We start from the raw sequence: 227,132 nt of genomic DNA on the forward strand, positions 1-227,132 counted from the left end.
ACAGGTTAAGGTGAGAAATCATAAAAGGGGGCGCTGGGATTGTGGCTCAGTGGTAGAGTGCTCGCCTAGCACGGGCGCGACCCGGGTTTGATCCTCAGCAACACATAAAAATAAAGGCATTATGTTGTGTCCATCTACACCAAAAAAAATAAATGTTAAAAAAAAAAAAAACCACTCTTAAAAAAAAAAAAAGAAAGGAATCATAAAAGGGCTTTTGTTTTGGATTTTAGGAGGTCTTTTCAATAGTGTGATACAAAGGCAAATAGCAAATTTATAGGTAAAGAGTAAGGGAAGCCAGGTGTGGTAGCGCACGCCTGTAATCCCAGCAGCTCGGGAGCCTGAGACAGGAGGATCACAAGTTCAAAGCCAGCCTCAGCAATTTAGGCCCTAAGTAACTCAGAAACCCTGTCTCTAAATAAAATACAGAAAAAGGGCTGGGGATGTGGCTCAGTGGTTAAGGGCCCCTGGATTCAGTCCCAGTACCAAAAAAGAGTAAGGGAAATGGTGAAGTATAGTCAGGGAAGGCAAATCTTATTGAGAACTTGGAATACTAACAATAAATTATAAGAATGGATTTTCTTTTTTTTTTTTTTTTCTTTTTTTTTGTAGTTGTAGATGGATACAATAGCTTTATTTTATTTACTTATCTTTATGTGGACTAAGGATCGAATCCAGGGTCTCACATGTGCTAGGCAAGCACTCTACCACCGAGCTACAACCCCAGCCCATGGATTTTCTTTTTAATAGAAGCAACTTCTGTATGAAAGTAGAGAAAGGGTCTAAGCTTAAAAAAAATATACTGGCTCAGAGGTAGAACTCTGAGTTAGGGAAGGCCCTGGGTTCAATCCCAGCACCATAAAAAATTAATTAAATATAATTAGACATTGCTAATAGAAGATCACAATACCATTTGAAGAAAATACACCACATTCTGATATACTGGTAGAAAGGTTAAGTTAACCTTAGAAGAAAAAGTGAGGTGGAAATTGAGAGGGTTTGTGTCAATGGTATTAATCAATTTAAATGAACAATATAGGTTACTATTTGGAATAGATACAGTAGGTCCTGGAAGATAGTGAAGAAAGTTTGAAACAGATGTAGGGGAGTATAAGGAGGATAACATGTTTTGGGTGGAACTATCATATTTTGAGAATTTCACCAGTAACATTCAATCAGTAAAAAGGAAGGAAGGAGTTAGATATTGAATGCTTTTGTTTAGTAAATTTAAAAAATAATTTCTCATGTCAGCCTATGCAGTCCCACACAGAGACACTTTACCCAAATATCTTCTCATTCTAATGCTGTGCATTAGTTGTTCTTATTTAACAACTGAATAAACAGATTTAAGAGCAATTATCCAAAGTCATGAAATGAAATACAGATCTTTCTGGCTCCAAAGATCAGGATCTTTCCACAACACTAATGGATCTCAAATACTTGTCCTCTAACTGGTGTTGAGATGTCTACAACATAGTCACTGTAGAACTTTCTACCAGGTTCTCAGCTTCTTCCTCCAGATTGAGTCAGCACATATTTCCTATAAAGGGCCAATAGTAAATATTTTAAATCTGTTTGTCTCAGTCTTTCACTCTTTTTTAAACAATCCTTTAAAAATGCAAAAACCATTCTAGCTTGCCAGCCATACAGAAATAAACTGTAGACTCTCCCCCGCCTCTGGAGATAGCCGGCATGCTCCCTTGATGTGTACACTTGCTTTACTACAAAGGCATCTGCTTGCCCCCCATTTTCCTTTGAATGCGTATCTACTTTATAAATAAACTTCTATCTATGCCTTTCTCTGGCGTGTGCCGAAATTCTTTTCTGTCACATATGCCAAGAACCCCACTGGTCCTGAGTCAAGTTTCCACTTCTCTCTGGGAATTCCTCAGACCCTTCTTCAGTAACATATCTTTGTGGCTCCTACAGGGATTTTCAGAGGCTTCGATTATAACAAGTCCATGTTAAGAGGATGGCAGCACAAGAATTCCATCATCCCCACAGCTGAAACTGGTGACTATTTCCTTGAGATCAGTCAGGATGAAACTTTTTAATCCCTGATTAGGAAGGGTCTTTGCCCCTTGCCAGCCTTAAGCAGCCATACAAGATGGATCTTCACCCCTCACCAACACTTAAGATTAGAACCAAAGTCTCAATGGGAGGGGAAATGGCAAAGGGATTTAGGATAAAAGAGAGAGATACTGAGTCTTAAATTCCCACAGCCCATCAAGGTGCAGAAAGTATATCAAACTTGTGACTCGCCTTTGGACCTTGCCCTTGTAAAATGAGGGAAATGTGCAAGCAAAGGGAAAACAGGCTTATGATTGTATAGCTCCACCCTGCTCCACCTCTAGTCTAGCCCCCAGCTCTGGCCTTCTATAAAATTAGCACCCCCCATCAATGGGTTGCTCTCTGTCTCTCTCCCTGGAGATAGCCTGCATGCTCCCTTAAATGTGTATTTCTTGCTTTACCCCAAAGGCATTTCCCTGTTGAGGGTCCACATTCTCCCTCAGATGTGTACCTATTTTCCTAAATAAACCTCTTCCTATGCCTTTGAAACAAAACAACAATAAGAAACCCTGTAACCTCGGTTTAGTTTATGTATCATAGTTTTAAAACTCCTGCTCTAGGGGCTGGGGTTGTGGCTCAGCGGTAGAGCACTCACCTCGCGTGTGTGAAACCCTGGGTTCGATCCTCAGTACCACATAAAAAACTAAACAAGGGAAATAAAGGTGTTATGTCCAACTACAACTAAAAAAAAAAAATCCTGCTCTAGAGAATTTGATTTAATCAATCTGGATGGGACCTGAGAAAATAAGAAATTTTTAAGAGTTCCCCCAGTCTTCCACTTCCAGAGTAACAAGGATCAGACTTAACAACTGGCAAACGGCAAAATAACTGAAGCTACTATTTTTCAGACACCAGAGGATGGGCAGCATAGAACTGTGAGCCCTGAGTTCATAGGGAAATAAGGGGGAGTTCTAACACTTCTGCCTGCAGGCATTTTTCTGAAAGGAAGGCACCAGAAGGGAGAATCTAAACAGCCCTGCTGCCAGGCGGAATTGAGGAGACAGAGGAGTTTGAAAGAAGCTGAGTTGTTGGGAGTTTCCGGGCAAAGCTGTGTAAACAGGGAGCTACATGGAAAAAGAACTCCAGAAGTCTGCATGTGGCCCCTGTGAGTACGAGCCTGGGCAAAAGAAGACAGGAGTCTTTTGTTGTTATTCTCAAAGGTCTTAAGGGATGAGGAGTCTATAAGTTCTGACCATCCAGAATAGAGTCCTTAATGGCCATCAAGGGCATGCATTGATGCTCCCAAATATGTTACACCTTAGTAATATGCCTGAACTGCCCCTCCAGTAAAGACTTCTCTAGAACTTCCTAGCAGAGTTTTAAAAATAAGACTCGAAGGGAGTCATAGTATAATTTGTTTGCCAAAATAAAGTCCAACACTTATTAAAGGAAAATGAATAAAATAACATTCACAGTTGTCCAGCATTCAATTACTAGCCATGGGAAGAAGCAGAAAAATATTACTCGCAACCAGAGACTAACATCAGAAATGACAGATGATGTAACTACCAGACATGGACACTGAAACAACTAATAAGGGCTGGAAGTGTTGCTCAATGGTCGAGTACTAAGCTCCAGCACTGCAAAGTAAAACAAAAACAACAAAACCTAGTTATTGTAAATGAATAGAAATATTTAAAGGAAAATGAATGTGTTAGGAGAGAATTAGATTTTTAAAACATGGAATTTCTAGAGATGAAAAACACATTAAATGAAAATTCCACTACATGATCTATAGTTAACAATGTACTATATTATTGTAAATCAATGAGAGTAAATTTTTAGTGTTCTCACCACAGAAAAAGTAAGTATGTGAGGTAATACATATATTAACTTGAGTTAGCCATTTCACAATGTATAAATATTTCAAAATTTGTTTTACCTAATATGTATATGTAATATTTTGTCAATTAAAAATAAATTAGAAAAATAAAAGGAGTACTTTAAACTATATTAAAAATGTAAATAATAAAATTACATATATAAAGATAAAAATTTACTGCATGAGATTTGTAACAGATTAGACACTGCAGAAAAAAAAGCAGCTAAAGAAAACAATGGAAACTTAAAAATGAAACAGAAAATGGAAGGAGGAGAAGAGAACAGAGCTTTAGTGAACCATAAGAGTATAATAGCATGGGCTGGGGATGTGGCTCCAGCGGTAGCGCGCTCGCCTGGCATGCGTGTGGCCCGGGTTCGATCCTCAGCACCACATACAAACAAAGATGTTGTGTCCGCCGAAAACTAAAAAAATAAATAAATATTAAAATTCTCTCTCTCTCTCTCTCTCTCTCTTTAAAAAAAATAGTTTAAAAAAAAAGAGTATAATAGCAGGTACTCTAACATGTGTTAGTGCATTCTGAAGAAAAAAAAGAAAAAAGCAGAGGTGAAGAGAAAAAAAATTATAGCCCAATTTTCTTATAGTTGAAGATTTATAAAGCTCAATCAGTCCCAGTTACAAATATGTCAGCACACATAATCAGATGGCTAAAAATTAGTGATAAAAATGTTAGCAGCCAAAGGAATAAACAAGAGAGACTTATCATCTGAAACTATGAACACCAAATGACAGTAAATAGAATGGCAATTTTTTTTTGTTTGTTTTGTTTTAAAGAGAGAGTGAGAGAGGGAGAGAGAGAGAGAGAGAAAGAGAATCCCAACATTTGTTTTTTTTTTTTTAGTTATCTGCGGACACAACATCCTTGTTTGCATGTGGTGCTGAGGATCGAATCCGGGCCGCACGCATGCTAGGCGAGCGCGCTACCTCTTGAGCCACATCCCCAGCCCCAGAATGGCAACTTTAATACTAACATTTAAAAAATGTTAACCTAAAATCCTATAATCAGAAAAATATGCAAAAATAAAGGCAGTGGGCTGGGGGTATTGCTCAGTGATATGTAAGTTTAACATGTCCAGGCCCTAGGTTTAATTCCCAGCACCAAAAATAAACACAACCCCAGAATCCAAGAAAAGGTTGGAGATGTAGCTCAGTGGTAAAGCACTTGCCTAGCATGCGTGAGATCCTGGGTTCAATACCCAACACCATGGGGAAAAAAATGAGAATAATAATAATAATAATAATAATAATAAAGGCAAGATAACAAAATTCTTAAGCTCTGGCTTTGATAGCACATACATTAAAATTAGAACAATGCAGGTTATTAATATGACGCTCAGGCAAGGATGACATGAATTGGTGATTTCTTTTTTTAATATTATTTTTTTAATTGTAGATGGATGTAATACTTTTATTTTGTTTATTTTTTTATTTGGTGCTGAGGATTGAACCCAGTACCTTGTGCAGGCAAGTGCTCTGCCACTGAGCCACAACCCCAGCTCCTGTTTCATTTTTTAAAGTGTTCTCAATACACAAAAAAATAAGTATATGACATAATATACATGTTAATTAGCTTGACTTAGCCATTCCAGAATGTATATGATTTTTTTGATAGAACTTTTGCATGCTAAGCAAACCACTAACCTACATCTCCAGATCCTATATGCATATTTCAAAATATGTTGTATTTCATAAATATAAATATTTATATTCTTTATCTATATACATATATATATTTCTCCCACCCTAAGCTGATTTTGAACTCCTCAAGTGATGCTCCCACACAATCTCCCAAGTAGCTAGACTACATGTGCGTGCCACTACACCCAGCTCCAGCGTATTCAAATTTTATTTCTCAACTTAAAAAATAAAAGCCAGGCATGGTGGCACATGCTTATGAATCTAGCCACTCAGGTGGTCAAGGCTGGAAGATGACAAATTCAAGGCCAGCCTCAGCAACTTAGTGAGATGCTGTCTCAAAAAGGGGACTATGGTTGTGGCTCAGTGGTAGAGCACTTGCCTTGCATGTGTGAGGCACTGAGTTTAATTCTCAGCACTGTGTAGAAATAAATGAATAAAGTAAAGGTCTATCAACCACTAAAAACAGTTTTTAAAAATTGTAAAAAAATAAAGAAATAAAAAGGGCTGGGAATGTAGCTAAATGGTAAAATGTCCCTGAGTTTAATCCCACCACGACCAAAAATAAATAAATAAATAAAACTTTTGATTCTTCAAACTGGGCGCCGTGGCACACGTCTATAATTCTAGCGGCTTGGTTGGCTGAGGCAGGAGGATCTTGAGTTCAAAGCCAACCTCAGCAAAAGCCAGGTACTAAGTGACTCAGTCACTGTCTCTAAATAAAATACAAAATAGGGCTGAGGACATCCTCAGTGGCTGAGTGCTCCGGAGTTCAATGCCTGGTGGCCGCTCCCCTCAAAAAAAAAAAGAAAAAAATTCTTCAGATAAACAAAATATAAGATTACTGATTGCTAGCATGTGTGCACTACAAGAAATATTAAAGAATATTCCTCAGGCAAGGTAAATAAAAACAGATGGAAACTTGGATCTATGCAAATACATGAAAAGCATCAGACATGGTAAGTCTGGACAAATATAAAAGGCTTTTCTTATTTTTAAATTTCTTGAATAAATAATTCACTGTTTAAAATCCAAATGTACTATGAGGTTTTATAACAAAAAATTAAAATGTATGACAATATTGCAAAGGACAGCAGGAGGAAAGGAAATATACTGTCAAAATGTTTTTTAACATTAACGCAAAGGAGTATAAGATCGTTTCAATGGTAGACTGTGAAAAAGTTAAAGATGTCTATTTGTAAGTCTAGAGAAATTCCTCAGCCAGGCACCTTTAGTCCCAGCAAGACAGGGGGCTGAGGTGGGAGGATCGCTTGTACCCAGGAGTTTGAAGCCAGCCTAGGCACCATAGTGAGTCCCCATCTCAAAACAAACAAAAATGAAATTCAGTCCAAAAGAAAGTAGGCTATCAAGATTATATGGACTCTCTACTGTCCTATATCATATCTAAAAAGAGCAACTACCACCAAAAAAACCCCAAAAACATGGAAATGTGGGAATGAAAGAGTTGCCGTGGTAATACTAATCCCATCTTTACCCACAGGCATTTGTTGTGGAATACCTGCTCTATTCCAGAACCCCACCCCACCCCGAACACTCAAAGAACAGGTAGGCAAATAGATTACAAGATAGTAGATTTAGACCCAGTCACTGATGATTACATTACATGTAAATGGTCTAAACACTCCAATAAAAAGTGTGAGGCTGGATCAATAAAGCCAGGTACAACTACACGCAGTCTACAAGAAACCTACCTTAAAGACACAAGTGGGTTAACAGTGAAAGGGTGCAGGGTGGATATATGCCATCAAACACTAAACATAAGAAGCTGGAGTGACTATACTTACTATCAGGTAAGTAGTATTCATAACCAGGAATAAAGAGTGCTCTTTTATAATAATTAAAGGGCAAAATCATCAAGAGATAAACCTAAATCGACATGCAGCCAATAGCAGAACTTCAAAATACATGAAATAGAAAGCTTCTCGGGAGATTCTGATGCACATTAAGCAGTGTGTCTCATTGTGAATGTTGCACACCTTGCTGTCTTGTTCAGTTGGCCTGAGGTGGGCTCAGATGTTCTGCATTTTGAACACACTTCCAGGTGATCACTTTTTATGTGGTATTTAAATGCACCCTAATCATTGATTGTACCTGACTAAACATGGCAAGGCACATAATTGGCTACAATTATATTGCAAAGAGTGACTAGAGGCAGTATGGAGAGACAAGAGCAAAAATATGAATATACATACATACATATATATTTTAGTTGTAGTTGGACACTAAACTACAACTTTCTATTTATTTATTTATTTTTATGTGGTGCTGAGGATCGAATCCAGCGCCTCGCACGTGCTAGGCGAGCGTTATACCGCTGAGCCACAACCCCAGCCCAAATATATATTTACATATATTATAAAATTGGCCAGGAAAGGAACACTGGGGTAGGAGGAGAGTTCAGGGGACAAAGGTAACAAGCATAATATGGAAAGGCCAACCAAGCTCTAGGACAGGCCGGAAGGCAAGGGAGACAGGCTAGGGAACAGAAAGGGTTGAGAGCCCGAGGTCATCAGGACATTTGGCAGATGGTGAGGTTGGAGGAAGCTAGCCGATGGACTGAGGATATTCAAGGATAGAAACCTTAGAGGGGGATAATTTCCTAGTGATTCCCTTCCTATCTGCTCCAGTGCACAGTCTGACCTCTAAGTCTGCTCTACGAAAGATGTGTTGCCTTGAAGACAATAGCAATCCCTTCAACGACTTTAAGGAGCCTGTGCCAGCTCATCTAGCACACACCTTTCTGTAATTATGCGCTTCTACAGCATGCTGAATTGGAGATATATTGTGAAAAGTTTGGTTTAAAAGCCTCTTCTGTGCCAAAGGTGATTTGCTTTATGCTTTTCAAGAGAGAAGGGAGAAGACTAACAAGAACTGATTGCATCACTTAACTGAGACAGGCCCTGGGTCCTTGTCATCAGTGTTTGAATTTAAGGTCTCTGGACTGTAATTTTAAAGAAATAGGATAGATCATTGTTTCTTCCTTGGAAGCCTGGGGTTGGAGGAATTGCCCTAGTAATGCCGACTCTCACCTATAGGCTTTATAGGTGACCCCCTGGGCTTGGCCAAATATAGGGCCCCTCCTGTCTTAAAGAAAAAGAGTGGCTGAGTCTTGGAGTGTGGTCTCCAGGGTGAATAGGTAGCAGTGCACCCAACGCTTCTGGGCCCTTTCCACCCAATGGCGCTGGCCCTTCCAGACATTGCTTTGCCGCTGATGCTCGCAGTGAACCCAGATGCCTGGCAGAAGGATGGTCCCTACTTCTACCTACAATGCAGTTCTGAGAAGGGTTACTATAAAGCCCACCCAAGTCATGAAGCCAATTCCAAATGGGAAGGTGCAGTTGTAAGGACAGGGGAATGTTAGGGAACTATTTGAGGGTGCTGGTACTGAAAGGCTGTTGAGGACACATGCTTGTGAGGATAGTCCCAGTGCAGCTCTGAAGATCTAAAGATGGACAACCTTGACATCCCAATAGAGGGTGGCTTCTCTGAGCCAGACCCACTGGGCCTTTTTAAGTATTTTAAGAAAGTACCCTTCTTTCATGTGTAAGGCTAGTGATCACCAGTGACAAATATTTAGACCTATGTCACTTGTGAAAAATATCACCCAGTTATTCTGCAACCTACCAATGTAGACACTGGGATGACAGCATTTGTATAAAAGATTCTGGGTGGGCACTTCAACAGACCCCTGCTCCCAGCAATGAGGCAGTGTTGGTGGCCCACATGGAGCATGAGCACACCGTCTTGAGAACCTGTGGATAGGAAGAGGGCTCCGGCTTCCCAACAGACAGCCTCCTCCCCTCTGCTGGGAGATTCTCTCATAAGATGTCTTTGTAGCTCTAGTAAGTGCGGAAAGGTCGGATAAAAACATAAAACTTTTTTTTGAAGGGGGCGGCCAGGGATTGAATTCAGGGACACTCAGCCACTGAGCCATATCCCCAGCCCTATTTTGTATTTTATTTAGAGACAGGGTCTCACTGAGTTGCTTAGTGCCTGGCTTTTGCTGAGGCTGGCTTTGAACTTGTGATCCTCCTGCCTCAGCCTCCCGAGCCGCTATCGCACCTGGCAAACATGAGACTTTGACACCTGCCACCCTGGCCCTCAGCCACAGTCTGCATAGACAATCTTCTCCCCCTGCTTGGTCTCTGACTCCCCACTCCATGCTGCCCCTGCATGGGAATGCCCTGCTCATCCATAACGGTGACTCTATGTTTCTATGACCAACTGCCCTAATCGCCCTTGTGCTGTTTCTACCTCACTCTCACTGTTTAACTTACTCCTCAGGATAAACGCAGGGCTCAGTAAGTAAGAACTACTGTTACAAGGCAATTAAACTCTTTTAAGAGTTTTGTGCACTTTCTGTATGTACATTGCTTTAATGAAATTTACTCCCCAGAAATATTTAATACTATTGTTAGTATTGCCAGAAGGAAAGTTAAAAAAAACTCACATTGCCCTGAAGTTGCTCTGCATCCTAGCAGAGGGCTGTCACCCTCAGGCAGTCAGTCCAGCTGCCTAGATAAGGAATCTCCTTCACCTCCTACTTCTCTGCGGAGCTGTCCTTGTAGCACTGAAAGTGCCACAAGGTGTGATGAAAACATATGGCTATATTTGTTTTTGTGTTTTTAAAATTTCTCATGTTCTATTTTGTTTTAGGTTGGTTTTTTTTTTTTTTTTTTTTTTTTTTTTTTTTGGTACTGAGGATTGAACCCAGTGGTACTTTAACCACTGAGCCACACCCTAGCCCTATTTTGTATTTTTATTTAAAGACAGGGTCTCACTGAGTTGCTTAGCACCTTGCTAAGTTGCTGAAGCTGGCTTTGAACTCATGATCCTCCCGTCTCAGCCTCCCTAGCCTCTGGGATTTATAGGAGTGTGCCACAGCACCCAGCTAAGGAATGTTTTTAAAGTTGCTAAGTACATTAGCCTTCGTGAGATCCAGCCTTACCTTGATCCCGTCTTACATTGTTCCTATTAGAGATGGTAGGCAAAGGAGAAGGTTATGCTGGTATAAAGATCCCATCGGGATTCAGGAAATATGATTTTTTTAGGTTTGATAATGTAATGTGGTTATATTATTTTTGTGTTGCTGAGGGTCAAACCTAAGACCTCTCATGTGCTAGGCAAGCACTTTACCACTGAACTATACCTAGTCCTAGTATGGTTTTTTTTTTAAGTCATCTTTTAAAGTATATATAGAAATAAAATGAAGTAATATCTAGGATTTACTGTGGGAAGGAGTAGATGAAACAAGATTGCCCATAAATTGATAATTGTTGAAACTAGGTGGTGGATATTGATCTCTGCTTTTTTTATGTTTGAAATTTTCCATAATGGCAAGTTTTAAAAGATTTTTAAAAATGGAATAACCAAGTTTGATCCTATCTTGACTATTGCATAGCTGTGGTGTGGAAGCCAGGTACCTGACACTGGCCATGAGTGCTGGCTCCTTGCCCTCCAAAGGCTTTGCCCTTTGCAGACCCTCAAGTCCACTGCTCCATTCAGCACCCACCACCCAGCCCCTCCCAAGCCCAGGAGGGAAGTCGAGTCCCAGGTGCACAGCCAACCTGGGCCTTCATGGAGCCTTTACTCTGGACTATTTGCCTGGCTACTAGGCAGGAGGAACTTACAGGGAGGCCAAGGTGGCTCTACTGTGTCAGGTGCACGTCCTGCAAGCTGGGGGCCGCGGGGGATGTTTGGAGCGTCTGAAGCTGCATCTCTGACACAGGCTAATGAGCCTTGCCTAGGGATGTGAACAGAGCGAGCGCCTCCCACTAAATCCTGGTGACGTTTAACAACCTTTGCTTCACCACCTCCCGAGATTGCTTCTGGCTGGACGCAGAATGCCCGTATAAAAGAGGGCATTGCCCTCCTCCTACAGCTTTACAATGCCAGTTGTTAGGAAGCTGCCAGCTGTGCCCAGCATCAGTATGAGCATCCCCAAATAAGAAAAGCCACTGTGTTCTGAATACCCAATCTCAAGCCTCTCGGCTTGTCTCACTCACTTGGCTCATCTTCTGCAGTCTGGCTGAGGAGTCAGCTGTGGTACAGGGGACCCTAGAGACTTTCTGTTCTAGGAATCGGAAGGACTCATTAAGCCGACACTTGACAGCTGATTTTGTCATGCTAACTTTAGCCTCTTCCTAATCAAGGACCACCAGTCCCTAAGGTGGTTGTGAGTTCTGCCTATTTGCAAAAGTAGGTCTTTCTCTCATGTGCGAAGGGCTTTTGAATGTGTGTCATTACATCACTCACTGGGTTATGTGGACAGAAAGAGGAGACAAGGTCAGAGGTATTCTTCATGAGGCCAACTACCCGGCTCCCTAACAGCCATTCACCTAGAAAATATGCCAGGAATTCAAAACTGAACTCATCTCCATCCCCCACTGAGGGTTTAATTTTTCACTTTTACATTTTCTATATCCTATTAGACAGCAACTCTTCCCTTTCTGTCCCTGCCTACATTCATTCATTTTATCATCCATTTCCACAAATATTTACTGAGCACTTACTATGTGCCAAGACTCAGCACCGATCTCTTAGGATACAATGGTGAATAAGACAGTCTTCCATGATACCTGCCTTCGGTTCTTACATTTTTCCTATTTGAACCCTAATCACCATCCTAGGGTCTTAGTTCAGATCCTCATCATTTTTTCCCTGAAAGTTTCCTAATTGGCCTTCCTGACTCTGGATCTGCTTGTCATCATTCTCCTGTTACAAATGACAGAAACCCACCTTGAATTAGCTTAGGCAAGAGAGAAGGGTCATAGTTCATTGACTCATGTAACCAAATCAGGACTGGCCAGAGCACAGGGGGGTCTTCAGGTCAAATGGAACCAGAAGCTGACAGGCTGTTGGGAATGCCTAGCATTTCACATAAAGGTTTTTGTTTCCTTTAATTGTCAGCTTTATTCTTCCCACAGACAAGCTTCTTCCTATCAGCGGGGAACATGGCTGTTCACAGTCTTCAAATTACCATAACCATCCCAGTGATTCAGGACTCTGAGGCAGGAGGATCACAAGTTCAAGGCCAGCCTCAGCAACTTAGTGAGACTCTGTCTCAAAATAAAAAGTAAAAAAGGCTGGGGATGTGGCTCAGTGGTAACATACCCCTGGATTTAATCCTCAGTGTACACACACACACACACACACACACAATTTACCATGATTTTAAAAAGTTGTCTTCTCTCTAGTCAAGTTCAGAAATCCCAAGGAAATGTTCTGATTAGCTCCACTTGGGTCATCTGGCCTAGGGAAGAGCTAGATCTGTATGGTGGGCAACTCTTAAGGTATCCCCCAGTGATCTCCGTCTTGTGGTAGTCATACCCTGGTGTAAACCTCTACTGTCCAGTGACGGTGGACAGTAATAAATAGAAGACAGCAAAAGCCACGGAATCTCCTTCTAATACAAAGTGGTAGATTATGGCTTCCTCTTAGATGTTCTCTTCTCTCTTTTGGATTGCTTACTCTGGCAGCAGCCAGTTACTATGGGAAAGGGACCATGTGAGTAAGGTTGACAGGCAACCATCAGGGCCTACCAGATACCCCCTGCTGACTGAGAGTGTATTCTCAGTCCTCAGCTGAACCTTGGGGTGCCCACGGTCCTGGCTTGACCCCTGACTGCAACCTCATGAGAGTCCCTGGGCTAAAACTACCTAAGTCACTCCTGCATTCCTGACCCCTAGAAATAGTGAGATAATTAATGTTGTTTTCAGCCACTAAATTATGGGGTAATTTGTTACTCAGCAATAGTAGAAGCAAATAGAATCTGTAATAAAATGGAAGCCTCTATTTCAAATCACAAAAGAAAGAGCAATTTCCTAGAAAAAGGAGGGGACGATTTGGGCTAATAAAAATATAGATGTCCACTATGACTCAAAATCCTCCACTATGGAAGAGATATTTTTATATCATGAACATCTGGTGATGTCACTTTCCTGCTTGAATTTTTTAAAGCACTATCACTTTTAATCAGTTCATGCTTTATAAACAAAGTACCTGAGACTGAGCAGCTTATAACCAACAAAAAAAAAATTATATTTCACAGATTGTGAGACTGAAAGTCAAAGAGCTTGGTGGAGTTTGGGAGAGGGCTTGCAGGTGGTCACCTTCTTGTACCCTCATATGGCAGAAAGGAAGCAAGAGAGTTCCCTGGGAGCTCTCCCCCGGCCACCCCCCCGTGGGGGCGGGGTGAGGGATACCAGGGATTGAACTCAGGGACTCTCAACCACTGAGCCACATCCCCAGCCCTATTTTGAATTTTATTTAGAGACAGGGTCTCACTGAGCTGCTTAGCACCTCACTGTTGCTGAGGCTGGCATTGAACCCACAATTCTCCTTTCTCAGCCTCCCAAGCCACTGGGATTATAGGTGTGCGCCGCCATGCCCAACTGGGATCTTTTGTAAGGTCAATTAGTCAGGGTTCTCTAGAAGAACAGACCCAATAGAATGGGGGAAACAAATATATATATGGGATTTTTACACAGGATATCAGCAAAAACTTCTGCAGAGCATATTGTGGTTTGTAGCTTCCTCTTTTTTGTAAATGCAAGGTTTGCAGAAAAAAAAAATTGTAAAACCTCCATCTAGGCTAAAACTATGGGACAAAGGGTAAATTATGTACCCACCCACTGACATGTACCCACCCACTGAATACAAATCTAAAAGAATTTCCAGACTCAGGGTCTTAAGATTTTTAGGTGATAGATACTCTGGACCATTGCAGCTAAATAAATCTGCTTCCCCAAAACTCCTCGGGTGTCCAGCCTCTTCTTTGTCATCCCATGTACTAAACCACTGCTGGGCATGTAGTAGATAATAGATATTTGTTGCATTGTTTCATTGAATTAGCCAACAGCTTTTTTTCTTTTTTTTTTTTTTTTTTGGTACCAGGGACTGAACCCAGGTGAGCCACATCCCCAGCCCTTTTTTATTTTGTATTTTGAGACACAATCTCGCTAAGTTGCTTAGGGTCTTGCTAAGTTGCTGAGGCTGGCTTTGAACTCATGATCCTCCTGCCTCAGTCTCCTGAGCTGCTGGGATTACAGGAATGCACCACCGCACCCTGCTTAGCCAACAACTTTTTAACATCTATCATGTATCAGACCCAATGCCAGATACCAGGACAAAACAGATGTGCATTCCACCCGGAACCCCTCAAGCCCAGCCTTGTGGACCTGTAACCTGCACAGTTGTTCAGAGCCCTGTACCCAGTAAGAAGGGCCCCACACTTGGTTTAATGCTCTGCTGCCATTGTTTTGAAATTCTGAATAATTTGCAAATGAGGTGACCCATACTTTCATTTTCCACCGAAACCCCCAAATCATGTAGCTTATCCTACTCTACTTTAACTCCAGAAACCTCCCAGCATGTTCGGATTTGAAAATAATTTAGGGACGAGTCGGTAAACCCCACACACTATTTGAATAATTTTATGAGAATTCCTTAAGATATATAAAGAATTGTAATGAGTAAGCACTTCACAGAGATACTGTAGTTTAAGAATAAATCCTAGGAGTCAGATGTCCTTGGCCTCTAGGCCCTACCAATTCCTAGCTGTGTGACCTTGAGAAACTTATATAACATCTCTGAACCTTGCTTTCCTGATTACAAATGAAAGTGATTATAGTATCTAGTCCAGAGTTGGCTTCAGAATTAAATGAAATAATACTTTAAACACTTTGGTCGGATTCTGGGTGTCCTATAAAGCAGGTTTAACCAGCTAGCCCCTTCTCTTTCCTGTGGTTCCTTCCTCAGTCCTATACACTCCTGTGATGGAAAAATCTGGGTCACTATGAGTGGCTGCTAAGTGAGAAGAATATTGAAGAGAAAAACTAAGGAATTATAGCCTTCAGGGAAGCAATAACGTTTCACTTAAAAATTGCTTGAGCATAGACTTCGTAGATGTTTGCAATTTGTATGCAAATAAAGTAAAGACTCCTCTGTCCTGAGATGAGACTTGGCCCTAGGCAAAAAGCTTGGAGAAGACTGCTGCTTAGGCCAAAGAGAAACCTCTACCTTTGCTGCCAATTTAAAGGAAAACCTTAGATAATTCCAAAGCTTCAGCCTCCACTGCCTTAGCCTTTTAAGGAATTCATTAAGATGCAAGAGGGTCTCTAACAAGCTTGTGGGGGGGGGGGGAGCATCCCCATCTGTATGGGCAGCAGCTTCTGGCGGCTCTAATCCTTGCTCTCCATTGTCTATTTAATCAGGCGCTGATGTGGCTTTAACTTGCAAATGCCGAGTCTCTCACACTTGATGAAACAGAATTTGCACTGGGTCAATCCTCTGATGATTTCATGAAAACTCAAGTCAACAGTCAAAATTAGGCTGCCCAAACCCCAGAGACTCTCAGAACAGAGGGAGAACGGTGGGTCTATTCTACCGTCCATTCATTCGCAAACATGCTCTGAGTTGTTCTGGGTCTCTTATTTTTCCAGATGAATTTCATGATTGCTTTTTCTATTTCTATGAGGAATGTCATTGGGATTTTAATTGGAATTGCATTTAATCTGTATAGTGCTTTTGGTAGTGTGGTCATTTTGATAATATTTATTCTGCCTATCCAAGAGCAAGATAGATCTTTCCATCTTCTAAGGTCTTCTTTGATTTCTTTCTTTAGGGTTCTGTAGTTTTCATCGTATAGGTCTTCCACCTCTTTTGTTGATTCCCAAGTTTGTTTGTTTGTTTTGAGGCTATTGTAAATGGGGTAGTCTTTCTGTTTCCCTTTCAGAGGATTTGTCACTGATATACAAAAATGCCTTTGATTTATGAGTGTTGAAAACTACTCTAAGATTTCATCTCACTCCAGTCGGAATGGCAGCTATTAAGATTACAAACAACAATAAGTGTTGGTAAGGATGTGGGGAAAAAAGGCACATTCATCCACTGCTGGTGGGACTGCAAATTGATGCAGCCAATATGGAAAGCAGTATGGAGATTCCTTGGAGAGCTGGGAATGGAACCACCATTTGACCCAGCTATCCTGCTCCTTTGTCTATACCCAAAAGACTTAAAATCAGCAAACTACAGGGACACAGCCACATCCATGTTTATAGAAGCACAATTCACATAGCTAAACTGTGGAGCCAACCTAGATGCCCTTTAGTGGATGAATGGATTAAAAAAAATGTGGCATATATACACAATAGAATTCTACTCAGCAATAAAAGAGAATAAAATCATGGCACTTGCAGGTAAATGGATGGAGTTGGAGAAGATAATGCTAAGTGAAGTTAGCCAATCCCCAAAAAACAAATGCCGAATGTTTTCTCTGATATAAGGAGGGTGATTCATAGTGGGTAGGGAGGGGGAGCATGGGAGGAATAGATGAATTCTAGATAGGGCAGAGGGGTGGGAGGGAAAGGAAGAGGGCAGGGGGTTAGCAAGGATGGTGGAATATGATAGACATCATTATCCAAAGTACATGTATGAAGACGCAAATTGATGTAAATATACTTTGTATATAATCAGAGATGTGGAAAATTATGCTCTATATGTGTACTATGAATTGTAATGCATTCTGCTGTCATATATAACAAATTAGAATAAATTTTTTTTAAAAAAATGCACTGAGTTCTTTGGTGTGTACCAGGCACAGTACTAGGTGCTTAGATAATGTCTTTGTTCTTCATGCATTTTTCAATCTAATGGGAGTACAGGCAATTAGGGACTCCCCAAGAAAGTCCCTCACCCATTGGCTAGGAATGGGGATGGAGGTGCTCGGAGAAGCACCTGGCACAAGAATTACATCACTTGTCCATATCTAGACTCCATCACTGCCAGGATTTCTCTGTCTGCAATGTTAACAAGCTGAACACACTCTGGGGTTCCACAAAGCACCCTCCAGCCCCCACCTTGGATGTGAGATAGGAATTGGGGATACAGAAGAAGAAAGACTGTATCTCAGAAGTGCTTACAAACTTTTGGAATGCAGGAAGCATCAGTGAACTTTTAAAAAGCAAAACAAGAGGTTGAGGTTGTGGCTTAGTGGTGGAGCGCTTGCCTAGCACGTGTGAGGCACTGGTTTCCATCCTTAGCACCACATAAAAGTAAATAAATAAAATAAAGGTTAAAGAAAAAAAAAAAAAAGAATGCTTTACCTTTAATAAAAAAAAAAAAAGCAAAACAAGCTTTAGTGAGAACCCAGCTCAGGTCCCCAGCCTGCACCCTTGGCCCACGCCCTGGACTGCAAAACAGTAACATGAGAACAATGCGCAGGCTCAGGGAAACTGGCACGAAATTGTGTAACTCCACCCGATTCCTCCTCTAGCCCAGCCACTAGTAACCATGCCACTATAAATATCAACACCCACACCCGGGGGCTGCCGTCTCCCCCCACCCCAGATGGCCTGTGTGCACCCTTGAGTGTGTCTCTGCTTTCCTAAATGAACCTTTTGTCTCTGTCTGGTAGGTACTGTCACATAAGCCAAGAACTCCACTTGTCCTGAGTCAAAGTCCCCTCTCTGGGAACTTCTTGGGCCTCCATTGACAGACAAAACCACAAATCTGAACAAACAGGTTCTGAGAACAGAAAACCTCAATCCCAAAAGGCTCTTTGGAAAAAAAAAAAAAAAAAAAAACAGCTCTGGCCAGGATGCAGGCCATACGGACAAACAGCCCCCAGGGTCAGGCTGTTCCAGGGTCCCAACGTCCTGAGCCCCAGAGAAGATGCACCACGCCTGATACACCAGCAGCAATCGCCTCTGCCCCTGTGTCTTGAAACATGGTGTCCTTGGGCCTGCTGTCCCCTGTGTCCCGATTTCCTGCCCTGTGACTCTGGGCCTCTTTCTACTGACAGTAGTACAGCCAACACTGGCTCACCCTACCTTCCGGGCTTCTGAGAATCAGCCAGGCAAGAGGTTAGGATGTAGTGGGTTGTAAAGGGCTTTGCAGTGAGACTGAGAGGTCCTAGGGGCCCGGGTATTCTCAGTTGCACGTGGATATAACAGAACAAAAGTTTCAGAGTTGGTAGAAACTCAGGAGGCCTCAAACTCAGAACCAAGATATCAAAGGCAACAAAGGGTAGAAAGTGTGATCCCTAGGTAGACTTCACAATTTTAAATCCTGGCTCTATCTCCTAATAGCTGTATGATCTTGAACAAGTCCATTAACCTCTCTGGGGGATGATATTGAAAACACCTACCAGATAGAGTTGCAGTCAGGATTAAAGTTAAAATGTGTAAGTCTCAGTGACTGGTTAATAAGTGATAGAACTGGCTATGAATCAGGTCACTGGATGAAGGATCCACAGAAGGACTTTGCCATGTAACTTATGGCAAATGTACACCTGTCCTGCAGGCTGGGTGGTACGGCACTGATTTCTTGATTAATGGATCTTCTGGGGCAGAAACTCTTCTAGAATGAACTCAGCCATACGTAGCTGATGTTAGGGAAGAGACTCATAAATCACACAAAGCAAGGTTGGCATGTGGCAGCTGGCTCAGCAGCAGCCCTCGGCCCAGCCTTATGCCCACCCGCCCTCTGCCCCAAGGGACCCATTGCTGCCCAGAGCTCTGCAGCAGGCAGCCTACTTAGCAAGGCAGCAGGACATGGCTCCTGTACTGGCATTGACTCATGGCACTCACTCAGGGCACCAGAGCCCATCACAGTGACCAAACCAGTGGCTCTCAAACCTGAGCATGCATCAGAATCCCTTGGGTGCTTGCTAAACACGGACACTGGGCCCAGACCTTCTGAGTCAGTAGGTCTGTGTGAGGCCTGAGTTTGCATTTCTAGTTGGTTCTCAGGTAATGCTCAAGAGGCTGGTCCACAAAACCACACTGAGAACTACTGACACACTTCTATTGGGTGACGGGTGAGGAGTTGCATCTGAGCTGTTTATCCTTGGGCAAATTTCTTTCTCCCGACTGAGCCCCCACTCCCTCCTCTATGAGGTGTGTGAGTCTGAGCCTCCCTCAGGGGCGTGTAGCAGGACTAGGCATCTTCACAGCCCCCAGCATCACCAGCACATTATTATTAAGGACTTGGAGACCACCACTAAGAAGGAAGGGGGAACACTGTGAAAACACCAAACTAAGAGAAGTAAGAGGGAAAAAATGGAACAAATATACATGTGATCTGATTAACTTGAACTTCTCTAGGCAATGTTGTTTTTTGTTTTGTTGCTGTGCTGGGAATAGAACCCAGGGCCTCATGCATGCCAGGCAAGCACTCTAACCACTGAGCTACACCTCCAGAACCAAACGAATGCAGGTTGAACACTTTATCTTTACATTCACTTATGTGGCACTGGGGAGGTACAAAGTTGGAGCAGGCCTGGTTCCTGGCAGCAAGGAGCCGACACTGACGGAGAAGCGAAGCCAGGTGCGCACCAGGAAGGGGGTGACGGAGGCCGGAGAGGGATAATCAGAAACAAGCTGGGGAGATTCTTTTAAGGCAGGGGACTTTTCTTTACAGAAGCAGCTTTTGGAAAAATGGGCAACATTTGACCCATGGAGATAAAAAGGCAGAGGGACAACACAAAGAAGCAGAAGCAGAAAACAGGCTGCAGGTGATTTGGCTGAGTGAGGAAGAGGGTGGGAGCCGGGTCTCAGATGCAGGACACCTTGACCATGTCCATGATGTGCCTCTACAGGTGGGGGAGTATGTGTGGCCTGGGTGGGGCATCCCTGCAGGGCCCACTCTGTTTCCCAGCACCCATCAGGATGGAGGTCAGCCTAAGCTCCTACCTGACAGCCTCAGGGCCTAGGCCACCCAGCACACCCAGGAGAAAGCCCCAGTGCCACTCTACTGTCCCCACCACTTACTGTGATCTGATTAACTTGAACAACTCTCCGCTAGTCCCCTTCCCTGGAGACCAAGGCTCTGGAAAGCAGAGTCAGCCTGGGACAAGGGCAGCCCCTGCCCTGGTGAGCAGTGAAATCCATACCCTGCAGCTGCGGGAGACGTCCACCCACACATGGAGAGCAGCTCGCCTCCTGACGGCTGGGAGTTGCCCGGACCCTCACAGCCAGGAGAGGGAGAGGCCAGACCAAGGCTCTTTTGGGGTGTCCCCGTAGCACCCACCTCCAGAGCTTCTTCCTTTCTGGTTCTGGGCCCAGAACTCACACGTGCTGCCAGCGCTGGTTTCCCATCTGCTGAGGATTCCCTAGTGGGGACTTCTCCACCACTGCTTGGCTTGAGCCTTTGACTTCTGGCCCTGGTCCCTATGCTCTTCCAGCGCCTGGGGAAGCACAGAGAGTACAGGGGTGGCCTTCCTTCCCCTCGTGGCTTCTCTGCAGCAGACTCCGTCCAGAGCCCCACCCACCCAGCCCGACTCTGTCCTGTATGGCTGCCCCTCCAGGTGCAGAAGGTTGAAGACCTAAATGTGCATACGCATCACCTGGGCCACTTGTTCCAATTACAGGAATACAGAGCAGCAGGGCTGGGTCGAGCCCAGGAACACACCTGTTCACTAGCCCTTCAGAGGACTCTGAGCAGTTGCCTCCACAGTAACCTGCAAGAGACTTATTGGAAAGACCTATTGTCACAAGACAGCCTTGGTTTTCAGGTGGCTTAAGGGGGATCAGAGACAATCTAAGAGCAAGGAGAAAACAAGTCTTTCCCAGCCCTTCCTGATGGTTTGTATTCATTTTCTCCAGACAAGGATCACTGCATTTCCCAGGACTTCTGGGCTCACCACTCCCCTCAGGAAGAAAACTGAGCCCTGGAAAAATAGTCAGTAGCTCAAGCAGCATGTCTGTTTGGCTTCTATAACTTCCTTCCAGAGTTCTTCTGTTTACAGACTGGTCTACATCACCACAGTGCTTCATGTACAGGGTGGAAAGCTCAGGACACCCAGCAAGCTGCCTGCTGAACTGTCAGCCTGGCGAGGGTGACCGATTGACTTTATATGACCTTGCCCAGCCCAAGGCAAAAGTCTCCTGGGATGTCATTGCGAGCTGTCCTGGAAGCATCATCTTCTGAGGGACCCCCCAGGCCCCTTCTGGGGGTCCCCTAGATCCTGCCTTATCTTGTTGCTTTTACCATGTGGGATTACAGTTGCCTAATTTCTAGGTTCTAAATGAGTGTTTGTCCACTTCCCTGCTCGAAATCAGCTCTTGAGGGCTGGGCCCATTTCTCTCCGGTTATATATGTGTCATCACCCTGGCAACGGCCTGGTATGTAGCAGGCATTTAGTAGGCTTGTAAATAATAGTAATAGCATGCATTTAGTAAGCATTTAGATGGGGTCAGGTGCTTCCCAATCATTAAATAAATCAGTCTTCACAAAAATCCTCTAGTGCTAGGAGTAGCCCCATTTTACAGGTCAGGAAATCAAGGATGAGAGATCAAATTATTCCAGATCATACAGCTACTGAGTTGCAGAGCAGGGATGGACCCAGATGATGGGGTCTGTAGAGTCCACACCCCTAGTCCACTCTTCCCCCCACTTCCCAAGTTCGAAGAGCAGGCGAGGGCTGTCCTCCAGATGGCTCTGGAGCCTCCGTCAACCTCTGCTGCTCAGGCAGCCTGGCCAGGAGAAAGCAGGCCTTTCCTCTGCTCATCTCCAGTTTTCTGCTACGTGCCTGGCAGTGAGGACCTCGTACCACAAGAGACACTGCCTGGGTCCCCTCCCTTCTTCTGGAGGAACACTGACTCAGACCAGCACCGGGGACAAATACCAGACACACTGAGAACATTCTCAGAACGAGCATGTGGACATTATGAGCTTCAGTCTTTCCAGCTTTCCTTCCCCATTCCCGAGTGGGAGAGGACCACACCCCATCCAGTGCAGCAAAAGACCTTCCTCACAAGCCTTGGGGTGCCAGACCCCCTGGAGGACAGGGATGCTGGCTGGGTTATTTCTACTAACTGCAAACCGGGAAAGCCCTACTGAGAGGCTGGGGGAAGAGTCTGTGAAAACCTAAGCCAAGGGGCCAAGAGTGCAGCTCAATGGAGGAGCACTTGCCTAGTATATGTGAGGCCCTGGGTTCCATCCCCAGAACTACAAAAACAAAACCAAACCAAAGCCAAGACCCAAAGGCCCAGAACCCAGGAACTGCTCCCTACTGGACAAGCTGGAGTTTGGGCCTGGGACAGACATCCCTCCTGCAGCCCCAGCCCTCCTATTCTGGGGAAGACTCTTAACCAGTTATTGTTAATGGCCAGCCGGAGGGCTTTCATGGATTCCTCTAGAGGCTGGCTAAAGGTTGACAGCCTCCGTTTCCAGGAAGAAAAAGAGATGGGAGGGAAAAGTGGATCTCTGGAGAGGCAGACTGACTCAGGAGAAGCCAGCACCAGAGCCCCTCAAGGCTGGGAGCGACAATGGATGGAGAGTGGAGAGCTGAACCACCCTGGCCAGGAGGTGACCTAAGAGGGTGCTGGGCAACCAGCGGAACAAACAGAAGGAAGGATGGAGATAGCAGCCAGGAGCTTCTGCTGTGACATGTCTCCTAAATCTAGACCAAACTGGATGCTGTAGCCAAGTTGCACACACTGCGGCCAGCTGGAGCTTTGCTCCAGGCCCCTCGGGTCCATGGGTCAGAAGTTCTGGGGACTCCTCATCAGCAGTCCTGAGGTAAGTGGGGGCAGGGGAGGGAGGAAATGGCCAGGTCCAGGAGAGTTAGTGACGCCTGGCCTGCCCACGGCAGTTCACATGTGCATTGAAGCAGCGTTTATTTTTACCTAGGTCGATTCAGCTTCTGATCAGACATGGTGGGGGTTTCCAATTGGTTTCCATGGAAACGTTATGCAGAACATCTGCTACCTGATCAAGCAAGCCTAGGCTGGCATGACTCTTTCTAGAATCATTGTACCATTTTTTACCCAGGAATAATATCCTGCCTGAATTGGTAGAGGAGGGGAAGGGCAGCTCAGAGGGGCCATAGCTGGCTCCCAAGAAAGCAGAAAAGGTGTGCTAAAGTGAGCATGGTGGTAGGGCCACTTAAATTTGGAGAAGCCCTTGGCTTTCCATTTCCAAGTCCCATAGTGTCCCACAGTGAAGTAACAGAAGCCTGGGCTGAGCCGGTCCCTGGGATCGGGTCCCAGGCCTGCCCCAGGAGCAGGGCACCTGTTGGCTCTCCTGAGACAGGCTGGCTTAGCTGCAGGAGAGGGTTAGACTAGAGCATGTTTGGTTTCACTTGGGCCCCGACTTTCCCCGAGCAGGGGAAGGGGGCCCTGCGTCAGAGAGGAAGGCACAAGCACACATGAACATGTAAGAAGTGGTTTTATTCCAGGTGTGTGTTTCATAAAGACAATGTCCTCAGGACAGCTAGTGGCACATGCTTTGGTCAAGAAGAGGAAAAGCAAAAACAGAGTGGGCCAAGTCCCCACCCAGGACAGCTGAGAAGTCCAGAGCCTGGCTGACCATGGAAATGAGGGCAAGACCCTCTCAAAGGCCCTCTGAGCAGCAGTCCTTACATTCAAGAGCTCATGCTCCTGGCCCTCAAGGGCCACGCCTGAACATGGCCTAGGCTCTAGGGAGAGGACTCCGCCCCAACCCTGGTTCTGTCCTAGCCCGCAGCAGGAGCTTCCTGGATGAACAGGGGATCTGAAGCCAGACTCACAAATGGCGGTGGATGAAACTCCACATCAGAGAACGGGAGAAGTGTGGCCACTGAGGCAAAGGACTCCCACACTGTGAGTCCAGGGGTGCACTTATACCTGCTGAGAGTGCTGGCGAGAGCCAGGAGGCAAGAGGACATTGCTGGAGAACCCTCCAGAGTGGGTGCTGGGGACCATGAACACTTGGCTTCCAACCCCAAGGGCCACGTGGAGGGAACAGGGTGATGGCAGTTTGGGTGCAGCAGGGAGGGAGGCTGGGAGAGGCGGGCTGCAGGTCAAATAGCTCCAATCCAGAGCAGAGGCCTAGACCCTTTGAGATCAAGGACCTCTTTTAGTAGCCAGGGAAATCCTCTTTTCCTGGGTCATTCTCCCTAGGAAGATGCGCACACACACACATACACACACATACACACAAACACACACCATTTGGGGGACAATTTCTGGAAATTCCTAGACCTTCTGGAATGCATGAACTCTCTAGAGTGTGGCTCTCTTCTATGAAAGACTGGGTGCTCCTGAGGTAGGAGCATGTGCCCCAGGCTGTTTGCTTTGGGAGGGAGACCCCAGGGGTCCTGGTACCAACAGATCATACTGCCCAAGCCAGTGGTTAGGGTCAGGTGCTTGAGGGAACAGCAGGAAGAATCCCAAGACAAGGCTGTGGGGGAACTGGGAATTCTCCACATCCAGCCTCCTGGCCAAGTGCAATGGCTGACCTTTCAAGGGGATCCCTCCTGTAAGTAGAAGGAACTGAGGGTGCAGTTTAGCCAGGTGACTAGCCCCTCGTGACCCAGGGGGTGTTCATACTCCGAAAGGAAGTCACATTCTTATCGGCCACCCTGACCCATGACGCAGTATTTACAGAAACAAAGACCTTGAGAAAGCAGGGTTCAAAACCACAAACAAGGGTGGGGTTGCTCAAGGGTGCATGACATCTGCCTGTTTCCCCACTGGGCCCAGGCAGGGGTACAGGGCACCAGCTGGTCATGATGGCCCAAGAGAGAGGTCTCAGCCTGACACGTGGCCAAACAGAAGTGGAGTCTGTTTAATAAGCTGCACCCCAAGTCTGCCCTTAAAGATCCCTCTGCAGCCTCCTGCTAGATCAGCATTAAGGCTGGAGGCACGTGTGCGGCTCAGGCCTGGGGACTGGCGAAGGTGGGCAGGACGGCACCTGGGAAAGAGACCTTGCTCTTGTGTTGCTTTGCTGCTCCTCCATCCATGGTCTCCTGCGAAGTCTCCGCCCTTTGCTCCCAGGATCCCATGCCTCCCACACCCAACCCCTGGGTCTGGCATTTCTCAGGGCCCCAAACTTCTCAGCTCCTTCCAGTTCTCTACCTGCCCCTACAGGTGGCCTCTCTCCTCTCTGTCCCTCTCTTCCCAGCCTTAAGCCTCTCTACAGGCTGCCCACTTTCTCCTCTCAGGCTGTCCCCACTAGCAGGCCCCATGTCCCCACTGGGTCCCTCTGAGGGCCTCTGTCCTTCACACCCCCAGGCAACAGGGGGATCTTCCACACACCACTGTTTGAGCCCCATATAGGGCCAAGGGAGAGGACAAAAGGCCAGGGACACTTGCCAAGTCCCTAGCCAGCAACAATCTGGCACCCTGACCGTCTCCTCTCCCAGGGCAAGGCCAGGGAGGCATAAAGGACACTGGGTGTGCCCCTGTGCGCCCTCCTGGAACAAGCTTTGGAGTAATGTGTGTCGTGGCAGGGTGTTTGCTGATGACTCCGGCAGAATATGAGGAGATGGAAACGGCCCGCTTGACACTCCCACCCCAACCCCCTTCCAGTCCCAAAGTCTCATGCAAAAGGTACAAGAGGCCCTGGGGCTACTGTCATGTGTGTGGCAGCAGCTGCCACTGCTGGGCCTGGGCGTCAGCCTGGCACTTGCTGGTCACCAGCTGGGCAGGTTTCGTCTCCAGGCAGAGGCCGCTGACTGAATGCTGGATGAAAGATCCTTTTCTCCTCCATTTCTGGGAGGGAGAGAGACGAGAAGGAGGGACACGAGAAAGCAATGATTAGAAATAATAATAAAGTACCTTCACCTCCCTCATCCCCCCATTTAAAACAGACTGCGTGTCCCTTATGTCAGTGGCTGCCCATCCTGCCAAGCTCGCAGTCCTGGCAGCAGGGCTGTCCTCTGGCTGCACGGACCCTACTTAGTGCCACCTCAGCATCCAGTCCTCCCTATTGTAGCTGCTGCCTCTTCCTCTTTCTCCCCCTCCAGACTGTGTGTGCCTTGGGAGTCAAGTCCTTAACTACTGAGCCACATCCCCAGCTGCTGTCTGGACCAGGGAGACAGTGCAGGTGCCCACAGGCCGAGTCCAGCTCAGAGATGTATTTTGTTTGGACAGTACAGCGTTCATTTGAAATTTTGCTTAGTTACCTACATACAAATCTGCATGTTGAGCTTCTATCTGGACATTGGGCCCAATTTCTTAAATGGCATCAGCTGGCGGGCTGAGGACTTGCCTTCTCTCTGCTCCCAATGGGGCTTTTGTTCTCCAGTTTGTCATAGTCCCAGCCTGGTCCTCTAGGGACCTGGGCTTCCTCAGTATTTAAGTTTGTGAGTCTTGGCCTAGGTGAATTTCCTATTTCTGTGAATAAAATTTCTTCTTCCTGAAGCCTGAATTCTGACCCAGCCTATAACCATGAGGCTGATGACTGGACGCCATCTTTACAGGCATGGCACATCAAGCGGGACGACAGGGGTACTTGAGGTCCCCTATTGCACTTTTCAGTAAATTCCTCTTCCAGCTGTGATAAGCAGGGAAGAATTTTTGCTGAGGAGCATTTTAGAAAGGCCTAGATAAAGCATGGAGTGTTGTCTGGAACATGGAAAAGAGGGGGTGAGAGACCCAGATTTCGAGGATCAGGGAAGACAGAATAGTAAGACAGGTATATTTTTGGTTTCTCTCCTGTTTCCATTCCATGCAACTATCTCTCTTCTTCTTCTTCTTCTTCTTTTTTTTTTTTTTTTTTTTTGATAGTAGGGATTGAGCCCAGGGATGCTTAACTACTGAGCTACATCCCCAGCCCTTTTTTATATTTTATTTAGAGATAGGGTCTCGCTGAGTTGTTAAGTGCTTTGCTAAGTCGCTGCGGCTAGCTTTGAACTCGTGAACTCATGATCCTGCCCCAGCCTCCCGAGCCACTGGGGTTACAAGCATGCCCCACTGTGCCCAGCTCTCCCCTTTTCTTATATCCACCTAGTCCTTGAGAAGAGGTGGGAAGGCTCAGGACCACAGTTCTGAGGGAGTGGGCCCATGTTCTCACTGAGCAGCTAGGAGGAGAGGGATCCTCTGCACCCAGCCATGGGGCCAGAGCTAGAGCTGGAGGGGGACGTGGGGTGAGTAAGGTGAAAGGCGGGGGCTGCAGAGGCTGAGTTTCCCTTGGGAACGTGAGGCTGTGAGGGGCCAAAGTGAGAGCCATCCTCTCTGGGTCTAAGTGGCCCCAGCTTCAAGCCTAAAGGTCAAAGGCCAGTGGGAGCAGCCTGTGGCCCCCTGCGGTTCACAGCGTGGTATTGCTTCAGAGTCTCTGAGTTCCTCACATTCAACTCAGAGCTGCCAGACCTCCCCCATGCCCATCTGGGGGCAGTGTGGCCATCCTCTCCCCAGGAGGTCTCACTGGCCATACCTCATTCTGTAAGTGAGGAGCCAGTCTCAGGGAGATGTGAGGAGTGTGGAAGCTGGGACTGCTGACGCCATTGACCCGGTGTAATGCACAGGAGCTTGTCTGGTACCTTATAGCCATCCAACTGGCCAAAGGGGGACAAAGGAGAAAAGGCCAGATTCCAGAGGCTTTGGCAGTGGGAGAGCTGCTTATGCTGTCCTCCCAGAAGGGGTGGGGCACAGGTGTCCAGAGTGCTTGGACACCTGGCAGGACGCACAGGAGCAGAGTGAATGGGCCCAGGAGACTCCTCTAAGCCCTGCCGGCTGGGTCAGCACAAGGGAGAAAACAATGCCTCAGCCCCAGAGAAGTATCTGAGTGCAGGCTGCCGGACACCCATCAGGTCTGTCCTCAACAATGAGAGGGTGGGCGTGGCTCAGGCTTTCCCTTCATGGAGGTCCCCGCTCCAGGTGGAGGGCAGACTGTGCACCAGCTCTGCTGCTGGGCTGGGCAGAGGATGAGCAGCTCAGGATAGAAAGGATAAGCTGCATCCCCCAGTTAGAAAGCACTCAGAAGCCTGGCCCCATAAGTTAGTGCGCACCTAAGATCATAGCCACTTGGGAGGCTGAGATATCACAAGCTGGAGGCCAGCCTCAGCATTTTAGTGAGGTTCTAAGCAACTTAGTGAGACCCAGGCTCAAAAATAAATAAAAAGAGCTGGCCATGTAGCTCGATGATAAACTGTCCCTGGGCTCGATTCCCAGGACCAAAAGGGGAAAAAAGTAGTTCAGCATTAGGGCTGGGGTTGGGGCTCAGTGGTTATGCGCTTGCCTAGCATGCAGGAGGCACTGGGTTCCATTCTCAGTACCACATACAAATAAATAAAATAAAGGTCCATCAACAACTAAATATATATATATATATATATATATATATATATATATATATATATATATAAAACTGTTCAGCAGGTCACAGAACTGAGACACCCCCCCCCGACACACACACACACCCCCCCACACACACACCCATACTGAAGGGCGAGGACCCAGCTGCTTTTCCAGAATGGAATAGCAGACTCCCAGTAGTCCCTGACCAGCTGACCCTGTTAGAAGAAGAGGGGTGGGTGGAGAAGCCTTCAGGCTTCTGCCTGGGCAGGGGGCCAGCCCAGGGAGCACTGCCAGGAGGGTGGCAGGGAAGCGCTGCAGTAGCCTCAGGTCTTGAGTCCCCTCCCCAGGGAGCAGGCAGCACCTCCAGCATAGAAGGGAGCTCGGCTGGCCCTAGAAACCTGGCCTCCACTTCTCCCCAGTCACTGCTGTGTGCCCTGAGCAAGTGACTTCAGCACTCCAAGCCATCAGTTTCTCCCTGGATAGGTAGGCCAACCTCCTCCCAGGACTCAAGGAGATAGTGTGGGTGAGAGTGGACCATGGGAGGCTGGTCAGGTCTCAGTTTCCCCAGTCAGCAATCAGGAAATACTTACTGGGCACCTACTATGTGCTGGCTTAAGACTATTGGCTTAGGAGTACACTGGCCAAGGTTTAAATCCTAGGCTTCTCAGATCTGGGATCTGACTCCTGTAATCAGCAAGCCTTGCTTTACTACCTATAAAATGAGGCAGTACTGGAAGCACCTCACTAGATAGCTTGGAAGATCAGACGTGGTGATCTACGTAAAACTCCTAACACAAGCTGGCAGGGAGCTGACATTTGTGCTGTGTGGTTGTCAGGGATCAGGGATACAGTATGAACAAGACAAACTTCCTGCCCTCAGACCTGCAGGACTAACATTAACCAAATACCTAAAGAAGCATTTCCTCAAGGAACCACCATTTGACCCAGCTATCCCACTCCTCAGTTTATACTCAAAGGACTTAAAATCAGCATATTACAGCTACCTCAAGGTTTACAGCAGCTCAACTCATGATTGGAATCAACCTAGGTGCCCTTCAATAGATGAATGGACAAAAACAAAACATGTGATATATATACGCAATGGAATATTACTCAGCCATAAATAAGAATGAAATTATGGCATATGCTGGTAAATGAATGGAGCCAGAGAATGTCATGCTAAGTGAAATAAGCCAATCCCAAAGAACCAAAGGCCAAAAGTTTTCTCTGATATGTGAATGCTAACTCACAATAAGCATTGTGAGGGGCTAGGGGCTAGGGAAGAATAGAGTTACTTTAGGTAGAGGGGAGTGAAGGGAGGGGAGGGGTATGGGAATAGGAAGAATAGTAGAATGAATCAGACATTATAACCCTATGTGCATGTATTACTGCATGATCGATGTGAGTGTATATCTTGTACAACCAGAAAAATGACAAGTTACACTCCATTTATGTATGATGTATCATAGTACATTCTACTGTCATGTGTAACTAATTAAAACAAATAAAATATTTAAAAAAAAGAAGAAGCTGGGATTGTGGCTCAGAAGAAGAGCCTTGCCTTGCATGCGTGAGGCACTGGGTTTGATCCTCAGCACCACATAAAAATAAAATAAAGATATTGTGTCCACTATAACTAAAAAATAAATATTAAAGAAGGAAGCTTTCCTCATAGGCAAAATAATAGGCTGGACCCAGCGGTTGACTTGGTTCCTACGGATCCTCACTCTGGAAGTGTCTCTGAGACTACAGACTTCTGCCAAGGTCTGCCACACACACTGCATGTCCCCCTGGGGCTGCTCTCCATCTGTGCCCAGGAGTGGAGACTTACCTGCTTGCTTTCTCTTGAATTGCACACCTGCAGTATGACTGGGGATCCGGGAGAGGACATTAAGGTGGAGGTGGCAGCCAGGCACTTCCCCTGCTGCTGGATGAGATGGTCACTGAATAGCCATGCCTGTAAGACAAGGGAAGGACAGTTCTAGATGGCCAGATGGGCAGACAGGTGATAAAGCAAATACAATGTGTATCTTTGTAGAATATTTTTACAAATGATTGTAGAAGCTGGAAGTGGGTGTACGGGTATTTATGGTACAATTCTTGACATTTTTCTGTATGTTTGAAATTTTTCATAATCAAATACTGAGGTGAGGAAGCTCAGCTGGAGCTGGCCAGAGAGAAACCAAGGAAATACCAAGGGACCCTGGGGATGGGGGATAATAGGACATGGAGCCAGGCAGCCAGGGAGCTGGTCCACGCTGGGGTCTCCATGACCTGCTCTAGTGTTGATGTGGATGTGACACTCATGTTCACTCGTGTGCTCAGTTCTGGGGGCCTGCTGCTCATCACATAGCTGTGACCCAGGAGAGAAGGGGCCTCTCGCAGCCTTTCTCCCCCAGCAAGTGTGTGGTACACAGAGGGCTGAGAAGACGCATCAGGAGCACCATGAAGTCCCTGGGAAGGAGGGTGTGTGGAGGGTGTAGCTAGACCGGATGAGAATGGGTCCAGGGAAGTTGACCCTATTGATGGTCAATGCCCCTGGCTCCTGTCCCACTCCCAGATCTGACCCCAAGGCCCTTCCCAGCTTACCTGGGCTGGTGGGGGATTCTTGGCAGACCCTCTGCAGATCCCCATTCCAAGCAAGAAGTCCCCAGCTGTGTTCTGGCCCTGGGATTCTAAGCAATTAACCCCCTGCTTAATAATGCCAGGAAGTACTTCCTTCACCGGGACACTGAGGAAAAAGACAGCGGTCAGCCTGGTCCTCTGCCCTCCCCAGCCTACCCATGCCCTCTGGCAGAGGGCAGTGCCCAGGCACAAGGCCACTATGATCTTCAGTCCTGGCCAGCAGTGGGAGGGGGGAGGGACAGGGACAGTTTCGGTCCCAGTGTTTCCCAGGATTCCCTGAAGGACAGGTCTGAGAAGAGGACCCTGGCAGGAGAGAGCTCAGACTGGAAAACAGGACCTGGAAACAGGGAGAGGCTGGGGCCTAAACGTGGGACTAACAACCATCTCAAAATGATAAGGAAAGGGTGATTTTGAAGAGGCAAACTTAAAACACACAGATATGAAAGTGTGTTCAATCTCACTAAGGATTAAAGAAATACATAATAGATGGTCACCATTATGCTCTCCATATAGACTTATATATGCACACACAGGCATATATATTTAATGACAATGCCCAATGTTGGCAAGAGGATGTGAGATTGACTCTTCTCATACCCCACCAGTGAGCATATGTTGGGAGGGTAGTGTGGTATTATGATTCAAAGCCCTCAAAAATGTGCACACCTCTGACCTAACAATGTCACTTCAAGGAATTTGTCCTAGGGAAGTAATTAAAGATGTGTTAAAAGATATTCATCTCAGAATGGTTGATACAGAGAACACTGGAAATTCCTAGTTGTCCAACAATAGGGGCTGGGCTAAATAAATTCTGATTTATCCACAGCTTAGAAAATCCTGCAGCCATTATAAATGACTTTGTGAAAGACTACCTGGTAATCTGCAAAAAATATTCATAGCATACTGTCAAGTTAAACAAGCATATTGCAAAATATTGCATTATTAAAACTTTTTAAACATTTTTTTTAGTTGTAGATAGACAACACAATGCCTTTAATTAATTTATTTATTTTTATGTGGTGCTGAGGATCGAACCCAGGGCCTCACAAGTGCTAGGCAAGCGCACTACCACTGAGCCACAACCCCAGCCCCTATTAAAACATTTTATATGCCCAGGAAATGCTTAAACACACACACTGACACTCTTTGGGTAATGAACCTAGAAGGCTGCTGCCCTAGCTGGCGTGGTCTTATACATCTGGGTTTAGAAGTTTCTTGGATTATGGACCCTCCAGGGGGTGATAAGGAACCAGGAGGGTAGAATCTGACCTTTGTCTACTCTTATCTGTCTCCTGGTATCTTTGTCATAGAAAACATGGGCCTGGGGTCGGGTATCTTAACATTTCCAGCATTCTTTGATGTGGACACCTTCCAGGATCTTGACCAAACCAGGGCTTTCTCAGGCTGGCCAGAAACCTACAGAACCACAGGACCTGGCTCCCAGGGGGTCCTTGTCACATCCTCTCCCTCCCCCTGCAGCAGCAAGCCTGCCTCCAGACCCTCCTTGAGAGGCTGGGCAGCTCTAGAGCAGCGGTGGCAAACTGCTGGCCTCCGAGCAGAATCTGGCTCTTAGGAATGTCTGTCTGACCTGTTCAGGGTGGTTGTCTGGTGGTTGTTATTTGTTTTTCATTAGTTGGCAATAATTTTTTAATTTAACATAACAGAAAAATCTGAATTTGGGCTCTCTTGGAAAAAACAGAAAGATCAAGCCTCAACACGCTCACATTCCAACATGACACTAATCCACTGTCTGTGTAGTAGCTGTCCCTGCTGGGCCGGGCCTTTGCATCCCAGTTTGCCACAGTCCTCACCATTCCCCATTCCTCATCCCACCTACCTGACTTAGTTACATCACCTGTCTGACCATCGTAAGCATCTGAGTTGGCAACCCTCGCTAGGTACAAGGGCTTGGGGGACAAGAGATCCACCCTCTCTGCCTTGTCCAGTGACAATGTGTTAGATTTCCCTCTCTCCAGAGACAAGAGGCCTGCCGAAGCCTCTTGAGAACTGTGTGGAGGACGGGGTCTGGAAAGGCTGTGAAGGCTCCAGGGCTTGCTCCTGACCCTCCTGTGCTCTGCTTCTCCCCACGTGCTGCTGCTGAGGGAGGTGTGGCGGCTCATCAGCATGTAGGGGCGGCGGGGTGGGGCAGTAAGTGTGGCTTCCCATTCACACTAGTGAAGAAACCCTGAGCTGGACAGCAAGTTCAAGAGCAGACGCAGCTCCTGATGTCACTCTGTGGCAGTGGTCCTGGGGCCTAGGGGATGGCAGTGATCACCACCTCCCCAGCTGCCCTCCAGAGGACTGAGCTGCCGGGTTTGTTGGTGGCCCTCTTAAGTCTACCCCCGATTCCCTTCCTACGGATCTGCTCTAAGCAGGACTGCCATTAGACCTTAAGATGCCTTAGAAGAAAGACATCTGTCCCCACTGTGTTTTCTATATAGACTTGCGCATACATATATATATATATATATTTAGTGACAATGTCCAATAGAAGAAGATATCTCTCTATAGAAGTAAGATATCTGTTTCTCAAGATGCTACACTTCTATCCAATAGAAAATTGTCATAAGGGCTGGGGTTGTGGCTCAGGGGTAGAGTGCTTGTCCAGCACGCGTGGGCCCTGGGTTCGATCCTCAGCACCACATAAAAAATAAATGAATAAAATAAAGGTATTATGTCCAACTACAATTTAAAAATATTAAAAAAAAAGAAAATTGTCATAATACACTGATTTGATTAGAATATCTTCTGCCATCTGCTTGGAATTATAATGAGCACTCAATGTCTATTCTGTGACCAGCACCCTCACAAATGCACAGCTCAGCCAGGTGCAATGGCACACATCTGTAATCACAGAGACTTGGGAGGCTGAGGCAGGAGGATCTCGAGTTCAAGGACTGCCTCAGAAACTTAGTGAGGCCCTGAGCAACTCAGTGAGACCCTGTCTCTAATAGAATATTAAAAAGACTGTGGCTGTGGCTGTGGCTCAGTGGTAGAGTGCTTGCCTAACATGTGTGAAGCACTGGGTTCGATTTTCAGCACCGCATATAAATAAATAAATAAATAAATAAATAAATAAAGGTCCATCAACAACTGAAAAATATATATTTAAAAAATATATATTAAATATATAAAAAGTGCTGGGAATGTGGCTCGGAAGTTAAGCACCCCAAAAAATAAAAATAAAAATCAAACAAACAAATGCGAGGCTCACACAATCATTCTTGACAGTCCTGATAAAGGCAATAAATTAGTGGCTGTGGCTTCGGAGGCCAACTGCAGAGGTAGGGACTGGATGGGGATGGAGCTATGGCGGAAGTGCTGCAGGCTTAGGAGAATGAAAGCCTTCTCCTCCAGCCTCCTCAGTCTTCCTGTGACTATCTGAGCAACATGGCCAGCTATTAGCCTCCTGGTTGTGGAGGGAAGCTGGCATTGCTCGGCTGATACATCTCCTTTAAAACTGACAACTGATCCACTCCTGGCCTCTCCCTTGGAACTGGGGATGAGCAACCCAGATAGCAATGAATGACAAAAGCAGCGGAGGCCCTCCTGCTCCTCAGTCAACACAGCTGGTGTACTCTCTGCTCTCGACTTGGGATCCACCCAGGATCTGATAGGGCCACTGTGGGCGGGGCTGAGGTGTGGAGAGGGAGGACACTTCCAGTTCTCCCAGCCCCTCCTACAGGCTTCCCAGTCCTGCCCCTGGGGCTGGGGTCTGTGGGCTCCCTCCACATGGTGCACAAACCCTGACAGGATGTAAAGAAATGTGTGAAGAAGAGACACATTCCATGTGAATGAGCATAGTGCCCTTAAAAGGAGTCACTTCAGGAAGTTGTTCACTTCTTACATTTTTATAAATTAATGTTCTTCCCTACACAGCAATTATCCAGGGAGCTGGGATTATCCAAGCCACCAACTTTCCTTCAAAGGTGCTACTGTTGCTCAAACTGCTGGAATTTCTTGGAAAATGTCTGAAGAGTCACTGTAGTCTTATTACTTTTGAGGCATGCTGTATTTGGGACCTGGGATTGTGTTAATCTGGGTTAATCATCTAGCTTATTCCCTGGGTGTGGCTATGGCCTAACTGTGCCTACTTTCTAGGAATCAACTGTACCCTCCAAGGACAAAGATTTGCCTCTTTCGAGGACATGCAGGCTCTGAGAGGTGGAGTGTTCCAGAGAGCCACGGCAGCGTCCTTGGGAGAGAGCTGGCAGTAGAGGGACAAGCTGTGGAGGGAGACTGTAACTTAGACATTATGGAGGCACACTGATCCTGCAATTTATTTAGTAAAAAATGGTTATCAAGCACCTATGTTGTGACAGGCACTATTCTAGGTGCTGGAGGCAGAGCAGTAGCCCAAACAGATCCAAACCTCTGCCCTCCTGGAGTGTACAGCAAGTTGACAACAGAATTAACTGACCAAATATACGCTAGATGCCAATAAGGGCTATGGAGGGAAATCCAGCAGAGAATGCGAGAGGGCAGGCTGCTGCCAGTTTACAGCATTCAGAGAAAATGTCCCTGAGAAGGGGACATTTGAGTCAAGAGCTGAAAAAGGTGAGAAAATGAGTCACTCAGATGGACCAAGACACTGAGAAGAATTTGGAAATAGGAAAAATGGGGTCCACAGCCGTCACAGCTGCAATCCTGTTGAGAGTGCACACAGGCTCCCAGGTGAGCACAACCTCAGGGCAACGCCATTCACATTTTGCTATCTCATACGCTGGAAGAAACATTTGTCTACTTTTTTTCCTCGCAGTCTTGGTGATCAGATTCTTGGATGCATAATATTTGTTTAAATCAACGGAATTCACTGAGCCCAGCTCCTACTGAGAATTGTTTCTCCTTGTGCCACAGCAGCAGAGAAGCCTGCAGAGTGACCGTCAAGAGCCTTCTGCTGTGGCTGTTGTATTTCCTCAGGATAAATTCCCACAAGGAGGAGGATAGGGTCAAAGGTGCCGAGGGTTTCTGCAGCCTTGACTGCATAATGCAGTGCTGGGGACAATATCCATTTTTAGATCGAAGACACAGTCTGTTAAAAATTCGGTTCCTATCATCTATCATACCTAATAGATAACTCCTGGCAATGCCCTATCAGTTTCGCCAGGGCCTTGTCCCAAAGATAAACACTGGCAGCCAGAAGGAGCTAGACCAGGTAGGGAGATCCCCCTGGGCAGCACAGGCCCATGTGCAAGGTGAGGGTTGCACTCACGTGAGCTCGGGGTAGACGTTCTCCAAGTACCAGCGGAAGGACTTGCAGTCCATCTTCTTCCTCTGCTCGATCCGAGTGGCCACACTGTGCGGGAAACAAGGAATCAGGCAAGGTCCCTGTGTGGGGAGGAGGCCTAGGAAGGATGGCAGAGGTCCCTTCCAGGCCCCTGAGGTTGGTCCCCTCTTCCTGCCTACTAAGGCGTCAAGGGCGAAAGCCATGGAAACCTGCCCAGTCCAGTCGTGGCCACTTGCCTCCTGTCATCCCCTGACCTGGAAGGTCTCCTGCGTCTCCCTCTTTCCTATCTCAAATCCTGCTTGGAGAGCACCTTTCTGAACAAGCCCAGCTCACAGGTGACCACACTTTGCCCCAGGGTACTCACTCCTGAGACCTCAGTTAGCACACCTCAAACTGGTCCTTATTTTTGCAGAGACTTTGTGAACTAAAAGCTGTCCTCTCCTGCTTTTCAGTTGAGGAGAAACTCTCAATGACAAGAAGAGCAGACTTTCTACATCTTTCAGGAGTCAGAACCATCTGGTGGGTCCCTGAAACACCTCGGTTCAGCTTCCTCACCTGCCTCAGTCACACCGACCACAATGGCCACCGCTGAGGACCCTCAGTGCCACCTAGCCCAGCCTCAGTTTCTTCTACAGTAAACTGGGGACATGATTATTCACCTTGGGAGGTTTTTGTGATAAGAAAATGAATTTAAAGGGACATGAAGCCCAGGATCGTCCTCAGTAGATGATAGTTTCCCATTAAAAAAATACATAGTGACATAACTCTTTTTAAATGATAGATATAAATAAATAGAGAGAAGATGATTCATCCATGATTGATCATTAACAATGTTTTCAAACTTCTCTGACCACAACTTTAAGGAGGAGATAAATATACATCTTACATCGTGATGTAGTGTACCCCGAGTACACCCACAGGCACACACGCAGGTGTGCACACACACACAACAGAAATGAGTTTTATAAAACAATACTTACCCTTAATTGCAATCAACTCTGATTTTCTATTCTGGTCTCTACTAATCTAATCTGTGGTGCTTTTCTCTTTCTCTCTTTTTTAATGCTGGTCACGACTCCCCAAATTGATTTTGCAACCCATCTGCATTTTGAAAATGCTTCACTCGACTGTAGTCATAACAGTCCACGACAGGAAAACAGACTGACAGATCACAATCTGAACGGGGGAGGAGTCAAACCTGAAATGCCTTCCACAGACATGCCCTCCCTAAGAGGCCCCTCTTCCTGCCCGCAGCTCAGCCCGTGGATGGCACTGCCTTCACAGCAAGCCTTTTCTCACTGTCCCCAGCCCACCCCATGAGACGCATGCTCTTCAAGGACTAGGGTCTTATCCCTGCATCGTGTACCCTCCCTGAGCCTAGAGGAGCCCAATCAGGGCCCGGTTGCCAGGGAGATCATGAGTGGCTCCCTGGCTGCACACCACTTCCTGTTGCAGGGGCCATGTTCACATGGGTGGAGGGGGACAAGTGGCAGGGAGGCTTGTTGGAGGGGCCCACCTGCCAAAGGCTTTCCCGATGGCCGAGGGCCGGGCCTCGTAGTAGTACTGCTTGTATTCATCCATCCACACCTCTGCTGTGCGCTTGGTGTTCCTAAAAGAGGAAAGAGCAAGTTCATCAGAGAGACAACAGGGGAGGGTTAGGATCAAGATGAGCTCTATATGATTTTTTTTTTGTTTGTTGTTGTTGTTAATTAAAAACATATTTGCTGGGCGCAGTAGCATACGCCTGTAATTCCGGCAGCCCGGGAGGTTGAAGCAGGAAGATCATGAGTTCAAAGCCAGCCTCAGTAAAAGCGAGGAACTAAGCAACTCAGTGAGACCCTGTCTCTCAATAAAATACAAAATAGGGCTGGGGATGTGGCTCAGTGGTCCAGTGGCCCTGAGTTCAATCCCCAGTACCAAAAACAAAAACAAAAACAAAACAAAACTAAAAAACACGTATTAAAGAAAAAAGTTGAGCTCCGTGAGTACAGTCTCATTGGAGAACAATCTGTCGATATCCATCAGCTTTGACAAGGAAGACTGGGTTAGTATGTGCTGACATGGAAGGATGTTATGACACAGTGTTGGGTAGCAGAGAAGCCACTGAAGGATCACATGGCATACCCTATCCACACAGACACAAATGTAACTGTGGTGGGTGTGTCTCTCTATATACATAAATCGTCTATGTAAAAATGTATTTAAAGATCTGAAATGACAGACCAGCAATCTATTAATGTAGTTAGTTCTTGTTAAGGGTCTGGAATGAGAGACTAAGTACTAGTAATGGTAGCTATTTCCAAATAGACAATCAGTATGCAGGGAGAAAGAATGGGTAAAGAGGATTTTTGCTTTTTTCTCTGTAATAACATAAAAAAATAAATATATAATATCAGTGTACATAGTATGCATATTGGTACTACTTGAGTTTTTACAGTAAACATGCATGACTTTTATGATTATAAAAACAATAAAAATGGGGTAGGGGAAGCCAAACAAAACTCTAGGTCACTAATTTTGCTAGACTTGGGTAGTTGTTTCTCTAAGCCCTGCATAAATAAGCATGGCTTTAGAAGGTGGAGATTCATCCTTAGGAGGGGGGATGCTCATGACTTCCCCACCATCCCCTGGCCACCCCTATCAGGACAGTGGGTCTTAGGGTGAGCTTCTAGGACTTTGCCCCCTCTCCTAAGACCAAGTGCACCCCGTGGCTGGGGACATGGAAGGACAGATGCTTGAATGAGTTACAATCTGGGATACTGGCATCCAAAACCATGTGTACCTGGGGTTCAGTGAATGGAGGGCAGTAGTTATTTGGTCATTTGGCCAGTTTTCCAAGACAGTCATGGACAAAAGGAGTTAAGACCATAGAAAACTGGTGGTAACACTCCCAGCTTCAACCTGGAATCCCAGAATGGCAGACCTGGGAAGGGCAAATGGGAAAACTGAGGGCAGAGAAGGAGGGTGGCAGCCCAAAGCCACCTGGTGAGTAACCATCAGGGTGGGTCTGGAGCTGTGGTGTCCTGCTGGCACTCCAGGGCTCTTTCTGCTGTCACCTACCTGATGTAGGTGAGGGCATTGCCCTCAGGGAAGTTGTAGGGGTGCCGCTTCCTGAAGACGTGGCCCACCCGGCTGCAGGGGACGATCTCCAAACTCCCACCGCACATCCACACCCTGAAGGAGAGCTCTGCAGGAGACGGCAGCCATGAGGAGGCAAGACGAGAGGCACTGGGTGAGGGTGAGAGGGGCTGGCTGTCTCACTGTCTTGCTTGCTTTTGGTGGGTGAGGATGGAACCCAGGGCCTTGCGCAAATAGGCAAGCGCTCTCCCACAGAGCTGCACCCCAGCCCTCCTTCTCTTTGTTGTATCCCTGGAGGTACCTGCTAGGGTTGAGCTCATGGGCCTGATTAAAGGGGTGTCCCCTTCCTTGCACATGCTTACCCATGCACGTACACAAATGCCCTATGGCTGAGCCCCGGGGAGCAGTGGGAACGGTTTTAAAGGGACACCGAGACCATGAGTGGAGGGGAAACTGCACCAAACATTTCCCGCCTGGATCCAGAGGCTCTGGCCAGACACAAGCTGAGGAAGAACTCATCTGCTTATTGGCCAGCTCTGGGCACCTGTGAGCCCGGAAAGCCAACCGCCAACCAAACCGCAGGCTGCTCCTTGGCATTTCTCTGGTTGGTGCCAGTCCTGCCTCCAGCCCCAGATGGTCTCGTACCCAGGCCCTCTTGAGACTCACTTCCTTCTGAGGGTGGTGGTGAAGCCCAAAGAGCTTTGCAGAAAACTTTGCAACATCAGGAGATACAAGAAGTTGCCACTGTGCTTCCCATAAGGGATGTCACGGTCTGGCCTCTTTGTTCTCCATTGCCAATCCCCTTTTATAGCAAGGACCCTCCTGGGCAGCTCACCGAGCCTCTCAATCTGTTCTTTCTTTTTCATTTTAATTATTTTAGTCATAGATGGACACAATGCCTTTATTTTATACATTCATTTATTTATTTATTTAATATATTTATTTATATGTGGTGCTGAGGATTGAACCCAGTGCCTCACACGTGCTAGGCAAGCACTCCACCACTGAGCCACAACCCCAGCCCCTCTCAATCTCCTGAATTCCTCCTTTCCTTCATATTAACCCTAGAGTGAGACAGCATGTGGCACTAAAACACCTTTTTTCCTGCCCCAGAAAGTCCATAATTAAATAAAAAATAAAAAGGCTGGTCCTCTCAGGAGTTCTAGCCTTGATCCCTCTTCCCACTCCCTAGTTGGGCCTAAGGAGTCTTGTGGACCCTGGATGGTGGCTGTCACCTGGCACACCTGGATGGGGGCCCTCCCAGTGATGAGCAGAGTGGGAATGGAGGAAGCAGCACTAACGCCCCCTTCTGTCCAAACTGTGCGCATCAGGCATCATTCAGATGTGGCCTGGGGCCAGGATGGCCATTTGGCTTACCTGGATCCATACAAGGTGGGTCATGTTAACGGGCTTCCCTAGAAACTGAGGTTATAGAACTAGGGACAGAACTGGGGGACAGAGGACCTATACTTTGGTTCCATTTCTGCCAGACCAACTTTGTTATATAGTTAAGTTACTTCATCCTGCTCAGCCCATGCCACCCAAACTATTGTTAATTACTGCTACTATTATCAACAGTGGCAATGACGAGAGAAGTAACCACCTTCCATTTACTGAGAGCATTTACCTCGTACCATGCTCTCGACATTCAAAATCTAATTCTTACTGCAGTCATGTAAAGTCAGATTATTATCATTCATACCATTTTGGGGTGATTTTTTATTTATTTGTTTTTTTAATAATTATTTTTAGTTGTCGACGGATCTTCTTTATTTATTTGTTTATATGCAGGGCTGAGAACTGAACCCAGTGCCTCACACATGCTAGGCAAGCACTCTACCACTCAGCCACAACCCCAGCCTTATTCGTTTGTTTTTGAGTTGGGGTCTTTCTATGTTGCAGGCTGATCTTGAACTCCTGAGCTCAAGCCATCCTCCCGTTTCAGCAGCCTGAGTTATCTGGGACTACAGGTATTGACCACTGCACCCAGCTATGTATTATTTTGTTTTGTTTTGTTTTGTTTTGAGATAGGGTCTTACTTAGTTGCCAAGGCTGGCCTCCCTAGTAGCTGGGATTATAGGTGTGCGCCACCACAATTGGCTTAACTATATGTTTTTAAAATAAGGACCGTGAAGGTCAAAGATGTTAAATGACCTCTCCAAAGTCATCCAACTACTCACTTACAGAATTGCAACACAAAATTCACACTTTTAGGATCAGATTCTTTAGTTCATTAGGCAACTTTTTATTAAAAACCTATTACATGTCTTATACTATTCTAGATTCCCTTATACTCTAGTAGGGGAAGACAGAAATTCAGTAAAATAAGTGAACAAGAAAGTGCATAGGACAAGTAGCATATCAGATGTTGGCCATGGGGAAGAGTTAAGCAAGGTAGAAGCTAAGGAAGGGTAGTGGGTTGGGGGGCTATATTTTTTTAAATTAGGTGGATCAGGGAACTTCTCACTGAAAGGGAGACATCTGGGACAAGACCCAAAACAGGAGAGCAAGTGAGTCATGTGACTTTACTGGAAATGTCAGAAGTCCTGGGCACCCCAGGAGCCAAATAAACACTAGATTTGACATTAAAGACGGATGGGCTTGTTTTCCCTCAACTGTTAGGGAAAGAACTTTTGAGGCAGAGGGACCAGCAAGGGGTATACCCAGAAGTAAGAGCTGTGAGTTGCAGGGGCAGCCGTGCAGAGTAGGAGGCCCCGAGAAGAGGGAGATGAGGTGGAGCTCATGGGGTGTGGTTTAGGGGAAAGGCTGATGGTGCAGGGCCTGGTCTCTCTGAGTGACATGGAGCCCTTGCAGGGTTTGAGCAGAGGAGGAACACAATCCAGCTGTTTTAAAAGGATTCCTGGGCCAGGCACGGTGATGTACGCCTGCAATCCCAGCGACTCAGGAGGCTGAGGCAGGAGGATCAGAAGTTCAAAGCCAGCCTCAGCAAAAGCAAGGCCCTAAATAACTCAGAGAGACCCTGTCTCTAAATAAAATACAAAGCAGGGCTGGGGATATGGCTCAGTGGCCAAGTGCCCCTGAGTTCAATCCCTGGTACCCCCAAAATAAATTAATAAAATAAAAGGATTCGTAAGTCTGGGGGTGCGACTCAATGTAGAATGCTTGCCTAGTATGCACAAGTTCCTGGGGTCAATCCTTAGTACCACCAATAATTATAATAATAATAATAAGTAATTAAATAAAAGTAAAATTATCCCTAAGAAGAATCCCAAAGTTTTCATATCTGCCATCCCCACTCAAGGTGGCCTCTGGACTCCTGAGTTTGAATGTCCCAGGGGACATAGGAACACGTCTTAGTTTGGGCATCTTCCTTCCTTCAACAGAGGAATGAAATGAAAGGCTCCGACCCACCAGAGACACAAGTCTCACACCTCAAAACTAGTCCCACAGCCGACTGGCTGGGCACTGCAGCTCACCTAGACATTTCTTTGAATGCACAGACGTTTCTTTGAATTTCTTGTAAGAAACAAACCCTCGGCAGAACCACTCAACAGTGTTCCTTTCAAGTTCCCCAAACTCGGAGCCCTCGCCTCAGGCAGAGTCTGGAGTTGGCTATTTGATCATTCACTTGTCTCTGTCAGTCCCCCGTGAAAGAAAGAAAGAATGGAAGGAAGAAAGAATGGGAGGGAGACAGGCAGGCTGGCCTCTGGATGCAGAGAGGCTGTTTCTTTTCCAGTTTTCTGAGTCTTTTTGGAAAACCGGCTTTGTCCACATTGCCTTCAGGCTGAGTCCCAGGACACAGAGGAGGTCACTGGGGTTCAAAACACATGAAAGGGGGTCAGGATGGAAGAGTCACTGCACCCCAGCTGTCAGAATTTACTCTTCCAAATGCCTGCCTGGCAGCGTTTTCCAGTAGTAAGTTACAAAGTGGAAAAAACCGACAACCATTTCCACCAGGGTGGTTTGAGCAGGACTGTTTACAGCCCACTGTTCCTGGGTTTCCCAGGCAGGGAGAAGAGCCCTGCTCCTAACCTCTCAGAGACACTTTGACTTTGATAGCTCTTCCCTGACACAGTGGCTCTGCTAGGAGAGCTGCATACGCCTGTCAGACATGCCATTTCCTGACTGAAACGCAGTGTCACCTGTTTTCCCACCTGTCAAATGGGTGGGACACCTCCAGTCCTTCTCGTGGGTCCAGAAACCAGGTCAGGATGAAAAAGGAGACAGTAAGAAAGGACCGTGAGGGTAGGAACGGCCTTGCTTTTGGAGACCTGCCAGGTGGCTCTGCCCTTCTCCACCTGTGTGGGCTGCCCACTGGGCTTCCTTTAGGAGATGGCAGAGGGGTGAGGAGGGTTTATCCCATTTCCTCCCCTGGGTACCACACCCATGAGGGTGCTCCCTCTCCATCTTTTCTGCCTATCCATGGTTACAGCTCTCTGCAGTCATGGCACCACCCAGAACTACACTGACCCAGTCTGTGTAACATGGCTGCACTATAAATAGGTCCTTTCCTAAAAACCCATGTAGGGGCGCCATCTGGACCCTGCCTGGACTTACTCTATCTGACCTCCATTTCATTGCACCCTGGGGAAGGGGGGCCCTTTCCTTCCCATTTTGCAAACAAAGAAACTGAGGTTCAAAAAGTTGACTAACTAATGGAGGACACGCAGCCCACACAGGCTGGAGTTGGAGTCTGGGCTCCCACAGGTGACCGGTGACCACTCCAGGGTGCTCTGCAGCCCCAACACCCAGCTGAGAAGCCAGCGTTGAGGGGGCAGCAGATCCAGCTCCCTACTGTCTCCTTCCCTGCTGCTTCTGGGAGGACTAGGCAGCTTCCTGATCCTTCTGGGTCTCAAGGGGTTCCTACCCAAGAATACACAGCATTATGGCCTCCAGCACTGTGGTCTGCATTTCAATTCCTCCTCCGTTTATTATCATTGCAATCTCTGCAGGGCACAAGGCTTGGGGGGACTTTCCCTGGCCTAGGGTCAAAGAGCAGGTAGGAGGGCCATCATCACATGTAACCACCCATGGGCCGCACACCTCCCAAGCCCTTCTGGTAGGGAAGCAGCTGTGGTCTGCGTTCAGTCACTATGTCCCTCCACACATGTAACCATGTGGCCGCAGGCTCTCCTTGAATACCTAAATCTCTTGACTAGCTGTGGATAAATTGCTTTACCTCTCTCTGTCTCAGTTTTTCAATTAGTAAAATGGAGATCATGGTACTTTCCCCAGATCCTGGTGAGAATTAAATTACTTAATATGGGTCAAGTCTTTAGGATGTGCTTGTCAGGGTTATTAATATTGCTGTTGTGTTTATTGTTATTATTTTTCAACTTACCGAAATTCTCTCCCCCCCAGATGTCCATTTGGGCATCATATTTTCCCAAGTGGTTAAACCAAGACTTGTCAATCACAAAGATTCCTCCAGCTATGACAGGTGTCCTGGGGGCAAAGAGAGAGAAGAGGCAATGTGTGAGCTGCAGAAGCCAGGAGCCCTTTAAATAGCCCCAGGACCCAAGGCCACTTGACCCAAGTCCCTGCCTGCAGAGTCACTGTGGCAGGATGTCTGACTGGCTCTCTGGCCCCTCCTCTCAGTCCCTGCAGGGCTCAAGCACCCAGAAGAGAGCTGGCACCAAGACTGTGCACCCTCAGGAGCCCTGGTGACCGGTCTGTCCTCCTAAGTTCCTCCCAGTTCCCAGGCCCCTGGCCCAGGGGGAAAGGGGACTCCTCAGAATTCATGGCAGCCCTGACCTTATGGGTCTGGTGGGGTCTGTCCGGGTCATCTTCTGCTCCAGAGGGATCTGCTCCCACTTGAAATGCAGGCTCCAGTCGAATCCTAAGGGACAGAGTAGGGTGAGGACGGGCTTAGGGTAGAGCCAACCTGCTTATCCCCTCACTCTGCCACCCCCCAGAGTCTCCCTTGATCAGAGCCCAGTGGCAGAGGCCCTTCATGCAGTCACTCCCTCATTCAGAAGGTGACAAGCCCTGCCTTCCTGGGGTTTACAATCTGCTGACCAGACAGACACCACAAAGGTAAATAGATAAGGGTTCTGTACACCAGTCGGGGTGAAAAGTACTTTAAAAAATAAATAAATAAAGGCCAAGCACCATGGAGCACACCTCTAATCCCAGCGACTCACGAGGCTGAGGCAGGATCACAAGTTCAAGTCCAGCCTCAGCAATGTAGTGAGACCCTATAAAAAAATAAATCAAAAGGGCTGGGGATGTGGATCAGTGGTAAAGCATAAAGCACCCCTGGGTTCAATGCCCAGTACCCCAACCCCCAAAACAAAGGTAGCCAGCAAAGGTTCTCTGAGGAGGTGCGTTTTGAATAGGGACCTGAATGAAGGGTGGCTCCATGAAGATGCCCTGGAAGAGGGAATTCCAGCCAGGGCAGCAGCAAGCGCCAGGGCACGGGGTGACTTCCCAAAGGGGAGATGCCTGGCCCCTCGGAACCCCACCAGCCCCAAGATCTAGCTAATGGTTAAGTCCATTATTTGGAGTACTGGCCCCACAGAAGAAATCCACTATGGCCCCCAGCTCTTCTCTAGACCAGTGGTGGTCAGGAACTTTCTGCAGTGGTAGACTTGTTTTGGATCAGCACGAATGTGGTAGCCGGGACCTCATATGGCTGTTGAGCACTTGAAATGTGGCTGCTACAACTGATAAACTGAATCATCAGTTTAAGTCTTAGTTTATTTTAATTAATTTAAACTTTAACAACTAAATGGGGCTATTATCTATTATACGGGACAGCATAGTGCCAGTCTAGACCAGAGTGTTCCAAAAGAAATATACTGCAAGCCACAAACATAATTTAAAATGTTCTAGGAATCATATCAAAATATAAGAACATATGAAGTTGATTTGAATAAAATAGTCATAATGCAATAAATCCAAAATAATATCATTGCAGCCTATAAAAAATAAAAAATACTAATGACATATTTTACATTCTTTCATACTATGTCTTGGAAACTCCAACTGCCGCAGTCTGCTTTTTTTTTTTTTTTTTTTTTGCTTATAGCACATCTCAGTTCCAACTCATCAGTTTTTAAAATGAGCCACTTTTCAAGAGCTCAATAGCCAAATGTGGCTGACAGCCACTGTATCACACAGCCAGGCCTTGGCCAGCTCTGGGGTGTACGTGTCAGGGATACACACAAGGCTTAGGGCTCCCCCTCCCTTACCCTAGAGACAGCTGTCCCTTGGTGGCCTTCTGCCAGGACCTGTGGCCATGGTCTCTGGGCTGGCAGCATTTGGAAAGAATGTGCCAGTGCTTGGGGAGGGGAGATGAGTGACTAGCCCGGCTCTGTCACTGATTGTTCCAGAAACTTGCAACTGCCAGCTCAGGCCCTTTGCCCTTGCACCCAGGGCTCCATCCAAACCCTCCTGATTTTATCTTTGCAAGGAAGGGTTGGGGTGGTGCAAGACTCTGGCACGGCTGGGAAGAGCTCCAACCTAGGCCTCTTCTGCCCTCACCTGCCTCTTTTCAGACCTCGAGCCCCTTCCCTGGGAGCAGGACCTACCTCCACGAAGATCAGCAGATGCTGCCAGGTAGGCAAAATTATCCAGACTGATGACATCAATGATGGGACTCACTACACGGGTGTGGTCCTAGGAAGGGGTGTGAGATGGTGTGAGATCCTCTGCAAAAAGGAAAAAAAAAAAAAAAAAAGGCCCAGGCCCCTGCTCTGGGAAGAAGGTCTCCTTGGACGTGGGGTAGTCAGCCCAGGCCCATCTCAGAACCCTGACAGGCTCCTAGGAGCTGTGTGCATCTTCACACCCGGCTCCTAGAAGGTCCCTCCTGGGTCCCTAGGGCACAATGCTCCCCAGTATCTTCCTGTCCCATCATTTCAAGAATGCTGGGATCTCGCCTCCCTGAGTGCTACCAGCTGAAGGATTTCTTCCTCTTTTAAGCTGCTGTCACCATCAGTGTGAGACAGTGTCCCAACTCCTGGGACAGTGACTCAGGTGCTGTGTGAGCTGGCCCTCCTGTTAGGACTTTTGTTGACTGCCACTTACCGCGGGACATGTTCGGGTGAGTCTTCCCAGCTGGACCGCCAGCAACTTGAGGGCAGGGGTCCTAGGATCTCCAGGTAAGTGGGGACAGGTGCCACTTCTCTCAGGCTACATCTACTACAAGGCTGGCCACTCCCTGCATCCCACCCCCCAGAACCCAAGTCCAACTGCAAAACATGCGTGAGTACTGTGGGCTTTGCTATTTTGTGGGAGGGGCGGATTACGTCGTAAACCTCAGGCAAAGCTCTCAACACTTTCTCTTAAACCACATTCGAAACTTAGTCACACTTTATAGCCCCCTTTGTGTCTTGCTCTCCAGGGGGGCCACAAAGCAGCACCTCTTTTTCCCCCTCTTCTCTTCACTTACTCTGCTTTCACCCTCAAATCGCTCTTGTCCCTAACTTGTGCTCCAGCCCCACACCTCAGTTCCCACGCCCTCAGGATAATGAAAACCTAGGGAGGGGGCTGATCAGGGGGGATTGTCCCATGGCCTGTCTGTGCTCAGGGGTGAAAAGTGCTGTAAAAAGAAAATAAAGACCAGGCTCTGTGGAGCACGCCTGTCATCCCAGCGACTCAGGAGGCTGAGACAGGAGGATTGCAAGTTCAAGATCAGCCTCAGCAATTTAGTGAGACCCTGTTTCAACATTTAAAAACTAAATCAGCCTCACTGCTTCCGACTCATAGACATCTCTGTGCAGAGACAGAATTCACATGCTATAATCTCACAGTTTGAAAGCGTCCAGTTTAGTGGTCTTCAGTATGTCCAACCATCACCACTGGCTAGTTCCAGCATATTTCATCACCCCAACAGGGAACGTTAATCTACTTTTTATTTCTATGAATGAGCTTATTCTGGACATTTCCTATAAATGGAACATATAATATTTGGGCTCTTGTGACGAGCTTTCACTTCACACAAGGTTTTCAAAGTTCATTCATGTTGTACCACACAGATGCACTTCATGTGTTTTTCTGGCTGGATTATAGTCTATCACAGAAACACCACATTTTATGTATCCAGTCATCAGATGATAGGGTTCTCTACCTTTTGGCCATTCTGAAGACTGTCACTCTGAACACTTGTGTGTAAGTTTTTATGTAGATGTAGTTTTTGTTTCCATGTGGAACCGCTAGGAATTCTATTTAAATTTGGGGGGAACTGCTGGACTGTTTTCTAAAGTGGCTGCATTATTATACCTTCCTGCCAACAATATCTGAGGGCTCCCGTTTATCCAGCTCCTTGCCTGTACTTGCTAGCGTCCCTCTTTTTGATTATAGCCATCCTAGTAGCTATGAAGTGGGATCTCGTTATGGCTTAGACTTGTATTTCCTGAATGACTAATAAAGTCGAACATCTTTTCATGGGCTCATTGTGTATCTTCCTTGAAGAAATGTCTATTCAAATCCTTTGCCCATTTTTAAAAAATTGGGCTATTTGTCCTCTTCTAGTTGAGTTGTAACTGCCTTATCCTTCTTCGCCATCTGTCCAAATCCCCCCACTCTGGAGAACAGCAAGCGCATGGAAGGAGCCCCCACCCTCCCCTCCCGTTGAGAGCTCAGCCTCTCCTGCCTCCTTCCAGGGCTTCCCAACCTGACCACGAGCTCCCCCTCTCTCAGGAGAAGAGTAACACCATTCACAGCGGGACCTTCCTCGCTCACCCAGGCTTCTATCCAATGTGGTCCTCGCGACAGCCCATGGGACAAACATGACAGTCACCCCTGCTTTCAGATGAGAAAGCCCAATGCTGTGAAGTCTCTCAGAGGGGAACCAGATCTATGAGGCTTTGCACAATGCCTGCCCGACATCACAGACGGTTCCCTCCGTCCCAAAGGACACCCAGCTGCCCCGGAAACACACAGCTCACCTCCTTCACCCGCTGCAACATGGGCTGCAGCCACTCCGTGTTCACTTCGCAGTGGCTATCCAGAAAGGTGAGGATGGCAGCTGCGGCCACATCTGCCCCTCGAACTCGGGATCGGATCAGCCCTGCAAAGGGAGAGGACAGCAGCGCTTGACACCAGAACTGAGCCAATGTGCTGCCCAGGGCCCTCAGCCCCTATGGGCATAGGCTTTCTGAGGTATTGCCAGTGGCCTTCCTTCTGCACATCTGTTTGCTTCCTCCTTACCCTTTCTTCCTCTCTTCCATCCATCACCTGTCATTGTTCAAGGTCACTCCCTGAGTACCCTCCATACACCAGACAGTGCCGTTACGTTAGAGTGTAGTGAGTGGAAAATACAATAAAGTATGGGTTGAGACTGAGGCGGAACCAGAGCACAAAGTCCCTTCCACCTGGGGATGTCTGGGCAGGCCTCTCCAGGCGCACCACCAAGTGTGACATGGAGAGAATCTTCTAGATTGTGACAGGCTTGAGTTTGTGCGCCAACCCCTCACTCACTTTGAGCATGTTATTTAGCCTCTCTGAGTCTCAGTTTTCTTATCTATGAGATTCAGAAAGATACACTGACCCCTGCCTGTCAGGATGAACCAAGATGACAAGGGGACAGCCCAGCGCCTGGGGGACCTATGCATGTTAGGTTCCACTCTTCCATCCCCATCCCTTGACAGTCTCACCTATGGCTCACTGACTGGCAAAGAATGGCCTTGCTTCTGGCAGCTTCCTACTCAGGGCTGAGGACCTGTCTGGTCAGGAGAGAGGAAGTCCAGTTGGTCCTGCCCTTGCCAGAGTAGCCATCCATGTCCTGTGAGCTGTGAGAAAGAAAGGCCTCACTCTGAGACCTCTGAATACAATCACTTTTTGGAGAGATATCCCTGGCCACACCTCTCTCCAGCTCTCAGCCTCTATCTGTTGAACCAGCCGTCCATCTTTCCAAAAGCCTATTAGTATACTGGCTAAGGTAAAAGAAATGCAAGTTCATGTTTGAGGTCAGCTTCAGCAACTTAGCAAAACAAAATAAAAAGGGCCGGGAATGTAGCTCAGAGGAGAACCCTCCTGGGTTCAATCCCCACAACTGGAAAAAAATAATCTGCAGCCTCCACAGGCTGATGGCCCCTACAATACAGTGGTTTGGGAAACATTTCTCTTTGGTTACTTCTATGACAGTTTGAAGTCCTCCCTCATCAATATCCCCATGGCCCCTTGGCCTGACGGGTCTTAAGTTACCCATCACATTCCCCTCTCACTCTCAAATCATCAGTGGCTCCCAACAATAGGCTCCTTCCCTTCCCAACTCTAAATGCTCTCTTATGGCTTCCAAGGCTTTTTTTGTTGTTATCAGGTTTTAAACCCAGGGGTGCTTAACCACTGAGCCACATCCCCAGCCCTTTTAAAAAATATTTTATTTAGAGACAGGGTCTCGCTGAGTTGCTTAGGGCCTCACTAAGTTGCTGATGCTGGCCTTGAACTCACGATCCTCTTGCTTCAGTCTCCTGAACCACAGGGATTACAGGCATGGGCCACGATGCCTGGCCCAACATTTTTGACATCAAAATTCACTGTTCTTTCCCCACTATGGACCAGGACTGGATTCTCACAGGAAGGAAGTGGAAGCAGGGGGAGAGGACAAGAAGCTGGTCTTTGGGTGGACTCCTGGGGTTAGAATCCTGGATCCTCTATTCATCACCCTGGGCAAATTACAGAACCACCTGAAACCTCAGCTTCCCTGTCTAAAACATGGGGACAACAGGGCATTATGAGGATGGGATGTGACAGCGTAGCCTCCGTGAGTGCCTGGCATGGATGAGCACCACACACGTATGCATCCTGCGCCTGCACCACTCCCAAGCCAGGCATGCCCTCCTCTGCTCCCTTCCTGGGTCTCACAGGCCCAACACCCTCCTCAGACCACCCCTGCACAGAAGCCTCTTGCTTTCCCACCTCCACATTATCCGACTATAACCAGCCTGTGTGGTGGTGATCTCTGACTCTTGGCCACACACTAACCCCTCGAAGGGCCTGGACCATGCTTTGTACTTCTCATGTGTCCCCTGAGGGCTGAGCACAATGCTATGCTGTCACTGGTGTTCCCAAACACCTCTGGATTCAAGGTGAGTTCACAGCTGCTTCATCCTCCCTTCAGTTTTCTCAAAGGCCCTTCCATTCCATCCTTACAGCCTCCTTCCAAGGCAGAAAGAGCGCCATCACTGCCCAGCTTCTCAGAAGGAACAATGGAAGCATCCAGAAGGACGGCAAGGTGCCTAGGTTGTGCTGTGACAGGGCTGACTGGCGATAGAAGGAGGGTCCTCTGCAGACCCTGGTCCCAGCTGTCAGGAAGGGAGCAGGACCACACTGGCTTGGATGACATGGCACCCAGAGGGAGCTCACCAAGTCAGGTCCATGGTGGGACCTGAGGTCCAAGCACTCACCTTCCCGCCGGTCGTTTCGCAGGCACTTGACCTTGGGGATCCTGGTCAGGAGCACGCAATCTTCAGCTGAGGTGGAGGGAAGGAAGGCAGGTTCATTCAGATATGGGCATCAGACCACAGTGGTTAGGCTGCCCGGGGGGCCGTCCCATTCCAGGTTGGGGAAAGGGGTGGGATGGGGAAGGATGGAGGGCCATGGTCATCACTACTGGCCAAAGGACTGTCCTGTCCCCAGACCCAGACAGGAATGCCTGAACCTATGACATCAGTTCAACCCCACCCCAGGGAGTGCCGGAGAGCACCAGCAATGGGCAATGGCCCAGCTCTCAAATCTACTCTTTTTTGCAGTACTGGGATTTGAACCCAGGAGGTTTTGCAGTTGTTGTTATTGTTTTTACCACTGATCTACATCTCTAGCTTTTTTTTTTTTTTTGGTGCTTGGGATTTGAACGCAGGGCCTCATGCATGCCAGGCAAGCACTTTACCACTGAACCACATCCCCAGCCCCAGCCTTTTCATTTTGAAGCAGGGTCTTGCTAATTTGCAGAGGCTGTCCTTGAACTTGCAATCCTCCTGCCTCAGCCTCCTGAGTGACTGGGATTACAGTTGTGTGCCACCATGCCTGTCCTTGGCCCAATTCTCATAGACCTAGAAAGAAGGGGCACTCTTCTGCATGTTGGCAGTTAGAATTATGAAGAATGCTGTTTATATTGTTTCCATTGTTTGAAACATGTCATGTCACCGGGGTCCCATCCAAAGCAGCAACCAGGGCTGGGGAGGGCTCTTAGAAAGACCAAGGATCTCACGTGTTGGCAGAGAGGTCAGTGTGCCAGGCCAGGCCAGGCCTAAGAGAACTTGCCTGGGCATCCTGGGGGAATGGGCGGGGTGGGGTGTGGATGGGTGCAGACAGGAAGGTGTATACTCACGGTCCGAACTGAAGTCATCCACTAAGATGATCTCCTGGATCAAGTTGGCAGGAGTTCGGTTCAGGACACTGGAGCAGCAATGGGGACAGAGACGGAGTCTGGATTTGGGGCGACCTCCTATTTATACCTCCCTGGACATGGGGTTCTCCCACCACCCAGCTCTAGGACCAGCACATCGGTCATGGGCAACTGCTTGCTAACTCCCTGGGCTCCTGGAAGAGCTCTCTGAGCTTTTCCAAGGACCTGGTTGGCACTGTTGCCTGGGCCCTCAGGGAACTGCACTCGTCTCGGGGGACTGCATTCATGGGGTCGTCAGGGCAGGAGCTACTTGAGCTGCCTGGGGCTCACCAAGCCACCCTGACAGCCCAGCTGGATGGAGCTGCCTGTGTGGAAGGCTGGCGAGACTCCTGCTGGCCTCAAGGTCAGGAGTAGTATTCTCAAGGAGCTCCTGCCCCCCTGCCCTTCCTCTGTCCCTCTTCTGCCCCCCTTGTCTGGGAAGGGACACCCAAGTTTCTTTGGTCCATGGAATACCACTGAGCACTCCTTTCTGAATCCCATTCTTGTCTAAGTTCATTGAGGAAATGGGTTGAGAGTGGATTGAACTTGACGGTACCAACAGGGACCTATGGGGTTTGCCCCCCGCCTCTGGAGGCCTCTGTTCATCCCTGCCTCTCTCTGCTCCCACCCCCTGCATTTCTGCCCTCATCCTGGACACCTGACCTAGTCTTCGACTCCTTGTTATACTCCTGGGATCTCTCTGACCCCGTACACACTAGCCCCAGCTTCCTGGAAGGACAGGATTCATCCTCCCAGTGCTCACTGGCTTTCACATGGTCTAATCTCAATCTCAACGTCCTGCCTGGCCAGAGGCACCGCAGACCCCCGAGGCTTTGGGAGAATGGCACCAATGAAATGCAGGTGGGTGGCTGGCCTTACCTCTTCACCGTGCGCAGGAGTGTGGAGCGGGCCTCATTGTGAAAGGTGATGATGATGCTGGTGGCTGGCAGGTCTAAGGAGTAGGACACCGAGGGGCAACTGAAAATGGAGCAGGGAGGTCAGAGACCAGCCATGGGGACATCCTCAGGCAGCCTCCGTGTTTCTCTTTGTCCACTCTGTGTCCCTTACAATACTTCTGTGAGGCAGGGAAGGCAAGCTGGAAGCCAGGACACAGGCTCCCTGCCCCTCCGGACCATGCTCTAGCCCACACTGGCCCAGCCCCCAGATGCCACCTAGCCTGGGGTCCTAGGAGGGAAGCAGCAAGTTGGGGGCATCTCCAGGCCTGGGAGCTCCTAACCAAGCCCTAGGGAACCCAGAGCCACACCCACTGCCTGTTGGGAGGACTCCCTGCTGTTCAGGCCCGCCCCCCCCCCCCCCCCCCCCCCCCCCCCCCCCCCGCCGCCACACACACACACACTAGGCCCCAGGGCACTGCCTGGAGTCAAACAAAAAAACTGTCCCTGCAGATGGGGCAGTCTGGTGACACAACATAGGGGTACAGGATAAAATGGGAAACCACCTCCCTTTTGTCTTCTGGTCCCCTGCAGCTTCTTCCTTCCCTTCTTGAACCTCAGGACATGTGGGAGGATCTGGGGAGGAATCACTCCCACCTGCCTAATGAGCATCCCTGTTCTGCGCACAGCACTGTGGGAGCACCAGGCAGGGGGCAGGCACCAGTGGCTCCAGGGGAAACCAGCCTCAGAGAGGACAAGAGCATCTCCGGCCACCCTGCTTCTACCCAGCTCTGCCATCCACAGACACACATTTTTGGACCACTGGCTCCCCGTCCTCAGGAAGGGGAGTTAGAAATCACCCTTCCTGCCAGCCGTCCCCCCTGGTGTTTATGCAGGCTCCTGGGCAGGCGACTGCCACCGCGGGTTTTCAAAAGCCATCTTTATTACAATCGCTGTCTGACTATTCCAGCAGTGACTATTTTTTCATTACAGAATTCATCCCACGGATAGCAGCTTCCAGTCTGAATTCCCAGGCCCATTTCCTGCCCTGCAGAGCAGCCGGTCAGCCAGGCAGGAGTCCCACTAGCCTGGGTCCCCCATGGGAAAAAATCCTTCCAGGCTCTAAAATAATTCTCCTTGAGAAAGATGTGAGGCAGCCATGGGGGAGGGACATTCTCTCTGTCCCTGAGAAGTCATGCTTCCCAAGTGCTTGCTCCCAAATGCCTGCAGACTGGGGGACAGGAGTGGACATGGCTAGCTGAGAAGGGGCATGAGGGTACCCAGCCTCCTGGCACTGACTTCCAGGGCCCCATTCTCTGTCCTTGTTCCCTGGTCATTAGATGCCGGGGAAGGAGGAAATCTGGTAGCAATGCCTTTCTCTCCCTGAAGGGGGCACACCTACCCACATTCTACCTGGAGGGTGGACTTGAACTCCCACCACCCCTTGTATTCCTCTGAGATGTAGATCAGTGAGGATGGTACCCAGCTCCAGGGAGCCAGGACCACCAGATGGTTTGTCCCCTGCCCCTGCTTTGTCTGGCTGGTGGGATTTTCTCTGGAATCCTAGTGGATCTGTCTTGTGACAGTTTGGAGTCCAGTGGAAACTGCCCCACAGCACAGGGCTCCATCAGGGGAGGCACAGTCCAGCCTCTGCTCCCTCTACACACACACACACTTGCACACATGTGCATATGCACACATACACACCCTGATCCACCTCAGCTTTCAGAGAGGCCCTGGGGCAGCATATGGCACCTCACCAGTTCACCACTGCCTTGGATGTAAAGAGTCTTATTTTACAATGTTCATAGCCTTAAGAAAGCCAATTCCTCTTTTTTTTTTTTTTTCAAGACTGGTGATTGAACCCAGGAGTGGTTTACCACTGAGCTACATACCCAGTCCTTTTAAAATATAATTTATTTTGAGACAGTACCTCACTAAGTTGATAAGGCTGGCCTCAAACCTGCAATCCTCTTGCCTCAGCCTCCCAACTCACTGGGATTACAGGATTACAGTGATTATCATGCCTACCAGGCAATTCTTCCAATTTCTCAGTGAACACCTGAGAAGGTTCAGGGTGCGGATGAGCAAGGAGGGTGTGCAGAGATGATTCAGGCCAGCCCTCAAGTCACAGATTTGGGACAGCAGATCCTCCCAGCTGTAGGGACTAGGTCAGTCATGGCTAGGGCTCCTATAAAAGGCCAAGAGGAGCTTCATGCTAACCTCTTCTGCAGTGCAGGTAGTCAGGAGGGAGGACTGCCCCAGGGTTGACTGAGATAGGACTCCTGAGGCCTGGATGTGGCCATCAGACCTGGGTGGGGGACCTTGCCTAGTAGCAGGATTATTGACTTATTTAGTAGCATGAGGGGAAGCTGACAGTGCTGGGGTGACAGTTCAGGGGGCCAGGGCCCCTCAGGCCTGCATTCATCTCGCTGTGCACAGGCTGGAGAGCCTCCAGACCTCAGGCATGCCTCCAAGAGTGACCAGGAAGGTTGGAGAACCAGTCCCCCTGCACCCTCATCTCACACGTGTCCTTTGTGTTATGGAGTAGCTATTTCCAGAGTCACTCTCATCTACCCTCAAACTGGGGCCAGAGGCCCATCCCATCTCTGTGTACAGAGCTGGGTCCAGTGCAGCTCCTGTTTGTCACTCAAAGCTGTGGGTGGGTGGTGGATCAGCAACAGTGACCTGGTGGCTCTGTTAAATGTCTGCGTGGAGCACAGAGAAGGGCCTGGAATTAGCTGGGGTTGGTGAGGAACCTTCCCAGAGGAGAGGACCTTGAGCCAAGACTTGCAGGATATAGGTGGGGTGGGGGAGGCACGTTCAGACAGGGAAGCCTCGTGGTGAAAACGGGAAGGGAGGAAAGAGGAGTATAGGATTTCAGGAACACTGAGTGCTGGGTGAAAGGGTGACTGCGAAGCGCTTCTGGCTATTGCTGAGGAGGTGGGGCAGGCGGGCAGGAGGAAGAGAAGGGCTGTGGGGGGGACGGTCAGAGCACTCCACTGTTTGCATGGAGCAGGGCTGGAGGCCCCACTTCAGCTGCCTGCTCACCTGTCTCCCAAGCCTCCCTGTGGTCCTGGTGGTCCCTGGCATGTCGCTCTTGCTGGAATGCCAGATGAGATGCTGAGGGGCCTCCCTGGTCCCAGCTGGGGGGTTTCCATGACCTTCACTGACCCGAGTAGGCCAACAGAATACCGGAGGCAGGAATGTAGCTGGGGTGTGGGTTTTTCAGTGTCTTAATCACTAGACTGAGACTGAGGGAATCTTCCTCATTTCTTAAGTGTACATAAATGAAAAAAAAAAAAAGCTGAACAATATTGGTCCTTTCTCAGCCTTTCTATTTGGTCCACACAATGGAGGCCATACCTGTAATGGCGAGTGTCCCGGATGGGCCGGTCTGGGCTCAGCTTGTCACTCTCCAGCTGGTTGAAGGCATGCTGCCTGTAGGGGTCCTCTCCGGCCTTCAGCTGCTTGGCTGACAAGTATGCCTTCTCATCAAAGCCTTTTGAGGGTGTTCCTGTCACCTGAGACGAAGGTCAGCATCAGAGGGGGTACAGGCAGGAGGGTTCCACCATGTGCTGGGTGCTTAGTATATTGTCCAGGTGTTAGATAACTGCTTTACCTTATTTGTACCCTGGCTCTCCCCCATTGTACAGATGAGGAAACTGAGGCCAAAGAGACTTTTTAAAAAAGTGCCCCAGGTAAGAGCTACTGAGTCATAGGTCTGGATTCAAACAGGTCATTCTGAATTTAAAACTCACACTCTCAACCAAAGCTCTCTGGAGAGGATAGGTCTTGGAGGACACCAGCCTCCCAAGACAAGGTATCCTAAGAGTATTAGAAATCAGAGTGGAGACTGCCAAGCACATTTCAGATTGACCCTCTCCTGGGATTAACGTGGGCCTTCAAACTCCAGGACTTGGACACCTTGCTGGACTCGGCACAGAGGAGGTGCTCCATCCTTCAAACTCCAGGACTTGGACAAGCTGCTGCAGACGGAACTGCCCATAAAGACAAGCAAGCCCCCACAGGCTAATGCCAGAGCCACCAGAACTCAACGGACGACACAGCTGCTCTGGGACTTTTGCTAGCTACTGAAGTGGTTCCACATCAGATCCACTGGGTCACTGGCAGTAAGTGTTGGGGAATGATGGATGACAGATGCCACAGCCCAGCTTCTCCCTCCTTAGCCACACCCTGCTCTGTGCTTCCAGAGTCCCCAGTGAGAGACACTGGGGAAAGACACACAGAGACGAATGGCTGGATGAATGCATCCTGACACCTTACTACTGGAACCAAACTTCTGGCCAGATATTCCCCATGAAACTTCACCAACTGTGAGTGCATTCCAACTCCACCTCTTCTTCCCAATCAGCAGCCCTGGGCAGGAGCTCTGGCCCCTGACGAAGCCGGAAGAACAGTTAGAATCTTCCATTCACAGAACCCTAGCCTAAAGGAATGGTCCAGCAAGGCGGCCGGACCTGTTGCAGATGGGACCCCTGAGTGGGGAGATTCCCTTTTAGAAGGAGGCAGCTCAGAGTCCTCATGTCCCTCTAGAGTCTCACCCCCACCCTAGCAACTTCCTTGGCCAGGAAATGCTCCTTGGGGAGCTCCAACCTCCTCAACTGGGGCTGTCTGCAGGTTTGTCACTGTTTTAAAAAATATTTTTATTTATATTTTTTAGTTGTAACTGGACACACTGCCTTTATTTTATTTATTCATTTTTATGTGGTGCTGAGGATCGAACCCAGAGTCTCACACGTGCTAGGTGGGCTAGCTCTACCGCTGAGCCCCAGCCCCTGCCCTGGGGTTGTCATTCTTTTCAGTTGGCCTCCTGTTAGGACAGCCTATAGGGAGCTTCCTGAGAGGAGATCTTGTGTCCCATGGGCCTGGCCCCATGCTAGCCACAAACGCTCGTGGTGTGTGTGTTCAGAGGGTGACACAGATGCAGATGTCACCCTGTAATATTCTGAGTTGGTGTCATGCCAGGAACTGAGCAGATGGGGCAGAGCTCCACCACCCCACCCCCGCCCCGGGGTCTCAAAATCCATTTCAGGAAAGACAGAAGGGAGGGAGGGAGAGAGGGAGAGGAATGTTCTGGCTTGAGCCCTGGATTGCTAGAAGAATCCAAGCTGTCCAACTCAGTGAGAAAGGAGGGTGTTCCTTTGTGTCCCTCCCACCTGGGACAATAATGGCACTAGTGCTGTCCCTACCCTTCCTCCCAAATCTGGGTCAGGAGAATGGAAAGAAGCCTCCATCTAATGGCTGAGGAGCTAAAATTAAAGAAAAACAGCAGAGGGGTGAGTTTTTTAGCTCTCGAAGGGAGCATATATCTCTTCATTATCTTACGAGTCGACTGTGGGAAATAACCATGTTTATTTATTTAGGACTTACAGCCACTCTGTGGGTTCAGAAAACCTCTGAATCCTCATCCCATACTCACTACTGCCCAATGAACATTGGTGGAGAGTCACCCATCCCCCAGGCATGGGCACCCTCCTGCACTCATTCATTTGGATCACCTGAGTATTCATTCATTCATTCATTCAGGAACGATGAGCTCACTCCCTCTGTCACTCATTCATTCAGCAAAGCTCTGTAAAGCACCACCTATGCGCCAGGAAGTGGGAGGAAGACTTCTAGGTCTGCCTGCCCCCCTCACACACCTCGCTCACAACTTCCTTGGGCCACAGAGAATGTTGTGGAAGAACATCTGCTCAGGCTCGGGCTCTCTAGAGAAGGCCCTGTCAAATGGAGTTAGACAACCTCACAGGTGCCATCAGGAAAAGTCTGTGGCTCTTTCTCTCGCAGCCCCAGATCCCTGGAGTGGCCTCCTCCAGGTGGACCAGGGTCTGTGGCGAGGCACTTCTGCTGTGAGACAACTTATAAAGGAGGGTGCCATGGAAACACCAGGCCCACGGCCTTCTAGAGGTCCCAGCTCTTCTTCCATGGCGATCCAGCAACCTCTTGAGTTTGGAGCTAAAATATCAGTTGGCCCTGAGTCAGCAAAGAGAAGGATAGACTGAGGATGGGTGGGATGTGGCTCGTGGAAATGCCATGCAGGACTCTCACTTCCTCCCTCCTCAGCCCCTCCCCAGCCTCGTCCAATCATCACCCAGGGTTCTTGACCTCTGATGTCTAAGTGCCAGTTCACATACCTGGACCCTAACTCAGGCTCCCTCAGGTGGTTGAACTGCTTTTGCTTTCAATCCCCTTCTTTGATCTTTTAGGACTTGAGTGTCCCATGGATGCTTCTAGCTCAGTATCTCAGAGTCCCCACTTATCCCCAGGCAGCTGCTTCTGTAGTCCTGGTTACAGAGACAGCACAAATCAAGGTCATCCTTGATGTCCTCTCCATGATCTGCAGCCTGACTCAGGCCTCTGCCCTGGGTATTAGCAGGTGGTAGGTACTCCATGGATATATCACTATTATTAACTCAACAAATATTTATTGGAAATCCACTATGTGCAGGCACTGTGCCAGAGGCTGGAATACAGAAATAAAAAGCAGGGTGGCCCCTGGAAGAGGAGCCTAGGAATCTGGGCCATCCATGCCAAGCATGGCCATAGAGGGTCAGGAAGAAATCCCCACCTCAAGCTTAGAGCACAGGAGCTACAGATTTGACCCCAGAACCTCACCTCACCCCACCCCTGCCAGCAGGGGTAGTGACCTGTGAATGCTGTTTTCCTTCTGCCCCCTTCTAAAAGGGAATGGAGAGCTACTATCTCATTTTTCCATTCATGTTGCCAAACATGGTGGGGCTGAGGGAGTAAATGTGTCATCTGGCCCTGGGGTACAGGACCATCAGGAGCCATAGCTGGACCAGGTAGAGACTGGAGATGCTGGGCGTGGAGCCTTTTCTGGAGTGGCTGAGATACTGTGGCTGTTCGTGGAATCCCATGTCAGGCTGGGGCATCTGAGACATGCGCTGACAGTGCACTCTCCTCTTACTTTTGCTAGAAGGTGAGTTGTTCATCTGTGAGTCCCTAGCACCTGGCACATAGTAGGTAACTTAGCAGGTGCTTCCTGAACAAAGGAATGGCTGGATGAATAAATGAATGAATATCTAAATATCCCTGTTCCCAAATTACTATATCAGGAAGAAACCAACAGCAAACAAACGAGATCCTCCAAAACATCGCATGCCCTTCAGTGACCTCGCCTCAGAGAATACTAGCCCTGGACTCACGGTGGCCCATGTGACAGGGTGTCCCGTCACTGTGCAGGAATCAGCTCCACCGTTCTCTTTCTTGCTCTGCTCTAGCCACACGGATCTCCTTACTGTTCTTTGAGCCCTCCAGGTACCCACTCCATAGCCCTCTGGTTCTTTCTGCCTTCCTTCTGGAAGGTTCTTCTCCCAGATGTCTGCATGGTTTACTTTCTTCACCTCCTGCAATGCCCCGCTCAAACACTGCCTTCTCTGTGAGCCTCCCCAGCCACTTGACCTCCACCCCATCTCTGCCTCCACTGCTTCATTTTTCCTTATGTTACTTGTCTTCATCTGATATGCTCTTTGTATTTTACTTATTTATTTATATATTTATTTTTTAAATTGAGTTTTTAAAAATAAATGACAGCAGAGTAATTACAATTCTTATTACACATATACAGCACAATTTTTCATCTCTCTGGTTGTATATAAAGTATGTTCACACCAAATCGTGTCTTCATACATGTAATTTGGTTGCTGCAAGAGTATACAAGTCACCAGAATAGGGACTGTCTGCTTTTATAAAACTGGATTCCAAACCCATGAAAATGTCTGGGTGATCACAGGTCCTTGAAGACAATGGCAAGTGAACGACTGAGTGATGAGTGATTGTGACCCTGCCCCACCCCCCCATATCTGACCAAATACAACTCTGGTGGCTCAAGCAGGTGACAGGGTAGTTTTTGCCTGCCTTAGGGAACTTCCCCTCCACTCACATGCTCCTGGCAAAGCTGTCATTTACTGCCCCCCGATCCATCAACACCCCAAGCACTCCCACAGGAGTGAGCACCGGACTGGGGCCAGGCCAATCTTATCACTGGGACTCGAGACACAGCCATTGGTTCAGGAATGATCATCAGATTCAATCTGGGCCAATCAAAATCTTCCCTGAGGCTTTTCTATATGATGAGCTCTTTTCATCAACTCTGCTAAGCTTGGGAAATGAGGATCTTCTTGTCCTTCACATGGAGAAATCTTGTCTGGAGAATGAAATCAAGAAGAAACAATAAGAACCAAGAGATGGAAAAAGTGAGCTCTGATAATATTGTATAGGTCCTTAGAGTCGAGTTCTCTCTCTCTCTCAGCCTCTCCATCTCCCCAACTATCCACCTACCTATTTAAATCAATTTTTCCTCCTTTTTCTCTTTCTCCCTCCCTCCCTCTGTTTTTTTCTCCTTATAAAATTAGTTTGAATTGGATGTTCTGCTCCAGTAACGAAAAGCTCAGAGATATTAGCTCTGTAGTCTTTTTAACAAATAGAAAACCATTCTCCAAAAGTGAAATCACAAAACTCAGCAAATGAGCACTGATGGCAATGACAACGACCCAATATAGGTAGAGCCATCCACTCTCAGCTGTCTGGCTGGTCTCTGGATTTGGCCCACATTGGAGTCCAGGGCAGGGTGGGACATTCCCAGTGTTCCCTGTAGGCAGGGCTGTGTTCAGGCCTTGGGGTGGGGGTTCCATCTGGACCCTGCTGAAGAGCTCCCTGTTGCCATGGTGAGGAGTGAGAGCTGGGAGCTGGTGAGTGACAGCCCCATGAGCCTCCCACATCCTTCCAGCCCCCTACAGAGAGTTCTTGGCTGAAGTTTAGGCTGTGACTCCCTCCCCAGGCTTTGTCCTTTAAGGGAGTGCCAAATCCAGCACTTCCACATCCAATAAGGTCAATCACATCTGAAATTGTTTAAGTTGAAATAATGACTGTGCTCTACAAAATGGGAAGAATTACTTCTCATCTTGGAGAGGTTTTTTTTTTCCCAGTCTATCATTTCGATTAAACTTTTGAGACTAGCTTCATTTTTTTTTTCTTGCTAGATTTGCTTATTGCTTCTTGGCCTGCTAAATTTAGGAAACAAATAGCAAAAGGGGAAGGTTTAAAATAAGAAAGGAAAATATTTTCCATGTCATTTTCGTCAAGAACAGTTCAGCCCCAATTCCCAAGCCTTGTAAACTTTCTCTTAAAACATACACATACTGCTAAATTTTAGATTTAAACAACTCCAACTCCTTTTAAATAATTGCTGCCCAATTTCCTTTTACTGCCAGTAAAACAGGTACCTGCTGGGTTTGCCTTTCACTAAATTTCAATGAAACTGCAAATAAAAAGGCTTTGGTCCTACTTTATGGATGGCTCCTGACTTTTTTCCTGAACCTGCTATAAACCAAAAACACCTGGTGGACGAAATGTGCTTCCCAGCCACTCCTCCCTCCCCTGGGAGCAAAATCTCATCTGATGCTATGTCCCAAGCTGAAAGCCTGTCATTCATTACAAGAACTTGGAAGCTGAGCACATGATTCAAGTTCTCTGAGCTCAAGGTCTCAGGCTCTCCCAAATGAAAAGCCAGATCCCCAGGGCCTTCCTGGGACCTGCCAGTGCTCTCATCCAATCGACAAGATGTTGGGGTAGCAAAGAGCCAAGATCTTCAGGTTGGACATAGGTTGAGTAGGGTGTCAAGGGTCTTTGAGGGGCCTGCCCCACATGTGTTCCCGTACTCCATTCTCCATTGCCTCAGAAGCAGTAATTATAATAGCAATAAACCTGGGCTCCGAAATCTGATGGCCTTGGGGTGGAATGCCAGTTCTTACCACTCTCTGACCTTGGGGTTATTTGCCCTTTCTGATATAGATAGATAGAATATATATATATATCTCACTTGGCACGGGCCTGACACATACACTGTAATCTTTATTATTAATTGTTATTGCTTTGCCTGTGTTTTTATCAATGGTTCTTAGCCTGGGCTGCACCTTCGAAGTACCTGGAAAGATTTTTAAAATTCTGATGTCCAGATCATACTGTAGACCAATTCAATCAGAGACCCTGGGGGAGGCAGGGAGATAAGCATCAGGGGTTCTGAACAGTCTCCAGGTAATTCCAGTGTGATACCACGGCCAAGAGCACATGCATGATGGAGCTGCTGGAATCACAGAATCTTAAAGGGACCTCCAAGTCTATCTCCTCAGACCCTCCTTTCTAGGGAGCCTCTCCATGAGTTTGGTTTTTGGCCTCTGTTTGTTCTGTTCTGGGGCTTCACCATCAACAGAACCAACTGCAACTCAGCTTGAGCCTAGTTACTATGGAAACCCTCTGCCTTGCAGCATTTCTGTCCCATAGGCCTGGGAAGCTCCAGTTCAATTGCATATCAAGGGGTTGCTTGGGGACACTCACCAAGTGTCTCCAGTTAGGTTTCCCACCAAATGATAATATCACTCCTCCAGGGGTGGCTCTATACAACTAGTGGTCTCACCTAGAAAGGGTTCTTGAGGTCTTATAAGTACTGGTAGTACTAGAGGTCTCACCAAAATAATTGGGGGAGACCCATTGCCCATTTCTTTAGGAATCCAACCCAACCAGCGTCCTCTATCCAAGGTTGGGTCAAGGCATCAAGCCCCTATTCTGGACAGTTTCTACTTAGATCCAACAGGTCCCAGGGGCTTCCCAGGTCTCTGTTTCTCACCGTGGCCTGGCCCATTCTGCTGGGAATGGAGGGATTCTGAGGAGTTCCCAGAAATCTTTTGCAAGAGCTCATTTTCCACCTGCATATCAGTTTATCAACTTGGGTAGGGCATGTCCAGATCTGTGAAGGATACCAGAGTCCCAGCTTTTCTTCAAGCTACTGTGGCTGAAGTCCAGGGGAAGAGCCAAATTGGGGCCATACTGACTGTTCATTGAGGGTCTACTGCACACTAGGTGCTATGATAGGTGCTCATTTCCATTTCCAAATACTTCTGTAAAATAGGTGTTCTTAGTCATACTTTATGGAAGAGAAAACTGAGGCCCAAAGATGTGTAGTAACAAGCCCAAGGTCACATAGCAGCTGAGTGATTGGGCTGGAACTGGAATGGAGGCTGTCTGGCCACAGAGCCTAGCACAAAGCCTTCTCTGTGCCTTCAGACTGCAGCCCAGCCCAAGTGTGCCTGGTACTCCTTTCCAATTCTGAGTTCCTTAGCTCTGGGACAGGCCAGCTTCTGGTGCCCAGTGCCAACCCAAGCCCTGACAAGTGAGGTTGGAGGCCAGCTCCCTCCTTGGCTCAGGGATCAGAGATCAGTTCATGGCTCCGATGAGCTCTTGCTCAGTGCTGTCACCTCTTGGCCTGCACACAGGCTTGGAAACACGGTTCTGCTTAAGTGGCTCAAAAGAACATGGGAAAAAGGAAAAATACAAGAGTTTGTGTTACTCAAACCAAACCAGTACGCAACCAGACTTTGCTGGATCAGCCTGGGCCCTCCTGGTTCTTCACAACTAGGGACACCTTCAGGGTCCTTAATGGCCCTCAGCCACAGGTACATCAAAGAAGGGGCATGGCCAATTCCTGTTTAGGGTCTTTTTCTGCCCAGTCATAATGATTCCCCAAATATCGTGGCCACGCTCTGTGAGAGAGGAGGTGAGAAAAAAGAACTGCTGAGACAGGGCAACCTTGGGGCTCCCCAGACCTCGACAAATATCCCTTTATCCAATGTTTGGTGCAGGTCAGCGAAGGCCAAGGTCAGCATGCTACCATTGCACATTGGGTATCTCACTGTCAGAAGCTATTGAACTTGGACTTGCCAGGCATTATCTGGAAAAATAAATACAATAATGGGTCATATAATACACAGAACATGCAGCATGACTGCTGCAAAGTTAGTGACAGGTTAGGACCAGCAAGGTTCAGATTCAACCCCCTAAAACTCAGCAAGGCCCTGGTCACCAGCAGTCATCTCAACTTATAACCTTTTTCATACAAAGAGCTAAATCAGAAGAGAGGCTGATGTGGCACACAGTATAGACATCGTGGGGCAAATCCAGAAATACACTGCCTGTGGTTTGTGACTAATCATTAAACGGTGAGGTTAGACTTCTCCAAAAATGTCCACCCAAAGGATAGGGCATAACAAAAGCAGACTTTTAAAAAAATATTTTTTAGTTGTCAATGAACCTTTATTTATTTATATGTGGTGCTGACAATTGAACCCAGTGCCTCACACATGCTAGGCAAGCACTCTACCACTGAGCCACAAACCCAGCCCCAAAATCAGACTTTTGTTTGTTTTAAATATTTTCTTTAGTGGTAGATGGACACAATACCTTTATTTATTTGTTTATTTTTATTTGATGCTAAGGATCGAACCCAGTGCCTCACACATGCTAGGTAAGTGCTCTACCACTGAGCCACCAACCCCAGCCCAAAAGCAGACTTTTTGAATCAGATGAAGCATCAAGAGAAAAGGGAGAGGGGAAGAACTTGAGGAAAAGCAGCTCCCTCGTGGGATTCCCTTTGGGTGTCTGCTTGGTCTGTGGCCCCTCCTAAATTCATGTTGAAACTCAGTCCCCTCTGCAGTGGTATTCCAAGGTGAGGCTTTGGGGAAGTGATGAAGCCCTGTGAATGGATTCCTGCCCTTATAAAAGAAGCTTCAGAAAGAGTTTGTCCCTGTTTACCCCTTTTTGCCCCTCCACCTCCAGCCATGTGGGGGACAGGGCACTCATGCTCTGGCAGGGGCAGCAACAGGCGCCATCTTGGAAGCAGAGAGAGCTGCTCTCGTGACACACCAAACCTGCCAGTGCCTTGGTCTTGGACTTCAGCCTTCAGAGCTGTGGGAATTAGCTTCTATTGTTTATCAGCTACTCACTCTAGGCTATTCTGTTTTAGAAGCCACAGACAGACTAAGACGGGGGCCACTGCTAGTGTAGGTATGACCCGTCCCTTCAAGAGGACCATGCTCCTGGACTGGCCCCTCCCCATCCCTGTAGCCCAGCATTTTATCTAGTTTCAATATACAAAGTGGCCATAAAATCTGGGAATAGGGATAATACATATATATTTTAACTCTTTTGATTATGTCTGGGCCATACTAAAGGTGCAGTTTTATTCCATGAGAGAGCAAAGACATAAATGTTCATGGGTGCACCCATGCGAGAATGGATGAACATGCAGCGCTCTTTGCCATTCTGCACAGGCTCCGAACCAAACATTGTTCGTGAGCAACAACACATGCCACGTATTGTAACATAATCTAAATAAAGTGCTTATTACATGTGTTTATCCCTGTTTTCCTTGAGGGCCACCCACCCTGTAGTTAAACAGATCTGGAAAGGGAAGACTCGGCTTCTTCTTAAAAAAGACTCAGGGATGCAAAGATGTAGATTCTCTTTGGCATAATATACAAATTCGATGCAATCCTGATCGAATGACTATGTGGGAGGGGAGGTTCAGCTGGAAGAGTTTAACCATGAGAGAACAATCAGTGGAAATCTGAAAGCAATTAAAGATTGGGAAATAGACCCGCCAGATATTAAGGCGTAATATAATATTACAGATTTTATATAGCAGAATTTCTATGGCAGATACAAGACCAAATAAATCAATGGGAGAAAACAGGTCAGAAACAGACCCAGATACATATGGACAGTTGATGCCAAATGAGCTATAGCTGCATTTCAAATGGCCCTGCGGAGGGAGGGAGGGGGTGCTACTCAGTGACTGATGTTGGGAAAGTGACTGGACAATGTGGAATGGACAAGGCTGAACTCACTTCTTAAACCAGAATCAATTCCAGGTGGTTCGAAAATTTAAATTTAAAAAAGGAAACAAGAAGAACAAGGAAAAATTCATTTTTGTTTTTGTTTTCCAGCCTTGGACATATAAAGACCAAATGCCATAAAAGAAACACTATATAAGAGCTGACACTTTTGCTGGGAACAGAGGCATGCGCCTGTAATCCCAGCTACTCAAAAGCCCTAGGCAGAAGGATCACAAGTTTAGGGTGAGCCTAGGCAACTCAGGGAGACCCTGTCTCTAAATAAAATAAATAGGGCCGGGGATCTGGCTCAGTGGTAGATTATTTGCCTAGTATGCGCAAAGCCCTTGGGTTCAATCCCCAATATTCCCCCCACCAAAAAAATTAACTTTTGGGGGAGGATACTGGATTGAACCCAGGGGCACCGGACCACTGAGCCACGTCCCCAGCCCTATTTTATATTTTATTTAGAGACAGCATCTCACTGAGTTGCTTAGTGCCTTGCCCTTGCTGAGGCTGGCTTTGAACTAATGATCCTCCTTCCTCAGCCTCCTGAGCTGCTAGGATTACAGGTGTGTACCACTGTACCTGGCTAAATTAACACTTTTATAATGCAAAAATGTCACAAAGTCAAACACAAACCATATTTGGAAAAAATGCTAGTCAAATAATCTAAGAAAAAAGGGTTAACTTCTTTAATATATGAAAAGCTCTTATAAACCAATATGAAAAGGACCAAATTTAAAAAAGCAACATACACATAAAGGATATGAAGACACAGCAGAAAAATGAAATGCAAATGGCCAGTATTTTATACCTAAAGGACTTAAAATCATCATACTACAGTAATGCAGCCATATCAATGTTTATAGCAGCACAGTTCACAACGGCTAAACTATGGAACCAACCTAGGTGCCCTTTGACAGACGAGTGGATAAAGAAATTATGGTATATATACACAATAGAATATTACTCAGTCATAAAGAAGAATAAAATTATGGCATTTGCTGGTAAATGGATGGAAGTGGAGAGTATCATAATAAATCCCAAAATAACCAAAGGTTGAATGTTCTCTCTGAATTGTGTATGCTGACACACAATGGGGGGGCAGGGGATAGAAGTTCACTGGATTAGACAAAAGGGGATGAAGGGAAGGGAAAAGGAAAGACATAGAATGAATCAGACATAACTTTCCTATGTTCCTATATGAATACAGGACCAGTGAAACTCCACATCATTTCAACCACAAGACTGGGATCCTAATTAGAATAAGTTATACTCCATGTATGTATAATATGTCAAAATACACTCTAGTGTCATGTATATCTAAAAAGAACAAATGCAAAAAAAAGATGTTCAATGTTATTGGTTATTAAACAAGTGCTAATTAAAACAAGACATAATTCCTTGTTAGTTCATCTGGAATAGTTTAAGAATAATATCAATGTATGAAATTTTGACAGTTGTAAATATGGAATTTTGAAAGTTGTAAAAATAGAATCTCTCATACATTGGTGAATTATAAATTGGTACAATTGTGATAGAAGGCTGTTTCGCCACATTGGCCTTCTAAATATGACTCTTTGACTTAGTAGAAGTTCCATTTTTAGGTAAAAAATACACCTGTTTTTCCTGAGATGGCCCATTATCCACCTGTGTTCCCAGGAGTCTACATTAGCTCTGATTCAGATGGTAGATTACATGATCATCTTACATTTCTAGGCATTAACCTTACAATTAAACTGGCACAGGACATGAAATGTGCAAGTATTGTGACTGCAGCATTATTTATAACAGAAAATGCCAGAAAAAGTGTCTATCAGTAGGGGCTGATTAAGTAAATTATGGGTTTTCCTTAAATTAGAATTCTAAATGAGTGTTAGAAGGAATAAGTTAGTTGTGTATGGTGTGATTCATTTTGTATACAGTTTTTATAAATAAATGCATATCTGGAAAAATACACAGTAAACTGTTCAACAGCGGTCACCCCTGGAAAGTGGCACAGGAATGAGATGGGAAAACTGAAGAATTTTCCATTTACTTTATACCAGGCAGGCTTTTAAAATAAATAAGTATCCTTTTATAATAATTTTTTTAAATGAGTGTTAGTAGCTGGGTGCATTGGCGCAAGCCTGTAAGCCCAGTGACTCTGGAGGCCAAGGCAGGAGGAATGCAAGTTTGAGGCCAGCCTCAGCAACTTAGCAAAGCCCTAAGCAATTCAGTGAAACCCAGTCTCAAAATAAAAAATACAAAAAGGCTAGAGATACAGCTCAGTGGCAAAGGGCCTCTGGTTTCAATCACTAGTACCAAAAAAAAAAAAAAAAAAAGAATGTTAACTCTTCTCTACCTAAGGTAATAGGGCTAAGCTAATTAGTGTCACCATCAACCTGTTGCCCTGCGAGTGAGTCTCAGGGATGAAGAAATGATGAGAGGCACACCCTCCCTTGTGGGAGGCCAACCTTATGGGTGACTGAGTTACACTCCCCAGCTGGGTGCTGAGGCGCTCAGTCACAGAAATGGGTGTGTCTTGCTACAGCCCCATGGGTGAAGCTATGCTCACCTGTTCCTTTGTAATATAAGCCCTTGCCCTGTTTAGAATAGAATCTTCCATGGCAGTGCCTTGTGTGTGTCCCCTTCTCTTACTGTGCCCCTGGGTGTGGCCTACCCAGGTGTCAGTCAACCTGCTGACAGTGGACCTCATGAAGATAGACTCAGCCCCTGAAACCTGACCCCTTGTCTTGAATAGCTTCTCCTCAATAAAAGGGTCAGTGCGTGCTCGCTCTCTCTTTTTCTGTGGACCCTTAAGATCAGAGGAGCCGTCACAGCAACCCCAAAGAAAAAGGTATTGTGTCTCTTGTGTGGTTATTTCGTGCAGCCCAGTCAGCCCAGTTTAACTGGAGTGATCCCTGAGCCTTTTAGTCTCGAGAACAGAAACCCGGCACTTCCTCAGCTGCACCACTTGAGCAAAGAAGTATCATCCCAGAAGCTGCTCCTGATGGCCAGGAGGGTCAGGGAGGAGGAAGGAGGGCAGCAGATCGGGGCTGAATGGTGGGGGTGGTGGCACTTTTATATGTGAATTCACCCTTCAGGTGACCCTTGGAGACACAAACTTGACTCTTCCTGAAGCTCAACAACTGGAAACAGGGTGGGGAGGGACCGAGTGTGTGTGTACCCCCATGTCCACTGCAAGCATCATTGACCTGGCCAAGTCAAGGAATCCACCTGAGCGCACACCTGTGGAGGAACCAATAAAGAAGATGTGGCCTATTTACACAATGGAACACAATTCAACCTTTAGAAAGGAAGGAACTTCATCAATTCTGTCATTTGCAACAACATGGACAGAACTGGAGAACATTCTATGGGTGTGGGGGAATGAGGAGATGATAATCTACAGGTGTAAAGCCTCAGATACCATAAATAAGTCTGCTTTTTTTTCGGGGGGAGGAGATCTGTTGCACAGTATGATAGCTATAACTAAGAGCTGAGTGCTGTAGGTTTCCATATCTCTGGGAAGGTGGGTCAGCAATATTCCCATCGTGGAAGATGTCAAATGTTTAAGACGATGGATGGATTGGTTGGCTTCAATCCATGTTGCATTAAAAAAATCATAGCATGGGCCAGGGACAGCTGGGGCTGTGGCTCAGTGGTAGAGCACTTGCCTCGCACATGTGAGGCACTGGGTTCAATCCTCAGCACCACATGAAAATAAATAAATAAGTAAAACAAAGGTATTGTGTCCATGTTCAACTCAAAAAAATTTTTTTTATTTTTATTTTTTAAATCATAGCATTGGGCTGGGGTTAGAGCTCAGTGGCAGAGCGCTTGCCTAGCATGTGTGAGGCACTGGGTTCAATTCTCAGCACCACATAAAAAATAAATAAACTAAAAAAATATTTTTTAAAAAATCATAGCATTGGGCTGGGGTTGTGGCTCAGTGGTAGAGAGCTTGCCTAGCTCATTGAGGCACTGGGTTTGATCCTCAGCACCACATAAAAATAAATAAATAAAATAAAGGTATGTATCCATCTACTAAAAATTTTTTTTAAAAATCATAGTTTCACTTTGCACCCCATAAATATGTATAATACGTCAAATATTTTTAAAATATATTTTTAGTTGTAGATGGACACAATACTTTTATTTACTTACTTCTATGTGGTGCTGAGGTTTGAACCCAGGGCCTCCCACATGCTAGGTGAGCACTCTACCACTGAACTACAACCCCAGCCCTAATACATCAATTATTAACAACAATAGTAACAATAAACAGTGAGGCGAGGTTTAGAAGCCAAGCCCCCATCAAGGGCAACTGACCTCACCTGTATTTGCAGACTGTGACCACAGGAGGACGCCCTGAAGAAGCTGATACTTAGGTACATGGGTGATGAATGCCGTTTACTTTCCATTTTGTCCATTTTCAACACTTTTTTTTTTTTAAATACCTATCTAAAGCACCTGGTGTTAAGTGCTTAACTTAGTAATTTAGCTGATGGGGGCGGGCAGGCGGAGGAGAGCTGAAAGGGCTGTGGGTCAAGTCCCTCGGGCTAATCCACAAGCCATCTGCAGGGCAGGGTGACTTAACCTGAGCGCAGCAGTATCCACTAGTGAGAAAGCAGGTAATGACGCACGTTAAGTGAAATTGTCCCTGCAGTCCTCCAGAGGTCCTCCCTAAACTACTGTACAGCAGGAGGGTGTTCAGCAAGATGGTCTCAGAGGCCTCTTCCACCTTGAATAGTAAATGATCTGCGACACACCTGCTCATCCCATCAGCGTCCAAGACGTATTTATTGCAGATCAGGGAGCAAATGCCAAAGCGTTGAGGGCCAGGTCTGTGGACAAGGCTTCTGGAGATCCGAGAGAGCTTCTCTGCAGGAGGTGTGCGCTTGTGCCCCAGAGACCTCAGTGCTGGGGAGCTGGAGGACAGGCGGCAGCTCTGATGAAGGGTCACCAGGATGGTACTTGCTCCCTCAGGGGGCCTTGAGATTCAGACAAGAGATAAGACTACACACAACGGGGAGGCTCCAGGAAGCCACTTACCCAGGAAGCCCCCCTGGTGTTCCTGTCAAGTGCATGAGCCAGGCAGATGGGCGTGTTGGCTTTGGGTCCAGGAGGACAGAACTACATCCCCAGCCCCACACCCAGTGTTCTCAATAAAGTAAAACAAAATAGAAAACATTGTGATTGAAAAGTCCTCTGGACAATGGCATTGTGGGTTAATGGGGGACAGGGCTTTTCTTCCTTACAGAATATCTTTGAATATTACACTAAATTGTTTTTAAGCCACTTCAATGGTTATTAAAATGGTCCCCGTTTGGAAAACAGCCTGGCAGTACATTTCTAGTGCTATATCCTTTGGCACAAATCTGCACCAAATCTCCCACATGCCCAGAGATTTAAGTTGAACTTCAGAAAGAGGGAGTGACATGTATAAATATGACCGCTCAGTTGGGATTCACTCATCCATTTACTTTTTTTTCCTTCCTTTCTTTTCCTTTTTTTCTTTTTTCTTGCAGTGCTGAGGTTTGAACCCAAGACCTTGTGTAGGCCAGGCAAGCCCTCTACCACTGAGCTCCTCCCAACTCCCAGCCCCTGAGATTCCTAGTTGAATCATAATTTAAATCACAGACAAAAATTAGGCACAAAGATGTTCATAACAGTCTTATTTATGAGAATAAAGATTTGAAATCGTTCTAAACGTCAACAGCAGGGAAAAGAGTAAGTAAATTATGTTCTCTCGACTGAATGGAGTGTTTGGCTATCATTTACAGTATTTGCTGCAGACTGTGGGGAAATGAGAAGGGAATTTATAAAAAAAAAAAAAAAAAAAACCTGAGATCAGGCTGGGCTGGGGGTGGGGGGGTTCATACCTGTAATCCCAGCTACTCAAAGGCTGAGGCAGGAGAACTGGGCAATTTAGAGTGACCCTGTCCCAAAAAACAAAAAGGGCTGGGATGTAATTCAGTGGTAGAGCACTTTTGTAGCCATGTATGAGGCCCTCGGAGCAGTTCTCAGAACTGAACAAAGAAAGAAGAAGCAAGGAAGGAAGGAAGGAATGGATGGATGAAGGAAGAAAGGGAGGAAAGCAGAAATGAAATTGGGATCTTAAAGAAATATCAGCATTCCTATGTTCATCACAGCATCAACTCAAGTGTCCACCAATAGATGAATGGATAAATCAGAAGTGGTGGCACACACCTGTAGTCCCAGCTACTTTGGAGGGTAAGGCAGGAGGATCTCAAATTCAAGGCCAGTCTAAGCACCTTAGCAAGACCCTGTCTCAAAATAAAAATTAGCTTAGTTGAGAGCACCCGTGGGTTCAATCCCCAGTACCCTCTCCCCACCCTCCCCCCAAAAGATGAAAATGTGCCATGCACATAAAGTTCAGCCTTAAAAAAAAAAAAAGAAAGAAAGAAAGAAATCTATGCTGGGGATGTGGCTCAGTGGAAGAGTGTTTGCCTGGCATGAGTTAGGCCTGTGTTCTACCCCCAGTACCACAAAAGAAAAGAAATAAATCTTGCCATTTGTGAAACATGGATGAACCTGAGGAACTTATGCTGAATGCAATAAGCCAATCACAGAAAAGCAGACATAATCCCACATATAGGAGGCACCTAAAATGTCAGATTCATAGACATCAAAGTGTCAAATTCATGGTTTCCCTGGGGTAAGGGTAGGAAAGTACAGAATTAATAATCAACAGGCATGAACTTTCAGTCAAGCAAGATGAATAGGCTCTAGAAATCTGCTGCACCACACTGTCTACAGTTACCATGAGGCAAGCACTACCAACTGAGCTACATCCCCAGCCCCCTGTCGAGTGTTCTTAATAAAGTAAAATAAAATAGAAAACAATATATGTGGAATAGAAAGACTTACATCTCCCCATGCATCAGCATGTGACCTACTGGAAGTGCCTTAAATTTCCTGACTCTCCATTTCTTCATTTATAGAATAAAATCATAATAGGACCTAGAGGAAAAGTTATGGGATTACTCTTTTAGGAGAATGCATTATAATTATTAAACATAATGTAGAGAGGTCGGGATTGTAGCTCCAAGGCAGAGCACATGCTTAGCTTACTTGAGGCCCTGGATTCAATCCAGAGCACTGCAAAATTAATTAATCAATTAATTAATTATTGTAGAAATGAATTTTTTTTAAAAATGAATTTTTAATGTGTAAAGATGTTCACCATGTGCAATTAAATAGGAGAAGAAACAAACTACAAATTAATAAGTGCATTGTGATTCAATTTTTGTTTATCTGGATATTTTCATTTATCTTAATGAATAATTATTACCTGTGGCAAGAAAAAAAAATAACACTAACAAAATTAACTCTGAAAGTTCTGTAGCGCAGAAAACTGCCTGCAAAATAACGGGAGGAGGGGGCAGGAAACGAATCACACGTACTCTATGGTTGCAGTTACGTAAAACTTACAGACCTCGACAAGAAAGGCCTGGTGAAAAAGAAAAACTGATTTGTTATGGGGACATGATGGGCGATTTTCTGTGCTTTTTGGTGGTTGTGATTCTTTTTTTATAATTTTTATTTTTTAAGTGTGTGTGTGTTGGAGGGGAGAACCTTTTCAGACTTGTTCCTCTGAAGCCTCTGCGGTCCCCGGAATGCTGTGGTGAGGATGGCTGCCAACGTGGGTTTTTAAATTTTTTTTAATTTACTTTTTTATTTTCTTGGGCTGGGGATTGAACCTAGAGGTGCTTAACTACTGAGCCACATCCCTACACCTTTCTTATTGTTTATTTTGAGGCAGGGTCTTGGTAGTTGCTTAGGTCTTCACTAAGTTGCTGAGGCTAGTCTTGAACCTGCAATCCTCCTGCTTCAGCCTCCTGAACCGCTGAGCTTACTTTTCTTTCTTTCTTTCTTTCTTTTTTTTTTTTTTTTTTAAGGGTACTTCCCCCGGGCCTGGCTCATGGCTTACTGCACTTTACATGGGGGAGGGGACTGCCTCTTTAGCAAATGACTGACCTTAGATGAAGTCTCTGCCATTACTACCCTTTTTTTTTTTTAATCAATCCTGACCCCTGACCCCAAGCAGCAGGAGGCTAACTGGCCCCACACCTTTAGGCCCCATCTATCCATCACCTTGAGCCCCATGGACCTAATTTGCTAGGCTAAAGCTCCCTGGGCCTTGCTGGGGCCCAATGACAAGCTAATGTAAGCCGGTAATAACAGATCAAGGCAGATTTAACCCCCTTGAAACGGGCAGGCTTGCGCACAGCTGCGAGGGCACATTCCTTTGTGGAAAACAACTCGGCAAAGGTATCCAAAGCCTTTCAGTGGTTCACAGCCTTGGATCTAGCGGTTTGTATTCTAGGGAGTTATATAAAATCCTAAGGATATGAGATATGGGTATAAAGATACACTGCTCTCTGTTCTTTGTAGTAGGAAAACATGGGAAATAATCTAAATGTCCAATAATGGGAGACTGATTAGATAAATTACAGCACATCATTCAGGACACCCAGTTAAATTAGAATTTCGGATAACCACAAATAATTTTTTAGTATACGTATATCCCACATATTGCATGGGATATATTTTTTATTCTAAAAAAATATTCACTCTTTACCTGATGTTCAAATTGGGATGTGGCTATTTGTTTATAGCTTACCTGGACTTTTTGCATTTTTGTTTGTTGAATCTAGTTATCCTCCACATCATATGATAGAATACTATGTAACCATGTTTTTACTTTTTTTTTGGTGTGTGTGGGGGGTACTGGTGATTGAACACAGGGACGTTCCACCACTGAGCCATATCTCAGCCCTTTTTATTTTTTATTTTGAGACAGGGTCTCACTGAGTTGCTTTGGGCCTCACTAAGTTGCTGAGGCTGGTTTTAAACTTGCAATCCTCCTGCCTTAGCCTCGGATTACAGGTGTGTGCCACCAAGCCCAACTAGCCATGTTTTAAGAGATGTCGTTTGAAAACTGTATCTCTTCTTTCCTTGTGCTTTTAACTAGAATTGCTCATATTTTATTTCATATTTTAGACTTTTGTGTAAGACTTTGTTTGAAAATGAGGATTCCATTAGTAAAAAAAAAAAAGTTGAAAAACACTGTTACAGAAAATTATTTAATAGCAGGAGAGAGTGCTCATAAAATAATAAGTGAAAAAAAAACATTAAAAATCAGTATGAGTCTCAGTTTGTGTGGAGAGAGAAAGAGAGAGAACAAAAAATCTTTTCAAAAAATCTTCTTTTAAAGCCAGTTATTATCTCTTGAGTGTTGGGATTATAGGTGATTTTTTTGGGAAGAGTTCTAGAAGATTTTTCTCAGACATTTTACATTTTGGAAAATAATCTTTATTAAGCATATCTTCTCTCAAATGACATTAACATCATTAAAGCCCTTCAATTCATCATTAAATTCAGGAGTTAGTTAATCTGTGACCTACTTTCAGATTCTTATCAGATGGTATATTCACATAAAATTTTGCATACAGCCCTCTCTCCTCCCTTCTTGTTAAGAACTCCTCCCTCCATTCTAGAATGCAATTTCTGTACTTTGCCTTCTTATATCTTTTCCTATTTCTGAGGCGGTGGTCCTTATGGGGGCCCAGGGGTTGACCACAGATCTGCTCTGAAACCCTGTGATGGGCTCTTTCCTGGGGGTGAGCACACGCATACTCCCTCCCCACTGCTGTGGGTGGGTTTGGAGGCTCACAAACCCTTGAGGTCCATTCGTAAGAGTCCAGGTTTAGAAACCCTGGGGAGGTCAAGCCTTGGGCCCTGACTGCAGCCAGAAGGATTTGTTGCATTCTGACTACCTCTGGAAAGCTCTCCATCTGGGAGGGCTCCACCGACCAGAAGAAGGACCCGAAGGGATCCAGAGTCAACTTTTTACCTCCTCTGATCTGGGCCTTTGTATTGCTGAATGGGCAAGAAGGGGCTGGGGGAAGGACACAGAAGCATTACCTCAATTCCAAGTTGGCTGCCTGCTCACTTACAAGGATCTCTCAAGCAGCTGTGCGGAGAGACAACCTAGTGTGGCCCTCGGATCCTGTCCCTTGCCAACTGACAAGGTGAAGGAGACTGCCCGGAGCCTGGGAGAAAGGCCTAGGCAGGAGAGTGGGTTACAGGCAGTAGCCATGAGGATGTTAGATGTACACATCCCAATTGACACTGTGAAAATTCTGCAGATGGTTGGTTCCATGGCCACTCGTCAAGTAGACATCCAGAACCATCCTGTGAGCTCCAAACACCACCCCTGGCCCCCAGGACGCGAGAACCAGAGTGGCTTCTAAGGGATCAGGAATGCTGCCTGGGTTTCCTGGGGGACAGCAGCACCCACAGTCACAGCCCTGGTGACAGCAAGGGCAGAAACAGCTTCATCTGGGTCCTGTCTCTGGTCAGTGGTTCCATTTTCTGGTCTGCACATCTGTGCAAGTGTGAGTGTGGTGGTGTGTAGGGGTGTACTTGCATGCGTACAGAAGTAGGTATGAATTTCTCAAGCTTTTTTTCTTGGTACCAGGGATTGAACTTGGGGCCCTCAACCACTGAGCCACATCCCCAGCCCTATTTTGTATTTTATTTACAGACAGGGTCTCACTGAGGTGCTTAGAGCCTCGCTGTTGCTGAGGCTGGCTTTGACCTCACGATCCTCCTGCCTTAGGCTCCGGAGCTGCTGGGATTTCAGACGTGTGCCACTGTGCCTGGCTCTCATGCATCTTTAATAAACACAGAGATTCCCCCAGTTTTATGGGGCCTCGGGCCCTACCTACTCCAGAAGCATGTGCTCCCTCTCCTCAGACGGGGCCTGGGGACAGAGGTCTGCAATTGTGATGCCATTGGTGAGGGGACCGGGTGGCAGAGCTGGGGGACTAGCAAGGCCTCCTGGTTTATTCAGCATGCATTTTTTTGGGGGGAGGGGGTGGTACTGGTAGCACTGAACCACATCCCCGGTCCTTTTTATTTCCTACTTTGAGCTGGGGTTTTGCTTCACTCGCTTCATTGCTGAGGTTGGCCTCAAACCTGTGCTTGTCCTGCCTCTTCGGCTTCATGAGCAGCTGGGACCACACGCAGGCATCACCGAGCCCGCTGTTTCGCAGCTCTGGGAAGCTGGGACGAGGCTGGCAGGTGGCAACACGGAGTCTGCCTCAGCCCCCAACAATGGGCAAGTTGTACAAGTTCATTCAGCCTTAACCCCTGCACCTGCCCAGTGGGAGCCAAGACTGGAACTCCTTCTCGAAGGGCTTAGGAAGAGTGTGTGAGGGGACGCCTTGAAGAAGCACCTGGCTCTCCCCACCCCGCCTTGGGGACTAAGGCCACTCCAGCCCCCGCTGCAGCAACATCACAGTTCAGCTCCCCTGTCCTGCTCATCTTGTATCCTGTCCCTGGGCACTGCCCATGAATGTGCTGCACGCAGAACCACCCCAGGCAGCTTCCCAGGGGACAAGAAGTCAGAACAGATGGGGGGACCAAACCCTGAGCCCTGGGTCCCCTCAGCTCCAGGGTCAGAGGAAGAAGAAGCCCCAGTATGTCAAGGGGGAGGGAATACCCAGGTGTGGCCTCCAGAAGTCAAGAGTGACAGGAAGAGGAGTGACCAACAGTGTCAAAAGCAGCTGACAGAGAAGGACGAGGACCAGGGTGAACCATGAGGTCTAGTCCTGTGTGGAGGTCTCTGGTGACCTCAACAAGAGCAGTAAAGAAAGAGACCTCAGTGGAGTGGATTCCAGAAAGAACGGCAGGCGAGAAACAGCGAGCAAGCACAGATGGTGGTTCCCTGGGGTTCTGCTATTTCACCCTTGGTGCCAAGACTCAGAGACAAAGCCCTGCTTCCCCAGGGCTCCTGCAGGTGCCCACTCCACCCCCAGCTTTGGACATCACCCCGTCCACCTCGACTCCACCTCACACAAACATCTTTTGTGCTTTCTTCAAATGTCCAGTTATTCTTAGCTGCTCTGATAGGAACCAGCCCAGCCTGGCAGGGAGCAGAAGAACAAGGCCTCAGCTTGGGACCATGTCCCCACTGGAGTCTCAGGTCTCTGACTCAGGATGCAGCCCTCCCGTCACTGGGCTACTCTGAAGGACAACAGCCCCAGCCTGGGTCATGCAGACACCCAGCAGGGCATCTGCCAGGTCTTTGCACTGGGCTCCCAGACTCGGTTTAGAAAACTGTCTCCTGCCAGAGGCCCACTCACTCAAACAGCGTTGCCACAGCAACCAAGCCACCAGCCTGCTGTCCTACCTAACAGCCATGAACCTCCTGCTGGCTATTTGGCTTGGGGACCTGCAGGGGAAGATACCCCTGAAGTGCCTGAGAGGATGGAACAGGTAGGGGGGGACACAGGAAATGAGGGAGAGGGAGGGGGAAGGTGTTTGAGAAGCTCCAGTTGAGTTCCCCACCAACAGTGGGGGGTGGAGAGAGTGGAAAATACCTGTGCCAGAAGGACCCCCACATCTTCTTGTGAAGCAGACCACTTCTCCAGGGACAGTGCTCCACACCTCACCCCCTTCCTGCAAGCTGCCGGGCAAAGTGACGGCCACACAACAGGAGAGAATTTGCCATTGCAGGTGACGGGCCCTGGCATTCATCAGCCCGGAGACAGAGAGGGCCATAGGGAAGAACTGGCATTTTGGTGAGTTCCAACTTTGCTCTTGAGGGGCTTGACCCCTACACCCATTGTCTTCCTATGAGAGGGGCTGTTTCTTTTAATGAGTCCTGAATATCTCCAGTCTGAACTAGAGTCAAGTGGCCAGGGTTTTGAAGTCACAGATAAGAACTCACACCATGGTTCCTTCATTGGTTGCCTGTTTAACAACAGGCAGACTACTTCACCTCTCTGAGGCAGTTTAACCTTAGACAAATTACTTAACCTCTCTGAGTTCTAAAATAGGCACAAGCATGGTACCAATCTCTTGGAATTATTTCAAGGATTAATTGAGATCTGGCACACCGAGTATGCAAGGCAGTATCTGGCACATAGCAAGCTCTCAACAGGCAGGAAACATTGTCATCGGTATTGCTATTGTTCTCACCAAGGATGATTATGTCAATTAGCAAAGCGAGAGGATGGAGAGACTTAAGAACACTGAGAAGGATCAAGCAAACCTCAGTCTAATATGTACATTAGGATGTGGTTTTTGTTTTTATATAAAAAGTTACCAGTGGATATCTGTAGGTGACAGTGCTACATTTTTTTCTTCTTTGTCCTTTCTGTTTTTTTCCAGCTTTCTGAACTGATCATGTATTACTTTTGTCATAAGAAAAAAAAAACACACACTTTTCTTAAAGGTTAGAGATGAGCATTAAAAATGAGCTAAGGATTAAATATCACTGAATCGAAGACTCTCGGTGGGTGAATTGTACCATGTGAATCACATCTCAATGAAGTTGTTATTTTTAAATGCCTTACAATATGAATCAAGATATACAAGAATAATCCACTCAAACGGTTTTAACATAAAAGGTGTAAACTACAGCAAGTTCAAAAAGAAAGACAGAAAATAAGGCAAGAGTTGAAAAAGCAGAACAATGATGTTGAACAGTCAGGTGACTTATTCTGTTGGCTGGGCAACAGGGAACAGAATAGAGAATAGGTGAGGAGCCTGGGGGGGGGGGGGGGGGGCGGCGGGTATAAAATGGCCAAAGAGGGTAAATCACTGAAAATTGCAGGTTCTATGAATGCACATACTCTCTGACCCAGCGATCCCTTTTTAGGAAGTTCATTCTATAAAGATTTTAGTGTGATAAACGGCATATGTAGAAGGTTATTTATTTATTTTTCCTGTTCTGGGGATTGAACCTAGGGCCTTAACACATGCTAGGTGAGCACTCTACCACTGAGCTACACCTCCAGGGTGTAGACAGGGTCTCACTAAGTGGTGAAGGCTGTCCTCAAACTTGCATCCTCCTGCCTCTGCCTCCTGAGCATGGCCTATACTAGTAAAAGACAGGATATAGCCCAGTTGTCCATGAATAGGTGACTGGTTAAATAACTTATGGTATGCATCCATGCAAAGAAATAACATGTAGCTATAAAAATAAAAATAGAAGGATAAAGAAACTTCTGATATGAAGATTTCTAAGCTTTATAATTAAGTGAAAAAAATCAGCCAGGCTCAGTGGTGCACACCTGGAATCCCAGAGGCTCAGGAGGCTGAGGCAGGAGGACCATAAGTTCAAAGCCAGCCTCAGCAAAAGCAAGGCTCTAAGCAACTCAGTGAGAGCCTGTCTCTAAATAAAATACAGAATGTGGAGATGTGGCTCAGTGGTGGAGTGCCCCCCTGAGTTCAATCCCCAGTACCCCCCCCCAATAAAAAGTCAGTACAAAATAGTATATGTAATGTATATTTTTGTGTAAAAAGTGGGGAAAGATGGTCTATTTTCTTACATTATAGCTAAAGAAATTCTGGCAGGATACAGTGTTGGAGTGAAACAGAGCAGATGGGAGGTAGGACTTTCCAGAATGAAACCGTATGCCTTTCTATATTCTTTGGTTAGAACTTTATGAACATATCACCCATTTGAAATTCAATAAAAATTCATATGCTTTAAAAAAGAAGAGTAAAACGATATGTCTGAGATTTGCTACGAAATATTCCAGAAAAAAAAAATAGTAGAAATCTCAGTGAAGCAACAGTGTTCAGTGTGAAGGTAGCTGATGGGTCTGTAGGGGTTCGTTCTACTTTTGAGACTTTTCAGAATAAATTATTAAAATGTAAAAGGGGGACTGGGGTTGTGGCTCAGCAGTAGAGCACTGACCTAGCATGTGCAGGGCACTGGGTTCCATCCTCAGCACCACATAAAAATAAGGTATTGTGTCCAACTATAACTAAAACAAACAAACAAACAAAACCATAAATGGGTCTTCACAAAGGTCAAAAGATGGAAACCATCCAAATGTCTATCAACCAGCAAATGGAAAAGCCACCGGCCTATCCACACACGGAAGACTATCCATCAGGAAGAAGGAACAAACCACTCGTATGAACTGCAGCGTGGGTGAACCCCCAAACCTCACAAGAAATAAAAGGAAGGAGCCCCTGAAGACTGCATGTCGTATGGCCCATTCATCAGGAAGGTTCTCCCAAGCAAATCCACAGAGGGAGGCAGAGGAGCGGTCATCCAGGGCAGGTGCTGGGACAGGGAAAGGGACTGAGTGGGGGATCCTTTGGGAACAATGGCAGTGTCCTCAACTGGTTACGGTGAAGGTGATGTTTGCACAGCTGGAAATTTAGTAAAGTCATAGAATTTTACACTTAAAGCCAATGACTTTTATGATATGTGGATTATATCTCCATAAAATGGATTTTTTTTCTAGGTAAATAGATCAGGGTTACTATGAGGTAGTAGTGGTTGAGGGCAAAAGTCTGGCATTAGACTCTCTAGATTAAAATGCCAGCTCTGCCAGGGGTAGTGGCACATGCCTTTAATCCCAGCGGCTCAGGAGACTGAGGCAGGAGGATGGCAAGTTCAAAGCCAGCCTCAGCAAAAGCCAGGCCCTAAGCAACTCAGTGAGACCTTGTCTCTAAATAAAATACAAAATAGGGCTGGGAGTGTGGCTCAGTGGTCCAGTGCCCCTGAGTTCAGTCCCTGGCACCCCCCCCCACACACACACACAAACAAAATCAGCTCTGCCTGGGCAAGCCATTTTACCTTTCAAGGCCTCCCCTATAACACAGTCCTGATAATAGCTAATGCTTACTATAATCCCAGGCAACATTCCAAGTACTCTACATATGTTAGTCTACTTGAGCTGCACAACTCCTGCCGGGAGTGTGCCGAGTTGAGAGTCCAGGCTTTGGGGCAAGACGGAGTGGGGTTTGACCCGATGCTTCTATTTGGCTTCTGATCAGTGACATTAGCTTCTGTTAAGTCTCAGCTTCTCCATCTATAAAATGGGTTGGAATTAGATCTGCTTGTAGGGGTGGGGGCTCCCTCAGGCAAAGTGCTCCACAGAGGTTCCCAGCACACACTTAGGGCCTGACAAGGGGAGCTTATTTTTTCCTGTCACCCACAGGTGCATGGCTTACTGGAGCTCATTAAGGAATTGCAGCATTTCGTAGAAGATGATGATCCAAATGTCTCACGCTCCCTGCTTAGTGAGCTGACCCTTTGCAGTGGAAAGGGTACGGAAGGAGCCCCATCTTGATGTCTTCAGGGATAGGGCCAAGCTGGGGGTTAGTCATGTGTGCCCTCTCTACCCCCCACCCCCAGGCTCTGGGATGGTGCCCACGGCCATGCCTGGCCTGGACTGGTCTCCCTCTCTTCTCCCAGGAAGAGCAGGGCCCAACAGGGGGAGCATTATTAAGCAACTAACCCATCTTTTCCCTCTGATGTAGGACAGAGTCCATAACGGAAAGGAGGAGGTGGTCAGCACACCTGCAGAGCCTCACTTGGGAATGGGACAACCTGAGCGCAAGTTCGGGTTCTGCTCTGGAACTTTTGTGTGGCCTTGGACAAGTTACTTACCCTCTCTGTTCCCCAGGACTTACCCCATGGAAGTTCTGGGAGAAGAAAATGAGATCCTGTCTGTAAAAGGCTTAGCACTCCCGGATTCAGAGTCAACACTCTATAATTGGCTGCTACTATTAAGTAAGCCAGTGCTGAGACAGACAGAGCCGTCCAGAGGTCCCCTTTCTCACCTGATATGCTTATCTTGAGCCATCCGGGAGGGTATCTGAACCTCTCCCAAGTCAGCAATGGCTGTGGGTCACATCCACTATAGAACTCGGGACACCTAGCCCAGGATTGACAGTGGTTCCTTCAGTTCTTATGGCTCTGGAAAGTTTGTAAAGCAGATTCACAGGCACCACCTCATCTGAGCTCGGGTTTGATGAACCTGCCGGCATTGACCTCACCCTGTTCTACAGATAAAGGGACAAGGGTCAGGGAGGTTCCCCAGCTAGTGGTGGACTCTCCGTCCACATGATTTCAAACCTTCCTAGCAGAGGTGAGGCTGTCCTGCCCATCACACTGGTCTCCTCCTGCACGTCTGTGACCTGTGGTCAGCAGGCACAGGGGGAAGGCCTGGCAGGCCAGGCTCCGAGTCTGACCTTGGTGTACATCTGGGGTAGTGGGTGCTCCCCATGATCCTGACCCGAAGACCCTGGTCTCATTTTTTTAAAATATTTTTATTTTTTTAATATTTTTAGTTGTCAATGGACCTTTATTTATTTTATGTGGTGCTGAGTGCCTCACACATGCTAGGCAAGCGCTCTACCACTGAGCCACAACCCCAGCCCCCTGGTCTCATTTTGTCCTCAGCAAGCCAACCCGTCTGTGGTCTTCCTGGTCACCCAGTGCACAAGTGCTAGACAGTCAAAGTCAGGGTCCCCCAGGAAGCTTTGAGGAAAACCCAAAGTTTCCTACACAAAATTTTTATTGTATCTTAGTTTGGTACTGGGGACTGACTGCACCCAGGGTTGCTTTACCACGGGGCTACATCCCCTGTCCTTTTTAGTTTTTATTTTGAGACAGGATCTCTCTAATTTGCTGAGAGTCTCACTCAATTGCTGAGGCTGGCCTTGAACTTGCGATCCTCCTGTTCAGCCTGCTTAGTCACTGGGATTACAGGCGTGCACCACAGCACCTGGCTACATAACATTTTAAAATATTAACTGCTAGGAAAATACAAAGACCTGCTCTTAAAAAAAAAAAAATCCTCTTATCCATCCCTTGACTGTTGAATCGAGGATTTAAATGTAAAGAGGGTCACTGAGCCAGCGGGGCCTGGAAGCCTCCTTGATGTGTGAGACTTTAACCCTCTCTCCTGCTTCACAGGTGTCTCCAAGAACCACATGTGTTGAAGGAGCTCTGTAAGTCCCGCAAGCTGGCCAGGGCCTTCCCAGGTGACATTATGTCCCTTTAACACATTTTAACGGTGGCCCATCATGGTACCCAGATGGAAGGTTTGGGCACTTAATTCCTCCCAGCCCCAGCCCCAGGGCCACATTCTTCATGTGACTCTTTCGGTCACTCTCCACCCAGCATCTGGGCTCTCGATGGGAGCCTTACTGTGTTTATAACTTGTTCGTTTCCTTCTGTCAGTTTAAAATCATCGACAGTGAATCCAAAGGGCACGGCCATGCCAAGCGCCTGCGTCTGCTCCCCCGGGAGGTGCCCCAGACAGAGGATTCTGGAATCCGCCAGATTGTTTCCAGCCACAGGCATCCTGGGTTCGGTTCTGATGTTTTGGGACAGCTTGCCTTTCCCTGGCCTTCCTGACTGCTGCAAGACCTCCAAGATGTTGGTTTCCTGAGGCAAAGGGTACTTCTGGGAGTGCCCAACTTGTTTGAAAAAAAAAAAAACAAAAAAAAACTACTGCTTCCCAAGAAGCCTGCTAGGATTGTGCAGGTCAAAGTGCAAACTTGAGGGCATCTCCAAATAGCAGTCCTGACATCAAGATGCATACATGGGAATGCAGAGGTAACTGCCTTGTGCACTGTCCCTCACTTCTTACAACTGTACAGACTAGATCACTGACATGGGCCAACAAAGCATATGTTCATATTAAATTAATTAGCAAAAATAACTCGGCACAATTTCTACACTGAGCCTGGGGGACAGTCTTTGTTTTGAGAAGCCTATTGTCCACTTCCCCTTTCTAAAAGCACCAGGTTTCCCTTAAGGGAACTGCCCTTGTCTCGGAGGGCAACCTCACAGGGAGGTAAGACCAAGGGTTTAGCCCTCACCATCAGCTCCATCATGGAAGCCAGAGGAGCCTGCAAGGGCCCATTGGAAACATCCTATGTCTTCCTACAAAAGGGCAGGAAGTTGGACTGAGTCCACCAGCGTCTGTCTGCCTTAGACTGAGAGCAGCCACAGGGAAGCCACACAGCCGGAGCTTTCCAGCAGGGTGAAGCCCAAAGCTTCTGACCACAGAGACCTTCAGAAGCCTCCTGCTCTCCTGAGCACAATTCCCAGTGATTCAGTCATGCTAACGACAACCAGAGACTCAAAATGGCTCTGTGGGGCCTTCCACAAGTGAAAGCCTGGGGTTCCAGCAGAATGATGACTTCAGCCCTGGCTCAGTCACCCTGAGCCTCTCCCAGGCCTCCAGCACCTCTCCATCTCTGGGAGCCTCCAAAAGGGAAATGAAGAACTCCACCCACCAGCAGGAAGAGAGCCCCAGGGCCCAGCTCAGCCAGGGCCGGGGCCCTGCCACCAGTGTGGCGTCCTGTTCTCTAAGTGCTGACTCTCCCTCCACACCTTGTGCTGGGGTCTTAAATTTCTGATGAGGTAGAGTCCGACTGCTTCCCAATTTACAGAGTTCCGGGTTGACAGTGACTTTCTGGTCCTTGAGGACATACCCTGTGAATGTCCCTCGAATCTCATTATTGCCAAGTAATAGCAGATGGTAAGTTAGTAGGGTCTGGTGTGGCAGCTCACCAGGCCTAACTAGGTGCTCACTCAGTGAAAAATGATGAGGGAAACGTACGTCACCATCCCCGGTTGGGACCTGGGAATGCACTGCCCCAGGGTTACTGGCAGCGAGGTGTCGTCTCAGGTGGGCCCAGCATGTCAGTGGGTGTGGGGACAGGTAGCATCCCAGCTAAAGTTCATCACCAATTGCATCAGAGGCTTCTTGGCAGCTGGCTATCCACCTGTCCCCACGGCCTCCTGGTTTGCCTCAATACAGAACAATGTCCAGTGGGGTTTTAAAGAGGCATCATGGCATAGAGGCAAGAGTTGTGGCTCAGAGGTTCCAGCCCTCGTAGGCCCAAAGAGCTGTGTGACTTCTATCAAATGAAACTGTCCCTAACCTTCACTCCCTCCTCCGTCCATTAGGCCACTAGACGGCATTCCAGCTCATTTCCTCAGCTTCAAGTGCCATTCTGTCAGTGATCTAGCAGATAGCCCGTGGCAGACATCCTGTGAGTATGCTTTGGATTTGGAGGTTCAATGACACCAAGAGACACTGTGGGGCTTTAGCACCTGTCTTTGAGGACTCCGGAGGCTTCAGAGAGAATTTCTAGCTCCCAGGGCACTGCGGAGGACTTTCTCCAAGCCCTCACCACCAGTCACTAAAGACCCACATGGGATCAAGTGGAGAATCTCCTACTGGATCCAGGCCCTGCAGTTAGGATTTCGGGTTAGTATATCTCACTGAGAGGCAGCTGCATCGTTCCCACGCTGTGACTGCAAACACAAGAGGCAGTGTGGCCCAGGAGTGTGGGATCTGGGTTGGCTCTGCTGCCCCACGCACTACCGTTTGCCTGTGAAAAGTCACTTAACCTGAGTCAGTTTTCTCACCAGCAAAATGAGAGTCTGGACTTGATTATTTCTATTCACATATTTATCATGTATTCTGGTAGCACTCGATGCAGAAAGAAAAAATTCCATAGTCATGAAACGGAGGGCCTAGAGAGGGAGCCCAGGATGCTCCAGCAATTGTAATTGCTATATTGAATTTCTAGCTGCAACACTGTTCACGGCTTAGTCCTCACTGTTTGCTAAAAGGAAGCTTACCCATCCATCAGGAGAGCAATGCTTCTTTCCAGCTCTCAAATCCACAATTCATCCATTCTGCATCAAGCCTAGTAAATGTTTCCTGAGTACCTTGTTAGGCAGCTCCTGGGCTGGGTGGACTAGCAACTAGACCTGAGACCTCTGCCCCCAGGGAGCCCAGGATGCTTGTGCCCCAGACCACCATAGAATGACAGGCATCTTTTTTTAAAAAAATATTTTAGTTGTCAATGGAACTTTATTTTATTTATTGATACGTAGTGCTGAGAATCAAACCCAGTGCTTCACACCTGCTAGGCAAGCACTCTGCCACTGAGCTACAGCCCCAGCCCAGAATGATGGGCATCTTGTTGGCCGATGTCTAACTCCTGCTGGTTTTACCTCCTGGGTTGTCATAACAGTGGAAATACCACAGGGATATCAGTGCGACTGTACAAATGGAGGCCGTATAAAAGCAAGAGGTGCAACACAAGCATGCAATTCTACAAAGACGTTCCAACAGTGGACAAAATCACAAATCATGGCCAGGGACACCAGTTTCCCAGGACCTGGCTTGACTCCCAGGAGCAGTGAGTGACATGCAGATCCTAAAGATTCTCAATTACTGACCAACCCATCCTGGCTTGTGGCAGGAGTTAGACATTGGCCAGTGAGATGCACAGTATCCTATAGTGGCCTGGGGAACAAGTGTCCCACACTTTTGACTGGAAAAAGGGCAGATTGTGTTGTGATGCCTGTCAGTGCCTGCCTGCTCACTGTTCTTTTTATTCATTAATGTTTACATTTTATTACAAAACTTTTCCAACACACCAAGAAGTTGAAAGAATTGCGTAGTGAACGCCCACGTACCCGCCACCTAGATTCTACCACTAAGGTTTTGTTGCATTTGTTATTCTCATATCTATCCTTCTATTCATCCTTTCATCTGTCAATCAATACATCTTAATTTTATGGTGCATTTCAAAGGAAGCTGGAGACCTTAGTATATTTGGCTTAAACATGTCTTCATGCATATTATCAACTAGAATTCAATATGTGCTTAAGGTGTGTTTGTAAAATGCACATCTTAAGAGTACCTTTGGAAGAATTTTGATAAATGCATTCATCAGTCAAAATCCCTACCAAGAAACAGGACATTAATAGCATCCCACACTTGTAAAGGACTCTGCCTTGCCCTCCCCCCTACATCACTTACTGCCCTAATGTGTGTGTGCTGCACCCTGTGACCATGAGTACCTAGCCACAGCTGGAAGAACAGGGTGGGCACCGGACCCAAAGGCAGCCTGTCCAAATGTTGGCGAGTCACCCTGACCTTGGTGGCCGGTGGGGCCAATGAGAGGCTCTCTCGGGAAACTGAGAAACTGCTGGCCGGGTAAGCGCAGTGAACTGAAGGGCCAGGAGGCAGATCTGGGGTCACCGGGTCATGAGCCACATGGCAGTGGAAGTGTGGAGAAGCTGGGTCCACTAAGGCTTAAGGATGTGTACCTGGGAGACCAAGAGACTCAGAAATGACACAATCCCTGGGAGAGGCAGGTGGGTGAGAGGGCCTCCGCCTTCTCCAATCTCAGTAGCAGTCCCAGCTCCCTTCTGCCCTCACAAAACATCTTTTTGAAGGGAACTTGGGCAGGCCTCTCTCCAAGCCACAAAACAGCCCTGGTGGCAGAGGCCAGTAGACAACAGCACACAGAACAGGACAACTCGACAGCTTGATGGGAAGTCAAAGGGGCGTCCAGCCTGGGCATGTGATGGGCACCGCCACACCTGGCTCAGATCCTTCTTACGTATTTACCCACGCCTGCCACCAACTCTCCCCCACGCTTCTCTACACACCTTGAGGACAGGTGCCAGAATGTCTGGGGCACCTATCATTTCCTGGCACCCTGGACAGTTCTTGGCGCAAGGTAGGCGCTCAAGGAACTCTCTTAAATGAATGGATACATGACAGGAAAGCTGAGAAAGCAGAGGGATAATGACAGTAGAAATTGCATAGTACTTACCAAGGGCTGTGCCACATTCTGTCAGCACTAATCATCTCTCTCTCTCTCTCTCTCTCTCTATCTATCTATCTATCTATACACACACACACACATACATCAGAGATTGAGCCCAGGGGCACTTAGCCATTGAGCCACATCCCCAGTCTTTTAATATTTTACTTAGAGACAAGGTCTCGCTAAGTTGCTTAGCGCCTCACTAAGTTGCTGAGGCTGACCTTCAACTTGGAATCCTCCTGCCTCAGCCTCCAAAGTCACCAGAATTATAAGCATAAGCCACCACATAATCAGATCTTAATTATCCTATGAAGTGGATATCAAGGCATAAGAGAGGTTAAGTAATTTGCCCAAGATCACACAACTAGCAAGTAGTATGCCTGGCATTGTACAGGCCCCGTGCAGCCTGGCAGACACGTTGCTTGCACTCAAGGAAGCCAAGTGACAGTCACCTGTGCTTTTTTGTGTGGTAGACACAGTGCTGTGGTGAGCATGGTATCTTTTAATATCATCCCATGACTGTAATTATGCCCACTATATTGGTGAAGAATCTGAGGCTTAGAGAAGTCAGGTCACTTGTCCCATGGTGACGACACATATTTAGAGGTATCCATGTGGCAGGCGCTATTCTGTAGTACAGAAGTGAACACCATAGACAGCCTTTCCTCTGAGGGGCTGTGCATGCAGTGGATGGGGGGCAGGGGGACAGAGGACAGGAAGGAGCACATAAACAAGATCATTTCCAGGTGTGACAAGTATGGGGTGAGTAGCCAACCATCATCAGATATGGGGCATGGTGGGATGTTTTAGGCAGGAGACAGACTGTGCTGTGCAAAGGCCCCGGGGCAGGACACCTTGACCATGTAAAAGAAAGCAAGGAGGGTGTGGCTGGAGCATAGGGAAGGGAGGGCACATTAGAGAGAGTAAAGCAGGGGATTTGTGTCGAGGCCTGGTGAATTCCAAGCCTGTGAGCTCCAACAGCACACAGTATTTTTTTATTTTTTATTTTTTATTATTGGTTGTTCAAAACATTACCACACAGTATTAACCAAACAGGCAGTGCGCAAGGGAACTAAACAAAGAATCGCCTCCAGAGGACAATAACGATGGTCCCAGGTTACAGTCCCTGTAAGGGAGACACACCCTCCCATGCAACTTGAGTTATCTGCATATCAAAAACCCCCAGCCAGTGCAGAGGGAACCTTCATCAATTCCAACCACTCTCACAGGCCCTTTGAGACAGACCCCACCATGGAACTCAGGAAAATTAATAATCCCAACACTTGGTCTTTGAGGAGCTCTGAGGACACAAGTAGTCACAGCAGGGAGCAGGTTCAGGATGGATATTGTTCTTTAATGCCCGTCACGGTTGCTTGGGATTTAGATGAACCCTGGGGACAGGCTCGGCTCCCACCCAGCTCCCACCGCCAGAGGAGGGCTGTGTCTGGAGTAACAGAACAGTGCTGGGCTCCTCAGTGCAGACCTGTGAGATTCAGATCTCAGAAACACCACAGGACATGCAGCCGAGCATGACGTCAGTCTTACAGAGCAAGCCATCTCCCCTGGGGTCACATGAGCTCGCTGAGCCCAGGAGGCACGGAGGGTTCAGCTGGTGGCCTGTCAACACAGGGATGCAGCCACAGCCCTGCTACAACAAAGAACAGAGACTCCCCCCTGACCAGGCTCAGGGAACACAGCAAGCAGGGAGAGTGGGAGTCCACCAGCTGTGGAATTGTCCCCCTTCCCTCTTGTTCCTTTCCCTCTGTCCCACTCCCAGGGTTCAGTGGGGGTTTGAGTGGAATCACATACACCTCAGAGGTCAGGAGCTGTGCTGGAGTTCCCTCTCTCTGTGTGGTTAGGAGCCCTTTGCCAGCTGTATACCCCAGCACTACCGTCAATCATCTGGCACATCCTCTCTGAGCCTCGATTTCTGCACCTGTAAAATGGGGTTCCTATCAGTGATTCCCAGCTCACTCGCAGTGTTAAGTAAGACATGCCTCAAGCTCCTAGCCCAGGCTGGGTACGCAGTCGTCCCCGGAATTCCATCACTGCAGCTTCTGAGTGCTCGCCATAGATCAGGTGCTGTGGGAGGTTGGGTACAAACCCTGTCCAGCAGGCATACGAGGAAAAGTCAGCTGACAGTGCAGTCACTACTGCCCTGGCCTCAGACAGATGGCAAAGACTCTGGGATTGTATTAGCCATGAACTGCCCGAGCTGTTGCTTTTCTTCTCAACCCGGGTGACTGCAGCTGCCACCTGCCTGCCCCTTTCTTTCCCTAAGAGTCACAACGATCCTATCCATCACTGACAATCTTTGCAGCAAAGGGAAGGGGACTCCCCAGAGGGCTGTATCCCCAGCCTCTGCCCCAAAGGGAAGAAAAGACAGAGTCTTCTCTGAGGAGAGCCAGGCCCTCTCAGGGCTTCTCCGGGAGCCACACGTCCTGGAGGCAAAGAGACTTTGGCCCTGGAGATGGTCTCTGAGTTCGAATCCTGTGCTGCCCATCTTTTCCCCCCTACCACGGAGTTACTCAACCTCCATGAGCCTCATCCAGCCCACCAAGGTTCCCTGCACATTTACTAGGGGTAGGCACTGCGCTGGATGCCTCAGCTCCCTTATCTGGTGAAAATAATAAAAATGAGAAAACAGTATAGTGGTTTCTCAAAAAATCAAAAATAGAATTACCATAGGATCCAGCAATTTCACCTCTGGGTATATACCCAAAGGAATGGAAAGCTGGGTCTTGAATAGCTATTTTCCACCCACGTTCATAGCAGCATTCTTCATAAGAGCTGAAAGACAGGAGCAATCCAGGTGTGAGTGGATGGATGGGTGGGTGGATGGATGGATGGATAGATGGGCGGGCTGGCCAAATGTGGAATACACATGATGGGACATTCATTAGCCTTAAAAAGGAAGGCCATTCTGACGCATGCTATATCATGGATGAATCCTGAAGTCATGTTAAATGGATGGAACCATCACAAAGGGTCAGTGTTGATGTGATTCCATATCATACACATATGATTTATATGAAGTACCAAAGTTAGTCAAATCCATACACCTGGGCTGGGTGCAGTGGCACATACCTGTAATCCCAGCAGCTGAGGAAGCTGAGGCAGGAGGATCACAAGATCAAAGCCAGCCTCAGCAACTCAGCAAGGCCCTCAGCAATTTAGCAAGACCCTGTCTCTAAATAAAAGCTAAAAAAGAGCTGGAGATGTGGCTCAGGATTAAGCACCCCTGGGTTTGATTCTCAGTATCGAAAAACAAAAATCATACAGACAGGAGGTAGAACGGTGGGGAGGGTGGGAGGCAGTGCTTCCTGGGAACTGAGTCTGAGTCTGCAAAGAAAATTCCAGAGACCAATATGGTGCTGGTTGTGCCACAGTGTGAATGTCCTAATGCCACCAAACTGCACACTACTAAATGGTTAAAATGGTACCGTTTGTGTTACACATCCTTACCACAAATAAAAATTTAAAAAATCATAAGAAGAAATCAATAGCAGACATTAACATCATCATTATTTCCGGTACACAGGGAGAATGGCTGCCTGCGTGGATTGTTCTAGACTGGGCCGTCCTGGAGTCTGTGTGGCTTGGGAAGAGAACACTTGAGATGGAATGACAGTCTCTTCCCTACCACCACCTAGGCTTGTTTCTCACCCAGTTCTCCTCCACCCTGGGGTGACCTTGGATTTGGGGTGACCACACCAAGCCTTTGCTCAGGCCACACCTCTGCCTGATGTTTCTTCTCTTCCTGTCTAACCAGTATGTGCTCCTGTGAAGACAGCCTGATTTCTCACCCTCAGGTACGTCCCCTCCATTAGCCACACTCAGCATGTGCCCTACCTCCTTGCGACAGCCCTCCCACCTCATTAGCCTCCGCCAGAGCCCAACAACTGAGGGCAGACACTGGGTCCTATTCCTCCCCAGCTTCTGGCTCAGTGCTGGACACACGTGAGAAAGCCAGTGTCTGCGTGGGTAAGAACCCACACCTGTTGAGCGCACTGCCTGGGCCTGCTGGTCCCAGAGACTTAGGAGCACTGCCACATAATTCTACAGGGCAGGTACCAGTGTCACTCAGGACCGAGATCAGAATGCAGCAAGTAAGGCACCCAGGTTAGCTTCAGGGGCCCCCCAACATCTCAGTAATCAAGGCACATCATATTTGAATGAAGTATCTCTAATAATCAAAATTAATGCAAAAAATCCTTAATGATGAGCAGGATGCAGTGGCGCTCAATTGTAATCCCAGCAGCTCCAGAGGCTGGGGCAGCAGGATCACAAGTTCAAAGGCAGCCTCAGCAATTTAGCAAGGCCCTAAGCAACTCAGTGAGACCCTGTCTCTAAATAAAATACAAAATAGGGCTGGGGGTGTGGCTCAGTGGTTGAGTGTCTCTGAGTTCAATCCCTGGTACAAAAAAAAAAAAAAAAAAAAAATCTTTAACAAATAAAATACTAACATTTTAGATAAAGACAGGTTCTGACTCTGTACTTAGGTGCGTGGCTCAATTCACTCTAATTCCAGCCCTGTCAGATTCAGTGTTTATTTAAAAATTAGATATCTTATTCAACAATTTCTTTTCCAGATATTTAAAGGCTATGAGTAAACATTGACCTACAAGAATTTTCAGGGTTGAGGGCTGTGTCTGTGGCTCAGCGGTAGCGCACTTGCCTGGCATGTGTGAGGCACTGGGTTCGGTTCTCAGCACCATATATAAATAAGTAAAATAAAGGTTTATCAACAACTAAAAAAATGTTTTTTAAAAAAAGAATTTTCAGGATTAGGTTTATAAAAATGAGACTGGCTGGGTGTGGTGGCACACACCTGTAATCCCAGGTACTTGGAGTCTGAGGCCGGAGGATCACAAGTTTGAGGTCAGCTCAAGCAACTTAGCAAGTAGACCCTGTCTCAAAATCAAATAAAAAAGGCTGGGGATGTAGTGGTAGAGCACACCTGGGTTCAATCCCAGCACTGCAAAATTAAGGAAAGACACTGGGCAACATGTTTGGTTGAACCACATGAAACTGCCAATATTTGACCATTTCTACTTAAAATAACAATTTCTATAATTCAAACCAATTTAACTACTCAGTGTGAAGGGTGATTATATAACCTAAGGAACAATGAGACACTTGACAGCCATAAAGAAATATCATGAAGACAATTCACAGCAAAGGGAAGTGTCCAGGAGACAGTGTTAACTAGAGCAAGCTACAAACAGCATAAAATTTATAATTTTTGTTTTCTTCAACAATCAATCAAAAAGCCAGGTTCGGCGGCACATGCCTACAATACCAGTGACTCGGGAAGCTGAGGCAGGAGGATTTCGAGTTCAAAGCCAGCCTCAACAAGAGCCAGGCGCTAAGCAACTCAGTGAGACCCTGACTCTAAATAAAATACAAAATAGGGCTGGGGATGTGGCTCAGTGGTCAAGTGGCCCTGAGTTCAATCCCCAGTACCAAAATAATAATAATAACAATAATAATAATAAAACAACAATCAAAAAAGATCCGAATCAATGATTTGCCTGAATATGAAAATATGAACAGTGATGGCTCTGAATGGTGGGGTGCAGGTGATTTTGTTCTCCTCCTTTTGATTTCCTGTCTCTGGGGTATTAAACATGTATTATTGTTTAAAGGGAGATGAAAGAACAGTTAGGTAAGAGCTCCTTGTCTCTGATCGCACATCTTTCTGCCAGAAGGCTTCATCCCCAGGAAGGGTGCAGAGGCTCACCTTTGGGATTCATGTCCCAGGGGCCCTGGCTCTCCTGAGCCCCCCAGGGAGGAAGGGCTTTCCCCTCCCCCACCACCTTCCAATGACAGGCCAGCCAGGTTGGTCTCAGGCTCAGAAGAAAAGCCTGAGCATGGCTTTGCTGTCCTCCAGTGGGTGACAGCAGTGCCACATGAGGGACAAGCTTGGGGGGGGCACCTTGCCTTCAGGCTGCTGCACCTCCTTCTCTGTTTTCATGCAGTTGAGACCCAGCCTCCCTGGGCCACTGCCTCTTTCTTTTATTTACTTTTAAAATATTACTATATTTGAGAGGTTTGGGGTTTGTTTTTTATTGTTGCTTTGTTTTTGAGTCAGGTCTACCTATGTATGTCCCAGGCTGGCCTTGAGCACTTAGTCCCCAACAATCATCCTGCCTCAGTCTCCCGACAGGTATAAATGTGCACCACCACGTCCAACTCTAGATTTGAGGGCTTTTTTTTTTTTTTTTTTTTTTAAATTCCAGAAAGCACAAACACTAGAAATACAATTACCTGCACTACCACCAGACAAACAACTGTCAATGCATGGTCACATCTACTTCACAAATGTCTCTTATAAAAATTAACAAAACATTACAAATAAAGACAAATTCCTTTTTGGTCCCCCTCTGTCTCTTTCTAGGGACACTCATACTCACTGTCGTTAAGTGTGCTGTATATCCTCTATGGTAAATTTTTATACTTTGAAGTATATATGTGCATGCTGAGTGTGTGTGCGCACACACATACACAATGAATTGTGTTTTTTTTCTTCTTTTTTTTTTTTTTTTGGTACTGGGGATTGAAACGAGGGCACTTAACCACTGAGCCATATCACCAGCCCTTTTTTATATTTTATTTAGAAACAGGGTCTTGCTGAGCTTCTCAGGGCCTCTCTAAATTGCTGAGGCTGGCTTTGAACTTGCAATCCTCCTGCCTCAGCTACCTGGGCCACTGGGATTATACGCATGCGCCACCGCACCGAGCTCTAACATCATGTTTTTAAACTCCATTTATACTGCTAGATATTGACACAGTTCATATATTTCCCTACTGTAAGGGATCCATTCCAGGTGGTGGGCCTGCTCCCAGTGCACAAAACTCCCTGGGGCATCAGTAATATCAACACTTTCCTTGAGCTCAGAAGTTTCAGGAATTTGGAGAGTCTAACGCCATTGCAAGGGCCCCCTCAACTCCTTCTAGTCCATAACACATTCCAACTTGTCCCCGTCCCTCTGTTTTCCCATAGCCCCGGCTGAGTGCTGAGGACCCATCAATACCTCTGTGGCTCCCTGTGCTGACTTCAAGAGACAGGGCCCATCTTCCCCCTGGAAGCTGGGGCATCAGGTGGTGGTATCCTGAGAAGTGGGTGTCTCCTCAGGCTTGAAGCCAGGCAGCCTCACTGAATCCTGGCTGTGCTGACAGGTAGCCTTCCGGGTCTAAGTCAGTGCCCTCTCTGTGAATGGGCACAGGGATCCTCAGCTCACAGGCCCATTGTGATGGCTAGGGGGAAGGTACCAGGTACAATCCAGGCAGGTGAAAGCACTTCTGCTCTTGCCCTTCTTCAGTCTGTTCTCAAACCAGCGGCCTCAGTGATCTCTTAAAATCACAGTAGCAGGGCTGAGACTGTAGCTCAGTGGTAGAGTGCTTGACCAGAATACATGAGGTACTGGGTTTGATTATCAGCACCACATATAAATGAATAAAATAAATAAAACTAAATGAATAAAAACTAAAGGCTCAACAACTAAAAGAATAGATTTTTAAAAAATCACAGTAGTCTTCTGTTTAGGTGATTTCCAAGGATAGGTCAAGAAGAATTTGCAGGCAGGTGTGATAGCGCACACCTGTAATCCCAGCAGCTCAGGAGACTGCGGCAGGGGGATCGCAAGTTCAAAGCCAGCCTCAGCAAAAGTGAGGCGCTAAGCAACTCGAGACCCTGACTCTAAGTAAAATACAAAATAGGGCTGGGGATGTGGCTCAGTGGTCGAGTGAACCTGAGTTCAACACCAGTACCCCTTGCCCCTCCAAAAAAGGCTTTGCAGCTTTGGCCTAAGTCTCTTGGACTGCTTGCTCCTGGAAAGTCAGTCATCAGCCCATAAGGACACTCAGGCAGGCCCTTTTGGAGAATTGAGGCCTCCTGCCAATATCGAGCACCAAGTTTCCAATTATATGAGAGAAACACAGGTGACTACAGCCCCAGCTGACACGTGACTGCAACCTCATGAGAAAACTCAGAACCACCCATCCAAGACACTCTCCAATTCCTGGTCCAAAGAAACAAGGAGAGAAAATCAATGCTTATTGCTTTAAGCCATTAAGTCTTAGGGTGATATGTTACGCAGCACTAGGTAACTAATAAACAAGTTTACAAATTGTAACAACCTGTTACTGCTAACAACTTATATACCAGTGCTTATATAGTACTGTGCACTAGGCACAGTTCTAAACTGTTTATGTGAATTAACTCATTAATCTTCACAGCCATCCACCGAAATGGGGCCTGCCAGCATCTCCATTCCACAGGTGGGAAAACCCAGGCACAGAATGTTTCAATAACTCACCGAGTGGCAGAACTAGAACACACGTCCGGATGCTAGGGCTCCGGTGTCTGTGCTGACAACCACAATCCCAGGTTGCCCCCTGAGCAAAGCCATAAGCAGACATTGGACACCAAGAATCCGGAAACGTTCTCAAATCTACATCCCTACTTTTAAGGACAGGATGAGAGGAAAACAGAGGAAAAGGACCAAGTCTCCTCTCTTCCCCCCATCACGGTCCTGCCCTTCTTGGGTTTATGGCTCTGCCTCCTGTCCCCAAAAGCTGGCCCTGAACCACAGCCAAGTTCATCTCCATGGAGTAAGGGGAGTGGCTGTTGAGATTTTGCCAACAGAAGTGCTGACTAAAATTGTGCACATCTCCTGAGGGTGATGGCCCCCAGAGGTGACCATCATCTCTTCTGCCCATGGTCTGATTCTCTGTGACCCTGATTCCGGCTTCTTCAAAGTGGCATATCCAGTCTCTAAAGTGGAGAAAAATCTCTCCAAGAAGACAACTTCATCTAATTCAGGATTAGTAAATATAAGGCACATGGGTTGGAACCCCTTTCCAAGCCCTTTGCAGACATAGTGAATCGATCCCAAGCCCTTTCCCACTCAGCCCAGATGCAGCCTGGAATCCTTCTCACCCGGGGACCCAGCCTTCCATTTCCCCAGGTTCTGAGCTGGCTGCAGAGCTGAGATCTATTTGTCATTCTGACTCTAACAGGACAAAGACAGAACACCAAAAGCAACAGACTGGAACTAATCCCTCTTCTTTCCAGGGGAGTAAAAGGCTTCCTGCCTCCGCAGCTCCTACCCCTCCTCCAAAACCCATTTTACCACATCAAGATTTAGAAGGGATTTCTAAAATAAAAGACTGCAAGAAATATTGACCTTGATTTTAATGACCATAAGAGGACTAGGGTCCATGCTGGGAGGTGTCCTGTGCCCAAAGGTGATGGTGAATCAGGAACCCACAGCCTGATTAGGACCGGAAGGCCTGAGATCTAGGGAAACAAGGCTGTGTAGCCATTCCCTTTGTACGTGACTTTCCCTTGATAACCTCCTAGCACTTTATGAGCACCAGTACTTTCCAACAGAAATAAAATACAAACTATGTATGTAACTTAAATTTTTTCCAATAGCCACCTTAAATAAATAAAATGAAACAGGTGAAATTAATTGTCATAATATATAGGGAGCTGGAATGTAGCTTAGTGGTAGAGAACATGCTTAGCACATTGGCAGGCCGAGGGTTCTAATCCCAGTACTTCCCCCATACATATATAATTTAGCTCAGAATATTCAAACAGTATCATTTCAACACATTAAGAACATTAGTGAAGTATTTCAATATCTTTTTTTGATGCTCAATCTTTGAAATATAGTGTGAATTTTACAGTACATTTCAATTTAGATACAAATTTTTCACTATAAATATTAATAAATAAAATTTAGTTAAAAATATAGATTCTGGGACTGGGGTTGTGGCTCAGTGGTAGAGCGCTCACCTGGCATGTGTGAGGCACTGGGTTCTATACTCAGCACCAAATAAAAATATATAAATAAAAAATAAAGGTATTTTTTGTGTCCATCTACAACTATATATATATATTTTTTTTTAAATATTTTTAAATTTTATTTTAAAATGTAGACTCTGCATATTGAAGTTCTTCTAACCACTCATAAAAGTTCTCCAACAACTGAAACAAGCATCTATTTTAAATTTTAAATCAACAAAAGTTAAATAAAATTATAGTTTCTCAGTTGCAATAGCCACATTTTAGTACCTAATAGCCACAAGGGCCTGATGGCTACTCTAAGATCGGTGCAGGTTTGGACCAGATAAGGGGAGCTCTTCTCACCCACAAGTGATGCCAGGCTTCTCTCAGAGTCCCCATGACTTTTCTGAGGGCTTCTGGGGACCCTAAGGGCACTCTTGCTTGGGCCTGTCACCTCTCACTCAGCTTTACTCTCTACCTAGGCCCCTTCTCGAATCCTGTGCTTGGCTTGCCCTCAGTTTTGCCCCAGGGCTGGCTTTCTGCTTCACCAGGCTCCATACTCTGAGTTCTGCGGCAGACCCACCCCACCTTGCTCCCAGCCCCCAGTCCAGACCCAGGCTCAGGTGTGGTTCAAGGACCTCCTTGTCTGGAAGGGTTATTTAGGAGATGCTATGTTCTCTGTTACACACAAAAAAGTGGGATTGACCATCTTGGGGTGCATCCAGGGAGGACGGCATTTCATGTTTTGGGAGAAGGCCCTGGCCATCTTTGTGCCCCCACAAGTGGCACCAACAGTGCTAAAACATTCCTGTGGGCAGCCTCCACTCTGCCTGGACCATCCCTTTTGGCTTGCTCCTCCCAAGGCAGTTTGCCCTCCCTGGTCCCTGTGTGTGCCTGCTCCTCTCTTGGATCCCTTTCTTATCTGGCCTCTTGGATTGGTAAACTATCTGGGGACTGATCAAGCCTATGTTCTTTCCCACGGAACCTCAAGCTGGGCTCTGCCCCAATCTTGGAATAATGTCTCCAGCCTCCCAACCCCAGTGAGAGATTCCACAGGGAGGTGGAAGATGGCTTTTAAGCCAGAATCAGGTGTCGCACTTGAGAGGTGCCAGAAGCACCCCCCAACACACACATGCCACCAACTGACCTCTGACTTGGCAACTCTGGAGGGTAACATGGGTTCCCTCTGGCTATGGAAACACAAGGCCGGACCCCCTTGAATGCAAGGCCTTGAAGTATCAGAAGCCTCCGTGACAGTCTGTTTAAAGAAGTTAAAAGCCAGAGCTGCTGGGAGAAGATAAAGGGTTGAAAATCTGGACTTTGAAAGCAGCATCTGAAAGGGCATGACTGACAGCGGCTTGCGACGGGGCATGCGTGACCTGAACCACAAAAATAAAGCACCTGCGGCTTGCCAGGGACACATGAAGCCACATCAGACCAGTCACCCGGGCACTTGAGCCTCAAGGAACCCAGCAGCCCCCTGCACCCACACAGGACTGAAAAAATGCTGCCTGGAGTCCCAGGTCCTGCCAGGCCTCAGGCTGCACAGGTACCCACCGCGGGGTCTGAGGAAGGCTTTGGTGGTCAGGGGCTCTGCTTGAACAGAAGGGGAAAGAATTCCAAGCGCCACATTGCCAGAAAACCATCTCCAGAGTTTCAACAGGACTGAAGAGCCCACTGCAAACCGGATCAGGAAACAAAGGCAGATGTGATCAGGTGCCACCAGGGAGAGGAATCCTCCCTCCCATAAAGTCAGAGTCCTCCCCCATCCCGCCCCACTCCAATATTTCAACAAGGGACCCATTATCTTTTGTCCCTTAAATCTCTTCAAGCACCATCTTCCTCCCTTCTCCCTCACCAGTCACACACACACATACAAAACACACAGCTCACACACACTACATATAGCCCACACAAATGCACACGGTACACATATCATGCACACACCCACACACATCACATGTGATGCACAGACACATATCACACACACTCCACCTACGACACACACAAAACACACAAGGACCTCATTGATCACACATTATAAGGGAACAAAGTGTTCCAAGCCACAGAACATTAAGAACCAACAGTTACAAAAAAATTTGATCATCTTGCTGGAAATTTTTCTGAAATGAATGACACAGTTCCCTGACTTACCACGCCTGTACACGGAATATAATTTGTCACTTCCTGATGATTCAGGAGTGTGTCTGAGCCTGTCTGTTCTGCGGCTCTGAGACCTAATAACCTGACCACTAGCACTGACTGCTGTGCCACTTGCTCAGGGTGCCCCAGCCAAGGACACCAAGCATACACCCTTGGGACGGTGGCCTGGACCTTGGCTCTCTGGATCTTTTTTTTCTTTTCAGTGCTGGGTATTGAACCCAGGAGGGCCTGTGGCTGTCTGGCACACTGTCTCACGTCTGTATGGCTCACACTCTCCTTCCATTCAGGACACAGCTTACCTGAGAAACCCTTCCTGGCCATTCATCCCTCATCTTTCAGCCCTCTTAGATTGGCTTTATTTTATTTTCATAGCATTTCCCACTACCTAATAAATCATGTTGATGTGTTTATTTTCTGTTTCTCTCAACTAGAATGTTAGCTTATTCCACTTCTATTTCTATTTTATTATCCCTAGTGCGGTTAACAGTCCTGGCACATAGTAGGTGCTTGGTTAATAATCGTCAAGAGAATGAATAAATGATGCCTTCAGCATTCTGACCAGTGTGTGCATGGAGAGAGGGGTTGCTCCCATCTCACATGGCCCTTTTTGGCCTGGCCCTTTGCTGTCAGCTGTCACTTCTCAGCATGGACAGCAGCTCCTAGCAATTCCCTCACCTTCTCTAATCTGCTGGATTTGTAACCAAGGAAAAGCTAAAGGTTGCCAGGAGAAGAGCAAACTTGAACCGATTTTTCTGAACAATGTTGATTTCCAGGCTGTGGCTTCTGGCAAGTTCCATGCCTGTCTCTTGCTATCAATGCCCTGCACAGAGATCTTTGTAGCTCCCTTGAGGTCTTAGATGGTTGAGATGTCTGAAGTCCACCTAGAGACACTTCTGCATGCACATGTGTGCATCACAGATACCTTCAGTTTCTAGTTTAGCAGAAGGGGGCTGCCCAGCTCTGCCAGACGGTATTTCAGGGAAAGACAGAAGCAGGTGGGTCCAGTTGATTCCTCATGAGAATTTAAAGATTTCAAGAATTTCTGAACTCTTTGTACTGTGGGAAGCACTTATCTAGTGACAGGGCCTGTGGAGAGACTGGGCCAGCCTTTGTACCACTCCAGTGTTGGTTGGTTCTGCAAAGAAGTTTTCCTTCTACTGCAAAGAAATCTCTCTCCCTATAACTTTTACCTACTAGGCCAGCTCTATTCCCTGGAACTCCACCGAATAATTCAAATAAGTCCCCTGCCTTTGATGTTGGTTCTCTGCTCAGCATTGATGAGAGAATCACAGTGTATGACATGTGCAGAAGTTTCTATTGTAATTGAGGAGTCAAGAGTGATTCTAATCAGTCAGTAAATATTTTAAAAATAATGATATTGACTTTACCATTATAATGTTAATAAATGCTTATTATAGAAAATGTCAAAGGAGGAAAAAAAAATCCCCAACCTGTTAGCATTTTGTTCTGTTTGTTTTTTGCATTTTTCCTCCAACAAATGCTTCTGGAGTGAAGACAAAGGAAAGTTTGCTCTAGGGGCTTCAGGAGAGACTCACTGACGGTTATCCCTAGGAATCTGAAAGGAAGTCCAGTTCTAGGACTCGCCCCAGGGTACTCAAATCCAATGATGTTCAAATCCCTTATACAAAATGGCAAGTATCTGCATATAACCTATGCACATCCTCCTGTATGCCTAAATCATGTCTAGCTTCTTATAATACCTAACGTAAAATAAATATTTTGTAAACAGTTGCTCTACTGTATTGTTTAGGGACTAATGGCAAGGAAAAAAGTCTACATGTTTGATACAGATGCAAATTTTTTTCTCCTTTTTTTTTTTTTTTTTTTTTTTTTTGGTACCAGGGATGGTTTAACCATTGAGCCACATCCCCAGCCCTTTTTAATATTTTATTTAGAGACAGCATCTTGCTGAGTTGCTTAGGGCCTCACTAAGTTGCCGGGACTGGCTTTGAACTCACTATCCTCCTGCCTCAGCCTCCCAAGCCACTGGGATTACAGGCGTGCGCCACACAGTTGGTTGAATCCACAGATGTGGAACCTGCAAGAGATGGAGGGCTGACGATCCATCAGACTTGAATCTTCCCCTGAAGATGCTCCAGAGAGAAGATGTGTGCCTGGACTGTAGAATCAGAAACACCTGGTTTCCAAGGTATTCACTAACTATGAGTGAGCCTCAGTTCACTCATATGTTACTGGACCTAAAAATGGTACCTAGCTTATTAGGGTATTGAGGGAATTTAGAGGTAAACCTTGTAAAATATTTACACAGTGTCAAAATATCCAATGAATGTAGCTGCCATAAATATAATACAGAGTACATGGCTATTAGGAAGGCTAGACAGGTTTAGATGATCAAGGACCACAGGTGTTCAGAGACAAGCCGCTTGAATCGGTTTTCAAAGAGGGCCATACACTGTCACTTACGGTACCAGGCAAGCATGCTGTCTGATGATGTGAACTGAATTTACTGCCCAAATATAATCATTGTTTGACACCCATCTGAAGGCTTGACTCCCCTGCCTCTTCGCAGAAGACTCAAGTCCTGAATCTGTTTGGCCTCCTGTGTTTTTGTCCTGCTACTCATGGGGAAGGTGCTTCAGGTCTCCTTAAGAAGCAGGCAGGGTATGAAGCTCCAATCTCGTCACTGTAATGAACTGCTTGGCTCTGTGCTCCCCTCTGACCCTGGAGGGATTGCCTCCATTATAAAGCAAGACAGCCCCCAGGGTAGCTCGGCTTAGCCTTACCCACTAGGATCTCCTCCATGTCTACCTTTCACTGGCATTTCTATACCCCAGGGTTTCCTCTGCTTTCTGAGCTAACATAGCCACAAGAGAACAAAGCCACTCCCATGGCCCCCAGAGCAGCTGGTGGGGGAATTACTGTCATAGCACAGAAATAAAGGGGCTGTCAGGAGAAGAAGCATCTTCAGACCAATCCTGTGCCCTGGGGCCTCTGGTTTCCTGGGAAGGGGCTCTTGGGCTGTCAACACCCCCTCCAGATATAGATGTCTCTGAGCTGTCCCCATGTCCCACAGGGAGATCTCAAAAATAGCCCAGGGAAGGGCTAGGGTTGTGGCTCAGTGGCAGAGCGCTTGCTTCACACATGTGAGGCACTGGTTCAATCCTCAGCACCACATAAAAATAAGTAAACAAAATAAAGATATTGTATTTAAAACAACAGCCCAGGGACAGACCCTATTGACCAGAAACTGGCCCTTTAAATCAGAACCTTTTGGCCAAGGGAATTGTGGGTGTTTGTGCTTCTCCCTCCCCACCCACTTTCTTTAGTGTGGCATCTAGATAAATTAAATACAAAATCATCTTGTCATTTAGGCAAATCACATTCCCATGACACCAAAATGCACACATTATAAATATAAACTCATCCTGATCTTACTGAATCCTCTGCTTTCAGTAAAGCCATCATTGGTGTCCCCTCCTACTAGGTAGGTGGAGATGCCTGAAAAGCCTGGGGGTGACTAGAAACTTCCCCTGACAGGGGCTTGTCACTCCATGGCCTAGACCTCATAGTACCCTGCAGGAGAACTTCCTTAAAGCCCTTTCCTTACTTCAAGAATGAAACTATCATTGGTTTTATCAAAGCATCCACAAAGTCTGCCAATCATTCAACCCAAACTTAACACTCGGATTAACCAAGTTCCAGTGACGGTCAATATTTTGTCCATGGTCACTGAGCAGTATCTCAATTTCAGGATAAGAAACTCCAGTTTAGGAAAACTCTTGCCCAAATCTCTTATGGTTTGACATTTGAAGATGGTTGTTGCAAATGAGTATACCTCTGCTGAAGACACCCATAATGGGTAGTCTTTTCCAATAAAGTACAAGTCCATATAACACCTTGGCCTCCCATGCCTACCTGTTAGAGAACTGGCATATGGGAAACCTGCGTCCAAAACCAAAACAACCACACTGTTCTCCCCCACTGGGCAGCTCAAGATCCCAAAATGTCTGTTCTGCCTCCTGCATTAGGTGGTGTTCTTGACAGTGTACATCAGTGTAGATTCAAGGGATGTGTCCCCAGTATACTGCCTTGTCCATGAAACACAACACAGAAAAGTTGCAAACCTTGCCCCATCCTTAGCAGCTAAAGAAATGATGGAATCAGGATCTCCCTTTAGTTTTGCCAATCCTATAACCAATTTTTCACATCAGAATTTGTGATACATGGGCTGACAGCAGAACCCGAATATTAAAACTCAGGACCTCCCTGAGAAATCGGGCCATACAGTTGCCATGCCAACACCCCACAATGCCAAACAAGTGTCTCCGAAGTCCAGAAGGAACTTGGCTGGCTTCAAACAATCCAGACAGTAAGAAGGCAGAGCTGCCGCCTGGGCAGCCTGTTACACAGCCCTTCCCTTACCCGGCTCAGCTCTTTGATTCCCCAGGGGAGCGATGATGATGCTTGTCTGAATTTGCTCTGCTTCTGAAATCAGGACTGGCCACCTCATTCTCTAAGAATCTGAAAATCCACATGCAACATTCTGACCTGCCTGAAATGGCAAGGACAGTCAGTGGCTACAATTCCAGGGAGAACAATTCCCCAGCTGCACCTGCCCCTTTCAAGTTGAACAAAGGATTCCACTCCTAAAGATGCATGATCTTGCATTTCCTTACCTCCTTACTTACAGTCAGAGTGGACTTGCAAAGAAATATCAAAGGTATCTGAAGCTTCGACCATTGACTGCTCTCAGAAAAGGGCCAGAATGCTATTGCACTTCTTTGCAAAAGAAGTTCTTATTAGGACTTGTTGTGTTCACCAATGTGGAGACGCCAGGAGCTTCCAACACAGTCCCTGCATGCAGAATTTAAGCTCGATTTAGAACTACTCAAGTGAATTAACTCAAAGATAGGAATATAAGACCAGACAGTGTTAAGGACAGTGTGTGATTGGCACTGATGCTGACGGAAAAAACTTCCAGAGATAAAGCTTAAGAATGGAGAGGGACTGGCTGTGTGCTTAAGTGGCCAGAGAAGGCTCAGTCACTTCAACCCCTGATATTATTACTCTCCCTTTCTTCCTACAACTTCTCTTCCAGACTCCCAGGTGTCTTCCTGATCCTCTTTTACTCTTTTAAACTTAGCTTCCAGATCTCAGCCCTTTTCTTACCTGCAGCAAGTTAACACCTGTGGTGATAAGGAGGGGCAAGAAGATGCTGGCCAGCACATTCCCCCCACCTCTAATTCCTACCCCTCAAAACAAGGGTTGTACTCCTCCAGCAGTGTCCCTACTCCAGGGCTCACACATGGGAGGAAGCAGGAGAGAGATACCCCAGCAAGGTTAGGGTCATGGTTCTGCAGAAGAGGGTCTGGGTGACTTAACCGTGCCCTCTCTCTTCCTCGATACCCTCTCTTGGCCTTTCTCCCCTTCCAACTCAGAGCCTCCTCCCATCAGTCACCAGCATCTGGCCAGCTTGCATCTCCCCTCCTGGCCCCAGGCCGGCCTTCCCTGAGACCCAGGCTAGTTCTCCCAGATGAAGGCAGCTAGGATGAGGGCAGTGTGGGAGCTCCCTGGGGTCTGGGGCCACTACTGGTCTGGCTGGTTCCAGTTGTAACCTAGACTTCAGCACTCTGGGGTCTTGACACAGGAGGCTTTTCCTCCAGGCTTTCAGTCCAAACACTGTCAAGTGCTTTGGAAACAGTGTCCTAGGGAAAGGATCCAGAGCTCAAAAGGAAACCCTCCACTTAAATAGGCTTGCCCCCACAGATGCATCCAGACTGGGATCTAGGATAAAGTTCATAACCCATTATTTCTGCAAAAGTCAGGTTCCTTTGCAGAAATAATGGTTCCTTTGCTGAGGATTTTCACTTCTTCCCAGGTGGGTAACAAGAGTGGAATCTGGGGCAGGATGGGAATATGAGAGTGGTCCACCGATTGCTTCATGTTCCTGGAGTTCTGAGGCACCTTTGGATAAGAACCTAGTACGCTAGTCGATAACAAACCTCAGCTCTCCTGACCTTGTACCTCCCCGAGGAGCTCCTCACCCCGCCTCTCCCAGGCCCAGATCTTTCCACGTCAGGATTGCACCCTCCCCCAATCCCCTACTTCGGCTCCACTCTGCTTCCTGGTCCTCGCTCCCCTAGGCTGCCGCGGCCAGCAGTCTGTCGGGAGGGTAGTCAGAGACTCTCGTTCACCACTGGCCCCTGTTGGAAGAACGCACCCGTTCGAGTGCGCTCTCTGCGGGTCTCAGAGTCTCCTGCTTCAACAGGTGCCCCTGCCTGGCCACAAGAAGCTGTCACCCGGTGCCCGGGCGAAGGCGGCGACAGGAACGCCCCCTGCAGGACGGCTGGGGCTCCGCATGCCACCGCCGGGGTCCCCAGAGCGCCTAGGGCCCCGCAGCTCCACCAAAGCCCCGACCATTCCACACAGCCTTTGTTTCCCTGCTTGCTAAGCCGTCCCGGAGCTGACCCCAAGCGAAGGAATCGCCGAGTCCAGGAGCGGACACAGCCGGCTCAACTGTAGTGTGAACCCTAAGGTTGGGAGTGCGGGGCGCATACAGTACAAGACCCTTCCCTGACCCACAGAACCCCCTTGGAAGGATGTCAATGCCAAAGAAAAAGGTCCACGTTGATCCGGATGAGAAGCAGCGCTTAGCGACCCTTCCCTACCCAAGCCGCCACCCGATGTCCTTTATCCCCAGGAGGCTGGAGAACCAGTGCGCACAGCCACCTACGCGCTCAGCTGCGCGGTTTCCACCGCCTGATCGTTGCGCTCAAGGGCCAGCTGCTTTCTTCCCCCGGCAAGACACCCGCAGCCCCTCAGCCCCCAGCCCCAGCTGCGCAGAGCCGGGAGATTCGCGACGTTCCCAGTCGCGCGTGCACGCAGGGCCCACCAAACTTGCAGCACTTTCTCCCAACCCCCACCCACTGTCACCCTCCCTCCATCCGTGCACCCTGGCCCCGCCGGACCGGCAGAGGTTGCCATAACAACAAATAGGAATGCTCCAACGTATACAAAGCCGGCCTGGCGCGGCGGGCCCCGCGCCCTGGGCTGCCGCGCGGGGGCAGGACGCGCGCCGCGGCTCCCCCGCCGGCCGGCCGCCCGGCGCGCCGGGCGTACTCACAATGAGCGGGATGGTGCGGTCCTCGCGCAGCTGCTCTGGCCTCCCGCCGGTCTTCTGCGCGCCCCGGCCGCCGGAGGCTGCGTGGGCTCGGTTGTCCTGCCATAAGTAGTAGAAAGTGCCCAGGATCCAGGCTACGGTCAGGATGGCGATGGCATTGGCGCGGATCTTCCTCATGGTGGGCGGCCGGGCGCCCAGGGTGGGAGCCGGGTCCGGCGTGCTCTCGAGGCCGGGGCGGGGGCGCTACCAGCCCCAGCTGTTTGTTTTCGCTTGCGCCTGGCTGCTCAGTCCTGCAGAGCAGAAAAAGGAGAGAGGTGGGGGGGTTGTGATAGGGAGAGACAGGAGCGCGGAGCGATCCTCACGGTCCTAATGCCCTTCAGCCCGCGCTTCCCCCGGGCGCCCATTCATTCGCGCGCAGAGCCCCATCCGCGCTCCAGCTGCTGCTGGCGGCCCGGGCCGCTGCGCATCCGTAAAGGAGCGCCCGGAATGGAAAGTAGCACGGGCCTTCCTCTGCGCTCGGGTACCTGACAAGAAAGACGCCCGCGGCGGAATGGCGACCGGTCGGAGCCAGCTTCGTCTCCCACCGCTCGCCGACCGATCGCCCGGCGCTGCCCCCGCGCGGCCCTAGTGGGTCCCGCCTACCCACCCCACCCCCGGACCAAGAGGCCCTGAGTCACCGACCAGAAATGCGCGACCCCCGGCCTTGGCCCACGCAGTGGAGCTGCAGTTCCGGGCGGCGCTCTGAATTGCGCTCCGGCGAGGGGTTCAAGGTGTGTTTCGCGAGTCCTTGAGAAGAGGTGGCAGGGAGGAGAGGTGTCCTGAGTTTACACTGGAACCCTCCACAGCTTAGATTCCGATCCGTGGGGGAGCCGCCCAGAGGAAGGTTTGGAAGCTGGTGCACTTGACATTCGGGGAGAGCGAAGGGGGAGCGACATTGTCTCGCAGCTAGGGCGAGGAGAATGGAGATACAATCACTGTACATCTTTCATTGGCCCGGGGTTCCGGGCTTTTGTGACACTTTCCTACATCCTGCCTCGCTGTCCCCTGGATAACTCTGAGGTATCTTCATCACTATTTCATCAGAAAACAGAAGCCAGAGTGGCCCGGCGATTCCCCAGAGGTCACATGACTAATTAGTGGGAAGAGCCCAGTCTACAAACCATCTGACACTCTTCTACAAGTCATCTGACACTTTTCGACAAAGTGCAAAACACGGTGGTGAGAGACACATCACTGAGATTCTGCGCCGGTGCTGGAGGCGGTGACAATCATGTGTGAACTACTCTCTCCTGACAAAAGGCCAGGTGGGCTAGATTAGCCCTAGGAGACCAGCCCAGGGTGGGGGTACAGGTCAACACTCAATGAATAAATGGGAAACGATGAAGTAAGGATCACAGAAAGAGAAATAATTTATTGCAAGGCGGTCTTCTTTTAGTTGCCAGGAAAGCTGCTTAGAGAAGTCCGAATAAATCCTTAAGAGGCAGAAGGGGGAGGGGAGGACAGGATCATGAATAGCTGCCCCAGCAAAGGTCCAGAGGATGGAAGCGTTTGTGTTAAGGAGATAGCGCCGGACCTGGTAAGGGTTTGGTGGGAGTTGAGGCTGGAAGACTGGGCAGGTCTGGACTCAGGAGATCCTTAAATGCCAGGAGCAGTGGGCAGGGAGTTTGCTTCCTGTTGATGCTGCTGGGTATTATGCCTCTTCTGAAGACTCAGGTAGGGTAAGGGCTCCAAATGAAGCCACTGGGGAATCAGGCAGTGAGGTCACAGCGTCAAGTCCTCCCTCACTCACACTGTCAGCACCATCCTGAGGCATGGAAGTGAATAAGGAGGTGTTTCTCTGTTTCTCCATCTATTTCTCCATCATTCTGGAAGTGAACCATGTACATAACAGATGCTTGATACGTTTCTATTTAGGCAAAGGGAAGAAACTCCACTTGATTCTCCCAGAAGACTTATCATCACAATTATGATACTTTGACTCAAAAGACTAATCATGAGGATACCTAGACAATTCCCCAAATGACCCAACCAGGGAGGTGACCCTACAAAATAGGGAACACACCAAAGAGGGTCTATGAAAATAGAGAGTCTTAGGAATAGTCTGTGTGGCCATCATAAACAACAGGCAAGAGGACAGAGATGCCCTGGGTCCTGGGGCACTAGTACAACTTGCTGTCCCAGGTCTCTCTACCTGGGGAGTTCAATCAAACTGCCTAGGGCCCAGGATTCATTTGCACAGATGGAGAAAATCACTGTGAAGCCACTGCCTGATTTCACAGGAATCATGGGACAGATCCAGTGTCACAGCATCTGTGTGGGGCCAGGGAAGAAGACTTTGCTCCTTAGGCACCAGGCTCCACAGACATCTCTAGTCAACCATGAAAATGAAAGGGAGCTGCTCTCTTGGTGCCGCCTTTTAACACAGGTGATCTATCAGGAGGTCAGCCAGGTGGGAGGATTAGGGACCAGCCCTCTAGTTGCCATAGGTTGCTCCCTGCATCCCAGCCTGCCAATGCATGTCTGGTTGCTTTTGATCTTGAGAGAACCAGGTGAAAGGATGTGGGGTCCAAAGGCATCCCCTCAACTTGAAAAACTCACCCCTGGGTGTGGGAGGTGAAGCTGGGCCTTGCCAGGCTGATTTCAGGCTGAGGGCTTTCTGGTGGCTCCATGAGGTGAGGGAAGGAGAAGATGGAATTTGGCAGGGTTTCTAGAAGTCTCACCACTTATTCCCCAGGAATAAGTGGGGGCCAATTGTCATTATCTGGCAGCTCTGTCCCTATGATAAAACTTCCCTCACCCTCCACCAGAGGGGCATAGCCCTTCATGAAGGTGTTAGACTGCATAATAGCCCTCAGATGGGCACTTCCCTGGGGATGGAAGTAAAAGAGGGCTGGAAGTCACTGTGCTCATTTAACTGACTGAAATTTGACACAGAGGTGGACTGATGTGCCTTAAGCCACAGGCACTCTGGCAGAACTGGGGACTAGAAACTGCCACCTTGGCTACAAACTATGGTCTTCCTTCCAGATTTGAATCACAAATGGGCCCAAAACTGAGTCTGAGGTAGATTTCAGTGATCAGGGATAACAATGAATTTTGTTTCCTCTCTGGTCCTAGAGTGGATCCCAGCACAATGACAGATCAAAGCCATCCCTAAGAGATTTGCTGATTCCTAATGTTCATTGAACTTTAAAAACAAGAGTAATTGTATTAGCTACAGTTTACTCAGGACCTCCCAGGTGCCAGCCAGCCCCCATGCCTACATTCCACATGTCCTATCTCTAAAGTTCTCATGCTCTTGAGGTGAGTTCAAGATTACCATCCCCACCTGCAGCTAAGGACCCTGACACTTCACAGGGCTCATTTAATTATTTGCCTGGAGTCAGACAGCAGGTCAGTGGTGGAGCTGGGTTTAAATCCTGAGCCATTTTCAATGTCAGTGTGTGGACACGGGTGCAAGGCAGTCTGCAGGGTGCTAAGTTCTATGTGCAGAGGTCTCCCGTCACTCTGGGCCTCCTCTGTAAAAGGAGGGATACAGAGACATGCTCTCAGATTCCCTCTAGCTGAGCCATTTTAGACTTCTAGTTCTTAGGCATGTTCCCCTGTTTGCTATTTCTGTCAAGCTCAGTTCACCTTCTCTTTTAAGGCCACCAAAGCTGGCCTGGGGTAAGCTGGGACCCCAGTTGATGTGCAGCTGGACAACTCAATTCAAATGCTAGAAGAGGAGAGTGAGCAAATTCCTAACCTGAGTTTCCTCAACTGTAATATGAGGGTAAAGCCCTTACTAGAAGCCCTGTTGGGAAAGACTGGTTGAAATAAAGCCTATAAAATTCAGTGCCTAGTAACCACCCCAATCTACTGGAGACCCGCTCCCACAGACATGCTCTGGGGGTGAGAAGGGACTCCTGAAGGGCCTGCCCAGAGAACACGCAGGGGACTGCTGCCATGGCTGCCAAGAACAGAGCACAGGCCACACCTAAGGTCTGATAAGGGTGAACTGTCCTACCCAACAGGTGGGTGGATGCCTTTTCCAGAGCCTCTGCTGGGCACGCTGGAGGCAGGGTGGAGGAGAGGGGCACACAGCAGGGCCCCCGCCTCTTTGTGTCCAATACTCTTAGACCTGGATTCCCAGCCCTGCCCATGTCTGTCCTAAGCAGAAGAGAGGCTGGTATGGGGTACAGAATGTTCATAACCAGGCAACACATGCTGTGCCGATATGGGATCACAGAATACAGGCACCTGTGAAGAAGGTCCTGAAGCCCCCATTTTACAGATGAGACTGATGCCTACAAAGTCACAGCCATCCAGTGGATGTATGCTGTCCACTGCCAGCTGATCACGCTTAATTCGCCAATTGTCTTCCCAGGAAAAAGTATCCAAGTTTCTATAAACCGTTATAGATGGAGGGTAGGACCTGGCATTTTTTTTTTTTTTTTTTTTTTTGTAGCAAGAATTTAACCCAGGGGCACTTAACAACTGAGCCACATCCCCAATCTTTTTTTGTATTTTATTAGAGACAGGGTCTCATGGAGTTGCTTAGGACCTCACTAAATTGCTGAGGCTGGCTTTGAACTGGCGATCCTCCTGCTTTAGCCTCATGAGCCACTAGATTACAGGCATGAGCCACTGCGCTCAGCTAGGACCTGGCTCTTTGAAAGGAACTTCCAGTCTTATTCTCAATCCAATTTGTCTGATAACCTTGGCTTTTTATCACTGGTTTCTGCCACTAAACTGTAAACTCTAAGAGGGCAAGCTTTTTCTGTTTTTGTGATTTTTGTTTTCTTTTGCAGTGCTCGGGATCAAACCCAGGCCAAATGCACTACCACTGAGCTACACCCCAGCCCTTGGGTGTTCTTTTTTTTATCTTAATTTTTAAAAGCAAGATCTCACTGTGTTGTCTAGGCTGGTCTTAAACTCTAGGGCTCAAGTGATTCTCCCACTTCGGCCTCCCAAATAGCTGGGGCTATAGGTCCTCCCTCAGGGGTTCTATTCATGAGCTGCCCTCAAGATGAGGAGGTGAGAAAGTCTTTTGTGGTCCCATCAGAAGTCATGGAAGGAGTGACCCTGATTCTGTTGGGCAATGGCAGGACTATGATGGTTATTGCTGATCATAATGACCCAGCTTCTGCATTTGGGAGTAACAGGACTGCAGAGGCTTTAAGCTCTGTAGCTTTAAGCTCTATCGCACACCGGTAATCCCAGCAGCTCAGAAGGCTGAGGCAGGAGGATTGAGAGTTCAAAGCCAGCTTCAGCAAGCTTAGTGAGGTCCTAAGAAACTCAGAACCTGTCTCTAAATAAAATATAAAAAAAGACTGGGGATGTGGCTCAGTGGTTTTAATCCTGGGTTTAATCCCCAGTACTAAAAAAAAAAAAAAAAAAAAAAGTGTCAAATGCTCTTTACTAACAGCAAAAAAAAAAAGAAAAAAAAGAAAAAGAAAAAAGAAATGCACAAATGAAGTTACTGATTAGCAGAACTGGTCCCAGAGGGGCAGAGCCTTTTCCAAGGCCCCTGACCTTCCCACCTCTACCACCTCCTTTCTACACAGCTTCTGCAGAGCTGAATGGCAAAGGTTCTCAGAGCAGACCAGATGGCCCACGGAGATGCCAGACCAAGGCCTACCACACTCCTGTCTCTCTGCCTTGAATGGAAGTGCCTCTGAGCAAGGCCTGGCAGCCTTTTATGTATCATGAGTTCCCAGCACAATATTGGGCGTCTTGGCAGCACGTACTAAATCTGTGTGGAGTAAATCAATGAATGAATGAATATCAAGGGTGGGAAGCTGCTGCTTCTTGCCACTCTGGACTGAGAAAATGCCAAAAAGGCCTCAGATGGTGAAGCCAGCGCCTGTTGCCTGTTGGGGTCCCTTCATTTCCTTTTTGAATACTTAGCAGGCGCCAGGCACTTCTAGTATAGGGATACAAAAATGAACAATATCTGGTCATAGCATCTGGGGGATTCAGTAATTGACATTAGAGAAATTATGTGTAAACAGTCACAGGATTAGACAGGGCTCTACAGCTCTACTGTACAAGTTGGAAGACATTGGGAGCAGAGCCTTAAAGGACAGGTAAGCAGGCAAGTCCAAGAAATGGAGCAAACAAAAGTGGCTAAGATATGTGAGAGTTTGGGAGATTGAATCCAGGAGATTGAATGAGACTGAGCCTACATCCCCAGCCTTTTTATTTTTTGTTTTGAGATGGTTTTGTTAAGTTGCTGAGGCTGACCTCAAACATGCAATCCTCCTGCCTCACCCTCCTGAATAGCTGGGATTACAGGTGTGTTCCCTACAGGCATACTCATTTCTTTTCAAGGGCCTTCTTTATTTGAGGATGGGCCTTTAGATCTGAGGCTTAGAACAAACTTTGGCTCAATATCGAAGAGGCCAGGCAGTAAGACTAGAGAGAATTTGAGTTGAAGAGACCCATGGTCCTACATTCCTTCAGTCTAATGGTGCCTATAATTGATACTTCCATTTTCCTTGTGAAACTGTGAAGCAGAAATTAAAGGACCTTTCCTGGGGTTGGTATAAATTTTGAAGCTCTTAGCCAGGCTGAAAATATCCATCGATATATGCTGAAGTGTAATTTCTACTCCATGGCCAGTCAAAATAATTGAACAGGAAGAAAAAGCTGTTAATGCAGGAGGCGTGTAATACCAGATCCGTGTTGCCTGGAAATTTACCATTTCAAAGCAATTGAGGGTTTTACAACCAGCATTTACAGTCATACATGTCCCCTCTCAGTGAAGCCACCCTCTGAAGCCATCAAAAGGCCCATCAATCTGGCTTGGACACCAAAATTGTTCACATATCTGGAGCTGATACCAGAGTAGAAAAAGGAAATTTAAAAGCATCCTATCATTTTATCAGCATGTAGGTCTTGGGGAGTGTCCTCCTGGCAGGTGGTGGTAAACAGCGGGGCTGTCCATGCTTGGGGGGCCAGTGATGGCAGAGCTCCAAGGTAGAGTAATAAGGCAACTCTTCCCACCTCCTCTCCCTTCTACCTTGACATCCCTGACTTGTGTCCACGCACAACTTAGTCTAGGGTGACATTTTTTCTTCCTGCCAGCAAGAATATACCTGCCAGCAAGAACATACCTGCCTCTGCTTTCTGCAGTGACAGTAGGTTGAAGGCTGCACATCCTTCAGCAGAGGGTGGCGCTGTGCTACTGTTCGCAGTCCACCTGGCCCCGTCTCAGCCTGGAGTCCAGCAGAAGAGGTGGACAATGGACTCAGCCCACAGCCTCTGTCCTCTGCCATGCTGTGTATATGTGTGCATGTGTGTGGATGTGTGTGTGGTCCATTTTTTAATTGGAATTTTATTTCACCTTTTTGTTGGAATTCGTGATTTCTTTCCCTGTCTTTAATCATTTGTTTTTCCTTCCATCTCTGAAACACATCTTTACAAATATTACTACCTAAAAAGGGAGCATTTGGCATGTTCTTGGGAAGCAGGGATGATGGGGAGGTGGGAAACCTGGGTTTTAGTTCCAGGAATGCCATCAACCATCCTGGTGACCCTGGAAAAGTCACTTATCTGGGTCTTTTTCTCATGTTTAAAAGAGGACTTTGGTACATAAATACTTGGAAGGTCTTTTCTAGGGCTAGCATTTTAGGATTCTACGTATTCTACTTATTTTAAATAATTTCCTGCTGTAGCAAGAATTAATAACAATAAACTGAGGTGCAATTTTTTGGGGGGGCTGGATAACGGATTGAACCCAGGGATGCTTAACCACTGAACCACATCCCCACTCCTTTTTTATATTTTATTTAGAGACAGGGTCTCTCTGGGCTGGTGGTGCACACCTGTAATCCCAGAAGCTCGGGAGGCTGAGGCAGGAGGATCGTGAGTTCAAAGCCAGTCTCAGCAAAAGCAAGGCCCTAAGTAACTCAGTGAGACCCTGTCTCTAAATAATACACAAAAAAAAGGGCTGGGGATGTGGCTCTGTGGTCCAGTGCCCCTGAGTTCAATCCCTAGTACCCCAAAAAAGAAATAGAGACAGGGTCTCACTGAGTTGTTTAGGGCCTTGCTAATTTGCTGAGCTGGTTTTGAACTCCTGATACTCCTGAGTGGCTGGGATTACAGGTGTGCGCCACCATGCCCAGCCCAAGATATAATTTTCTTTATCATCATTTGATCTCATTACACATTACATACACATGTACACACCCAAACAATTTAAAGCATTCTATATGATCAAGAATCTGAAAATTTCCAGATTACAGCAGATCTAAAAAGGAGAAAGTAGAGGAATATACAAGAAGTTGGTACATCCAGGGATGCCTCCAAGGAGGGGAGCTTGAGGAGGACAGAATGAGATGTTTTTATTGTACATCCCATATACCTTTTGAATTTCTTTTTTTTTCCTTTTTTGCTATTTATTACCTCTTCACATTTCTTTTTTCTGGTGCTGGGGATTAACCAAGGGCCTCATGCCAAGCTCGTTTGTTCTACCATTGAGCCATACTCACAGCCCCTAAAATTTTTTAAGCAAGAAAAAAAGCTCTCCTTTCTCTTTCTTCCACCGCAGGCCTCAGTCCAGCCCATTGCTGAGGGGAAAGGAGGCCAGGATTGGAGCTGGAGTCATGCTGAAGGCGCCTTTCAGATCAGGTCTAAGACAAACCCCAGCTCCCCAGCTGGGCTGGCCAACAGCCCCACTGCTCTGGCTGCCCTACAGTCTGCAGAGGTTCTGTGGGCACACACCCATGGCTGGCCCCTGTCCCTGGGCTCTCTGCTGGGCTGTCAAGCTGCACAGGGACTCGCCTCAGCATATCCCAGTGAGGGGCTGCCTCTTGCTGCTCCAGCAACCAGGTGGGCAAAGAGGCCTAAAATCCAGCAAAAGGGTCAGTTCATTCAGCCTCAAATTCTCCAGCCCTTGTGAGTCCCTTTCAAAGGAAGACTGCCCTTTTTGGGTTTTGTTTTTGTTTTTTTGTGAATATAACATGAGGGGCTGGGGTTGTGGCTCAGCAGTAGAACGCTCACCTAGTATGTGCGAGGCCCTGGGTTCAATCCTCAGCACCACATATAAATAAATAAAGATATTGTGTCCAACTATGACTAAAAAACATTTAAAAATTAAAAAAAAAACATAACATGAGGACAAATCTGTAAAAAAGAATAAAAGGGCTAGAGATAGTGGGGGAAAGGTCGCCAAGGACCCTTTTCTCCTGGCCTCCCCTCACACTGCCTGCCTCCACTTGGCCAAGCAGGCTGCAGCATCTCTGGCCAGGTTCCACTCCCCTGGTTCCCCAGTGCCAACTCCTCATTAGCTTTTGATATTGAGCCTTCACACGGCCTTCCTCTTCTGCCTCCTTTACTGCTTACAACCTAGGATGTGTGCTGTCCCCTACTTCCCACCCCCACCTGTTTTCGGACTGCCCCTCCTTTGGCTTAGTGCCAAGAAACAGCTGCCACAGTTGAGGTTCTGCTCAGAGTGGCACTGTCCCCCAAATGAGATTGCTCCAGGTAGGTTCTTCCACTCTCCATCCACACCCCCCCACGCCCTACTTCTTTCCAAGATGAACAGCCAATTGCCCACTAATAGTTTGAAAAATTAACTTTCTTTCTCTGCATTACTTCTTCCCAGGAATCCAGACATCAAATCTAAAATGTTCTGAAAGTTACTCCTAGGTCTCGTAAGTGGTCTCTGTGAGTGGATAGGATGGGAAGAGGCCCCACAGGTCCTCCTAAGTCTCTCTTTACCAGAAGGAACTTTCTGAAAATGGCACAGCATACCATCCTTGCTCAATCTGAGGTACCCTGGCAGCGGAGCACAGACTGTGACCTCAGATCACAAGTATCAGTGTCCAACACTGCAGCGGGCCACCTCCCCTGCCTCCCCAACTGCACACAAGCCTAAGAGGGGCTGGGCTGTGTCCCAGAGGCAATGGAAAGTGAGAGCAAGAGGACCATCGAAAAACCATGAAAGAACTGGACACAGTGGTGCACGCCTGTAATCCCAGCAGCTCAGGAGGCTTAGGCAGGAGGATTGTGAGTTCAAGGTCAGCCTCAGCAATTTATCGAGGCCCTAAGCAACTCAGCAAGAGTTCTAAACAAAATATTTTTTATATTTATTTTTTAGGTGTGAATGGACATAACACAATGCCTTTATTTTTTTTATGTGGTGCTGAGGATCGAACCCGGATCCCGCCCATATTAGGCAAGCGCTCTACCGCTGAGCCACAACCCCAGCCCTAAACAAAGTATTAAAATATTACAAATATTTGTCTTTAAAAATATTTAAAAAGGGCTGGGGATTGGCTCAGTGGTTAAGTGCCCCTGAGTTCAATTCCTGGTACAAAAAAAAAAAGAGAAGAGATGAGAAAAGCCATGATAGACAAGCAGCAGAGGGAGATGTGTACTTAGCAGAATGGATACAAACAGACTCCATGAGATGAAAAGATAGAATACGAGGAAAAACAGCTTCAGGGAAAGAAAAAGCAGAGAGTGAAAACCAATAATAGTGGAACAAATACTAAAGCCAGAAAGGACTCAAGAGAAACCATCCAGAGAGCAGTGAGAGGAGAGGATGGTTAACAGTAGAGGGCTGGGGGGCGGGGGGCGGAGGAGGGCGAGGGTGGCCAGTGTTCCAGGCTGGAGGCAAGAGCACTGGCGCAACATAAATCTCTCGGGAAGGGTCACTCACCTTCCAAGCTGTTGGGCTTATTGGCTGCAGCAGGCAGAATCTATTTAAAACACACCAGGCATTTTGCCTCATTCTGTTTCCCTGCCCAGAAAAGGCTGGAGCCAAAGGCTGAGGGAACCAGTGCAGCCTTAGGACTCGGCAAGGACCATAGACTGAAATTAGGAAGATCTTCACCCATCTGGAATGACCCCTCCTCCCACCCCAGCACCAGGCCACCGAACTGCTAGCATATTGAACACAGTCCCCCAAACTCAAAGACGTCCTTCATTCTGTCTTCAAGCTTGTCAGAAAGCAGATGCTGCTCAAACGTGACAGCTGCTCCAAGGGGCCTGCCCGGCCAGTGGGAATGTTCTCATCTGACTGAGAGGCCTCAGTGATTAGATTTCAGCAAGACAAAGGACAGCATGAAAGGGCATCAAGGGTAAAATGGTTTTGGGGAACTATATGGGTCTTGATTTAGAAAATCATCAAGGGTTCCACAGCTTTTCCCAGACTGTGTATCTTGGGAGGCTCCAATCTGGAGATGTGACTCCTAGTCATCTGCCACAGAGGAAAGACAAAGGGCGGCTGGGAGCTGGAAATGACCTAGGAAGGCCATCCCTGCAAGATTTGTTTCCTCTCCCACCAAGAGGGTCAGAGGACAGGCCCTCCTTCCCTGGCTCTTGAACCTATGAGTTGTATAAAATACTGTTCACTGTGGCTCGCTGTGAAGTTCTCTGCCGTGCATGAGAGTTACATGCCTGAAAAACTTAGTGAACAAATCAAATAAAAATTTTGCCTGCCAGAGATGTTGGCTTTTCAAAATAAATTTGAGGTCAATCCTATGTTTAAGGAGAAGGATGGCTTTTGAGGGTAAGTAATCATCCCAGTTCATGGTTATAAAATCGTATGGCAGGTAGGGGGTTTCCATGTAGAAATTTGCCTATAATTTGCGAATGACATCACTTCAACAAAAAGGCAGACAGTTGTGCTGCAGGAACTACTTCTAAAGAAAAATGAATGAAAACACTTAATGGGAAATTTCAAATAGACATAAAAGTAGAGAACCCAATATAATAACCCAGCTTCAACAATTATCAACTCATGGCAATCCTATGAGAAACTTGGACTTCTGAGCCAAATGAGCCAGACAGAGGTCAAAGTATAGTATAGGACAAATAAGATTAGCACTGTGGAGGCTGTGGGATCCAAAACATTTCTGCATTAATGCTCTAGAGGATGAAGGGAAGGGGTAGGAAAATGTTTTTGGTTAACACCCAAAGAAGAAACTCGAGATTTAAAAATCCAGGTCTGGGAATATAGCTCGATTGGTAGAATGCTTGTCTCTCATGCACAAGGCCCTGAGTTCAATTCCTAGCACCACAAAAACAAAACAAATCAAATCAAACTCTATATACTCTCTCTCTGATGAGTGGACAATATACAAATAAATTACCCTGGTTATCATTAAGGAAGTAAAGGACTGGAGAGATTTCAGTATACATTTTTAAAAAATTTCTAGACTATGTATACATATTACTCCCCCAACACTTTTTTTCTGTGGTACTGGGGATCAAATCAAGGGGTACTCTACCAACCACTGAGCTGTATCTCTAGCCCTTTTTATTTTTTCAGACAGGGTCTCACTAAGTTCCTTGGGCTGGCCTTAAACTTGTGACCCATCTGCCTCAGCCTCCCAAGTAGCTAGGATTACAGGCTGGTGCCACTGTACCTGGACATATATTACCCATTTTTAAAAAATTATTAAAATCAAGCTTTATGGATTCCACCTCTTGGGTCCCCTTCTTCCTCCGGGAGAAGTCTTTTCTGCTGTCCTTTAATAAACTTCTAATTTCTATTCTGACCTTGCCTCGGCGTGCTTCTTTGGTGTTATTCTTCAACATTGGGGAAGCAAGAACTCGTCACCGGTCAACAGCGGTTTCATATTGGAGGTCCCATACCGAGATTCTACACAGAGGTAAGTGCACGCACCCCATGTCTGTTTGAGGTGCATCTTTCTCTCTCTTTCTCTCTGGAGGGTAAGGTGGGCACCTGACGGCTACTTAAACACAACTAGTGCAGCCGCCACTCTTCAAGACTCGGGTGAGAGGTTTCTCGGCCTAGGCAGCTCTTAATCACCTGTTCAATGCCAAAGCTGCTTCCAACTTTTCTGTCTGGGCCCAGAGAGCAATTGGCGTGAGTACACGGTGTCCCGAATCCCGATCTGCCTCGGATGCGTGGAGGTGGGGGAAGGAGTTTGGAACAACTGCGGAATTCCGGTCTGGGCTACTCTCAGACGATTCTTAAGGTTCCTTTCTCTTGAGCCTCCTCCCGACAGCCCCCAGGGGTATCTAGGGTGATCGGTAGATGAATGGCACTGAGGGAAAGCCCCAATCACATTTGCCTCCGTATGGGCTACACAACACTCCAAACCCCGCATCCAATCCCTCCTGGATGCTCCCCTTCCTTCACAGGTCAGAAATGTTAGCAATTCGGGTTGAGAATTAAGCCCACCTGTGTCCCACCCCTCGGGCCTCCAACCTACATTCCATCACTGAAAGAACTATAAAAAGGGGAAAGAACAGCCCTTCCACGGATTCCACCTCTTGGGTCCCCTTCTTCCTCCGGGAGAAGTCTTTTCTGCTGTCCTTTAATAAACTTCTAATTTCTATTCTGAAAAAAAAAAAAATAAATAAAGAAAAAAAAAATAAAATCAAGCTTTATGAAGCTTTGTAGTTACCAAGTCCACTAAGTGTGGGCAAACTGCCTAGACCAGACCACCAACTCTTCATTTCATTTTTACTTGGATTTACTGCTTTAGAGTAATTTGTATGACCAGATGTACACAACCTTCCAATACCCAGAAGCTTATCACTGGAATAGATGTTCACATAGTATAAAAGCCCCAGCCCTTAATGGTTATGTGTGTGTACACTTGTCAAAGTTTATCCGGCTTTACTCTGAAGATGTGCATATCTGCCATATGTTAACTATGCCACACTTCAATGAATATTCAATAAAAGTCCTAGCCCTTGTGTACAAATAAGCCAAAGAATCACCATTTAGAGGTTTGCTGGGTTGATGGTTCGGAGGAAGCTGTTGTTTTAATAAAACAACACTATGCAGACTCTTTTTGCAAAAACTTGCTCTTTGGAAACCACCACTATAGCATGTGCTTTTGGTTAAGCATTCCACGGCTGAAACGCAACTCTATGCTGAAATGCCGAGAGGATGAGGCAAAATCTTGGCCAAGGTCAAGCTCTGCTGATGGTTGGAGAGGTGGGTGGCAGCCAATAGCTCTGCACTTGTATAACATTTTAAAAAGAAAACCTAACCCCAAGTCATCTTCTGTTCCTTTCCTGAGCCAACTTTAGTCCTGCTTATTGTATCCAAGAACTCAGGAAGCCATATGTGCTTCAGCGCAGGCCTACTAGGCCTCCAGCACCAGACTCGCGTCTCTCAATTTAAGAGAAACTAATTCAGCTGATGGGGGCTTTTATTGGCTTTGTGAGATACACAGAAGATGTCAGAACTCTAGGTGCTTTAGAGACGATGTAGGAGAGGCTGGAGTAACATATTTGAGCCTTCTTTTTGGCTAACTGGTCATCATTTTTTAAATTTCTGAATGACAACCCCCCTTGCAAAAAAAGATCCCAATTTGGTAGAAACCAGGGCTCAAATCCATGTCTATCTAGATAACAAAAAAGAGCTTCAAGTGGAGCATGCTCAGTACAAATCTGTGTTACACAAAGAAAAACCAACAAGTTCCCTTTGGGGCTGAAACTAAGCACAAGGATGATCCAGAAAACGCACTTTCTGCCAGACACAGTGGCATGTGCCTATAACCCAGCTACTCAGGGAGAATTAGGGGCTTAAGGACAGATTGGTCATCATGGTGACACCCACCTTATCTCAAAAAGTATTCTCTGCCAGGTCCTAGGAAATGTATGTGTATATAGAGAGTCCATTCTGCAGCTTGTAAAACGCAAACCTTACATTTTGCACACGCCTGTCTAGCTGATGCTCAGACAAAGGCAAAGATGAGCAGAACAAAGTCCAGGGCAAGCCAGCTGACCCAAGACACAAGCCTCCTATGCATTAATCTCATCTAGGGTTCCTGGATGGATAACAAGGAATTAACATGGCAGACGCAGCTCGACTTCTCATGTTTTCCTTTTAAAGCACCCAATTCTATTCAATTCTCTATGACACATAATTTCTCTTATCATTAAACTGAAAAAGTCTTTTTTTCCCCTCTCATCAACCTCCCTCTAAACACTTGGCATACTTCACACTGATCGCTTAATCAGCCTCACAGCACTGGCTTTGCGGCTATAGATAAAGATGTCCCTCCTGTCTGAGGTTAAATAGCAGACTGAGTAGAAACTTGAGAACCCGAGGGCCACACACAGCACATTTCTGGTAAGAAGGGCATTTTGACCCTGTGTAGAGCACCAGAGGGAGGGAGAGGGTTTCTCTCTAGTTAATGAGGCCGGGAGGACATGGGGTGACATCCTGCTTCCCTTATTCCTTTGCTTTCCTTCTAGTTTCCATTCCAGGGCTGGGCAGGGTAAGAAGTTTGCAACAAAGCAGAAGATACACAGCACCAAAGGGAAAGGCCTCATAAAGCAATGGGGGGATGTGTCCCAGAATGCTCTAGCTCAGAGGGCTCTTCTGAAACATCTCATCAAATTTACAGGTACAGAAAGAAGCCCAGAAAAGTTAAGTGACTTGTCCAAAGATAACACAGCAGGCTAATGGCAGCAGAACCCAAGTCATCAGCACACTTTTCTCTGAACCTCTAACATGATGAACTGGGTTTAGGGGGAAAAACACCACAAAATATATAAAGTCCATGAACAAGGCTCCCTGCATCAGTCAAATAAACACATCTCCTTTAAAACTACCTATGTTTCAATCTCCCATTTCTATCAGCCCCTTTAGTTTACTAAGCTCAAATTTCTCATTCTTATCCACGATTTAATAGATACCCTCTGGCCTGGGAATCCCAACTTTTCCCAGCATGTTACCACTTGAGAAGGGTGAGCTTTGGGAAGCAGAAGTACAATATAAGTAGCTATTCTAACTCAGGAATATTCTGGATCACACATTTTGCTTATAATAATGCTGACTCTAAACTCAGCAGCTTTTGAAGGTAATGGTATCAGAGAGGCAACAGATGACCCATACACCAAGAGAGAAAAATTCAAGAACTAGTAACAAATAAGGAAACTGGAAGGAGGGCACACATGCTTTGGGCTCAATCTGGAGGATGAGATGAACCACCTCCACTCAGTGAAAGCAGAGAATGACCTGGAAGGCAATGTGTACCATAGGAGAAGAGGGCACAACCAAGGATGCGTGAATCAGGTTCTCTGACATTCCCCATTCCTGTGTGAAGGAAGTCAGCTCCTGATTATCTCCCAAATGATAACCCATTTGGTCTGGTTACCCAGTGTCCAGGGGCCTCCAACCAGAGTTGGTCATAGGCAAAACTGACTAGAAGAAAACATGATCTAATGTACTTTCCACCTTCCAAATAATATATTGGCACTTAAACCAGTGCTTTGGTGCCTCAAGCATCCCCAGTGGGCTGATAGAATAGGTACTTTAGGGGTTGGGGTTGTGGCTCAGTGGTAGAACACTTGCATAGCATGTGTGAGGCACTGAATTTGATTCTCAGAACCACATATAAATAAATGAACAAAATAAAGGTCCATCAACATCTAAAAAAAAAAGAATGGGTACTCTAGAACCTGTGTGTCATTGGCTGCATGCCAGCCCTGTTCCATCACCTAGGGGAACTGCTCCAGGAAGAAGGTGCCGGGCTCTAGAACAAGGGCAACTTGGTGAATGCCTGAAAAGTATGACTGGGTTCCAAAATAAATGTATATGGGGGATTATGTATTATTTTATGTTATTCAGATCAAGAGTTAATCATATTATGAATCATTACACCCTCTTTTAGTTCACTGTACTAAGAAAAACTAGTTCTCACTATATTTCTGAGGGGATTAGAAAACTCTCAAAATGACCTTCCTATAAAAGAAAAAAGTCCAAAAAATTTTCATTTCAAATATATCATAATTAGTAATACAAGATAATTAGTAAACTAGCAAACATCCTTTAGAAAACACCTCTCATAAGAATGAGACATAATGAAGAAAAAAAGGAAAAGATAAAGGAATGAATGGAAAACTCAAGAGATGTAAGGTAAACTAAAAATTTAAGAATTTAACTTAATTTAAATATTGGGACTCAAAATAACAGGCAGAATAAGCTGAACCAAAGCTCTTTCTGCCTGCTGAATTTCTAGGAGTCAAAAATGAGGAATTAAAATGGCTTTCTTTCAAAGGAACACATTTTGTCATCTGATCAATCCGTGACATGGATAAGAATAAGTAACTTATGGCTGCACTCTTAAATGGAAACAAATCCCTGAATATGTCCTCATTCACTTCAGGATGGCAAATCACTAAGTGCTTATCTTTTTAAAAAATAATAATAATCTGTCTATAACCTTTTTTTAAAAGAAAAAAATTATTTTAAAATAAACTGTTTCCAAAAAATACTGACTACAGAGGAAGAAACATAGCAATGAAGACTGGGAGAAAGCAAAGAGCAGAAAGACACTCAGAGCCCACCAACCTAACTACCCAGGACATTCAGAGACCCTTGCTATGGCACTGTCCTACCATTTCTGCTTCCCAAAGCTCACCTTCTCAAGCGGTAACATGCTGGGAAGAGTCGGGATTCCCAGGCCACAGGGGTATCTATTAAATCATGGATAAGAATGAGAAATTTGAGCTTAGTAAACTGAAGGGGCTGACAGGGGCCACTCATGTGAAAGCTCAGTCAATGTACTGGGATACTTGGAGCTAAAGGGTCAAAGAGACACATTTCCTCAACATGTAATTCTAAAGGTATCAGTTTGTACTTACTGGGGCAATGAGAGTCCCCCACTTCACAATCATTTCTAGGATTCTATCCTCAAGAAATTCCAAAGGATGGAGTCAAAGAGCTATACACAAGAAAGTTCACCACAACATCATTGGTAATAATGACAATGGGGGCTGGGGATGAGGCTCGTGGCAAAGTACTTGCTTCACATGTGTGAGGCACTGGTTCGACCCTCAGCACCACATAAAAACTAAATTAACAATTGTGTGTCCCTCTACAGCTAAAAAACATTAAAAAAAAATAATGACAATGAAGGATCAACAAAGAATGAATAACTAAAAGAAGGTACAACTACTAAGAATTTATTTTCAAAGACACATAAACTACTTTTGATACCACACCAATGAGGGAGGAAAATTAGAATACCAACCTGTGTGTATGTGTAAATCTCAATTTTATTTAAATATTATACACATATTATATGCATTTTTAAGTACTGAAAGAAAATCCATAAATGTATCAGTAAAGTTTAGCTCTGTTCTAGATGAAAGATGTTCTCTGTTCTAGAAGATGCATGAATTCCATTCTTTCACTTAAGACTCTTCTCTAATGAGTATATATTACTTTTATATCAGGAAAAAATATTTATTTTAAAAAAATATCTACCCTAAAATCTCTCACTTAAGATGGTAAATATTACCCTTAGGGAAAGGCTGCTAGAATTCAAGGCAGATTCAGAATAAAAAGATTCACATCTACTATGAAACCCTTTTCTGGTCTAGTTTCCTTGCCACTGGCTCTGTTTCTGGACCCTGCACAGAGTTCCAAAGAGAAGTCACTCTCTCTTCCCACAGCACACAGGGCACCAGAACCGTCCTCCCGAGTGTTTCTCACCTTTTCATATGAGGATCAGAAGAAAAGAGAGAATCCTATTCTCTTATTTCAGGGAAATATTTTTCTTACAAAGCTACCAAAATGACTCAAAATCAACTCTGCAAACTGTGAAACACAGGTCGTGAGTTATGTTTAGTAACCATGTATGAAAGTTGCTTAGTCTCAGGAATGAATACAAAAACCAATCTATGAGTGCCACCTTGTGGCAAGCCTAACTACCACCATGACCAAGAATCTACCTGTTGTCCCCATCATCTCCCTGGCTCTCTTCTGACCTTGGGATCCACAACCAGGAGACACAGGCCCTGTGCTAATCTACTACATTGACCATATACATACATTCTCCAAAGTGGCTGGTACTATTTGTTTTCAAGGATTTCTAGTTTACAACCCAGGAATGCCTGTTGAAGGAAGTGGCAATGAAGAGGCAGAGGAACAGAACACAGGATGTGTACACACATCTAGGCTTCAGACACAGCCCGACAGCCTGGGTACATGTGCATGTGCAGTACCATGCATCCTGGTACTGTCACGAGGCAGGGACCATAGGGTAGATATCTCCTCCCCCAAGAATACTTACTGACTTTATTAAGAAAAATTTCACATTTACAATCAGTGAACCTTGTGCTTAGCAGTTTTATTCATCAATGTCAGATCAATTATCACCAACTTGGGCACAAATCCAAAATACAGCTTTTGTTGGATGCTGGCCATAAAATTCTTTTCAAACTTATTAAGATCTTGTAAAATATGAAAAATTTCCCAAAAGTTTAGAAAAAACACGAATCACTAATAAACTGATTTCATACTCAAAGTGTAGCCTATCTTTATGAAAGATGAAACATCACCCTTTTGAACATCTAATATATTAATTCATCTTGGTGTCCTGGGCTTCAGAGGAGACGGAGAAATCCTCATGCTGGAAACTGACCGAATGACTCTAAAAGTGAACTAAGTGCTGAAAACGGGTCAGTATCGCCAATCTGATGGAACATGGAACACTGAAGGAGCTGACACTGATTTTGAGCAAAGGTAATCTCCCCCTCAGAAAGAGATTAAACTAAAAACCTTCCAGCCCTGGGCAGGGGGAGTGCAGTGAGCAGGCATAAAGAGCATGAGGGAAAGCTAAACAAAGTTCCAAAGTCTCCTGGAAGAGTGTGTGTCTGCTTCTCTCTGTCCCACCCAGGCTGAAGGCCTATTTACAGAAAAGGGCTCCCTCAGTGTTAGGGTGGAAGTACATGATAGGAAGCTGCTACTTTGGGTGCAGATGTATAAAGGGAAGCATTTTTCAGTATGTGAAATAAACCAAAGCAACATAGATGGGATGGATTCCAACCAGATAAATTATGGGAGAGCAGAAGAAACTGGAATTATGAAGTTGAAGTGGGAAAATGAATCTGACTCCTTGGTTATTTCTCCAGCCTCTGAAAGAAGTTTTTCTCCCTCCTAACCTGACAGGACTGACACCCTGGACAGTCCCTGTTAGAGGTAATTAGCATGGTGGACAAGGAAGAAACATACTACAAACATTTTCTGAAAGCCTTGATGAGTCACTTCAGGGAGAAGTCTTCATTTTGTCTCTTTACAGGGAAATCAGAAGAGGGAGAATAAAAATAGAAGTCAAACCTCTCTGGTCCACAAAAGTAAAACATGATGATGGAAAAACAAACAAAAAATACTGACTCTGCTCAATTAAAATTCAAAACCACCGGCTCCCCCTTCAAACAACAGCCTTGCTCCATCAGAAGCACCCGGGTTTAGTATAAGTTAGTGTTCTGAGTTGCCATCCAGGCGTTGACAATTAAATATGTCTTAAAACAAGAACAGATGACTTTTCCACCTTGGCTCCAGCTTCCCAGCTGTCCTGACCTGGATGGGAAGCAGCTATCATGACAGTTTGATGGGAAGGTCCTCCCCATATTTGCGGAGCAGCTTCTGATGGTTGTGGTCCACTGACCACTGCTGGGGCAGGTGCTTGGGCTGCATGGAGTCCAGGAAATGCTGGCGCCAGCGGCTCTCCAGCTGCATGAGGGATCGCAGCCCACCCTGGATGTGACACTGCACCACCTTCAGCCCGTGAGGAACGTAGTTTTCATTGGAAATCCTGCCAAAACATGAAACGCAAAGGGTCTGAGGGAAACAAGCACAGGACAATCTCACTGATAGTTTCAAATTCTGCAGGCCAGTGGTTTGGGAGCTAGTTAGATTTCTAAGGGTCTGGTTACTTTAATGTTTAGAAAACATCCTCTTTATCATCTTTGCCTGTAAAATAGTTTGAGCTATGGTTCAAAATCCAACAAAAAGTATTCGAGGGTTCTGAGCTATACTTTTTTCAGGAGAATATTGGTCTTTTATTTATTCCAATGTTATTCAGTGACCAGCTCACCCCTCCTATAAGTTATCCACTATTCTGAGCCATACCCAGTATTAATATGAGGCTGCTAATCAGTCTACGGGTCCAGTTTTTCATAACACTGCAATACCTGAATATAAAACGCAGGGTGGTACACTTTAGTGCCTTCTTTCCCACAGAATGCCAGAATTTGGGATGAGGATGTGGCTCCGTGGTAAAGTACATGCCAGACCACATGGACAAGAAGTGCTTCAGTCACAATGAAATGCTCCAGTGGTTGCTCAGCTGTGCAAATGGTGTTATTTGAAGGGGAAGATGACCCTCTGCCACCTTCCTAACCAGGCAAGAAGGCCTTGAAAACTGCTCTCACATGTCACAGCATTTCCCCTCCTATAAATACAGATGACTTTTCTCAAGGAAGCACCCTGTCCCCACAGCCTCTTTACTCTCTCTACACCACATTCCACTCTCAAGCTGCCCTCCAAGACCCCAATCAGTCTAGCCATGTTAGTGACTCTGAGTATTTGCATATATTTTATTATTTAGCTCACAAGTTTCCCCCTAACTTGCCTATCTGTCTCCAAATAGCTGTTCTCCTCAGTCTCAATCCAGCATCCATCTATATAATTCAGAAAGATGCATAGAAGGGTCTGTGGTTTAAAGGGGATGTTTAGCTGTTTTAGGAATTTCATTTGGGTATTAGTCAAAGAAGCCAGTCTCACTACTTTGTAATAAGACCTTGGCAAGTTGCTTAACTTTAACCTCAGAATATTTAATATGAAATTTAGAAAATAACATTTAGAACTACACAGAATAGTTATATGGATAAAATTCAATAATAAATTTAATTTAAAAAAAAAATGTTACGCGGGGCTGGGGATGTGGCTCAAGCGGTGGCGCGCTCGCCTGGCGTGCGTGCGGCCCGGGTTCGATCCTCAGCACCACATACAAACAAAGATGTTGTATCTGCCGATAACTAAAAAATAAATATTAAAAATTCTCTCTCTCTCTCTCCTCTCTCTCTCTTAAAAAAAAAATTGTTACGCAAGATACTATTAGCAGTTATCAGTAAGAAATCTAAATCCTACCTATCAGCTTATTATAAGAAATAACTAAGGCAATTTATGTACAATTTATTAGCTTGATACCTCATGTATTCAGTAAATATATGCAGTATCTGTGTCAGATCAGCAGCATTAGTAAAATACTTTAGTTTTTGAATAAATAAGAAAATAAATATTTGCTTTATAAAGTTTTCATTTCTTTATCTTTTCTTGATAAACAAAAACTACTATTGGCAACCAGCATCACTATCTGGGTTTTACAGAACTCTACTACTATAGAAAATAGTGACAGCTGAGAAGCAACATTATGCACTGCAGCCCAGAGTTATCACCAGAGCCATGCACCCACTCATTTTTCAGGACCATAAACTTTTCATTTGGGAAGTGAGTTATGTCATGCAAATTCAACTATGTACTCAGAGGGAAGGAGGGAGAAAGCAAGAAAGGAAAGAAAAAAGAGAAAAGAAATTTATATAGCCCAGTAATTCTGTCCAACATTCTATTCAGTGGACCAATATCCTGGGTGTGCAGTGGGACTGAAAATGTGAATCTATTGGTAAAAGTTTTCACAAACCTGTATATGGGGCCAAAGACATAAAACCACACATACTCTACCTGATGGGAAACTTTACAGAGATGCCAGGGTATTACTGGACAGTTACTTTCATGATTTGTGCTGATTTCAGGATTTACCTTTGCACAGAATGACTAAGACAGAATTCCACAGCATCTGAACTATCATGCCAATCAAAATGGCTGAACTTAATTAAGCATGTGACCTTAAGGATAAACACTTCATGAAAGACAAATTTCTATAGAAAGGAAACTCTCAAATAGGCTGTTCTACTCGACCCCCATGCTACCTCAAACCACTAGACACATCCTGGGCTACGCATGAGGCTAGGCACTGCATCTAGAGGCTCATGCTAACTCCCTGACAAGCATTCTCATAAGTAGTGAGGGTTAACATCACTGTTACTCCCCAATTCCTTTTCTGACGAGCACTGTAAGTCGTACCTGGTCTCCAGGCTGGCAGCCTCTTGAAGCATGTCATCTGTGATAGTGTCAGTGTCATAAAACTCCCTGAGTGCCTGCAGAAGCTCCTCCTTTCGATGAGCAGGCAGGCTCTCCGCCGTGAGCAGGGCTCTGGCCCCAGAACGCACCTGCCTGCGCTCAGGATCCTCCAGCAGGCGCAAGCCCTCCTCAGAGCCAATGGGGGCCTGGAACTCTTTGGCCAGCTGCTGCTTCAGATGGTTATCATAGTAGTTGGAAATGGCATGGCAGGAAGTACAGAGCAGGAGCACATCATGGGAGTTGTGATCCTTCATCTCAATTGGGAAGTGTTTCCGGTACTCATGTGGAATCACGTTCTTCCTGGACCAAACCCACACAGAGAGCAGTGCTAATTAGCATATGACACAGAGAACATGTGAAGCTAGCAGGTGGGCAACTGGGAGTCTAACCAGGACTCAAACATTTCTGAGAAGCTTTGGGCACTATGATCCCAGAGAGATAAAATGAAGGCAAAACTAGTTATTCTATTCTCAACCTGACCTGTGCCTTAGGTTCCTACCTATCCACCTGTGATTCAGGTTCCTCTCCTTGAAGTAAGTACAGAACACCTACTGTCAGGCTTCAGTGGAGGACTAAGGGCAGGGAGAAGTTAATAACAACCTTTGAGAAGGCTGTGCCCCCAGAAGAAAAAGTCACAAAGAAATGAAAAGATATGCTAATAGCCTTTGACCTCTGGAAAGCAACTCTCTCAAAGAAGCCTGGTGACCCAAGCAAGCCAATTTCCTTCATCTGAGGAATTCCTTGCTCTTGTTATTTTCCTGGGTTCATCATGACTCATCATTATTTTCTAAGAAGAACTATTTGTCTTTGAGAGGGAGAAAGAAAGAAAATTATTGCACAAAAGCCATGGAGAAAACCCAAGGGAGCAGCCTCACCTTCACTGTGTGGAGACCCTGGCATGAAAGAGCAGCCTTCAGGTAGCCAAAAACTCTATGAACAATATCAATGTTCAGAAAGCTTGAGAGCCTCAAGGTAGAACTAAAAGGACAGAGCTTCTACTAAAGGAAGTGGTCTTCAGAACTTCATGAGCCAAAGGAACCACTTTTTCCATGGCAGACTGTTACTGAGGATAATGCTAAATTCCAGAAATTAAGAACTGGCTCAGGAGAGATAGGGGCCACTAGAGAAGGCCAGGCAGAGTGTTGAAGCTCTTGGGGAAGCTGGGCCAAGCCTCTCAGACAAAGCCAGCAAACTCAACCAAAGCCTTTGAGGGTTCTGTGTGTAATAATCTCCATCTGAGACAGACAACCAGGGCAGCCCAATGCCACACTCACCGAATATAAGAGTCTGTCTTGCCACACACGACACACAGGTTCTCTTTAACCATCAAGTAATAGTCTCCTGGGGATTCAGGTCTTCCTGCAGGTTCAAACTGTAACTTGACCACAAAAGGCTCTTCACTCACCAGCTCTTAGAAAAAAATAAATAGTGTCAATTTTGTCCTGCCCCTTTCCACCCCCAAGGAAGAAGCATCCTTCTGTGTGCTGGCAGAAGACTATTTCTGAGGCATGACCACACAGTCTCTCTGTCTTCCTTATCTACCCCCTTCCTCATCCCACTCCCACTCCTGGCAGTACCCTTGTGCTGCAGCTAATTAAACTATGACAGCTGAATCTCACACCTCCAATGCCTTTGTCCAGATACCATTGAGCTTTTCTTCGGTCACAAGTGCAGAGGGGCTGTCCATCTGGAGCATGGAGAAAGCAGTTATCATAAAGAGGTGATTTTCTGTAGACAAGGGAGAGAGAAAGCTTATATTGAAAGCTAACTGTTGGCCAGGGTACCCATTACCTTCTCATAATCTCTTCTGAATGATTCAAACTAGTCTCCACATTAGGGTCAAACACACCCAATAAGGAAAAAACAAACAGGGCAAGAATCCATGTTCAATCCTCTATCTGCACTGCACTAGCAAGCAGAACTAGAAATCAATTTGTGAATGCCTCTAGTTTTTACACTTACAGAATGGGACATTAGGGAGTGAGTTAGGTAGCATTTACATAGCTCTGCTGTGAACAAAGAGGAAACAGCAACAAAATACTGCCAAATGACTGGATTAAGCAAAGTAACTTTAAAAATTTAAAGTTCAAGCTTAAGTCATGAGGGCCATGTAGATTTATCTCTGGCTCACATGAAATACTTCTTTCAACTTAATCATCTAATTCCTAAAGGCACTTTGCTATAGGGACCAAACTCTTGCTCCAAAGTACTTATTAGTCATCTTCTTACAACAAAGGTGTTATGTCCCACAGGGAAATTCTCATTGGCTAGAATTAGAGCTGGATATCATTCGCAACCATCAAATACCAAATGAACAAGAAACCCAAAGATGTATTTCCCCGGAAAAGTATCCGGCACCTCATGTTACACATTTTTACAGCTATCCTGAAACAAACAAGGGATAATAATTACACCCCCTTTGTAGGCAGAGACATTATAGTCTAAGATCCTGTGAGGGTCAATGATTAAGCTAGGCTAAGCGCTCCTCATTTCCACTTCAATTGTCAAAAAAGAGAAAAGTAAAAGAAGGGGAAAATAAGAAAAATACAAAAATCAAGCAAAGAATAGTCCAAATGTGCCTAAAGGCAGAGAAAAGTAACATTAACCCCTAAGGAGACTCTGCTAGCTGACCCAAGCCTTCTCCCAGACCCACGGCAAAGCCCCTCACAATCTTTTCTAGCCAGGGAACAACTGGGTTACCTGGCAGAATAGCCCACCCCCAGGGGCTTTCTTCTGTGTTTCCTGGGGTCTCTTCCTTGGTGGTTGCCTGGCACCATTCCATTGACCTTAGACTTTTTATTTCTTGGCTTCTGCTGACATTCTGTTGCTTCCCCATTAACCTCTTCTCCCAATCTACTAATTCCTTTGCTTCGAAATGGGATGTCTACCACATCCTGGCACTTCTCCAAGACTTTTCTCCAGCCAATGCGGTCATCATTTTCTTCCACAGGTAAATTCCTAGAGAAAGGGTGTCCAAGAAGATGGAGAAAGAGAGCCACGGAAATCTGGGCATCCCTGGCTGCATATGTTACCTGAAGAAAAAAAACTGGAGATCAGTGAAATCCAGAAGGCAAACTAGAGAGAGTAACTTCAAAATCAAAGAATTCTAATTCAAAATGTATTACAATCTAAGTATTATATACTTCTTAAAAACTTTTTATTATAAAAAATTCAAGTCATATGAAAGTAAATTGAATAGTATAATGAACTCTCACATTCCCTCTATCTTTAACAAAAATAGTTAAAGTAGGGGCTGGGGTTGTGGCTCAGCGATAGAGGATTCTCCTAGGACATGCAAGGCACTGGGTTCGATCCTTAGCACCACATAAAAATAAATAAATAGGGGCTGGGGATGTGGCTCAAGCGGTAGCACGCTCGCCTGGCATGCGTGTGGCCCGGGTTCGATCCTCAGCACCACATACAAACAAAGATGTTGTGTCCGCCGAAAACTAAAAAATAAATATTAAAAAAATTCAAAAATAAATAAATAAATAAATAAAGGTATATTTAAAAAATAGCTAAAATAATGATGTATTCTAAATGCCAGATAATCCTTATTACCTATATAAATCAATGAAATTTCTATTTGCTACCAAACTGCTAGACAAATTTTTCTCAAGTTTGGGGGAAAGACTGACAATGAGTACATGAAATTCACTTTGGGGGCAGCCATCTTTTAAAAGAGCTGAAACTATGACTATGAGCTGAATTAAGAGGACTGTGTGACTGTCAATCAGAAATGACCTATCATACCTGTTCATGCTGAAAAGAAATGAAACAAATAAGTTTTAATCATGGACCTCATATCAAAAGTCACAGAGTCCATTCCTCTAATTAATTTAACAATAGTAAGTCATTCTTTCTGGCAACTGATAACATCCAAGCTGGTCATAAATAAAAGTAGTCAAAATTAATAGCTCTTCCCCAAAAGAGGGAAAGACTTTAAAAATTCCTTTAATTTAACTTTAATAATCAGGCTGGGTAAATAATTTTATTGGTAAGGATGTCCTACCTTTTAGAATAATAAAACAAGTTCAGCTACACTTTTCCACCTAGATCCAACAATCTACTTATCTTTTTTTTTTTTTTTTTTTTGTGTGTGTGTGTGTGTGTGGTGCTAGGGATGAACCCAGGGCCTTGTGCATGCAAGGCAAGCATTCTACCAACTAAGCTATATCCCAAGCCCCAAATCTATTGATCCATTGGCAGACTGTCTCTCACTGAAGAGCCCAGAATGCTTCTCAACACAATGTTTTCAAAAGATAAAGAAACAGGTGTTTTCAAAAAAGCAGTGCCGGTACCTTGGATGTCAACATGCAAAAGAACAAGTGTAGATCCCTAACTCACAGGACACACAAACATTTAATTCAAAATGGATCACATACCTAAATGCAAGAGCTAAAACAAGATCTTAAAGGAGAACACAGAGTCTCAGGCTATGCAATGATTTCCTGGATATGTCTTCAAAAAAAGTGATAAAACAATAACTAGACAATTGCCTGGTGCAGTGGTACACACCTGTAATCCCAGAGGCTCATGAGGCAGGAGCCTGCCTCAGCAAAAGCGAGGTGCTAAGAAACTCAGTGAGACCTTATCTCAAAATAAAAACTAAAAAGGGCTAGGGATGTAGCTCATTGGTAGAGTACTCCTGTGTTCAATCCTCAGTACCAAAAAATAAGATTGTGATGAGAGGTATACAATTTTGCAATTGTACTAAAATCCATCATTTGTGTAATTTAAAGTGGATAATTTTTATTATAGGTAAATTGTATCTCAACAAAAATGTTCTCGGGGCTGGGGATGTGGCTCAAGCGGTAGCGCGCTCGCCTGGCATGCGTGCGGCCCAGGTTCGATCCTCAGCACCACATACAAAGATGTTGTGTCCACCGAAAACTAAAAAATGAATATTAAAAAAATTTTTTTAAAAATGTTCTAAAAAGAAAGAAACTTACTCAGGGTCACAAATCAGAAATCTCTGGAGAAAACAAACTCAGGGCTGGAGATACAGCTCAATGGTAGAGCACTTGCCTACATGTGCAAAGCCTGGGTTCAATTCCCAGCACCACAAAAATAATAATAAATACATAAATAAATAAAATATATAATTAAAATTAAGCTTTTTTTTAAAAAAGAAAGAAAACAAACTCAAGTAATTTGATTCCTAGAACTCTCCCACAGAATGTTAAACTTGAGATACTACTGTGAAATCTTTCCATTTATTTATTTATGTATGTATGTATGTTTGTATGTTTTGATACCAGTGATTGAATCCAAGGGTGCTTAACCACTGAGCCACATTTCTAGTCCCCCACACACACACTTTTTGGGACAGAGTCTTGCTAAGTTGCTGAAACTGGTCTTAAACTTATGATCCTCATGCCCCAACCTCCCAAGTTGCTGGGATTGCAGGCATGCGTTACTACCCCTAAACATTTTTGAAGAATGAACAAGTGGTATCCAATGTGGTAAATGAGAAGGCCAAAACCTAGACCTACTGGGTGTGGTAGGCCAAAAAGTCAAAAATCAAATTGGTTTGAGCCACAGAGATAGGAAAGTAGGGAGGACTATTTCATCAGATGACTATGAAAGCAAGGGTACAAGCAGGGGTGGAAGTGGAAAGATAAGATAAAAGTCTCTTTCAAAAGCACAAGATAAGGACTGGGTTTGTGGCTCAGTGGTAGAGCACACGCCTAGAACGTGGGAGGCCCTGGGTTCGATTCTCAGCATCACATAAAAATAAAATAAAGGTATTGTGTCCAACTACAATTGAAAAATAAAGCACAAGGGCTGTGGTTGTGGCTCAGTGGTAGAGCGTTTGCCTAGCATGCCTGAGGCCCTGGGTTTGATCCTCAACACCACATAAAATAGATAAATAAACAAAATAAATGTATTGTGTCTAACACCCCCCCAAAAAAAAAGAAAAAAGAAAAGAAGAGCACAAGATGATTGAGAGCATCAAGACTACAGGGCTAGGCAACTACCACTTCCTACCCCAAAACAGTGTAAAAGTTTAAGTCATATAATGGTTAAACCAGAGAGGATCTGGACCTTGTATACCAGCCACAACCCAAGAGAGGGGCAAAATGTCACTTGGAAAAAAAGGAGGAGATTGTGAGAAAGTCTACGTATTGTATGGTGAGACCACCAGCTCCCTTCTCCCCTTCGCCTACTAGCTAATGAGCAGTGGGGTAGAAGATTATACCTAGAGAAACTAAGAGAAAAAAGAGTTACTGACATCTGACTATAATCTGTAGCTACTGGCAATGAAGCCCACTAGTCCAAAAGTCCTAGCCATACTCTGTGCTCTCAATGAAAATTTTTTAATATCAAATGCAAATGTTATTTTCCAAAATCTTGTTAAGCATTATTTTTATAATTACAACAACAACAAAAATCATTGCTAAAACAATGAAAAAAAAGTCACTGGAAATTCTGAATGCTTACAGAAATAATATGAATCACAAATTTGGTTTCAAATTTGGCAACAATTAACTTCATCACCCTAAATTTTTATTCTGAAAATTTTCAAATATATAAAAGTTAAAAGACTAGCAATAACAACTGACATTCATAATTGTCAATAACTGCTTTATCTCTTTATAAAAAACCATCACATTTTTTGGCTGAATTTATTTCAAAGTTAAGTTATATCTATTATATTTCACTTCTAAATCTCTCCGTGTGTATCTCCTAAAACAAGGACACTCTCCTACAGAATCACAACACTCCAGAACTATAACAATAACACAATATAAGAACATTATAGTTAACTGGGCACCATGGCACATGCCTATAATAACCACAATGACTCAGGAAGCTGAGGTAGGAGGATTGAAAGTTCAAGGCCAGCCTTAGCAATTTAGTGAGACCCTGTCTCAAAAAAAATATAAAGGGATGAAGATATAGATAATTAAAATGTCTAATAAATAGTTTAATATCTCTAATTATCCTAAGAAAAAGTCTTTTAAAGATATTCCAGGATTTGGGGTCCCTGATTCAATCAAGAACCACCAGCCAGGCATAGTGGCAAATGCCTGTACTCCCAGCCTCAAGTATCTCGCATCTAGACTATTACAGTAGCCTCCTGCTGGCCTACCTGCCTTGACTCTTGTGTACCTGCAATCCTTCTCCATAGAGTAACCAAAATGGTCTTTTAGCCTGGCATGGTGGTGCACACCTATAATCCCAATGGCTTAGGGGGCTGAGCAGGAGGATTGTGAGTTCAGAGACAACCTTAGCAACTTAGCGAGGCCCTATGCAACTCAGCAAGACCATGTCTCAAAATAAAATATTAAAAAGGACTAGGGAGGGGCTGGAGTTGTAGCTCAGCGGTAGAGTGCTAGCCTAGCACATGTGAAGCCCTGGGTTCGATCCTCAGCACCATTTATAAATAAATAAAATAAAGGCACTGTGTACAACTACACCTAAAAAAATAAATAATTAAAAAAGGGTGAGGGGGGCTGGGGTTCTAGCTCAGCTGTAGAGCGCTCGCCTTGCATGTGCGAAACCCTGGGTTCGATCCTCAGCACCACATAGAAATAAATAAGTGAAATAAAGGTATTGTGTCCAACTACAACTAAAAATAAATAAATATTTTTTTAAAAAAAAGGTTGGGGGGGCCTGGGGATGTGGCTCAGTTGGTTAAGTGCTCTTGGATTCAATCCCCCAGGACCAAAACAAAAACAAAAACAAAAAAACAGTGTGGTAGTGCATGCCAATAATCCCAGCGATATGGAAGGTTGAGGCAGGAGGATCACAAGTTTGAGGTCAGCCTCAGCAATTTAGTGAGACCCTGTCTCAAAATGAAAAAGCAAAAAGGACTGGGGGAGCAGCTCTGTGGTAAAGCACCCCTGGGTTAAATCTCCAGTACCAAAAAAATTTAAAAAAGAACCACACAGAGCATGTATATGTCACTTTGCCACTTTCAATATTAATCAACATTTTTTATATGCTAGCTTTACTGAGATATAATTCACTCATTTTAAAAGTATCTAACTCATGATTTTTAGTGTACTTACGAAGTGGTGCAACTATCACCAGAATCAACTTTAGAACATCCTCATCACCCCAAAGAGAAACCTTATATTCTTATCTGAGTTCCCCAATCTTAGGCAACTACCTATCTATTTTCTGTCTCTACACATTTACCTATTCTGGATACTGCATGCAAATGGAATCACACACTATGAGATCCCTTGTGACTGATTTTTCTCACTTGGCACAACACTAAAGATTCATCAGTGTTAGAGAATGTACCACTTTTATGAATAACAATATCCCACTGTATGGTTATATCACATTTTATTTATCCATTCATCAGCTATTTGATCTGATCAGCTCTTTACGTCTCCTCCTTAAACGTGAATAGATAACTTAGGTTATGAACATTTGAGAAAAATCTTTAACATGAAAGACAAAGACCAAAACATTTTTAATAAGGAACTCAGAGAAAAAAGAGACAATTCAGGAAGCAAAGAAAACTTCAGAAATCTTTAATATTCTAAGATATGATATTATACCCATTAAAAAAAAGAAACAGAAATCTATTTTAAAAGTGAATACTTAAAGATGACCAAGGAGTTCTTGTGGTTTAAAAACATGATAAGGAATAATTAAAAATTCAATAGAAAAACTACAAGATAAATTTGAAGAAATTTCCCAGAAGATAAAAGAAAAAAAAGAGATGGAAAATACAAGAGAAAATATTTCTCCAAGAAAATTAGAAGATCAGTTCATGGAGTCCAATTTCCAGTATACTAAAAATATATGAGTTCTAAAAAAGAAAAGTAGACTACAACATTTTCAGAAATAATTTGAGAATAATTCCCTGAACTGAAAGACATTAGCTTCTCAACTAAAGGGTTCACTGAATTAAAACAAAATGAATGAAAAATGGCCTAAGCATCATGTTTGTCCTTATGAATTTCAAAAAACTAAGGAGAAGAAATGTTCCAGAAAGAAAAAGAAATCATACACTAAACATCAACACTGGAAGCTAGATGACAAGGAGCACTGCCTTCAAAGTTCTGAAAGAAAAGTATTTCCACCCTAAAATGCTATCCTCAGTCAAACTATTTATTAAGAGAAAGGGAAACCAAGTATTTTTCAGACAGGTAGGTGTCATAAATCACATACCAGTGCTCCCTTTCTCAGGAAGCTGTTATAAATGTATGCCACCAAGATAAAAAAGGCCTGGAATTTAGAAAATATAAGATCAACTATAGAAGAGAGGTGAAGGGAATCTCTGGGCTGATGCTAGAAGCAAAATTCCAGGATGAGAGTTGGGCAGCAGGGTTAGAGTACAATCAGTCCTGGGAGGGATCTGTCATCTGTCATCCATAGGGGGATGGCTCCATGAGAAAACCAAATGAGTAGTCCACCTGATGTGTCTGAACCAGCCAAGAGCAGATCTATAGTTCTGGCAAAGAGGTGAAGGTAAAAACAATTCATAGTTATATAGAACACGAAGCAAGGAAAAATATAAATATTGTTCCTGGGAAAACAAAAAGTGTGTAAGAAAAAATAACATTGTGGTTTACCATGTTACTTAGTCATAAAAAATAGCAATATCAATAGTGGAAGGGCTAGGAGAGTGCTTGCCTCCCAAGCCCAAGGCCTTGGCTTTTATCCCCAGAACCTCAAAAAATAAAGAAAGTCCTCTACACACACATATTTATATTATATTATATTTATATTATATTAACTAATAAAAATGATAATTTACCTACATTAGGAGAATGGGATAGGGAATAAATACTAGGTTGAACATAAAGAAATTGCAAGACTACTAAATCATATCTTCTATAGTAAAAATTCAAAAGATATATGTACAATAAGAAAAGAGCAATGCATGTAATTTAGAAATATCCTGGAAACTACCAGAAAGAAATTCTTCTGATAAGAAGGAAGAGGAATTAGGAATGAGAGGGTTAAGGCAGGTAACCACTTACTGTTTCTTATGTGATGTCTTAAATAACACTATATTTTTCATTAATTAATAATTAATTAACTATTAATTAATTATTTGTATTCATAAAAAATTACATTTTCTGAAATTCCTGGCACATAATAAATACTCAAAAATAAAATATAATAGAGACTAAATCTTTTATTTAAAGTGGCAGGTACATTATCTTGAGTATCTTGAGTATCACCAGATTCTAAGTCTATTTTAAGGCATCTCTACCTATTACTTATATCACACATGAAAATCAGAATTTTAAAAACAATTATATTTCGGAGGCAATGACTTTTATTCTTCCACTATTCTGATAAGAAGTACCTGATCCTCTGAAAGATTCTCAGCATCCCAGTTGCTGCAACGAAGTAGAAGGGACTTGTCAAGGGGAAAGTTCAAAACTGTTTCAGCAAGTGATTTCAGGCTAAGTCCATTACACAGCAAATTTTTCCTACAATAAAAAAATCATATATCAAAAAATGAGCGAAGAATATGAGAGGAAAATAAAAAAATGACATATAAATGGCCAATAATAACCAGAGGACCAATAATCACTAGACATCAAATAAAATGATAATTTGTTACCTATTAGAGTGCAAAGAGTTTTTTTAAAAACTGTATACAGTGTCAATGAAGAATAAAGAATCAGGCAATATCATTTAAAATTTGTGAATGAATGGGCTGGGGATGTGGCTCAGTGATTTGCCTAGTGCTTGCCTAGCATACATGAGGACATAGGTTCAATCCCTAGTGCCACACTCAAAAATTAATAACTAAACAAATACAAAAATAAAATTTGTGAATGGTACTTTTTTTTTAGCCTTTGTGAAAAACAGTTTAATAATAAACAAATGCCAAAACTTTGAACATGAAAATTCTCTGATCCAACAATTCCACTTTTGGGAGTTTATCCTAAAGACAAAAGTACATAAAATGATCTTCACTAAAGCACTACTTACAATAGGAAAAAAATATAAACAAAACAACCTAAATGCCTATCAATAGTGTTTACGTATTCTTTTTTTAAAATATTTTTAGTTATAGATGGACACAATACCTTTATTTTATTTATTTTTTAAAATATTTATTTTTTAGTTGTAGTTGGACACAATACCTTTGTTTTATTTATTTATTTTTATGTGGTGCTGAGGATCGAACCCAGGGCCTCGCACATGCTAGGCAAGCACTCTACCACTGAGCCACAACCTCAACCCCTATGCATTACTTCTTAAATTTGAAAAAGTGATAAGATTATTTTCACTGAAGAGGTGAAAGTTCAAAAACTAATAATATAAACTACACTTTGTGTGCTTCAAAAAAATTCTGATTAAAATTGCCACAAAGTGGTACAAAAATTTAATTTGTCCAAAGATCAAAAACAAATATGAAATTAAGAACACATGTAACACATGCCTATAATCCCAGCTACTCAGGAGGCTTAGACAGAAGAACTGCAAGTTCAAGGCCAGCCTTGGAAATTTAGAGGGACCTGTCTCAAAAAAAAAAAAAAAAAAGTCAAATGCTCATTAGCAGAGCTTGTAGCTCAGTGGTTAAGTTAAATCCTCAGTACCAAAATAAAATAAAATATAAAAGTAGGAGCCGGGTTATAGCACAGTGGTAAGCATGTGCACAACATGAGCATGGCCTTGGGTTCAATACCCAGTACCAAAAAAATTACAACAGAAGTGAATGTTTATTATTAAAACTCAAATGACAGAGAAATACAATGGGTGAAAAGGAAACTCCTCCATTCATTCACCCATATTTTCTCTCCTCAGAAATAACCACTCTTAACAATGTCACCCCTCCATGTTTTTTCTATGCACAAAAAACAACAGATGGTTATAGGTAAAGGAGAAAATGTCTTATTTTGGTATTTGCTTTGTTCTCTGCTTTGCAACTTGCTCTATTCTTAATGTACTATGTACTTCCTTCCATGGCAGATAATACAAATGTTCTCACTTCATCCTTTTTAACAGCTGTGTAGTTTTACAAGCATGGGTACTTCTATTTCTTAAAATCGTTACCCTCATTGAAGACAATATTTAATTTTTGGTTATTTAATAATTCCACTTGAGTGATTAAATTTTTCTTAATGTCACATTTGGGAAGATTTCACATTTCTTGAGGATGAATTAAAAACAAAATGCCAAGGCTGGAGTTGTAGCTCAGTGGTAAAGCACTTGGCTGGCATGTGTGAGGCCCTGGGTTCAATCCTCAGCACCATGTAAAAAAAATAAAGGTCTTATACCCATCCACAACTCAAAAAATATTTTTTTAAAAATGCCACTTTTCCACTTTATGTTTTCAATAAAAGATTTCAAAATCATTTACAACAACCTCTACAATAAAAAAATCTAAAGATGCTAGGCACAGTGATGCACACCTATAGTCCCAGCTACTTGGGAGCCTGGAGACAGGAAGATTGTTGAAGCACTGGAGTTTGGACCAGTCTGGGGAATATAGTGAAACCCTGTCTCTTAAAAAAGTCTAAAGAGTAAGAAGATAGCAGTTGTCCCCCTAAAATCTTGCTACCTTTAGTTAAATGTCAGTTCCATCTAACTTCCTAGTCAGCTGAAAGAAATTACTTACCATAGTCAACAACAGGAGCAATCTAACAGCTGTTAATACTGAGTTTGAATCTTACCTCTAATATCAAAAATACTATGTCAAAAATTTTAAATTTATTACTAAAATGCTCAATAAAAGTGTTTTTAAAATATTTTTTGAAGTTGTATATGGACACAATACCTTTACTTTATATATTCATCTTTATGTGGTGCTGAGGATTGAACCATGGGCCTCACACGTAGAGTGCTAGGCAAGCATTCTACCACTGAGCTACAACCCCAGCCCCAATAAATAGTTTTTAAAATTCTGATGTCCTTAAAAAAAGGAAAGGTCCTATAAGTTTTATTCTTATTTCTGGAGAAATTCAAAATAATATTCAGCTATGGCTAAATTCTTATTTTGACACTTGATCATTCTGTATTTAGTCAAAAAGAGAATTCAATGTACCTTCAATTTTTATGTGTTCATATAGGTAAGAATAAATGCATAGAAAAAGATCTAAAAGGAAAATCAAGCAGCTGTAATGATGAAGAAAGTAACAGTTAAAATTTACATAGTACTGTACATGTCGAACACTAAGTTCTTTACAGAGTTTAACTGATTTAATCCTCACACCAGTCTTACAAGGTGGAAACACTGCTATCTCTTATAGATAAAGAAACTGAGGAACAGAGAAGTTAGTGCCTTGCCAAACTTCACAAAGCTAGTGAGTGGCAGCACTGGGACTCCCACACATAGTCTGCTCCCAAGTCAACCTTTAGCTTCTATACATGGCACAGAATATGGGAGGCCTAAATAAAAGGTAGCTTTTGCTGTTATCCTTAAAATATTTTTTACAGAATTTTCATTTTTACAGCAATATTTTAATGAAACAAAATGTATAGAAAAAAATGTATACTTACAAGAGATTTCTGCATATAAACCAAACTAAAAATTCACTTTTTAAAAATATATATTTTTAAGTTGTAGATGGACACAATAATACCTTTATTTTACTTTTATGTGGTGCTAAGGATCGAACCCTGTGCTTCACACATGCTAAGTGAGTGCTCTACCACTGAGGGCTGGGGCTCAGTGGTAGAGCATGTGTGAGGTACCACAAATAAATTAATTAATAAATAAAATAAAGGTCCATCCACAATTTTAAAAATATTTTTTTTAAAATTCATTTTATACAAAAAAACTATGATAAGCACAGATTTTAATCAGGCCATCTCTGAAGCTTGTCAAATCCTCCCACCTTTTAGTGTCAGTGTCACTTGAGGCAAGAAGAGCTGTTTCAGCTCCTGTCATTATAAAGGAGGACTGGTACAAACACATGAGGAGGAAACATGACCCCTGGAAAAAACAAGTTGAAATAGAATTTCCATAGGAATAGAATTCTAAGGAAAAGGGAAATCACTCTTCCTCCCAGACAAGTGCTAGCTCTACCATAATTTTTAGCCTAAAGCAAGATTTGCAAACTCAAATGCTTATCAGGATGAGTCAGGGTTATAATGGGAATGGTAGAGATTCTGATAAATTTAAAAGAGCATGTTCATTAAAGGGGACAATCACTATCTGGCCCATTATTGCCCTCAAGAACTCTGCACTCATTTAAATTTTCAAGAAAAGCCAGAAATACTGATACTTACAATTAAATCTTCTGGATTTAAAACTGAATTTTCATGTGGGAAAAAAAAGCTGCAGCCCTAATTTAGTCAGTTTGTAAATTTATAGTGATACTTTACTAACATTTCATCAAAAAAAGACAAATTCACCAGGCATGGTGGCACACACCTATAATCCCAGCTACTTGTGAGGCTGAGGAAGGAGGATCCCAAGTCTGAGGTCAGCCTGGGAAACTCAATGAGACCCTGTCTCAAAAAAATAAAAAGGCCTGGGGATATAGCTCAGTATTACAGTGTTTGCTTAGTATGCACAAGACTGTGGGTTCAAACATCAGCACCATACTACAAAAATGACAAATTCTAGGTAACTAAAGTGGTCTCGGAAGTTGAAATAATCTTACAAGTTCAATATGCACTTCAGAATCCTCTGGGTTTCTAAAGAATTTCAAAGATTTCATTATCGATTTCCAATAATCTACAAATCTTGCTAAAATGTTTGCCCCACAGCTGTGGGTAGCCTAGCATTCATGTCAATCATACCTTTGCCGTATGGCCAGATAGCGGAGGTCCAGGCACCCCCGAACAATGAGGCCATAATCCTGCAGAAGCTTGCTGGCATCTTCTGAACATCCCACTCCAACTTTTAAAATGGTGCCATTTGCCAAAATGTCCAATAACGTTCTTGGTAGTGTTTTACCTCCACAGATCAGCTTGGGTAAGCGAACCAAGACACACAGGCCACTTGGTGAGGCCATCTGTAAGAGTGACAGAGGACTGGCTTTGCCTTCCAGATTCACCTGCAACACAGCAAGAAAGACCATGATCTGCGGTTCATACCACTGAAGAGCAGTAAGCACAACACAAAACTGGGGGCAAGGGTGGGGTGGGGTAAGGCTAAGAGGCACATCTTAAACTTCCCAAAGAGAGAAGCCAACCAGATTTGGGGTTAAATCCAAGGAGAGTAAGTACTAATAAACACAATGGACACTGTGAAGCAGCAACCTAAATAAAGCTTCCTGAGGGCCCAACTGTAGCCCTGAAACATGAGCAGTCCATAAACAGTGGCCAGCTGACAAAGAGGCACTCTGGGACACACATTGGCAGAATCCGACACAGTACTAGAAAAGAGGGCTAAGGAGTAGAGTGCCAAATGACCATGTTCTCTTCATCATCCAGACTCTCTGACACACATACCAGCAACACCATTCACTTACCTTATCATCACACTCTCAAAAACTGATTTTTAAAAATAGGTAGGAAATACAGCTGTGTAAATAAGTGGTACCTGCCAATAAAACAAACCCTGGTGGCACAAAGTGCTTTCTCAGCAGTTCTTATCTAAATGGTGGTCATAAAGATAAAAATGGATATTGATCATTAAGTTAGGACATTTATATCTTAAGAGAAAAATAATTTCATGTATTATCCATATTTAGACCTAGGTTTCATCTTTTGGGGGTCATAGGTCAATTTGAAAAAAATACTAAAAGCTAAAATGTTATCCCTAGAAAAATTTATTTACAAAATTCACATATATTTTTAAGAGTTTAAAGATTCCCTAAAACTATCCATGGGATGTTGAGCATAGAGGTACAGTCCCATAATCCCAGCAACCCAGGAGGCTAAGACAGGAGGATCACATGTGTGAAGCCAGCCTCAGAAACTTAGAGAGATCCTGTCTTAAAATAAAAAATAAAAAGGAATGGTGATGCAGCTCACTGGTAAAGGTCAAGAACCCCTGGGTTCAATCCCCAGTACCAAAAACAAAAAACTATCCATGGGCTCCAAAATGAGGTTCCCAATAAATTCCAATCCTTCTCATATTTCAGGGGAGAAAACTTAAGGCCTATAGGTGAAACAGTTTGACCAAATATGATGACTTATTAATAAAGCCAGGACTATAACCTAAATTTCCCAGTCTCTAGAGAAGTACTTCTCAAAGGACAGTGATTTTTCCCTCCAAAGGAAATTTGGTAATGTCTGGAGAATCTGGAGAAAATTTTTGCTGTCACATATGGGAGAAAGAAGTGCACTGGGATCTAGTAGGTAGAGGCCAGAACTCTGCTAAACATCGCACACTGTACAGACATTCACAGTGAAAAATCACTTGCCCAAAATGTGAAAAATGGAGAGGTTGAAAGACCCTGTGCCAGGACAGTGTGGCTCTCTCACTGCCACACTACCTATGTGCGAGGCACTGCACAGTGCCATCACAGACATGGTTATGGAAGCATGGTTTCTGATTTAGGAACATACAGCCTCACAGGAGGTGCAGCAGACATTAGAAACACAAGCTGACAAACACAGAAAACGACACAGCAAATACCAAAGGAGTGATTCAAACAGTGTCACAAGTAATCAGCAGGAATATTTCATAGTTGAGCTAACCAAAGTCACAGAGAGAAACGAGCATCACAAAGAGCTGCTGTTAAAAATAAAATATTTGAGAGTCTTGGCCCTCAAATTCTACCCTAATGCTAAGTAAAATATGAGTTAATTCATACAAGCCTTAGAATTTCTTCTCAGGCACTGCTTTACAAATAAGTAGTAGTTCTATATCCTTAAAACAAACCATGCCAGTGTGATCTCTATGGTGTCTATCTCAGTCAAGATCCAAAAGACTTAGAAGAAATATGACTACTTCTGGGTGTGGTGGCACACAACTGTAGTCTCAGTGACTCGGGAGGCTGAAGAAGAAGGATCACAAGTTTAAGGTTAGCCTCAGCAATTTAGCAAGGCCCTAAACAACTTAATAAGACCCATCTCAAAATAAAAAATAAAAAGGACTGAAGATGTGGCTCAGTGTGGGCTCAATCCCCAGTACCAAAAAACAAAACAAACAAACAAAAAGAGAACTGAATATTGGTTTTTGTTCTATACCAATCCATCTTGATGTGGCAAAACTGCCTTTTTCATTAATAAGCAGCTTTCTCCCTCTGTAATACAGGCTGAATATTCCTTATCCAAAAAATCTTGACACCAGAAGTATTTTGGATTTAGATTTTTTTTTCAGATTTTGGAATATTTGCATATACAATGAAATATCTTGAGGATGAGACCCAAGTCTAAACATAAAATTCATTTATGTTTCATATATATTTTATATATACCACCAAAAGGTAATTTTGTACAATATTATTAGCACAGCTGCATTTTGGCTATGACCTGTCACATGAGGTTAGGTGTGGACTTTCCACTTGTATCATGTCAGCACTCAAGAATTTTCAGATTTTGGAGCATTTTAGACTTTCAGATTAAGGATGCTCAATGTATATCTGCCCTGCCTTAGAAAAGGCTATAGCTCTCCACTTCTAATATGTAGTACTGCTACTTTGGCATAAAACCCCCTGCAAATTCTTAAGGCTTGACCTTTGCACATCAGGTCCAATAAATAAAACATACAACTAAATACAAACATACATATGCCTTTTAAAAAATATATTTATTTTTTAGTTATAGTTAGACATAATACCTTTATATTACTTATTTATTTTTCTGTGGTGCTGAGGCTCAAACCCAGGGCCAATACATATGCCTTTTTAATAGTGCTTCTGTACTGTGTTGAACATCCAATATATTTTAATCAGTTTACTCACTAGGCATCCAAATGTATAATTATGATTCCAATTTACATTGAATGCATAATTAGAAGTGTAATTTTTCTAGAAAGGCAATTTAGCTTAAAGAATAAGATGCCCAGTTTTTATTTCTCATATTTCCCCTTTTTATTTATTTCATTAGTATCATTTAATCATGTGGTCTCTGGGGTTTTTTAAGAATTATTTAACCCACATAAAAATGTTTGAGATATACACAATATACAGTCATATGCCATGTAATTTTCAGTCAATAATATGGGTCACATATACAAAGGTGGTCCCATATGTTTATAATGGAGCTGAAAAACTCCTGTCACACAGTGATGGACATATAGCCAGTGTAACATCATAACACAAAGCATTACTCACATATTTGTGGTGATGCTGGTATAAAGAAACCTACAGAATGCCAGTCATAAAATAAAGCACACCCAACACAAAGATAAGATACATTTGAGGTAATGAATGTCTATTATCCTGATCTTATCATTGCACACTCTATTCAAGTATTGAGATATCACACTGTACTCCATAAATATGCAAAATTATGTAATATTTTAAAATAAAAATACATATCAAAAAGTTTAAAACATACCACTTAGTACATAATACTTGATAATAATAAATGAATAAGCCAAGTGTGCTGGTGCATATTTGTAATCCCAGTGACTTAAGAGGCTGAGGAAAGAGGATCACAAGTTTAAAGCCAGCCTTAGCAACTTAGCAAGATTCTGTCTAAACATAAAAAAGGCTGGGGATGTAGCTCAGTGATAAAGCACCCCTGGGGTCAACCTCTTAATACTGCAAAAATACTACCACCACCAACAACATAATAACAAACAACTATATTATTAATTTATATATATCACATTTTTATTATTTTAGACTGTACTCCTACTTATAAAAAAAAGTTTACTATAAGACGTATGTCATGTTCCTCCAGTAGCAGCCTCATACAATCTCCTGTTTATGGCATCTCTGGATTGCATCAAAAGGCCACAACAAGTGACTAACCATACCACACACCATAATGCTCACATAATGACAAAGTTGCTTAATGAGACATTTCTAGAATATATTATTTTCAATAAGTGGCACATGACTGTACATGTATATTTATTTATAAATCACATACATGTAATGTGGTACTACTGTATTATATACATATTTTGGACTGGAGATTGAACTCAGAGCCTCATGCATGTTAAGTATGTGTTTTATCACTGAGCTATACCCCTACTCCTGTATACACTATTAAATATACACAAAATGAGATGGGCATCATTGTACCTTAGGTACATGTATGACTGCACATATGGTGTGATGCTACATTGTGTACAACCACAGAAATGTAAAGTTGTGCTGCAATTGTGTACAATGAAACAAAATGCATTCTGCTATCATATATACCTAATTAAAATAAATAAATTAATTAAAAATACACAAAAGTAATAATGTTAAATGAATTATGTTATCAGTCATTACAGATGAAATTTCTAACACTCTTCTGTGTTTCAGTGATTCATTTAAAGAACATAGGGTTAGAGAACTTTCTTCCTGAGAGTCAAAGGATAATCCATTTTAGCTTCAGTAAAAACTGAGAGCTGTTAAGTCTCTGGCAAGGCCTAGGAGTCTTTAAATGACCCCATGATGGCAGCAGAGAGTAAAAAATGATATGGGACCATATTCTGGGCTGGCACAGGTTAACTAAGGAATATAGTCTGTGGAGTTAACAAATCAGTTAAATTTAGCCTGAGGCTTTTAGAAATAAGTTTTCCCTGTTCAAGTGGCCCTGTACAACCTGTGTGGCTGGAAAATAACATGAAAGGATGGGAAAAGAGTAAGGAGACAAAATCAGAAAAGAAAAAAAAAGAGAGAATGTAACTAAGACATCTGAATTTTATTTTAAGCAATTAGAAGGACTGATGTGATCTGACTTGCTTTTTTTTTTTTTTGATGGTGGTCCTAGGAATCCAACCCAGGGCATCAGGCATACTAGGCAAGCACTCTACTACTGAGCTATATCCCAGCCCTGACTTCCTTTTTTTTTTTTTCCTTTTTGGTACCAGAGATTGAACTCAGGGGCACTTAGCCACTGAGCCATATCCCCAGCTCTTTTTTAAATTGTATTCAGAGACAAGGTCTCAATGAGTTGCTTAGGACCTCACTAAATTGCTGAGGCTGGCTTTGAACTTGTAATCCTCCTATTTCAGCCTCCAGATCCACTGGTATTACAGGTGTGCACCACCATGCCAGGCTAAAAGACCATTTTGGTTACTCTTTGGAGAAAGATTGAAGATGCACAAGAGTTAAAGCACAAGAGGCTTCTGTAATAGTCTAGATGCAAGATACTTGAGGCTTTGGAAATAGCAGAGGAGATACAGAAAAGTAGATGGATTCGATATATATGTTGGAAATAGCATCAATAATACTTGTTAAGTGGGAAAGGGAGGGGTTAACCATAAGAAGAAAGAAGTGAACTTCAAGCAAGCTTGAGGCCTGGGCCTGCAGAAGGATGCTATTGGGAAAATAACCTTTATTTAGCTTACTCTTTATTGCATCAATTATTTGCACCTGTTAGCAAGGACATATGCAGTAAATCTCCAGAAACAATCAGGCAGGAGTCACCAGCCAGAAAGGTACTTAGTAACATCTTCATATCTACCTCCAAAGGCAAAAGGCAAATGGCTTCTAAAACATGGCAGGAGCCCCATTTTGTACACCTTACCATGGGCAACTCACGGGTGTCTGGAAACTCATGCCTCTGTCTGGTAGCATGTTTTGCTAATTCCTGCTTTGGATAACCATTTCATATATTGAATTTTCATATATCTTGCCAAGAAATTTAACATATTATAAACATTTATTAACAAACTATAGTATTGTCAGGAGCTGCCATATAGGAATAGAGCGCCCCTCAGCTTTGAGCGATGAGAATGTGGAGATGCAGCAAACCAGCCGTGGGCTGTGTGTGTGTGAACTATAAGCACCAAGCACACAAAGTGGACTGAACTAATGTTGCCTCTGTTTGGGCGGGTGACAGATGTTTCTTTTCGCTGGATTTGCCTATGATCCCCACACAGCTCATGAGATGGGCGTGGCCTTCCTAGATGTCGGTCAACCTACTGACAGCAAGACATCAAGAAGCTAGACTCAATCCCCTGAAACCTGACCCCTTGCCTCATTTGAAAGGCTTCTCCCCAATAGAAAGGTTCAGCATGTGCTCCCCACTCTCTTTCTTGCTTGTCTTGCCCCCTTGTGGGAGCTGTAGATGAGGAGTGGTCACTAAACCCAAACAAAATGTACTTTCTGTGTCTGTGTGTGTGTCTTTATTTAGTTCCCAAATTCACTTGGAGTGACCCTGACCAGTTTACTCGTGTGATGCGACACAGAATGTTAAAAAATTTAGCATATGGGCTGGGGATATGGCTCAAGCAGTAGCACGCTCGCCTGGCATGCATGCAGTCCGGGGTTCGATCCTCATTTCCACATACAAACAAAGATGTTGTGTCCGCCGATAACTAAAAAAATAAATATTAAAATTCTCTCTCTCTCTCTTTCAAAAAAAAATTTAGCATACCATAACTGCCTATTTGTCTGATGTTCAATTATATCACTGTTGGACAACTCTTATTTTTTTAATATTTATTTTTTAGCTGTAGTTGGACACAATGCCTTTATTTTATTTATTTATTTTTATGTGGTGCTGAGGATCGAACTCAGGGCCATGCATGTGCTAGGCTAGCGCTCTACCACTGAGCCACAACCCCAGCCCCACCGATGGACAACTCTTAAGATTGTCCTTGATTGTACAGAAAAGTGGGAATAACACATTTAAGAAGAAAAATCCAGAGTTCTATTAGGAACATATTGAGGGGTGTTTTTTGCTGTTATTTTTTTGTAGTACTGTGGGTTAAACCCAGGATTTCACATATGATAGGCAAATATTCTACCACTGAGGTACATCCCTACCCCTTTTTCAAAATTTTATTTTGAGATAGCATCTCCCTAAATTTCCCAGGCTGTTCTTGAACTTGTCTTGGCCTCTGGGAAGCTGGGATTACAAGTGTGCATCACTATGCCTGGCAGGAGCATGTTAAGTTTGAGATCACTATTAGACATTTAAGAGCAGATGTCAAGTAGATAGGTGGACATAAAAGATTGACATTCTATTTTTAAGACCAATTAGCATTTAAATGATATCTAAAGCTATAAAATTAGATAACAAGACCATGAAATATAGGGCATAAATTAGTGCCTGTTGATATATATATATATATATATTTATTTATTTATTTATACACACACACACATATTTATTCTTTTGGGGCCTTCACATATTTAAAAACTTATGCCAGAATTTTTAAATTATTAAAATTTTTAAATTCACATTTTAAAAAATTTTTAAATGAATTTTTTAATTAACATTTTAAAAAATTCATATTCTAAATTTCTTTTTCAAGACTGGACAATCTGGCAATACTTGGCTTAAACAAAATAGCAGCTTCTTCATTCATGAGACATTAATTAGAATTCACCATAATGTCTTCTCAACATTGAAGCTAGCTGTCCTCATATTTGTACACCACTGTTTCCCAGGATCCACTTCTCTATCAAAAGTAGGAAATTGGAAGATAGCCCAAGAAGTCCTCATGTCTAAAGAAAGAATGAGCTGGGTGTGGTACAGCATGCCTGTAAGCAACTTAGTGAGACTCTTGTCTCAAAATAAAAAGGGACAGAGCTTCAGTGATACAGCATCCCTGGGATCAATCCCCAGTACTGTGGGGGGAAATTTTTTTAAAAAAAGAGAGAAAGGTCTGGGGATGTAGCTCAGTGGTAAAGTGCCCTAGGTACAATTCTTGGTACCAAAATAAAAAAGGAAAAGAGAAAATGAGAAGGAACATATTTCTTTATGAATTTAAGGATAGCTGAAAATACCATCACTCTACATCATTCATTCACCTTACCCATTTGGTAAGCATCTGAGTTTGTAATTCCTGGGGTAGATAAACCATCTGAGTTTCGTCAATATTTAGATGCTAAGTAGAAGGGAGATCAGAAAAGGAAAAAGAGGGGGAAAGAGTATAGCTCACTAGTAGAGCACCTGACTGGCATGCACATGGCCCAGGGTTTGACTCCATGGTGGCACACAGCTGTAATCCCAGCAATTTGGGAGGCTAAGGCAGGAGTATTGCCAAGTTTGAGACTAGCCTCAGCAACTTTGTTGGATGCTCAGCAACTTAGTGAGACCCTGTCTCAAAATAAAAAAATAAAAAGGACTGGGAATTGGAGATCAGTGTTAAAGTACCCCTGGGATCAATCACCAGTAAAAAAACAAAAATATTGATTGCAACTAGTACTAATGAGCACTTTCTATATGTTAAAACTATACTGAAGGCGCTGGGGATGTGGCTCAAGCGGTAGCGCGCTTGCCTGCCATGCGTGCGGCCCGGGTTCGATCCTCAGCACCACATACAAACAAAGATGTTGTGTCCGCCGAAAACTAAGAAATAAATATTCATATTAAAAAAAAAAAACTATACTGAAGCCTTTGTACTGGATATAGGTACCATTACACCCTTATTACAGACAAATAAGTAAACTGAGTCTCAGAGAAGCTAAGAAGCTAAGCAGCTTATTTGAGTTCACAGAATAATCAGTGAAAATGGAACTCATGAAGGTCCATCCAACTCCAGAATCCAAAATCATAAGTATTCCTCTATCCTGAGAAGAGCAGCAGCTTCATCTGCCAAAATCTACCCACAAGCTGGGAACAAACTAATTCTCCATTCAGCCTTCCTACCTGACCAGCCAAAGCACCTAGTCAGAAAAACAGGACAGGTCTGTGTTTCGTTTTTTATTTAATTTTTTGCTTTTTAACTTACCCACTCACAGTCGATTCCAAGTACTGGAAACTCTTCTAACTCGCTCTTGAGCAAGGGCTCAATCTGATCCCACTCTGCCTCCTGAGACACTGTCACCACATCTGCATGGAGAATTCTCTCCTCCCAGGAGGCTCTGGGAACACCAGAGGGCAGCTGGTGCTCTTCTGAAGGGGGCTGCTCTCTCCTTGGTGTCACTTGCTCTTGCTGCTGCTGCTGCTGCTGCTGTTGCTCCTGGGTCACACCACTTGTCTTACTCCTGCGTCGCTGGATGCCTTTCCATAGGACAAATCCCCCCACAGCCACTCCCAGAAGGGTGGTCACTGTCAAAGCCACTAAATTCTGTCTAGACATCTTCAACTTTTTACTGTTTAGGAAAGCATTTTACTAATCACACAACCTGCAAAACAAACATCAAAAATATATTTACATACAGAATATAAACCCTATGTATAAACAAGTTTTCCCCTAAAAACTTCCACCTATAATCCTTATACCCACAAACTAAAACAACTGCTATAAATTTCCACATCAAACAATAGAATTTTTTCATTTTTGTACTTTTTTATTCCATCTCTATCTTCATCCTTCCCACCAAAAACTCCCTAGCCCTCTGACAGTTAACCAGGGTTCCCTTAATGATATAAAATCTTATTAATCAAAACAGAATAAGCTAGACCTTCACCTTGGATTATTGATTTACTAGTAAATGAATTGATTAGTTAATGATTCTTTCTCAATGTATTTGCAGTTTAGCGGGGCGTGGTCACACAAGCCCTCAATCCCAGCTACTTGGAAGGCTAAGGCAAGGATCACAAGTTTGAGGCTAGCCTCCACAACTTAACAAGACCCTGTTCCAAAATAAAAATTAAAAGGGCTGAGGATGTACCTCATTAGTAGAACATCCTGGGTTTAATCCCCAGTACCACACACACTGAAAAAAAAAAGTGTTTGAACTTTAAACCTTTAATCTCCTACCAGCTGAATAAAAAAAAAAAAAAATTAAAAAAAAAACTTAATCATCTATCAATTGGTGGGGTGACTGTTTTACTCTTCTGGCAGGTGCAGGCAGTAGAGGCAGAGGAAATGGGCTTGAAAATAAATACTTTTCTGTTGCTCCAGAAGTTTCTGTTGATCAGTAGTTCTCCAAAGAAATTGCCTCCGTTTCTACAAGGTAAGGCAGGGGCAGCACGAAAGGGGAAGAAAAACAAGGGATGAAAAAAGAAAAAGGTGACACTTAGATATTGTGATGATTTAGATATTAGGAGTTCCCCAAAAGCTCACGTGGAGACAGTGCAACAGTTTAGAAGTGAAATGATTAGACTGTGGGAGCCTTACTCAGATCAGTGCACTAATACCCCCAGGGATTAACTGGGTGGGGACTAGGCAGGTAGGGTGTGGCTGGAGGAGGTGAGTCTTTGGGGCAAGCCTTCGGAGTATGTATTTTGTCTTTGGTGAGAGAGAAGTTGTCTCTCCCAGCTTCTGGGTTGTCCGGTCTTGAGCTGCTTTCCTCCTCCCAGCCTTTCCACCATGATGTGCTGCCTTACCTCAGGCCCAGAGCAACAGAGCTGGCTGGCTATGGACTAAGACTTCTGAAACTACTAGACCCAAAAAAAACTTTTCCTCCTCTAAAATTGTTCTTGTCAGGTCTTCTGGAGTAAAAGCTGACTAAAACAAATATCCAAGATGCCCAGAAGGAAGTTTCAAACAAATGCCACAGGACCAGGAAGGTTAATGAAGATAAAAGAAGCATACCACAAAATAGTCCCTTTGCCTTTATCTTAGCACATGTGGCTTTTACCATGTACCTTTTGTTTTCCTCATTTCTGATAAACAAATGAGTATACAGTGTTATTTCTATACTTAATAAAACAACAAGTTGGTCATGGTGGCACATGTGGGAGGCTGAGGCAGGAGGATCTAAATTCAAGGCCTGCCTCAGTAATTTAGTGAGGCCCTGAGCAACTCAGCAAGACTCTGCCTCAATATAAAAAATACAAAAGGGCCGGGATGTGGCTCAGTGGTTAAAAGCCCCTGGGTTCAAGCCCTGGTACGAAAAAAAAAAAAAAAATCAGTAAAAATGTGATAATAACTGGTCAGTGGCCCTTGGCCTCAATGGCAGGAAGAACACAGGGCAATAACCACTCAGCACATGCTGATGGATTCCTCCTGGGAAGAAGGCCCAGTGTAGTCAGATACTGTGCTAATCAAGATCACTCAGGGATCTGAATTTTACAAAGAATGTTACCACTTTTAAATATTAGCAATAAACTTACAGTTTCTATAAATATTGTGTCAGTCTAGCATGTTGCTGAGCAATCATGCATGGGCTCTGGCCCCAAACCTCAACTAAGCAAAGACAGAGCAAATCTACAGCGCCCTGCCTAACTGCCATATCTTTTCTATGACTCAGGATTTCCCAATGCATCCTGTTTTTATCACTTTTTTAAAGTTTCACAAACTTTACTAAAATAATTTTAAATTTACAACAACGTAGATTATACCTATGTCTATAGAGATATTCAGCTACTGGAATAAAAAAATGGCATCACAACAAATATGATAATAAGAATAAAAAATGGTAATATATTGGCTATGCTGTTTTTAAAAACATTTACTTTGGTTTAGAAACTGTGCTAAGTATTATAACAGAATATACTTTTTCTAGTGCTTTTATTGAATAGGAAACAGACTTAATGAGATTAAATAACTTGTATAAAGAGATATCTTTTTAAAAGAATTTTGAGAAGATATAAAAAGACTTTCCTTTCCTACTCTAAATAACACAAATGCTGGGGAAAAACAACTGAAAAGATAAAAAAATTAATATGCAGTTGAGCTGAGAGAGAGAAAAAAAAGAAATCATCAGATATCAGAAATGGAAGTGGAAACCAGGTAGAGACCAGAACTCAGACCAGCCCTAGCACTGGGGGCAGAAGTCGAGGTCATAGGCCTAGGACACATTGGGACCCAAAAGAGTGCTGCTCTGTTCAAGAACAGGGACCTGAAAAAGTTTGTCCACTATGGAGTAGGCAAGCCACCTGCCCCACAGGCTTAGAGTATAAACAGAGCACCATAAGAGAAGAGCCTGGAGCCATGCTGTGCAGAGACAGGGCCCAAGTTTACACTCCCCTAACAAAAGGAAACCCAAAGCCAAGAAAATGAATTAAGACTGATTCACAATTGGTGAATTCTGCTGTTAACTAGACAAAGTCAATTACAGAAGTATGGTTTACATTATATATGTTTCTAGCAAGATTTCCATGGAAGACCTATTCTAAGACCAGTCCCTGGAAAAGGGCTTACAAATGAATCAAAACCAACAAGGTGGGAGCAGAGGGGCATGCCTATAATCCCAGTGGCTTGGGTGGCTGAGGCAGGAGGATCAAAGCCAGCCCTAGGAATTTACCCAGGCACCAGGCAATTCAGTGAGACCCTGTCTCTAAATAAAATACAAAAGAGAGCTAGGGATGTGGCTTGGTAGTTGAGTGCTCCTGGGTTCAATCCCTAGTACCCCCAAACAACAATAAAAACCTCTAAAGCTAATAAAATGAGTTCATAGAGCCTTCAAATAAAAGTTTCCATATCTAGAATATGGTAATAAGAAAATAATAGCTAAAACATGAATAAGAGAAAAAATTAAAAGCAGAATTCTAGGTATGGAAATTTTTTTTAAATTTTTAAATGTAATACTCAATGAACAAGTTACACACCAAATTAGACACACATAGAGAGTCATGAACTGAAGATAAGTCTTAGGATGTTACCCAGAATGCAGTGTGAAGAAATAAAGAGGGAGAACCACAATGGAGTAGAGGAATGGAGAATGGACAGAAATTCCAGTATCTAAGTAAGAAAGACTTGAAATATAAGAAGGGAGTCAGATTTAGAACAGTTTTCTGAGTCTCAAGATGGATAGATTAAATCTATCCACAAACAGACTTGTATCACAATGTTCACAGCATCTTCATTCATCATAGCCAGAAACTAGAAAAAGCCCATCTCTATATGGAAATACTACTCAACAACAAAAAGGTGTGAATTGACAAATGCGATGCGACATGGATGAATCTCAAATACCTTCAGGCTGTGTGAAAGGAACCAGACATAAGCTCACATACTAGATAGATAGATAGATAGATAGATAGATAGATAGATAGATAGATAGATAGATAGATAATAGATAAGGCTCTGCTTATATAAAGTTCTAGAACAGCTAAACCTACCCTATGGGTTTAGCAGTAGATGCTCCTGGAGGAGAGAGGAGTACAGGGCAGAGACACTGCACCTGAGATCTGAAGGACAAAAGGAAGCCCATCATCCAAAATCTCAGGAAGAACATTTCAGGCATGAGGGAACTTTCTGGAATGGTGGTAAAGTTCTATAGCTTGTAGGGGTTTGGAGTTATAGTTCTCAAGATTATTTCTGATTTTTTTCCTCTGCTGGACTGATTGTAGTCTTTCTCACCAGAGTGCACACTCCATGACAGCAGAAACAACTGGCAATTTTTAAAAAAATTTTTTTTCAGCGGTAGGTGGACAAAATACCTTTATCTTTTTTAATTTTTATGTGGTGCTGAGGATCAAACCCAGTGCCTCACACGTGCAAGTTCTGGGAACAGAAGTGATAATACTCAATAAATCTTCATTAAGTAAATAAAACTCAATTTGAGATATTATATTAATATGTTAATGATAAATGTCTAATTCAATTATTGGATATAAGATTTTTTATTAAATGCATTACAATTCTTATTACACATATAGAGCACAATTTTTCATATCTTTGGTTGTATACAAAGTATATCACACCAATTTGTGTCTCTGTACATGTACTTTGGATAATAATGAGCATCACATTCCACCATCATTTCTAACCCCATGCCCCCTCCCTTACCCTCCAACCCCTCTGCCCTATCTAGAGTTCATCTATTCCTCCCATGCTCCCTCTCCCTAACCCACTATGAATCAGCCTCCTTATATCAAAGAAAATATTCAGCATTTGGGTTTTTGGGATTGGCTAACTTCACTTAACATTATCTTCTCTAACTCTGTCCATTTACCTGCAAATGCCACAGTTTTATTCTCTTTTATTGCTGAGTAATATTCCATTGTATATATAGGCCACATTTTTTTTATCCATTCATATATTGAAGGGCATCTAAGTTGGCTCCACAGTTCAGTTATTGTGAATTTTGCTGCTATAAACATTGATGTGGTTGTGTCCCTGTAGTATGCTAATTTTAAGTCCTTTGGGTATAGACCACCAAGGAGAGAGATAGCTGGGTCAAATGGTGGTTCCATTCCCAATTTTCCAAGAAATCTCCACACTGCTTTCCATATTGGCTATACCAATTTGCAGCCCCACCAGCAGTGTATGTAAGATTGTTTATTCAAGAGAAAAAAGAGTTAATTTCCATTACTGAGCCTTATTGCTCTGAATAGGCATTATGATTCCATACTGGGCCGGGAGTGAGAAAATGGAACCTTGCTGGGAGTTCCACGCCTTTCAGTGCTCCCAGCTCCTATGACTGAAGCAATCTACAGTCCTTATTTTAAATTTTTTTTTTGTTTTATAATTAATTATTTTATATAATTTTATATTATTTATATTTTATATATAAACAAACATCAAACTATTTAACAATAGATACATAAGAGTAGTAGGATTATGAACAATTATTTTTCAAATTCTATATGTATCTAGAATTTTATAGTGGTATATATTCATACTTAGAAAAACAAAGTTTTTGGGCTGGGGATGTGGCTCAGGCGGTAGCGCGCTCGCCTGGCATGCGCGCAGCCTGGGTTCGATCCTCAACACTACATACAAACAAAGATGTTGTGTTGTTGTGTCCACCGAGAACTAAAAAATAAATATTAAAATTCTCTCTCGCTCTCCCTCTTAAAAAAAAAAAAAGAAAAACAAAGTTTTTTATTAAGTGTTCTTTAAAGATAGGCAATGTAAATATACCCACTTAATATGTAATTATATTTCTGGGATAAATCACATTTTAATTAAGTGACTATGTCAAAATTATTCAGAAAGATGATAACAACATGGGTCCCAGAGTCAAATAGCCTGGGTTCAAATCCAACCTCTGCCATTTGCTAAATATATGAACTTGTGCAATTTACTGAATTTTTCTATACCTCAGTTTCCTCATTTGTGAAGTAGAAAAGATAGCACCTACTATGTAGGATTATTGTGAGGCTTAAGATTATCACTATAATTTACAAAGCATATTGGCTAGTTCATTAGAGTTCAATAAATGTTAGCTACTAATATTATTGCAGTTCTAGAAACCACAGAACTCCTATTAAAGGAAAAGAAAGAATCTTTGACTAAAACTTAGGAGTCAAGTACAGTTTCCATCCAATTAAAAATTCCTTTCTGGGCTGGGGATGTGGCTCAAGCGGTAGCGCGCTCGTCTGGCATGCGTGCTGCCAGGGTTCGATCCTCAGCACCACATACAAAGATGTTGTGTCCGCCGAAAAAAAAACTAAAAAAAAATAAATAAATAAATATTTAAAAAATTCTCTCTCTCTCTCTCTCTCCCCTCTCTCTTAAAAAAAAAAAAAAAAATTCCTTTCCATAGTTATCTTGACAGACCATGACCTATCTCTGCTGAATACTTTCAATTAGAGTTCACCATCTGAAGAGGCAGTTTTCGTTAAACAGTCACTGCAATCCTCAGCATCACATATAAGTAAATAAAATAAAGGTATAAAAAAAGAAAAGTTAAAAAAAAAAGTCATTGCATCTGTAAAAGCCACCTATATAGAAATTACTCTTTGATACTCAGCTGGTCTCTGAAATGACAAGACTTTGCTCCCTCCTAAGAGCCTATCAAATAGTGAAGACAGTTCTTAAGGCTGTTTTAAGTTTCTTCCTAACTTATAAACTTGAAGGCAAGGGCCAAGCCAATATGAAAAGCAGTATGGAGATTTCTTAGAAAATTGGGAATGGAACCATCATTTGACCCAGCTCTCTCTCTCCTTGGCGGTCTATACCCAAAGGACTTAAAATTAGCATACTACAGGGACACAACCACATCAATGTTTATAGCAGCAAAATTCACTATAACTGAACTGTGTATGTCAACATACCTCCTCCAATGTGGCACCTTAGTCTGTACTCAACACTTGAGAAATGGTCTAAATGAGGCAGATAACAATGATACTACTACTTCCCATTATCTGGGCCCTATATTTTATTAATAAGATATGAAATAACACATTTTTTAGTAACAGCAACATATTGTTAGGTCACATATAAAGTTTATGGTAAATTAAAATTGAGTGATACAGAATCAATCCACATTTTATGTATTTCCAGTTTCTACTTTGCACTTAAATTCAATACTTTGTTTCTTCTTTACAAATGTTGTTTCAGCCAAACATTTCATCCACTGACACCAGTTTGCAGCTTCACTATGCCTTCCCTCTCAAAAGATGATCTTATACACAAATGTGAAACTTTGTTTTCAAAGAAAATACCATCTTCTAACATGTTTTAATGCTGTTCATTTCTATATAGAGATATTTTGTTAGTTTTTGTTTTATCTTTTCTAGCCAAAGGACTCATTCGGTAAACATGTATACAGCACCTTAATAAGGCAGACTTGGTACTAGAGAGGATAAAGAGGGTTAAAAGGCACAGTCTGTCTTCAAAATATTTAGGATTTCACAAAAGAGAAATACATGTACTGAACAAATTGCAGTTGGTGAGATAAACACTAACAATTGAAGCATATAAAGCACAGGCAAGAACAAAGAAGGGCAGTTGTTTTTAAGGGACACTTACTAAAGAGATGATACCTGAGATTAGTGTTAAAAAGTGGGCAAGAGGGGCTGGGATTGTAGCTCAGTGGGGGAGCACTTGCCTCACACTTGTGAGGCACTAGGTTCGATCCTCAGCACCATATAAAAACAAAATAAAGATATTGTGTCCATCTACAACTAAAAATATATTTTTTTAAATGGGCAAGAGTCCTCTAGGTGCACAAATATGAGATGTCCCTCCAGGCAGGGAACAATATTGTGCAAGAAAAATCAAAGCCATTGTATGAAATATGATATGTCAAGAGCTTTGTAATGTTTTGAACAACCAATAATAAAAATTAAAAAAAAAAAATAAAGAAAAATCAAAGCCAGAAGCATCACGGTTATAGGTAAAAGTGTAGAAAATTTAAGTTGTAGACTAAGCATAAAATACTCCTTAAATTTTAAATACTACAAAAAATGTAAAAATATCTTATTGACAATTTCTATGTTGATTTTTTTCTCCCAAACATTGGGAATTGAATCTCAGGAGTTCCTTACCAGTGAGCTACACTCCTAGCCCTTATTTTTTATTTTAAGACAGGGTCTCACTTAGTTGCCAAGGCCGGCCTTGAAGTTGTGATCCTCAGTCTCAGTCTCCCCAAGACACTGGGATTTCAGGCATGCACCACCATGGCCAGTATAAGGGATCTTACAAATCCTACAGGATGAAGCTTTTTAGGTAATGGAAAGCCAATAAAAATAAAAGACTTAGGAAGACAGTGGCTGAATCAAGCTAATATGTCAAAGAACACATGGTGGCAGTGTGGGTGCTAGATTGAAGAGAGGCAAAACCAGAGTATGGAGATCAATGAAAAGACAATCCTAGAGCCAAGAGAAGAAGACCATATGAATCAGGGCAGAAGAAATCAGAATGAATAAGAACAAAAACTCCTAAACAAAATGGTTACATCAGCATTAGAATTATCTGGAAAAATAATAAGTCATCAACCAACTTTTAAAACTTCAAAAATAATTTAGAAATTTTGATGGATATGAAAGCAAAAGTTTACTGAACCCAGTATAAAAACGTGAAAGAAAAAATTTCATTTGTAACAGCAAACATAAATATAAAGCAATAACCACATACTCATATATACAATGCTGGACTGAACTCAACATGTACAGGCACTTTACATGTACATATACTCAGGCATATACTACAATGGCCTAAAGACTCCCATTAAGCCCTGTTTCCAAAAGGGTCAACCGTTTTCCAAAAGCACCACCCTAGAACTAAGCTTTTAACACGCAGATCTTTGGAAAACATGAAACATCCAAACCATATTTTTATAAGATATACTCAAAATAATATATAAGCTAGGTGCAAACTTAATTTTTGAAACCTTTTTTTAAAAATTGAGGGCTGGGGTTGTAGCTCAGTGGTAGAGTGCCTTCCTCGTGTGAGGCCCTGGGTTCGATCCTTAGCACCACATAAATATAAATAAATAAAATAAAGATATTGTGTCCATTTACAATTAAAAAAAAATTTTTAAAAACTGAATTGACCATAAAGACAACCCAAGCAATGGAAGAAAAAATTGCAAATCATTTATCTGATAAAGGTATATATCTAGAATATTAAAAAAAAGAACTCTTACAACTCAATAATAAAAAGGCAAATAGCCAAATTTAAAATCAGATTAAAGATACAAATAAACATTTGAAAGGAGACAGAGAAATGGCCAATAAGTACATGGAACAAAGTCCCATGTCATTAGCTATTAGAAAAATACAAAAATCAGAACTCTCAAACATTGTCAGTGAAAATGTCAAATGGTACAGCTAATCTGGAAAAAGACCACCAGTCCCTCAGTTAAGAAAAACTTACCATATGACAGGATACAAAATCAACACACAAAAACCAACAGTGTTCCTACATACCAACAATGAATTCACTAAAAAAGAAATCATGAAAACAATTCCATTAACAATAGCCTCAAAGAAGGAGGAGGAGGAGGAGGAGGAGGAGGAGGAAAAAAAAAACCTAGGATAAATCTAACCAAGGAGTTGAAAGACTACAATAAAAATTATAGAACACTGAAGAAAGAAATTGAAGAGGACAGAAGAAGTCAGAAACACCTCTCATGTTTGTGGGGAGTCAGAATTAACATTGCTAAAATGGCCATATTACCAAAAGCAATATACAGATTCAGTATAAGCCCAATCGAAATACTAATGACGTTCTTCACAGAACTAGGAAAAAACCGTCCTAAAATTCATTTGAAAACATAAAAGACATGGAATAGTCAAATCAATTCTAAGCAAAAAAGCAATGCGGAGGCATCATAATATCCAACTTCAAATTATACTACAGAGCTATAGTAACAAAAACTGCATGGTACTGGCATTAAAAACAGACACATCCACACAGATACAGTCATCTGGTCCTTGACAAAGGTGACAGAAATATGTGCTAGAGAAAAGACAGTCTTTGTAGATGGTGCTGGGAAAATGGTTACCATATGTAGAAGAATGAGACTGGATCCTTATATCTCAGTCTGCACAAAGTCAACTCAAAAATGGATCAAAGACCTAGGAATTGGGCCAGAAACTAACCCCTGGAAGAAAATGTAGGATCAACACTTCAGGATAGAGGTACAGGCAACAATTTCCTCAATAAGACCCTAAAGCTTAGGAAATAATATCAAGAACTAATAAGTAGATGGGCTGTGGTTGTGGCTCAGAGGTAGAGCACTCACCTAGCATGCATGAGGCACTGGGTTTGATCCTTGGCACCATATAAAAATAAAACGAAGATATTGTGACCACCTTAAAGTAAATATTTTAAAAAAACCAAAAACTAATAAGTAGATACTATCAAATTTATAAAACTTCTTCACAGCAAAGGAAACAATTAAGAATATAAGGAGAGAATCTACAGAATGGGAAAAAAAAATTGCTAGCTACTCTTCTGACAGAGGATTAATATCCAGAATATATAGAGAACTCACAAAACTTACCACCAAAAAAAAAAAAAAAAATTACCCACTCAATAAATGGGGAAATGAACTAACCAGACACTTCTCAAAAGAAGAAATACAAATGGCCAACAAATATATGAAAAAATGTTCAACATCTTTAGCAATTAGGAAAATGCAAATCAAAACTATATTGAGATACTACCAAAAGCCCTATACAGATTTAAGGCAATTCCAATCAAAATCCCAATGACATTCCTCATAGAAATAGAAAAAGCAGTCATGAAATTCATCTGGAAAAATAAGACACCCAGAATACCTAAAGCAATTCTTAGCAAGAAGAGTGAAGCAGGTGGCATCACTATACCAGACCATACTACAGAGCAATATAACAAAAACAGCATGGTATTGGCAACAAAACAAACCAATGATACAGAATAGAGGACACAGAGACTAACCCACATAATTGCAGTTATCTTATATTAGAGAAAGGCACCAAAAATGTACTTTGGAGAAAAGATAACCTCTTCAACAAATGGTGCTGGGAAAACTGGAAATCCATATGCAACAAAATGAAATTAAACTCCTCTCTCTCACCATGCACAAAACTCAAAGTGGATAAAGGACTTAGGAATTAAGCCAGAGATGCTGCGCCTATTAGAGGGAAAAGTAGGCCCAAATCTCAATCATGTCAGATTAGGCCCCAACTTCCTTAATAAGACTCCTATAGCGCAAGAATTAAAATCAAGAATCAATAAATAGGATGGATTCAAACTAAAAAGCTTGTTCTCAGCAAAAGATACAATCAGTGAGGTGAACTGAGAGCCTACAATTTGGGAACAAATTTTTACCACACACACATCAGATAGAACACTAATCTCTAGGATATATAAAGAACTCAAAAAACTTAACACCAAAAAAAAAAAAAAACCAATAATAAATGGGCCAAGGAACTGAACAGACATTTCTCAGAAGATATACAATCAATCAACAAATACATGAAAAAAATGTTCAACATCTCTAGCAATTATAGAAATGCAAATCAAAAACTACTCTTAAGATTTTATCTCACTCCAGTCAGAATGGCAGCTATTAAGAATACAAACAATATGTTGGCGAGGATGTGGGGAAAAAGGCATACTCATATATTGCTGATGGGACTGCAAATTGATGCAGCCAATATGGAAAGCAGTATGGAGAATTCTTGGAAAACTGGGAATGGAACCACCATTTGACCCAGCTATCCCTCTCCTCAAGGACTTAAAATCAGCATACTACAGGGACACAACCACATCAATGTTTATAGCAGCACAATTCACAAGAGCTAAACTGTGGATGCCCTCCAGTAGATGAATGGATAAAAAAAAAAATGTGGTAAATATGCACAATGGAATATTATTCAGCATTAAAAGAGAATAAAATCATGGCATTTGCATGTAAATGGATGGAGTTGGAGAAGATAATGCTAAGTGAAGTTAGCCAATCCCCCAAAACCAAATGTTTTCTCTGATTTAAGGATGCTGATTCACAATGTGGTTGTGGTGGGGCGGGCAGAGCATGGGAGGACTAAATTGAACTCTAGATAGGGCAAAACGGAGGGAGAGGAAGGGAGGTTTCATCTTGCTCCAGTTAGAATTGCAGCCATTAGAAATACAAATAATAATAAATGCTTTAGAGTATGTGGAGAAAAGAAACACTTATACTATTGGTGCGATCGTGAACTGCTACAACCATTATGGAAATCAGTATAAAGGTTCCTCAAAAGACTAGGAACAGAATCACCACATGACTCATACCACTCTTCATTTTTTATCCTAAAGAATTAAAGATAGTAGCTGGGCACATGGTGTACGCCTATATTCCAGTGGCTTGGGAGGCTAAGGTAGGAGGATCATGAGTTCAAAGGCCACCTAAGGGACTGGGGTGTGGCTCAGTGGTAGAGTGCTCACCTTGCATGCACAAGGCACTGGGTTCGATCCTTAGCACCACATAAATGTAAAATAAAGATATCGTGTCCACCTAAAACTTAAGAATAAATATTAAAAAAAAAAAGCCAGCCCCACCAAAAGTGAGGTGCTAAGCAACTCAGTGAGACCCTGCCCCTAAATAAAAATATAAAATAGGGCTGGGGCCTGGTGGCTCAGAGGTTAAGTGTTCCCTAGTGCCGCAGTCTGGCTGGGCACAATTCAGGAGCCACTTGTCAAAAGAAACTAACTTTATTTTTAGAACCACACACGATAAACAAAACAGCTCCTCAGGAAAAAACCCTCAGAGCCCAACTGCCACCACCGGCTTCCCACAAGCCACACACCCCAACAACCTCTTCCTCCCACAATCCTCCTGCTCTTGAGGCTCATTGGCTGGGTCGCATGGGCGGAGCCAAAAAAGTCCCCCAATGAGCAGCTCCGTGGTCTGAAAGGGCAGGGAAACAGCCCAATGAGCATCACCGCAGAGGAGCCAATCAGCTAGATGTTGCTGGGGCCGCTGTGAGCCAATCATCAGCTGGCAGTCTGAAAGTTTGCTGGGGCCCCTTCAGCTCATCAGCTGGCAGTCTGAAAGTTTGCTGGGGCCCCTTCGGCTGTGGCTCTCAACATCTCCCCCTCTCTGTTTAAACAACAAGCATGTGGCTTAGGGACCGTGTCTGCCTTAGGTTGTCCAATAGTACATATGGTCCTTACCCGTTATTGGATGAGCTGACCTCAAGGCGTCAGCCTCCTGTCTTAGGTTGGTACCATAGTAATTGGATCTTACCCGTCATTGACTACCAGTCCAGTATACAGCCACACCTGTGTAGAGGTCTTCGTACCAGCGGGGGGGTGAGGTTCTTTGCCTCACCTCTGTTGGCCCCCAAATTTTAGCTGAACGATCATGACAAACAGAAGGGAGGAAGATACACCAAGCCAGCTGACGGCTCCTTTTGGAAAAATTGTACCACCGATGACACCATCAGCATAAATACCCCAACACTACCAGAAGTTGCTGGACCAACAGATAGTTCACAATGCATACAAGTGAGTTCACAATGCATATAAGTGATACATAGTCCAGGCAAGTTCTGCAAGCAGTTCAGTGATGGCTATTGCAGAAGCTGTAGATTGGTTTTATCTTTGTCTTCATGCACTGGGATGAAGATAGGAATTCTGGCAATAATGGCTAAAGAAAAATTATATATTTGACACATAGTTGGGCTGTTAGCCATCCCTTGAGGGAGTACTTTCCATTCATATCTCTGATCAGGACCTTCATGATTCAGTGCAGGGATAGTAAATGCAAAACGTGGACTATCCTCAGGATGAATTGGAATTGAAAAAAAAACAATCTTTAATATCTATAACTAAAAATACCAAGTTTTTGGCAAAGCAGACAATTGAGGAATCCCCAATTGAGCAGGTCCCATAATAACCATCTCATTATTAATGGCTCTTAAATCTTGCAATAATCTCCATTTACCAGATTTCTTTTTGATGACAAAAATGGGAGTATTATGGGGAGATACAGAAGGTTGTATATGTCCTTCTGCTAATTGTTGTTTGACCAGATCATGGGCTGCTAGTATCTTTTCTTTAGTCAGGGGCCACTGAGGAACCCATACTGGTCTTTCTGATTTCCAAGTAATTTTTATTGTCTCAGTGGCCCTTTCTGAAAATCCAACCCATGTCTGTCTGTTCCTTGATCTATTTGTATTGGTGCTGCTATACCTTGTTCTTGTTTTCCTAATCTTTTTCCTTTCCTAAAACCTTGTCTAGTCATAATAGTGGGTGCATTTTGGTTGATGTTATTTGTTAATGTCAAACCTAATTGATCTAGGACATCTCGTCCCCATAAATTTATAGGAAGATGATCCAATACATATGGCTGTATAGTTCCTTCACATCCTTCAGGATCCTTCCAATCTAATACCATTGCACTTCTATGGGGATTAGTCGCCACTCCTAGGCCTCGAAGCGTTTGAGTGGCTTGTTGTAATGGCCAATGTTTTGGCCATTCTTGACGAGAGATGATGCTAAGGTCTGCACCTGTATCCAGTAGCCCATTAAATTCATGTCCTTGAATATTTAGTTTTAGCATGGGGCGAGAATCTAAATTTAAAGACAGCATAGCCCAATCTACACCTGTGGAGCCTAATCCCTTGGAACCTCTTTCTATAGCACGACTGGAAAATTTATCATGTAGGCTTGGTATTATTAGTAACTGTGCTATTCTATCTCCTGGTGAAATTACTGATATACCATTTGGAGAACTGGCTATAATTTTTATTTCACCTTCATAATTGGGATCAATTACCCCAGGACTTATCATAAGTCCTTTTAGAGTAGAAGAGCTGCGTCCCAATAATAAGCATACTGTTCCTTTGGGAAGAGGTCCTTTCACCCCTGTGGGAATGATTTGAACTCCCATCTCTGGAGTTAGTACTGATCTGGCAGAGGCGCAGATGTCCAACCCTGCGCTCCCTCTGGTTTGTCTGATGAGGGATCTGATGGACAATGTGTCCTGGGCACTACCCTGATGGGGTTGCTGGGTTCCTCCAGTGCTCCGTATATTTGTGGTTTTGGGCCCCGGAGCATTGGGCCCCCCTGTCCATTTTTTGGCAATGGAGCCCAATGCCTTTCTCCACGATATCGTGGATAAACACTTGGTCCTTGTTCGTTTTTTGATAATGGAGTACCCTCTATGGTGGTTTGAGAACGGCATTCATTAGCCCAATGTCTCCCTCTACGGCATCGTGGGCAAATACCCGGTATTCTACTCCTTTGATACCTAGTTTTGTTAAACCCTCCTCCTATGGGGCAATTCCTTTTAAAATGTCCTGTTTGTTCACAATTGTAGCATGTTCTTGGCCTGGAATCTAAAGCCTGTTTTACTGCAGCTGCCACAATTTGCCCTTGTTCATTAATGTCTCTGGCATCTAAAGCCTGTTTTACTGCAGCTGCCACAATTTTCCCTTGTTCATTAATGTCTCTGGCATCTAAAGCCTGTTTTACTGCAGCTGCCATGACTTGCTCTTGTTCATTAATGTCTCTACATAATTTAATATATGTGTTTAAATCTTCATGTTTCCATGGTCTAATGATATCTCTGCACCAACGATTCGCTTGGTCATAAGCCAGTTGTTTTATTAATGGCATTGCTTGTTCTGTATTCCCAAAAACTCTGGTAGCTGTTTGAATAAGCCTATCTACAAATTCAGCATAAGATTCATTAGTTCCTTGTATTATCTTAGATAATTGACCTTGTAAACCTCCATGTCCTTGTAAAGTCTTCCATGCCTTAACTGCATCTACAGCAATTTGTAAATATACACCAGGATCATATGCAATTTGTTGCTGCTGATCCTCATAAGGTCCCTTTCCTAACAACATATCTAGATTTCTCTGAGGATAACCAGCTGCTGCATTTCGCCTAGCCGTCTCCTTGCAAAATTCCTCATTGGCAACCTTCCATAACAGGTATTGTCCTCCATTTAGCACAGCTTTACACATATTAGCCCAATCTGCTGGCGTCATGTTCAAGTTGGTAATGGATTCAACCAAGCTTACAGTGAAGGGTGCTTGAGGACCATAGGTTGTTACAGCCTCTTTTAGCTGCTTCACTGTTTTGAAATTTAAAGTATGGTAAATTCGCTGCCCTCCTACCTCAAATACAGGGCATGTTAATACTTGAGATCCTGTCTCAGGATCTGAACTATCCACTGCGGGGGTTGGGGGCCTCTCAGCATGTGGAGGTGGCCTTGTCAGTTGGACACTTACGTCCTCTGGTGATAGAAAGGTGTTAGTAGCAGTCTCCTGTAGAGGTGTGCTGTTGGTTGGACACTTAAGCCCTCTGGTGATAGAAAGGTTTTAGTAGCAGTCTCCTTTTGTAACTTTCCCCCTGAAGGCTTTTTCTGCTCTAAACTTTCTTTCTCTGTCTGATTAGCTCGAAAGACCTTCTCTTTTACTTGAATCTTTTCCTCTTTCTGACTAACTTGAGAGACCTCCTCATTTACTTGAATCAATATGTCTTCTCCTTCCTCTACCTTTGTCTGAATTGAAGGCTTTGGACTAAGAAAACCAGATACCAATGCCCACAATGCCAATGTGCCAGCTGGCAGAGTTCCTGGGCTGTTCTTTTCTATTCTTTTTAAATCTTCACCATGATGGTTCCATTGTGATATATTTAACAACTCCTCCTTAAAAAGCCATGGGCTACATTTTTGCATTGTATCAACATATGCCCTGACTGTTCTTGATTTTACTGAGATGCCTTCTTCCTCTAACAATTTACTTAACACTCTTTCAGTTTGTTTTTTACTAGTTTCTGATCCCGTATTTCTACTATAATACAACCCAACAAGATGACGCCAAACAAAACCGAGACAGAATGAAATAAAAATGGAACAACAAAAATTCATTATAGCCTTTCTATCCTCCTGACATGTGCATCCGTCCTTTCTCCCTATCTGTTCCTCAGACGTAAATAGTTTTTCCTCAGAAGTGAGCGGTTTTTCTTCCGTCTCACTCATCTCCAGGGACAGGCAACTTAAAACAAAAATGAAGCAAAACAAAAGAGGAATCTTAAAATGGCTCCCCATCCTCTCACCCTGCCCTCAGGGGCGAGCGGTTTACTTACCCTCAGTCGCTCCCCGTACGGGCCACCAAATGCCGCAGTCTGGCTGGGCACAATTCAGGAGCCACTTGTCAAAAGAAACTAACTTTATTTTTAGAACCACACACGATAAACAAAACAGCTCCTCAGGAAAAAACCCTCAGAGCCCAACTGCCACCACCGGCTTCCCACAAGCCACACACCCCAACAACCTCTTCCTCCCACAATCCTCCTGCTCTTGAGGCTCATTGGCTGGGTCGCATGGGCGGAGCCAAAAAAGTCCCCCAATGAGCAGCTCCGTGGTCTGAAAGGGCAGGGAAACAGCCCAATGAGCATCACCGCAGAGGAGCCAATCAGCTAGATGTTGCTGGGGTCGCTGTGAGCCAATCATCAGCTGGCAGTCTGAAAGTTTGCTGGGGCCCCTTCAGCTCATCAGCTGGCAGTCTGAAAGTTTACTGGGGCCCCTTCGGCTGTGGCTCTCAACACCCTAGCTCATCCCTGGTACCGCCCCCCCCAAAATTTTTTTTTAATTTTTTTTTTTTTTTATTTTTTAGCTTTTTGGCAGACACAACATCTTTGTTTGTATGTGGTGCTGAGGATCGAACCCAGGCCGCACGCATGCCAGGCAAGCGCGCTACCGCTTGAGCCACATCCCCAGCCCCCCCCCCAAAAAAAATTAAAGACTGTATACTATAGAAATATATGCATACCCATGTTTGACAATAGTCAAATTTTGGAATCAGTCTACATGTCCATGGGATATATATATATTCAAGGGAGTTTTGTTTGTTTGTTTGTATTGAGGATTGAACCCAGGGATGTTTTACTACTAAGCTACATCCCCAGTCCTCTTGATTTTGAGATCTTGCTAAGTTGCCAAGGGTCTTGCTAAGTTGCCAAGTTTGGCCTCGAACTTGCAATCCTCTTGCCTCAGCCTCTTGACTGACCACCATACCCAACTACCCAATGGAGTTTTATTCAGCCATAAAGAGAAATGAGCTGGTTACAGTGGCCCACACCTGTAATCCCAGGAGCCTGGGGGGCTAAGGCAAGAGAACTGAGAGTTCAAAGCCAGCTTCAGAAACTTAGCAAGGTGCTAAGCAACTCAGTGAGACCCTATGTCTAAATAAAATACAAAAAAAGGGCTGGGGATATGACTCAGTGGTTGAGTGCTCCTCCCCCGACAAAAAAGAATGAAATTATGTCATTTGCAGGAAACAGAACTTGAGAGCATCATGTTAAGCAAAATAAGCCAAACTCAGAAAGTCTGGGGTCTTGTGTTTTCTCTCATTTGTGGAAGATAGAGTGGAAAGATGGGGAAAAGAGGAAGTAGGGAATCTCATGAAAATAAGAAGGAAGACCTGTAGAGTGAGGAAAAGAAAAGGGGAAATACTGGGGATATTAACCAAATGATATTGTTATACTGTATGCACATATGAATATGTAACAACAAATCCCATTATGTATAATTATAATGCACCAATAAAAAATATGAGGGGAAAAGTTACCATATGATCCAGCAATTTCACTCCCAGATATATATTCAAGGGAAATTAAAACATGCCATACTATAAAGTTCATAGCAATATCATTTACAATAGCCCAAAAGTGGAAACACAAATGTCCATTAGATGATGAAAGGATACATAAAATGCAGTGCATCTACATGTTATGGCTTGACTGTGTCATCCAAAAAGACTCCTGTGAATGTGACCTTATTTGGAATCAGGGTCTTTCTAGATGTAATTAAATTAGGATGAGGTCATACTAGAGTAGGGTGGATTCTTAATCCAACATGACTGCTGTCCTATAGGAAGAGAAGAGACCCAGGGTCAAATGTGAAGACAGACACGCAGGAAAGAAGACTTGTGATGACAGAGGCAGAGACTGGAGTTATGCAACCACAAACCAAGGAAGGCCAAGGACTGCCAACAACCACAGGAGCTAGGAAGAGGCAAGGAAGGATGTTCCCCCAGAGCCTGGGAGTGGCGCGGTCCCACGGACACCTTCATAATTACTTTCTAGCTTCCAGAACCGTGAAAGAATACATTTACACTGTCAGTCACCCAGTTTGTGTTGCTTTGTTACTACAGCCCTAGGAGACAAATACACCATCGGATGGAATTTTATTCAGCAATAAGACAGACTGGACCTTGAAAACATTAAATGGAAGAAGCTAGTCACAAAAGACCACATCATCTTTTTTTTACACACCTTGTCTTATTCCCTTTATACAAATATCCAGATCTATACAGACAGAACAATGAGAGGTTGGCTAGAGCTAGGGCATCGGGGGAGCTGGGAACGGGGAGTGACTGAAAATGGGTATCGGCTTCTTTGGGGGTAATAAAAATGTTCTACATTTAGATTGTACTGATGGTGTCACAACTCTGTGAATATACTAAAATTCAATGAATTATACAGTTTGATAATGAATTATATGACATATGAATTGCCTCTGAATAAAACCACAGAAAAATATTTTGACAAGTTGTTTCTAAAATTAATCTGTAAAGAAAACCAATAGCTGAAAACCTGTTTTTTAAAATATTGGAGTATGCCAGTAACTCAGTTGAGGCAGGAGAATCACAAGCTCAAGGTCAGTCCCAGTACTTAATGAAACCTTCAGCAACTTAGCAAGACTCTTGTCTCAAAAAAATTTTTTTTTAAATATTTGAGAATTTTTTAAAAATATTTATTAATTTATTTTGGTTTCCAGTGGACACAACATCTTTATTTTATTTTTATGTGGTGCTGAAGATCGAACCCAGTGCCCCGCATGTGCCAGGCAAGCACGTTACCGCTTAAGCCACATCCCAAGCCCTCAAAAATTTTTTTAAAAAAAGGACTGGAGATGTATTTAGTGGTAAAGTGCCTCTGGGTTTAAGCCCCAGAGAGAACATGGAAGCTGACAAATTATGTGATTTCCAGTAAAATAATCACTTGGGAGTATTTACTAGATTAAAAATATAACATACGGTTCACTATAGGATGTGATGGTTTTGGGGTCCAGCAATACAGAAAATTAGTCCACAGAACAGAGTCAAAAAACAGATCTTGTTTGTATGAGATATCAGTATACAATAAATATACCATTTCAGATTAACAGCTTAAGAGTGGATGATATACAAAGTGACACTATTTAGAAAATAATAATTATACACATGCATACACACACACACACACACACACACACACACCAATTCTAGAGAAATTAAAGAAAACCTCAAAAATATCCTATAACTATTTTTTCTCCAATAAATTGTATAAAGACAATTTATTGGAGAAAAAATAGTTATAGGAGAAAACCCTGCTCTGTCTTACAATAGAGTAGGATATTTTAACCTCAGCAAAACTGACATTTTAAGTTGAAAAATTTCTGTATTGGGGAGCATTATCCTGTGCATTGTGGGATGCAGAGCAGCATCCCTGACTTCCACTCATCAGGTGATAATAACAGCAACCCTTCAGCTGAACAACCAAAAAATGTCTCCAGACATCACTAATGGGTCCATAAGGCGACAAACCCTCTCTGGTTCTGAGAACAACTGGGGTAAGAAATGATGGGGGCGGGGCCTGGGATTGTGGTTCAGTGGTAGAGTGCTCGCCTAGCACAGGCAGGACCTGGGTTCGATCCTCAGCACTACATAAAATAAATAAATAAATAAAGGCATTGTGTTGTGCATCTACATCTAAATAAAATACAAAAAAAAAGGGCTGGGGATATGGCTATATCTACACCTAAAATAAAATAAAATAATATAAAATAAAATATTAAAATATACATCCTTAAATTTAAAAAAAAAAAAAAAGAAAGAAATGATAGCCACAAAGCACAAACACACACAGAAAAGACTGGTTCATGTAAACATTAAATGCAAAGCTTTGTTTCAACAGGATGCCTTAAAGTTAAGCGACAAGGAACAACTTTTAAAAGTATTAAGTTGGGAGTAAATATTTAAAACACACATAAATGACAAAAGATTAAAATCCAGTACAACAAGAAAAAGTCAATCCACCAGAAAAAAAAAAAATTCTCAAGAGAGGAATTACAAACGGCTGACTGTGAAAAGATTCTGAATCTCAACAGGAATTAGGGGAATACAAACTACAATAGCAATAAGAGATCATTTTGCATCCCTCAGATGGCAAAAAAAAAAAAAAAGACATCAAATATTTAAAAGAGCCTGTGTGAAATTGGTATTACTATACTCTATGGTAGGTAGTTTGGCATTATTAAACATCCACACCCTCCTATCCAGCAATTCCACCTAAGTAAAACTATCCTTGAGAAATGCTCACCTGGGCACACAGAGACATGTGAACTGATGTTCTTTGCACACCATGGGTCCAACAGTGAAAAACTGGAAACAACCTACAGAATTTCACACACTCTGCAATGTTAAAGTACTATGGAACTTAGCAAAAAGAATGAATAGGTTGAGGGGCTGGAGCTGGGGCTCAGCAGTAGCACACTTGCCTGGAATGTGTGAGGTACTAGGTTAAATTCTCAGAACCGCATATAAATAAATAAGTAAAATAAAGGTCTATCAACAACTAAAGAACTTTTTTTTAAAAAAAATAATGAATAGATTGATCTCTATAGTGACAAGAAATATTATTTTTAAGAGAGAGGGAGAGAGAGAGAATTTTTTTTTAATATTTATTTTTTTTTAGTTTTCAACGGACACAACATCTTTGTTTGTATGTGGTGCTGAGGATCCAACCCTGGCCGCACACATGCCAGGCGAGTGCGCTACCGCTTGAGCCACATCCCCAGCCCAACAAGAAATATTTTAAGACCCATTTTTCAAAAAAAAAATTTTTTTAGTTATCAAAGGACCTTTTTTAAAAAAAATTATTATTATTTATATGCGGTGCTGAGAATTAAACCCAGTGCCTCACACATACTAGGCAAGCTCTCTACCACTGAGCCATAACTCCAGCCCTCAAGATGCATTTTTAAGCACAAAACATCAAGTTGCAGAATACGGACAATATGCTATATTTGTGAAAAAAATACACATCTGTAAAAGATTTAACACAAAATCTTACAAATATATATCTTACCTGTACACACACTAGTCAATAAACATAAAGAAAAAGAAATTTAAAAAATACAACCCAAAGTGATAACAGTTCTTACTTTTGGGTAAAGGGCTAGTAAAGAAAAAAAGATAAGAAATAGAAAAAATAGGGCTGGGGTTGTAGCTCAGTGGCAGAGTGTTTGCCTAGCACTTGTGAGGCACTGGGTTCGATCCTCAGCACCACATTAAAATAAATAAATAAAATAAAGGCACTGTGTCCATCGACAACTAAGAAAAGAAACAGAAAAAATATATAGAGAGGACCTGTCTTGTTTAAATTTTTTTTTCCGGGGCTGGAGCTGTAGCAGAGCACTTCCCTAGCATGCCTGAGGCACTGGGTTGGATCTGCAGCACCACATAAAAATAAAGGCATTCTGTCCATCTACAGCTACAGGAAAAAAAAGCAAAAACAAAAAAACAGCTACTGGGGAGGCTGAGACCTGAAGATCGCAAGTTCAAAGTCAGCATGAACAACTGGTCGAGACCCTGTCTTAAAATAAAAAATAAAAAAAGGTTGGGGATGTAGCTCAGTGGTGAAGTGCCCTGGGTTCAATCCCCAGTACGGACAGAAAGACAGAAAAACCTATAGACAACAATTTTCCATGATTTTTTTTGCACAAGACTGAATGCTTATAGTACAATGAATGCCTTAAAAGATACATTTTTATAACAATTTAGACAAGACCAAATTTAATCATTCCTCCCCGCTATTAAACCGCTTTTCTCCCCACTTTCTAATCCAGATAATGAACACAACCTTTCGGAGCTGGGGACGTAGCTCAGCGGCAGGGCTCTTGCCTAGCATTTGTGAGGCCCTGGGTTCAATCCCCAGCACCACAAAAACGACCGTACAGGGAAAAAGAAAAAAAAAAGAAGAAGAAGAAGAAACAAAGACTTCCCGTTGCAACTCCTGGCACAAAGTGGGTTTATTAAGGAGCCTGTTTAAGGGCTTGGGTTTGTTTGTACTTAAACGTGCGGGTGTCAGTTTTATAATAAATATCTATGAAGGTTCTCGTTCGGCTCTGTCTCGCAGGTGATGGGTGCGGGGTTGGTCCCCACGACTCCAGGAGGGGCTGTAGCTGCGGAGGCGAGGAACACCGCCGAGGAGTTGGCGGAGCGGCCGCACGGCCTCCTTTTCAGCCGATTGGATCAGGGAGCCCCGAGGGCTTGGAAGATCCTCCCCAAAAGGGAAGAAGGGATCGAAGGAGCCGATGGGGAGGGCATGAGAGGGCCCAGGGCCTGGACCTGAGTCTCCCGGGGAACCTGGATGCTGATCCGCCCCCGCCCTGGGGTTGGGGAGACCTGGAGGCCGCGCCCGAGGGCGGAGAGAGGGGCAGGACCAACTCGCTTGGGGACAGCGTGCTCCCCGCAAATCACTCACCCACGCACACAGTGATGTCCTTAACATCACCACACCACCCTTCCTGTCGACGCTAAAAAAAACCCTCCGCCTGATACACAGTAACAGTGAAGGCTTCGCTAGTCCCTCAGCTTCACTCACCTGCGGCCTCAGACGGGGCCTGAACACCTGCGGCACCTCATCTCTCCCTGAAAAGCTGGAACCTTCGCGACCGCCTGCGCTCACCCACCCGGATCCACTAGGACCGTAACCACTTCCGGTCCAAGTGCGGATCGGGAAGACGTAACCCCAGTCGGAGTGGGGGACTGGGCGACGCCATCTTGTACGGAAGCTGTGGGGAAGCTGTTGTATCTTCAGCTTCTACACTATTGAACAAAAAAGGACTGTTAAAAGTTGGAAAGGAGGAATGTCTTTTCAGGAAAGTGGTGTTTTTGTTTCTGAGAAGGTATTTTAGTTTTTTTCATTTTGGTTTTGGAGAGAGAAGTCGAGAACTCTCACAGGATGCAATGTAAAACATCTAATTTTCATTCTTTATTATCCTGGGTAGTGTTTTTCTACTACATTAATTTTTTGACTTTTTAAATGATGAAAGTGTACATTAATTTTTGACTTTTTAAATGATGAAAGTGAATAGGAGAGACAGTGTATTTATTTTTAAAATATTTTTTAGTTATAGATGAATGCAATATCTTTATTTTATTTATTTATTTTTAAGTGGTACTGAGGATCGAACCCAGTGCCTCACATGTGCGAGGCAGGCGCTCTGCCACTGAGCCACAGCCCCAGCCCAAGAGACACTGTATTTAAATAATGTATTCCTCATTAACAGTGTATATTATTTGATGGCCATTAATAATTTATACCATCTTTTATAACAATAACCATAATACCTATCTATATATTAAATAATTCATTAGGTATTTTTTTAATATTTATTTTTTAGTTGTAGGTGGTGGACACAATATCTTTATTTCATTTTTATGTGGTGCTGAGGATCGAACCCAGTGCCTCACAAGTGCTAGGCGAGCACTCTATCACTGAGCCACAAGTCCAGCCCCGTTAATTCAGTCCTTGGTAGCAGTTATTATATGTGAGCCAACTAATATGTGCTATAAGCTGTTCTTTTGTCATGAACTGTGTAAAGCATAAGGAAAAATGAGATGTGTATAAATAACCAATACAAAATATAATAATAGCTGCCATTTGTTGACTTGTACTTGCTCAGTATGCTAGGAATTTCACAAAGCATTTTATTTATTTTAAGTCATTGAATCCTCATCTCCATGAGGTGGCACTATTATTAGTGCCATTTTACATAAAATGGAGGAAAGTTCAATAACTTTCTCAAGGTATCTCAGCAAGTAAGCGTTGGAGCTAGGAATCAATCCTCAGTATAGTATATATTGGCTGGGCTGGGATTGTGGCTCAGCAGTAGAGCGCTCACCTAGAATGTGAGAGGCTCTGGGTTCGATCCTCAGCATCACATAAAAATAAATAAACATAGTATATATTGGCTGCCTCACATATAATTGTGAACTGTGTTACCCTCATTGTCTATATTATATTTCTTCCAATACAGAGAAAAAGGTTCCAAGTCCCATTAGATAAATAGCCATAAGGAATAAATTTCTAGCAAATATAGAAGATTAACTCACTCCATTTTGTCTGTTTCTTCTTGAAACACCTAAAAATATAAAAGCACTCTATAAATAGGAAATACAAATGAAAACCATAATGTAATATCACTCTTTACCTCCGGGGCTAAAAAGAAAAAGAAAATCCCAAGTATTGTTAAGATTGTGGAGTAATCAAAGAACTTATTCTCTTGAAGAGAATACAAATTGATACAATTACTTAAACTGTTTGGCAATAAAGGTCAACTAAAGCTGAACATATGAATAGCTTTTGTCCCAAGAATTTTACTGCTAATTTTATACCCATAAGTTCAAGAGGTCATGTACAAAAAAAAAAAAAATCCTCAGTACCCACACTTTGTAATATCCCAAAGTGAAAATTATGTAAGGGCACATGAGGATGCTCCTGAAGTACTGTTAATGTGCTGTTTCTTAATCTGAATGCTGATTGACATGTGTATTCAGGTTGCACATTTATGGGAACTTTTTTCAATGTATATATACTTTAATCAAGTGGTTTTAAAATGAGAATAAAGGGGCACGGTGTCACCTGCCCATAATCTCAGCTTTTGGGGAGGCCAAGACAGAGGGATCACAAGTTCAAGGCCAGCCTCAGCAATTTAGAGAAATCTTATCTCAAAGTACAAAATAAAAAGGACCAGGGATGTAGCTCAGTGGTAGAACACCCCTGGGTTCAATCCCCAGTACTGCAAAAAGAAAAAACAGAAATAGATTAGATTAGAATGTCAGAATATTGACATTTGGGTGGATCTGATAATGAGCTGACTGGGTTTATAACCTATCACTTTTATGTTGAAGGCCCAGTCAACAAGCTCCAGGTGTGAAAACAACATTTTTAATAAGCCTTTTAAGAGCCTTACTCTTTTTTTTTAACCCAAGATTGAACTCAGGGGCACTTAACGACTGAGTCACATCCCCGGCCCTTTTTATATTACACTTGTGGATAATGTCTCACTGAATTACTTAGGGCCTCTCTCAATTGCTGAGACTGGCTTTGCACTAGAGATCCTCCTGCCTCAGCCTCCTGAGCCTCTGAGATTACAGGCATGCATCACACCCAACTTGCCTCACTCTTAAATAGAAAAAAAATATCTCGAGAATCACCAGTCATTGTGGAAATGTTTCCAATACAATTAGTTAACATTTTTGAAGGATGTGTATAAAACTATCACACAAACACACACACACACACAAAAATACTTTTCCAATACACAAGGAAGACTTTAGAAAATCAATTTTGATTTAATCCATTGAGCAACTATCTACAGATTGCAAAAAGGAAAAAAAATGCTATCCATACAAACTGCATTCTCTGACCATATTATAATTAAGTTAGAAATCAACAATATAATGATCATTTTTAAAAACTCCACATATTTAGAAATTTTAAAAACCTCTACATAACCAAAAGATCAAAGAAGAAATCCCAATGGAACTTAAGATACTAGATTTTATGGTAATAAATATATTATTTAAGATTCAATGTGTAGCTCAGTAGTAAAGCACTTGCTTAGTAGGTGTGAGGTCCTGGATTTGATCCCAAGAACCACATAAAAAATGTCATCTATCAAAATGTATAGGATACAGGCAAATTAGCATTATATGTCTTTACACTAGAAAATTAGAAATATTAACAATTAGATTAATTATATAATTAAACATTAATTAGATAAGTGACCTGCTTAATACATTAGAGAAAATCAAAACAATAAGTCCAAATAGAAGACAACAGCTTGAAAAATAATGAAATAGAAAAAGATGCACTAAAAATGGGCAATAAAACTAAAGTTAGATCTTTAAAAAGAAAACAAAATTCTGTGAGACTCGTCTGGATAAAAGAGAAGTAGCATCAAATAAACAACAATATAAAGGAAGACATAAAATACATCAGTGATTTAAGAAATTTAAAAATATGATGGGCAACTATGCCAACAAATTAGTAAGACAAGAGAATGAAAAGACAATATTTACAAAAATGGAAATGGAAGACAATATTTACAAAACACATATTTGATAAAGGATTGGTATCCAAAATACACAGTGAACTTGTGTAGTGAAACCCTGTCTCAAAATAAAATATAGCAAAGGTTATATTGGCTGCGCGCAGTGGCACAAGCCTGTAATCCCAGGGGCTCAGGAGACTGAGGCAGGAGGATTGCAAATTCAAAGCCAGCCTCAGCAAAGGTAAGGCACTAAGCAACTCAGTGAGACCCTGTGTCTAACTAAAATACAAAACCAGGTTGGGAATGTGGTTCAGTGGTAGAACACCCCAGATTCAATTCCCAGTACACAAAATAAACAATTAAAGCATGGGCAAAAACTCTGATCAGACCACTCAACAAAGAACATATACAGACTATATACAAATAAACACATAGAAGATTCCTTATTGAGCACATGTCATTAGGGAATTACAAACTAAAATAAAAATTAAGGAGTTGGGATTGTGGCTCAGTGGTAGAGCACTTGCCTAGCACGTGTGAGACACTGGGTTAAATCCTCAGCATTAAATAAATAAATAAAGTTATTGCATCTATCTACAATTAATTTTTTTTTACTTAATGATAAATTTCATTTTGGCCCCTTAAAGTTTTGTTTTGCAAAAATATTTTCCCTAGAGCTTCCCAAGGGCGAATAGAATATTATTTTCTTTGTTACCTTAACACACGGTTCTTACACATTCTAATTTTTTGAGGCAAAATTAAAATGAAAACTGGTTTATGTAAATTCACAGATGTGGTTTTACATCTTAAACTATGACTATATCATTCTAATAATTTAGGAAACAGCGCTCTAGAATTTGGACCTCTTGTGATTTCAGGAACGTGGTATCCTTAAAGATGTTAATGTGTATCATTTCAAATAGTTTTAAAATTAGATACTTATGGGGCTAGGATTGTGGCTCAGCAGTAGAGTGTTTGCCTAGCACATGCAAAGCCCTGGGTTTGATCCTCAGAACCACATAAAAATAAATAAAATAAAGGTATTGTGTCCAACTACAACTAAAATAGATACCTGTGTACACCTGTTAGTATGGTTAAAACCCAAAACACTGGGCTTGGAATACAGCTCAGTAGTACAGTGCTTGCCTAGCATGCATCAGGCCTTGGGTTCAATCCCCAGTACTGCTAAAGGAAAAAAAAAAAGTACCAAAATACTGATAACATCAAATGCTGCTGAGGATGTGGAGTAATTGGAACTCTCATTCATTGGTAGAAACACAAAATGGTACAGCAACTTCTGAAGACAGTTTTTCAGTTTCTTACAAAAGTAAATAAACTCTCAGCATACCATCCAGCAATCACACCACAAGGTATTTGCCGAAGTGAGTTGAAACATAGTTTCACAAAAAATGTTCACAGCATTACATACAAATATTATGTACCAATAAAAATATGAAAAAAGTGCATGCAGGTGTTTATGTAGCAGCTTTATTCATAAGTTGGAACAACCAAGATGCCTTTCACTAGGCAAATGGATAGCCAAAGAATGGTACATCCTAACAAGGGAATGTGATTTGGAGTAAAAAAGAAATAAGCCATCAAGTCACCAAAAAAAAAAAAAAAAAAAAAAAAAAAATGCACACTGCTAAGTGAAAGAAGCCAGTTGGAAAAGATTACATACTGTATGGTTTCAACGACCTGACATTCTAGAAAGGACAATGCTACATAAAGATAGTAAAAGGACCAGTGGTTGCCAAGGTCTATGGAGAAGGAAGGAAGTGATAAATAGGTGGAGCACAGGGCATTTTTAGAAGAGTGAAACTATTCTGGCCTGGTGCAGTGGTCCCAGTGACTTGGGAAACTGAGGCCGAAGGATCACAAGTGTGGGGCCAGCATCAGCAACTTAGCAAGAAAGAGCCTCAGCAACTTAGTGATACCCTGTCTCAAAGTAGAAAATAAAAAGGACTGGGGATGTGGCTCAGAGGTAAAGTACTCTGAGGTTCAATCTTCAGTAACAACAACAACAAAAAAAAAAAAATAGAAAAGAAATAATGATATGATAGCAGATGCATGACATTCTGCATTTGTCAAAATCCACACAACTGTGCAACATAGTGAATTTAAAGTAAACTACAGACTTACTAACGTATCAAGATGCTGGGGGTATAGCTCAGTGGAAGATTGCATGCTTAGTATACACAAGACCTTGGGTTCAATCCCCAATACCCCTCCCACACACACACAAAAAAAGAGTATTGGTATAATGCTGTAACAAATGTATAATACTAATGCAAGATGTCAGTAATAGGAGAAACTGTGTGTGGAGGGGGGGGAGGCAGTGGGAATTTTCTGTACTTTCTGTCCATATTTTCTATAAACCTAAAACTGCTCCAGAAATAAAATCAATTAATTTTTTAAAAAGTCATTCTGTGAACTGTTTGATTTATCTATAAAATTCTTTAACCATTTACTCACTGATTCTAAAGACAACTCAATGCCAAAGACTGGGCTAGGACTCATGGGACATTGTGTACAGAAAATTCAAAAGGAATTGAACGGGAAGTGCCATTGCCCACCCAATATCTATTCTCTCTTTCTGCTTAGTGATGAAAGTGAAGGGGACACTTTTTAAAAAAATACTTTTTTTCTGTCTCCATTGGGACTAGGTATGGCAATGTAATTAAGTTCTGGTAAGCAGAAGCTTTTGCATGGGATTTTTTGTATTTTTTCCTAAAGGAGAACAGGCAACTTCCTGAGCTTCATTTGCCCTTTGTCATTGCCCTTCCACTTCTTCCCAGCTTAAATCAGGACCTGATGGCTTGGACTGGTAGTGTAGCCCAATGGTAGAGCCTGTGCCTAGCATATGTGAGGACCTGAGTTCAATCTCCAGCACCACCAAAAAAGAAAAAGACAGAGGACCTGATGGCAGAGCTCCACTACCTTTGTCACCAGGTGGCAATGTTAGGGTGGAAGCTAGGTACTTAGGAAGGTGGAATTGAGAAGTAGAAGCAGCCTGGATCCCTGATACCCTGTGTAGTTTCCATGCTAACCCTGGACTACCTACCTCTGGACTTCTTTTTCATAGGAAAGTAAACTCTAATTCTTTTTTTAAGGCCACTGTAGACAAGTTTTGTTACCAGTGGTGGAACCTAATCCCTAATTGATATGGAAAGCAAAGATACTAATAATGAATGCATGCCACACCAGGCAATTTAATACAATAACCAGAAATGAAGATACACAATAAATATGGAAGCCCTTTATTGGATTTGTTTAGTGTGTTGAAGATATAAGCCCAAACTTGGAGAAGCCACCACCTAATAGACACTTTCTGAAAATCCTCTATCCATCCCTTCTTCCCACTTTCCTTCTATAAACTTTCACAGTATTGTTAGTTACTATGAAGAGAGGAAATTTGTAACTCATAGGGTAGCTCTCATCTGTGCACTCAAGAAGCTTAGAAGCCCTCTATTATGTATAATTATAATGCACCAAAATAAAAAATAAAATTAAAAAAAAAAAGAAGTTTAAATGCTAGTTGGAAACACAAAAAGACTGTTAGCCAGTGAGAAAAGGTCTTTTTCTGGGGGTTTAGACATGTGGAGAACTGTTTTCCTCCTATAGAGCTGGAATGAGATTACATCTTGGGAGAGATGCCCATAGTAATTTTAAAGATGTTCATGATGTCCCTTAGAATAAGGAAGAGACACACTCACATGGGCATGCACACGCGCGGGCGCGCGCGCGCGCACACACACACACACACACACACACAATGGGGCAAGTCACTGAAGAATGGGGGTTGAAAGGCTGGTGAGTCTGCATCCCTTTCATTCTGCAGGGAGTGGTATATTGAAAGCAGACTGAGAGTCTGAGCCAAAGCTTTGTAGGCAAAGGGATAAGAAATTTAAAGGCTCAGGGGATCAATCAGAGTAAGTCAGCAAGGCTCCAGACTTCTTCGTAGAAAGAAGAAGATATCTACAGAGGAGAGATTTGGGGAAAGAAAGACATGTTTAAGGCATTTGGGGAATTGAGTTTGTGTTCTTTGCATTGGTGTATGTGAATGTTGTATAACTTCATCTTCTATCTACCATAGGTAAAGCTCAGAAAAGTGTCTATCATTCCCTAATGTTTATGTTCCTGTAGATACCTTGGAGGAATTTGAACAAATATTGAATTCTGCATCCAGATTTGTGAGAAGACATAATGAAGGTTATTTTGGAGCCTGTTGGAGCTAGAGAGTGAACAGTGGCCAACTGACATCTAGGTTGCAAAGGAAAAGACACAGAAAAAGACTTGCAGTTGAAGATGATGGAATGAACCACATAAAACTCTTCCTCCTGAAATCCTTCTAAAACAAATCCCTCGTGTATATATCTCAAGGTCAAAAAAAAATTAAAAAAAAAAAATAAAACAAATCCCTCCAAAACATAAAACTTCAAAGTCAAAAAGATGAGGACCACCCAAATGAAGACAGACTATTCAGGCTTGTCGTAGGGATCAACTATCATTCTCATATTTGGCAGAGATTGGAAGGCAGGCAAAAGGTTTCTCTGATTGGTGATCAAAATCAAGTGGAAGCTGGAGTTGAGCTCACCAGAAAACAGGTTTCTTATATGATTGATTTAGTTTTCTCTGGTTGGTCCTGACCTGCAAGTAGGGGTAGGGGACACAATATTGGGAAGCTGACTCATCAACCAAATTATGACCCTGCTGGCCAATTGTTACAGAGATTGTAGGCCAGAGTTCTATTGTCATAGATGGTTGGGGTATTTTCTGTTGATATAATCAAACTCAGAGAACAAAAAAGGAAATCAAATTACTAACATTTTGGAAGCTGGAGGGCAAGAGGATAATGGGAACTAATTTAGCAAATTTACTATCAAAGTGGACAAGAGCAAGCACAAGTTAGGTGAGGTGGTGCACCCCTGTAATTCCAGCAACTCGGAAGGCTGAGGCGGGAGAATTGAAAGTTTAAGACCAGCCTCAGAAACTTAGTGAGGCCCTAAGCAACTTAGTGCCTCACTGTCTCAAAAATAAAAAGTAAAAGAGGGCTTTTATGTGGCTCAGTGGTTAAGCACCCCTGAGTTCAATCCCTGGTACCTGCTGCCCTCTGAAGAATCAGGACTGATTTCCTGAAGAGGGTAGAGGATACCTTGTCAAGTTAAGGAGAGAGTCCTACTGAAAATGAGGATTCAGTGAAAATCATTTACTTTTAAAACTCCTGCTTGACTCCCCTAAATCAGCAACTAATGTCAGAAGCCAACTGTTAAAGAAAAAAAATTTTTTAATAATATTTTGTTTTGTTATGAACCTGAGCCTGAATCAAAAAATCATTGCTGCAATTTGTGGGCAACACCGAGGCTCTGCTGGATCTGTGGGCGGAGGTGCTGCTGGGGAACGTGTGGATTATTGAGGTCATCAGCACCTTCTGACTGGAAAAAAATGGTCAACATCTTGAAAGGAGTGCTTATAGAATGCGATCCTGCCGTGTAGCAGTTTCTCCTGTACTTGGATGAGTCCAATGCCCTGGGGAAGAAGTTCATCATTTAAGATATTGATGACACTATGTTTCCATAATAGTAGAGTTTGTTAATGTTCTCCAGGAGCTAGTAGGTGCATTAATGGACCCAAATGCTTTTTCTCTTACCCAGAAATAAAATACTAAATATTGACTGCTTAGGAATTGTAAGCAACAAATAGGAAAGACTGTCCCCATTCAGTGGCTTATGTGGCTGTGAGCCTGCTGTGGGAAAGACTATAATCATTTGTTCAGACAAAAAAACCAGAACTGATTTTTGTTGTACTTCAGTATTAAAAGGAAAAAAGAGAGAGGGAGGGAGAGAGGGAGAGCATGCGAGAGAGCGCTTTAACAGTTGGCTGTAATTTGGCTTTTATTATCCTTTAATAAATAAAAACATTAAAAAAAATCATTGCCATCTTGCAGCAAGGGATGAGGTATATAGAAGGATGTAAGTGAAAATGTGAACAACTTTTAAACGGACCAAAAGATTATTGGGAAGTGCTGACAGGTATGGTAGTGTATACCTGTAAACCAGCAAATGGGGAAGCTGAGACAGGAGGATCACAAGTTCAAGGTCAGCCTCAGCAACTTAGCAAGACACTGTTTAAAAATTAAAAAAAAAAAAAAAAATAGAAAGGGCTAGGATGTAGCTCAGTGTGCCCCTTGATTCAATCCCCAGAACTACCAAAAAAAAAAGAACACACACACACACACACACACACACACACACACACACATACACACTTATATAAATATAAATACACACACATACACATATATGTGGAAGTGAAAATTGTGCACTCTTTTGAGTCTACCCTTCGGTTTATCAGATTCAATGAGGTTTATGTCTTTTATTGTCTTTGAGCTGTTTAACAACTTTGAAGAAATAGAAGCTAACTTGTAGGAAACTGATAGTAACACAAATATTAGGTTAATGCAAATAAATTCTGTTCAGGGAGTTTCTATTGACCTCTCTCCCCAAATGTGGAACGAGCCAGCTTTGCATTTACCAAGAAACTTGATTAAAAAAATAAAATTAAAACAGAAAAGAAAATTGATTTCAGAATTTCTAATAGATTTATATATTAGTCTGGTCATTGGATTTTCCTTTGCACTGATTGTAATAGCATTTCCTCATTAATTAGGACATTAAGTAAAAAATCTTTGACCCATATTCACTTCATATCTGCATAAGAGTCATGATTTTACCTCTTTAAAAATTTTTATTCCTTTCATAAGTTCAATTCAAATATTCACTTTTGATTGAGATATGTTTAGGGAAAAGAGATTGGTTAGAAAATCATAGTTAGATTAGATACAAAAAAAGAAAAGGATATTTGGTAAAAAGTTACTCAGTACTCTCAACTGAAAGATAAGTTAATGAACGATTGATTTCTTAGAAGTCTCAATCCCCTTAGTTACTAGAAATTTGTGCATGAATTTTATCAGAAATTCTAATTTCTTCCTAGAAGAAAACTGTCACATCATGCAAAAAAATTCATTTTAGTCCAGGTTTGAAATTTGTTTTCTTTTATAACTCCCAAGTCTCTAGCCCAAAGCTGTATCTCTAAATACCTTCTCTACAGTGCTGCTTAAAGTTCTAGAAAGAGCAAATCTTCCCCCAAAATATTGAGGGCACTAAACATGGTTGCTTAGTGATATAATTGCTTTAGATACTGGCACAAGCTTTTATCCTGTTGAGGACTGATAAAAACAAATTGCACAAAACATGGTCCATATATAACAATAAGTCTCGAAATGTAAAGGGGCTGGGGTTGTAACTCAGTGGCAGAGCATGTGGGAGGCACTGTGTTTGATCCTCAGCACCACATAAAAATAAATAAATAAAATAAAGGTGTGCGTCCATCTACAACTAAAAATGTTTTTTTTTTTTAAAAAAAAAGATAGCCTGTGATAATTTTTTTTTAAAAAAAGGAATGTAATTTTGACACATGCTATAATATGAATAAGCTGGAAAACATTACACTAATTGAAATAAGCCAGACACAAAAAAACAAATATTGTGTTTCTACTTATAGGAGGTGTCTAGAATAGTGAAATTCAGAGAGCCTGAAAGTAGAATAGTGGTTACCAGGGGCTGGGAATGGAAAGAATGGGGAATTAGTATTTAATAGGTATATAGAGTTTCAGTTAGGATGATGAAAAAAAGTCATAGAGATGGTGGTGATTGTGGTTCAAAAGCATGAATGTACTTAATGTCACTAAACTGCAGATTTGAAGTGGTGAAAATTGGAAATTTTATATTATGGGTATTTTCCCCACAATTAAAAAAGGATTAAAATGAAAAAAATTATGAATATAAAATTATATCTATTTATGTTTTAAAATAAATATTTGAATTATATAAGTATATGTATATATCTGGATCAGGAATGTCTCTCAAAGGCCCACGTGTTGAAGACTTGATTCACAGCTCAGTGCTATCAGAAGGTGGTGGAACCTTTAGGTGAGGCCTAGTAGAGGGAAGTTAAGTCATTTGTGATATGCCCTCAAAGGGGATATTGGGGCCCTATGCCTTCCCTTCCTCCCTCTCTCTCTCTACTTCCTGGCTAAATTGTGGTGAACAGGCTTCTTCTGGCCTGTACTCCAACTGTGATGTACTGCCTCACCACAGGCCCAAAGGCAACAGGGCCAAGTGACCATGGATTGAAACCTCTGAAACCACTGTAAGCCAAAATAAATCCTTCTTCCTAATAAGTTGATCATCTCAGGTATTTAGTCACAGTGGCAGAAATCTAAAACATGCACAGGAGTTCATGCATACCCTTTTTTAAATCAAAATTTTTAAAAAAATTACAGACTAGGGGCTGGGGTTAGGGCTCAGTGGTTGATCACTTGCCTCACATGTATGAGGCACTGGGTTTGATTCTCAGCACCACATATAAATAAATGAATAAAATAATGTCCTTCAACAACTAACACAAATTAAAAAAAAAAATTCAGACTGGCTAGTCAAGAGACCACAATTGCAGGACAATTGTACTATATTAGACTCTGGGCTTCTCTAACTAAATTTATCAATCTCAACAGATCTTACATGCTATAACTAGTTCCTCCCAACACCCCCTCCATATATATTGTAGCTCTCTCTCCACTATTCCTTTAGTTACTAAAGCTAGAAGCTCATGAAATATCTTACTCTGCTGCCTCTCCTTCATCATATATATATATATATATTTAGTTGTAGATGGCACAATACCTTTGTTTTATTTATTTTTATGTGGTACTGAGGATCGAACCCAGTGTCTCACATGAGCTAGGCAAGCATTCTGCCACTGAGCCACAACCCTAGCCCCTTTCCTTCATCCTTTTGTACATAATCTGAACGATGATCAGTGATCATCTAACCGTGCTGATTATGAAGAAATGTTCCTCAGCCTCACACCCACCCTTCTACAGGCTGTTCTGTGGAGCTGAAACTGGAACTCTGCAATCCAAGATTTCCCTTTGCCAACCTGGCTCTCCTTTAGGTTCTGCCAGTCGTGGGAGATCAGAGGCAGAAAGAAAAGAGAAGGGACTTGCTCCTTCCTGTTTGCTTCCTGTTTCTTTTAGTGTCGCCCAGGCAACAGCTCTTCAAGCCAACAGCTTGGATTTCTCTCCACACTCTCAGAACAAACCTCATTACATTCCCTCAGAGACACTGGCACCAGCCAGGCCCCCGCCCTGACTCACTTTTTTTTTTTTTTTTTTTTAGTTGTAGATGCACAACCACTGAACTACAAACCCAGCCCATAGGGCTCCTTTTTTTAAAGTGTTTGGTCCCAATAATCTCAATGTTATTTTTTTCTCTTCCCTTCCTCACCTACTTTTTTTTTTTTTTATAATGATAGTAGAGATTTAACCCAGGAGTGTTCTACCTCTAAGTTATATCCCCAATCCTGTTTTAAATTTTATTTTGGGACAGGATCTTGCTAAATTGTCTCAGCTAGCCTTGAACTTGTGATCCTCCTGCTTAAACTTCCTGAGTTGAAGGCATTACAGGCATGTACCACCATGCCCAACCCCCATCTACTTCTTACAGTTACCACCTCTTTGTTTAGTTTCCATTTTTTAGTTCTCCAATACATGTAATATCTCCAGCAACACTATCTATCTATCTATCTATCTATCTATCTATCTATCTATCTATAGTCAATGCACCTTTATTTATTTACTTATTTTATATAGTTGTAAATGGACCTTTATTTTTACTTATTTATATGTGGTGCTGAGAATCAAACCCAGTGCCTCACACATGCTAGGCAAGCACTCTACCACTGAGCCACAACCCCAGCCCTCCAGCAACACTTTATATTAGTTTTCTGTTAAGATATCTGCAATGGTAAGGTACTTCTTCAAAAAGTTAAAAAAAAAAAAAAAAAAAAAAAAAGAATTATCATATGATCCAGCAATTCCATTTCTGGGTATATAACCAACAGAATTGAAAGCTGGGTTTTGTACATCCATATATATAGCATCATTCTTCATAACAGCTAAAACATTAAAGTAATCCAAGTGTCTATTAATATATGAATGGATAAGCAAAATGCCATATTATTCAGCCTTAAAAAAGAAAAAAATTCTGACATATGTTATAATGGATGAAATTTGAAGGCATTATACTAAGTGAATCAGCCAGTTACAAAAAGACAAATATAGTATCACTCTACTTATAGGAGGCAGTTAAAACAATCAGAATCTTAGAGATTGAAAGTAGAATGGTGGTTTCTAGGCACTTGAGGAAGAGAGGAGTGAGGAGTTAGTGCTAATAGGTATAGAGTTTCAGTTTTGCAATATGCAAAAAGTTATGAAGATAGATCGTGGTGATGATTACACAACATTGTGAATGCATTTAATACCACTGAACTGTACATTAAAAAATGGTTAAAATGGTACATTTCATTTTATGCGTACTTTTACCACAATAAAAGATGGATTTAAAAAAAAAAGATAACTATTATAGTTTCTGCCTGTGTTATTCCCCACTCCCCATTAAATTCTGATTAATACAGAAAACGGTTCCAGGAGTGGTTCTGGGAAACAGACATTCAGATACTGCATTTCAAATTGATTTGTTCATACTCAGGGGTGCTCTACCAAATAAGCTACATCCCATTTTTTTTTTTTTTCTTATTTTGAGACAGGGTCTCACTAAGTTGCTGAAGCTGTACTCAAGCCTGTGGTCCTCCTGTTTCAGCCTCCCAAGTCACTTGGATTACAGGCACATATCACCATGCCTGGCATGATTTAGGCATTTTCTTAAACTTAAATGCAGGGCTTAAGATGCAGCACTGTGGTAAGCGTTTACCTAGCACATGTGAGTCCTTGGGTTCAATCCCCAGCACCACAAAAATAAAACAAAAACTAAGAAAAGCCACAAATGCAATGCTGAGCAAACCATTAGTAAGAAGGAGAATGTAGTTGGGGTGGAGGCATCACCTTTAGTCGATTGCACTGAAGTACTTACTAAAGCAAGTGCTTTGGAGCCATATTTGAATATGTCAACTGTTTGATAGTAACGCTGTCTACAACAAATGTAGGTTGGAAGCCAAACAAATGTTGGCTTCCTTTGAAAGCACTGAAGAACTGGAAGAAATTAAAAGTTCAGGTCTTGAAGCATGCAGTTCAAGTCGCAGTCAGTGAACAAAAACTTGCATGGTTGCTGATTGTGGTGGCACATGCCTGTAATCCCAGTACTCTGGAGGCAGAAGGATTGCAAGCTGGAGCCCAGCCTAATAACCCAGTGAGACCCTGCCACAAACCAACAAACCAACAAACAAAAACTTCTATGTAACCCTTTAAAAAATCCTTTATTATTATGAAGTCAAACAACAACAAGTGCTGGAGAGGATGTGGGGAAAAGGGTACTCTTGTACATTGCTGGTGGGACTGCAAATTGGTGCTGTCAATTTGGAAAGCAGTATGGAGATTCCTGGGAAAGCTGGGAATGGAACCACCATTTGACCCAGCTATTGCCCTTCTCGGACTATTCCCTGAAGATCTTAAAAGAGCGTACTACAGGGATACTGCCACATCGATGTTCATAGCAGCACAATTCACAATAGCTAAACTGTGGAACCAACCCAGATGCCCTTCAATAGATGAATGGATATTTTAAAAAAATGTGGCATTTATACACAATGGAGTATTACACAGCACTAAAAAATGACAAAATCATGGAATTTGCAGGGAAATGGATGGCACTAGAACAGATTATGCTAAGTGAAGCTAGCCGATCCCTAAAAAACAAATGCCAAATGTCTTCTTTGATATAGTGAGAGCAACTAAGAACAGAGCAGGGAGGAAGAGCAGGAGGAAAAGATTAACATTAAACAGAGACATGAGGTGGGAGGGAAAGGGAGAGAAAAGGGAAAATGCATGGAAATGGAAGGAGACCCTCGTTGTTATACAAAATTACATATAAGAGGTTGTGAGGGGAATGGGAAAAAAAAACAAGGAGAGAAATGAATTACAGTAGATGGGGTAGAGAGAGAAGATGGGAGGGGAGGGGAAGGGGGATAGTAGAGGATAGGAAAGGTAACAGAATACAACAGTTACTAATATGGCATTATGTAAAAATGTGGATGTGTAACGGATGTGATTATGCAATTTGTATTTGGGGTAAAAATGGGAGTTCATAACCCACTTGAATCTAATGTATGAAATATGATATGTCAAGAGCTTTGTAATGTTTTGAACAACCAATAAAAAAATCCTTTATTTCCTATCCCTGCAGACTAAAATCAAACATAAAATTTAATGGTTCAGGTTTCAGAATGGCAATGTAAGTTGATTTGACAGCCTTACCAAATCTTAGACAGGACACTGCTGGGAACAGTATGACACTGAAACTTAGAATATTAGTGACTTGAAAAAAGTTAAGATTCCATAATGCCCAAATCTCTCTAAACTTCCAATGGCAGAGGAAGCAACTCTCCTTCCTTTGCTTAAGCCACTGTGGTGGCATTATGTGAAGGATATCCATTTTCCTAATGTTTCACTCCAACAAGCCACTGTTACCTGTAGATCAGAATTTCTCAACAAACCAGGCAGGAAAACCATTGGGAAAGCTATCCTGTATGTTCTAGGATATTTATCATCACACTTGAACTATCTCCACTAGATCCAGCAGCATCTTCCCATCCAAGTTCTGTCAACCAGAAATTTCTCCAGACATGTACAAAGGTACCCTGGAAGACAAAGCCATCCCCATTTAAGAAGGACATAGAAGACAAAAATTAACACTGAATTTGGTTGAATTGTTGATATACATGTTCTTACAAATTCTGAATTTAACTTTTTCCTTTTTTTTTTTTTTTTTTTTTTGGCTCTTGTTCTCACTAAATGGTGTGGCTAGCCTCAAATTTGCAATCCTTCTGGGGCTGGGGTTGTGGCTCAGTGGTACAGCGCTTGCCTAGTGCATGCAAGACTCTGGGTTCAATCCTCAGCACCACATAAAATAAATAAATTAAATAAATAAACAAAGGTACTGTGTACAATTAAAAGAAATAAATATTTTAAAAAATCATATTCTGTTTAAAAAAAATTTGCAATCCTTCTGCCTCAAACTCTTGAGTAGCTGTTATTATAGGTGTGTGTCCCCAGCAAGAACTCCAAATTCTGAACTTAATGTGTTTATGCAGCTGGAAATGGTTCTAACATTGTTTGACTGAAACTTTGTTTCAATAGTGGGCTGCTTACTTTCATTCTTTTCCTTTTTCATTTTGTAGCTGGAGTTGAAAGTAGGAACCTTGCACATGCTCAGCATGGGCTCTACCACTGAGCTACATCCCTGTCCTAATAGTGGGCAGTTGGAATGCAAGAACTTTTTGATCTTTTTTTTAAACCCTGGCCTTATGCATGCTAGGCTTCTCTCTACCACAGAGTTATATCCCCAGTCCTCTTTTTTACCTTTTTTCTCTTGCTGTAGTGGGGATTACACCCCCTGTTGCTCTACCACTGAGTTACATCCTCAGATCTTTTTACTGTTTATTTTGAGACAGGTTTTCACTAAGTTACTCAAACCAGCCTAGAACTTGTGATCCTCCTGCATCGGCCTCCTGAGTAGTTGGCAGGTTTGTGTCACTACACCTGTCTTTGACAAAAATTTTGAAGAATTCAAAAGCTTAAGGAGATAGATCTTCATGTAAGTTTATCATTTATGGATTGCCACCATCTCCTTATATCACCTAAGAAATCTCAGAGGACACTCCCTTCTCTAAGGCTTGAGAAAAACATTAGTGGATGGATATGGGTATGCTTGTAAACTCTGCGGTGACTGTTTTCTGTAGATGGATATAATGAAAGATTACAGTTGAGATGGGCTCCCTAATTCCAATGGAGATAATAGGATCCAGGAGCAAAGATAATATGGATCAAGAGACAATGTGGGGACTCCTTTCAGGGGATTTTATGGAAAGGAAGGGGGAAAAGAGTAACTTGATAACGCAGACTCTTGACAAATGCTTCCTGGGTCAGTGGTCAAAGTGAGGTCATGCTGACAGTATGTAGTCTTCATGTGATTTGAAGAGAATGACATTTTTTGCCTCTGGCTTTCTGACCAAAAGCAAATAACACTAGTCTAATCATGAGCTAAATATCAATCAAATCCCAAGTGAATGTTCTACAAAATGCTAGACCAGTCAGAGTTCTTCAAAGCTGTCAAAGTCACCAAGAACAAGGAAAGCCTGAGCAACTTCCACAGCCACAGGAAGCTCAGGAAACCTGATGACTAATGTGATGTTATCTTTTTTCATTGCTATTGTTTTTCTTTTTAGATATACATAGAGTGCAGTGCTGTATATCCTTAATATCTTGGAGCAGAAGAAGGACATTAGTTAGGTAAAATGTAAGGAAATCTGAAGAAAGTATGAACTTAGGTAATAATAATAATGCAGCGATATTGGTTCAGTAATTGTGACAAATGCACACACCATATTAAATTGTTAATCAGAGAGGAAATTTGAGTGTGGGGTCGATGAGAACTCCATGCGATCTTCATAACTTTTCTGTAAGTTTAAACCTATTTTAAAATAAAAATCTCCAAAGAACATTAAAAACACCATGAGTCATAGGACTAAAGTCAGAAAATGTTAGTAGGTAAGAATCTTTGGCAATGCTAATTGATCCTGGTGTCCCTAGTAACTTGGAGAGCTTAATAAAATATTCCTGGAGTTCTTCTTATGCTATGTCCTCAGAAGCCCCTGCTAGACCAGAAGTAAACTCTGGACAAAAAAAAAAAAAAAAAAAAAAAAAAAATTCTCTGAAGGCACAGGAGAAAGGAACAGAAGCACATAGATTTTGACAGGGAGTTAATACCTAGATGGAAGCAATAGCATGTGGTAAATTCTCCCATCTTTTATAATCTTTGGCTTGAGGGCGGACTTCAGTCAGCACTACAGGAGTGCGAAAATACTGATAGAAAACCCAGACTCATTCCTGTCTTTAAAAAAAAAAATAGGGGCTGGGATTGTGGCTCAGCGGTAGAGCGCTCACCTAGCACGGGTGAGATGCGGGTTCGATCCTCAACATCACATAAAAATAAAGGCATTATGTTAAAAAAAATGAGCTATTAAAAAAAAAATAGAGGAGAGACTTGGGTAAACCCACAGCTGCCAGACAGTGAGAGGGAATCAAGAAATGAGAGTCTCAGAGAGGGGAAGACATATTATTTGTGTCAAAATACTGTTCAGCTTTCTGGAGAAGCCCTGAACCATATATAGGGTAGGTATGTTAGTGTAGACTGCAAGCAGCCTAATCAAAGACACAAGAACTAAACTGATATTTGTTCTGTGGCCCAGAGACAGACATTGCAGTTTGAATCTACTCAAATTAATGGCATGCTTAAAACAAATAAACAATCAAATGAACACTTTAAAGAATATAATAGAATCTGGGGCTGGGATGGTGGCTCACAGGTGGAGCACTTGCCTAACAAGTGTGAGGTTGGATTTGATTCTCAATACTGCATATAAATAAATAAAATAAAGGTAAAAAATATCAGAAGGAAAACTAAAAAATATCAGAAGGAAAAAAAGAATATAACAGAATCTATCTCCACAATTTAACAGCCACATTGTCCAAGAAACAATTCATAATTATTTGACATGGGAAGAAACAAAACTATGTGTCAAGAGAAAAGATGATCAACAGAAACTGATATGATACAAGATGTGCAATTAGCAAGATTTTTAAGACAGATAATACAACTATATTCAAGTTGTATAGGAAAAATGCTCATGAGTAAAAAGGAAATCTCAGCAAATTGAAATTACAGAAAAGAAGCAAATGGAAATTGCATGAATTAAATGTATGTGCATTTAAAAATGATATTAATAGCAAAATGAAGATGACAAAGCAAAGAATCAATTAAACTTGGAGAGAGACTAATAGAAATGATCCAATATGGCCAGGCATGATGGCACACACCTATAATTGCAGCGATTTGGGAGGCTGAAGCAGGAGGATTGTAAATTCAAAGCCAGCCTCAGCAACATAGTGAGGCCCTCAGCAACTTAAGACTCCGTCTCTAAATAAAACATAAAAAGGGCTGGGGACGTGGCTCAGTGGTTAAGTGCCCCTGGATTCAATCCCTGGTACCAAAAGAAAAAAAAAAAAAAAGGAAGGAAGAGGAAAGAAATAAAGAAAGAAAGAGGGCTGGGGATGTGGCTCAAGCAGTCGCGCGCTCGCTTGGCGTGCATGCGGCCCAGGTTTGATCCTCAGCACCACATACAAACAAAGATGTTGTGTCCGCCGAAAACTAAAAAATAAATATTAAAATTCTCTCTCTCTCTCTCTCTCTCTCAAAAAAAAAAAAAAAAAGAAAAGAAAAAAAAGAAAGAAAGGAAGGAAGGAAGGAAGGATTGATCCAGTATGAAAAACAAATAAAAATTACCAAAAAGAAAACAAACATCCCCAGCACCTCCACACACAAAAAAAGCCAGTATCAAAAAAATAAACAAAGCCTCAGAGATAAGAGACAATTCCAAAAGATATAATGTATATCAAATTGGAGATTCAGAAGGATAAAGGAGAAAGGAACAGAAAAAATATGTGAAAATACAATGATAAAAAGATTTTGCAATTTTTTTGATAATCATGTCTTTACATAATCAGGGATTTCAAAGACTCTCAGCTGGATAAATTCAAAGAAAACCATGCCTACCACAACATATTCAGACTGCTGAACACCAGACAAAGAGCATATCTTGAAAGCAGTATGAGAAAAATGATTTCACATATTCCCGGAAACAATAAACCAAAGATCTACCAAATTTTCATCCGAAACAAAGGAAGACAGAAGACAGTGGGCTAATATTTTTAAAGTGCTAAAAGAAGAAACTGACAACCCAGAATTCTATATACAGTAAAAACACCCTTAAAAGGTAAGGTAAAGTTGGGCATCATGGTGCATGCCCGTAATCCCAACACTTGGGAGATTGAGGCAGGAGGACTGCTTGGGTCCAGGAGTTCAAGGCCAGCCTGGGCAACATAGCACACTCTGTCTCTTAAAAATAAATAAACAAGAAAATCAACCAGTGTGGTAATTCCTGTGTATCATGTCTGATGTACAGATGATTCTGCAACAAGCAGAAAAACCTACTACAGCCTTACAGCCTCTATCAGGGATATCCTTTAAAGACAATGTGAAGCAAAAAGCTCCCAGTAGGCAGATCTTCAAGATCTGTTCCCCACTGCACCCCACAAAGGCATACACAGAGGTTTTGAAGTAGATACATATTCAAGGGATGTTCTATTTCAAGAATAAGAAAAAGCAAGGAACACATATTCAAGGGAGAATGTGGGCCATCTCTAAAATTATTGTCCATTTTTTTCTACATTGAGAAGTTGCTAGAAGAACAGATCTAACTAATCACTGGGCTGGTGCTAACAGTTTCATTGTATCTTCAGGGAATCTGAAAAGAAAGACAGCTTCAGAAGATCAGTAGAAAGGGTCTAGGGGTATGGCTCAGTGGTAAAGTGCTTGCCTGGTACGTATGAGGCACTGGGTTCGGTCTTCAACACCACGCAAAAATAAATAAATAAAACAAAGGTTAAAAAAAGTAAAAGATCAGTAGAAAGGAGATCTGGGAAAAGGTATGTGGCTGGACCTCTCAAACTGGCAGAATGAAATAACAGTCGAGTCCATAAAAATGCCTTCAAAAGGGCATCCACTGCAGAGGAGGCTCTCAATTAACCAGGCATAGAGTACAAATGTCACTCTGCCTCCCTCTCCAGACACAACAGTGTTTGCTCAATAAACTCAAGCATAAGGTGGCCCTGTTGCAGGGATGGAGACTAAGTATAGACCCAACAATGTGGATTTCCACAATGTGGACTTCCCCTCAATAAGGCTGACAGGGCTAAGAGTACACAGTTGTCCCTCCATCTCCATGGGATATTGCTTCCAGAACCCTCCCATACCAAATTCCACAAATTGCAAAGTCTTCTATGTAAAATGTTGTAATATTTGTATATAACCTCAGCACATTGTCCTATATACTTTAAATCATGTCTAGATTACTTGTAATACCTAATACAGTGGAAAGGCTATGTAAATAATTCTTATACTATATTGCTTAGGGACTAATGACAAGAAAAAATTCTGTATATGATAGTACAGCATTTTTTCCTGAACATTTTTTTGGGGGTATTGGGGATTGAACCCAGTGGTGTTTTATCATTGAAACATATACCCAGCTCTTTTTATTATTATTATTTTTTTTTATTTGGAGACAAGGTCTCACCAAATTTCTTAGGGCCTCACTAAGTTGCTGAGGCTGTGGGGATTTTTTTGTTTTTTGGTACTGGGGACTGAACCCAGGGATACTTAACCACTGAGCCACATCCCTAGCCTTTTTTTTTTTTTTTTCTGTTTCAGTGACAGGGTCTCACTAAATTGCTTAGGGCTTGCTAATTTGCTGAGGCTAGCTCTGAATTTGTAATCTTCCTGCCTCAGCCTCCTGAGTCACTGGGATTACAGGCAGGTGCCACTGCCCCCAGCTTTCCCAAATATTTTTGATCTTTATTTGGTTGAGTCTGTAGGTGTGAAATCCATGGAACCTGTGGATACACATGGTTATATGTACTGCCAGGCACAAATCCCCTGTCATTTCCTGAGGGGATCAGTTGGCCAATTCGTTAGCAAATTGTTTACCCTGGACCTCTTACATCACAAAATTAATAATTTGGTCCTTACTGGGATACACAAAATTATGGGTGTGGATTTGCCATCCTGCTCCTCTGGTATGTTTCTTTCAGCAGTAACATTAATGGACTGAATCAGTTTTCTTTCTTCATTTTATTTGTTTTGCAGTACTGGGGATTGAAACCAGGGGTACTCTACCATGGAGCTACATTTCCAATCCCCACATTTTTCTTTTCTTTTCTTTTCTTTTTTCTTTTGGTTCAGGGAATTGAGCCCAAGGGCATTCTGCCATTGAATTACATCTCCAGCCCTTTTAATTTTTTTATTATTATTATTATTATTATTATTATTATTATTATTATTATTATTATTATTGTGAGACAGGATCTCCCAAAGTTGCCAAGGCCAAGAACCAGCCTCGAACTTGTTTATGATCCCCTGCCTCAGCCTCCTTAGCTGCTGTGCCACTGCACCTGCCCCCCACTCTCTTTTTTATTATTTTTTATTTGGAGACAGTATCTCACTAAGTTGCCCAGCAGGACCACAAACTAGCAATCTTCCTGTCAGCCCGCAGAATCTCAGGAATTATAGGTGTGGGCCTCCATGCCCAGCTGGAATGCCTTATTTTCTGTAATGGTATTTCCCATGGTGTTGCTTCCCATCAAAAAGTGTTACAATGGGCTTGTGTGGGGCGAATTCATTGATCTTTCCACATATCTCATTACCCAGAAGCTACTGTGATGATGGAATGAAAATAGCCTACTGGTAGCTTGGTTTCAGCACTAGCGCCAGTGGGGGGATAGCATCCTAAAAGACTGGGATTCTTTCTTACAAAATTCAATGTATATTTCCATATATGTTGTTGTTTCTCCCACAGATTACCTGGATCCAGAATCAAAGGTTGGAAATGGAAGTGGGATTTCTTATTCTTACATTCAATAACCTACTTCCCGGATTCTTATTTTTCACTGCTGTAACTCAGAGGTCTGCTGGTTTGAAGGTTTTAGTTCTCAACAGAGAAATGCTTCTAGCATGAAATACAACAATAGTTCCATTGAATGTCAAGATGCTACCTGGCTATTCTGGGTTCCTGATACCACTGAACCCATACCCAAGAAGAAATTGTTTAACTGGTTGAGATGATGGATTCCAACTACTATGGGGGAATTGAGTTTTTGTTGTACAAGGAGAACTGGACCCAAGAGTTTCTTTAGAATGAAAGACATTCTCTGGGAAACCTCAGAGTACTTTCATGTTTAATAGGAGAGATGAATGAGGAATTAAAGCAATCAGAAAAGGGCAACATGCTAAAAGGGATTTAGCTCCTTCAGGAATAGGTGTTTGGTTCATATAATCTAGGCCAGTAAAAGAGATTATAGTGGAGAACAAAAGAAATAATGAGTGGCCAGGCAAGGTGGCACATGCCTGTAATCCCATTGATTTAGGGAGGCTGAGGCAGGAGGAGCAAAAGTTTGAGACCAGTACTCAGCAACTTAGTGAGTCCCTAAGCAATTTAGCAAAACCCTGTGTCAAAATACAATATTTTTAAAAAAGGTCTGGGGATGTGGTTCAGTGGTTAATTGCCCCTGGTTCAATCATTGGTACAAAAAAATAAAGGAAATAATGTGTGGCTAGTGGGAAAAAAATTTATAAATGCAAGTTTGATCTTCCAACTTCTTACAGAAATGAGCACGTCAATAGTTAAGCATGCTTCTTCTGACATTTTGTGTGTATGGAGAGCAAAAAAGAATTTCTCTGGTGATTATTTTTATTTTATTTGTCATTTATTGAGTTGGACTTTTTGGAGGGAGAACTAGGGGTTGAACCCAAAGGTGCTTTAACACTGAGCTATATCCCTAGCTCTTTTTATTGTTTTTATTTTGAGACAGGATCTCCTTCAGTTGGTAAGTGTCTTGCTAAATTGCTGAAGCTGGTCTTCACTTGCAATTCTCCTGCCTCAGTGTCCTGAATCACTGGGATTATAGGCATGTACTATTGCATCCAGATTCTCTTATGATTTTAAAGAGAGGATTGCTGGTGATGGTTGAATTTACAATTTATCTTTAAATTTCAATATACTCAAATAGGACCTTAACTAAATTTGAGAAGTAATTACCATTGTCCATATATGAATACTGCAACTATAACTTAGTGACAAATATTCTGCCTCAGGACATTTGTAATTGCTGTTTCCTCTGTTGAAGACTGTTCTTCCCCTAGATATCCAAAAGGGCTTTTCCCTCACCTTCTTTAAATCTTTATTCAAATATTACCTTTTTCAGTAATACATTCCATGACCACTCTATTTAAACTCCTTAGTATTTATCATTATCCAATATATTGTATATTTTACTTGTTTACCTTCGTTACTTTCTGTGACCTCACACTTTGGATAGTAAGTTCTTTAATGGGAGAAAATATTCATCTTGTTCGCAGCTCTATCCTCAGTGCATAGAATGGTGTAAATATTCAAAATATATTTGTGGACTATGAAACTTTATGCCATGAAGACATTTAAAATAACGAAGGGTGACACAAGCTGTCTGTGGGCGGTGTGTGGACTATATTGCACATAATAACCCCTATGGGGTTAAGTCTGGCACTGGGAACTCTCTGGGGCACCCCCCCCATAGGGAATGACCACCTGATGCAGGTGAACTTCCCCCTCAAGTTCTGCCTAAAATCCCACACAACACCTGAGATGGGCATGACTTGCTGAGATGTCAATCAACCTGCTGATTGCAAGATATCACAAAGCAAGACTCCACCTCTGAAACTTTATCCCTGCTTTGATGTACCCCCTTAAATAAACCACCAGAACCATTTTCTCTTGGTAAAGTTCAAGAACCCATGTGAACTAGATTTATCAGGGGCTTTGCTGTTTTTAAATATATTTCTAAGTGTTTGTATCTTATTATTTGTTAATTATTTGTGATATTAAGATTTAGGGTGGCTTGGAAGAACTACCCAATGAGACACTGGCCATCTTTGATCTCGAAAAAAGGGGTTCTGTAAATACTAATCAAACTGTTAATCATGGTATCCTCTTGAAGGTTAAGTGGGATTGGGTAAAGAGATAAATATAAAATTTAACCTATTACCTAATTTTTTTTCAATATTGGGAGATATTTGAACATACTTATCAACTTAGGGGAAAAGGCCAATAGAGCAGTGGAGTGGAATAATATACAGGAGAAAGAAGGGATGATTGATGGAACCCGGCCTTCGAGGAGATAAAACAGGATGGTTCCTGGACATGATGGTGTTTGGATAAGAGGAGGTTTGGAGTGGGAAGACCTGAAGTTGAAGGAGTTCTGAATGAAGGCTTCCACTGATCCTTGTGAAGCTGATGGGGGAGTCAAGGTTGAGGGCAAGGGCCTGGGGACTTAACTCAACTTATGAGGGTTTAGAAAAGACATTATGATCATGTTAATAAAATTCTCTTATTTCATCCCAGCTCACCTGGTGTGATGGCTTGTGCCTGTAATCCCAGCAACTAAGGAGGCTGAGGCAGGAGGATCACAAATAAGTTCAAGGCCAGCCTCAGTAATTTAGTGAGATCCTGTCTTTAAAATAAGGACTGGGAATGTAACTTGGTGTTAGAATGCCCCTGAGTTCAATCCCCAAGTACCACCAAAATAAAAAGGGGGAAAAAAATCCTAGTACACTCCCATGAGATGTTATCATATCATCTCCATTTTACAATAGTATTCCACATTAAAATGTGGCCACAGGAGCATAGTAGCCACTTCATTTGCAGGAGAACTGTACAGCTGATGAATGACGAAGCCATTTTTGGAATGTCTAACCCAGGTCTCTTTGATGTCAATTTACTGACTCTATCTAGATTTCACATTCCTTTTCATCAAAGTGGAAATGGTCCCAAGCTACTCAATCCTCCTAAGGTGGAATGGGAAGGCACATCATGGTGTGCCTGATGATCCATCAGTGTTTTGGAAGACAAGGTTAGATTTCTATTTATATTTTTTAAATCTAAAAAAAGAAAGTGATTCTGCTTTGCTAATACTTAATGTACAGATAGATGCCAGCATTCTTATTTTGACTGGATGCCAGCTGGTTATGAGTCACTTTGATGTCTTGGGAGAGATAGGAGTTCCATGGCACAGATGGAATGATGATAGTGCTTCCCATGTTAAACTTTTTTGGCCTAAGAAATGATATCAAGATGTTAATTTTTGTAGAAACAAGAGCTTTACATAGTAGAATCTTTTTTTTTTTTTTTTTGAGGGGGGGAAGTACTGGTACTGGGGATTGAACACAGGAGTGCTTACACTGAGCTACATCCCCACTAAATTGCTAAGGCTGTCCTTGAACTTGTGATCCTCCTGCCTCAGCCTCCTGAGTCACTGGGATTACAGACATGGACCATGCAGTCCAACACAGAATCTTTCTGATACAGCCGGCTGTGATGAGATGGTGATTGATGATGAAGATATTCGGCTGCACTCAGAGGCTCACTAGGAGTCTTTTATCAGAGTATTACAATAGTTGTCAGAATTCATAAGTAACTTGCACTTTTCTTTTACAAAAAGACAAACATTTGAACTTTGCTGACTTTTTCAATGATAATAAGATAGCTGACAGCAGAATGCTACCTTAGAGATGCTAATAATATTTTAAAATTCTGTTCTTTCAAGGTAGAATTGGTATTTTGACAAGCAAGAAAACAACTGCTTCTTGAAAATTATTCCAAAAGAATATTTTGAAAAATGATATTCAGAGTGTTTCCATTATGGTGTGATTTTTTTGGGTGAAAAATATAAATGACATTTATAAAAATGCTCATATTTGGGACTGAGGCTCAGTGGTAGAACACCTGTTTAGTATGCAATCCTCAGCATGTGTGGGATGCGTGTGCGCCCCCCTCCCCACCTCCTAACATTTATACATATAAAACCCTGGAAATGTTGACAAATGATTGTCAACTGTGTTTAAGAATCTCCCCCACCTCTCCCCTGAGCCATAGAGTGCTATAATTCCCATCTTAAATATTCCCCCGAAGGCCCATGAAATGGGCTTGTTCTTCAGGGTAGCAATACAGAAAAGAAAGGGGGCCTCAGAGGATGTTTTCTGGTCACTGGGGGCAAGCTCTTGAAACAGCTAGCTAGACCCCCTCCCCTTTCTGGGTTAGTTAGGTTTGTTTTGCTGTGCCCAAAATGTCTGCCAAGGGCAACTTAGAGGCGAGAAAGTTTATTTTGGCTCATAGTTTTAGAGATATAGCTCCAGGTGAGGCAGAACGATGGGGGGGGGGGGAGCAGCCAGGAGGAGGAGCATGGGAGAGAATTGCGGGGAAGATGCATTCTTAAGGGGCGCCCATGGGGACCCACCTGTACCAGGTATGCCCACCTGCCTACAGTTATCACCCAGTCAGTCCGTTCAAACAAGGATGGGCCAATCAGGTTACAGCTCTCACCGTCCAATCATTTCACCTCCAAACATTCCAGCATTAACGTGGAGATTTTACCTTATATTCAAACCATTGAATTCCTCTTTGTCTCTTTTTTTGCTTCTCAGTCATAAAATCCACCATAAGCTCCCACCAGGATGTTTGGCCATGGGCTGAAAACTGTGAGACAAAATAAACTTTCTTTTTATAAATTAATTATTTTAGGTGTTTGTTACAGTGATAGTCATGAAAAGGAGGTGGGGGTGGGGGAGAGGGTCAGTGGATTTTAAATATATTTGTTAAAAATGCAAAAATTGCTGGTCTTGGTGGTACATGTAATATGTATATGTAATCTCAGCCACTTGGAAGGTTGAGAAGGAGGATTGCAAGTTTGAGGCTAGCCTCAACAAAATAATAAAGGGCTAGGGATGTCGCTCAGAGAAGGAGCATTTGCTTGGCATGCATTATGTCCTGATTCAGTCCCCAATGCCACAATAAAAATAAATAGACAAATATAATATATTCTGATTGCAAACGCAGTAGTTTGATGTGGAAAACAAAATGCGAATGAGGTTAAGTTCAACGAAAGCCTTCATAAAACTGATAAATTAGACCAAAAATTAATTTCATTATTGAGAAAGCCCAGCCAACTGTTATTTTGTTTTTAATTGGTTCTTTTTAGTTATTCATGACAGTAGAATCTATTCTGACATATTTACACAAGCATGGAATACTCTGATAAAATCTCAGCATTGTGAATGTACACCATGTGGAGATTCACATGGTGTCTTCATATATGTACATAAGAAAGTTATGTCAGATTCATTCCACTATCTTTCCTATTCCTATCTCTCCTCCCTTCTCTTCATTCCTTTTTTTTTTTAAATGTGTGTGTGTGGTGCTGGGGATTGAACCCAGGGCCTTGTGCACACAAGGCACGCACTCTACCAACTGAGCTATATTCTCAGCCTTCACTTCTATTTTTCTAATCCACTGAACTTCTATTCTTTCCCTACCCCGATTATTGTGGTTTAGCATCTACAAATCAGAGAAAATCTTTGGCTTTTTGGATTGGCTTATTTCACTTAGCATGATAGTCCCTAGATCCATCCATTTACTGGTAAATGTAATAAAGTAATTCTTCTTTATGGCTGAGTAATATTCCATTATGTATATATGACACATTTTCTTTATCCATTCACCTATTTACGTGTATTTTGTCTCTGTGTCTTCTATTCTATTCCATTGGTCTTCATGTCTGCTTTGGTGCCAATGCCATGCTGTTTTTGTTACTATAGTTCTGTAGTATTATTTAAGGTCTGGTATTGTGATGTCTCCTGCTTTGCTTTTCTTGGTAAGAATTGCTTTGCCTATTCTGGGTCTCTTATTTTTCCAAAAAAAAAAATTCATGAATGCTTTTTCTATTTCTATGAAGAATGTCTTGGTATTTTAATAGGAATTGCATTAAATCGATACAGTGCTTTTGGCAGTGTGGTCATTTTGACAATGTTAATTCTGTCTAAGAACATGGGAGTTGTTTCCATATTCTAAACTCTTCTTCAGTTTCTTTCTTCAGTGTTTTGTAGTTTTCATGGTAGAAGTCTTTCACCTCTTTTATTGGATTGATTCCAAAGTATTATTTTATTCCTTTTTTGGCTATTGTGACTGGCTTAGTTTTCCTAATTTCTCTTTCAGCTGATTCATCATTGCTGAATTATGAATACAGTTGATTTATGGGTATTAATTTTGTATCCTGCTACTTTGCTGAATTCATTTATGCGTTCTACAAGTTTTTCTGGTGGAGTTTTTGGGTCTTCTAAATATAGGATCGTGTTGTTGGCAAATAGAGTTCTTCTTCTCCTATTTGTATCTAGAGGCCAGCCAACAATTCTTTCACTTGGATCCTTTATATTTTTGTCAGGTTTATTTATGAAGTAATGAAGTCAACAGATCATAGAAACAAACCTTTGAAATCACAATATCATAGCATGTTAAACTATTATTTCAAAAATAAAGTATAATCAATTGAATTGCTCTTAAGAAAAAGTGAGAGTAAAAAATGTGATTTTCACGTACACATAATAAAATAAGAGCTTTTAATATATTGTGTTTATTTCAACATTATCTCATTTTTTAATTTTAATTTTTAAACATTTTTGTGAAATGTATTTTAAAAATACACATGAACCAGATGCAGAGGCACACACCCCAATCCTAGCAACCTGGGAAGATGAGGTTTAGGAGTTTAAAGGCAGACTGGGCAACTTGTTAGACCCTGTCTCAAAATAAAGAATAAAAGCGACTAGGGATGTAGCTCAGTGGTAAAGTATCCCTGGGTTCAATTCCCTGTACACACACACACACACACAAACACACACACAAACAAAGTACATAATGTATTGGGACTGTGTTTATAACATGTAAGTAACACAGGTGCATGTTAAAAATGTTTAAAAAATGGTTTGTAATAAAATCCTTTAGACCATTGTTCTAATTCAGGATTTCTCAACCTGGGCAGTACTCACACTTTGGGCTGGATAATTCATTGTTGTGAAGAGTTAACTGTCTTGTGCATTGTAAGATGTTTAGCTGTATACCAGGCCTCAACAGTAGATGCTAGTAGATTCCCCATACACATAATGTGAAAATAAAAAATGTCTCCAGATATTGACAAATGTCTCTTAGGGTGGGGATGTCAGGTTTAGCAAAACAAAACAAAAATAATAATTAAAAAGACAAACTTATAAAAATAAATTATCTGAAATGCAAATGTAACTGGGTGTTCTATGTTTTATCTAACAACAATAAGAGAGGAGGGCAGAGTGATCCAAAACCAGCAAAAGTCTCTGCCCTTCACAAGCATTTTTCTTTTCTTTTATTCCTTCCTTCCTTCCTTCCTTCCTTCCTTCCTTTCTTTCTTTTTTTGGTACCAGGGATTGTATTGAACTCAGGGGCACTCAACCACTGAGCCACATCTCCAGCCTTTTATTATATTTTATTTAGAGACAGGATCTTGCTGAGTTGCTTAGGGCCTCACTAAATTTCTGAGACTGGCCTTGCATTTGCAGTCCTCCTTCCTCAGCCTCCCGACCTGCTGGTATTGCAGGCAGTGCAATGGCGCCCAGCTCCAATTTCTTTTCTTTATTAAAATCTGTCTCTCTTTAAGATACTGTTTTTCCTTTGCCCATATGTTATATAGTGTGAATATGAGGTGTCTCTTGAAAGCTCCTGTAATATTGCAGAAATGTGCAGAGGTAAAATGACAGGATTGTGAGAGCTGCAACCTAATCAGTCCATCCTAGTTTGAATGGATGGGCTGGGTGGTAAGTGTTGGGAGGTGGGCGTGGCTGAAGGAGGAGGGTCCTTGCTTGTGTGTCCTGGAAAGGTGCATCTTTCTTGTGGCCCTCCTCCCTCTCTGCATCCTGGCAGCAGCATTCCTGTACCACACCCTTCCCCATTAATGTTGGGCTTCAACTTTGGCTCAGGTATTTTGGTTACAGCAACATCCAAATGGTGGCTGTTTATGCTGTCAGGTTCAATATACCTCAGGGAGGAGAAATACAAGAAAATTAGAATAAGTGAAAAATATAAGTGGTATTTCCAATAGAAATTCATAAATTCTTTAGAGCAGACCTTTCCTTGATTTCTGATTCTAGCCTTTTATTGCTTTTGAGATGTTTTAGAACTCTGTAAATTGCGGATAACTAAGAGCAGTGAGAAATTATTCTTGTTTATAGATATGCAAATAAATTCTATGCATTAGAAGTTCAATTGAGGGCTGGGGATGTGGCTCAAGCGGTAGCGCGCCCACCTGGCGTGTGTGTGGCCCGGGTTCTATCCTCAGCACCACATACAGACAAAGATGTTGTGTCCGCCAAATACTAAAAAAGAAATACTAAAATTCTCTCTCTCTCTCCCTCTTTCTCACTCTCTCTCACTCTTTAAAAAAAAAAAAAAAAAAAAAAAAAGAAACTTTAGCAGAGCACTTGGGCAAGAGAAAGAAATAAAGGGAATAGATGTAGGGAAAAAAAAAAAAAAAGAAGTTCAATTGACTTGTTTCCCCATGGTGGAAAGAAATAATTTCAAATTCATTTCAATATTTCTTTTTCATTCTTTATTTTTTCTGTTTTTGGCACTGGGGATTGAACTCAGGGACATTTACCACTGAGCTACATCCCCATCCCTTTTTATTTTTTGTATTTTGAGACCGAAGGTCTTGCTAAGGCTGGCCTCAAACTTGTGATCCTCCTGCTTTAGCCTCCCCAGCTTTGCTAAGTTACTGACGCTGGCCTCAAAATTGTGATCCTCCTGCTTCAGTTTCCCCAGTCTCTGGGATTACTGGAGTGTGCCAACACGCCTGGTTTAGTACCCCTATCTTTAAACTGTACTTTCAAGCTGGGTGTGGTAAATAGCTCCAGGGTTCAATCCCCAGTACCAACCAACCAACCAACAAACAAACGCAATGTGGACTTCCAGGAACCCCAAGGGGAGGGAAGAAGAGGAAATCAGATCCTGCAGCTGCTCAGAGATCTTGGAGCACTCTGAGCCAGTTGTCATTTTAGCTAATCTGCTCAACAATCTATGTTAAAGGAAAAGGAGACTGGAGTTGGTGTGGCAGCAACTTTTCTATAGTTCTAAAGCTGCTAAGAGGCAGAACTTGTGATTCCTCTCGTCTGAGCCTCTAGAGTTCCTGGGATTGCAGGCATGCACCACTCAGTATTTCTTGTCCCTAATATGGATTCACTTTTGGACATCTTACTGGTTCTACATTAATAATGAGTTCACTAATATCTTTATCACGTTTCATCTTATATCTAAATGACAGATATAATTTTACCTTTAAAATTTTTCTAGGGCTGGGGATGTGGCTCAAGCGATAAGTGCGCTCGCCTGACATGCGTGCTGCCTGGGTTCGATCCTCAGCACCACATACAAAGATGTTGTGTCCGCCGAAAACTAAGAAATAAATATTAAAATTTTTCTTTTATCAGAGATGTCTTGCTATTCTTTGGCCTCCATCTGCTTCTTCCAAATTTTATTCTTTTACATGTATTTAAAAAGAAAAAGAATAGGGCCTGGGATTGTGGCTCAGGGGCAGAGCTCTTGTCTAGCACTCATGAAGCACAGGTTTCTCGCCTCAGCATTCCATAAAAATAAATAAATAAAATAAAATAAAATAAAGGTATTGTGTGGGGGGAGCCAACCCTGAGCTATTTGAGGGTCTTTATTTGGCCTTGGAGCCAAGGAGATTCTGGTTTGGCATTGCAAGCTATTTTGTGGCTCCTCCCACTTAATGAATTGCACAATGTATGTGACCTCTGTTGCGTGACCTACTGGGAACTAGACAGCCCACCTCCTAACTTAATTGGCTAAAAACATTCTGTAGAAAGTCTTTGAAGTTTATAAATAAAGCAAATGCGGGCTCTTGCTCTCTCTTTCCAGGGAAACTTGACTCTTAAGGTCAAAGAGCTATCCTGCCCCTCCCCTCCTTTAAAACTATTTTCTGTGTCATGTGATTTTTGGCTGTATTTCTTAGCCAGCCCACTCCACACAGGGGAACCTAGCTTCTGTTGCCTGCGTGGGCCTCTGGGGGAGGATTGTGCCCAGTGGCTTGGGAGGCTGAGGCAGGAGGACTGCAAGTTCAAATCCAGTCTCAGAAACTTAGTGAGGCCCTGAGCAACTTTGTGAGACCCTGTCTCAAAAACAAACAAATAAATAAAATTAAGAGGGCTGGGGATATGGCTTAGTGGTTGAGCACCCATGGGTTCAATCCTCAGTACCAAAAAAAAAAAAAAAAGGCCAACTTCTATGAGGCCCATGCCGCTCACCTACCTACCCGTTTGCTTCTATCTACTGCTCTCCCTGTAACTTCCCAGTCCGTCCAGCAAAGACTCCTCTCCATCACTCTGTCACAAGCCCTGCCATTATCCTGGGTGACTTCAACAATCCAAAGGGTGAAACAACCATGCACTAGTGATTCCTCGAAGTGCTCAACATCCTTCTCTTTAGCCACTCCTTCCCTCACCCCTTGCACTGGTTATCATCTCTAATTGTGCCACTTTCAAAATCTCTAATTTAAGCCTTTTGACTACAAACTCCTCAGGACATCCTACCCCAAAATAGAACACCTTAGCATTCTGGATATTTTAGTTGAAGGAATTTGAGAAAATGGCAAATGTAGGAAAGTCACTCCCATTTTCCCCACTTTCCTTCTTCCCTGTCATTCGATCTAGAAAAGATGTGCTGACCTTCCCCTCAAGCAGGTCATAACTCATCATTTGAGAGATGCCGTCCCTTTATCCAGAGAAAAGGAACATTCTTATCTTTGAAGGCAAGGGGACATAGAATCTGAATAAGCAGGTCATGCTAAATTTACCCCCAGTTTATAGCTATGAGATTATACTATATTTTTTCTAATTATAGTTCTCCACTACTCTTCACTTTTCATTAAATTTAGAATAAGGCTGGGTATGGTGATACATACCTGCAATCTTATCGATTTGGGAGGTTGAAGCAGGAGGATAACAAGTTTCAGGCCAGTCTGGAAAATTTAGGAAGATCTTATCTCAAAATAAAAAATAAAAAGGGCTGGGATTTAGCTTAGTGGTAAAGTGCCCTGGGTTCAATCCCTAGTACTGAAGGAGGAAGAGAATAGAACAAAACACACAGGTTTAATTGTTTCTACAGGTTGCTTCATTATGTGTGCTTTTTGCCTTGTTAATATGCCTCTGATTATGGGGGCCTCAGCCTAGGATGATGAAAGGAAAGATCTTTTCCCTCCTCTGCACCTGTTAACTACTCCTGAAACAACTTTTATTGACCACTACCTCACTGGAACCTTCATTTGTTAACCTTTCCTTTCATTCCTCTCTTATTTTCCCTCCTGATCCAGCTTAGGTTTAATGGCCTATGATTTCAGTTTTTTTCCCAGAGTCTAAATTCCATCCTCCTTCCAGTTTTCCCTCTCACTTTATTCACCTAGAACCCTCCTCTCCATCTCTCCCTCTCCCTCTCTCTCTCTCTCTCTCTCTCTCACACACACACACACACACACACACACACACACACACACACACACTTTATTGCACCTAGTGCTCTGACTCCTTTCTTGTTTGATTTTTGGGACTATGGATAGAGCCCAGGGGCACTTTACCACTAAGCTACATCCCCAGGCCTTTCCCATCCTTTTTTATTTTTTATCTTGAAATATGGTCTCACTAATTTGCTGAGATCTCTCTCAATTCTAAAATTTGACTTCCATTCTGATGAGTTTCTCTCTCTCTCTCTCTCTCTCTCTCTCTCTCTCTCTCTCTCTGTACTGGGGATTGAATCCAGGAGCACTTAACCTCTGAGCCACATCTCCAGCCCTTGCTATCTTTTTGAGACAGGGTCTCCTCGCTAAGTTACTTAGGCCTTGCTAAATTGCTGAGACTGGCTTTGAACTTCAATCTTCCTTCCTCAGTCTAGTTTCATCTGTATGTTTTCAACTTTTCCTTCTGAGTTGAGTCCTTCTCAATGGTTTTTAAGCCCTGTCATTTTTTTTCTTTTTTTTTCTGTTAACAAACCAGAACCTTCTTGAATGGTATCCCCTCTTCCAGGTATTCATTTTACTCTCTCCTTTTCCTTCCACTCCCTGTTGAGCCCTTTGCTCTTTGGAGTCCTTCCCTATAACTTTTTTTTTTTTTGTATCAGAGATTGAACCCAGTGGCACTTAACCCCTGAGTCACATCTCTAACCTTTTTATTATTATTTATTTTGAGACAGAGTCTCACTAAATTTTTAGGGTCTCATTAATTTGCTGAGGCTGACCTTGAATAGGTGGTCCTCCTGCCTCAGCCTCCTAAGCTGCTGGGATTACAGGTGTATGCCACTGTGTCTAGCTCTTATCACACTCTTGAAGGAGCTATGATTGAGATCACTGGTGGGTGCCTCACTAATTTTGGTGTCAACAAATCCAACACTTTTAAATCATTTTACCAACTTTTCAGCAACAATTGATATAATTGACTACTTCTGCCTCTTGAAATACTCATGTTTCTGCTTCCATGACACAATTGTTTTCCAATTTATTTTTTTTCATTCAGTATATTTTTCTTCTCCTGACTTCTTGGTAAGTATGTCCTCCTCCACCCCAGCATCAACCCTAAACATCCCTCAATGCTTAGTCCCAGGCTTGTCCTCTTTCTTCCCACTAGATGTTTCCCCTGAATATTCTTATCATGCCGAGACTTCTTCCCCAACTATATCTGTATTATTAAACCAAAACTCCCTTTGACCACGGGAAGTCTGAAATAAAAAGGCTTATTGAGCCCTTACAGATGCTAATCAGGTCCTGGGACAAATTTCATGACTCAGAAATATGTCCTCCAGACCTAAAAGCCAGAAACATGTTTAAAATGAAAACTTAGGAAAGAACAAATTATTTACATGAAATCTACATTGGTTATAGATAAGAAGAATGGTATAGGTGAGGTGAGGAAAGTTTGGGAATAGTACTACCCTTAAGAAGAAGTGCTTCTTGTTTCTGATTAAAATAGTTCAGAAAGTTCATTCATTAGCCAGATACAGTGGCACCTGGTTGTCTACTGCTGGGGTCAGAAGTTGAGGTTTCAACATACATTCAGGAATGTGGAACAGCAATAATCTTTTGTTGCTGCAGCCCACAACTGTTAACTGATCATTTTCCTGTATCTCTCCTTCCCTTCATCCTCAGATCTTGCAATTAAATTGAGGACATCTTAGAATTTTTCTAAATTTTTAGTATCAATGACTCCAGCACCAAACAATAATCTGAACTCAGGTTACCAGTCAATTATTTTTGAGACTCACAGGGGAACCTCAAACTCAATATATATGTTAATTGAATTCAAGGTTTGACCCTCTCAGTGCTGGGTCTTCCCAGGAGTCCTACTGCAGAGAACAGCTATACAAATCAGAAACATGGATTCCATCAGGTTTGTCTCATCTGCCACTCTCTTTAATACACCACCAAATTCTACTTTTTTAAAGTCTTAAATCCGTCTACTCTTTTTTATACCTTTAATTTTTTTTATATGGTGCTGAGGATTGAACCCAGTGCCTCACATGTGGGAGGCAAGTGCTCTAGCACTGAGCCACAACCCCAGCGCCCCCCCCCCCCCCCGCCACTGACTCTATTACTCCACTGTCACTAACCTCATCTAAGCTACTCTTCATTGTACTACTGCAGAACTTCCTAATCATCTACCCAAATCACTCTCAGTACACTCCAATTCGTTCCCTTTGAAGTAGCCAAAACAATCTTTTAAGATGCATATCTGATCATGTATGTCCTCCGTTCAAAAAGACTAAAATGGATAGCCAGGTATGGGCAAGGTGGTGTACACCCATAATCCCAGTGATTTGGGAAGCTGAGGTAGGAGGATCACAAATGCAAGGCTACCCTGGGCAACTTAGAGACCCTGTACCAAAATAAAAAGGCCTAGGTGCTCTCAATGGTAGAGCACCCATGAATTCAAACCCATACAGAGAAAAAAGAAAAAAAGCTGATATTGATCTACAAGTCAGGCCTGATCCAAGGGCTCTACCAGTAAGAATTCATTAATTTACCATAACAACTCTATTCAATGTAAATGGAAACTGAGACATCACACATTTCTATGTACCACAACTGCTATTTTCTCATCTGCAAAATGGGATAATAATAATCTTTTCATGGGGTTTCTTCATAATTAACTCATTGATAATAGCTATTAAGGACTTAGAACAGTGCCAGTCTCATAGCAAGTACTAATTACATGATAGCAGTTGTATTATAGTAATCTTATATTTACTGTGCGAATCTTTGATTAAAATCTGTCTCTGTTACTGTCTTATAAACACCACAAAGCTGGGAGTGGTGGCATATACCAGGAATCTCAGAAACTTGGGAGGCTGAGACAGGAGGATCCTCAGGTCAAGGCTGGCCTCAGCAACTTAGTGAGACCCTTTCTCAAAATTAAAAAAAATTTAAAGGGCTGGGAATGTGACTCAGTGGTTAAGTGCTCCTGGGTTCAATATCTTTAAAATAAAATAATCACCATGAACTCTGCTTAGGGTCTCCTTTCTTTTTTTTCTCACTTTTATATTTCTTTTGTGTGGAGCTGGGAATGTAGCCCTGTGGTAGAGCACTTGTCTTGCACAAGACACTGGGTTCAATTCCCAGAATCACAAAATCTAACAAAAAAGGGCTGGGGATATAGTTAAGTGGTAGAGTGTTTGCCTAGCATTCATGGAGTCCTAGGTTCCGTTCCCTGTACCTCAAAAGAATTAGTAGGGGCTGGGGTGTAGCTCAGTGGTAGAGCACTTGCCTAGCATGTGTGAGGCACTGGGTTCAATCCTCAACCCCACATTAAAAAAAATAAATAAATAAAGACATTGTGCCCATATACACCAAAAAAATATTTAAAAAGAAAGAAAATAGTAAATGTTGTATGTGGTGGCATATGCCTATAATCTGGGGAGGCTGAGGCAGGAGGATTACAAATGCGAGGTCAGCTTTGGCAATTTAACAAGACCTTCACTCAAGATTTTTAAAAAGGCAGGAGAGGGGGGTTGGGGATATAGCTCAGTTGGTAGAGTGCTTGCCTCACATGCACAAGGCCCTGGGTTCAATCTCGAGCACCACAAAAACAAAAAAGGCAGGAGAGAGGATCAGGATGTAGCTCAGTGATAAAGTGCCCCTGTTTTCTATCCCAGTACCTTTTTAGGTGTAGATGGACACAATATCTTTATTTTATTTTTATTTTATGTGTGTATATATATATATATCTATAAATGTGTGTGTGTATATATATATATATATATATATATATATATATATATATATATATATACATACATACATACATACACACAAAAATAAATCCCTATCTATCTCCCTGTGTTTAACGAGTGCAGGCACACATAGTACATGCTCTGTTGAATTAATAAGATACAATTCATGTCTGTGGTGTAATAGGAAATATACTTGGTTTTTTGTTCCTGGTACCTGTCAGAGAGCTCCTAAAACTTACAAATTCCTGAGTGCTAGGAGTGCCTTTTGTTACTTCCAATGAATCTTGTGTGTGTGTGTGTGTGTTTTTCTGGGGGTTGAATCCAGGGGCTTGTACATGCTGGGCAAGTACTCTTACTACTGAGCTACCATGCTCAGCTCAATAATGAGTCCCTCTTAATCCCACCTGAGTTTATTCTGTTGAGGTGATTATAATGGGGGATTCTGGAGAGCCTTCAGATGGGGCTAATCACCCAGAGACCAAATAATTACAGGATTAGAGCACTGGAACTTTGAGTCCATTCACCTTCAGGAAAGAAGGGTGAAGCAAGGCTGGAAAAGAAGCTTTATAAAAACTCTAGAACAGGACTGGGGCTGTGGCTCAGTGGTAGAGCACTTGCTTGGCATGTGTAAGGCCCTGGGTTTGGTCCTCAGCACCACATAAAAGTAAACAAAGTGAAAAATCCATTGGCAACTAAAAAACAAAACAAAATAAAAAACTCTTGAATAACAGATTTTTTTGGGGGAAGGTGGTACTAGGGATTGAATTTAGGGGTACTCTATCACTGAGCTACATCCTCAGCCCTTATAAAACTTTTAAAAAATGTTTGAAACAGACCATGAGATGCTAATTTTCTGAAGTTGGTCTTGAACTTGCAACCTTCCAGTTTCAGCTTCCCAAAGCACTGGGATTGCAGGTATGGATCACCAGGGCTGGGTTAACAACAAATTTGATGAGCTCCCAGGTTACTGAACAAACATGAAGGTGCTGGAGGGTGGTGTGAGCAGAGAGAGTGGGAATCCCACCTCCCATACCTTGCCCATGCAGTTCCTCATTTAGCGATTCATCTGTATCCTTTGTGATGTCCTCTATAATAAACCAATAAATGTAAGTAAAGTGTTTATCAGAGTTCTGGGAACCATCCTAGCACATAATTGAATTCAGGGGGTGGGATGGGTCACAGTAAACTTAATTTATAGCCAGTTGGTCAGAAGCACAGTCTTGTGGGACTGGCCCTTAACCTATAGGATCTAATGCTATCTCCAAGTAGATAGTACAAAATTGAATTGAATTAGAGGACACCTACTTGGTGTTCTCTAGAGAACTGCTTGATATGTGTGGGAAAAAACATCCACACATCTGATCACAAGAAGTGTTCTGTATTGAGTGTGAGAAGAGAAAAAAGTTTGTTTTTTCCATTACTATGTCCAACCTGACAAGACTGTATTTGTGTGTGTATATATGTAAACAAATACACATATGCAAATATATGCCTTTTAAAACCACAAAGGGATATAGAAATGCTAAACATTTAAGTGATAAACTATGATGCAGGAGAAAAATCTGGAAAGGAAAACTAACGTGGTCTAGATTTGTTAGAGAAGGGGTTCATGGAAGGAGTGGATCTCAAAGGATGGATGTGTAGGATTTGGATGGATGGAAGGGAGATCCATTCTGAGCTAGGAGAGTAGTGTGAGCATAGGGGTATGTAGGCAAGAATGGGCCACCAGCCTTCTTGGTGGGTGTGATGAAGAGTAATGGAAATATAAGTATAGAAATGGTGGAGACAAAGGATATAGGGACTTGATAGGCAGGTAAAGGAGTCTGATCTGACATGACAGAACAAAAGGAAGAATCTTGAGAACAGGCGTATTTCAGGAAGACTCATTCACCCAACATGGAGAGTCACATAGTATGTTCCAGGAATTCTGCTTGATGCTGGAGGTGTAGTGGTGATTGAAATAGACCATGAAGAGTGAAGGGATTCAACCAGGTGATTTCTAAGATCTTCCTGGGTTATAACATTTTGTGATTTGAAATAATGATTACCTTCTAGCAAACTCATGGATCATCAGCTACACCATAGCCATACACCAGCCCCAATTTAAGGGACATCTGTAGTCTAGTGTGCTGATTTGGCATACATTGTCAATTCATGTAGTTTATTCAGAAGGAAGGGGGAACAAGTTTATACATATATAATGTGGGGCTGGTGATATAGCTCAGGCGTAGAGCACTTGCTTAACATATGCAAGGCCTGGGTTCGATCCCCAGCACTGGAAAAACAAAAACAAAACCCAGAAAACTCCCACACTCACCTCCCAAAAAACTTTGTTCAGTTCATATTTCAGGAGCCTGTCCTGAATGACCATGGGGCCCATAAAGACAATATACATTTATCTCAGTAACACAGATCTGTTTGCTTCTCCATGGTCATATTTTATTTTGGGGAGTGGCATTATTCAATTTATTTTTAAAATGGTATTTAGGACACTGAAGATGCATTATGTATGCATGGAAAAGAAATCTTGCCTAGATGACTATATGCCCAGTGCAAAAAACACTAATTCTTTTAAACAGTTTGCTATTCATGTGGATCCTAAAATTAAAAATAAATAAAAACAGCTGGCTCATGACGGTTTTGTAAAGAAAACTTTAAATATACAAAACCCAGATGGTTGGCATTGAATATTAAAGGTAAATATCACTGAATAAATATCAAATGAATAATCCTGGCCAGTGAGAATTTCTGCCCATTTTTAAAGTAGATTTCTTCATTCATCATGAAGAAATATGCATGACAAACTTGAACCAAATGCCTGAAAAGTTGAAATGTATTAGAAAATTCTAGTAGCAAATAATAACTGATTCCAACTACTTCATAGCCTGAGAACTAACTTCCAGACTTGTGAAAAATGCCTCCTTTAAAAAACAAATTAGAAATCAACAACAGGCAGAGATTTTGGAAATTCACAAATATGGGGAAATTAATACATATTTAAATGAATGAATGAATGGAGAAATTATAGAATGATTGAAAATAACATAAATAAATAATAAAAAATTAAACATATTTTTTTGAGGTATATATATATATATATTTTAATATTTATTTTTTAGTTTTCGGTGGACACAACATCTTTGTTTGTATGTGGTGCTGAGGATCGAACCCGGGCCGCATGCATGCCAGGCGAGCGCGCTACCGCCTGAGCCACATCCCCAGCCTGAGATAAAGGTTTTTTATTCTCTCTTTTCCTTTCCTTTTCTCTTTCTTTTGTGTGTGTTTGAGGGAGGGGGACTGACAGAGGAGTTGTTATGTTGAACCCATGGCTCTGGTCCATGTAAGGCAAGTGCTCTACCACTGAGTCCCTCTTTTCATGCCTACCCTCTTTTCCCTTTTTATCTTTATACACACACACACACACACACACACACACGTATGTATGTATGTGTGTGTATATATATATATATATATATATACACACACATACATACATACGTGTGTGTATATATACATACATATACACACACATACATATATATATGTAAAATTTCAAACAGTAGGGGCAAATTCTTACCAAAGGGCTTCTGGTCTAGCTAACAGAAAAGTTTGGCACAAGATAGCCCTTTATAAATAGGCAAACTATAGAAAGATATGAGAAAAAATGGTTGCCCCGATTTCCTGTTTAATATTTTCATGTCCTTTTGTGATGCAGGCGAGCATGCCAGGTGAGCGCGCTACCGCTTGAGCCACATCCCCAGCCCATGAACATATCTTTTAAATTTGTTTTTAGTAGTGACTTACAGTTTTATATAATTGTGAGGTTCATTTGACATATTAATAAATGCATATAACATAATTTGTTGCATTTTTAATTCCCTGTATTGATTCCTTCTTTCTTCTCTTCTTCTTCCTGATCCCCTTCCTATCCTTTATTGCTCTTTCTTCTAATAATTTTGTTTAATAATAAGAAAGTAAACTTTTTTTTAGTTGTAGATGGACACACCTTTATTTTTATTTATTTATTTTTATGTGGTGCTGAGGATCAAACCTAGTTCCTCACACATGCTAAACAAGTACTCTACCATTGAGCCACAACCCCAGCCCTAATAATTTATTTTTTAATTGGTACATTATATTATTTTTTTTTAAGAATTTTTTAATATTTATTTTTTAGTTTTTGGCGGACACAACATCTTTGTTTGTATGTGGTGCTGAGGATCGAACCCGAGCCGCACGCATGCCAAGCGAGCGCGCTACCGCTTGAGCCACATTCCCAGCCCCTAATTGGTACATTATAATTAGACATAAGAGTGGAATTCATTGTGACATAGTCATACATGTGTATAGCATAGCTTGGTCAATTTATTTCAGCAGTCCCTTCCCTTTCCCAGAAAACATCTATCTTAAAAAGGGAGAAGCTGGGTGTGGTGATGCCATGACTAATTAATTCCAAGGACTCAGGAGGCTGAGACAGGAGAATTTCGAGTTCAAAGCCAGCCTCAGCAATAGTGAGTGCTTAGCAACTCAGTGAGACCCTATCTCTTAATAAAATACAAAATAGGGCTGGAGATAGGGCTCAGTAGTTGAGTGCCACTGAGTTCAATCCCTGGTACCAAAAGAAAAGGAGGGGGGGAGAAAGACCTCAGATCATTGGAAAAGATGATTAAATTCAAAGCAAGCAAAAGGAAGGAAATGAAAAGACTAGAGCAGAAAAAAAAGTTTTCCCCCTAGGGATAAGAAAAATAGAATTAACAAAACCAAAAGCTGATTCTTTCAAAATATCAACAAAGTCAACAAACTAACCAAGGGGAGGGGAGGGGAGGGGAGGGGAGGGGAGAGGAAGAGAGAGAGAGAGAGAGAGAGAGAGAGAGAGAGAGAGATGCTCAAATTACCAAAATCAGGAATGAAAGACATGTCCACAGCTTGGCATGGTAGTGCAAGCCAATAATCCCAGTGACTTAGAAAGCAGGAGGATCACAAATTCAAGGTTAATCTGGACAATTTAGTGAGACCCTGTCTCAAAATAAAAATATAAAAGGGCTGGGAGTACAATCAGTAGTAAAGCACCCCTGGATTAAATCCCCAGTACTGAAAAAGAGAGCCGGGGGAGTAAAAGAGGACATCACTATCAACCTTATAGAAATAAAATGGATTATAAAAGGTGGGTGTGGTGGCCCACACCTATAATCCTAATGACTAGGGAGGCTGAGGCAGGAGTATTGAAAGTTTAAGGCCAGCCTCAGCAATTTAATGAGTCCTTAAGCAATTTATAGAGAACCTGTCTCAAAAAATAAAAAGGGCAGAGGATGGAGCTTGGTGATAAAGCAGCCCCCTGGCTGAATTCCCAGTAGCACCAAAAAAAAAAAAAAAAAAAAAGAAGAAGAAAGAAGAAAGAAGAAGGAAGGAGAAGGAAGAAGAAGGAAGAAGGAGGAGGAAGAGGAGGAGGAGGAGGAGGAAAAAATGTAAACCTACCAACAAGTTAGGTAACCTGGATGAAATGGACAAACACCTAGAAACACACAAACTCTCAAAACTGAATCAATAAGAAATAGAAAATCTGAATGAAATTATTCAATAGATTGAATCAGTAATCAAATACTTTCTCACTAAGAAACTCCCAGGCTAGATGGCTTTCTTAGTGAATTCTACTAAGTGCCCAAAAAGTAATTAATACTAATCCTTCACAAACTCTTGCAAAAACAAACAAACAAACAAACAAACAACAACAACAACAACAAAAACCAGAGATGCCTGGATTTCCTAATTTATTCTATGATACCAAAACTAGACAAAGCTATCACAAAACCAAAGTTATCAAGAGAAAGAAATCTATAGACCAAAACCCTTTAGAAATAGAGTCACAAAAACCCTCAACAGAATATTAGCAAGGTATGTCTAGCAACATATAAAATGGATTACATACCATGACCAAATGTAATCCAGGTGTAAGGTTGGCTTAACATATAAAAATCAAAAGGACTGTGTGAGGTGCTACATGCCTGTAATACCAGTGACTGGGGAGGCTGAGGCAAGATTTCAAGTTCAAGCCCAGTCTTGGCAATTTTGTCTCAAAATAAAAATAAAAGGGGCTGGGGATGGGTTCAGTGGTAGAGAGTCCCTGGGTTCAATCTCCAGGACAACGCCCCTGCCCCCCAACAAAAAATAAAGAGAGATTGTTAATGTTGATGGGTCTTCTTTTTCAATGATGAAAATGTTCTGCAATTAGATAGTGGTGATGGTTGCACCAGTTACTAAGTATACTAAATTACACACCTAAAAAAGAGTAAATTTTATGGTACATTAATTATATCTCAAAGGTGTTATTAAAAAAAAATTCTCGGCCAGGTGTGATGGCACACTCCTGTAACCCTAGTGGCTTGGGAGGCAAGAGGATCTCGAGTTCAAAGCCAGTCTCAGCAAGGACGAGGTCCTAAGCAACTCAGAGAGATCCTGTCTCTAATTAAAAAATACAAATTGGGCTAGGGATATGGCTCAGTGGTTGAGTGCCCTTGAGTTCAATCCCTGGTATTCCCACAAAAAAGTGTTCTGAGGTGCTCAGTGACACACACCTATAATCCTATTGACTCAGGAAACTGAGACAGGAGGACTGAAAATTGAAGGTCAGCCTTGGCAATTTAGCAAGGCCCTAAGCAACTTAGCAAGACTATGTCTCAAAATAAAAATAAAAAAGGGCTGGGGATGTGGCTCAGTGGTTAAGTGCTCCCAAGTTAAATGTTAAATATCCAGTACTAAAAAAATTTAAAAAGGCAAAGTTTATATGATTATTAAAGATGATTAAATAATTGTTATATAGTCATATGTATTATTAATTTGCAATAAACAATACAATGAATCATGTTAAAATCTTAATAAAGGCAAATAGATACCATAGTGGTTTTCTTGATCATCTGAAGTTGGTTATATTATATGTTGCCAGATTTAGCAAATAAAAATATAGGATACCCAACACAATTTGAATTTCCAATAAACAGTATTTTAGTATACCCCAAATATTGCATGAGACATACTTGTACAAGAATGTAATTATGTATCTGAAATGCATACTGACATATTTTATCTGGCAATCTTAATTATAGAAATCGATTTTGTTAATTCTCCTTACAAAAAGCTGCTCAGAATATCAATAGAATATAAACAGAATGGGTAGTCCTATGTTTGTGTCTTGGTTGGTCACTGAATAGTAGGAAGTTTCCAACAAACTCCTAAAATTGGGTTGTCATGTGACCAGATCCTAGGCTATTTTTAGGCTGAGGTAAATGGGATCTTTTTTTTTTTTTTACAAGGATTAGGAAAAAAAGTCGTGTTTATTTAGGAGGGAGGAGAGGGTGTGATATATATTGCCTCAGGGAAGACCACTTCAAATACACCATTATTATACTTATCTCTCCCACCCCAGGGAAATATATGATTGCCTATTAGGTGTTTGAATGTGTGAGCTTAGTATGTCAAGGCGAGATGGGAAACTGACCTTGCAGTGAAGAGGTTCATTGGAATGAAGCACAGATACTTCAAACTCAGCACATCCAAAACTCCAATCATTATCTTAGCCTCGAAATTCCTCCATACTTCCTAAGTTCATTCATGTATTCAGTAAATATTGAGGTGGCCATTAATTGCCAGTATGTGCTGGTTCTTTATATTTTTTCTCAGAACTGGGGATGGAAGCCAAGGGTGCTTAGTAGCACCTTTTTATTTTTTATTTTGAGACAGGATCATGCTAAGTTGCCTAGACTGGCCTAGAACTTGGCAATCTTCCTGCCTCAGCCTCCCAAGTTGCTGAGATTGTGTCCAGCTATGTGCTGGCTCTCAAATATGCCCTTAAGCAGAACAGACATGGTCCCTGCTCTCAAAGAGCTTACAGCAGAGCAGGGGAGACAACCATATAATCACAAAAAAGACTAATCACACATTATTACTATGAAGGAAAGATGTTTGAGGCTATAAATCTTTGGTCAAGCTGGTATACTAATACTGGTCTCTACCTGACAACTATAATGATTAGACACTATTATTACAATATCCTAAGAATAAACCTTTTTAAAGAAAGCACTATGAATTTTACTATTTAGGGGTACAATAGCCCATTTAAACTCTAATTTCTGGAATTTGGTGAATTTATATTAAGTTTAGCAGTGTTTGTTACAATAGGGACTTTCAAATTCAACATTTATGTATTTGTTATTAGTATGGGTGATCTTATTTATCATTGTGCAAAAAACTAGAAGTAGATAATTTTGCTTGACAGGTGAACTTCTTCCATGTTCAGCCCATCTTTTTCTTTTTCCTTAAGTTTTTCTTCAGTTCATTTTTCCATGGTGATTATACTCAACTGCTCCTGTGCCATCTCTAGTCCAGAGGTCCTGAGAAGTTGAAGGGCAAAACTGACTTCAGTAGCTTACCGCTATTTAATGATGGGAGGATCACTTCTAGGAAAAGTACTATAATGAAAAAGGGACTTTTAACTATCTGGAAGAGTTCCACAGCACTTACCCAGCTTCCTCACTGGGGTCAACCCCTTGACTCCCATCCTGTTGAAGGACAGGCACTTTTGCCTGGTCTGCAGCTGCTGGTTAACAGCTGTACAACCTCAGAGCTCAACACTTTTATGATGAGCTCACCGCTCCCAATTAAAGAACGAATATCTCTATGTTCCAACACGGCTTCTTGTCTTACAAATGTATCTGGAACTAATGGACAGAAGTACTTTCTACTTCACAGGACTTTCTCAACCCGATTTTGGCAATTTTCTTCTCACTTATTACCCCCGCCCCCGTGCTGGGGATTGAATCCCGGGGTTCCGCGCTTGCAGGGCAAGGGCTCTACTCCCGAGCTGCAACCCCAGACCCGTCTCACCAATCCCTTTCCTCCTCTTTTCCTCATATACCACTCGATTACCTATCAGACCCAACAGTTTAGCCTTTTTTACTGAAGGGAGAATGAGAGAGCCGAACTTGAGGGATGAGGTGGTGTTAAAAATGTCTTGGGGTCGGGGGAGAAGGGGCAGGTGCACTAACAGGATCCCCGGGCAACCTTCCTCCAAATGGTCAGTCCCAACTCTCCGTCCTCTTCCCTTGGACTCGGCTACCGCAATCCCAGGAGGAGGCGAATCGAGCGAGGAGGACCCGATCCTCGGCCCGCCGTTCTCCTCCCACCTCGGGCCTCATTCTCCCCCGAACTCGTCTAGGCGCTGAGCCTCCGGGCTGCTGAGGAGCCGCGGCGGCGGCCACTTTGATTGTTACGCTCATTCAACTTCACGGAGTGCAGGAGGCCGCCGCCCAGCGCCGCCCGAGTCCCGGCGCGCGAAGGAGCTGAGGCGAGCAAGGCGCAGCCGCCGCCCGCGGTCTCCAGGCAGCAGCCCGCGTTCTTCCGGCAGCCGCCCGCGGTGGGGGAGGGGCAGCGGCGCCCGCGTTCTCCCGGCCCCGGCGGCCGGCGGAAGGGCCGCGCGTCGCGGAAGC

General features: G+C 43.3%; 2 protein-coding genes and 1 pseudogene across 3 annotated transcripts; 1 reads left to right on the plus strand and 2 right to left on the minus strand.

Moving 5' to 3' along the window:
- Nucleotides 1-23,741: 23,741 nt before the first annotated feature.
- Galnt16 (polypeptide N-acetylgalactosaminyltransferase 16) lies at nt 23,742-109,467 on the minus strand. Its single transcript, XM_076848307.2, has 16 exons — nt 109,403-109,467; nt 108,882-109,168; nt 57,047-57,204; nt 53,667-53,765; nt 52,731-52,798; nt 51,808-51,873; nt 49,348-49,469; nt 46,990-47,077; nt 45,212-45,296; nt 44,799-44,902; nt 39,479-39,605; nt 37,935-38,027; nt 36,404-36,487; nt 31,156-31,297; nt 30,398-30,523; nt 23,742-26,040 (listed from the first exon to the last, which is right to left on the minus strand). Exons 2-16 carry the CDS (start codon nt 109,053-109,055, stop codon nt 25,903-25,905), a joined length of 1,674 nt encoding a protein of 557 aa, XP_076704422.1. The 5' UTR covers nt 109,056-109,168; nt 109,403-109,467; the 3' UTR covers nt 23,742-25,902.
- Nucleotides 109,468-127,469: 18,002 nt separating this feature from the next.
- On the minus strand, nt 127,470-179,402 carry Exd2 (exonuclease 3'-5' domain containing 2). 2 transcript variants are annotated; one of them, XM_076848309.2, is made up of 9 exons: nt 179,325-179,402; nt 155,414-155,810; nt 146,470-146,726; nt 142,073-142,199; nt 134,491-134,822; nt 133,412-133,518; nt 133,065-133,200; nt 131,734-132,090; nt 127,470-129,403 (listed from the first exon to the last, which is right to left on the minus strand). In XM_076848309.2, the coding sequence occupies exons 2-9, from the start codon at nt 155,762-155,764 to the stop codon at nt 129,187-129,189; spliced, it is 1,884 nt and encodes a 627-aa protein (XP_076704424.2). In that variant the 5' UTR covers nt 155,765-155,810; nt 179,325-179,402; the 3' UTR covers nt 127,470-129,186. The 2 variants fall into 2 exon arrangements, with proteins under 2 accessions (XP_076704424.2, XP_076704425.2); XM_076848310.2 differs by lacking the exon at nt 179,325-179,402 and adding an exon at nt 156,517-156,540.
- An 8,824-nt stretch (nt 179,403-188,226) lies between these two features.
- Nucleotides 188,227-188,441, plus strand: LOC143393821 (general transcription factor IIH subunit 5 pseudogene; annotated as a pseudogene).
- Nucleotides 188,442-227,132: the final 38,691 nt, after the last annotated feature.

This window comes from Callospermophilus lateralis, chromosome 3 (assembly GCF_048772815.1).
Source record: "Callospermophilus lateralis isolate mCalLat2 chromosome 3, mCalLat2.hap1, whole genome shotgun sequence".
NCBI lineage: Eukaryota > Metazoa > Chordata > Mammalia > Rodentia > Sciuridae > Callospermophilus > Callospermophilus lateralis.

Bases quoted from the DNA above. Each gene is read 5' to 3' on its own strand.
- Exd2 (XM_076848309.2), bottom strand. From the start codon at position 155,764: ATGTCTAGACAGAATTTAGTGGCTTTGACAGTGACCACCCTTCTGGGA. The intron at 146,727-155,413 runs GTAAGTTAAAAA...GCTGTGTTGCAG, and splicing joins TTGGAATCGACTGTGAGTGG to GTGAATCTGGAAGGCAAAGC. The intron at 133,201-133,411 runs GTGTGAGATTCA...TTTTTTTCTAAG, and splicing joins TCTGGACAAAGGCATTGGAG to AGCTGGTGAGTGAAGAGCCT.
- Galnt16 (XM_076848307.2), bottom strand. From the start codon at position 109,055: ATGAGGAAGATCCGCGCCAATGCCATCGCCATCCTGACCGTAGCCTGG. The intron at 57,205-108,881 runs GTGAGTACGCCC...CCTTCGTCTCAG, and splicing joins ACCGCACCATCCCGCTCATT to GTGACAGGAACACCCTCAAA. The intron at 26,041-30,397 runs GTAAGTCTCCAC...TCTCCCTCCCAG, and splicing joins ATTCAAGAGAAAGCAAGCAG to AAATGGAGGAGAAAAGGATC.